The following is a 277,577-nucleotide window of genomic DNA, read 5'->3' as shown; positions in this document are numbered from 1 at the left end:
CTGGAGCCCACCTGTAGTGCCCTCACCACCAAAATACATATGACCCCATTCTAATGTCCAGAACTTGTGAGTGTGATCTTATTTGGGGACAGGGTCTCTGCAGGTGTCATGCAAAGATCTCGAGATGAGAAGGTCATCCTGGATCAGGCGGTAGATACAAACGCGCAAAGAACTCCCAGCACTCCACGGTGAAGAAGCACTCTTGGCTTCTGGGCAGGACAGGCCTCCCTTTGGCCATTCATTCTGCTCTCTGCACTCCCATTTCCTCAGCCTGGCTGCAGCCTCCCAGGGGGAGCACCTGTTCTATTACGTTAGAATGTTCCGTTCTGCTGGGAAAGACGAGGAAATAAAAGTGGGCAGCTGGGGTGCTGGAGGGGAAGGATGAATTTCCTAAGATGGGAGTGTAGATAACGGTGAGGGGAGGGAGTGGGGCTTAAAGATACAAGAGAACCAAGACACGAGGTAGTCCAATGTGAGGCACCTGGGCACTAAGTATTCGTGAGTGTGAAGTATACAGAAGGCATTAAATAGGATCAGTAAGTATGCAGTAGGCACTAAGCAATCACCCTGGAGACACTCAGTTTCCCTTAGGTCTTAGTCAGCCGCCTCTGGGACTTTTCACAGGTGAACCTGTCCAGGGTGGCAGGGACACCGCACCTGTGTGCATGGGCCCAGCACCCGGTGGTGGCCCCAGCATCAACGGGAAGGCTGAGGCAGCGGGGAGCGATGGGACATGGGACAGGCGTGCCTGGCATCGGAAGGGACACGCTCGGGTGTACCTGGGGTTGGGAGGGACACGGGTCAGGTGTGCCTGGGGTCAGGAGGGACACAGGGACATGGGACAGGCATGCCTGGGGTCAGGAGGGACTCAGGGACAAGGGATAGGCGTGCTCGGGGTTGGGAGGGGCAGCTTTCCTCCCCACTGACACCGTCTCTTGCTCTTGCTTCCACCGGGAGTTTTCGAGTTTTCGATGGATTCAATAATCCACCTGCTTGAGTGCTCTGATGGGCCTGCGAGCCCTTCCGTGCCAATGCCTGCAGTGAACTGGAAAGCACAGTGGCCTCCAGCTACTCCCAGGCAGGTGAGACCGACACGCCCCTCACCATGGACTCTCAGAGCTCCCCCACGGCAGGACAAAGCCCGGGTGCCCTGATTCCCAAGGACACCTGTGCACGTGGAGAGGCGCGGCGTGACGAGCGCCCCTACAGGTGTGCCATTCACTGGGTGCACATCCGTGTGGGATGCGCGGCCATCTGCACACGCCTCGTGCTGTCCGGCCAGAAGAGCCCTAGCTTCCCGGCTCCAAAGCCCTCGGAGGTACCGCTGCCCCGGAACGGTCCGGGGGCTGCACCAGGCTGGGTTTCCTGGGGAGGAAGTCACCCAGAAAAGAAAACGAGGGACTGGAGAAAGAGGGCCACCCTCCCTCGGGCTCCGAGATGCGAGGGAGCGCGGGCGAAGGGCGCGGCCTCCACCAAGGCAGTCGGGGACAGCGTGCACGGCTGTTTTTGCTGAAATGGAAAAAGGGACGAGGCCTTGCTCAGCCGGGTCGCCATCTCTGGGCCGCGCCTCGACGATGCGGCGCATGCGCCGGGCGTCCCTGGGCTTGTCGGGGTCGCGCGGGATAGGGGGGCCGCACTGGCTGGCCGGCCCAGTGCCTCCGGCCGGCGGCGCATCGCGGCGATGCTCGGTCTTAGGGTTCTAGGTCCGGGAAGGCAGCGCGCGATGTGGAGGTTTGGCGAATCCCTGAGAGCAGCGGAGCTCTGGGGACACGCGCTGGGGGTGCCAGGTGGCAGGGAGGCAGGAGTGACGGGATATTGGGGGGGGCGGGAATACGAGGGCGCAAAGGATGCAGGGATACCAGGATGCGGGGGTGCAGAGATTGAGGCATGCGGGGGTGAGGGGGCTCAGGGATAAGGGGGCGCCCGGGAACGCGGGGGCGCAGAGAGGACGGGATGCGGGAGGGCGGGGGCGCACGGGAACGCGGGGGCGCAGAGAGGCCGGGATGCAGGAGCGCAGGGGCGCACGGGAACGCGGGGATGCGGGGGCCGGGAACGGGGGGGGGGGGCGCAGGGGAAGGTCGCCGGCGACTGGTGGCTCGCGCGCGCCAAGGCCGGCTGAGGGCTGGGAGGCTCCGGCTCCCGCGCGCTGTGCTCCGGACTCTCGCGGTGAAGCCCTGAAGCCTTTGTGGCCTGACGGCATTGGAGGCGAATTCGCCCCGGTGGCCTTGGGATGCTGACCGCCACCGTGAGCCCGGCTGCCGCCCCGCCTCGCCGCTGCTCCCCTGGGCTCACAGTCGCGGATGCTGACCGGCGTCTGTACACTGGACGTCACTGATTTCTCTCAGGGACGCGCCTTCTTTTGCTGTAAGCGCCCCGTGCGCCCGCCCTTCCTGAAAGGGATCGTTCTGTCTGTCCGGTGACGGCTCCGCAAGCCTCTGGCCAGCGCCCCCGGGCTCCCAGCCGGCCAGCGGCGTCTCTGCCCTCCTCCCCGCTGCTCGGAGCGCACCGTTCTCTGTGCGCGCTTTGTTTCCCTCTTTGCTGCCGACAGGCAGACGCACATGTCCACATCGGAGCGTTCAGAGAAACGCGGGCTTGAGAACCCAATACCCACGTATGTCAGCGCTTTCCTGTTTACCGAAATCGGTCAGAATACAACACCATCTCATTTACATCATTTACGTCCGCGGTCTCACGGCTGTAATCCTCGTGTGAGCTGAACATTCCAGCTAACCGCGGACGTGGACTGCCACCGGCGTGGGATCGGGGGTGCGGCGGTCCTGTGGGACTGAGCCCCGCGCTGTGGGATCTGACGCCGTCTCCAGGTAGACGGGGGCACAACTGACCTAAATTAGTGGGACCTGCAATATCCTCGGAGGCGGGGAGAATTGCTTAGTGATGATGACCCACACAGATTGGATTTAGGTGGTGTTTTTTGCTGTCGTTGCTGTTTGTTTGTTTGTTTACCCAAAACATGAATTCAGCTATTTTGTTTTACGCTTGTGCGTTCAGGGTGTGCAGAAACCACAGTCCAAGGGGTTTGGGTCTTGATGAAAATTAGTACCGCTGCCGCAGTGAAGAGCGGGGTACGCCCCTCCCAGTGGCCGCGGGGTGGGAGGAGGTAGTCAGTGATGTTCTCCTATGCCTGCTTCTCTTGGCCGCTGTTTTCTCCTCGTGGTGACATCCGTGTCCCTCCTGCAGAGACAGATTGATCTTCCGAGTCCTGGGATCGCTGTCCTGGACAGTTTCCCACAACCAACACTGGGTAAGACTGGTTCTTGGGAGGCACTAGCGAAGATGAGAGCATTCCTTTCTTCCACACGACTCTCCCCAGGCCTTTCCCTTTGGCAGAGCCAGCTGGGATATCTGTATATTTTTTCCATCAGAGTCATTCCATGTAGCAATGTGAATTTGAGAGGTCGCCAGTGTGCTGCGCCCTCGTCTCTTCCTCGCTGCGTCTCTCTCTTGTGCCTTTGCTTAGTTTCTGCTCCTGATCTGAGGTGGGCTTGCCCTGCGCTAACCCTCCCTGGGCTGCTTGGAGTTCAGCAAATGTTTCCCCATCTCAAGCCACACGCTTCACCCCAGGGGCCAGCTCCCCTGCTCCACTGAAAGGTGTAGCCTTTACCTTGAGTGGGAACTGGGAGGAAATCAAGGATCTTGGCAGGAAGAGCTTCTCCTGGATCTTTCTGGCCCTAAATGCAACTATATGTCTCTTGATGGAAGAAAGGCAGAGGGAGTGGACACATGGTGGGGGAAAGGTGAACGTGGATCCGGAGATTGGAGGAGCCACAGGCCGAGGGACATCTGGAGCCCCCAGGAGCTGGAAGAGGCACGAGGGATTTGCCCCTAGAGCCTCGGACCTAGGAATTCTGGCCTCCAGTCCAGGCATGGGGTGGGGGGAGTGGGGGGAGTGGGGGGCTGCTTACACCCTGTTGTAAGCCCCCCAGTTTGTGGTATTTGTTAGGGCAGCTCCAGGAAGCTAACACACCGGGAAAGACTTTGGCCTATTACAACCAGGAGTGAAAGACAAATGAGAGTGATAATTCCAGGTTTTCTCAGCAGGGATTCTCCAAGAAGCTGAAGCAATAGCATAACAGAGAGATGTCTTTTAAGGAATGGGCTCCCGTGATTGTGGGACTGGTGAGTCTGACATCCACAGGCAGGCTGGAGAGAGAAATAAAGCCCGTGCTCTAAGGTTTTACCAAATCGTTTTCACCTTGGCAAATTTCTTTTTGAAAGATTTTATTTATTTATTTGACAGACAGAGATCACAAGTAGGCAGAGGCACAGGCAGAGAGAGAGAAAGGGAAGCAGGCTCCCGGCCAAGAAGAGAGCCTGATGCGGGGCTTGATCCCAGGACCCTGGGATCATGACCTGAGCCGAAGGCAGTGGCTTTAACCCACTAAGCCACCCAGGCGTCCCTCACCTTGGTAAATGTTAACGTATAGCTTCCCTGGTATCCCAGGAGCGGGGCCCACACAGAGCAGAAGCTGAAAATTTTCCTTTATTAGTGCTTATAAGCTCTGTGTAGTCTAGTGTTGAGAAGGTTTGTAACTGACAAAACACCTGGAAGACAGGATCTGCCATTGGTTGAGAAGCGTCATTAATTATGACCCTGAAATATTAAACAAATGTGTTTTAGTCAGCTGCGGTGCCCTAGGAACTCGGGAAAATATGTATGCATGAATTGAGACAATATTTTGGATTTTATTTTTCCTAATAACCTGAGGAAGAGGAAGGTAAAAATATAAAAGAGTAAAAATTGGTCTTTGGCTGATAATTGCAGAAATCTAGTCTATTTTACTATTTTGTCTACTTTTGTATGCATTTGAAATTTCCCAGTTTTTAAAGGAAACCTAGCTATTTAACAAGTTACAGTGGACTCTTGAACAACACAGGTTTGAACAGTGCAGGTCCGTTTAGACACAGATTTGTTTTTATAAATATATTACAATACTGTGAATGTATTTTCCCTTCCTTATGATTTTCTTTTTTATATTTTTTTTAGGATTTTATTTATTTATTTGACAGACAGAGATCACAAGTAGGCAGAGAGGCAGGCGGGGGTGTGGGGATGCAGGCTCCCTGCCCAGCAGAGAGCCCAATGAGGGGCTCAATCCCAGGACCCTGAGATCATGACCCAGGCTGAAGGCAGAGGCTTAACCCACTGAGCCACCCAGGTGCCCCTCTTCCTTATGATTTTCTTAATGACATTTTCTTTCCTCTAGTTTGCTATAAGAATCCTGTATATAATATATATAACATACAAATCATATGTTCACCGACCATTGATGTTGTCAGTAAAGACTTCCCATCAACAATGGGCTATGAGCAGATATGTCTTAGGGGAATCCGAAGTTACACATGGATTTTCAAGGGCTCATGGGATCAGCACCCTAACCCCTGCATTGTCCCAGGGTCAACTGTGTTTTTGTTTTTCTGGAGTCTGAGCCACAAAGACTTTGAGGTCGCCTTGTTCAGCATGACCCTGGTCAGATGGTCCTCACCAAAGACATGGCCATTTATGTGTGTAGCATACATCCCAGGAGGCTGACACTTATGATTCCTCTCATTTCTTTCTACTGAGAGCAGACGAATTCTTCCTTGAACACATTTTGGATTTTTGTTGTTGTCTATTTGACACAGAGAGAGCACAAGTAGGCAGAGCAGTAGACAGAGGGAGAGGAAGAAGCAGCAGGCTCCCCTCTGAGCAGAGAGCCCAGGGCAGGGCTCGATCCCAGGACCTTGGGATCATGACCTGAGCCTGAGCCGAAGGCAGATGCTTCACCGACTGAACCACCCAGGCGTCCCTGTGAACAAATACATTTTGTATCCATGCAACCATAACATCTGCTCACTCCAACTTCCCATGCGTCCCCCATGATTGTATATTCAATCATTCAGGCAAGCAAATATCCCCGCCCTGGAGAGCCTCAGACATAACACCCCTTCTGTGTTAGGACTGTCCGACACACCCCGGTGTCACCAGGTCACTTTTCTTTCTTTCTTTTTTTTTTTTTTAAAGACTTGTTTATTTATTTAATGGAGATCACAAGTAGGCAGAGAGACAGGCAGAGAGAGAGAAGGAAGCAGGCTCCCCGCTGAGCAGAGCTTCCCAATGCGGGGCTCAATCCCAGGACCCTGGGATCATGACCTGAGCCGAAGGCAGAGGCTTTAACCCACTGAGCCACCCAGGCGCCCCACCAGGTCACTTTTCTAACACAAAAGCTACACATCTCCCAGCTTTGTTACGTCCCGTTTGGTTGAGCCATCTGTGGCTGTCCATGTGAGCATGTGAACCTGGCTTACATGTCCGGGTCCACCCACAGAGGAAGGAGCTTCGTGCTTACTACAGAACCTCACTGGTTTGGAATAATGGACGACTCCACATGTCCTAAGGGAAAACCTGAGTGGAGACGTCTCTGGTAGCCAGACCCCAACCCCTTCCTCTGCTCCTGCCGGACCTGCCCCTGTCATGAAGGCTGCAGATCTGCGGAGAAGGACATTATCCTAGATTTCCCAAGCTGATCACAGGCAGCTTACCAGGAGGGCGCTCTGTCTGCTGGGGTAAGAAAGACGCAGCCCAGGACACACTGGAAGTAGGAGGGGGGATGGGACCCCGGGCTAGCCAGAGAAGGCGTGAGGGCCGTGGCTGGGCGGAGAGACAGCCCACGCTGGGCCGACTAGCAGTGGGAGGGGCTGCCTGGAGCCTCTGTGAGCCTCCGGGGCGGGGGGGGGGGGGGGGGGGTAGGTTATCCAGAGCCCTGGGTCAGGAGAGAACCCCGAGGATCCCTTGATTTGAACTCGTGAGCCTCAGTGGGGCGCAGCTGAGCACGGACCTCCGGCCTGCAGGACCGAAGGAACCGGCTCGGCTTCCCGCTGCCGCCTCGCAGGTGGTTTGTTAGGGCAGCCACAGGAAGCCAGTACGAAGGGTGGTGTTTCTTATTAACATATAATGTATTACCAGCCCCAGGGGTACAGGGCGGTGAATCGCCGGGTTTCCCACTTCACAGCACTCACCATAGCGCATGCCCTCCCCAACGTCCATAACCCCACCCCCTACCTCCTCCGCCCCCCACCCTCAGTCTGTTTCGTGAGATTAAGAATCTCCTATGTTTGTCTCCCGCCCGATCCCATCTTGTTACATTTATTCTTTTCCTACCCCCCCCCCCGTGCATCTCCACTTCCTCCTATCAGGGAGATCACGTGATAGTTGTCTTTCTCCGACTGACTTATGAATGGGTGGTGAAGTGTGTTTTAAACGCAGCGGGAGGAGTCTGGGTTACTAGAGGGGGGCTCGGAATGTACTGTAGAAAGCGGTGAGCCTGGAGACCCGGGTATTTCCGACGCTCTGATGCAGGCCTCGCGCCACCGTGAAGGCCCGGGTGCAGACGCTCCCCTGCAGAGGCGGTGGCGCAGGGCGAGAGAGCTGCGACGGCCGCCGCGGGCCTATTTACGTGGCCCGCATGCAAATGAGGGTTTGGGAACGGACAAGTGGGATTGGACCAAAGAGCGTATTCAAAACGGCGGAGGCAGCTCGGCTCTCTGATTGGATACACTAGCTGGGGCACCCAGCCAATCAGAGCACAGATGCCCCCCAGAAGCCCTCCCAAGAGCGCAGCTGTGGGTTGCGGCCGCCAGAAAGCAGCTGCGGTCAGACGGCAGTTGCGGTCGCGGGGGCGCAGGGGCTGCTGGAGCAGGGACAGCGCATTTATAGAGAGGACGCTCGGGGTCGTAGGAACGCGTGGCTCCTCACAGTGAGGAAGCCCTCGCGCGACTATAATGGAGACAGCATCACCCTCCGAAGGGCAAGGAAATCGCGTACTAGAGTCTTTATTCTGCAACATCACAGATTGTACAGAAAGAGGTTTGGGGGGTGTTCTGTGGGTTTATTTGCCAGTTTTCCTAACGTATCTGGGGGTATTTAACACCTGCAAATCCTAGAGCAGTGTTTCCAGAGCGGTACTGAGCCAGCATCAAGTCACCTGGGAGCTTGTCCGGAAGGCCAAGTCCAGTCACCCCTGGCCCAGTGAGTCACGGGGGACGAGGCCCAGCCAGGCATTCCGCGAGGCCCGTCGGTGTGCAGGTGCATGGTACCGTTGGAGGGCCACTGCCCTGCAGAAGCACACACCTGGACGGGCTCCCCCGGAAATTCAGTCACGTACTAGATTCTCTTTCCTTGTCTCCCAATGAGTCAGTACAAAATCGAATGGGGAAAACGTCACTCATGATAGTAAATAAAATAAACCAGAATGATCTTGGGAGAAGTACGATTATTTTCATGAAAATATAAAGCTCGTTGGGAAGTTGATAGAAAAGGTTTAAAAGGCGCCTTTGGCTCAGGTCGTGATGTCAGTGTCCTGGGATGGAGTCCCACCTCCCGCTCTCTCTCAGTGGGGAGTCGGCCTCTCCCTCTGTGCTCCTGCATGCTTTCTCTCTCTCTCAAGTAAATAAATAAAACATGTTAAAAACAAAGAAAGGAATGTAATGCCCCACAGTTTTGGAAACTAGAAGTCCAAAATCAAATCAAAATCAAAATACAAAGTGTTGTATTGGACGTCAGTTCTCCAACCTATGTACGTGGGGAAGGGTCCTATGCAGCCTGTCATGGGAGGAGCAGCATCTGTGAGCAAAACAAATCTGGTTTCTGAGTCAGCATTCTATGTTGTTGTGTTTCCTGCTGGAAACTGGATGAACGCCGGAGGGGTCCCTGGAGACAGCCGCCCGACAGGACCCTGGCTCCGATGCTCCGAAAACTCACTGGGAGCTGGTGCTCGGGGACAGGCTCGGTGTCTCCGGACACGGTGCACCTGGCTAGCTCGTCTGCCCCTCGAGGGATGAAACGGCGGAATGGCTGTTGTCATTCACTCACCCGATGGGCGCCTGCGCTCAAGGAGGTGCCATCCACAAAAGCATTCTTCTCTCTACAACACTCAAAAATTCTCGGCTGCCTGTAACCTGCACAATCCAACCCAGTTTCCCTGACTTCTAACCCTAACCCTGACTTCACCAACCGGCCCTGGCACCGTGGTCAAGCTCAGCCCCACCCCAACCTACTGAGAAAGCGGCAAGCACTTCATCTAGCCTGCTCTCAGGGCTGCAGCCCCCATGTCTAAGACGTTTCTGTTTCGTTTATTTTCACTTTTCTCTGGAAAGCTGTGTATTAGTTATGGTGCTCCCTACAAATAGAATTAATAAGATACATAGATGTATCCTTTTTATTAATCCTCTTATTTGTGAGATCTATGTATTACATACATGTAACTATATATATGATTCACCCTGGATGCTCTAGAGCATCAGCCAGACAGAAGGAGCTTCTGGGGCCTAGAGCTACTGTCGCCCCAAGCTCAGCCCAACCCCATACCCAGAACACCACAAGTCCTCCCGATGAACCCTGACTCTCTCGAGTTCTTATCACTCAGTGTGAGCATCACGTCTGGCCATCAACCAGAAACCACCAAACATGCCCAACAGTAAGGATTCCTGCATGAAGAGACACACAGCCATCAGGACCACATGCAGGTCGAAGCAGGTGCTGGAATTACCAGACTGGGGATTTAGAACAACTGCGGTAAAACTCTGAGGACTCGAGTGAATAAAGTGGACAGATGGGCTGACACAGAAGGGAAGGCTGCCTCTGACAGGCTCCGCCAGCCGGCTTTGGCTGAGGGGAGAATCAGGGAGCCTGACGACAGGCCCGTAGAGGCCTCCCAAATGGAAATGAAGAAAGAAGATGGAATAATATTTTATGTAGAAAAAAACAGAATATCTAAGGACTGTGTGACAATCACCAAAGGAGTAATATATGTAATTGGAGGTGTCTGGGTGGCTCAGTCATTAAGAGTCCGCCTTCCGCTCAGGTCATGATCCCGGGGTTCTGGGATTGAGCCCCACATCAGGGAGCCTTCTCCCTCCACCAACCACTCTCCCTGCTTGTGCTCACTCTGTCAGATAAAAGGAAAAAAAATCTGACAAAATAAGTAAATAAATAAATATTTAAAAATCAAAGCGGCAGGACACCTGGCTGGCTCAGTTGGTGAAGTGTCCTCTTGGTTTCGACCCAGGTTGTGATCTCAGGGTCGTGCGAGTGAGCCCTACGTCGGGCTCCACGATCAGTGTGTGGTCTGCTTGAGATTCTCCCTCTCCCTCTGCTCCTCCCTGCACTCACACGCTCTTTAAATAAATAAATACACAAAGAAAATATTTGTAAGAATAAAAAATTAAATACATACATAAAAAGCAAAATGGACTTAGATGGGTCATAAATGTATATTTCAAACCCTAGGCCAATTACATAAAAAGAGGTTTAAGTAAAAGTCTAACTGATGTGCTAAGCGGAGGAACGCAGATGGTATCCTCGCCATGCAGAGATCTCTAAATGTCCTTCCTGCCCACAGCCACTTCCAAATGGCAGTAGTCACGAGCCTTTCCCTAGCGGACCCTTGCACTCAACTGCAGTAATAAACATACGTATTCATACACATGCAACTATATATATAATATGCATAACTATATGACAAATTAATTTTGTATATATTTTGACAATGTATTTCAGTATCGCTGACTTCCTTCGCAGTTTTAAAAAATGTCATGCATTTAAAAACATTCTGAGGCATTTCATTGTATGCATTTTTAAATGTTTTAAAATATTCTGAGCTTTGCCAAATGACCAGAGGGATTCATGAGGTCAAAAAAAGAACAAGAATGGGACGCCTGGGTGGCTCAGTTGGCTAGGCGGCTGCCTTCGGCTCGGGTCATGATCCCAGGGTCCTGGGATCGAGTCCCGCATCGGGCTCCTTGCTCGGCGGGGAGCCTGCTTCTCCCTCTGCCTCTGCCTGCCTCTCTGTCTGCCTGTGCTCACTCTCTATGACAAATAAATGAATATTAAAAAAAAAAAAGAACAAGAATGAAATTCTTGCCACCTATTCACCAAAACAGAAAACACCACCTCCTAAAAAGGAAAAAGTTACAAAGGCCCTACAACGCCACGCTTCACAGAATGCTATATTTCCCGAGTCGCACAGGCAAACACTGTGAATGGTGAGAGCAAGGAAAGAACCATCTCGATGAGGGAGGGCTTCCCTCCAACGCAGGATGGATGCTGTGACAGACTTTTCGGTTTGTGGAGGGAGGATAGAGATAAGCTCAGTTTCTAAGGAAGGTCTGCAGGCTGAGAATGAGGTCTACAGGCCCCCAGAGGTCTGGTCATTGTCAAGAAGAGGTTGTTTCTAGTCTGAAATCAAACGTCAACATTAAGGCACCCGCGAGTTCCTTGAGAGAAGTATGCCATGCTCGGCACACCTCCGGGATTTACCAGTGGGCTGCAAGCTCTAAGGGGATTTCCTTGTAGTGGCCTTTCTCTGGCTTTTGTTCTCCTCATCACGGTGATTGGAACCAAGTGTAGGCACAGAGCACACACAGCCTGACCTATACAATGCGCGTGTCCTAGACAAGCCAAAACTTCGGGGGGAATGTTTGCGTCTGAGGCTGTCTCTGGAGAGATGACCTTGGGGAGTGTTGTGTTCTTGGGGGGCGATTGGCGCCTGGGCCTTGGCGCCTCTGAGGGAGTAGGAACCACAGAGAGCTCAGTTCCTGAGGTCATGAAAAGTGTCAACTGAACGAACTACACAGAGGTTTTACTGTGATAAAGAAACTCTCAGCTTCTCAAGAGTGTGGGCCCTGCTTCTGGGCTCCCAGGGGAGCTATATGTCGGCCAAGGTCAAAATGACTCCAAGCATGAGCTCTCTTTCCATGTGTCTGCATCGTTAAACACATATAACCAAAAAGGAGCATTCCAAACACAGAGAAAAACAGAAAAGCTCCCTGGCTACCATAAGATTTAAAGCGTACAGTCTTGCACAATACTTGTGATTTTCTGGAACGTTCTCCAAGATGACTTGGAACTCTAGGTAGAAATCACATAGAAACCTCCACCCAGTGTCCCTTCCCTGGAGCCCCGTGTATCGGGCAGCTGTCCCAACTTGGGAGCCAACAAAACTTTCCCCTTTCTTTCTTTTTCTAATCCAAAAAAAAAAGGCTGATGCACTTGGGAGCCTCAGTCAGTTAAGCATCCAACTCTTGGTTTCGGTCCAGGTCGTAATCTCAGGGTCATGAGGTTGAGCCACGCATTGGGCTGTGCGCTCAGTGTGGTGTCTGCTTGGGATTTGGTCTCTTCCTCTGCCCCTCTCACATTTTCTAAAATAAAATCTTTAAAAATTAAAAAAAAAGGGGGGGGGGTTGCTCAATTGGCATCCCCACATACACAGAGTACAGATCAAATTTGAAACAGAGTTTCAAATCGGGGGGGGGGTGGGTACACAGTAGAAAGCCCCCAATTCCTTGTTTTCTGCGTTGGTTCACTCGGACACATGGAACCAGGTGACATTCTGCCTTATGTCCATAGAGCAGACTCGAGTCCCCTGAGAATCGAGAAACAGAAATCTGATAACAGAACGAAGCTCTTGTGGTCTGAAAAGCGAGCCTCCAGCTGTGAAGCCTGAGTTGAGCCCCCATGGGGCTGCTTCCGGGGTCTCCGGGGCCAGAAATCCCTGATCCACCCACTATCGTTGCCTGGCGCACTTGGGACACCCAGCGATCTGGGGTCTGCCTGCGCTGAATGAGCGACCACACTGGAAAGATTCACAGGGGAGTCCTAGTCAGCCTGCATCAGACCCATACCCTGTACACCAGGCAACCCAGGTCGGTCCCTCCTTTCTTCTCCCTCGCGCCCCGCCAACCTGACCTGACTCGGGGACAGCAGCAGAGCTTCTGTGCCACCATCATGACCAACTAAAAGAAGTCCGGATGCAGGAAGGAGAGACTGTTGTCGGAAAGGACTATTAGGAGGGAGGTGAGAAGACTATTGCAACAGGGCAGGAGCTTTCTTTCCTCTACTCATCTTAGATCTCACTAAGGACTCTTCTCCAACAAGAGAAAGGCATTTATTTCTTTAAGATTTTATTTATTTATTTTGGAGAGGGAGCAAGTGTGGGATCTGGGGAGGGCAGAGTTAGATGGAGAATCTCAAGCAGACCCCGGGCTGAGGGTGGAGTCCCACTGTGGGGTTCCAACCTGTGACCCCCGAGGCCATGACCTGAGCCAAAATCAAGAGTCTGAGGCTTAACCAAGCAAGCCACCGGGGTGCCCCAAGCACTTGCGTTCTCTCGTGACAGAGGAACCTTCATAGGAAATGAAGACAACACAGAAGGGGCCACAACTGCATGCTTTCATGCTAGGTTGGACAAAGAGGGTCAATTGCAGAAAAGCAGTTAAGACACCCCCGGAGATGGAAGAAAAGAGTTCTGCCAACAAGGTCTCGGTGTGCACAGTCCTCGCGGGTGGCCGCGTCCCCTCCATGAGGATAAAACGCTCCTCTCCTCCACTGTAGACCCCTCCCCTTTTCCGTGGGACTCTTAGCTCTGTTTTCAGGAAGAGAAAGAGGGCTTTGAGCTGTCCCCTTGCATCTGCCGTGTTCCAGGTGCCTTCAGCTCAAAATAACCCTCTGGTGGACCGTGGCCTTCTGGGGTGGCACATGTGGTTCAGCCTTGGGCGGTAAACCTGGGGTCTGCAAGCGCCTCAAGGGTCAGGCAACGAGGGAGCTTCTCTCACAGGGAAGAGGGAGCCGACGAGGAGAAGCCCCGAGTGCTGCAGGGGGCGAGCGGACGGGGGGCCAGTGCCCAGGAGCAGCCAGAGATCGGGCGGAGCGCGCAGCCGCTGGGCGTAGTCCGCGTAGGGGTCCAGCTACGGGGACCGGCAGCTCGCTGGTCACGCACGAGGGAAGAACGCGGAGGCGGAGGGTCTGTGCTGGCCTCGTCCTGAGCCTTTCACCGCCGGCTGCGAAAACTCGACACCGTCACCACGGACAGGCCGAGCGCAGAATGCCGCCTTCTAGAAGGTTCTTCCCGCCCTGGGGCATTGGGAAGCCAGGGGAATGCGGGGGGGGGACAGGAGGGAGCGGTGTGGGGAGAGGCGCCGCCCCCCGCAGGGTGACCCGACCCTGACCCGCCGGACCCTGACCCACAGCCCGGTGACCCGACCCTGACCCCGACCCCCAGCCAGCCAGGGCGGCAACCAGCGCGTCCCAACGCCTGAGCGCCCCCGACTGACTGGCTGTCACGCCCGCACCTGCGCAGATAAGGGGCGGGCGGCCGAGTGGCGCGCGCGCTGCGGGCCAATCAGAGCGAAGCCTGCCATCGCGCCACCCGGCCGCCGGCCAATGGGAAGGCCTCAGCCTCTATAAAAGCGGGCACTGCCCCACGCACCCGCTGTAAGCACGCGGCAGTGGAGGTGGCGGCGGGTCTTTCCGCGCCTCGGGACCCATGGCCCGCACGAAGCAGACGGCGCGCAAGTCGACGGGCGGCAAGGCCCCGCGCAAGCAGCTGGCCACCAAGGCGGCCCGCAAGAGCGCGCCGGCCACGGGCGGCGTGAAGAAGCCGCACCGCTACCGGCCCGGCACGGTGGCCCTGCGCGAGATCCGGCGCTACCAGAAGTCCACCGAGCTGCTGATCCGCAAGCTGCCGTTCCAGCGGCTGGTGCGCGAGATCGCGCAGGACTTCCAGACCGACCTGCGCTTCCAGAGCTCGGCCGTCATGGCGCTGCAGGAGGCGTGCGAGGCCTACCTCGTGGGGCTCTTCGAGGACACCAACCTCTGCGCCATCCACGCCAAGCGCGTCACCATCATGCCCAAGGACATCCAGCTGGCGCGCCGCATCCGCGGGGAGCATGCCTAAGGCCCACGCGCAGGCCGCGCCACCAGAGCACTAGCGCTCACCCCAAAGGCTCTTTTCAGAGCCACCACCTGGCCACAAAGGGTGCTGTGCCAACCCGGGGTGACTCCCGACTACTTCGTGTTGTCTCCGCCTCCACTTAGTGGGTTGCAGTAACTAGGATTCCCCGGGGAGAACCCGCTGAAACCCCCACCCTTGGGAGGGTCCGTGGCTGCCGACGTTATGCGAACCAGCCTCCCAGCCCTGCAAGGTGAGCGGCTGGGGAGTGAGTGGCAGGATCTCCACTTGCTGGAGGAAACACTACAAGTGGGGGTGGGGGGATAATCCTTAGGGCTGTGATGGGGAGACCCCTACAATCGGGATAGTGGGGAAGCCTTACAATGGGGGTGGGGGGATCCCTGAAATGGGGAGTGGGGAAAACCTACAGCTGGGGTGGTGGGGAGGAACCCTATAACTGGGATGGTGGGGAGGAAGCTAAGGCTTCCAGGAAACCCTGGAACTGGGCTGATGGGGAAGGCCTATAACCAGGGTGGTTGGGAAATCCTACAACTGGGATGGTGGGGGGAACCCCACAACCGGGGTGGTGAGCTGGGCATGACCCCAGGGTGGGAGTGGGAGTGGGACTGACCACCTCAGCATGGCTGGGAGGTTAAGGATGGAGAACTTTTGCAGGCATGGTCTCCTCAAAGCATTAAGCTGGTAAAACCCAGCTGGGGGGTACTGGTGACCTGAAGTCCGTGGGTCTGTCCTTGCAAGGTACTCCCAGTGGAGTGGAGGCCTGGATGGACACGTGTCCCGCCGTGAGCAGTGTTTCAGGGATAGCCCATGCTCTGCCTGAAAATCAGTGCTACCCCTCAGCACTCGGCTCCGGTTCAGTCAGTGCGTGTCTGGCCATGGTGCCTTCTCCATGCCCCCTGAAGTCCTCAGGAAAGCTTTGCCCAGCGCAGAGAGCGAGACCTCCGTGTCCTTCCCCACTTCCTGCCCTGTGGCCTTGGAGGTGAAGGAAGTTGGCCAACTGGCTGCATTGGGGGGAACCGTGCAGATGGCGTATGCCTGGCAGGATGGGCTGGGCGGTGGTGAAACTTCCCTTAGCAGACCACGCCCGAGAGGGGCAGATCCAGGTCCTCTGTTCTTTGTGTCCATCGCATGTCCCGTCCAAGGACCCGAGACAGGAGCTAGGAGAGGCAAGGAACTGGGGACCAAGGAAGAAAGTAACCGAAGTCCCTCAGGGTCACGGAAACCGATGGTCATGGCAGCCTTTCCGACAGGTGTCGAAACAGATGGCTGTGTCCCCGCTGGGGCCTCATGCGAGTTCTCTGCTCACAGCTGCCCTCCGGAGATCTGGGCAGAACCCCTGCCAGTGGGGACACATCAGCCCAGCATCCTCGGGGGACGGGGGACAGCCTTGCTCTCTGGAGAACCTTCCAGCACCCTCCCAACTTGGCGGTGCATGGCGAAACCACAGGAACAGCGCTGAAAGGGGGCAGCCCCACGGCCGGAAATGCTGGGAGTGCCCTGGAGCGTGGCGTAGCCGGGATCCTGCAGCGAACACTGCAGGACAGAACAGGGAGTGCTGCCATCGGAAGTACAGCGTGGGGGTATGGATGTCTTTTTTTTTTTTTTTAAGATTTTATTTATTTATTTGTCAGAAAGAGAGAGAACAAGAGAGCAAGCACAGGCAGGCAGAGGCAGAGGGAGAAGCAGGCTCCCTGCTTAGCAAGGAGCCCGACGTGGGACTCGATCCCAGGACGCTGGGATCATGACCTGAGCCGAAGGCAGCTGCTTAACCAACTGAGCCACCCAGGTGTCCCTGGATGTCCTTTTTTTAAGTCCCAGCTTTCAGGTGTCTGTCGTGAGCACCAACCTCGAGGCCCCAGGGAAGATTTGATCAGCTTTGTAAACGTAAAACCATGACAGCTATGATCCGTGCCTCTGTCTGCCCGTCCCGAGCATGTGGGATACCAAACATGCAATGTGTACCTGTTCGGCCCGAGTCCACGCCTTCAGGCCTCATGTGCACGTGGGGACTGCCGAGTGCGGAACATCTAGGAGAGGACTGAAGGCAGGCAGGCCGGCACCTGATCGCCGGCTGGGGCTCAGAGCAGCTGCTCCGACAGATGCCCATGACGGGTGAACACATACATGGCCAAATGCACGGGCCAAGCCAGGCTCCAGTCCAAGGAGCGGGTGACAGTCAGGAGGGGGCAAGAAGGGGTGTGCGGTGGTTCAGAAGAATCTCGCGGGCCAGGGATGCCCATTCTTCGTCCCCAGCCTTCCGCACACTAGATCCCGATGTGTGCGGTTACTGTTCAACAAAACAAATCCTCTGTCTGTGTTTCTAATTACACTCATGGGCTGGGAGACGCAGTCTGGGGGGAGCAGGGCTGCAGGAGGGATCCTCCGTGCCTGAAATGTCATAGGCATTATTCCAAAAAGCAGAGCATGCCGCACTGAAAGGACAGAATGGGCCACGGGGATTCCAGCAATCCCCAGGGGGGACGAGTCCTGGGTCACAGCCCCTGGACAGGCTGTCATGGAGGGGAGGGCGCAGCAGGTGCATTTGAGGAGGTCCTTTGGAGGATGTGGGATATAAGGAACTGGGGCTGCACTGTGACTAGGGCTTCCCGACTGGGGAGTCAGGAGTCGGGGGACCCTCCTCCTAGCCTTCTTCCTTCTTCTTCTCAAGGGACAATGTTGGGGAATGACATCAAGAAGACGTGACCACCAGGGTGCCTGGGTGGCTCAGTAGGTTAAGCCTCTGCCTTCGGCTCAGGTCATGATCTCAGGGTCCTGGGATCGAGCCCCACATCGGGCTCTCTGCTCAGCGGGGAGCCTGCTTCCCTTCCTCTCTCTCTGCCTGCCTCTCTGCCTACCTGTGATCTCTCTCGTTCTGTCAAATAAATAAATAAAATCTATGGGGGAAAAAAAGTAGATGTGACCACCCACTGACCCGAGAGCTGGACCCTGCACTCAGAGGCTTCTCACCCCCACCCTGGGTTCCATGGGTCCCATCTGCCTTTCCTGCACCCAGGACTCCTCCAAGGACAGATCCTGGAGATGCTGAGGAGCTGTCGAGAACACCTGCGTGGGGTACATGACTGAGCCAGTTACGGCCTTGTTATAAGCTTGCAGGTGGGGCGGGCAGCTGTGGGGATCCAGGGCTCTGGTTGCCTCAAGCCTGTTTGTCCGTTCCTTTGGCTTACCACCACCCCATCTGCCAAGCTGTCTCTGGGGTCTCTCCCTGCCCTCTGAATCCAGGTGCCAGTTCCACATTGCACGTGAGCGTTCGCAGGGCTGGAGGTTTCAACCAACAGACGAGGCCTGGTAACTGCCTATCATCTCCAGACATCCCGCAGAGCCCGTCCCGCAGTCTTCGCAGGAGACGCTGGCTTCTTCCCCGAGTCTGGGGCCCAGGTGTACGTACCTGGCCTGAGTTGCACCATGAGAGCCCCTGGACATCAGAATGTCAGCACCCGGCCCAGAGGATTTTCCAAAAGTCACATCAGACAGTCCAATGAAGGGGACGGATGCTCAGGGTGTCCACCCTCTGGGGTGGGCCAAATGGTGTGTGCACCGAACCTGGCAACAGGCCGGTGCTGCACCCCAACTCTTAGGATCTCAGAATGAGACCTATTTGGAGACAGGGCCTTTGCAGTGGTCGCAGGAGGAAATGAGGCCACAACAGTAATTCCTAATTCCATAGGACCGACGTCCTTGTAAGAAGAGAGGGTTAGGACGCAGACATGCACAGAGAGACGGTCATGTGAGGACGTGGGGAGAAGACAGGTGTGATATGGTGGCTTGTCATAAGAAATAAACATTGGGTCTCAAACCTTTGGAAGTTTCTAGGTGATGAGGCTGATAAAGGTGACGATCGTTATTTACAACCACCCTGGTGAGTGTGCAGGTGAGGGGAGTTTGGAAAGCCCCTGACGATGGCAGCCGTGGCTGGGAACCCTGCTGTGGTCTCAGCAAGAACGCATGCACACGTGGGGGGAGTCCCCCTGGCTCCGTGGGGACAAAGGCTGGAGCCTCCCAGATCCCACTGTGTCTTTATCCAGCTGTTGATTCATAGCCTTTCACGTCTTTTGTAGGAAGCTGGTCTTCGAGCAAGTGACAGGCTTGCCTGAGCTCTGTGAGCCGCTCAGCACGTGCGAGGAACCCACCATGGGGACCTAGGGTCTGCCTCGGGGGCCAGAGCGCACGTGGGCAGTGGACTTGCGATTGGGGTCTACAGTGCGGTGGTGTGTTTGCCTGAACTGCGACCCTGTGGGATCTGATGCTGTGTCCATGTCGACGGGGTCAGAGCTGAGTCACACTCGGGACCCCCAGCTGCTACCACAGACTTGCCTAGGGGGAGGAAGCACCCCTCCCCCACATGCATTTGGGGATCGAAAGTATCAGAAGCAAAGCCGAGAATTGAAAGTAAGGGAAACACACGGAAGCATATCATTCATAGGAAAGCCCGTCTGCATGCCAGGGAGTGGAGCCTCAGGAGGAAAGGGCCACGGCCGGAGCTCAGCATCCAGGCCCCCAGGACCAGGAGATCCCTAGGCTCAGTGTCCAGGCCCTAGGACTGGGAGACCCTGGGGCTCAGCATCCAGGATCCCAGGACCAAGAGACCCCCAGGCTCAGTGTCCAGGACCCAGGACCCGGCTGTGGTCTTTGTTACCTAGTCTGACCTGACCGATATGCTGTCCTTACACTTCACATCAGCCTTAGAATTAGTTCTTTCTCCCCTTGGCACTTGGAGGGGAGTTTCCAGATGTGGGGACTGTAAGGGCCTACTTAGCCAGAGCGACTCCATCTTGGTTAAACAGCCATTTTGTTGTTGGTGCAGTAAAACTTAAACTGACCCTGCTGCCGCCCCCCCCCCCCCCGCCCCAAGAGGAACTTACTTAAAAGCAAGTCCCGGAAACCAGTAAAATATGGTCGACCAGTTCCTGATAACAGAGCCCAGAATGCAAGATGAGTCAGGCCAGGTGGAGACATCCAATCAGTAAAAAGCACATACTATCTCCCTAACCGCCAAAGAATGTAAATCCCAGCTTTTGGGCGCCAAACTTGGGCGCCAATTCTGACCAGAGTAATCGGCTAGTTCAAACAGCTACAATAGGGTAGATTGTAATTCAACTGGCCACCCGCGTGTGACCTAACATGACCTTGCAACTTTCTCTGTGTGTTCCAGTCTCATCGGCCACCTGTATGTGGCCGGGCTCAACCACATGGCCTTTACTCTATAAAAGCTAGTCTGTGAGGCTGGGGGTCGTCGCTCTCTCCATAAGAGACGGCCCCGACCAATCGGTTTGATTCTCGATACTGGCGCGAAATAAAGCTTTGCTTGGCCTTCGCTTTGTATCAGTCTCGCTCCTTTGATAATGGACCCCAACAGGGACAAGGGAAACTTTGTTTCCTCAGCTGGAGGAAAACCGAAAGGCAGGAGACTCGGGGGCTGTGGGTCATGGCCTTTATTGCTGCATGAAGCTGGTCCAGGAAGCTAGGAACTTGTTCCAGGCTTTTCCAGCTGACCGCCTGCCCTCCTTGTGCAATGGACCCCACCGGGAGCTCCCTCCGAGGGTCCTCGGCCCCATCCCCAGGAAGAAAGGCAGGTGGAGACTTGAACTGGGAAAGAGCCCTGACCCACACCCACTGCTCCCCCGGGGGCAAAGGGTGCAGACTGGGTGGAGGGGCAGTTTTCTGCTGTGAAGAGGGTCACCCAGGGGCACGGGGCGGGGGGGGGGGGGCTCAGCCGGTTAGGTGTCTGCCTTCAGCTCAAGTCATGAGCCCAGGGTCCTGGAACCGAGCCCCACATGGGGCTCTCTGCTCAGCCGGAAGCCTGCTTCTCCCTCTCCCACTCCCCCTGCTTGTGTCTCCTCTCTCTCTGTGTCTCTCTCCACTAAATAAAATCTTTGAAAAAAAAATTGGAGAGGGTCACCCAGAAAAGGATAACAGCAGACCCCAAGTCAGGACAGTCCCCGTGGTATCAGCGGCTGGACGGGGACATGGGGAGGAGCAGAGGCACTGCCGTGGAGCCTGCCGCCACCTCCTAAGGCAGGAGAGCCCCAGACAGACGCTGTCCGCCATCCCCACAGAGTCTGTGGCTCAGTCCCAATGGCTCGGATTAGCTGAGCCCTCCTTACGCCGCGGGAGCAACCTTCCAGCAGGTTCCGGCATAACCGGCCCTGAGTGCCGACAACCCCCATCCCGTGGCAGAGGCCGAGAACTGGCCTTCTGCGTGAGGTCCCCACCGAGAGGCCGACGCAGATCGGGACATGCGACCCCACAGTCCACCATGTGGCAGACTGAGGATTTTGAGCTGAAGGCTACTGAGAAACAGCACACATAGGAGGACCTCTGCCCTCCCAGATGTTCTCTCAAAAAGCAAGGTGGAAATTCCCATGTGTACAGAAAATTTCCATTTGCAGAGTTGCCCCTCTCCTGAGCCGGAGAGAGGACGGTGACTCTTATCACCGGAGATGGGACTGAGATGAGTTTGCGTGAACAACCCTAGCCTATCTGCAGCTCCTCCTGTATGCATCCCAGTCACCTTCCCACAACTTACTCCAGAAACACAAACCCCCTTCCCTCTCTCTACGTATGTCTCCACAGCTTATCGCCCTTTGTGAAAATGGTGCAGAGGCCAATTTGTGTTTTCCGTTCTTTTTGTGAAGCCCCCATACACGTACAATTGAAAACATTAGATAAAATTTGTATGCCTTCTCACCTGTTCATCTGGCTGCTGTCTAATTCACAGACCCCAGGTGCAGAACCTAAGAGGGTAGAAGGAAAGATCTGCCCTTCTCCTGAAAGGCCCATGGTGCACATAGAAAGTGTGAGAGATGACCCTTGCTATAGCTCTCTGCTGCATCTGGGGGATGGACTGCGTGTTTGGGCCACAAAATCCTGACAGATAGAGCAGGTTCTGTGGTAACTGCAGATAAAAACAACAATGTCAGCAAGAAATACAGAAACCGGGGTTTGCGGGAACTGCAAGTGCAGGCGCTGGGGCTATCATCTGCTAGAGAGGGGCTAGCAGGAAAGGAATGGGGTGAACAATAAAATTGAGACCCCCAGGGCCACCTGGGGGGCACCATCGGGGAAGCGTCTGCGTTCAGCTCAGGTCATGATCCCAGGGGCCTGGGATCGAGTCCCTCGTCAGGCTCCCTGCTCAGCAGGGTCCCTCCTCCTAGCGTGTGCGTGCTCTCAAATCAACGACTAGTCCTTTACAAAGATGGAGACCCACAGACACTGGAGGGGCTCACATCCTGTCAGAGCTGAGCCCCTCTCTTGGCTCTCAACTCCAAACCTCCAGTCGTCTTGCCGTGTCTGGAGCTCAGCTCACTTTATTCTCAGCATTTTTCTGCTCTTGCCATAGTGCTGAATAAAATACGTCTGGACCCCCTTTAGCCAGCGCCCAGCTTTATCTCTGACTATAACCTCTAGAGGGGATGGAAATCTAGAAAACCCAGAAATCCAGAAAACCTAGTGTGGCATAGGGATAGTTTTGAGCCAAAGGCAAGTGAGAAAAAGCAGACCCAGGATGAGCTTCCTGCCCTTCTCCTATGTGCCTAAAACAGGCCATAAAGCCCCCTTGTGAAGGTGTCACTGCCATCCCTCTTCCAGGAAGAGAGAACCCTTATCACCAGAGATGGAGGGAGCACCCAGATGAGTCCGCATAAGCCAACCTTACTAAATAACCCTGATTTCCTTGGTTCCCCACATCCATTCACCACCCACAATTTACCATCCAAACTCCCTTTTGTCCTGTCAGTTCTGCACAACGTATCACCCTTTCTTAAAATTGTATATTGGCCCCCAAGTCTGTTGCTTTGGGTTTTTGAATTCTTACTATGAAGGCACATAAAAAAATTAACATCAAGTAAAACGCATATGCTTTTCTGTTATTCTTTGCTTTGTCCGTTTAACTCACAGGCCTCAGTGTTAGCACAAAAATCATCCGCTGAAACTTTATATTTCCTTTCAGACTTTAATTTTGTGTTTCTTTTGTTGGGGTCCATTATCAAAGGAACGAGAGAGAGACAAAGTGAAAGTTATGCAAAGCTTTATCCTATGCCAAGCATTACAAGTCAGACTGACCGGCCAGGGCCGCCTCCAAGAGAGTGACCCCCTCCCGATCTCACAGGCTGGTTTTATAGGGCACAACCGCAGACCCAAGGTACGTGGCTTCTATTGTTAAGGTGTTTACTCCCGGAATCGATACCAGGAACTACGGGGGCGTTTATTCCCGGAATGAAGTCCGTGGATGTAAACAACAATATGGCTACCTCGGCAATATGGAGTCGCTCTGGCTAAGCAGGCCCTAATAGTTAAACAGGTTTTAACATTAAATTGGCCCTAACACTTTCTCTGACTCAAAGTGGCAAATGTGGGTAGAAACAAAACATCCAAATCTTTGAGTGAATAGGATCACACTCTAAACCAACCTAGTTCCAACTGTGGTGGCCTGCTCATGCTGGGGAAATACAATGAAATACAAGCAAATCTGCTCCCAACCCAGAAAACGTCCCCACAGAGAGAGAAGAGAAAGGGGGGGAGGGGTCTCTCATGTTCCACAGGGAGAACCAAACCTCTCACCTTTCACTGTGTTTGCTCTTACAGCGAGATGCTTTCGGACAGTTTTACAAAGAGCCGTGCTGGGCACCTCCCCTGCACAGACATGGGAGCTGGCTGCCCCACACAGGGTTGTTTAAAGTTGCCCAGGGGCTGGGGCGCCAGGGTGGCCCAGTGAGCTGAGCACCTGACTCCTGATCTCAGCTCAGGTCATGATCCCAGGGTCCTAGGATCGAGCCCCGAGTCAGGCTCCCTTTCAGCGGGGCGTCCGCTTCTCCCTCTGCCTCTTCCCCTCTCCTCTCTCTCACTCTCTCTCCAATAAATAAATAAGTAAATAAAATCCTTTAAAAAAGTAAAACAAAGCTCCCTCGGCAAGGCGTTTGCAGGATGGAGGGACAAAGATCAGTAACGCTCTAAGGAAGCAAGGAGACACTCACAGGGCATAGATCGGATGTCGGCAGTCACTGGCATTTAGAGGGGGGAAGAGTAGGAAAACACATAAGGAAAAGAAGAGGAACAGGACCAACTTAAAGTCCTAAAAGACCTCATCACCTTATTTGGATCCTGATTCACACCAGCTTTTTTCACACTGTCGGGACAACAGGTGGCCTCTGGGTGAGGACCGGGGGGCAGATAAAAGGAGGAGTTACTGGGTGCAGTGGTTACTGAGGAAACAGAGTTTTGGAGATGCGTGGGAAGCATGGGGGCCATTCCCGGCCCCAGAATTCCCACCTTATTTTAAGATAAAGACACTGCAGATTCAACAGGTGCAAAAGAAAGCCTCCTGAGAGCTTCCCTTGTTGGGCCAGAAGCAGCAAGTTCTGGGACGTGAGGTTGCCCAGAGCCCTCTGGGAGTGGCTTTCCACCCGAAGGAGATGGGAAAGCCACCCACAGCTGCATGGACAAACAGGGTCCCAGGCTTTCTTGCCTCCCCTTCTCCTCCACACCCACTTGCCTTTCTTAAAGGAACCTGCTTTTGGACCCATGGAGTCACTTCTCCCCTCCCTCTCCCTTACTGAGTCAGGTGTGCACCTTCTGTTCCCAGAAGCCGTCAACCGTTTAACAAGCTGGAGAGTTCCTAGGCGGGCTCCCCAACGCACGCACAACACATGAGGTCTTTTCCGGGTGTACAGGCAGGATCCCGATGTTCCCTCCCCTGCAGAAGGCAGCAGGAGGGTGTGAGGCAGCCGGGCCTGGGGTGGCTCAAGCCACACAAACATTCTCCCCCCAAGACAAAACAGCAGGACAGCTCCAGCAAACACCCTAAAGGGGGTTAGTACGTGGGATCCGTGGCTTTCTTGTGTGTTTTCTTGAAATTATTTTAAAGTTTTAAGCATTCTGTGACCCCATTTCCTAAATGGAAAGGAACCCCCCACCGAGAATCCCCTCGCTGGTGGAAAGGACAGCAGAGGGGACTGCTTTCCAGAGGGGAGATTAGAACCAGCAGGTGGTCTACCCTGCCTCCCCCCTGCACCGCTCAGGTGCAGACCTTGGCTGAGCTGCCAGAATGTGTGTCTACACCCGCGTGCATCTATACCCGCGTGAGTCTACACCGCCCAGCTGCTTTCCCCGCCCTCCTGTGCAGGCCCAAGCTGTTTCCTCATCTGCCCTCACCCCCAGGGCCCAGGACTTGGGGACAAGCAGCCACCAGCCAGGGCTAGGTCAGGGTTGGGGGCAGCAGCCCGCCAACCACCTCCCACGCTGGCAAGACCCCAAGGGGTCAACCCTGCCGGAGCCCCTCCCCCCCTTCTTGCCTAACCCAAGATCTGGTTGCCACCCCCTCCCCTCTCCACGGCATGACCACTAACGCGTGCACCGGAGAGGTGCGGCCGCTGTGGGACTGGCGGAGGAGCCTCTCACCTCCCTCAACGCGTTGACCTCCACGCATCAACTCCCCCGCAGAGACGCCTTCACCACCCCCAATGGGGCGATCCCCCTTCATTCCCTCCAGACCCTTTCACCTCCCCCAACGGGGCGACCCCCTTCACCTCCCCCAACGGGGCGACCCCCTTCATCTCCCCCAGAGACCCCTTCACCTCCCCCAACGGGGCGACCCCCTTCATCTCCCCCAGAGACCCCTTCACCTCCCCCAATGGGGCGACCCCTTTCATTCCCTCCAGACCCTTTCACCTCCCCCAACGGGGCGACCCCCTTCACCTCCCCCAACGGGGCGACCCCCTTCATCTCCCCCAGAGACCCCTTCACCTCCCCCAACGGGGCGACCCCCTTTATCTCCACCCAGAGACCTCCTTCCCCCACCCTGGCCAACTCTGAGCTCGCCCTCGCCTGTCAAGAGGCTTCCGCACCCCACCCCCCACTCAGGCTGCTGACAACCCACACCCCATAGCTAGCCTCCCCCCGCCCCGCCCCTGCTGCCGCCCCCACCCCTGCTGACGCCACAAAGCTCCGGCCCGGGCCGCCCCCTGCGCTCCCGCACCCGCGCCCAGAAGGTCTTCAGCGCAGGCTTTCCTGGGGAGCTGTTTGCGCCCTTGGCTGCCTGCGCCCTTCGAAGTGCGGCCGGCCGCCCCCTCCCCCGTGAGTACCAGTCCCTCAAGACCCCCAGGCCAGCGGCGGTCACACAGTGGGCGCCGCTGCCCGAGCAGCAGACCCCGCTTTGAAGATGGTTACCAACGGGACCCAGACGGTGGACGGTTTCCCCGGCATTTACGGAAGAGCATCCCCGGACGGAGGGGGGCCTGTCGGTCTTCACTGGCCTGGGTCCTTGGGCGGCTCCCCCACCCCCGTGCATCCTGAGCGGAACCCCCGACGCCCGGACTGCCGCGCTTACCCCTCTTCTGTCGGGGGCGCGGCAGTGCGTCTCCTGCGGCTGAGAGCTGAGGGGGAGGCTGAGCTCTAGCCTCTGCAGGGGTCAGCTCCGATAAAGGGAACCCCTCAGGGCCCGTGGTCGGTGTGAGGCTGCCAGCGTCCATCACTTCAGAGGACTGCCCAGCCGGGAGCTGGGGCAGTGCGTGCAGCCCAGGAGCGGTGTGCACGTCCAGCCTCTAGCACGGTTCCAGCAGCCGCCTGTGACCTGAGTAGGGGGTTTGGGCCTCTGAAGCACGAGGTCGGGGTACTGGTACCCCAGAGTGTGTGCGCAGGTGTATGAGCCCCGTGTGTGGATACTGTGCATGCGTGTGTGGACACGTGTGCATGTATGTGTGGGTATACGTATGGTTGCTCTCTATGCATGTGTGGATACATGTGTGCATGCACATATGTATACGGTATGTGCACTGTACGTGCTCTGTGCATGTGTGTAACTGTCTTTGCATGCATGTGTGCGCACCATGTGTGCTTGCACGTGTATGCTGCATGTATGCATGTGTGTATACTGTGTGTGTCTGCAGTTGGACCTGTGTTCACATCTCTCTGTTCTGTGCATGCACGCACACATGACTTTTCTGCACCACACCTTGTCAAGGAAGACCAGAGTCAGTCCGCAGTTAGAACAGCAGAAACCGGGGTTGTTTCTACAAATGAGGTTTTTTCACGGTTATTGCAATAGGGGGAAAGAGATCCCAGTGGAGAACTGGCTCATCTCAACATTGGATGGACAAGTGGGGATTTATGGCCAAAGAGCAGGGGGTGGGGAGGTCAGTGATGGAAAGTCACTAAGAGGTGGCATGGGGAGAGGGATTCTTGCCAGATGGGCCTAACAGGATTCTTGCTCTAGACAGGTCCGTGGGGGGCTGAGGAACCTCCTATTGCGGGGGCACACTGAACCAACTTAGCATGATTTTCCCTAACATGGGTGGGGCCGGCCAAAGACAGGGCTCTCCGCCAGAGGGTATGAGGGATCTCCTGCTCCTTCCCCAGGAGACATGGATGCCCTGGAACTTGCCAGAAAGCTGCAGGAGGAGGCCACGTGCTCCATCTGCCTCGACTACTTCACGGACCCCGTGATGACGGCCTGCGGCCACAACTTCTGCCGGGAGTGCATCCAGCTAACCTGGGAGAAGGCCAAGAGCAGGAAAGGGGGCAAGAAGCGGCGGGGCTCCTTCCCCTGCCCCGAGTGCCGCGAGCTGTCCCCTCAAAGGAACCTGCGGCCCAACCGCCTGCTGACCAAGGTGGCCGAGATGGCGAGGCAGCACCCGGCCTTCCAGAGCCGGGACCTGTGCAGGGCGCACCAGGAGCTGCTGAAGCTCTTCTGTGAGGACGACCAGAGCCCCATCTGTGTCGTGTGCAGGGAGTCCCGGGTGCACCGGCCCCACAGGGTGGTCCCCATCGAGGAGGCTGTGCAGGAGTACAGGGTGCGTCCAGGCTCGGGGAGGGGGGTGCACATGGAGGCCAAGGGCATGCGTCAGGAGGCTGGCGGGAGAACGGCTGCCGTAAGGGACAGCCCAAGTGTGGGACCAGGTGACCGAAGCGTCCGCACGCTCCTGCGACAACGCAGGGGGCTGGGTCACAGCTGTTGGGAAGTCCTGGCTGACGGAGGCCCTGCCCCGGTCCCTCCAGTCAGGGCTCCAGCAGCACCGGTTCCCGGCGGCTGGCTCTGCCCTGTGTCCTCGCCGGGCACTGGGCAGGAGGTGCGAGGGCACGAATCCCGGTGTGGGGCGCTCCACGCCGGTGACCTCATCACCCCCCATGGTCCTTCTCCCTGTTGGACCGTGAAACTTCCCAGGAGAGGGGGGTCGCGGCACCTCTCCCTGCTCAGCAGTCTGGATCCTAGGGGAGGGCGGGCCTGGGAAGGTGCCTCTCTGAGGCGATCATCCTCAGCCGGCTCCAGCCCAAACAACCCTCTTCACAAAGGGGCATGTTTTGGGAGGCGTGTGTCCACCCGCAGCCCCCCTCCTGGTGTTCCTGGGGGGTGAGCCTCTGGGGGCATCACCCAGATGCCCAGGAGTGAGGGGCCTCAGACCCCAATCCCGCGGCCTGTGTGTCCCACAGTTGAAGCTGGAGGCGGACATGGGGCACTTCCGGGAGGAGTTTATGAAGACGGAGAAGCTGCAGGCCAGGGAGAAACAGGCCTTGGCTGAGTGGCAGGCAGGTGCTGGGGGCCAGGGTGGGTGCTCACAGCAGCCCTGCGGGGTGGGAGAGCCTGGCCTGAGACCCCAGAGCCCCCGCAGGGCCTGCATGAGCCCTCGATAGGGGGACGGACGTTGCGAACACACATGCCAAGCTCAGAGTCCCACCAGAATCAGGACAGAGAACCTGAGGTCAGCACAGGCTGGCCGAGTCACAGACACAGGAACAAGGGCACGCAGGTGGTGGGGACCCCCCAGGCGACCCCACGAATGCTCCCAGCCCTCCCAGGAGGGCTTTTCTGTGGGTCATCAGAGCCCAGGGCCAGGAGGAGGCCAGCATCCAAGCTGGTGGGTGCAGCCGGCCAGGAAGGGAGAGGACATCGAGGGCAGCAGGTCCTCACGTCTGCCCCCCCCCACCCCCTGCAGGTGAAGGTTAGGGAGCAGAGACAGCGCATCCTGGCGGAGTTTCGAAAGATGGGCCTCCTCCTTGTGGAGGAGGAGCAGCGTGTCCTGCAGGCCCTGAAGGAGGAGGAGGAGGAGGTGGTGGCCAAGCTGCAGGAGAGCTCGACCACCCTGGAGAGGCAGAGCCACGCCCTGGAGAGGCTGCTGCTGCAGCTGGAGGACAGGAACGAGCACGCACCCCTGCAGATGCTGCAGGTGAGGCTCGACCGCACCCCTGCTGGCCTGGCAGGGGAGGGGGAGATCTCAGCACGCTGCTGGCCTGGGTGGGGGGAGGAGGGGAAGTTCTCAGCACCCCTGGTCACCTGGGCGTGCGGGAAGGGCTCAGGCCCACGTGTGCTGTCCTTGTACCTCCGCCCGCACCACTGCAGGAAAGGCTCTGACGAGGTCAGCCAAGGCTGAGTGGCAAAGACCACAGGCCTGAGGCTGACGCAGCGGACGGATATTCTCCCGGGGGCCTGGGGGCTGGGCGTCTGCGTTCCCGGGGTGGGCAGCACGGGCTCCTCGGCAGGCTTCTCTCCTCCCCGTCACGGACAGCTGTGTTCCCTGTGTGTGAGGCGAACGTTATGACCACTACACTGTGGAAACTGTGTTCTCTGTGTGTTTCTGGGTCCACATCTCCTCTTCCTGCAGGGCACGCATCCTACGGGATCAGGGCCCACCCTAGTCACCATAACCACCTCTGTAAAGGCCTCGTCTCCAAGTACAGCTGCCTTCTGAGACCCTGGGGCTTGGGGCTGAGGCGTATGCATTTGGAAGACAGTGTGCCCAGGCTCCAGGCCTGCAGGGAGGCGGCCTGGGGCAGCTGTGGTCAGCGTGGTGATGTGGGGCATAGACACGCTGGCCCAGATAGGCACCCATGACTTTGCAGGCAGGAGGGACTCATGCGACTGCCGGCAGGACAGGACCAAAGGCAGGGCCCAGGCGGCCCAACGAGGGCCTGACCACAGGGGGCTATGGTGCCCCACAAGTGGGACAGGTGTCAAGCACAGGGAGCGACGGAATCCCTGGCAGCAGACAGGATTCCCCACGCGTGCATGCACGCACGCACACACACACATGCACGCACGGGCATGTTTACACACCAGAGGCAGAGGCCACTTGCGGGGCGCTGGGTGGTCCTGTTTGCCTGAGTCAGTCCCCACGTTTGCCTGTTGTCCTGACCTCCCGTGGGCTTTGTGCCCAGGAAACTGCCTCCTGTGGGTGACAGACTAGACAATTGCCCAAATGTTGGGGAGCGCTTTGTCTACTATTAAAAAGCAGCTGGTCTGCAGGAGAGTACACGGACACGTGACTCACTCAAGGCCGAGCTAAAGTACCAAAGGCCCCATTTGATGGCTGGGGGTTATGTCCCCCCACCGCCGTCACTCGTGAGCCGACAGCTTCCAAGGGGGGAGAGCAGGAGGCCTGGTTGCCAGAGGTGGAGGCTTCCCGCGTGCAGCCACGACAGGGGGATGGCCCACAAGTGGGTACAGGGCCTTGGGAAAGCACCCTGAAGTCCTTCCAGCTCTGCAGACGGGAAATGCAGACATGACGCCCCCAACCCTAACGAGGTCCTGCCCATCTCCCCCCCCCACCCCCTTCCTGCTTTGTAGGACATGAAGGAGCTCCTGAGCAGGTAGGCGGCCACCTGCGGGGGAGGCAGTGATGGGCACAGGGAGGGCTTCGCATGGGGCCAGCGGGGACAGTGAGACCTGTGTCCACTGGAGGAAGAACAGCCTGAGTGTCCAGTACCCAGAGGCTACCCCGACCGTGCTGAGGACCGTCTGCAGGGTCCCGGGGCAGATAGAGGTGCTCAAGAGTTTTCAAGGTAAGCAGGGGCCCAGGGGCGCGGGACGACTTGCTGCCCCGCCCCTGGTCACTCCGAGGGAGCCCGCAATGGGGGCGACAGTTGTCCCGACCTGCTGCTCCAGGGCGTGCTTTCCGTTGTGTCCCTGTGGCGACCCAGGTGGAGACGCCCACACGGACCCCTGGCTCCTTCTCCGTAGCACCACCAATACGCACAGGGACCCAGTCTCCTGGGGGAGGCCTAGGGGCCGGTGGGGGACAGCAGGGATGACCGGCGCTCTCTCCCCACGGCCCGGGCCTGTCTGCAGAGGATGTGGTGCCCGACCCCACCACTGCGTACCCCTACCTCCTGCTGTATGAGAGCCGGCAGAGGCGTTACCTGACGCCGCCCCTGGGGGCCGTGCCCCCCAGCAAGGACCGATTCCTGGCCTACCCCTGCGCCGTGGGCCAGCAGACCTTCTCTTCCGGCAGGCATTACTGGGAGGTGGGCATGAACCTCACGGGCGACGCGCTCTGGGCCCTGGGCGTGTGCAGGGACAACGTGAGCCGCAGGGACAAGGTCCCCAAGTCCCCCGAAAATGGGTTCTGGGTGGTGCAGCTGTGCAAAGGGAAGAAGTACCTGCCCGTCATGGCTGCCCCAACCCCGGTCACGCTGGCCGAGCCCCCCAGCCACGTGGGGGTCTTCCTGGACTTCGAGGCGGGGGAGGTGTCCTTCTACAACCTGAGGGATGGCTCCCACCTGCACACCTACGCCCAGCGTGAATTCTCCGGCCCCCTGCAGCCCTTCTTCTGCCTCGGGGCCCCCAAATCAGGCCAGATGGTCATCTCTACAGTGACCCTGTGGGTGAAGGGCTAGGGGCAGAGGCTGGGGCAGCGTGGGCGGCCCCAGTTTCCTGGGAAGGTGGGACGGCGCAGCTCAGCGCAGGCCACCTGCCAGGTTTCTGTCTGTCTGCCGGCACCTTGGCGAGCCCCCAGCCCTGCAAGAAACTTTCACTAAAATGAAACGTAATCCTGATTAAAGCAGTTAATGATAAGAGGCTATATTCGCACGCGTTTCATGAAGGAAACTTGGACAGCCGCTGAGCTCCCCAGTGGACCGATTCCAAGAAAGGACACTCAGCCCCAGGCGCGTGTGATGCGCTAGCTCTGGGGTACGCGCGCCCACCTAGGAATGGAGCCAGAGGACTGGCCCCGCCGTGCTTCGGGTTACCACACAGAGAGCCACGGCCTCCAGGGCCCACCTGCTCTGTCTTCCAAACACTCAGTGTTTGCACCTTGCAGCAAAGGGGGGAGGGGAGGGGCGGTGATGGGAAAACGAAACTCTGCAAACCGAGTCCCTAAAAACCTCAGAGCCCTCCAGCCGTTGCGTCGCACAAGCCGGGGCGCAGTTCGGAGCAGGCGTCACGGGTGGGAGGGACTCCTTTCCACCCGCCGCTCTCCGCACTTCCAGGCGCATTCACAGCCCCGTGGCCGGCCGGGTACCCCAGAACCCCAGTCAGCGCGTGCCTTCCCGCAACGAGGCCAGAGCCCCTCCCTGCACGCATCCAGCTCGTGCCTGGTCCAGGGGCGCACGGGACACGGCTTGGGGCTCGCCAGCGCTGCCTCAGGGCGCCCTCGTCCTCGCAGTCTCTGTGCTGCGCGGGGAAGCCAGTGAAGGCGCCGGGCGCCCCGTCGGCCCGGGTCCGCAGCGGGTCGGGACGCGAGGCGACGTGACCCCAGGGCTCCCACCGCACGCGGGGGCCGCGGCAGCAGCGCCGCGAGGTCAGCCGGCGAACAGCCTCCAGTGCCGTCCGGCCCGCGGGCCGCGCGTGACAGGCCGCGGCCAATCCGGGGCGTCAGCGGGTTGTCCCCCTCCCCCTCCCGGAAACCAGCTGCTTCCTGCTTCCGCCGCGGCGGCTCTTCCTGTCGGCGTAGGGGAGCCGTGCGCCCCGCGTCCCCCGACCTCTGTGCCCCGCGGCCCCGGAGCCCCGCGCGCCGCGGCCCCGGAGCCCCCGCGGCCCCGCGCGCTGTCCAGATCCCGGCCCCGGAGCCCCCGCGGCCCCGCGCGCTGTCCAGATCCCGGCCCCGGAGCCCCCGCGGCCCCGCGCGCTGTCCAGATCCCGGCCGCGGAGGCCCACGGCCGACAGCGCCGCCTTCCTCCGCCCCAGCGGCGCCATGGCCGCCCCCGACCTGTCCACCAACCTCCAGGAGGAGGCCACCTGCGCCATCTGCCTCGACTACTTCACGGACCCGGTGATGACCGACTGCGGCCACAACTTCTGCCGCGAGTGCATCCGGCGCTGCTGGGGCCAGCCCGAGGGCCCGTACGCCTGCCCCGAGTGCCGCGAGCTGTCCCCGCAGAGGAACCTGCGGCCCAACCGCCCGCTCGCCAAGATGGCCGAGATGGCGCGGCGCCTGCACCCGCCGTCGCCCGTCCCGCAGGGGGTGTGCGCCGCGCACCGCGAGCCGCTGGCCGCCTTCTGCGGCGACGAGCTGCGCCTGCTGTGCGCGGCCTGCGAGCGCTCGGGGGAGCACTGGACGCACCGTGTGCGCCCGCTGCAGGACGCGGCGGAAGACCTCAAGGTGCGGGGCCGGGCCTGGCCGGGGGCCCGGGCTGGGGTGGGGGACGCGGGGCCCTCGCTCCCGGCTGCGCGCAGCCAGTCCCAAACCCGCACCCTCCTGTGGGGCACCAGCCTGGAGATCAGGGAGAGGCGTGCTCTCTGCGAGGGGCGGGTCCCGCTGTGACTTCCCATGGGGGGGGGTCTACGGGGGACCCGGCGGGTGGGACTGACCATTGGCCGGGGTGGAGCTTAGAGCGGGAGAAAGCTCCTCGCAGCTGGCCTGAAACAGCCCCTTGAGGCAGCGCTTACCCCTCACCTTTTTCTCTAACCTCTTAGATTCTGTGTATGAGGCGTGTAAATCAACAAAGGCAGAGTAACGAGTGAAAAAAACGCATCATTTTACGAGCCTTTTAAATCTCATGTGGTACAAGGGGCTTCACAGAGAAGTGGAAACGCAGTTAGACCGAGCTTATGTTCTATTTTAACATCGAGTGATGAACTGGGGAGAAGCACCTAGACGAAAATGAGATTGGGGCTTCCTTGGCCAGAGAGAAGTAGGGAATATGGGAGGGGTTGGAAACTGATGGAAAATCAGGGTTGTCTCGGTAGGAAAGTCTGTCCAGTCAGACTCATCTGTGACAAAGAGTCGTCTTAGGTGCGTGTGGTCCCCCTTCCTGGTACAGACAGGGAGAGGCAGAGAGGAGGAGGCAGAGGGCCCTTCCCGTGTCTGCTGTTCCCCACTTGCTTCAGTTCCAAATAGTCGTGGTGTGTGTGCAAGTGGCCTACCCTGGGGAGGCACATCCCGACCCCCTTCACTCCCCTGGTGCCTAGCTGGTCTTTGTCCTTGGGATACCAAAGGGGCTCCTTACCTGCCCCTCCCCCCACCCAGGGCTGTGCCTCCATTTGCATGCCCTGGGGGGCTGACCCGAAAGCACCACCTCTCAGGCCTGGGTCCAGCTAGAAGTCCAGATGCAGCTGCGCAGGCCAGGACCCTCCAGAGAGCCCAGAGCAGGCCTGGAGAAGTAGGGGGCCGGGATTCCGGGGAGGCCAGGAGACGAAATACAGGCGAGGGGCCTGGGGTTCTGGGCTGTGGCCCTCGCTGGCTCCTTTGAGGTTGTCTGCGTGTGGTGCCAGGACTGCGATCCTGCCAGCTGACCTCCGGCTCAGCCACGGTGGACCGGTGACCGGAGTAGGGCCCAGGCCCACACCGCAGAGGTCACTCTTGTCTCACTGTCCCGCAGGGGAAGCTGGAAAAGTCCCTGGAGCACCTGCGGAAGCAGATGGAGGACGCGCTGCTGTTCCAGGCCCAGGCTGAGGAGACCTGCGCCCTGTGGCAGGCAGGTGGCCCAGTGCCCGAGGGAGCGGGTGGGGAGCGGCCGGCCCCTGAGCCCTGCGGAGGGACACTGCGGCCCTGAGCCTCACGCTGCTCCCGCAGAGGGATCAGGGTTCCACACCCTGCAGGGAACCCCCGTTGGGGGCGGGGCCGGGCATGGGGTAGGGGCGGGACAGGACCTGAGCCCTCAGTCGCCCCTGCAGAAGATGGTGGACAGCCAGCGGCAGAACGTGCTGGCGGAGTTCGAGCGGCTGCGTCGGCTGCTCGCCGAGGAGGAGCAGCGCCTGCTGCAGAGGCTCGAGGAGGAGGAGCTGGAGGTGCTGCCTCCGCTCCGGGACAGCGCTGCCCGCCTGGGCCAGCAGAGCGCCCGGCTGGCCGAGCTCATTGCGGAGCTGGAGGGGCGCTGCCAGCTGCCAGCACTGGGGCTGTTGCAGGTGAGCCGCTCCGCGCTCCGGGGTGGGCCTGTGGGGGCTCCGGGTGGGGCAGGATCCTGGTGCAGCCCCGGAGGTCCAGGCTCGCCCACCTGGGCAAGCTGGGGCAGGGGAGCTAGGGCAGGGGTCCCAGGTGTGCCTCTGCAGGTGTGCTTGCGGGTCTCGGGAAGTGGGTACCGACCCTGAACTCTACCAGCAATGGCTTCCTGTCCTGGAGTCTGTTTGCGCTCTGACCAGGCCACGTGCTTGGTGGCATCCAGGGTCCATGGGTCACCAGGCTGACTCCAAAGGTTCAGGTCCAGTATATGGAGAAGAAAGGCCAGCAGGTGTCCCATGGGAGTCCTGTATCGGCCCCATGTCCTCCGGAGGCTCTGCCTGGCTCCTGACTCTTGGCCCTGGGCGGGAGTGAGGCCGCTGTGCAGCCCAGGGCACCTCCCACGGGGGGGGAAGTCCCAGAGCCTAGAGGATCGTCAGGGGCCAGGCAGAGGCTCCTGGCTGCTCTCCCGGGGTTTGAACTTGGTCCTTCACCCCGCTGCCGAGACTTCCAGCGGATTCCAGTCTAGGGAAGAGGAAGAACCCCAGGCGAGAGTCTGGCGGGGAGTGAGGGAGGTGGACAGAGTAGGCTGTGGTCAGTGAGGTGGGGACTGGGTGGCCCGCCAAGATGGTCAGGAGAAGTGAGTGCTGCTGGAGAAGCCAGAGAACTGGAGGTTCTGGAAAGAGGAGAGGTTGGCCCTGCAGGAGGGATGAGAATCCCAGGCCTGCATGAAGCGGGACTTGGGGGTCTTCCCTGAGATGTCCCAGTGCGTGGGTGGTCTCGGCTGGCCGGCTGCCCCTCTGGATTTTGTACTAACAGTGACCATCTGTGCCCCCACTGCCCCTCACTGCTCCCATCTGCTCACAGCACCTCGCCCTGGGTCTCTGCCTGGGTGGCGAGGGAGGCCCTTCCCTCCTCCCCTCCTCCCCCAGCCCCAGGGCTCCCCTTGCCTGTGCTGGGGGTAGAGGTGAGGTCTCCTGCATGGAAGGGCAGGAGAGCAGCCCTGGGCAGCCCCCTGTTTACTGGTGGGAATAAGGGAGGTCAGTTGTGCCCATAAGCATCTGGCCTGTGTTAGCTGGAGGCCTGCCCCAGGGAGTGGCCAGGCATCTGGTACCTGGGGCAAGCAGGGGGTGTGCCCTCAGACAGAGGAAGTGCGGGTTTGGGTGACTTCCAGGTGGCCACACCCCTGCATCCCAGCTTCCCTTCCAGGCTTGCCCTAAAGCCACCCTGTGTAGGTGGAGAACCTTTTCCTAAAGAAACGTGTGTCTCCTAAAGGGGCCAGGTAGGGTACATGGAGGCCAAGCTCTTTCCTTAAGGTCCGGACCCCTGCATGACCTTCAGGTCACGGAGGGTCTTGTGCAGTGTATCCACACACACTATTCCTGAGTGGGTCTGGCCTGTCCCTTTTCAGTGCCCCGGGTGGGCCACCCACCCTGCATAACTACCAAGAACAGGCTGTTTCTGCTTTGCCTACTGCCCACACCAAGCTCCTTGTGCCCCAGGCCCTTTGCACGTGTCTTTTCCAGTCCTGCACTGGTCCTCTGACTGTATCTGCAGAAGCCTGCAGTTTCCCTTTTCCTTTGAGGCCTGCCGTTGTCTTGTCCTACCCTCCCGCCAACCAGCCCACACACGGCCATCGGTCATGTGTGTGCAGATCTCCCTCCTCAAGGGAAGCCCTCTGTAGGACCCCGTCTTACCTCTGCATCCCCAGGCCTGGCCTGATAGTGGGCGTGTGGTTGGAATCACTGTAGGTGAGCTGCCTGTGATTGCCCGTGTGGACCAGCCAGGTCCCAGCCCTTCTCAGGGGTTGTTCTGCAAAGTCCCAAGACTTCCCATCAGCAGCTAGTGTGTGTGTTTGTTTTTTTGTTTTTTTTTAAGATTTTATTTATTTATTTGACAGACAGAGATCACAAGTAGGCAGAGAGGCAGGCAGAGACAGAGGACGAAGCAGGCTCCCTGCTGAGCAGAGAGCCCGATGTGGGGCTCGATCCCAGGACCCTGGGATTATGACCTGAGCCACCCAGGCACACCAGCAGCTAGTGTTTTAAGTAATTGGATGTCCTAGTCAGCTCGGGCTGCATAACAAATAGCACAGGCCTTGGGATTTAAACAACACACACGTGTTGCCTCCTGGTCCTAGAGTCTGGAAGTCCCAGATCAGGCCTGGGTGGAGCTACTTTTTCTGGAGCGGTCTCCCCTCCTGGTGTCCTCACGCCCTTGGCTGCCTGTGTGTGTCTTTGCTCCCTGTCCTCTTCTGAGAAGGACTGCGGGATCCAGGCCCACCCTGGTGACCTTCTTAAACCTTAGCCACCTCTGTAAAGACCCCATCTCCAACCACAGCCCCATTCTGAGTCCTGGGGGTTGGGTCACCGGCATTTAGATTCAAGGGACACGATCAGTCCGTGATGCTGAGGGAGATGCTTGTTTGTGTCCTGTGGGAGAGCGGGGCATCCAAGTGGAGAGGCCTCACCTGGAAGGTGGGTGTGAGTTGGGGGCCTCCGGGAGGGCAGGTGGGCAGGTGCGTGGGACCGGGTGAGGCCGCAGACCCCAGACAGCCAGGTACCTGTGAGCCCTAGGAGGTAGGAGGCCCAAGGCCAGCACAGGCATGGCTCCCTGCTGGGGGCCCAGGGCCCTGCCCACCTGTCCCACCCTGCAGGGGTGCTGGGGACTCTGGGTGGGTGAGTCCATAGCCAACGCCCTTCATCTTCCAGGCGTGTTGAGGGAATGAGGCTGGGTCCGCAGGGCTGGATGTGTCCAGAGTCTTTCCAGGGTCCCCTTGTCTGAGCTGCACTGGGGGGCAGCCCACGGGTGGGTTCTGATCACGTGTGTCGGGCAGAGTGAGGTTCTGGGGGCACTGGCGGCCAGGATGTGGGGAGGCCCAGGTTTCGGGGCCAGGCACTGACGCCGTGTGTCTCTCTCCCACAGGACATCAGGGACACCCTGCGAAGGTAGGAGCTGCGGCCTCTCCCCAGGGCAGGTGGGTGGGTGGGGTGCAGGGGGGCCACCCTCGGGGTGACGCCCGCACTGCCCCTGCAGGGTCCAGGATGTGAAGCTGCAGCCGCCGGAGCTGGTGCCGATGGAGATGAGGACAGTGTGCAGGGTTCCGGGGCTGGTGGACGCCCTGCGCAGATTCCGAGGTGGGTCTGCGGTCGGAGCGAGCCCAGGCTCCGGCTTCCGGGAAGCCCAGGGTTGGGGGCTGTTAGGCAGAAAGTGCAGAGGTGAGTCACCCCTCCCCAAGGGGGTTTCAACCAGTGCTGGGGCACCTGCGTGGACCCCAGGCCTGCGCCCTGCCGCCCGCCTCCAGGTAGCACAAGATGTGGGGAGGTAGTTGTCGGAAGCCCTTAGTTAGCTCTAAGGGAGCGCGCATCGCCGGGGGCGTGGACTGCTTTCCAGAACCTTCCGAGCGGTGAAGACATGGCAGGGACAAGCCGTTAGGGGATATTTTCAGAGAGGGTGCCAGCTCACAGGGGACGTCCGCTCACCCTGCAGGGGACGTGACCCTGGACCCTGACACCGCCAACCCCGAGTTGGTCCTGTCGGAGGACAGAAGGAGCGTGCGCCGGGGGGACCTGCGGCAGGTGCTGCCCGACAGTCCTGAGCGGTTCGACCCCGGGCCCTGTGTGCTGGGCCGGGAGCCCCTCACCTCTGGCCGCCACTACTGGGAGGTGGAAGTGGGGGAGCGGGCCAGCTGGGCGCTAGGCGTCTGCAGGGAGAACGCCAACCGCAAAGAGAAGGGCGAGCTGTTCGCGGGCAACGGCTTTTGGATCCTGGTGTTCCTGGGCAGCTACTATAACTCGTCAGAGCGGGCCTTCGCCCCCCTGCGGGACCCGCCACGGCGCGTGGGCATCTTCCTGGACTATGAGGCCGGACACTTGTCCTTCTACAGCGCCACCGACGGCTCCCTCTTGTACGCCTTCCCCGAGACCCCCTTCTCAGGGACCCTGCGGGCCCTTTTCTCGCCTCTGTCCAGCAGCCCGACCCCCATGACCATCTGCAGGCCGAAAGGCGGGCCTGGGGACGCCCTGGCTCCGCAGTGAGGGGGCTCCCCACTGCCGCTGAGAACCTGGGCGGCTCCTGCTGTCTTCCGAGGTGGGGGAGCACTCCGCACAGACCACAGATAGCGGATGCGCGCTTGCTGCCGGAGGTGTGTACCCGCGTGTGCGTTGTAGGGGGACGCCCCCCACTCCCCAGCGCAAGGTCCTGAGCCTTGTGCCCCTGGAGCTGCTCCTCCAGAAAGCGGCTGCCGGAGGCAGCTCCAAGCCCGCGCACCTGTGTGCAGTTCTCCTCCTGGAGAAGCGGGACCGGGGTGGGTTGGGTGATTGGCAGACAGGCCCGAGAGCAGGACACCCGAGCACCATCTCCTCCCAGCACATGCCGCTCGGGGCTTTGGGCCCCGTCGCAAAGGTTCGGCTGGGGCCAGTATGTGGGCCCCCAGGGTGAGCAGGCACTGAAGCCCCCGGTTCCTCTCTGAGAGGTTCCTCTCTGAGAACCCCTGGTTCAAGTCACCCTCACATTCTCTCCTCGCTGGCCGGGGAGCCTCCCGGCCCAGAACTCCGCACACCTGGACCCTGTCCCTCCTGCTGTGCCTGGGGACAGGTGAGGCCTCAGAGAGCCCCCACCATGCACACCTCGCTAGAGTCTGGGACTTGTCTGCTTTGTTCACATTTTGTCACCCTTCCTAAAAGTGTGCTTCTGCTTCTTTGTACTCCGAGATTTTATTTATTGCAGGGACTGTTCTCGCCGGAAATAAACTGAGGTTGTCTGTAATGCACTGTCTCCCGTTGGAGGAGGGGAGGAAATGCAGGAGCAGGGAGGGCTGCGGGGACAGAGAGGCAGGACCCCCAAGGGTAAGGTCAGGGGCGCTCTTCTGCATGTTCCTTTCACACATCGGCCTGGGGAATTGTTTCCTTGTTTTTTTCAGAAAGCCAGAAAATTACTCTGCATGGGCCACTGTGTTCAGTAACTAGGTACTTTCCCGAGTACTTGGTTCCATGATCACTGTCCCATTCCGGAGTTTTTGCAGTTCTGCATGTACACACCCCGTGCTGCCTTCAGTTCCTTCCAGTTACAAAGCCTGGTGCTTCCCCCCGTGGAGCTGGGTCCTGGCCGTGCTGCCCACCCCTCCCCGAGCGCCTTCCCTCTGCCTCGCTTCCCAGATCGGGGCAATGCTGGCTGTTTTCCCCAGGAGCAGGATTGGGCCGTTAGGGTTTGGGGCTTGCACAATGGCCACCAGAAACCCAGCTGGTGGGACACCTTCATGGGTAGGAGCACACACAAGCACACAGGCACGTGCAGGACACCAGGACAGACCCTCTGGCCACAGCTTGAGGCCACACTAGGCGCCAGTGCAAGGTTGGGAACCCTCCACCCTCCTGAGGCCTTCACTGAGAGCCCCGTAATACAAGATCAACAGTAGAAACACGAGGTCTCGACCCCCATAGTTTATGTACGGGGTGGGGGGGGGGGGCGGGGGGTAACGTAACCCGAGGAAAGGGAGGAACTCAGGAGTAGCAGCTTGGGACGAAGCTTCGTGTGTTGAACAGGATGCTGTCCAGGGGGCTGGCGTTAGGCTTTAAGGCGCCAGCCACGTGGAGGCAGACCGTGGTAGAGGAAGGCCAGTTCGTAGGATCCTGTAGATGCCCGCAGTGCGGTGTCCAGGCCGATGGACACAGTTCTCTCCTGTGGTGGGTAGCCCTCCCTGGCATGGAGGAAGAGGACAGGGCCACCCAAATCTTTGTCCTGCTGTTAGGGAGGTAGAGGAGGGACGCCTGCTTCTCCCCTCTCTCCAGCTGGAAATAATAATCCTGCCCTGGTGGGCTGTTTTCAGCTGGCGTACTCTGCCACCCTTCAGCAGGGAGAGCCAGGATAAGCTGCAGGGACGCATATTCACAGCCATGCACCCTAAATTCCCACGTTGGCTCTTCCCATGTGCTCTACCTGCTTGACTCCAGGAGCATGCACGCTCCTGACTGGGGAGCTGACGCCCCCCACCCCATGGGGGGTGGGTGATGACGCGTCAGAGAGGTTCACCCTGGCAGGTGTGGGTCCTGGGGTGGGTGAAGCAAGGACCTCAGTGCGGAGCCTGTGGGGTGTGGGATGTGCTCAGCCGATCTAGAGGCTTTCAAAAATAACCCTACATACAGCTCACCACTTCCTGACGTGCCCCAAAGCCTCGCTTCTCGCTTCCCACTTCCCGTGGGCTCTGTCATCAGATGGGGCGATGGGAGAGAAAGCAGGGCGACAGGAGAAGGAGGCCCTCTGCGTCCTGACTATGGAAAGAAGACAATATTCGGGACCAGGCGCCTACTCTCGCCTACCCTAATCTTAGGGCATCAGGAAGTACGGTAAAAAAAAAAAAAAAAAAAAAAAAAAAATCAGGACGTACAGCCAGACCCGCCGGGGCTGGCCGCAGGTCAGTCTCTGCAGCCCCTTCCCCACCTGGTCAGTAGAGCAACCAGAAGGCGGTCTTTCCCGACAAAAGTCCTTCTGTTCCCTCACCTGGAGTCACCTTACTGCGTCTAACCCGACAGCGGCGCAGGGCGAAGAGAGATGTCCCGCTTCACCGCAGGCCTCGGGACAGCAGGGCGGAGTCCCCGCGAGCACCGCCTGAGGTCCGGTCGCACCTGACCAGCTGCGCGCGCACACTGGGTGACTCCGCACACGTCGCTGGACTCGCTCCCGGCGTGGAGCCCGCCCGCGCCCGGGCCTCAGCGGCCCCTGCCCCGCCCGCATCAGTGCACCCCCTTCCCCCAGGGTCCGCAGGACCAGGTCCGGGGAGGAGAGCCCGCTCGCACCTGCGCCGCGAGCCACCGCCCCGCCCACCACCCCTGCCTCCGGCGGACGTGCCCCACGCCGCCCAGGCGCCACCACCCCCATCCCCTGCCCCTGCACCGCCCGCATCCTCCGTGGCTCCGGACCCCTCCTAGGACCCTCCGAGATGCTCCTGTCCTCGCGTACCTCCAGTCCCTGCCTCGGATCCGCGCCTCTCCCGCGTCCCTCCGTGCTCCCCACGCCCTGATCGTGCACGTCCCCTCGGCTGGTGCGCCCGCCTGAGTCCGCGCCTGGCGCCTCTGCACCGACCCTGCCCTGCGAGGCCACACGCCTCTCCCGACGACCCTGGCACCGCCGCCTAATTTTCACGCCCTAGAATCCAGATGTTTCAGGCGCACACTCCAGGCCGGGTAAATCAAACCGGGGGGTCCTCGTGCGGCCGGACTCGGGGCTGCGGCGTGGTGCGCGCGGGCCGGGCGCTCGCTTCCCCGCCCCCCCCCCCCGGCTTCGGCGCCCCGCGCAGGACCGCTCTTTCCCTGACCAGCTTCCGTGGCGCTTTCCAGCCGGGCCTCCGCGCGGCAGGCGCCTTCTGCCGCCTTCTGTGCGGCTGCTCCTTGGGGTCTGCTCCGATTCGCCGCTCCGCGAGGAACGCTTCTCCTCTTCCAGTTTTCATTTTCGTGATTTCCCTTTTTTTTTCTTTTCTGGGTCGGTAAAATTCACATTTTGTCACAATGATCTTGATGTTTTCAAAGTAAAACTTTCTGTATCATTTGGTATTCTCCAGTTTTTTTCTTTCTTTCTTTTTTTTTTAATTTCAGTGATGTCCACCCTTGTCATGATTCCCTCAGTTTTGATCACTTTGGGTTTGGTTCGCTTGTCTTTATCTCTGTTTCTTAAAGTTGATTTCGGGTTTTTCCTGTGTTCCAACGCAGACATTTGAGCCTGTATATTTCCCTTTATGCTGATTTGCCCGCATCCCATTACTACTGATGGTCGGTTCCCATCTTCATCCAGCCCAAAGCACTTTCTAATTATCTTCATGATAGATGCCTATCCTGGTTCCCGGGCCACCTGACCTAGAGGGCATCTGTCCCCTGTCCTGTCACCCAGGACGTGGTCTCCCCTAGAGAAGGTTCGAGGGACATCTGAGCTGGAGGGCCTCTGTCCCCTGTCCTGTCGCCCGGGGCGTGGTCTCCCCTAGGGAAGGTTCCAGGTGTGCCTGAGCTGGACGGCCTCGGTCCCCTGTCCTGTCGCCCGAGGCATGGTCTCCCCTGGACAAGGTTCCAGGGGCACCGTAGGGGCAGTGCCTATGCTGCTGCCATTCAGTGGTCTGTTCTATTGTACCAGTGTTTGTACCCTCGGGATTTTAATTTATGAGTGTGACTCACTGGTGACAACACAGAAAGAATTTATTACTGAAATCTCTCCAGAGAAAGGGGCCCACCACACCACCCAGGACCACATAGGGACGCAGCAGTTTGGGTAGGAGGCAGAAGGGAATGAAGGGGGGGGGGCAGAGTGTTCACCTTAGTTTCCACCGGCAGGACAAGGCAGGACAGGGCAAACAGCTTTGCTTAGCTGGTTTGAGAAATTCGGGTGGGCTGTGGGCCCTTGGGCCTGGTTGTCTGGTACCTGGCCCTGTGTGGATTCAGGGCAGGCAGGGGGCATAGTGGCTTAGTGTGTGAGAGTTGATAGCTGGTGGCAGACTCTCCATTGGAAAATTTGCTTCTGAAAGAAGAGCCCTTTGCTGTCTCTAAGACTTTGCTAACCTGGATAGGGATTGTCCTTCCCCCACTCAGAGAGGACATAAATGCCAGAGCATGAAAAATGCACGAGATAAGAAAATATAGTTGATACAATGGCACTGTGCTGAGTGCCAGATAGACCAATCTAGAATCTAAGACAACACAGTAAGCATACCTCCAGATTTGTCAGGTTGCTTGACAATGTGGGCTGATTCTATATTCTTGCTGATGGTTTTGTAGTTTTTCTGTCCATTATTGGGAGAAGGCCACTGATATCTCCAGCCACTATTGTTCAAGTGTCTCCCTTCATTCTGTCAGTTTTTGCCTTGTGAGTTTTGAGGCTCTGTTACCAGGTGCATATATGTTTATCATTGTCATTTCTCTGCAATAAATTGAATTTTTATTGTTATAAACTGTTCCTCTTTTTACAGTAGCACTTTGTTTTATACTTTATTTTCTATTCTTTGATTATAAGCAGTTCAGCTCTCATTAACCATAAGAGACTTCACAGGTGTATCATTTCTCAGGCTTTTGATTTTAATCTATTTTGTCTTTTTTTTACATGTTAATCTATTCTGTCTTAATTTAAACTAGTCTCTTTAAACTAGTCTCTTGTAAATGCAACTTTTATTTGTTTATTTTGCTTTTTTGCTTGGTGAGAATCTCTGCCTTTTTAAAAAATTTTTTAATAAACATATAATGTATTTTTATCCCCAGGGGTACAGGTCTGTGAATCGTCAGGTTTACACATTTCACAGCACTCATCATAGCCCATACCCTCCCCAATGTCCATTTCCCCACCACCCTCTCCCGTCCCCCTCCCCCCAGCAACCCTCAGTCTGTTTCTTGAGATTGAGTCTTTTATGGTTTGTCTCCCTCCCAATCCCATCTTTCCATTTTTTCTTTTCCTACCTCCCCCCAACCCCCCCGCCTTGCATCTCCACTTCCTCATATCAGGGAGATCATATGATAGTTGTCTTTCTCCGACTGACTTATTTCGCTAAGCATGATACCCTCTAGTTCCATCCACGTTGTCGCAAATGGCAAGATTTCATGTCTTTTGATGGCTGCATAGTATTCCATTGTGTATATATACCACATCTTCTTGATCCATTCATCTGTAGATGGACATCTAGGTTCTTTCCATAGTTTGACTATTGTGGACATTGCTGCTATAAACATTCGGGTGCACGTGCCCCTTCGGAGCACCACGTTTGTATCTTTAGGATATATACCCAGTAGTGCAATTGCTGGATCGCAGGGTAGCTCTATTTTCAGTTTTTTGAGGAACCTCCACACTGTTTTCCAGAGTGGTTGCACCAGCTTGCATTCCCACCAGCAGTGTAGGAGGGTTCCCCTCTCTCCGCATCCTCGCCAGCATCTGTCATTTCTTGACTTGTTCATTTTAGCCATTCTGACTGGTGTGAGGTGGTATCTCATTGTGGTTTTGATTTGTATTTCCCTGATGCCAAGTGATGTGGAGCATTTTTTCATGTGTCTGTTGGCCATCTGGATGTCTTCTTTTTTTTTTTTTTTTAAGATTTTATTTATTTATTTATTTGACAGAGAGAGAGAGATCACAAGTAGGCAGAGAGATAGGCAGAGAGAGAGAGAAGCAGGCGCCCTGCTGAGCAGAGAGCCCGACGCGGGGCTCAATCCCAGGACCCCGAGATCATGACCTGAGCCGAAGGCAGAGGCTTAACCCACTGAGCCATCCAGGTGCCCCCATCTGGATGTCTTCTTTGCAGAAATGTCTGTTCATGTCCTCTGCCCATTTCTTGATTGGATTATTTGCTCTTTGGCTGTTGAGTTTGCTTAGCTCTTTATAGATTTTGGATACTAGCCGTTTATCTGATATGTCGTTTGCAAATATCTTCTCCCATTCTGTCAGTTGTCTTTTGGTTTTGTTCACTGTTTCCTTTGCTGTGCAAAAGCTTTTGATCTTGATGAAGTCCCAATAGTTCATTTTTGCCCTTGCTTCTGTTGCCTTTGGCGATGTTCCTAGGAAGAAGTTGCTGCGGTTGAGGTCAAAGAGGTTGCTGCCTGCATTCTCCTCAAGGATTTTGATAGATTCCTTTCTCACATTGAGGTCTTTCATCCATTTTGAGTCTATTTTCATGTGTGGTATAAGGAAATAGTCCAATTTCATTTTTCTGCATGTGGCTGTACAATTTTCCCAGCACCATTTGTTGAAGAGGCTGTCTTTTTTCCATGGGACATTCCTTCCTGCTTTGTCGAAGATTAGTTGACCATAGAGTTGAGGGTCTATTTCTGGGCTCTCTATTCTGTTCCATTGATCTATACGTCTGTTTTTGTGCCAGTACCATACTGTCTTGATGATGACAGCTTTGTAATAGAGCTTGAAGTCTGGAATTGTGATGCCACCAACTTTGGCTTTCTTTTTCAATATTCCTTTGGCTATTCGAGGTCTTTTCGGGTTCCATATAAATTTTAGGATTATTTGTTCTATTTCTTTGAAAAAATGGATGGGATTTTGATAGGGATTGCATTAAATGTGTAGATTGCTTTAGGTAGAATAGACATTTTCACAATATTTGTTCTTCCCATCCATGATCATGGAACATTTTTCCATTTCTTTGTGTCTTCCTCAATTTCTTTCATGAGTACTTTATAGCTTTCTGAGTATAGATTCTTTGCCTCTTTGGTTAGGTTTATTCCTAGGTATCTTATGGTTTTGGGTGCAATTGTAAATGGGAGTGACTCCTTAATTTCTCTTTTTTCTGTCTTGTTGTTAGTGTAAAGAAATGCAACTGATTTCTGTGCATTGACTTTATATCCTGACACTTTACTGAATTCCTGTACAAGTTCTAGCAGTTTTGGAGTGGAGTCTTTTGGGTTTTCCACATATAGTATCATATCATCTGCAAAGAGTGATAGTTTGACTTCTTCTTTGCCGATTTGGATGCCCTTAATTTCTTTTTGTTGTCTGATTGCTGAGGCTAGGACTTCTAGTGCTATGTTGAACAGCAGTGGTGATAACGGACATCCCTGCCATGTTCCTGACCTTAGCGGAAAAGTTTTCAGTTTTTCTCCATTGAGAATGATATTTGAAGTGGGTTTTTCATAGATGGCTTTGATAATATTGAGGTATGTGCCCTCTATCCCTACACTTTGAAGAGTTTTAATCAGGAAGGAATGCACTTTGTCAAATAGATGCTTTTTCAGCATCTATTGAGAGTATCATATGATTCTTGTTCTTTCTTTTATTAATGTATTGTATCACATTGATTGATTTGCGGATGTTGAACCAACCTTGCAGCCCTGGAATAAATCCCACTTGGTCGTGGTGAATAATCCTTTTAATGTACTGTTGGATCCTATTGGCCAGTATTTTGGTGAGAATATTCGCATCTGTGTTCATCAAGGATATTGGTCTGTAATTCTCTTTTTTGATGGGATCCTTGTCTGGTTTTGGGATCAAGGTGATGCTGGCCTCATAAAATGAGTTTGGAAGTTTTCCTTCCATTTCTATTTTTTGGAACAGTTTCAGGAGAATATGAATTAATTTTTCTTTAAATGTTTGGTAGAATTCCCCTGGGAAGCCGTCTGGCCCTGGACTTTTGTTTGGATATTTTTGATGACTGTTTCGATCTCCTTACTGGTTATGGGTCTGTTCAGGTTTTCTATTTCTTCCTGGTTTAGTTGTGGTAGTTTATATGTCTCTAGAAATATATCCATTTCTTCCAGATTGTCGAATTTCTTGGCATAGAGTTGCTCATAGTATGTTCGTACAGTTTTTTTTATTTCTTTGGTGTTGATTGTGATCTCTCCTCTTTCATTCATGATTTTATTTATTTGCGTCCTTTCTCTTTTCTTTTTGATAAGTCTGACAAATAAGATTTGTCAATCTTATTAATTCTTTCAAAGAACCAGCTCCTAGTTTCGTTGATTTGTTCTATTGTTTTTTTGGTTTCTATTTCATTGATTTCTACTCTGATCTTTGTGATTTCTCTTCTCCTGCTGGGTTTAGGCTTTCTTTGTTGTTCTTTCTCCAGATCCTCTAGGTGTAGGGTTAGGTTGCGTATTTGAGACCTTTCTTGTTTCTTGAGAAAGGCTTGTACCAATATATTTTCCTCTCAGGACTGCCTTTGTTGTGTCGCACAGATTTGAACCATTGTGTTTTCATTATCATTTGTTTCCATGAATTTTTTCAATTCTTCTTTAATTTCCTGGTTGACCCATTCATTTTTTAGAAAGATGCTGTTTAGTCTCCATGTATTTGCGTTCTTTCCAAATTTCCTCTTGTGATTGAGTTCTAGCTTCAGAGCATTGTGGTCTGAAAGTATGCAAGGAATGATCCCAATCTTTTGATACTGGTTGAGACCTGATTTATGACCCAGGATATGATCTATTCTGGCGAATGTTCCATGTGCACTAGAGAAGAATGTGTATTCTGTTATTTTGGGATAGGATGTTCTGACTATATCTTTGATGTCCATCTGGTCCAGTGTGTCATTTAAGGCCTTTACTTCCTTTTGACCTTTTGCTTAGATGATCTGTCCATTTCAGTGAGGGGAGTGTGAAAGTCCCCTGCTATTATTGTATTACTGTCAATGTATTTCTTTGATTTTGTTAATAATTGGTTTATATAGTTGGCTGCTCCCATGTTAGAGGCATAGATATTTAAAATTGTTAGGTCTTCTTGTTGGACAGACCATTTGAGTATGATATAGTGTCCTTCCTCATCTCTTATTATAGTCTTTGGCTTAAAATCTAATTGATCTGATAAAAGGATTGCCACCCCACCTTTCTTCTGATGTCCATTAGCATGTACATTGTTTTCCACCCCCTCACTTTAAATCTGGAGGTGTCTTTGGGTCTAAAATGGGTTTCTTGTAGGCAGCATATTGATGGGTTTTGTTTTTTTTATCCATTCTGATACCCTGTGTCTTTTGATTGGGGCATTTAGCCCATTCACATTCAGGGTGACTATTGAGAGAGATGAATTTAGTGCCATTGTATTGCCTGTAAGGTGGCTGTTACTGTATATTGTCTCTGTTTCTTTCTGACCTACTACTTTTACGGTCTCCCTTTGCTTAGAGGACCCCTTTCAATATTTCCTGTAGCGCTGGTTTGGTGTTTGCAAATTCTTTCAGTTTTTGTTTGTCCTGGAAGCTTTTTATCTCTCCATCTATTTTCAAGGATAGCCTAGCTGGATATAGTATTCTTGGCTGCATGTTTTTCTTGTTTAGTTCTCTGAATATATCATGCCAGTTCTTTCTAGCCTGCCAGGTCTCTGTGGATAAGTCCACTGCCAATCTAATGGTTTTTTTTTAAAGATTTTATTTTATTTGACAGACAGAGATTACAAGTAGGCAGAGAGGCAGACAGAGAGAGAGGAGCAAGCAGGCTCCCTGCTAAGCAAAGAGCCCAATGCGGGGCTTGATCCCAGGACCCTGGGATCATGACCTGAGCTGAAGGCAGAGGCCCAACCCACTGAGCCACCCAGGCGCCCCCAATCTAATGTTTTACCCTTGTATGTTACAGACTTCTTTTCCCGGGCTGCTTTCAGGATTTTCTCTTTGTCAGTAAGACTTGTAAATTTTACTATTAGATGACGGGGTGTGCACCTATTCTTCTTGATTTTCAGGGGGGTTCTCTGCACCTCCTGGATTTTGATGCTTGTTCCCTTTGCCATATTAGGGAAATTCTCTCCAATAATTCTCTCCAATATACCTTCTTCTCCCCTCTCTCTTTCTTCTTCTTCTGGAATCCCAATTATTCTAATGTTGTGTCGTCTTATGGTGTCGCTTATCTCTCGAATTCTCTCCTCGTGGTCCAGTATTTGTTTGTCTCTCTTTTGCTCAGCTTCTTGATCGTCTGTCATTTGGTCTTTTATGTCACTAATTCTTTTTTCTGCCTCCTTTGTCCTAGCAGTAAGAGCTCCCATTTTTGATTGCGCCTCATTAATAGCTTTTTTTACTTCAACTTGGTTAGAATTTAGTTCTTTTATTTCTCCAGAAAAGGGCTTTTATCTCTCCGGAGAGGGTTTCTCTAACATCTTATATGCCTTTTTCAAGCCCGTCTAGAACCTTGAGAATCATCATTCTGAACTCTAGATCTGTCATATTACCAATGTCCATATTGATTAGGTCCCCAGCCTTTGGTACTGCCTCTTGTTCTTTTTTTTGTGGTGAGTTTTTCCACCTTGTCATTTTGTCCAGATAAGATTTGCTTTCTCCTCTCGAATTCCGCTGTTCTCCTTGGTGAGTGAAGTTGGTCTTGGCTGGGTTTCTTGTTGATCTTCTGGGGGAGGGGCCTGTTGTGGTGATTGTCAAGTGTCTTTGCCCCAGGTGGAATTGCACCGCCCTTGCCAGGGGCCGGGCTAAGTAATCCGCTCAGGTTTGCTTTCGGGAGCTTTTGTTCCCTGAGCGCTTTCCGTAGAGTTCCGGGGGACGGGAATGAAGATGGCGGCCTCCCAATCTCTGGCCCGGAGGAGCCGAGAGCTCAAGGCCCCACTCCTCAGTGCACCCTCAGAGAAAAGCGCTCAATCGCTCCCGTCTCCCTGGCCTCCGGCCACGCTCCGAGCTAACCCAGCCTGTGACCGGTTCAAGGTAACCCCGGGCTGAGAGCTCACTCCTTGGCTCTGTCTCCGTAGCCGGCTTCCCCACTCTAATACCTGCGAGCTCTGCAACACTCAGATACCCCCGGTCCTTCTGTGACTCTGCGAGACCTGGGGTTACGCTGACCCCGCATGGGCTTCTCCCGGTTTAGCCTCTGGAGGGGTGTCCCTCCGTGGACCCGACTTTTAAAAGTCCCCATTTTGTGCTCCGTTGCTCCGCCGCTTGCCGGGAGCCGGCCCCTCCCCCCGCGGTCTATCTTCCCGTCCCTTTGGATTCACTTCTCCGCAGGTCCTACCTTTCAGAAAGTGATTGATTTTGTTTCTAGAATTGTTGCTCTTCTTCTCTTCGATTTCCCATTGGATTTGTAGGTGTTCGCAATGGTTAGATAAGCTGTCTAGCTGATCTCCTGCTACCCGGTGTCGTCTCAGCCTACTACTTCTCCGCCATCTTGACTCCTCCAATCTCTGCCTTTTAATGGGAGTATTTGATGAACTCTCATTTAGTATTATTTTAAATTGCTTTATACAGGTCTGTCATTTTGCTATTTATTTTCTATGTCCTGTCTTTTGTGTTACTCTGTGCTCCTTTACCAGTTTCTTTTATATTAAATAAATATTTTCCAGTGGTCCGTTTTAATAATTTTTTTTCCATTGGTTCTTACTGGTTGCTTATGGGATTACAATATGCATCGCAATTTATCACAATTCCAGAAAAATGTGGAAGTTTTTATTCATTGTAAGTCCATTCACTCTCCCTTCTTGTGTGTGTAGATAGAAAGACGATGAAAAAAAGAGAGAGAGAGAGAGAGAGACAATGGATAGATTGATAAATGATAGATAGATGTGCCTATATGTTTAGCCCTAATGATGTAATGTTATCATTATTGCTTTATATAATCTTAGGTATTTTAAAGACGGTAAGAGAAAAAAAGAGAAACATTTTCAAAGAGACTTTTACATTAACCCACATATTTATCATTTTGAGTACTTTTCATTTCTTCCTCTAGATTAACAACACTGTCTGGTGTCAATTTCTCCCTCCAGTATAGCTCCATTCCCACCCCCATTCTGTGTGCTTTTATTCTTATATACGCTAAATATTTGTTATCATCCAAGCACTAAGATTTTTTTTAAGATTTTATTTATTTATTTGGGAGAGAGAGAGTGAGGAAGCAAGAAAGAACACAAGCTGAGGGAGAGGGAGAGGCAGACTCCTTGCTGAGCAGGGACCCTGATGCGGGGCTTGATCCCAGGCCCCCAAGATCACGACCTGAGCTGAAGGCAGACGCTTAACTGACTGAGCAACCCCAGTTCCCTGGCCTCCAACAGTAGGATTTTTAATTACAGTTTTATGTGGTTGTTTCCTAAATCAGTTAAGAGCAGATTTTATTGATGTTGTCTTTTATATCTACCTATATAATTATTTTCACTGTGCCTTTCATTTCTTCATGTAGATTTGAGTTTCTTTGGGGTAAATTTCCTTCAGCTTGAATGATGTCCTTTAGGATTCCCTGTAAGACAAGTCAGCTCAGGGGCACCTGGGTGGCTCAGTGGGTTAAAGCCTCTGCCTTCGGCTCAGGTCATGATCCCAGGGTCCTGGGATCAAGCCCCATATCGGGCTCTCTGCTCAGCGGGGAGCCTGCTTCTCCCTCTCTCTGTCTGCTACTCTGCCTACTTGTGATTTCTCTCTGTCAAATAAATAAATAAAAAAAAATAAATTTAAAAAAAAAAAAGACAAGTCAGCTCAAAACAAATTCTCTCTGTGTTTGTATATCCAGGAATATCATTATTTCATCTTCATTTTGGAAGGATGGTATCTGTTTCCTGTTTTAATTTCTACCTTCTTACTAATGGTCTCTATTTTGTTCATTTTCATCTATATGGGTCTATATGTATCATTGTTACCATACTTTTAAATCATGTTATTTTTGTATTGAGGTGCCTACTGATCTTTTGGGGGGCTAGTTAAATTCCACTTAGTTAACATACAGTATAATATTAGTTTCAGGTGCACAATATATAGTGATTCAATATTGCACTTCTGTGCAACATCCAGTGCTCTTCACAAGAGCCCTCCTTCCATCCCATCACCTATTTCACACATCCCCCACCCCCTCCCCAGTGGTAACCATCAGTGTGTTCCCTATAGCTAAGAGTCTGCTTCTTGGTTTGCCCCTTTCTCTCTCTTTTGTTTTCCCCTTTGCTCTTTGGTTTTGTTTCTTTAATTCTACATATAACTGAAATCACACCTACCAATGTTTTTTTAATAGGACTAAAAACATATAACAAAATTTACCATCTTAACCTTTTTAAGTGGACAGTGTGGTAGTATTAATTATGTACACAGGAGACATTTTTTTTCTGGTGAGATTGAAATTCTATACCCATTGAACAACAACTTTCCATTCCCCGACCCTTATGCTGCTGGTAGCTACCATTCAGTTTCTTGTTTCTAAGAGTTTGACTACTTTAGATAGCTCACAGAGGTAGATTCATGCAGTATTTATCTTTTTGTGTCTGACTTATTTCACCTGGGATAATGTCCTCAAGGCTCATCCATGTAGTAGCAGGTGTCAAGATTTCCTTCTCTTCTGTGGCTGAATAGTATTCCATCCCTATGTACAGACCACATTTGCTTTATCCATTCATGTTCCCATTGCCATCCAGGTTTTCTCTACCTCTTGGCTATTGTAAGTAATGCTACAGTGAACATAGTTGGGCAAATATCCCTTTGAGATCCATTTTCAATCTTGGGGACACATACCCAGAGGTGGAATTGCTAAATCATATGGTAATTCTAGTTTTAGATTTTTAAGGAAACTCCATATTGTTTGACATTAGAACTGGGCCATTTCAGGTTCCCATGAACCATGCACAGGAGTTCTCCTCTCTCCACAGCCTTGCCAAGACTTGTTCTTTTCCGGGTGGTGATTGCTTCAACACAGTCATCCCCATTAGTGTGAGGTGATACCTCGTTGTGGTTTTGACTTGACCTGGAGATTAATAATGCTTAGCTCCCTTTTATATGCTTGTCGACCTTCTGTATATCTTCTTTGGAGAGATATCTCTTCAAGTCCTTTGCCCACTTTTAAAATAGAATTACTTATTGGTTTTGGTGACTTTTGGAGTTCTTCTTGTAGTCTGAATATTAACCCCTCATTAGATAGATGGCTTGCAAATATTTTACCCATTCCTTAGGTTGCCTTGTCATTTTGTTGCTTGTTTCTTCTAATGTGGAGAAGTTTTAAATTTGGACATAGTCCCATTTGTCAATTTTTGCTTTTCTTGCTTGTGCTTTTCATGGCATACCCAAGAAATCATTGTCATGGAGAGTTATAGAGTTTAGGTCTTTGATCCATTTCACGTTATTTTCTGTATATGGTATAAAGGAAGAGTCTGACTTCATTCTTATGCATGTGAATATTTGCTTTCTCAGGACCATTTGTTCAAGAGAAAATACTTTCCCATTGACTAGCCTTGGCACCCTTGTCAAGGGTTGTTTGGCCATCTATGCAAGAGCTTATGTGTGGGCTCTCTACCCTGGACCTTTGGTCAGTGTCTGCCCTTATGCCAACATGCCACATGCTTTGACTCCTCTAGCTTTGTGGTGTGTTTTGAAATCAGGAAGTTGGAGCCCACCAGCTTTGTATTTCTTTCTCTTGCCTATTTGGAGTCCTTTGAGGTTCCACACGAATTTTAAGATTTCTTTATCTCCTTCTGCAAAACAAAAGTGTTATCTTTAAAAGGCATTGAATATCCTTGGATCTGTAGATCATTTGGGGATAAAACTGACATTTTTAACAGTACTCACTCTTCCAATCCATGATCATAGAATGTCTTTCCATTTATTTGGGTTTTCTTTAATTACTTTCAGCAATATATTGCAGTTTTTAGAGAACACAAGTCTTTCACCTACCTGGATAACTTTATTCCTAAATATTTTGTTCTTTTCGAGACAATTTTAAATTTTCATATTTTGAACCATCCTTGCACTATAGGTATAAATCCAATTTAGTCATGGTGTATAATCCTTTTAATGTGTTCTTGGATTCTGTTTCCTCATATATCATTGAGGATTTCTGCATCAACATTCATAAAGGATATTGACCTATAGTTTCCCTTTCGTGTTGTGTCTTTGTTTGGGTTTGGTAATATGGTCATGTTGGCCTCATAAAATGACTTTAAGAGGGTTCTCTCATCTTTAATGTTTTGGAGTATTTTGAGAGAGTTTGGGTAAAATCTTCTTTATTTTTTTTAAAGATTTTATTTATTTATTTGACAGGCAGAGATCACAAGTAGGCAGAGAGGCAGGCAGAGAGAGAGAGAGAGGAAGGGAAGCAGGCTCCCTGCTGAGCAGAGAGCCCGACTCGGGGCTCGATCCCAAGACCCTGAGATCATGACCTGAGCCGAAGGCAGAGGCTTTAACCCACTGAGCCACCCAGGCGCCCCAAAATCTTCTTTATTTTTTTTAATTTAATTTTATTTTTTCAGTGTTCCAAGATTCATTGTTTATTGCTCCAGGCAATACATACCCTCCTTAATACCCACCACCAGTTTCCCCCAAACCCCAACTCCCCTCCCCTCCAAAACCCTCAGACTGTATCTCAGAATCCACAGTCTCTCATGCTTCATCTCCCCCTCTGATTTCCCCCAACTCACTTCTCCTCTCCTTCACCTAATGTCCTCCATGTTATTCCTTATGCTCCACAAGTAAGTGAAACCATATGATAATTGACTCTCTCCACCTGGCTTATTTCACTCAGCATAGAAAAGTTGGGTATTCATCCTTTCTGATGGAGGCATAAAGCTCCATAGTATTTATGGACCATATCTTCTTTATCCATTCTTCTGTTGAAGAGCATCTTGGCTCTTTCCACCATTTGGTGATTATGGCCAATGGTGCTATGAACATTGGAGTACAGATGGCCCTTCTTTTCACTGCATCTGTACCTTTGGGGTAAATACCCATTAGTGCAATTGCTGGGTCATAGGGTAGCTCTATTTTTAATTTCTTAAGGAATCTCCACACTGTTTTCCAAAGTGGCTGCATCAACTTGCATTCCCACACGTTCTTTCCTGTCTTGCTAATTTTGGCCATTCTAACTGGTGTAAGGTGGTATCTCATTGTGGTTTTGATATGAATCTCCCTGATGGCTAGTGATGATGAACATTTTTACATGTGTCTGTTACCCATTTGTGTGTCTTCATTGGAGAAGTGTCTGTTCATGTCTTCTGCCCATTTCTGGACATGATTATCTGTTTTGTGTGTGTTGAGTTTGATGAGTTCTTTATAGATCCTGGATATCAACCTTTTGTCTGTACTGTCATTTGCAAATATCTTCTCCCATTCCGTGGGTTGCCTCTTTGTTTTGTTGACTGTTTCCTTTGTTGTGCACAAGCTTTTGATCTTGATGAAGTCCCAAAAGTTCATTTTCGCTTTTGTTTCCTTTGCCTTTGGAGGCATATCTTGAAAGAAGTTGCTGTGGCCGATGTTGAAGAGGATACTGCCTATGTTCTCCTCTAGGATTTTGATAGGTTCCTGCCTCACATTGAGGTCTTTTATCCATTTCGAGTTTATATTTGTGTATGGTATAAGAGAATGGTCAAGTTTCATTCTTCTATACATAGCTGTCCAATTTTCCCAGCACCATTTATTGAAGAGACTGTCTTTTTTCCACTGTGTATTTTTTCCTGCTCTGTCGAAGATTGGTTGACCATAGAGTTGAGGGCCCATATCTGGGCTCTCTACTCTGTTCCACTGGTCTATGTATCGGTTTTTATGCTAGTACCGTGCTGTCTTGGTGACCACAGCTTTGTAGTAAAGCTTGAAATCAGGCAATGTGATGCCCCCAGTTTTGTTTTTCTTTTTCAACATTTCCTTAGCAATTTGGGGTCTCTTCTGGTTCCATACAAATTTTAGGATTGTTTGCTCCAGCTCTTTGAAAAATACTGGTGGAATTTTTATCGGAATGGCATTAAAAGTATAGATTGCTCTAGGCAGTATAGACATTTTAACAATGTTTATTCTTCCAATCCAAGAGCATGGAGTGGTCTTCCATCTTTTTGTGTCTTCTTCAGTTTCTTTTAGGAGTGTTCTGTAGTTCCTCGAGTACAGATCCTTTCCCTCTTTGGTTAGGTTTATTCCCAGGTATCTTATGGTTCTTGGTGCTATAGTAAATGGAATCGATTCTCTAATTCCCCTTTCTATATTTTCATTGTCAGTGTATAAGAAAGCCACTGATTTCTGTGCATTGATTTTGTATCCTGCCACATTACTGAATTGCTGAATGAGTTCTAGTAGTTTGGGGGTGGAGTCTTTTGGGTTTTCCATATAAAGTATCATGTCATCTGCAAAGAGAGAGAGTTTGACTTCTTCTTTGCCAGTTTGAATGCCTTTTATTTCTTTTTGTTGTCTGATTGCTATTGGTAGGACTTCTAGTATTATGTTGAACAACAGTGGCAAGAGGGAGCATCCTTCTTGTGTTCCTGATTTCAAAGGGAAGGCTGTCAGCTTTTCCCCATTGAGAACGATATTCGCTGTGGCTTTTTCGTAGTTGGATTTGATGAAGTTGAGGAATGTTCCCTCTATCCCTATACTTTGAATCGTCTTAATCAGGAACACATGCTATACCTTGTCAAATGCTTTTTCGGCATCATTTGAGAGGACCATGTGGTTCTTCTCTCTTCTCTTATTGACTTGTTCTATCACACTGATTGATTTGCGAATGTTGAACCACCCCTGCATCCCATGGATAAATCCCACCTGGTCATGGTGGATAATCTTTTTAATGTGCTGTTGGATCCTGTTTGGTAGGATCTTGTTGAGAATCTTAGCATCCATATTCATCAGGGATATTGGTCTGAAATTGTCCTTTTTGATGGGGTCTTTGCCTGGTTTGGGGATCAGGGTAATGCTGGCTTCATAAAAAGAATCTGGAAGTTTTCCTTCTGTTTCTATCTTTTGAAACAGCTTCAGGAGAGTAGGTATTATTTCTTCTTTGAATGTTTGGTAGAACTCCCCAAGGATCCATCAGGTTCTGGGCTCTTGATTTTTGGGAGGCTTTTGATCACTGCTTCAATCTCGTTACTATATATTGGTCTATTCAGGTTTTCAGTTTCTTCCTGATTCATTCTTAGAAGTTTATAGTTTTCCAGGAATGCATCCATTTCATCTAGGTTGCTTAACTTATTGGCATATAACTGTTGATAATAATTTCTGATGATTGTTTCTATTTCCTTGATGTTAGTTGTGATCTCTCCCCTTTCATTCATAATTTTATTAATTTGGGCCCTCTCTCTTTTCTTTTGGATTAGTTTGGCCAGTGGTTTATCGATCTTATTGATTCTTTCAAAGAACCAGCTTCTAGTTTCATCGATGTGCTCTACATCACATCTTAATTTGTTGGTTTTTCAGTTCTTTAAGGTGTAAAGAGTGCTGGTGTATTCTGGATTTTTCAATTTTTTTGAGGGAGGTTTGGGTGGCTGTGTATTTCTCCCTTATGACCGCCTTGCCATATCCCATAGGTTTTGGACCAATGTGTCTCCATTTTCATTGGTTTCCATGAATTGTTCAAGTTCTTCTTTGATCTCCTGGTTGATCCAGTCATTCTTAAGCAGGGTGGTCTTTAGCTTCCAAGTGTTTGAATTCCTTCCAAACTCTTTCTTGTGGATGAGTTCAGTTTCAAAGCATTTTGGTCTAAGAATATGTAGGGAATAATCTCAGTCTTTTGGTATTGGTTGAGCCCAAATTTGTGACCCAGTATGTGGTCTGTTCTGGAGAAAGTTCCATGTGCACTCAAGAAGAATGAGTATTCTATTGTTTTAGGGTGGAATATTCTGTATATATGTATGAGGTCCATCTGGTCCAATGTGCCATTCAATGCTCTTGTTTCTTTATTGATTTTCTGCTTGGATTATCTATTACTGAGAGTGGTGTGTTAAGATCCCCTACTATTAATGTATTCATATCAACATGACTCTTTATCTTGATTAACAGTTGTTTTATGTAGTCGGCTGCTCCCATATTGGGAGCATAAATATTTACACTTGTTAGATCTTCTTGGTGGATAGTCCCTTTAAGAATGATGTAGTGTCTTTCTGTATGCCTGACTACAGTATTTAGTTTAAAATCTAATTTATCTGATATGAGCATCAGTACCCCAGTTTTCTTTTCAGGCCCGTTGGCATGAAAGATGGTTCTCCATCCCTTCACTTTCAGTCCGGATGTATCTTTAAGTTCCAAATGTGTCCCTTGTAGACAGCATATGGACAGGTCCTATTGTTTTATCTAGTCTGTACCCTGTGCGGTTTTATGGGAGCATTTAGGCCATTCACATTGAGAGTCCTTTAACTGAAAGATAAGTTTGTATTGACATGTTGCCTGTGAAGTCCTCGTTTCTATAGTTTGTCTCTAAATTTCTGTTCTATGTCACTCTTGGGTTCTTTCTTCTTTTATAGACCCCCCCTTAATATTTCTTGTAGTGCCAGCTTGGTGGTCACATGCTCTTTTAAACTTTGCCAGTCTTGAAAGCTCTTTATCTCTTTATCATTTTGAATGTCAACCTTGCTGGATAAAGTATTCTTGGCTGCATCTTCTTCTCATTTAGTTCCCTAAATATGTCTTGGCAGCCCTTTCTGGCTTGCCAGGTTTCTGTAGACAAGTCTGACATTATTCTGATGGTCCTTCCTCTGTATATAAGGAATCTCTTCCCCCTAGATGCTCTCAAGAGCTCTTGTCTCAAATTATGATTCATCAGTTTCACAATCAAGTGCTTTGAGGTCTTTCTAGGTTTGTTGGTCTTGGGGGGTGTTCTTTCTGCCTCTAGGACATGAATGCTGGTTCCATTTCCCAGACTGGCAAAATTTCCGTCCAGTATTTGTTCAACTATATCTTCTAGTCTTCTCTCTTTTTTCATGCCCTAAAGGAGCCCAGTAAATCTGACATTGGAATGGTTCATGGTGTCATTTATTTCCCTAATTCTATTTTCATGGCTTCTAAGCTGTTCCAGGCCTCCTCCGGATCCTTTTTCTCTATCTGTTTGTCCTCTAGGTCACTAATTCTATCTTCTGCCTCAGTTACCTAGTATTTAGTTACCTAAATTTCCTAGAGTATTTAGATTAGATTAGATCTCACTGATAGCATTTTAAACTTCTGCCCCCAGTCAGCTCTCACTTCTGCCCTTAGAGATTCTATGTTGTTACTAATGGTTTTCTGCAACCTAGCCATTGCCTGGATAATTGTTACCCTGAATTCCCTTTCCAACATACTGTTTATGTCCATATCCAATAGTTCTGATGAAGAGGGCACAGTCTCTGAATTTTTCTTCTGTTTGGTGTTCCTCCTCCTACTCATTTTGGTGAGAGGTGTTTGAGGGTGTGTATAGTAGAATGTATCAACCACGATCCAAGCAAGGTGCACCCTGGAACACTTCGGAGCCATTGGAAGTCACCACCAAAAATAAAGAAAAAAGAAAAAGAGAGAGAGAAAAAGAATACCCAGCCAGAATGACCCCCAAAAGTAAGATTTATAAGGTATATAAACAAAAACGGACAAAAATACTGACAAAAGTAAATGACAAGAAAAAAAAAAGAACCCAGCCAAAATGAACCCCAAGTATAAGATTTATATAATACTGAACAAAAACAAATACACAGAAACACTGACAGAAGGAAAAGGTGGGAGGGTGGTTATAAATCCTCAGTGTGGGCAAGGAGGTTATTTTGATTCTTCTTGGGAGTATTTGATATCTTTGTTAAAGGACTCAACTTTCCAGAGACAAAGGGAGATTAAAACCGGTTTATATATAGGGGTAGTATTGATTAGGGAAGGAGGATTACCTTGAAGCTTATATCTATATGTATATTTAAAAAATAGAAAAGAAAAAAAAAACACAGGTATATGTCTGAAAAAAGTTCAAGTTATAAAGTTATTATGGAATGTATTGTATTAAACCTCTACTTGTAATAGTAGGTAGGTTAAAAAGATTAAAAGAACAGGAATCATGAGAATGAATTTTTTTTAAAGTTGTACCTATGAAATATATGGGCTTTAGGACAATATCAGGAGCTTTATATTTTGTTTTCCCCTGATGTTGGGATTTTACAGTTATATGGGACCCTACGGTGGTTGTCCTCTCATTCTTTTGGCTTGTCTTCCAGGAATGGGGCAGGGGGTGTGGCTACTACACTGTTCTCCTATCAATCTTGCTTGGGTTGAGTTGCCCTGCAGGTTATCAAGTGGCTGGGCTCTGTAGAAACCCATTTTTCAGGCTCTAGTTCTCTGGAGATTTTTGTTCTTTGTTGGCTTTTTGTGGCTTTTCGGAGGTTTAGTGGAAAACAAACTGTCTGCACCCAGACCTCCGTCTCAGAGAGAAGCCTCAGTCTGCTCCCCTCTGGGTGGTCCAGAACACGGAGTTCCCCTCTGCAAACTCTGCTCACCAGTGCCCCCAGCCATCATCTCACTGGTCGTCCAAGGCACCTACTTGTCTCTGCACCCCTGTGCCACTAAAACCGTGAGCGATATTGGTCCAGGGAGCCCACTTCCAGTGAGTCCTCTTGTTGGGACTGCTGTCTGGGGGACAGGCCCACACAGGGTGCACTCAGACACCAGGTTGCAGATGGCTGTGGGCAGAGGGATCCCAATCAGAGATCGGCTGGGTTCTCCCAGGTGTGGGCTGGGAGCATCCAGACCCTTGGGTAGTGGCAGAAGGCCGGTGTACTAAAAAGCGCCGGCTGGTGCTCACGTAAGACTCAAGCGTGGGTGGTAGTGTGCTCAGCCGAGCAGTGGTGCAAGCAGCAGCCAGGGGCTCAGGGACCAGAAACTGGAAGCTCTGCCACACTCACTCTGGCACAGCTGGTCAGTGGCAGTGACCGTCCTGGGTCCATGGGCTTAGGCCTGTGCCCATGACCACCCATTTCCACCAGTTGCCCCTTTCGCTCTTTTTTTCTTTTTGAGTGCTTTTAACCAGTCTACAAGTTAATGCTGGTCCTCAAGCACAAGGCGCTTTTGTATTGTATTACATTCAAATGGGTCACTTCTGATGGATCCCTCCCCCTTCTGATATCCCCTCTGGTATCACTCTGAGTGCTCTCACTCCACTGTACCTCTCCACTGAGGATCTCCTGCCCCTGTAGAGATCCAGAAGTATATAATCTTACATCTCAGGCTGGATTCATGGGTGTTCAGAGTGTTCTGGTAGATATTTAGCTCCATTCAGGGGCCCCGTTGGAACAGGGTCTCCTACTTCTCTGCCATCGGCCCCTCCTCCTTACATCTTCTTTAAATGTTTGATGAAATCCTACACAGAAGCCATTTGGTCCGAGTTTTTGTCGGGAAGGTTCCTGGCTAAATATCTTTACGAGTTAGAGATGTGCTCAGAATTTTTATTTCTAAATGATTCGATCTTGCTAGGTTTTACAGTTGTAAGAATTTACACATTTTTTCTGGATTATCCAGTGTATTGGCATCCATTGTTCACAATAGGCTCTTCTGATCCTTTTTATTCTTGTGGTATCAATTGTAATGTTTTTCTTTTCTCATTTCTATTATTTGAATCTTCTCCCTTTTTTTCAGTTATTCTAGCTTATCTAGTTTGTCAATTTTGTTGACCTTTTTTTAAAAAAACTCTTAGTTTCAATGATTTTTCTATAGTTTTCTATTGTTCAATTACTTTTTCCTCGAATGTTATCTTTCTTCTGTTAACTTTGAGTTAATTCATTCTTCTTTTTCTAGTTCCTTAAGGCATAGAGTTGGATTATTTATCTGATTTTTTTTTTTTTTTACGCTAGGTATTTACCACTATAAACCTTCCTCTTAGCGCTGCTTTTGCTGAATCCCATATGTTCTGGAATATTGCGTTTTCATTTATCTCAATGTAGTTTCTAATTTCGGACCACATCTTCTTTGCCCTTTCATCAGTAGTTGAACACCTGGCTTGCTTCCGTAGCTTGGCTATTGTAAATAATCTGCAATAAACACAGGGTGTGCATACCTTTTGGGATCAGTGCTTTTGTTTTCTTTGGGTAAGTACCCAGTAATTGATGTATAGATTATACAGTAATTCTACTTTTAACTCTTGGAGGAAATTGCATACTGTTTTCCATAGTGGCTGCACCAGTTTGCATTCCCACCAGCAGTGTGAGAGATTCCTTTCCCCCATATCCTCATCAAGACTTCTTATTTCTTGTCTTATCTATTTATTTATCTATCTATCTATCTATCTATTTATTTATTTATTTATTTATTTATTTAACTGGGAGAGCAATAGCAGGGGAAAACGCAGAGAGAGCAAGAGAAGCAGGCTCCCCACTGAGCAGGGGGCCCAGCATGGGGCTCGATCCCAGGACCCTGAGATCATGACCTGAGCCGGGGGCAGGTGTTTGACGAAATGAGCCACCCCAATTCCACCCATTCTGACAGGTGTGAGGTGGTAGTACATTATAGTTTTGATTTGCATTTCCCTGATGATGAGTGATGTTGTGATCTTTCATGTGTCTTTTGGCCACATAGATGTCTTCTTTGGAGAAATGTCTATTCAGTGCCTCTGACTATTTTTGAATGGACTATTTGCTTTTCAGTGTTGAGTTTTATAACTTCTTTATATATTTTGGATATTAATTCCTTCTTGGATATGTCATTTGCAAATACCTTTACTAGGTAACATTTTCATTGTGTTGACCATCTCCTTCATTGTGCAATAGCTTTCTACTTTGACATAGTCCTAATAGTTCATTTTTATTTTGTTTCCCTTGCCTTACAAGACATATCTAGAGAAATGTTTCCATGGCTTATGTCAAAGAAATTACTGCTTGTGTTTTCTTCCAGGATTTTTATGGTTTTACATCTCACATTTAGGTCTTTGATCCATTTGGAGTTTATTTTTGTGCATGGTGTGAGAAAGAAGTGCAGTTTCTGTCTTTGGCATGTTGCTGTCCACTTTTCCCAACACAATCCACTGAAGAAAGTGTCTTTTTCCCATCATATAGTCCACACTCCTATTTGCCTGGTCTTGGTTCTTGGCTGCCCAGGCCTATGCAAATAGTGTAAAACTGAGTGTCTCCATTTCAGTGGGAGGTGTCTGTCTGCTCACCTACCTCCCTGCCCTGAACCATGACCACGATTGAAATAGGTGTCCAAGTGCCACGTGCAGCCTTGGTGCCCTCTGGTTTTGATTTTGCCCTGGGATCCCCTGACTTCCTTAGGAATTCTGCTGTGACAAAGCATGCCTGCTGTAACCTGCTTCACGGTCCGTTTTCTGAATCAGGAGTTTGGAGACTATCTACTGACAAATCAATTGATCAATCTAACCTATTCATTGAGCTAATCTATCTTGTCTACTGATTAATTGGTCTAATCTATCTATCTGTAATCTACCCATACTCTCCAATACCTACCTGTCATTTATCTATCTACCTATCTCATCCATCTATCTTATCTACCTATCTATCACCTATCATATGTACCTATCTATCTTCCTATTTTTTTTTTTTATCTATCTTCCTATTTATTGATCTATCTAATCTATATGCATTTACCTATCTAGCTATCTGGTGTATCAGTTGATCTCTATTATCTATCTATCATCTAACTAGTGAGCTGTTGTAACTGTCAGTCAAGTCCAAGGGGCCAGGAGCCCCAAGTACACGTGAGCATCAGGGGACCTGAACCCCAGCTGCAGAACACGCAGTCTTGGGAGAAACCCCAGGGTTCTGTATTCTGGACACTGATTGTTTCCAAGCTACCATGAGATAACAATAGTTTGTATACTGTGGGCAAAAGAGCACCTAAAGCTGTATTTGGCATTCTACGTTCTGTAGGAGTTCCGTGCCCGTTTTAGCAAAGAATATAACCAGAATGAATAATTTTCTGCAGTGTCCACCTGACAGCTCGTAGGGTTGGGGAAGAAAAGAACATCCTTGGTTGCCAGCCTCCATGCCTCCTCCTCAAGATGCCTCTGTATTTTTATTTATTTCTTTATTTGACACCAGAGAAAGCACATGCAGGGGGAGCTGCAGAGGGAGAGAGAGAAGCAGGCTCCCCACTGAGCAGGGAGCCCAATGTGAGGCTTGATCCCAGGACCCCGGGATCATGACCTGAGCCAAAGGCAGATGCTTAAACAACTGAGCCACCCGAGCACCCAAGATGCCTCTTTAAAATTAACTATCATTTTGGTGTTCCTATTTAATGCAGAAATTATTGAGGATGTATTCTAAAACTTCCCAGTTGCTAGCTGTTTCTAAACACAGAGTATTAAAATCTCCTACTTGGATTCCCAACACATCCATTTTGCCTTTGATTTCCGTCATTTTCTGCCTCCTCTGTGCGAAGTTATAACGTATCACATTTGCATGAGTAATTTGTTCACCGTGACACCGAATCGTACAAGGCTGTGATTTGCTGTCATTTATCATGACATTTATCAGGACTCCAGATCAGGCCCATCCTCTCTGCATGGAACGCCACAGTCTCGGAGAACGCTCAGGTTCAGACCCTGGGGAGGCTCACCGTTCCCTCGGTGGGTGGCTGCTCCCTCAGGCCATCATCCCTCCACTTGGCACTCGAGTGGAGCGACCACCGATACCCAGGGCATTACTTCAGACCACATGACACAGCAGTTGAGTAACTCACAGGTCATGTGACTTCTTTGTCTACAGCTCCTGCCCTCCCAGGATGTCTGGGCTCAGAGGTCAAGGTTTCAACCCTCTCCTCACCACATCTGACCTTTTTAGAGTAACAGTCCCCATCCTGAGCTGTGTAGGGCCAGCAGGGTCACCTAATTAGCAACCCACAGAGGCTCCTATCACTTGGGGAATTTCAAGGGCTTTGAAACTGTGCCAGGACCCAGGGACAGAGATCAGCTATGTCTACCATGCATGCCCCAGGGTGACTTTCCAGGTGACACTGAGCCCTCTCCACTGGGCCAAAACTCAGCCTTCTCACCCTGCTTCTCCCTTCAATGTCAGGGGTATGGCTGAGTCACAGCTGGGCACACTTGCCCCTCACCCGTGAGAGGTGCCCAGCACTCCCATTCAGGCCCAGGATACACCAGAACGTCCTCCCAAACCCACCTCTGCAGTCTGGCCAGGTATCAGCCTACTCCTGTCCAAGCCCGGAGGTCTTGGGTTTGACAGGAGGTCAAACCCAACATGCCGGAAGACAGAAACACAATCACTCTGAGGTTGGTTTGGGGTAGGTTTTCTCACAGCTGTGTCTCCATTGCCTGGAATGGCTCTCAGCATTGGAGGCCAGATACTTCGTTTTGATTAAGACGCATATTATACATACATATTTTGTCTGCATGATCTTGATGAGGTGATTCAGGGCAGCCCCTAGGTGGGGCTGGCTGCCACAAGGACCAGGCTTGTGTTTATATACATATTGCTACAGAATTAAGATCAACATATATGTTGGTAGATACATATAGACATAGACGGACACAGAAATACTGTGGATAGATAAATCGATACAGATATAGGCATAAATTGACACAGATTGCAATTGAATATCTATTCATCAATATATCTTGTAATCCAATCAACACACATATATACAAATATATGGTTGTTCATTGAACTGTTGATCGATAAACAGAGGCAAATAAAAAAGTTTTGGAATGTGTTTGGGCAAACATTGATTCAGGCAGCACCCAATCTAGCAGATTAAAAGTCATGCGAAGGTGCTGTACCAAATGAAAGACTTCTGTAGGCAGAAGGAAGTCACACAGGGAAAAGCGGCTAGTTATTATCAGGTCACTTTCCTGCAGGGAGGGGACAGCAGGGGTCTGCCAGGCCAGTTTCCTCACCAGGGCTGAGCAGCTAATTCCTGACCAATTAGTGTAAGATTTCATTTCTGGAAGAGCTGAAACTGTCATGAACAGGTCTGGGTTTGGGGACCTGGGGCTTAACATAGGCCCTGCTTTTGGGGCCTCTTATTTTTAGCAAAGTAAAAATGAGTATCTGGAAGTCTCCCCATCTAGAATTCAGGCACAGGTGAAGTCCAGGCACAAAAAGCATGCATCTTGGCTCATGTATGGCATGAGAAGGTTAAGTAGATAAGTAAGAGGGGAAGATAATGATATAAGAAGATGGTATAAGAAGATAATGGTATAAGAAGAAAGAAATTTTTCTCTGTGGAGGAGCACCTGGAGCGCCTCCATCAGTTAAGCCTTCAGCTCAAGTCAGGATCCTGGGGTCCTGGGGTCGAGCCCAGCATTGGGCTCCCTGCTCCATGGGGAGCCTGCTTCTCCCTCTCTCCCACTCATGCTCTCTCACTTTCTCTCTTTCTCTCTCAAATAAATACAATCTTAATTGTTTTTTCCTCTGTGGAAAGAACCAATCAGGAAAAACAAAAAAGAACAACCAGCAAGACTGTGGCTTTGGGACAGCTTTTACCGGACCCAGGTGTGTGATTCCCAGCACCCCCTACAGCAAGGAGGACATGCAGAGGGATTTCCAAGACACACACTGAAATCCACAGGGGTTACGTGATGAATTCTGCTGTTCTGGACTGAACGTTTGCCTTCCACCCTCCAGACGCATGCAAGGAAACCCTGGCCCCACGGTGACGGTGTTAGGAGGGGGCCCATAGGAGGTGATCGGGCTGACGTGAGATCATGGGGCACCCTGTAGGATTAATGTCCATATGGAGGAGGAAGAGACCAGAGCTCTAGCTCTGTCTCCACCATGCATGGGTCAACAGGAAGGCAGCCGTCTGTGAGCCAAGAAGTCAGAACTCGCCGGAACCCGGCCATGCTGACGTCCAGCCTCCAGAATGGTGGGAAAACAGATGTCATGGTTTGAGCCACCCATCTGCGATATTCTGCTGTGGGAAGCTGAGTAACTAAGACACCTACCCAGGAAATAGGGAAGTAGGAGGAGTCACAAAATGCTTTTAGATGAAAAGGGTCATATTTTTTTCCCCCGAGATAAACAGTATAATAGCAAACATGTCAGTTGGGGAACATGAAACAAAACATAGATGAGAACCAAGAACTAGAGGAAAGGAGGATTCCAGGAGGAATACTGGAACATATCTGCCTTTCTGTCCATGCTTATTAAAATGCAAAATTCAATTAATAAGGTAGGAGTGGCTAGCTGGCCCAGTCAGTAAGACACCAGACTCCAAAAAAAAAAAAAAAAAAAAATTTTTTTTGAGAGGGTAGGTAGGGGCAGAGAGAGAGGGAGAGAACCTTAAGCAGGCTCCACGCCCAGCGCAGAAAACTTGACTATCCCAGATGCTGGCCCTCACCAGGCGGAAATGAGCTACCCCAAACCCATCCCTGCTGGGAGGGTGTCACAGAAGACCAGTAGGCCGCTGGCCTTTCCGCCCTGCTGTGCAATACCTGAATGTCAGAGGAGGCCAGAGGGCAGCCGGAATGACCTCCTCTGCTCAGGGGGGGCGGTCTGCCCCCCACCCCCGCACCGGGCTGTCTGCTCCGCATGGGTCTGCTTCTCCCTCTTTCTCCCTTCTCATGCTCTCTCTCACTCTCACACACTCTCTCAAAATATTGAAAAGAAAAGAAATGCGGCCTCAGGCCAGGTTGCGTGGTCTCACCTGGGTCCCCATGCCCCGAGCCAGGCTCCATGGGCACCTGGCCAGCTGGGGCTGGTGAACACACAATGGAGAGGAAGCAGCAGTCTCCAATGCAAACCACGAGGGCTAAGACCAGAGCTTTGTTCACCAGGCATCCCAACAAGCATCATCAGAGCCACAGAACTGTGGATGGACCCTCCCAGAGGCCTCAGAGATGGTCCCTGGGCACAGTGCTCGTGTCCCAGAAGGGTCTACTGGCAGGAGGCCATTTCTTTTTTTTATTTTTATTTTTTTTATTTCTTTTCAGCGTAACAATGTTCATTGTTTTTTCACCACACCCAGTGCTCCATGCAATCTGTGCCCTCCCTAATACCCACCACCTGGTTCCCCCAACCTCCCACCCCCCGCCCCTTCAAAACGCTCAGGTTGTTTTGCAGAGTCCATAGTCTCTCGTGGTTCACCTCCCCTTCCAATTCCCCTCAACTCCCTTCTCCTCTCCATCTACCCTTGTCCTCTATATTATTTGTTATGCTCCACAAATAAGTGAAACCATATGGTACGTGACTCTCTCTATTTGACTTATTTCACTCAGCATAATCTCTTCCAGTCCTGTCCATGTTGCTACAAAAGTTGGGTATTCGTCCTTTCTGATGGAGGCATCATACTCCATAGTGTATATGGACCACATCTTCCTTATCCATTCATCCGTTGAAGGGCATCTTGGTTCTTTCCACAGTTTGGCGACCGTGGCCATTGCTGCTATAAACATTGGGGTAGAGATGGCCCTTCTTTTCACTACATCTGTATCTTTGGGTAAATACCCAGTAGTGCAATGGCAGGGTCATAGGGAAGCTCTATTTTTAATTTCCTGAGGAATCTCCACACTGTTCTCCAAAGTGGCTGCACCAGTTTGCATTCCCACCAACAGTGTAAGAGGGTTCCCCTTTCTCCACATCCTCTCCAACACACGTTGTTTCCTGTCTTCCTAATCTTGGCCATTCTAAGTGGTGTAAGGTGGTATCTCAATGTGCTTTTAATTTGAATCTCCCTAATGGCTAGTGATGGTGAACATTTTTTCATGTGTCTGATAGCTATTTGTATGTCTTCATTGGAGAAGTGTCTGTTCATATCTTCTGCCCATTTTTTGATGTGATTATCAGTTTTGTGTGTGTTGAGTTTGAGAAGTTCTTTATAGATCCTGGATATCAATCTTTTGTCTCTACTGTCATTTACAAATGTCTTCTCCCATTCCGTGGGTTGCCTCTTTGTTTCGTTGACTGTTTCCTTGCTGTGCAGAAGCTTTTGATCTTGATGAAGTCCCAAAAGTTCATTTTCGCTTTTGTTTCCTTTGCCTTTGGAGACATATCTTGAAAGAAGTTGCTGTGGCTGATATCGAAGAGGTTACTGCCTATGTTCTCCTCTAGGATTCTGATGGATTCCTGTCTCACGTTGAGGTCTTTTATCCATTTCGAGTTTATCTTTGTGTATGGTGTAAGAGAATGGTCGAGTTTCATTCTTCTACATACAGCTGGCCAGTTTTCCCAGCACCATTTATTGAAGAGACTGTCTTTTTTCCACTGGATATTCTTTCCTGTTTTGTCGAAGATGATTTGACCATAGAGTTGAGGGTCCATATCTGGGCTCTCTACTCTGTTCCACTGGTCCATGTGTCTGTTTTTATGCCAGTACCATGCTGTCTTGGTGATCACAGCTTTGTAGTAAAGCTTGAAATCAGGTAACGTGATGCCGCCAGTTTTATTTTTGTTTTTCAACATTTCCTTAGCGATTCAGGGTGTCTTCTGATTCCATACAAATTTTAGGATTATTTGCTCCAGCTCTTTGAAAAATACCAGTGGAATTTTGATTGGAATGGCATTAAAAGTATAGATTGCTCTAGGCAGTATAGACATTTTAACGATGTTTATTCTTCCGATCCAAGAGCATGGAATGGTCTTCCATCTGTTTGTGTCTTCTTCAATTTGTTTCATGAGTGTTCTGTAGTTCCTCGAGTACAGATCCTTTACCTCTTTGGTTAGGTTTATTCCCAGTGTCTTATGGTTCTTGGTGCTATAGTAAATGGAATCGATTCTCTAATTTCCCTTTCTGTATTTTCATTGTTAGTGTATAAGAAAGCCACTGATTTCTGTATATTGACTTTGTATCCTGCCATGTTACTGAATTGCTGTATGAGTTCTAGTAGTTCGGGGGTGGAGTCTTTGGGGTTTTTCATATAAAGAATCATGTCATCTGCGGAGAGAGAGAGAGTTTGACTTCTTCCTTGCCAATTTGAATCCCTTTTATTTCTCCTTGTCTGGTTGCTGTTGCTAGGACTTCTAATACAATGTTGAACAAGAGTGGTGAGAGTGGGCATCCTTGTCGTGTGCAGGAGGCCATTTCTAACAGAAACTAGACTTAATAGAACCAGTAGAGATGAAACAAGACAGCGAGTGTTCATGCAATGTCGGGAGGACATATTCTTTCCAAATGAGATTTCCCTTGTGAGAGTAGTCAGATCATCTAGCAGAAGCTGGAGGGAGGCGGGGGCTCGAGGGGCTGGGGTTCAGGATCCTTCCTCAGCTTCTAGGCCCTTCAGTGCAGGAGTCCACCCCTGGCTCCCTCCAGGCGGCCTGGCTGGTCACTCGCCGTGCTCCTTTCTGCCTCCGACAGAGATAGGGCTGCCATGGCCTGTCTTGGAGGCCACACCAGGCCAGGGAGGTGACCATGGGGCCCAGGCCAACGCACCTCCGAGCATCCAGGAGCCCCAGGAGAGGTGGCAGGACCCTCACCTCCTTCCCCGAAAAAAACAAACAAGCAGATAACACCATCCGGTTCTGCTTTTTATTGGTGTGTCGGTGTGTATACAGCAAGTCCTAGAGGGAAGACTAGGGGGTGAAGCCCAGCAGGGCGACCTCCCCCCACTCCCCCCACACACACATCCTCTCTGCCAGGCCAGGTACTCAGTGAACCTGGGCCAGGTTGTGTTTCTTGTACAACAGCGCCCGCCTCTTCTCTCGCTCGCGCACGAAGGCGCGCAGGCGCGCCGTTGGGAAGGTCACGGCCGCCGGCTGGGAGGCGGCAGGGCCCTCCTCCGTTAGCCACGGGCACTGCAAACAGCTGGACGCGCACGGCCGGCCCCTGCAGGGAGGGCAAAGGTGTCGGCTGCGCTGTTGGAGCTGGGGCCAGTTGGGGAAGGGAGGCGGCAAGTGGGACAGGCAGGCCGGGACAGGTGGAGAGGGTTGGACTGCCTTACCACGGGTGAACGCACAGAGCGCTCCGGAGAAAAGCCACGGCGCCGCCGGACAGCCCCGCATAGCAGCGACTCAGACGGACTAGCCCCTTGCGAAGGCTCTTCTGCAGGTCACGCGTCCCTTCACTGCTCACGGGGTACTCCGCGCTCAACCTACGCGCGCGGGAGTTAGGGGACTCGGGTTACCCTCGGGTGCGCGTGCGGGGGCACCGCGGGCTCTGGGGTCACCCTCGATGGATGGGGCGGCACGGGGATCTGAGATCATCCTCACGTGTGTGGGAAGACACGCGATCTGAGGTCGCCCTCCGACGGAAGCCCCACGGGGGCTCCGGGGGCACCCTGGATGGATCCCCAGTGTCCCGCCCCTGCGCTTGGGGGACTCACATGATGAAGGCTGTCACGCCTATTGCCCAGATGTCTGTCTGCGGGACGGCACCCTGACCCTCCAGGAGCTCAGGAGCTGGGGGCGGGCACAAGAGAGCGCACAGGGGAGAGGCTGGGTGTGTGCGGCGCGACGGGGAGGCGGCCAGGACGGGGGGCGGGGCTTCCTCCGGGCCCGCCCTCCCCAGCCCCGGGTCAGATCGGCGTCTGCTCCCTGCGCACCCATGGTCTCCACGTAGTCCTTGAACCTCTCGGAGGGCTGGACCCTCTCCTGCGCGAGGCTTTGGGCGTTGCCCAGGTCGACGACCTTGAGTAAGTTGTACTCGGTGACGATCATGTTCTCGGACCTGAGGTCCAAATGCAGAATGCGCTGGGCGTGCAGGTACTGGGCGGCGCTCAGCATCTGCCACAGGTAGTCCTTCACCTCGGATTCCGAGTAGCAGGCCCTGGGGGCGCACGGGGAGGGGGCTCGGCTCCGTCCACGGCAGAGGGAGCGCGGGGATACTGGCCCTTTCTGTGGGCTGGGGAAGGGCTGCTTAGCTCCCAGACCGGGGCTGACCGGTGGAGGCGGGGCTGGGAGGTGGGAGCCGGTCCGCACCGTGAGCCCCTCCTCGCCCGGGCGCGCGTACGGCCCCGCCCGGGCCCCGCCTGCAGGCCGGGCCTCACCTCTCCGCCAGGCAGGGCAGCAGCTCGGGTCCTGAGCATAGCTCCAAAATGAGAACCAGGTGCCGGGGGCTCAGGTAGGCGGCGTGTAGCTGGGCCAGGTGCGGGTGACGCAGGCTCTTGAGGGCTTCGTATTCGCGCAGCGCGGCAGTCCTGTCCTCGGGGCGGTAGGGGACGATCTTCGCGGCCAGCGCGCGTCCGCTGGCCTTCTCCCGGCACTGCCGCACCACGCTGAAGCGGCCCCTGGGAGAGGAAGCCCCGGCGGGGCTTGTGAGGACTCCCTACGCGCCCTCCTTCCCGGGGTCAGAAGAGCCAGCCCAGCGAGCCTTGGGGAGGGGGGCGCAGGGGCTCCGCTCCAAGCTTGTGCGGATGTGAGGCGTGGGGAGGGAGGCTGGAGGGGGGGCGGGGACCCGGCCAAGCCAGTGGGCGGCGGGCTGTGGCACCTTCGAATCTCCGTCTGGAAGGCGAAGGTCTGCGTGCTGGGGAGGGGCTGCGCCGGCGGCAGGACGCGGCTCTCTTCCTCCGAGGCTGTGGGGGACGAGCCAGTGACCGGGACGCACCCCTGCAGCTCCAGGTCCCCCCGGCATTGTCTCCCATGCCCCTTCCCAGGCCCCTAACGGGGGCCCTTCTGTGAACCCCCACACTTTGATCTCAATTCCTTTGGGCCATGTGGGGGCAAGGGCCCACGAGTTAGGACAAGCCATCCCAGTCTGTGCTTGTGACCAATGAGGTGGCAGGGCACCCCACTACCGCCGCCCCCCAGGCCTTGCAGAGCGGCTCACCTAGGTGGCTGGGCCCTCCCAGGAGGACTTCCTCTGAGGGGCTGCTGTAGGGTCCCATGCCCGCCTTGCTGACACAGGCGGTCCGGAAAGTGTACACGCCACCCCTGGAAAGCTTGGTGGCGAGGTGGCAGCAGTCAAAGACGTCAGAAGCCAGTGTGCTCCAGCTGCCGCCTGGGCCACACAGGGATGGGTGAGGGACAGCCAGAGTCTGGGGGCGAGAGACCCTTCCCCAAGGGAGCACAGAGGGGCACCCCCTGCCGACCCCAGTGCTGCCCAGGGAGGGCTCCTACCTTCCAGGCTGCACTGCACAATGTATGTCACAGGCCCATAGGACTCCACAGGCTTCCAGACCAGCAGCACCCCGTCGGCATACACCTCCCCGATGTCCGGGCGTGGAGAAGACGAGGGGCACTCTGCGGGCCCATGGTCCGCAGTCTGAAGGGGGCTCCCCACGACTCCCCACCCAGTGCGGAGCCCAGACAGCCCTGCCTCGCCCTCCTGCACCTGCTGCCAGGTCCGTGAGCCCACCGTCCCCTGGCCCCGTTCATGCAGGTCCCCTTCCAGCACCCACTGGTAAAGGGGCCCAGTGCCTCCTCTGGTGGAGGCCTCGGTCGGTGTGTGCCCCACCAGGCTCCCCTCCCACCAGGGTAGCTCAGCAGCCCCGCAGAGTGGCCCTAACTGATGGCCCTTTGCCAGCTGCAGAATCCCATCTGACGGGCCTGTCCCAGACACTCAGCTTCACCCAGCAGCCTTGAAGGACCCTGGGTGGTAGGCCACTGGGGGAATCAAGCTAGTCCCACAGCCCCCGTTCTGCCCCCTCTGCCCCCCCTCCTGGGGATCCCAGTCTGCAGGGAGGACCCAGGGCTTCTGCGACCCCAACGGGGATGACCAGGGGGTAGGCATCCCATTCCGTGGGCCTCCTCAGTGAAGGGGACCTACAGGAACCAACTCACCAAGTGACAGGTGGTCTCCAGGTTCCCGAGAAGCTCCCCATCGGGGTCAGTCCCTGCCCCATTGCCGCAGAGGGGTCTGGTGCAGTCCACTCACCTGCCTTCCGGAGGACGGCCGTGGTGGCCGCTGTCCCCAGTGTGTTGCTCACACTGCACGTGTACACCCCCAGGTCCTCGGCCTTCACCACCAGGATGGTCAGAAGCTGGAAGTTCTTGAGTGTGGAGGAGATGAGGATGCGGCTGGTGCTCTCCAGGGTTGCCCCGTCTGCAGCAGGACAGAGCAGGCCTGGGGAGCGGCTCAAAGAGGCACCCGGCCTTGAGACCCCTGCCCTCTTGGGGCCCGTCTCCCTCCAGATGATGAGAGCAGTGCCCCCAAGGAACACCCCTGCCTTCGTGCCCCCCAGCCCCAGAACACCTCCTTACCTTTGGTCCAGGTGGCCTGAACAGCTGGCTGGGCCAACACTTGGCAGGCCAGAGTCACAGACTGGCCCAGGACCACTGTTTCGTCTGCAAGCTCCCTTAGAAATGATGGCGCTAGGGCATGGGAAGGGAGGCAGGCAGGCTTTCAAAAGTGATCCCCAACCCAAGAACACACCCGGGACCCCCGAGAGGGGGATGCTGGGGAAGCCCATGCCTGCTCAGCTCATCTTCAACTAGCACCTCTCCTCCAGGAAGTCCTCCAGGACTCCCCCAATGCTGGGCACTGGAACTGCTCATGCCACAGTAATCTCGTTTCCAGCCCCTGTGGATGTCAGCTTGCCCCCTCTACGGGTCTGGGCCCAGGAAGGGGTTGCCTTCCCCCACAATCAGGTCCCCCAGGCTGCAGTATGGCTCAGCTCCTGGGAGGGGCACCCACCTCGGTCCCTACTCTTCAGGCCCAACCGGAAGGAAGCCAGGCCCGCCTTCTTCCTGGGGGGGCTCTCTCTCTCCAGACCTGCAGGGAGGAAGAGGGCTCTGGAGGTCACACCTGAGGGGCTCAGCTCCCCTGGGACCACAGGAGGAAGGCCTCAGAGCCATGCACTGTGGGATTCCCACGTGGCAGAAGATCCCAGAGGCTTTTGTGGCAAAGGAGCTCATCTGTGTCAGAGACCACCCCCTCTTGACCCATCAGGACCAGTTATCTTGCAAGGGCCCCAGGGGCAGCGACGGGTCAGGCAGGGCTGTCGTGCTTGGATCCTCTCTGTGGGGGGATCTCCAGGCCTCCTGAGGTCCCAGCACTGGGCCTCAGATGCACTTGGGGAGAGGGTGAGGCCACGTGGGTGACCTCTGGAACAGCAGCCCCTGTGTGTGGCACGGGGAGGCGGGACCCTGGAGCAGAGGGGCCCCCGTGTCACCCCAGCCCCTCTGAGCAAGGGAGGCAAAGTGCCCCTGCCAGGGCGGAGGGCAGTGGGTGAGGGTGCGGGAGTCACCTTCAGGCCTGCCCTTCAGCAGGCGGGAGATGTGGGCCACGGAGGCCCTCACCCTCCGGCGCAGACCCAGCTCCACGGGTTCCTCCAGCAGCGTGTGCCTCCCCGGGAAGTGGAAGAGGCCACCCGAGGGGGGTGACCACTTGCGCTTCCTACTGCCCACAGTCTCCCTGAGCAGGGTCTCCACATCCTCTGGCTCCTCTGTGATCTGCAAGCCGGCCGGTGGGCCCAGTGCACCCAGCCAGGGCCACCCAGCCTCCGGGAACTCCGCCAGCTCCTCCCCGGCCTCAGATTCGGGGGACGGTGGGGGCTCTGGCTGCACGGGCTTGGGGACTTTCCTGAAGATCATGAACTCGAAGGGCAGATACTTGATGTCGTAGAGGTCCGACAGGTTGAGGTAGGCGGGCTCCACCTCTGAGATGTCCAGGGACACCGTGTCGGCCGCTTCCGAGTCCCCAGACAGGTCTCGGATCTGTACCAGGGACACCTGGGAGCCCCCACCGAAGTCCTCCCATGCGCTCAGCTCCGGAGAGGCCCTTGGGGCTGCCCCACTGCCCTCAGGAGGGGGTGCCGCGCTGGCCTGGGGGGCCGGGCTCTGGGCCCCAGCATCGTCGTGCTCCTCAGAGGACTGAGAGGTGGCCCAGGCCATCCTGGCCCACAGGGGGCCCTGCCCCAGCATGCCCCCCGCATCCCCACCAAAGGCGAAGGTGCCGTAGCCTGCCACTCCCGCATAGCCCCCGCGGCGCGCCCCCACGGAGAACTTCCGTGCGGTGGCCTGCCCCTGAGGCCGCTGTGCGCTGGGCTCCACCTCTGACGCGTCGTCCAGCGCCACGGCCAGGCCCTCCGCATCCTGTAAGGGGCCAGGCTGCGTGCCCACTGGGGAGGCCAGCCCTGGGGCGCTAGGAAGACTCGGCCTCCCAGGGAGAGGAGTGTGCTCTGGTCCCTTCTTAGAGCCTGGCTGGGGGCTTTCTTGGGCCGGGGAGACGGGGGCTGTTGGCTCCCCGGAGAGCAAGGAGCTCAAGTGTGCCAAGTCACCCATGCACTGCTTTGAAGGGAAGGAGCCAGAAGGTTGTGGTGTAACAGTCCTATGGGGGCCACAGCCTTCCAAGGGATGAAGGGAAGGGGCGGGCTGCCCCCCACAGCTGTCCTGACGGGATCCCTCTTGCCGAGGGGACCCCAGGTCGCCACCGACGGACTTTAACAGTCGCGGCCCGTGCTGGGATCCCTCCAGATGCTGCATCTCCCTGGCGCAGGTGACCCCTCCTGGCCAGCCCTTCCCTGAGCCCGCCTGGAGGCCCGAGAGGGCCGGGCCAGGGCACCGCCCTCCGCCACAGGCGTCCGTGGAGGAGCTTGCGGCGTGTGGCTGGTCGAGCTCCAGGGAGCGGCTGCGGCCCGGGGCCCCGCGGGCGCCGGAGCCCGGCAGCCGCAGGGCGGTCTCGAAGGAGGGCGCTTTGGCCAGCAGGGCGGCCTGCTCTTCCCGGGCGGCCTCCTCCTCCAGCGCGCGGTGCTCCAGCAGCGGCTCGCGCAGGCCGGGCCGGGCGCCGGCGAAGTAGCCGCCCTGGAGCAAGTGCCGCCGCCGCGCCGGGTGCCGCCGGCCGCCCGCGGCGGGGCCTGCGCGCTCCGGGCCCTCGCCCGCCTGCTGGTAGAAGAGGCTGCGGACCACGCTGTGCCGGGGCACACGGCCCGGGGCGCCCGCGGGCGGCGTGCGCGGAGGCTCGGCGGCGGCGGGCGCGCAAGCCTCCGCGTCCTCGGGCAGGCTGGCGGACGGGCGCAGGAAGCCGCGCGGCTGCAGCAGCGGCGAGTGCGTCACCGGGGAGGGCGGCAGCGACCTGGCCCGGGCGAAGGGGGCCAGCTCGTTGTCAGACGAAGAGGACGAGCTGCTGGACGAGGCGCTGGCGTCGCCGCGCAGGTGCCGGGCCACCCCGAGGGACGGGCTGTCGGGCGGGCCCTGGAGCAGCTCCGGAATGGAGCGCATCACCAGGATGGACTTGTAGCTCATCAGGGAGCGCTGCGGGAGGGTGCGGGGGACGGGGGGGCGTCGGCCGCGTGCCCGCACCGTCCCGCTCCCGGTGCGCCCAGAGGGGCACCCAGGGGTGGGGGGCGCGCCCAGCTCCCTCCCCAGGCCGTACCGCTGTGTCGTTCCGCCTCTGCCCTTGCTGGGACGTCGCGGGTGCCTCCGCCTCGACCCGCCCCAACCCGGCGGCCCAGAGCGCACACGCCAGCGAAGGGTGAACGAGGCTTCCCGTTCCCCAGGCCCGCGGGGACGCACGGCCATCCCTCGGGCCCCGATTCTCCGGCTGGCCTCCGGGCCCCTCCTTGCCTCTAACCCCGCCTCGCGGTTTCCGCCCCCTTCCCCCCAACCCCAGCTCTCCGCTCCCCGCCTTCCGCGCCTACCTGCACCCCGCCCCCGCCCCCCCACTCCCGGACGCTGGCCGCTCACCTGCCAGCGGCTGCGGGCCAGCAGGAACTTGAGCTGCTTGGTGTTGATGAAGTGGGCCTCCTCCGCGGGCACGGACCTCTAGGGGGCCCAGGTGAGAGGGGCAGTGAGGGGAGACCCTGGTGCACCCGCTGGCCCACGCAGGCCTCCGTTTCTCTCCCTGGGCAGGCCTGCTGGGGCTCAGCCTACTCACCTGGAACCAGGGGTGGGCGAGGCACTTGGCTGCACTGGGCCGGGCCCTAGGAGGACAGGAAGGCCAGGGGTCAGGCCAGAGGGTCCGCTGCAGGCTCAGGCCTCGGGGAACCCCGAGTGGGGGGAGGGCCGTGCACTCACTCAGGGGCCCTCTGCAGGGCAGCCTTGATGAAGTTCCGGGCATCATCACTGAGGTGGGCAGCTGCGGGGCTGCTCCAGGACACCCGCCCCTCCAGAACGTTCAGGAGGGTGGCTCGGTCACTCTCACCAGCGTATGGGGATGAGCAGGTCAGGCTAAAAGCACAGACACGCCTTGCCTTCAGGTGTGACCTGGTCTTCTGGCTCCATAGGGGGCAGGTGGCCAGGACAAGGGAGCCCCCAGCCCTGCCTGGGGACGGCCACAGTGCCACTGCCATCCAGCCCTGAGAATCCCCACAATGGTCTGAGATTCGCCCAGAGATCCAGGTTCAGCCTGGGACACGGATCAAGGGTCAGCCCGGAGTATGTACCCAGCCTCAGCTTGGGATCCAGGTACACTGGCAGCACCCCCAGGGCAGCAGTAACTGTTACGGGAGGACTTCCACAAACTACCCAGACCCCTGAGGGACACAGTGCACTGCTTTGCCCACTGACTAGGCAGAGCTCCTCTGGGACAGTGTGTACGAGGAGCTCAGCAGGAACCACTTATCAGTTGGCTGACCACTGGTTCCCATAATAGCTGCCCTTTGGGTCCTGGGTCTTTGGGGAGGAGCCAGTAGTGCTCCCGGCGTCCCATGGGCCTGATGCGGGGGCTGGGAGAGCGCTGGGGCTGGCTTCGGAGGAGGAGGTGGCGGACAGAGGCGGGGGGCTGCTCACCTGAGGTAGGAGATGACCCCCATGGCCCTGCAGGAACAAAACCACAGTCAAAGGATGTGCTCAGGGTTGAGGGGTGCAGGGTCAGGAGGAGCGGGCAGGGAGCGTGTGTGGGGGACCTGCTGGCCTGAGAGCTCACCAGATGTCGGAGGCTTCGCTCACAGGGGTCTGCTCGATGATCTCTGGGGACACAAATTCTGGGGAGCCGTACTTGCTGTACTGTGGCTCTCCTGGGGTGATTTTTTGGGCAAACCCAAAGTCGCAGATTTTAATGTCTTCCCGAGCAGGGTGCACCATCAGGATGTTGGGGGGCTGTTAGGGAGAGTCAGGGAGGGGTGAGGCCACGGCCAGGGAGGTGACTCCCAGGGCTGCAGGGAGAACTCAGGACTGTGATGGGACCCCACAGTGTGGAACTGTGGGCTGTCCTGGGGGGATTTCAGCTCCATTTGGGGACATGCTCCAATTTATCCCAGCTGCACCCAGCCAGAAAGAGCCCCCCATCCCCAGAGGCAACAGGTGCTAACAGAATCTAGAGGAGGTCGGCCTGGGTACCTCCCCCACCCCCAGCCCCCGCAGCCATCAGGCTCCAGGCTCCCACCTGTTCTCCCAGGTCCCTGAGGACCCCAAGGGGGCCACATACCTTTATGTCCAGGTGGAGAACACTCTGGCTATGCAGGTATTGCAGCCCCTCAACCAGCTGCTGGACGTAGACCTTGACCTGCAGCCAAGGCCAGGGCTCAGGTGGGAGCCATCCCCCATGTCCTCCTCCACTTCCTTGCCTGTCCCGCTCCCACCTGCAAAGCCTCCTCTTCCCTCCAGCTCTGAGCTTGGGATGGTCCTGCGGGGCAGCTGTTGTGCACAGCCTCCCAGACCCCCCGGGCCCCCAAGGCCAGAGGATTCTTCCAGCCCAGCCGTGGATCAGCCTGGCCACAGCAGGAAGCACTGTGTCTCAAGCCCGGGATAGGACAGCCCCAGGCGAGGTAGGGTCTGGGAGGGCCCATCAGGGAGGGGGAGGATATGGGAGGGCTCGGGGAGAGCTCCTGAGGAGCTGCCACACCCCAGGAGCCCTGGGGACCCTCAGAAGCTCTCTGAGCTGGGGAGTGCTGGGGGCCTGTGCTGGCATGGGGTGCAGGAGGCAGCCAGTCACCTCAGCCTCTGTCACCACATTCTTCTTGAACAGACGGTCCAGTAGCTCCTCTGATGAGCATCTGGGGCTCGGATCAAGGAAAGCTCTGGCATCTGGAACCCACCCAGCCCCACACACCTTTGGCAAGTCTTTTCTTGGGGTGGGGGTGGGGGTCATGCTGGGGAGGCAGGGGCTCCAGTTGAGGAGGGCAAGAGGGACAGGGATCCTGAGAAGAGGGGCTGACATGCATGGGCGGCAGCAGCAGAGTAGGAGGGGACCACAGAGCGCATGTGGCCCTCCCTGGAGCCTGGATGGGCAGCCCAAGGACCCTGACCGCATTAGGGCTGAGGGCATCCAGTCGAGTGGGACTTCCCTGCTGGAGAGGCCACGTGCAGCATGACAGGAGCCCACCGAAGGCATGTGCTGGGCCCTGTGGACACAGCCCTGCCCACATTCCGGGCCCATGGAACCGCATCTGCCAGGAAGGTGCGGGGTGCCGAGACACCAGAACAACAGGCCGGGGGAGCCCTCAAACCCCCGGCGGCCCAGGGTGCGCCCCTCTCGGCACTCTCTCGGGCTGAGGGCGGGATACAGCTCCAGCACAAGGATCAGAGTCTTCCGGGTCTCAAACTGGTCCAGCAGCCCGGTGACCAGAGGGTGGCTCAGCGTGGCCAGGATGTCCCGTTCGCGGTACGCCTGGCTGCGCGTCCTGCTCCGCAGGGGGATGAACTTGGCTGCGCAGAACATCTGGTTCCCCTTGTGCTGCACCCGCTTCACGAAGCCGAACACGCCCCTGGGAGGAGGCGAGCCGCGCTGGGCACCGGCGCCAGGCTCCCGGGACTCGGGGCTGGAGCAGTCCTCCGGGGAAGGTGGCCTCTGGGGGCGGTGCTTCTTGGAAGCCTGGGCTCCCGGGGCGGGGACTCGGGGCGGGGACTCGGGGAGGCGGGGCTGGGGGCGGGGACTCGGGGACGGACTCGGGGAGGCAGGGCTGAGGGGCGGGGACTCGGGGTAGGGACTCCGGGAGGCGGGGCCGGGGCGGGGTCTCAGGGAGAGACTTCGGGAGTGGACTGGGGCGGGGTCTGAGGGAGGGACTCGGGGAGGCGGGGCTGGGGCGGGGACTCGGGGACGGACTCGGGGAGGCAGGGCTGAGGGGCGGGGACTCGGGGTAGGGACTCCGGGAGGCGGGGCCGGGGCGGGGTCTCAGGGAGAGACTTCGGGAGTGGACTGGGGCGGGGTCTGAGGGAGGGACTCGGGGAGGCGGGGCTGGGGCGGGGACTCGGGGTAGGGACTCCGGGAGGCGGGGCCGGGGCGGGGTCTCAGGGAGAGACTTCGGGAGTGGACTGGGGCGGGGTCTGAGGGAGGGACTCGGGGAGGCGGGGCTGGGGCGGGGACTCGGGGACGGACTCGGGGAGGCAGGGCTGAGGGGCGGGGACTCGGGGTAGGGACTCCGGGAGGCGGGGCCGGGGCGGGGTCTCAGGGAGAGACTTCGGGAGTGGACTGGGGCGGGGTCTGAGGGAGGGACTCGGGGAGGCGGGGCTGGGGCGGGGACTCGGGGTAGGGACTCCGGGAGGCGGGGCCGGGGCGGGGTCTCAGGGAGAGACTTCGGGAGTGGACTGGGGCGGGGTCTGAGGGAGGGACTCCGGGAGGCGGGGCTGGGGGCGGGGACTCGGGGTAGGGACTCGGGGAGGCGGGGCTGGGGGCGGGGACTCGGGGTAGGGACTCCGGGAGGCGGGGCCGGGGCGGGGTCTCAGGGAGAGACTTCGGGAGTGGACTGGGGCGGGGTCTGAGGGAGGGACTCGGGGAGGCGGGGCTGGGGCGGGGACTCGGGGTAGGGACTCCGGGAGGCGGGGCCGGGGCGGGGTCTCAGGGAGAGACTTCGGGAGTGGACTGGGGCGGGGTCTGAGGGAGGGACTCGGGGAGGCGGGGCTGGGGCGGGGACTCGGGGTGGGGACTCCGGGAGGCGGGGCCGGGGCGGGGTCTCAGGGAGAGACTTCGGGAGTGGACTGGGGCGGGGTCTGAGGGAGGGACTCCGGGAGGCGGGGCTGGGGCGGGGACTCAGGGTAGGGACTCGGGGAGGCGGGGCTGAGGGGCGGGGACTCGGGGTAGGGACTCTGGGAGGCGGGGATGGGGGCGGGGACTCCGAGAGGCGGGGCTTCCCGGGGGAGGCAGGGGTGCCGGGGCTGGCCTTCGGACCGTACCTTCCAATTTCCTCCTTGACCTCGTAGAAAGAGTGCAGTTTCCTTCGGTAACTTTGCTGCTCCGACTCCAGCTCGCCGTCTCCTGCAGTCGAGGAGCGGGAAGCCTTTGGTTTTGGTGAAGATGGCCATTTCCCCTTGTGCTGGAGCCTGTGAGAGGCCACCCACCACCCTGTGCCCGTGAGCTGCAGACACTCGGGTTCTGGGAGGGACGCCCGACTCACCCCCATGGACTACCAGCTCTGCTTTACATAGCACCTGGCCGCCAGCGTTGCGGGCCAGGCATGTGTAAACGCCGGCATCATGCTGGGTCACGTCCCTGAGCACCAGGGAGTAGGTGGTCCCGTCCTGCTGCTGGCTCAGCCGGGGGCCGTCCACCAGCTGGGCGTCGTCCTGGGGGCATAGAAGGGTGGGGCGGCCATCGGGGCGGCCATCAGCCCACACTGGGGCCCCTGCAAGTCAGCCTGTCCCGCCCTCATGGGTGTCTTGCCGTCAGATGGGAATGCCACACAGTCCCCAAGCACAGCCCCCCACACAGCACCTGTCCCTACCCGGTACCAGGTCACCATGGGCTGCGGGTTGCCCTCAATGACCGCCTGGAACTGGGCTGTGCTGCCCCTCTGTGCCTGCACATCTTCGATGGTGACCTGCATGGACGGGGGCCCTGGAGTGCAGGAGGAAGCCTGTGAGGGGGGGGCCCAAGCTGGGCCTCCCGCCCTGCCCACGATGGCCCCTCCTGCACGAAGTCATCAAGCTGGTGCTTGCAGATCCCTCGTGGACCAGCATCGATCCTGGGCCTGTCCTGACACCCCAGGTGGGCAGCCAGGCCCTGAGATAGTCTCCCCGGGCACAGAGCCCCCTGCCCCCCAAATGAGGACAACACCCTCCTGACTTTGCCCAGGCCCCGATGGCCAGGAAGTGCTTCCTTCCGTCTAACCTCTGTCTGTCTTGCTTAGACCCTCGGTGTCCACCCCTGCTGGGGAGAGCGGCACTCAACATCCACTTCCCTGCTGTCAGCACCCCAGGGGGAGAGACCTCACCCCTCCCATGGATGTACCTCCCAGCGAATGCAGGGAAAGGGGCAGTGAGGCCTCGGGCCACAGCAAGGCCGGGACAGGCCAGGTGGCTTCCCAGGTTCCTCTGCACACGTGTCCCCCCAGTCCAGGGCATGGGGAGCACAGGTGTAACCTACTTGTGGCAGCCCCATCGCTGGCCTGGTACACGTATGTCCTCTGGGTGGTCTCCATGAACACTTGGCTGTGGATGTCCCATAGCGGCACCGCACCTGCCCCCGGCCAGGCTGTGCCCTCCATCCTGTGGTCACGGAGCCGGATGACAGTCTGCCCTTCTCCTACCCTTCTGGGGTGCAGGCGGCCAAGCCTCACCGTAAGATGGGGGCATCGCCCTGCCTCCCCCTCCCTGGACTGCAGCAGACATTTTGGGAGGGGATGTGCACAGAGGGGACCCAGCCCTGGGCGATGAGAGGGTTCCACCGGTACCCCTCACTCTGAGGGCGGCTTCTCCTCCCTGCTCTGCCCCTGGGATTTCCCCCGCGCCACAATCTGCCCTCACCCAGCATGCCAGGGAGGTTACCGGATGGGCACGACACGTCCCTGGTCCTCGGTGTGGGCTCCCGAGTCCCGCTCCAGGCCCTGCTCGGGGAGAGGCTGTGGCACCTTCTGGGGCTCAACTGGTGGGAGACAAGGGGTGTAGTGAGTGGGATGCAGCTGGGACTGTCCCCCACAATGGGCCCCATGTCGTCCTCCAGGACCGGAGGGTGGGAGCACAAGGCCGAGCAGGGACTTCAGGGATGCAGGGCCCTCTGGGTAAGAACCACCAGGGAACAGCCACTTCTGAAGCCTGGGGCTCCCTGCAGAGCCCTGACCCCAAGGCACCCTCCTGCCCTAGCTCCTAACCTGGGCCACGAGCCCTAAGGCTCCCCTCACCAGCCACTCTGCAGGGCCCTGGACACCCAGGTGGAGCCGCTTCTGGGGGGAGGGGACTCAAGGCCATATCCCTGGGGGACTCAACAGTCTGGGGTGGTGGGGGGGTCTGCCCCCCCTCCTGCATCCTGTCCTCCTCCTCCCCCCTCCTCCTCTCTCACTTCTCCCCTCCTCCTCCTCTCTCTCGTCCCCCTCCTCCTGCCTCCTCCTCCCGTCTCCTCCCCCCTTCTCCTCTCTCTCTTCTCCCCTCCTCCTGCCTCCTCCTCCCGACCTACCCAGAAGCACAGGGTACCCAGCTGTCTGCCCAGGGCTGACCAGGACAGATATACTCAGGAAGAACCTCCCAGCACCCACTTCCCTGCCTAGTCTCACCAATGGGGAGACTGAGGCTTAAGTGCATGGAGCCATTGGGACGTCAGGGTCCGCAGGGCTCTGCCCACTTGCCCACCCAGGACGGATACCTGGGGTGGCCAAGGCTGGGGCCAGCACAGGCGGGACTCTGAGAGCAGGAGGGACTTGCCGATCAGCCCGAGGCCACTGGGCCTCATTAGATGCAGCTGCAGCCTCTGCGCCTGGGGGTTGGGGGCCAGCCTCCTGGAGTTTGGGTGGCCCCCCACGGCCAGGGCTGGGGCCAGCACGGTCCCCTGTGGAGGGTCCTGGAGACTCAGGGCACACTGTGACTTCCCGGTCTGCTGGCTCCAGGGCAACTGGGGGAGGGACTGCAGCATCTGTGGCAGAGGCAGGTCGGCGTGTCGGAGAGGAGGAGGGAGAGGTTTCCTGGAACCCGGGAAAAGGCTCCAGAAGCCTCGTCCCAGTCCTCAGAGACTCTCCTTCCCACCTGCCTGCACCACCCACCCGCTCCAGGCAGTGCACTCAGGACCTGCAGGAGCACACAGGCTCCTCTGGGGACAGGTGGGCCCGGACACCTGCCCTCTGTCCCGGCTTGCCCTCAGCCTCAGCCCCTTCCCTTCACCCTGGGATAGGCTACCCCCGACCCCACGGCCCACTCCAGATCCCAGAGTACTGGGCCACCCGAGCTGGGGAGGACCCAGCCCCATGCTCCAGGGTAGCCTGGGGACAGCCTGATGCTGTCAGGGGCCGGGGACGCCTTCCTGCCCTCCCAGGCCAGCCCCCGCTCCCTGCCATGCACTTGCAGCATGGCCCCACGCAGGCCACCACACCCCAAGGGATCCTACCCCAGCTCCTCATACAGCCCCCGAAGGAATGCTCACACCGTCCCCTGTGTGGGCTCCCCGCCCCCAGATCCTGGAACGTTTTCCTCTTCTACCCGGAGGCCAGTTCGCAGAGCCACACCACAGCCTCACACATGCCTGGAATGCCCAGCACTCCATTCCCAGCAGGTCCCCTGCCTGCAGCTCTCCCCTGCCCCAGTCCTACTCTCTTGTTGGTCTTCTATACCCTTGGACCCTCTAGGACAGAGAGATACCTGGGCAGGCTGCTGTCTGTCTGCCCTCCATGGCACGGGGCACCCATCCTGCCCTTACGCCGTTCAAGGACATGAGCACACCCCTGGCCCAGCACACCCTCCCTGTCAATCTCTGCAACGGTCCCCATTGTGCAGGGGGCAGGAAGTCCTGCTCAGCCCCCGGCAGGCTGGCAAAGACCACTGTGGGCCGCCCTGATCCCAGTATATGCACCTAGGACCGGCCACACAGCCCACGTGAACGAGCCAGGCCGGCGAACCGTCACGCCTCCACCCCGGGACCCCAGGAATGGGCCAGAACCCACAGGCGGATGCTGGGTGCCGACCCAGGGCCCTCCCCAACAAGACGCCGGAGCCACCAGACAGAGAAGCAAGAGAGCAGAGCAGGGGGACTGCAGGGAACCCGTTTATTATCACTGGGGTCACGCACAGACCCCGGTCCACCCTGCAGAGAGGCCCAGGAGTTCCTGCAGGGCTGAGCCCTGCACAGGCCTCCCAGAGCCCAAGAGAAATGTTCATAGTGAAGATGTGGCTGGAGCCCCCCGGTGAGTGGAAGGCTGGGACCCCGGCCTGGAGCAGACGGGGAGCACCTGGCAGCCTGGCCCCGTGGACGGGGCAGGACAGATGCCGAGTCCCCGACCCAGAGCTGACGTCTGGGAGTCCCTCCAGCCTTCTGGACGTTCTGAGATGCCAGGTCTGTGCACGGCGTCTTCGCTGGACCAGGCCCCCTGAGGTAGCAAGTGCCTGGGGTGAGAGGGGTGGGCGGGCTCCAGCCCTGAGTTCTTGGAGACTTAGGGAGAGGCCCAGAGCACATGTGTCCGTGGAGTGCTGGTTTCCACCATGCACCCCCAGGGCCCAGCGGCCAGGCACCTGCTGGTCACGGCCTCAGTCCTGGGAGGGGCCAGGGGTCTTGTCCCCGTCCGGGCGGATGTGCAGGGTGACGGTCTCACCCACCGCCCCAAAGCTGACCGTCTGGGTGCTAACTTCCGTTTTGAAGCTGCTCTGGCCGCTGTCCGCAGACCTCTGGACCTGGATGCGGAAGGACGGCTTCCGGGAGGCAGTGCTCCCGGCCTGGGCCTCCTGCACACAGAAGGAGACACCCGCGGGGCCGAGGACCCGAGGCCCCAAGGGGGACACCTCCCAGTGACTGAAAAAGCTGGCCGGGCTTTGACGACCCAGGGGACGCCCCACGTTGAGCAGGACAGGTTGCCCCACGGTAGGCTCGCTGATCTCTCTCTGGAGCACAGAGACCTCACAGGGCGGGTCGTCAGAAGGGCTGGACACAAGGCCATGGCAGCCGAAGGTCTCCCCCTCCCGGGGCACATAATCCTCCAGGTCGGCCAGCGTCAGCACTCGGCCATCGTGAATGAGGACCTTGGGGTCACGGTCCCAAAGGCTGCTGGCGCCCAGGGTCTCCTCCACCAGGACGCCACCTCCACCGTCCACCTCCTCCATGGGGATTTCCTCTTCAGCCTCCTGGGGAAGGAACGGCTCAGGGGCCTCCTCTGGCCCCGTGTCCACGCTGAAGATGAGAGGCTCTCTAGCGCTGGCCATGGCCCTGCCCTGGGCCTGGGGCTCCTGAGCCAGTAGGTTGTTGTTGGAGTTGTTTGCATTGGGGTCTCCTACGGGGGTCCCGCCAGGCAGCGTGAAGAGAAGCCCTGCCGAGCTGTCAGGGGCCTCCCTGGCGGGGGATGCACCCCTGGAACCCGTCTTCTTCACCCTGACTTCGATGGTCTCCTCGACCTCTACCCACTTGGGCTGCGGCCTCGTGCCCTGGGGCAGGGCCGGCATGTGGGACTCAGGCTCCGTCACATACAGCGTGGGCACAGTAGGCCTCCAGCCTGGATCCACCTCGGGCCTGCGGGGCTGGCCGGCCCCCAGTGAGTACAGCAGCTCAGGGGCCAATGGGCCCGGCCTGGGCGGGCTGGCAGTGCGGCGGGAAGGCGAGCGGGAGGGGGACTTGTTGGGGGACCGGCGCCGGCCACGGGGACTCTTCACCACGGTGGTGATGGTCTCCTCTCTGCAGGGAGAGGGCCAAGAGGAGATGTGCACAGAGACCTGTAGCCTCGCCTGGCGCCCGCACCATCAGCACATGCAAGGGCCATGTGAGTGACCAGATCAGTGTAGTAAGCAAGTCACGCTGCGCAAACCCATTCCTCCGTGTGTGCTTGAGCCCACCCTCGGGAGCCCCTATCCAGAGAACCTATGAAACAAAGCACAAAGCCTCATCTGGCCAACCTCAGGCTCTAGTGTGCAGATCTCAAAACAAGAGTTGAGGCTACGGGGGAGGACCATGCCACATCACAGGGCACCTCCAACCCACACCAGGTTTGGTTCACAGTGTTTCCACGTTTGTCTGTTTATGGCCGTCTTCGTTTGGAGATGCCAGTGCTCCTTGCAGAGCTGATGGACAGGGAAGCAGGCACACAACCATGTGCCCTTCCTTGTCTATCCCATTAGTGCTTTGTGCTTCGTATCATGGGGAGCAGGAGCCTCAATGGTCCTCAGCTGGAGATAGCTTGGTAACTGATTCTAGGTCCAGGAGGGTTGTCAGAGCCCTGATCCGCAGCCTGTGCTCCTGATCTGTTTGTCTGGGGTTGTGAAGCCCAGAAAACATCTGGCTCTGGGCGTGGCTTGGCCATCACGGGCTGTGTGATGTCAGACAAGCACTTCCTCTTGCTGGGCCCCTCCCACCTAAATGGGAGTGGGCAGGAAGCAGGAGAGGAGGCAGAATGCAAGACCAGTTGCAGATGGGTGAGCATCAGGCACTGGCCAGGGACTTTGCAGCAGCCTTGGGGGATGGGTTTGACCTCCTTTTGCAAGTGTGGACCACGAGGCTGAGAAGGCTGGACTCCTGCCCAGGGCCAAGAATCAGAAGTCCACCAGTCAGTCCCAGTACCCCTCTGCCACCCAGGACCCCTGACCTTGCCGGGTGCTGTGGGTAAAATGAGTATCAGGCAGTATCAGGGAACAGGGATGCGCTGAGTAACACACCGACCGTGGGGAATTGACAACTCTCCTGGGCCCTCGGACCTGCATTTTCTCCTGCGCTCAGGCACACATATGCTGACAGCTCAATGCTGTTGCCACCTGCCTGCTATGACTAAGGCAGGCTCAGGCTCTCTCTCCGTCTCATTCAGCTTTTGTCCAACTCAGGGCTCCATCCAGGAGAAGATTCTCACAGGGATGGGCTCAGAGATGTGTGCTACCTCTTGAAGTGCACAGCAATTATAGGTCCTGCCTGCTCAGTCCTCAGCTGGTAAGAAGGAAATGCTACACTCCCACTTAATTGATGGAGAAACTGAGGCTTGGAGGTGTGGCCTCTTCCAAAGTCACAGGACTACCTTCCTGCCTCATGCCCAGGCTCGGGAGTACTAGGTTTGTCCCTGGGTCGGAGCTTGCCCAAACATCAGGGGAGCCTGGTCCAGGCCCATCTGTTGGCCTCATTCCTCTTCAGTTCACCAAGGCAGGACAGTCAGTTACATGGGTAGTGGTGTCACGCCTCCTAAATGCCTCCCTGCGTTGGGATCATTACTGCCTCCATGAAGGCATGTAGGCATCCTACACTGAGGCTCCCAGGACAGCAGGTGGGGCTGCCAGGTGACAGGGGTCTCTCTCCAAGGCCTGATTCCTCCCTGTGTCCCCTACGTCCCCACTCTGTGGTGTGCCCTTGGGGGAGATGCCTGGCACAATTCCTCCAGCTGAGTTCCTCCAGCAACACCGGGTGTGTGTTGCTGCCTCCCGAAGCCTGGAATGGACCAGGCTTCAGGATGCCTCTTGAGTCACCTAGTCCAGCTGCCCCAGGTTCTAGTCCTCTCTGAAGTCCTACTGATGGGGCGGCCTGGCCCTGTCTCTGTTTCTCCATTTTGTTATCTGTAAGATGTAAATAATAGAAATTCTCCCTTCACAGGTGAAAGGAAGCATTAGTCTATGTATAGCTCTGGCACAACCGCATACCTCCAGGGATGCTTACTACTGCCCCATGTATCGTGGGCAGCATTGTGCCTTGGTGGGAGGAGGAAGTTAAGGAAGGGTTAAGCCAGGATCTGACCAAATGTCTGGTGATAGGATTCTCCAAAACTTGGCTAAATGCAGGCCCCTGTAGGAGTTCATAGGCCCAGGAGGAACCAACTGGAGCTTCCCAGTCAGCTGGTCTTAGACCAGTCTTTGTGCCTCCTGGGTTTTCCAAGCTTTTACACCATCTCCACCTGCGCACACCTCCTACTGGAACATCCAGGTCAAAACCAATTCTGTCTTTTGTGGGCTTATTCAGCTCCAGACCTCTTTTATTTAAGTAGCAGCAACCCCAGACTTGAGGGCACCCAACAAAAAAGGGTGGTGGGCGTGGCACCGGGGAAATGGTTTATCTCCTGGTTTTCTGTCATGAACCATCCTGAGCAAGCCTCTTCCCTGAACCTGAATTTCCCCATCTCCCTAATGCTAGGGTTGGACTCGGAGATCTTTGAGGGACCTAGAGCTGTGCCGCCCACCAGGATTACACTATTTTAATTAAATACAAGTTAATGAGAATACACTCTAGAATTCAATTCTTCAGTTGCATTTGACACATTTTAAATACTCAGTAGCCATATGTGGCTGGTGGCTGTTCTTGTAGTGCACATCATAAATAGAATATTTCCAACAAGACAGAAAGCTCTATTAGACAAAAATGCCCTAGATTCTAGGGTCTGAGGGGTAAAAATCCTCCCTCTAACCCACCGTGGGAAGCAGTTCTTGGTCTCAGCTCCAAATTAACTGATGTGAATCGGGGCCCAAGCCCTAGCTGAGCCACTGTGAAGTACACAGTAAGTCTACCCTGTGGAAGCATTGGAGCCACAGAGGCCCTGGAAGAGAGAGCTGTGAACTGTGAAGGTAGCCAAGTCCCCACGGGAAGGTGCGTCCCCTCAGGGGCATCTGCAAAGTGCTGGCAGTCTGCATGGTGAGCAAAGGCCATGTGGGCAGGCAGTTAGACAAGCAGGTGGCCAGGCCACACGGACAAGGGCCAGGTGGGTTAGTGGGCATGCAGGGGCACTGCAGTCAGAAGGAAGGTTAGGAACACGCCTGCACTTACATGATGACGGTTTTCTTGGGGACTTTAGTCTCCTGCTCAGTGACTACAAAGAAAACAGTCGGAATAGCGAGGGTTACAGATCAGCCAGTGCTTGGATGCTGAACCATTTGAGTGCCACGGCAGTGTAGTAACCTGCTTGGCTTCAGAGCACTGTATCCAAGCCCTGCCTGATCTGCCTGTCTTAGGTTGGAGCCTCCGTTCTGTCCTCTTTAACATGGAGATGACAGTGCCTGCTCTGAGTGGCTGGGGGATGAGCGTGTGTGACCTCAGAGTGTTCCACATGAGGAAATGAGGGTCTTGCAGGGACTGCAGAAAGAGCAGGGGCCTCATCTGGGCTGCTCAGGCAGAAATCCCAGCTCCTTCTTCAGCACATGTGCCCAGGGAGCCCTGTGAACTTGTCAAACTGGAGGTCCCACTTCTCAGAAAGAAACTGAAGGCTGGGGTAGGGGAAGGAAAGGCCCTTGGGAGCCAAACTAGGACTGCGATGGCTGGTGCCTAATTTATAAGAAATCCTAATGACCAAAAGCATCTCTCCAGGGGAAGGGGACACTGGAGTCCTAAAGATGGCACATCTGAGCTCTGTACCATGAGGCCAAGGAAATCCCATCAGGAGCAACCAGAGACACCTGGACAGAGTCCTGAGCTCTGGGTGAGCAGGGAAACCTAGATCTCTCCAGGAAAGCGTCCCTTGGTCGTCCTGTCTTTCCTTCTTCCTGGAAGCAGCAGATGGAGGGCCAGAGACAGGATAGGGTTCGTCTGGGATCAGGCAGCACCTAGTCTCACCCATTCTGAGGCCTCCTTCTCCGCAGCTTCTGGGCAGGGTCCAACCTGCCATGGAGATAGCCCTCCCAGCCACACCCTGCCGGACAGCAGGCGGTCCCGCAGATACCACTACCCTCAGATCTCAACAGTCCCTCTTACCATCCCGGGGACAAAGCTGAGTGGAAGGCTCGGAAAAGTCAAGTGTCATGGCCTGTAGCACACAGTGCTCTGGCTTCTGGTGTGTGGGATTTTAGGCTTTGCTGAAGTCACATAGAGAAAGGATTTCCCTTAGATGACCAAGAGTATTTTAAACTTGTCTCCAATTGTGTTCATGTGAATTAAAGATACCAGCTCTGTCTGTAAGGCCCTTGGAAGCCTGATTTACTTGTTTATGTATGTGCACGTGTGTTTGTGCCAGCTGCCTCCTGGAGAGGGAAGCCCCCTGGGAGAGAGAATGAGATCCAGACAAAATGCCTTGTGTGTCTACATTAAGTTGGACCCGGAGAGATCCTCTTTGCCACCTGTGGGCCAGACCCTGTGTGCAGAGCAGTGCAGAAACCCGGAACTCTTTCCCTCAACCTCCTTTGATTGAAGTCCCATCCTGCTGCTCTGGGGAGCGGTGGTCAGGGAATGTCTTGGCTGCTGCATTCCTGGTGCCTTTGTTCCTGATGTGACCTGCCACCTGACGGGCTCTAAGCCCTGGTGGATACTGGCAGCCATCAGAGGGGGTGCAGCTGTGCGAAGCAGGGCTCCTGGCCCAGTGCAGCTCCAAAAGCGAGGGGGCAGCACCTACCCCACAAGGCCAGCTGGGGCAGTTCTGGCTGGGGAGCCACCAGGTTAACAACGAAGCGGCAGGATAGGGTTAGGAAGCAGGAGGTAGCAGGCTCCAACTCCCGGGTCTGTGAGGACTGGTCGCCTTGGATGGGAGGTACCATATTTCTGGTATTGGAGGGCTGCCTTTCTTCCAGACTTCACAGGCATGAGACGTTGACAGAAAGGGACCCATCATGACAATGAAGTGAATGTCTCTGTAGGGTGCACTTGTTGCCAGCCCGAGAGGGAGCGCTGAAATCCTTGCTCAGCACCTCCCCAACATAAGACACCATGTGGCAGGAAGTGAAGGTGGCTGCAGACACCACAGGGCCCTCTGCAGGGCAGGAACATGGACCCCTGCCAACTCTGTGATGGCTGTGAGGTCGAGCTCCAGACGCCAGGTAGGCCGACTCTGGGAGGGTCCAGATAGCATCCCTGGACATTGGGCCCCAGAATGGACTAGATCCATTACCCCCAGGCATCACAGAAGCCAACACTCAGGACTTGGAAGAACATGTATTCTAGCCTGTCCTGCTGTGACAGCCGGGCTCTGCCAGGTGTCAGTCCAGCCTCTGCCGGCATGCCTCCGGTGACAGGAGGCTCACCAACTGACAAGGTAGCCCCTTCTAGGTGGGGCAACCCAGACTGGAAGAAGCCGTCCCTGGGCTGCAGCCTGCCCTGTGAGCACCATAGGACTGCTCTCTGACCGAGCAAGCCTGGGGCAGACGCCAGCTGCCCCCCTTCCCACCCTGGCCATCGTTAGTCTGGGCGCAGCTGCAACCCTGGACTCGGGTGAGTGGAGGCCTGAGGTGTTCTGCAGCTAGGTCTCCACCCCTCACCCAGGAACACATCTCCCCTCAGTGATACCCATCCCAGGACCGCAGACACCACCCCAGTCCAGGCTAGGGAGGCAGAGCCATGGCACTCTGCTTTTTTCCATGAATAACCCAACCCAGTGTGGAGGTACCAGGCTCCTGACATCACTCCCTCTCCTGGGAGCCAAACAGGGACCCAGCAGCTGGTGCTCTGCTCTCAGCACGCCTCCCACAGAGCCATCCTCCCCCACATTCCTGATGCCTATGACGATGCCTGGCTGGCCACTGCCCCACAGCCTGCTGGGCAAGGCCTGGCCGTTCGACATACTCACTACAGCCCAGGAATGGTAAGGCAGACGCAGGCCTCCCCCACCCCCAGGGCTGCCCTCCAGCCTTGCTGCAGCTTTGGCCTCAAGGCTCGCCTCATGCTGTCCCAGTAGAGGGCTGGGAACCAGCCCTTGCCCCAGGGTCTCTGCATCCCCATCTCTCCCACCCAGACTCCTCCTCGGCCCTTACCACCCTTTCTCCAGGAAACGCACCCTGATTGGAAAGGCTGGCAACCAACCTGGCGCCACAGTAGCACTTACCTTCCACAGTGGCGAGCTGCTCCCTGCGAAGCTGCTCCCGGGCCCGCACAGCAGGGCTCTGCATGCACAGCTCCACCCCGCCCCTCGCAGAGCCCAGCCGGTTCACCAACTGCAGGACGGATGGCAGGAGCCTGCTTAGAGCCAGTGACGCCCTTGGGACCGCCGGGGCCATCTCTAACATAGGGGAGGCCCTCCCTGGCTGTGTCCCAGAGCCACAGAGCCTGCCACAGAGAAAGGGTTCCCACGCAGACCTAGCACTGCCCAGGGGTTTCCTAGGTGGTGGGGACACTATCTGTACTGCTCGGTGTGGGGGTCGTGTGGGCCCTGAGCACTGGAAACAGAACCAAGTCTTTACCTAGAGCTAACATACTCAAACCACGTGTGTGGCTAGCGGTCACCGAATTAGACCATGTGAATCCAGAGCTAACTCTGGTCTGTGTGCCTCCCCAGGAGCTGCGATGGGCACAGCCCCCACCTGGTCCCACCAAGGCTGCCAGCAGCAGCCACACAGAGGAGGTTGACAGCCAGAAGAGCCACAGCCTGCACACACCTTCCACAGAATACCACTGGCCCTGCAGGTGGACAGGTGGGTTTGGGAGGGAAGATGTCACCCAGAGCTCCCACCCAGGTCCCTGTCCTTGCCATGGACACTGGGTGATGGGCTGGGGGTCCCAACCTCATTAGGGGATATTGGGTGATGGTGGGTCTGCGATTCCCTCCCTCATCAGGGATACTGAGTGATCCCAGATCTGGGGTCCTCTCCCTCATTGGGGACACTATGTGATGGTAGGTCTGGGGTCTCTTCCTTCATTGGAGACACTGAGTGATGGTAGTTCTGGGGTCCCTTCCTCATCGGGGACCCCGGGTGATGGTGGGTCTGGGGTCCCCTCACTCATTGGGGACACTGGGTGATGTAGGTTTGAAGACCCTTCCTCGTTGGGAAGACTGAGTGATGGTAGGTCTGGGGTCCCTCCTTTATCAGGGAGTCTGGGTGATGGTAGGTCTGGGGTCCCTCCTTTATCAGGGAGTCTGGGTGATGATAGGTCCGGAGTCCCTTCCTCATCGTGTACACCGGGTGATGGTGGGTCCGGGGTCCCCTCCCACATCAGGGATATCAGATGATGGTAGGTCTTGGGTCCTTCCCTCATTGGGGACACTGGGTGATGGTGGGCCTGGGGTCCCCCCCCATTGGGGACATGGGGTGGTGGGTCTGGGGTCCCTCCTTCATTGGAGACACTGGGTGATCACAGGTCTGGGGTCCCTCCCTCATCAGGGACATTGGGTGACAATGGGCCAGGAGTCACCTCCCTCATCATGGTGCAGGGACCCTGGGTGACCGTGGGCCCTGAGGTAAGTCCCCTGTGTCTGCCCACCTCACCTCACACTCGTAATGGCCCAGGTCATCCTTGCTGGCCGCCAGGATCTCCAGCACCAGCAGACCACTTCGGGGCTCACTCAGGGTTCGGTACTTGCTGCTGGGCGTCAGCAGGGCCCCGTCCTTGTACCACCTGCAGCCATCCCCAGGGAGTGAGAAGAGCCTCCCCACCTTCTTCCACTCAAGACCCTCCTCTCGCCCACCCTGCAGGACCAGGCTTCCATCCAGAGCCCACACGCTCCGGATGCCACCATCCCCCAACCTTCAGAGGGGGCTGCCCTCCCTGGGGCAGGAGCCATGTTCAGAATCTGCCCAAGCCCACACAGTGAGCACACTGCCTACCTCCCCTCCTGCACCCCAGGTGCAAGCTGCCCAGCCCACCTGATCTGAGGCTGTGGGGCGCCTTCGACGGTGCAGGTGACCTGCACGTCCTCTCCCTCCACAAAAGGAATGGCCCGGACCTTCTTCACGAACCGTGGGGGTACTGTGGTGCCACAGAGCAAGCCAAGGGAAAGAGATACAGAGAGACCCCATGACAGACCAGGACCCTAGCCCCACCCGCAGGCCTGCACCCCCCATGGGCCACCGAGGCGGAGTGGAGTCCGGATGCTGTCTCCTCCAGCCTCCCTCCTGGGGCGGGCTCACCTTGCACCAGGATTTTGCCCAGCGTGCTAGCATTGCCGGCAGCGCTGGCCGCAAAGCACATGTACTGGCCCGAATCCATGCTGGTCAGGTTGTCCAGGATGAGGGCACAGGAGCCGTCGGGGTCTTCGATGAGGATGTGGTGTGGATCCACCTCCACTGGCTTCCCATCTGCAAAGGAAGGCAGCGCCATCACGGAAGGGACCCTGCCGGGGACAGGAGGCTGGCCTGCCTGGGGGTCACAGTCATGGGGCAGTGCTGGGGGGCACCCCCAGACCTCAGACCCCTGGTGGGGAGCCCGGCTGGCCACACTGATCCAGAGCCCCATCCCCTTCCCCAGACCTCTGCCCACCGTGTGGCCGCAGAAAGTAGGCTCACAGCTGGAGGCGGGGTCCAGGCAAGGGGACCAGACACCACAGAGGACACACAGACCCTCGGTCAGCTGGCCACTGCAGACACACTCAGATACTGCTCGTGTCCCTCACCACCACCCCATCAAACATCTCCGGCCATATAACGGTTCTCTCCTGGGTGGTGGGCAGGCAGACGAGCGTCTTCCCTGGGAAGAACCCTGTCCTCCACAGACAGCTAGACTTCACAGGTGGACACCTCCCCACAGCCCTGTCTGCACCAAATGCGGCTGCTCCATTACAATGGTCCCCAAGCCATGTCCCGACTCACAGAACCCTTGGCGTGCACTTTCTTTCAAGGGACCCCATTTCAGGAGAGCGTGAGCAGGCGTGCTGGCAGTCCCATGGAAGCCCAGCACCTCCTGAAACCCGTGGTTCCTCTCCTGTGGGGCAACCCACCGCCTGCAGGGGACACCTCAACCCGAACATGTGGACAGGGGCGTGCTGCTTTCTCTGCGACCAACCCTGCAACCCCGAGGTCTTGTGTTTTCTGTCTGCCTCTGGCTGGCTCTTGGATTTGTAAGCAGGGAAACACTTCAGTGACGAGGAAGGGACACCACCGGGGACATGGTATTCCAGGGAAAAAGGAGGTGAATAAGCAGAACGCCCCGTGGGCCAAGTAACAGGACATGCGCGGTCCCTGGGACTCAGTGACAGACTCGCTGACCACACCGCGGGGTCCGCTGGGCAGTAAAGCCCACTTCCCGTTGCTGCCCGTGGATGGAGGGAGTGTGGCAGGTGGCTGCGGTCTGGGTCCCAAGAAGTGGGCTCAAGGACAGATTTGTGGACGGTGCCCTGGTGGACACGCTCTCTCCTCAGAGCACACCCAAGGTTGGCTGGCTTCCTGACAAATCCCAGAGCCCATGCTGGGTGAAAACAGAGAGCTGTCCCCAGCACCTGGGGAAAACAGAGAGCTGTCACCCAGCACCTGGGTGAAAGGCCAGGCACCAATAGCAAGGGAAGGATTCCTTCGGATGCCTGGAAACCCCAGAGAGAGGCTCTGGGCCAGCAGACACCCATCCAATGGGTCACCACCTTGCAGGGGAACCCTAGAAAGAGGCTATGGACCACAAGACATCCACCCAACAGGTCACCATCTTGTGTGGGAAACCCCAGAGAGACAGTCTGGGCCAGGAGACACCCCATCCAACAGGCCACCTCTGGGCCACCAGACATCCATCCAATGGGTCACCACCACCTTGCATGGGAACCCCAGAGAGAGGCTCTGGGCCACCAGATGCCCATTCAGCAGGTCACCACCTTGCATGGGAACCCCTGAAAGAGGCTCTGGGCCACCAGACGTCCCATTCAGTAGGTCACCACCTTGCATGGGAACCCCAGAGAGAAGCTCTGGGCCAGCAGATGCCCATTCAATGAGTCACCTTGCATGGGAACCCCAGAGAGAGGCTCTGGGCCAGCAGACACCCCATCCAATGGGTCACCACCTTGCATGGGAATCCGCAACTAACCAAGGGGCACAGAGCCTTAGACAGTGATGTGATGTTGCTAACAAGTCCACATCCCTGAAGGGGACATCGTATCCCAGAGACGTTCCTGCTGCCCAGAGTGGGGCTCTGTTGAGTTCTGAACACAGAACGTTACTGAGCTGCAGAAGTGCCTTCCCTCTTCCCTTCCCACTCCTCCACCAGCCTGACCTCTGCTACGGAAGGGATAAGTGACCACAGGTGGGCCTCAGGCAGGGGAGCTCAGATTTTCCCAGCTCTGCAGGAGGCCGACACCTGCATCCACACATGGGATGCAAGCAAGGTTCCAGGGAGCAGAGAAGGGTATGTCACCTTGGGGCCACATCCGGGGACCATGGCTGTGGCTCCCACCTCTGCAGTCTGAGGTCTGCTGTTTGGGGTTCTGTGGCTGGAACGTGGGAGGGGACATTCCAGGTGGGGACGCACCAGATGCAGAGGTGGCATGACCACCAGAGAGAGCAGGTGACAAACATCACTGCTCCTGTGGCTCCCACTGGTGTAGACAGGCTGGCTGTCATGGGATCCACTAAGCAGAGCCATGCCTCCGCCAGGAGCACAGGGATGTCTGCTTTTTCAACCCTCGGTCGTGCAGGCACCATGACCTCTCCACATCCTCTCCATGCCAGACGGCCAGTCCTCTCGGGAGGGTCAGGATGTGATCCTCTGCTGCCAACATTCAAACCGTCCACCCAGGTGATGATGGTTTGCTGGCCGGCAAGTCAGACCCCACGCTGGGTCCCTCAGTTACAATAACCAACCTCTGCCTCTTGGGCCTGACACCCGAAGTGCACGCACACCTCCAGACCTCATGTACTGGGACACAGCCCCCCTCTGAGTCCGGGTCATTCCACGTTGCTGAGACCCAGGGTGCACACTGACCAGAGCAGCGTCTGGGACACACAGACAGGAGCTGGGTCCCGGCCCCGAGGGCAGGTCAGGGCCACCAGCATGGCCCTGTGGGCTCTGTGCTTCCCGGCGAGGGTCCCCCCGGGCCCAGCGGCCTCACTCAGGCCGCTGCGGCTGGCCACTCGGTTTGCTCTCCCACGGGCTGGGGACAGGCGCACTGAAGGTCCATGGCAGCAAAGTGACGTCGCTGCTTGGTCCTTCCTGGGCCAGCAGGGCTCCTGCATGGCACCGGAGACCACAGGGACACCCTGAGTCTAGGGTGGAGCCCCAGCACATGGAGCGTGCCCTCATCCTGCCAGATCTGAGGCTCTGGGGGCTCCCTGTGGGGTCTCCCGCCATGACGCGGCTTCAGGCCATGGCAGCTGTGGCTGTGGGAGCTGCTGCCCCGTGACAGCGTGTGTCGGCGTCTGCTGACCCTCGCCTCTGCCTGCCCACCCCTCAGGAGAGCAGCTTGGTCACCAGACACCCAGCTGTCCCCACAACAAGTCCTCCCCTCCAGGGTGTTCCCAGCATTAAAGGGGCAGAGGACCACCCAACTCTCACCCTGCTGGCCACCTCGGGGTAACGTGTGTCCTCCTTTCCCCTCGGACACAGACGTGGCCTGGCCAGCACGCATTCCTCAGGGCAGCCTGGTCAGAAGCAGGGAGTCCCAGGGGCCCGTTCTGCTTCCGGGAAACTTCCTGAACTACCTCGTCCCTCTGAACTGGCCATCCCAGGCACAGGTCTGGCCATGGGGGGATCGCAGGATGGGAAGTTGCACCCCCAGGTTCTGTGCGGAGGAGGAGACCCCAGAACATGGGGGCAGCAGGGGCTCCCTCCAGAAGACGACCCCAGGGCAGAGAAAGGGGATCTCCGGCCTGTGGCTCTGACCCTGGGACCCAGGGGAGGCCCAGCAGCACCCCAGGTGTCCTCAGCAGCCCTGCCCTTGACCAGGAAGGACAGACAAAGGCCCACAAGGCCTGACCTTCTCGGGATGGCTCCTTCAAGACCAGGACTTGACTTGGGTCTTTGGGCTGCAGTGGACACTTGGAGGTCTACCTACCAGTCCCGCCCAGGCCAGGTGACTCCCAGTAAGAGTGTCCTGGTTTACCTGGGGCCTTGGACCCCATCAGCCGTGAGGCAGGGCTGGGGCTTAGGACCACGTGGCAGGAGTTTGACCCCTGCAGGGGCTCTGAGAGTCGAGAGCTGTGCCTGCGTGAGTGACCCCCCAGCAGACACCCTGGACACAAGGCTCGGACGTGTGTACCCCGGGGGACTAGACTGCACTGCCTGCATCCATGCGGGAGAGAGATGTGGTCTGCGTGACTCCACCAGGAGGCGGGGGCCCCGCTGGACACCCCGCTGGACCCCTCCCCAGGAGCTCTTCCCACCCCTGCAACAAGCCAGACCCTGAGTGGACACTCTGCTGAGTTCTGTGAGTCCTTCAGTGATTCATGGACCCCAAAGCCAGTCATGGGACCCCCAAACCAGGTGTCAGAACTGGGGGTGGTCCCGGGGACCCCGGATGGCGGCTGGTGTCAGAACTGGGACCCCTACACATTGTGGCTCCCGTCATGCCCAGAGCCACACCTGAGACCCCACCCCAGGGCCAGCCTCCGAGTCTACCCTGCCCTCTCCTGGCCGCCTGCCTGCCCCCGTAGGGCTCTCGCGTGTTGGCCAGAGAGCAGCTGCCCTTGCGTCTGCCTCATTTCCCTGGCCGGCCACAGCACCTCCCCACTTGCTGCCACACATCTGTCCACCAGTTTACCATCAGTCTCCCCCCTATCTGGACAGCACCCTTGGGCAAGGCCTAGTTGCCTCTGCATCCCTGGTACCTGGAGCAGGGTGCTAGCCCTCCGTGCAAACTTGTCAAATGAGACAGCTAAGGAGCGAGATCCGGGGTGAACGGGGTCACCACATCTGAATCACGGGGTGCAGCCTCTGCTCTGTCCCACCTCGTGTACCTGTGCTGTCAGCCAGGCTGGCTGAGTCCGCGGTGAGCCCCTGCAACAGGACGCCCGTCCCTCACCCCTGCCCCCCCCACTCCCAACCAGGCCCACCCCTCTGGCCAGCTTTTACTCGTGCAACGTCCACATCCCTCAGGCTGCAGGGTCCTACCTTTGTACCAGCTGACGATAGGCTTGGGGGTGCCCGTCACACGGCACGCCAGCTTCACTGTCTCACCGAGCTCTGCTGTGCAGTCCGCCAGCTCCTCCTCGAAATCTGGGGGGTCTGGATGCACACGCACACACACACACACACACACACACACTGACTCTGAGCTCTTGGTACATGGGACAGCAGAGGCCCCAGGTCCTTGGTCCGTCCCTGGACTCATGAGAAGCCGCAGGGTCCAAACCTGTGGTTGCTACGGACACGCCCCTTGTGACCACCCATCCAGGTGGCGCTTCCCGACTCTAACAGTCTGGGCACCTGTCCTGTGCTGGGGGCCCCTGTGTGAACCTTGAGGCTGCCCTGCACTGAGGTCGGGTTCAGCCCAGCACCCCAGCTCAGGCTGCTGAGAGGCTGAGCAAACCGCGCTCCAGACAGAGCCTCTCCCTCCTGCCTCCCAGGACCGGGCAGGGTGCTGAGGCTCAGGGGCAGAAGACTGGGCCCTCCGGGCCTTCCCAGCGTGGGGCACTCACGCCACACGGGAAGGGCCAGGCGCTGCTGGATGCCACAGATCTCCTTCACCCACGAGTTCTTGGTGATGACCGTGCGCGCCTGCAGCAGGTACTTGCGCACCGAGTCCTCCCGCTCGTGCCAGATCTCGAAGGCACGGTCGTCACCCTCCACCTGGTCGTTCACGTCGACGCTGCTCAGCTGCGGGTCGGAGGATGCAGGCTGAGTGTCTGGAGGAACGCAGGCCTCTGCGCCTGCCCCCGCCCCACGCTGGGCCCCGCCCCCCCCCCAGTCCTCCCTGCCCCACCACCCCCAGCCCACCTTCATCATGTTCCGGAAGACGTAGCTGAAAGTGTCGGTGCGGGAATCCCTTCTGGGCTTGCAGACCACCAGGTGGTGGCGGAACAGGAAGACGTGGCGGTGGTGTCCCTTCCAGGGCATCCGCGCGCCCGGTGCCCCCTCCCATACGATGAAGTGGCCCTGCGGGAGCCCGACATCAGTCCCCAGCCCACGCAGCCAGCCCAGAACCCGCGCCCACAGTTAGCCCGGAGCCCCCGCATTCAGCCCAGGGACACCCCCCTTCCACAGCCAGCCCAGAACACGCCCCCAAGGGCAGCCCGGAGCCCCCCGCATTCAGCCCAGGGACACCCCCCCCCACGCCCCCGCCACAGCCAGCCCAGAACACGCCCCCAAGGGCAGCCCGGAGCCCCCCGCATTCAGCCCAGAGACACCCCCCCCACGCCCCCGCCACAGCCAGCCCAGAACACGCCCCCAAGGGCAGCCCGGAGCCCCCCGCATTCAGCCCAGAGACACCCCCCCAACAACCCAGAACACGCCCCCCCAGTCAGCCAGGAGCCCCCGCACTCGGCCCCTGCTTGCGGCCCTGCCCAAACCCTCGCTGCTCCCCCGCACGCTGCACCCCGCATCGCAGCATCCCGGACCTGGCGGATGGGCTCGCCCAGTGCCTCCAGGGTGCCCGGGTAGTTCTCGATGAGCGACACGTGCAGCTGGTTCTCCGCGCGCTGCGGCAGGGCGGACACCACGGCGTAGGCCTGCTCCAGAAGCGCGCAGTTCTGCCTGTTCCTCGCCTTGTTGCGGATCAGCTCCTGGGGGACACGGCGTCAGGCCTCTGCCCGGCGGCCCTGCAACCAGGCCTGGGGCAGGGCTGGGCAGCGCACCCCTACCTTGAGCAGGGCCTGGTACTGCTGGACCCGCTCCACCGGCTGCTCCAGGAAGTGCTGCAGGGGCGGTGGGGGCGGCTGCGACGGGTCTGCGGCAGACAGCACCTCCTCTGTGTACTTCTGTGGGGGCCCCCCCGCGGGGCGCGGTGGGGGCGGGGCAGTGTCAGCAGAGCCAGAGACGTGGGGGGCTGGGGCAGCGGGGTGCACACGGGTGCCTGCCTCCTCCCCGGCCGGCCGCACCCCTGCCCCACTGCACGTGTACACACACACACTGTCCCTTCTCCCTGGCCAGCTCCACCCCTGCACAGCTGCCCGTGCACACACACGCACACTCACTGCCCCCCCTCCCCGGCCGGCCGCACCCCTGCCCCACTATGCCACCAACTGAAGGTGAGCACGGGGCTCCAGGGGCTATACTTTGCTCAGGAAGCTGTGGGGCCAGGGCTGGGGGGCACCTTGTAGAACTCCTGCACAGCCGTGCCCACCACTGCTGACTCGGCCTGCACGCGGCCCACCAGGAACTCCAGGTACTTCTCAAAGGCGGCCTGGTTCTTGATGAAGCACATGGCCACGTCGTCATCTGTGTCACAGCTCTGCAGCTCCCGCTGGAAGCTACAGCAGAGAGCACAATGGTCGGGGGAGAGCGAGGCCTCAGGTCTGGGAGGAAACAGGCTACCACCCAGGGCTGGGGTGTGTGGTTGCTTGGGAGTGAGTGCACTGGGCTGTGGGGGCCACGGGTGTGGTGGTGAGGGCGTCTGTGTGCATGAGCATCTGTGCGAATGCACGCAGCAAAGGGTGTGTTCATGCAACCTTGCCTATGTGCTGCACGTGTCACGTACACATGTGCCTATACGTGGCCACACGTGGAGGCATGGGCCTGTGGATGCAGGCGTGCATGTGAGCAGGTGTGCGCGTGTGGCTGGCATGAGGGTCCGCCTGCCCACCCACCTGCTGTGGAAGAGGCTGATGTCCTGCACGTTGCGGAAGATGACCGCCTTCTGGCTGGCCACGGCCGCGGGCACGTGCGGGCAGCGGTCCAGGTGCTGGATGTGGTGCTTCTGCAGGAACTGCAGCTCGCCCACAAAGGCCTGCTCGGAGCTCAGCAGCTCCTGGATGATAGAGCTGGGCGGGGACAAGGGAAGAGAAAGGCAAAGGCTTGTCCCAGAGTCCGCGCAGCCCACCACCCACGGTCCGAGCAAGCCTGGCAAAGTGGTGGAGGGAGGCAGCCCCACGTCTGTCCCGCCACTGCCACCACAAAGCTGCTCATGCCCCACCTGCCAGCCCCTCACCTCAGCCTTGTCTTGTATTCATCTTCAGACACGGCCTCCCCTGGGAACTCGGGGGCCTCACTGGGCCCCCACTCGGGCGACAGCTGCTGAGGAAAAGGGGGACAGTGGCAGATGGCCTCGGCTCTGGCCCTGCCCTATGGGAGTCAGGCTCCTGGCCTCACGGGGACGACACGCCCAGGGCCCCCGCCCAGCCATCCAGTACCTTGAGCCGCTTGTCTAGGTAGGCAGGGGACACCCAGCCTTGCCGTGAGGGGCTGGACTTGGTGGGCTTGGTGCGCACAAGCCAGCGCAGGGGGTGGGCCGAGTCCAGCACCTCCACGTACTGGCCCTCCCGCAGGGAGATGGCGTCCGGCTCGGCCCCCAGGGGCAGGTAGTCAGCCGTGACCACATAGATATCGAAGATCTGGGGGCAAGATGCTGAGTCAGATCTGGGTGGGAGCCAGCCTGATATCCTGAGACCTCAGCAGGCCCCAAAGACCCTAGAGGGGCGGGGGACCCGGGCAGGAGCTAGCCTGGCCCCCCGAGGCCCGAGAAGCCCCCAAAGACCCCAGAGGGGTGGGGGACCCGGGCAGGAGCCGACCTGACCTCCTGAGGCCCCAGCAGCCCCCAAAGACCCCAGAGCGGTGGGGGACCCGGGCAGGAGCCGGCCTGACCTCCTGAGGCCCCAGCAGCCCCCAAAGACCCCAGAGCGGTGGGGGACCCGGGCAGGAGCCGGCCTGACCTCCTGAGGCCCCAGCAGCCCCCAAAGACCCCAGAGGGGTGGGGGACCCGGGCAGGAGCCGGCCTGACCTCCTGAGGCCCCAGCAGCCCCCAAAGACCCCAGAGCGGTGGGGGACCCGGGCAGGAGCCGGCCTGACCTCCTGAGGCCCCAGCAGCCCCCAAAGACCCCAGAGGGGTGGGGGACCCAGGTGGGCGTCAGCCAGGCCTCCTGAGGCTACAGGGTGCCCACCATTAATTTCGGCGAGAAGCCATCCTGAGGCTCCGTACAGTTTCAGAACGGGCTCCGCAACCTCTGCTGATGGGCATCCCGTCGTGAGGTGGCAGAGGGGATGGCCACTGACATGTGTGGCCCCCATCCCACCAGTGCCCTACCCACCCCTGCCAGTCAGAGCACCTCGCCTCGGGAGTCCCCGTCCTCTGACTCTGAGGACGACTCCTGGACACTGGAGGAGGGGCGGGAACGGCCGTGCCGGGGGGATGCGGATGGCGTCTTGGATTCCTCATCACTGTCCCCTCCGGGCACCTGCAGCTTGGCTGGGGGACACAGGGCACATGATCCCCAGGAAGGGCCTGCACCCCCGTCCCCTCCCCACTGGTGCCCCGGGCACGTGAACAAGGCACAGCCCAGTTCCCGGGGCACGGCCAGCAGTGCCCTCACCCTGCGTGATCTTGGCCGACACAATCTCGGTGATCTGGGACGTGAGCTTCTGCAGGAACTCTTCCGTGCCCACCTCAGCCAGGGACAGGTGGCCACGGGCCTCCACCGCCGTGGGCTCTGCTAGGGGCCAGAACCCAGCTCAGCCAGTCGTGTGCCTCGCAGACGTGCCCAGGCCCTATCCCAGGCTCCGGCCTCCGCAGTGCCAAGGACGGCACGGACTTGAGACCGTTACTGCCGGAAGCTTGGGAGGGCCGGGTTAAGGGCTCATGAGGGCTGCCTGGGTGAGTGGGGGTCAGCCAAGAAGTGACCCCAAAGGTGGGCAACCAGCACGCAGAGCACATGAGCCTCCCTTCCTGCCTCTGATGTAGACTCACGACTTCCGTTGAAGTCACAAATCCCCCAGGGTTGGGGAGGCCCTGTGTGGGTGGTGGGACGGGGACAGAAGGACCCTGCTGGGGGGCGGGGGAGAATCCAGGACGGACGAGGTCTCCATGGTGGCAGCCCAGCACCTACCCACCCCTTCCCTTGCCCCGCCCTCACCCAGCCCTCAGTGGCCACCACCTGCGTCCAGGCCCGGCACCCGCAGCTCTGAGCTCTGAGCCCAGGGCCGGCAGGGCCCCCAGATCCACAAGGCTCAGAATCAGGCCCCATGGAGGGTGAGCAGTCATTTCAGGGGCTGTAGAGCTGGGGCTGCCCCCTCCATGCCTCACCCCTGCACTAGGGGCATGTCAGCCCCCACCCTGCTCCCAACCAGCCTGTACCTGTCCTCTGCCCGGCGATATCAGCAGCGAACCCCGCGGTCTCGGTCATCTGTGCAGACACGGCTTGGGCCCTAAAGGGAGCAGGGTCCTGAGAGATTGCCTTCACCGGAGCCCTCCTCTTACAGGGGGACACTGAGGCTCAGAGAGGGCTGCAGTCCGGACGGGATGCCCTGTCCAGGGCCAGTGCTGCTGCTGGCCTGCTCCCCCGCACTCACCCTTGCAGGAAAGTGGAGATGAGGGCCTCCTTCACTCCAGCGTGCTCCTCCGCGGCGCCCGCCTCCTTGGGCACTGTCAGGAGAACAGAGTGAGCCCCCAGGACGACGGCCCACAGCCCTGAGCCAGTGCTGGTTGGGACCCGTCCAGCACGTCCTGGCCCCCAGATGGACACGCTCAGGGCGGCCGGGGGCCTCGGGAGGGCCTCACCCCGCCAAGCAGAGCCTGCAGGACATGGCCTGGCAGTTTGGGGTCTCCCCAGCTCCGGGCGGTGGGGGGGGAGGGGTTGCTGGGTCAGTGACCCCCGTCGACTCACAGCCGGAGACGTGCAGGCTGGCGGAGCAGAGGGCCTGGCCCGCGGCATTGGTGGCGATGCAGGTGTAGGTGCCCTGGTGCTGTCTGCCCACGTCCAGCAGGACCAGACTGTGCTGCTGGGCCGAGCTGGCCACCGTGTAGCCCGACGAGTCCCGGCCGATCCACAGCACGCCCCGCTCGGCCTCTTCCCGCAGCCAATGCACCGTGGGGGCGGGAGAGCCTGGGGGTCAGGCAAGAGCCCATGGGGAAGGGGCTCCTGGAGCTGGGGGGCACCTCAGATCTGCCTGGGGAGGGTTGAGTAGAGGCAGGAGGGGCCTGTTCTGGTCTTCCCGGGTGGGGGTCCTTGGTGGGAGCAGGGAGGGTCCTGCTATGAGCCATCCTGGGTGGGGGCAGGGAGGGGTCTGCTCTGAGCTCCCTGGGTGGGGGTCCCGGGTGGGGGCAGGGAGGGGTCTGCTCTGAGCTCCCTGGGTGGGGGTCCTGGGTGGGGGCAGGGAGCTAGGAGAGCCTTACCTTCCACCTTCACTGAGAAGGTGATGCTGGAACCTTTCTTCACTTTCTTGGAGGTGAATCTTTCCAGGAACCGGGGCGGCACCAGCTGTTGGCCCACATCTGGAGATTCGGCAAACACCGGTGATGACCGCATGTCGAGCCCCGTCCCTGCTGGGGAGCACGGCCTCTAGGGGCCCCTGCTGCAGCCCCAGCCCCAGGTCCCAGCCTCATCCCGCCTGGAGCCTGGGTCTCCGCAGCCTGCCCCCAACCCTCCTCCATCTACAAGGTGGTATCCCTCACGCCCTTGGGCCAACCCACCCACCCACCCTCTGCCCACCCATGGGCTCACCCGATGCAGGCTTCTCTTCGGGATCTTTGGGGCCTGAAAGAGGCAAGAAAGAGGGATCAGGCCTACAGCCCAGGGGGCCTATGTCCCCAGGGGGCCTGTCTCTCCAGGGCCCGTGCACCTGCGAGGGTCGGGGTCCCCATTCCTAGCCACACCTTCCCTGAGACTCAGGCCATGCAGGGAGCACACCCTGAGGCTCCAGAGATCCAGTGTGAGGCCTCCCACCCCACGGCCCCAGGAGTGTGGGGTCGCTCTGCAGTGGACACAAGGTCGCACTGAAGGTCAGAGGGGAGTCTGGGCAGCGCTGGGTCCCTCAGACACCGCTGGCTCAGGTGTGACGTAGAGGCACCTGGAGGTGCTCAGGGCTTTAGAGACAAAGACGTGCAGACCTCTCCTCCCACGGGAACTGCTGGCCTCTTCCTCCGCACTGTCCACAGTGTCCCCACACCTGCCTGGGTCTGCGTCATGGACCGCGTGCCCCCCACCATGCCGGCGCCCGTGGACCGAGGCGGCCCGGGTGTGGACACCCCGTCCCAGGGACCCACCTCGGACCAGCAGCCGTGCAGACGAGTAGGCCGCACCCACAGTGTTGCTGATGTAGGCCGAGTACTGGCCAGCATCCTCGCGGGTGACCGACACGACCTCCAGGGTGTGGAGTGTCTTCCTGTCCGCCATGCGGATGTGCTCAGAAGCCGTCAGGGGCTGCCCGTCTTTGAACCAGTACAGTCGGGGTGCTGGGTAGCCTGCGGGCACGGGGGAGTGGTCAACACCGGCCTCCACCCCGGCGGCACCTGGGATGGCCCAGCCTGCACCTGCCAGCGGTCTGTCTTCCTCACCTTTCACCTTGAGCTGGAACTTAGCCAGGCGTGTGCCGGGGGCCACCTGCAGGTCCTTCAGCTCGTCCACCACCTGGGGCAGCTGGCCCTCCTCTGAGGTCGATTCCATGCCCTCTTGCTCCCGGCTGGCAGGGAGAGCAGAGGAGGTGGGGTGAGGTGGAGCGGGGAGGGGTCCGGCGTCTGGGGTGTCAGGGGCAGTGGGCGAATTCACAGTGCCCCTTGTGTGCTGGACAGACACTGCCGGGGCCTGGTGGAAAGCTCCAGTGTTCAGACTCTGTCGGTCCCAGACGGCACTGCCACCCACTGGGTCTGCCCGCCTGTGCACGGCCCCCTACCTGGACAGGTAGCCCTGGGCGCTGAAGTACGAGGAGGTCTCCGTGGCATCAGCTGCAGTTTCATAGTCTGTGCTGGTCACTAGGAAAGGAAGAGTGGCTGCCGTGAGGCTTGCGCCCCACTTGCGTGGGCACGGCTACACCCTGGGGCCCAGCTACCCAGATCCCTCCCCCAGATCCATCTGTGGAAATCCCAATCCCAACAGGTGGCTGTCAGGAGTGGAGCCTGTGGGAGGTAATCAGGGTTAGAGGGGCTCCTGCAGGGACGCCCCCAGGACCGGAAGGGTGCCCTGAGGAGGAGCGACCCAGGTGAGGACCCTGTGGGAAGACCACATCTGCCACCCAGAAGAGGGTCTCCCTGGCACCCTGAGCCCAGACGCAGGCCTCCAGTGTGGCCTCCAGAGCCCTGAGTAGATGTTCCTGCCACCTGCTCCGCGGTCCTGTTAGAGCTCCTTGGACCCAGATACCCTCCCCCATCCACGTCCTGTCCCTGCACACAGTACAACGTTTGTGACAGGGGAATTTCTAGCAAGAAGCGTGGCCCAGGTTCCCAGCACAGAGCCCCTAAAACCTTTGGAGTTCCCAGTGCTGAGAACCACGAAGGTGTCTTTTGTTACATAAGGAAGTGACTTTGGAAAGCCCCTCAGAGTGGAGGCTGGTGGCCAGGGGACCCAACCCTGGGACCCGAGGGTAGGAAGTGTCCGTTCCACCCCCTTACCTAGGGGGCAGGGAGAGAGCCAGAGGTGGGATCCATCACTCACCACAAACGGCCCAGGACTGAATCCATCGGGCCCACGGAACAAAGCCCCCACAAACCCCACAAGGCGGGGCTTGGGGAGCTCCTGGAGACCACATCGGATATAGGGAGAGGGACGCACTGGAGGGACACACAAGCCTCACGCCCCTGCCGCGAGCATGTCCTACATCGGCTACTTCTGAGTCATGTGTTGTCACAATAAAGGGGTTAATGGAGGAAGGAGTGTTTCCCTGAGCTCTGTGAGCCGCTCAGCACGTGCGTGGAAGCCGTCGAGGGACCGTGGGGATCTCGGGTCTGTCGCAGGGGTCGGAGCGCATGTGGGCCCGAGACTTGCAGTTGGGGTCTGCAGTGCGGTGGTGTGTGGGCCTGAAGCGTGACCGTGTGGGGGATGAGGCAGTCTCCCTCCGCGTGGGCGTGTTGCTGATGGGGGGGGCGGGATCATGACTCCGTTGGTGGGACTGGATGGGGATTCCGCGTGGGTGTGACGCTGACTCTGCAGGAGGGCTTGACGGGGACTCTGACTGGGTGTGATGCTGACTCCGGGGGGGGGTGGTTCATGACGGGGACTCTGCGGGGGGGGGTGACGCTGACTCCGTGGGGAGTGTGACCCTGACTCCCTGGGGCTGTGACCCTGACCCCACGGGGTGTGGGGTGTGATGCTGGCTGCGTGTGGGTCCGACGCTGACTCCCCACGGATGGGGTCAGGTCTGAGTCCATTGAAGGGCCCCCGCTGGCCTCAGAGAGTTTCTCGTTGATTCCGTACAGGTTGGAAACAATGATGAGCCCGGTGACTGCCCCAGCTGCCCACCTTGAGTTTCCAGGTCCAGGAGGGGACACTGAGGCAGAGCCAGGTCTGCTGTCCTGGATGGTGAACATTGCTGGGGTCCACAGGACAGAAGCCAGAGAAGAGAGCGGGCAGAGCACGGACTAGCACGTGCACGTGGGGGACGAGCCGTCTGAAGCGGCCATCGAAACAGTGCGGGGATTCTGCGTCTCCAGTCGGACTGGGAACGTCCCCACCCGTGGCATCAGGCCCTCGGGAAGGCCCTCCCCTCAGCAGAGGGAGGGGGTCAGCCCGACGGAGCCCCTCCTGCTCCCCACCCAAGCGGAAGACCTCAAGAACATCGGAAATACAAAGCACCCAGCCCCGCCCCGCGCGCGGCCCATCAGAGACACAGGGAGGCAGGAACCCCCCCCCCCGTGGGTCACAACCAAGCCAGGAAGACGCCCACGGAACCGGCAGAGGAGGACACCGAAGCAGGGAAGAGAACTGCATGAACAGAGACCCCACCACGCGAAAGGAGACTTCCGGAGCCCTCGCAGGACCAACGATCCACTGACGGGACTGACGGCAGGTTAGCGATTCCCGGGGGACAGCGGAGTCGAGAGGACAGTGGGACAAACAGCGCGAAATGGAACGCAGACGTGAGGGCGGCCGGTGAGGAGGGCTGGCCCACGGTCACGCCACGGCACGCCGCCCCGCGTGCCCGCACCTGGAGGCCCCCGATGGGGGGGGGGAAGACGCTGGAGGAAACGACCAAACCACGTGCGCTCACGACGACAACCAGATACCCCAAATCCCGAGAAGCTCCGTGACGGCCGGCACAGGGAAACACAGAAGGGTGCGCCCAAGAACGGCACCGTCACGACTCCAAACCCACGAAAGAAGGAAATGCTCAAAAAATACCCAGACCGTCTTTGAGAAAACTGCCACACGGATCCTCAAAGTCTTATAAAGACACACGGGACCCAGATGCTGCGACCAGTCGGAACAGGGGTGGAGCTGAAGGGAGCACGTGTCTACATTTCCAAAGGGACTGCGAAGCAGCCGTAGTCAACACAGCGTGGTGTCGCCGGGACAACAGATGCACGGAGACACGGGACGGCGTTAGGACCCGTCATAGACCCATACATGTCAAGGGAGTCAGCCTTTAACAGGAGTTACACAACAATTTCATGGAGGAAAATAGTCCCTTCTGTGAACGATGCTGAAACAATGGTATTTCCCTGAGACAAGAATGAATTGGGCCCTTACCTTACACCATATGCCCAAACTACACCTACATATGAGAGTCAAAACGATCAAACTCTTAGGGAAAAAAGAGTTGTAGATCTTTATCTTTATACCGTTGGATTAAGCGACAGTCTCATAGGCGTGACAATAAAAGTACAAACAGCCGAGGGAGAAGTACTGGGCTTCATCACAATTAATAAATCCTCGTGCATCCAAAAACGTCATCAAAAAAGTGGAAGGAAAATCCTCAGAATGGAAAAGAATATTCAAAAGCCACATATCTGATAAGGGCATAGTGCCCAGGATATATGAAGAGCTCTGACTACTCAAAATCAAAGCCCAACTTGAAAATGGGCACGAGATCTGAGGAGACATGTCTCCAAAGAACAGACACAAATACCCAACAAGCACGTGAGAAGACAGGCAGCATCGTCCATGAGGAGGGACATGCACAGTGCTCGGGGCAGCCACTGCTGGAGAGACGAACGGCAACAGGTGCTGCTGGGGCGGGGCGGGCGGGAGGAACCCCCACTACTGGGGGCATGCTCCGTGCAGCTTGCCAGTTCCTGCAAGGTAGCCCCAGCGTGATCATATGGCCAAGCAATTCCACTCCTACCTGTGTGCCCGCAAGCTGGACACAGGTCCCCAATACTAAGGCTTGTACACAGATAGGCACGGCAGCATTACCAAGAAGAGCCACGCCGACCAGCGTGTTGCATCAGAAACGTGTGGATAAGCAGCCCACGTGCACAGAGTGATTTCCCACCCGAGAAACGGGTGAAGCTTACAGTGCGGATGCCCTCCTGAACACACTCGGGGGCAGAAACCGGACACAAGAGACCACGTAGCATAGGATTCCATGCGCGTGAAATGTCTGGAATGGGCAAAGCCACAGGGATGGCAGGCAGCTCAGGGGTCTCCGAGGCCGGGGAAGGCGGGATGGGGCGACAGCTAACTGACGCACGGTTTCCCCCTGGGATCCCGGCAATGTTCTGGCACCAGATGGCAGCGAAGCTTGCACCACAGGACCAACATACTAACATCCCCTGAACCGTACGTTCTTAGCACATTTTATGGCAAACAAGTATCTGAAATGTTTAAATACCAAGAGAAAAGGCAAGTTTTGCACAGAGAAAGAGATGAATGGGCTCCTATTTCTCAGTGGAAACCGTCCCAGCGCGTAGACGGCGCGCAGCACTTTTAAGGTATGAGAAGAAAAGAAAAAAAAATCGTCCTAGCGAAAATAGGTTTCCGAACCACAAGAGAAGTACAGACATTGTTTCAGACATACAAAAGCTGGAAGAATTCTAGCATTCCCGGATCACGTTGAAAAGGTTGGAAGACATCCTTCAGGCAGAAGGACGGCGATGCTGGAACCCTAGATCGCCCCTGCAGGATGAAATACTCCCACTTTGGTAAACATACACAATTTCGTCTCGTTCCCGGGGCCTGGCTTGTGTGGGGCTCCGTGGATGATGCCGGCCACACCCGTGGCCCTGTGTCCTGCTCGTGTCTGCTTTTTTTTTTTTTTTTAACTGTTCACCATTGAGCATTGTTGTTGTTTTCAGATCAAGTTCTTTCCTAGATATGTGACTGGCAGATGCGTCCCCGAGCCCGCAGTCCCCCAACGTGGGGTCTTTCTCCGAGCAGAAGTTTGTAACTTTGACCGATTTTCCCTTTTGGGGGTGTTGCTTCAGTTGTCAAATGTAAGTAGTCCTTTCCTGGCCACAGCTCCTAAAGATCTCCTCCGATCTCTTTCCTGAAAGTCGCATAGTTTTGTACTTTCTATTTACGTCTGTAATCCCTGTGAAGCTCATCTTTGTATGAGGCTGAGGTCTAATTTTTGGCGGATAAACACCGGAATCCCTCCAGCGCTACTTGAGATTCTATCCCCGAATCTGACATCGTCCCCTTCCTCCACTGCAATGCTCTTGCGCTCTTCTCAAAAACCAGACGGACACAGCCTACCAGGAGTCACCGTGTTAGAATAAAACACACCTCCTTGTCCCCTTGTCCCTCGGGGGAACTTGGGGGACTCAGGAACCATGTGCTTGGCACCAAGGACGACCAAATCCATATCGCTTACTGTACCACAGCGAACCGCCACGCGTGCCGGGGGTCCCTGTGACCTGCCCCAGACACACCCCAAGGAGGGAAGACCCCCCCACCCCCAGCCTGGCCCCAAGACATGCTGCTTCCCAGTCCCCGCTGACCTGAAACCAGTGTTCTCCGGGTCCTCCTGCAGCCCAGCACCACCCCCTCCCCCAGCTCCCACGGTGGCCCTGATCAACCCCGCCTCCTGCACTCACAGTCCACACGGAGCTCGGCCTTGGTGGACGACACGCCCACGCTGTTCTCAGCCATGCAGCGGTATACGCCCATGTCTGCGGGCACCACGGCTGTGATGATGAGCTGGTGACCGCCCTGCTGGTCTTCACTGATCATGTAGTGGTCGTCCTCCTCCAGCATCCGGCCGTCCTTGAACCAGCACACAGTGGGCACGGGCTGGCCGGTCACCACGCAGTCGAAGCTCACGGGGTACCCGTCCAGCACCTCCTGGTTCTGCAGTTCAGTCAGGAACACCGGGGCTGCGGGGGGCAGGTGGGGCGTGCACTGAGTGGGCCCCCGCTTCTCCTCCAGCCACCCCAGCGGCCGGTGGCCCAGCGTGCATCACTTGCAGGCCCTGCCAGCTTCACCCCATTCTCTGGGAGGGTCCTTGACCTCCCAGGCTGGGTCTCAAGCCACGGAGAGGCAGGGGATAAGAGACAGGAAATGGGGAGCCAGGGGAGGGGAGGGGAGACAAATGCTGCGTGGGCTGAGGGTCCAGGGCTGCAAGCATGAGACTGTTTCCAAACCTGACGCCAGGGGCTATGAATCAACGTCCTGTTGTTCCTAGGGACATGCAAGCCCACCGTGGAACAGCTTTAAAATTAACTTCAGTGGCGGAACAGGCGCAGGGCCGCGGAACCCCGCCTTCTCTGGCCGTCTGCCCCAAAGGCTCGCGGAGCAAGACACGCCGACCCTGCGAGGTCGGGGTCCCTAGAGCCGCCTCACAGAAGGGGACCCCGAATTCGGGCTCTTGCAGCGGCCAGCTCCCCAAGTCTGCCGCCGCTGGGGTCCTCCCCCCACCCCCCCACCGGCCCGGGCGGACTCACCGGCCTCCTCCGCAGTGGGTGGGCGGGGCGCGGCCGGGGCCGGAGGCAGCCGGCCGAGGCGCATCTCCACGCCCCGGGGCCCCTGCTCCGACAGGCTGACGTCCACCGCGAGGCCCCTGGTGCCGAACATGTCCCGGAAGCAGGCGGCCGCGCGGCGGGCCTCGGCCAGCGACTCGAAGCGGATGTGGACGAAGTGCTGGTCCTCGCGGTAGGTCTGCCGGTCCGCGGGCTCCTCCGGCTCGGCGGGGCCCTCCTCCGCACTGAGGAAGAGCTCCTCGTCCGAGACCTCGGCCGGGCTCTTGGTGCGGAAGAGCCGGTGCAGCCGCCGCGCTGCCCGGCGGAAGGCGTCGTCCAGCTCGGCCCCCGAGGAGCTCTCCGCCTCGCTCTCGGGCCCGCCGACCGCCACGCACGCGCTGTGGGCCACGCGCCCGAACCTGCTGCTCACCTCACAGGTGTAGCGGCCGGCGTCCGCCCGGCCCAGGCCCGGGACCAGCAAGGAGCAGGTGCCGTCGCGCAGCTGGTCGATGTGGTGGTGCCGACCGTCCGCCAGCGCCACGCCGTCCTTCAGCCAGCGGGCGCGCACATCCGCCTTGCTGGACACCACGCACTCCAGACGCAGGACCTCGCCCACCTGCGCCTCGGTGTCCCCGAACGTGCGGGAGAACACCGGCCCCTCCTGCTGCTTCATCTCCTTGCGGACCTTGTAGCCCTTGAAGGCAGCCTGGATCTTCACGGCGGCCTTGTCCATGGACGGGTCGCTCAGGTCCTCGGCACTCAGGTCTCCCGGTGGTGGGCGAGCGGCCGCCGGCTGGTCCTGATGCTTCTGTGGCTTCCCAGCTGGGACTGTGGGGACCCCAGCCTGTGCGCGCAGGGAAGGTGGGGAAACTGAGGCCCGTGACAGGGAAAGGATGGCGCAGGGACAGCTGGGGCAGGGCTGGAAGCAAAGCCCAGGAAGCAAAGCGTCCCTGCTGCATACGGCCGTGCATCATGCCACCTGCTTCCTGCCCTGCGGCTGCTTAACCTTCGGGTGCCTAGTGACTCCTATGGCCTCCGACAGGGAGGCCCGACCCCTGAAACCACTCCACGGGGTCACCCGACGGGGACTGACGGGTTGCGAGACAGAGAGGCTCGTTCCAGCTCTTAACAGCCAGGCGGATGGTGGACGGGTGGGCGCGTGGGCGGGTGGAAGGCTGTGTAGATGGGTAAGTGGGGGATGGAAGGGTGAGCGGTTCTGATGGATGGGTGGGGGATGGGTGGGTGGTGGATGCGTGGGTTGACCGGAGGGTGGGGGATGGGTTGGGGATGGGTGAGTGGGGGATGCGTGGGTTGATAGGAGGGTGGGGGATGGGTGGGGGATGGGTGAGCGGTGGATGGGTGGGTTGATAGGAGGGTGGTGGATGGGTGGGGGATGGGTGAGCGGTGGATGGGTGGGTTGATAGGAGGGTGGTGGATGGGTGGGGGATGGGTGAGTGGTGGATGGGTGGGTTGATAGGAGGGTGGGGGATGGGTGGGGGATGGGTGAGTGGGGGATGGGTGGGTTGATAGGAGGGTGGGGGATGGGTGAGCGGTGGATGGGTGGGTTGATCGGAGGGTGGGGGGTGGGTGGGGGATGGGTGAGCGGTGGATGGGTGGGTTGATAGGAGGGTGGTGGATGGGTGGGGGATGGGTGAGTGGTGGATGGGTGGGTTGATAGGAGGGTGGGGGATGGGTGGAGGATGGGTGAGTGGGGGATGGGTGGGTTGATAGGAGGGTGGGGGATGGGTGAGCGGTGGATGGGTGGGTTGATCGGAGGGTGGGGGGTGGGTGGGGGATGAGTGAGTGGTGGATGCGTGGGTTGATAGGAGGGTGGGGGATGGGTGGGGGATGGGTGAGTGGTGGATGGGTGGGTTGATTGGAGGGTGGGGGATGGGTGGGGGATGGGTGAGTGGTGGATGGGTGGGTTGATCGGAGGGTGGGGGATGGGTGGAGGATGGGTGAGTGGGGGATGGGTGGGTTGATCGGAGGGTGGGGGATGGGTGGAGGATGGGTGAGTGGGGGATGGGTGGGTTGATCGGAGGGTGGGGGATGGGTTGGGGATGGGTGAGTGGGGGATGCGTGGGTTGATAGGAGGGTGGGGGATGGGTGGGGGATGGGTGAGCGGTGGATGGGTGGGTTGATCGGAGGGTGGGGGGTGGGTGGGGGATGGGTGAGTGGTGGATGCGTGGGTTGATAGGAGGGTGGTGGATGGGTGGGGGATGGGTGAGTGGTGGATGCGTGGGTTGATAGGAGGGTGGGGGATGGGTGGGGGATGGGTGAGTGGTGGATGGGTGGGTTGATTGGAGGGTGGGGGATGGGTGGGGATGGGTGAGTGGTGGATGCGTGGGTTGATCGGAGGGTGGTGGATGGGTGGGGGATGGGTGAGTGGTGGATGGGTAGGTTGATCGGAGGGTGGGGGATGGGTGGCTGGGTGGATAAGGGGTGAAGATCTGAGCCACCCAGGCCTCCCCTTGCAGGTCACACGGGACACCGACCTTGCTGACCAGTGGTGAGGTGCTGGGCCTCCCAGCCTTCTTGAGGTAGGTAACCAAGGAAGGAGTGCCTGCCCGGGACTCATCGTCAGAGCTGGTATGCGAGAGGTCAGCCTCGCCGGTTCGCGCCAGCTCGTCTGCTGTGGAGTAGTCCTCCGAGAGGTCAGGGGCTGCTTCCTCTGCCTCCTGTCGCAGACGTTGCAGGCGACCGTCCTCCTCGGGCAGCTCACTGATGGAGTCCAGCGTGGGCTCACGGCTCATGCGGCGCTTCCGGGCCAGGGCCTCCCACAGCAGGTGCAGGTCGCCCTCCTGGGCTGCCTCAGGGGGGAGGCTGGGCTGTGCAGGGGTCTCATCCCCAGACCCGGGTGTCAGCACCACTGAGAAGGACAGGAGACTGGTCAGCAGGTGGGGGGGATGACAAACCCTTTACCCCAGGCTGGCCCAGGCTGTGACTGTGGTTCTCCTCCGTAGACCAGAGAGCTCTCAAGGCCCAGTCTTTACAAGGTTTTGAGGTTCTGAACTCCCTGTTGGCCTCAGCTTCCTTGATGAGGCCAGACCTCAACCTACGTCAGGCCCCTGCAGAAGAGGAGTGAGCCCAAGGACAGGGCCAGAGTCAGGGAAAGTGCAGATGCCTCCGGTGTGAGGGGTTCAGAGCACGGGGGGGGGGGGGGAGTCAGAGCACAGAGGGAGGGAGTCAGAGAGGGGGGGTCAGTGCACGGGGGAAGGGGCCCAGAGTTGGGGTGGAGTGCTCAGAGTGCACAGAGAAGGGGGCCCATGGGGAGCCTGGTGGTGGTGCGGGTCTGGCAGTGCCTCAGAGCACAGGGCGTGGGGGTCAAGCACAGAGGAAGGGATCAGAATGGGGGTGCTCATAGTGAGGGCTCAGAGCACAGGTGGTGGAGGACCTTCGAGCGTGGGGGCATGAGTTCAGGGGGGAGTGACTCAGTGGGGGACTCCGCGTGGCAGTGCTCAGAGCACGGAGTGCGGGACTCAGAAGGAAGGGGGAAGGGAGGTTCAGAGGGCGGAGGCCGGAGATCTCAAGGGACCAGCAGTGGGTAGGAAGGCACGTGTTGGCCAGCGTCCTGCTCAGGTATCAGTGTGACCTGAGCTGCCACCTCGTGAAGAAGCTGACCCACGAGGCTCTGCCTTTCCCCACCTGTCCTCAGTATTATTTGGCGTGAGGCAGCCTCCCCAAGAGGACCCCCTGCCCTTCCACCCCCAACCAGAGCTGACGAAGAGGAGGGGCCGGCTCACTCCCACACCCCAGGGCTCTCACGCCTTGGCTGGGTCCCGAGGACGCACCCTGGAACGTGGCAGCTGCAGGGGAGGTGGGGTCCTGGGTGCGGCGGCAGCGGTACTCGCCCTGGTCCTCCGCCGAGAATCCCCGGATGACCAGCGTCTGCTGCCGACCCCGGCAGAGAACCTGGAAGCGCCCGCTGGGCTGGATGAGCTCCGTCCCCTTCAGCCAGACGACCTCACCCGCCTCGGTGACCTCGCACTCCAAACACACGTCCTCACCGGCAACCACCTGCCGGCTCTCGGGAGCAGGGGGCACGGGAGCCGGGGGCGCGGGAGCGGGGCACGCGGGAGCCCCCAGCACGGGCGCTGGCGGCACAGGCTCAGGCTCCTGGGGCTCTGCGGGGAACGATGCCACTTCAACAAAGGCGTGCCCGGGGCCCTGCAGCCTGGGGAGACCTCGAGCACTCCGGGCGGACCTCACCCTCCCCAACCGCGGGGAGCACAGCGACGCACCCAGGCTCACTGTCTGCGGCAGGTGCACAGGCTCCCCAGCCCCCGCTGGGCCCACGGCCGCCACGCGGAAGCGGTAGGTCTCCCCGGGGGCCAGGCCGTCCACCACGCACTCGGGCCCGGGCACCAGTTCGTGGCACAGGCGCCACTCGCCCGTGGTAGCCGCCTTCATCTCCACACGATAGCCACAGAGACCGCCGCCACCATCGCTTGCGGGGGCCACCCATGACAGTGTCACGGAGCGGCCGCTCCGCGCCACCACCTCAGCGTCCTCTGGGGGATCCGGGATGCCTGCAGGGAGTGGAGGCTGGTCCGTGGAGGCTCCCGGTCGGCTCCCGCGCGTACCCAGCCGGCCTGCTTGGGGTCTGATTCTGGGGTGTGCAGCGGGCACCAGCGGCCCTCCCCCAAGGCGGGTGAGCCTCTGTGCTCAAAGGCCAAGACCGTCTGCGGGAGCCAAGGGAGACTGCGTGCCCTGAGCCAACCAGGATGGGGGCCACGGAGAGGCCCCTGGCTGCCCCCAGGACTGGAACAGAAGAGCCCTCCCCGCGACCTGAACCAGGCGACCCGAGCCACCCACCCAGCACGGTGAGCCGTGCGGAGGCCACCGCATCGCGGGCGGCGAAGGTGACCTCGCCGGCATGGTGCATCTGGGCACTGCGTAGCAACAAGGCATGGTGGCTGCCGTCCGCGGTGACCATCCAGTCAGGGTCGTCCGGCTGCACAGCGGCCCCGTTGATGTACCAGGTCGCCTCGCCCACGGGCACCGCCTCGCTGAGCGTGCAGCTGAAGTGGGCTTGCGCCCCGGCTCGCACCGTGGCGTCTTGCGGCGGCTCCAGGACGTCCAGGCGCCAGCCTGTGGGTGGGGTGGTGTGGGTAAGCGCAATGGCGCAGGGGTGGCCGGGGGGCACGCTTGGTAAACCTGCGTGCCACCAGGTTCCTACAGCTCTGCCGCCTCCCTCTGGCAGAGGAGACCCAGCCTAGGCAGGAGGGGCCTCAGAGACCAGACCCCAGCCCTGCAGGTCCGTGGTGCGAGGTCCCATGGTGGGACTGGTCTCAGAGGCCTGGCGGCTCCAGTCCCGCGGGAGGGGGTCTCAGACAGCAGAACCCAGCCCTGTACGTCCGTGGCTCGGGGTTCTGGGCGTGGGAGGGGGGGTCTCAGAAACCTGGTCCCAGCCCCGTACATTCCTGGCACGGGGTCCTGGGGGGGTGGGTCTTGGAGTCCTGGCCCCACCCCACCCCCCACCAGGCCCGAGGCTTTGCTGGGGGGGCTCTCCGAGATACACGCCCCCGCCTCCACCCTCCGGCGCCCCTGACCTCTGACCGTGAGGAACGCGGACGTCACCACGTCCCCCGCCAGAAAGGTGACCCGGCAGCTGTCCTGCGGCCGCAGGTTTTTGAGCAGCAGCAGGTGACGCAGGCCGTTGTCAAAGTAGACCACCTCCGCGTTCTCCGACGTGTGCACGGGCTCGTCGTCCAGCAGCCAGCTGTGGGCAGCCACCTCGGGGCGCGACAGCTGGCACTCGAACAGCGCCTCACCACCTTCCAGCGCGTCCACGTTCTCCAGGCCACGCAGCACCGTGTTCTTGGCTGCGGGGAAGGGGGCGGCTCAGGGCTCCCTGCGTGGTCCTAAGGGAGGGCCTCCCCCCATTACAAAGGGCCCCAGGGCTGAACAGGAGACAGCCAGTGGAGCGCAGCACACGGTGTCCACGTGGGGCCCCGCCCACTCCCACACCCTAGGGGCTCTGGTGGCCTTGGCTGGTGGCCAGGGGGAGGGGGTCTCCACACCAGACTGGTGAGATGCCTCACAGGTGTTTCCAAAGCACAGCCAGGCTCAAACTCCCACCCCACCCACCCCCCACTGCAGAACGGGGCTCTGCAAATGCTCCCCTTTCTCCCTGTCCCCAGCCATGCTGAGCTGCTCCCCTCACACACACACACCCGAGACGCACCTCTGCCCTAATCCCCTACCCCTCTCTAGTCCTCTTGTGCACACAGGACACCAGTCTTGATAAGCGGACACGTGGTTTTTGTGTAAACTGTGAGCTCAGGCTGGGCATGCCTGGCCCCAGCTCCAGCTCAGGGCCTGGCTGCCCTGGCTTGCCACCTGCCACGGCCCATTCCCACAACACACCACCTGCTGGGCAGTGTTGCCCGTAGGAACAGTCTGAGTGGGCTTCCAGGAGGAGGAGGAACCTCAGATTGGGCATGCCTGAGCCAGGCAAGAGGACCGACAAGAGGGACGGGAAGGAAGGAGGGACTCATGAGGGGCAGCAGGGACCTGGAGGCCAGGCGCCAGGTGGGGTCCTGGGAGTGGGGTGCATGTCAGGCCAGACGGGAGTGCCAGGCGACCCGGAGCTGGCCTGGATGCCGGGAAGGCCGTGACCATGACCCACAGGACCTCAGAGGCTGACCTAAGGGAGGGGGGCAGGGCAGCCAGGCGCACAGCCCCAGCGGCTCTCTGGGGTACGCACCCGAATGAAACCTGTGCCCAGCCCTCGTGCTCAATCCCAGCTTGTCCACACAGTCCACCCTGCAGGCAAGGGTGCCCGCTCTGGACAAGGAGCCCCACGGAGAGAAAGGAGCAGAACAGAGCACCAGAGAACCGGTCTATGTCCCTCTTATGGCCACCTTCCTGGCCCTGGGCTGCCGGCACCACAGACCCGACGTCCCCACATCCCGGCCCCTCTCCTCTCCACATCAGCATCAGCAGCACCGACAGGGGTTATGTCCACGTCTGCACCGGGCTCAGATGGCCAGGCGGGGGCTGCTCTTAACCATTGCGGGGGAGCAGGGCCACACCTGCCGTCACTGCTGGCCCTCAGCGTCCTTAGTTCCCATCCCAGATGTACCTGCTGCTTTGCCTTGATCAAATCCCAGACTTCAAAGCAACGGTGAGCCGCTGAGCCCTCACCTGCCCTCTCCTGCTTCTTGGGGCTCTCTTGTCCGCACCCCCTGCCCAGATGCCCTCATGCCTCGGGCCCATCCCCGCCTCCCTCAGGTCTGGGCTCCCACAGGGCCCCTCCCCATAGCTGCTGGCGGCCATCTCCCCTTCCTACAGCCCCCACAGGGACGGCCCCCTGAACAGGGGTATTGCTGTGTATTCTGAGCCTCGCTCCCAGCGACCAAAAACAAAGCATTTTAAAAACTAAGTTCTGTCGAGAGTGAAGGGGGGTGCCCCATCCGGCAGGTGGCCCCTGACCACTGCCTCCAGCCTGCAGCTCACTCATCCCCAGGAGGGGTTCAGATTTTCCCAAAGGGGAAGTGTCAGCAACCAAGAGATGTCCCCCGGACAGGGGCTGCTGTCCGCACCCCACTCCTTGTTCCCAGAGCACGTCCTTGCTGCGCTGCAGTGGGGACACAGGCTGGGGGGCCCTCGGGGGACTGGCCTGGTTGGGAGAACAGCTAAGACCCCAGGCTCAAGGAGCGCAGCCCAGCACCCCATCCTGTCCCAACAGGCCGCTCTGGGAAAGGCGGGCCCCTGCCTGCTGGACCCTGTCTTTCCGGCATGGTCACACGGCCTGGGCTGTCACCGCCGGCCTGGGCTGTCACCACCAGCCTGGGCTGTCACCGCCGGCCTGGGCAGCACTCGGGACGGTCCCAGCCATTCCAGAGCCGTGCCAGGCCTCACCTTGCACCTGGAGCAGGGCTGCCACGTGGGTGCCCGCAGCCTCACAAGAATAGATGCCACTGTCGCAAGGCAAGGCTGGCCTGAAGGACAGCCTGGCCACGGTCCAGTCCTGCTCTATGAAGACACGGCGCCCGTCAGCGCGCACCTCCTGTCCGTCCATCTTCCACGAGGCCTGCACGGGCCGCGAGTACTGGCAGAGGAGCTCGGCCGGGCCGCCCTCCTCCACCACCAGGTCCTGCATGGCACTGACCACCTCCACCGTGGGATCTGTCGGCCGACACCCCGGGCACGCGTCAGCCAGAGCGGCCCGGCCGCACCCCACCCGCCCTGTGCTCTCAGCAGCTCAAGCAAGCGTGGGGCTATGGCAGGAGGGGCCCCGTCCCGGCGGCCCGAGCCTCACCCCTGCCCACCACCATCCCCTGGCGGCTCCCCTAGGCCCCTCCTCATCCCTCTCATCCCCAAAGCCCTACCTCCCTCCCCACCCCCTGGCCCAGGCCATTCTTCACCTCAGCAGGGACACGACACCTGTCCTCAAAGCCCCCAGGCCCTGCTTGGGGTCTGTGAACTCTGCTGGTCATACGCAACCCCCCCCCATCTCAGCTCGTCCCTGCTCCAGGGGCCTCGCTAACCTCCTTGGGGTCCCCATCCCCTCTTAGCCTGCTGAAATACTACTCAACAAATGGGTCACCCCAGGGCGTGGGTGTGTGTCCATGTGCAGTCTGCCCTGGTCCTGGGGTAAGAGTGCCAGGCAAAGGCTTGCGGAGTGGTTAGATGCATGGGACCGGCTTGAAAACTGGGAGTGGGACAGCACGGGAGACCCTCTCAGCTGTCCCAGGAGTTCCTGACACCCCCACAGCGGTCCCTCCCAGAGAGCCCGCAGAAAGGGAGGCAGCAGCTAGCAGGGACGGTGCAGGCTCTGCCCAGGACTGGGAAGGGGGCTCTCCCCTCCCGACTGCTCCGTGGGCTCCTCAGAGGGCGGGCCCAGGCAGGAAGCAGTGTCTGGGCCCCACGGGGGCCGAGGAGGGGCATGCCTTCCAGCTTCACCACTCCCCAGCCCCGCCTTCTCTCCCACAAGTCAGGACAGCAGACCTCCCCCTGCGCATGCCCTGTCCACGTCCTGGGGCCAGCCCCAGACCCGCCGCCCAGGGAGCCCGCAGCAAGCGTGCCAGGTCAGCGGGTGCAGAAGCGCCAGCTCAGGGCGGGGGCCCGTCGGCCAATACCTTTGACCAACAGCTTGGCCGTGGAGACCAGGGGCCCTGCACGGTAGGTGATGGTGCCTGAGTCGGCAACCCCCAGGCCCGAGAGCGTGAGGGAGTGGACGGTCCCGTCACGCACGGAGATGGCGCTCTGGGGGCTGTCCTGCAGTAGGGTGCCGTCCAGCCACCAGCGGGCCTCCGGCCCACCCGCGCGGGACACCTCACAGGAGAACGTGGCCACCTCCCCCGCAAAGACGTCCACATTCTGCAAGCCACGTACCAGGCATGGGGCCGCCTCTGCGCGAGAGGGCAAAAGGAGGGCGGCTGGGCATTGTGAGTCCGTGGCGCCAGCCCGGGGTCTGAGTCTACAGATCCACCCAGACCAGCTGGCCCGCCTTGCTTGCAGAATGAGACCCCCAGACCACGCACAGCAAGCCTGTGGAGGACCGGCTCAGCGCCCCCTGCCACGGACACCCCCATTGGCACGCGGCCACTTTCACCAAAGGAGGCTGATGACCTGCCTCCACGCCCCTTTCAGAAGGCACAGCGCACAAGCCCTAAGCCCCCGAACTGGGGTCTTTGTGGGGCGGAGTGTGAAGTGAGGAGAAGCTGCGGGGCCCACGGCTCTGGTGTGGTGTGGGATCTCCTTTGGGACAGAAGCTTTCCATCCCCGGAGAGATGGAAGCAGGCGTCTCTCCCATTCCCAGACTTCCATCTATGCAGATGTGCCCCAAGGTCCCTCCAGCCCTCAGATTCCCAGGCCCTAATCCTGCATGACAACTGTTCCCCTGCCCTGTCGCACAGTGGGGCCTGAGCCCAGGGCCTTCCCAGATGCAGATGATACCTGCTCTGTACCCCTGTACCCACCACGGCTGACCCCTCCCCCAAAAGGCCCTCCATACCCTCCCCGAGGCTGCACCATTGCTGCCCTAGCCCCCACCTGCCCTTCCCCTCTCCCAAGAGTGCACACCTGACTGCATCCCCACCCTACCCCATCAGTTCCCCATGCCCGTCTCCAGCAGAGTTCCCAAGTTCATCCACATGCCACCTGTCGGGACACTCATTCACACAGCCCCATGCTTATGGCCCTCCCCACAAGGCCATGGGCAGGATACTCCAGCTGGGGTCACCAGGCCAAGACCGGCCAAGGCACAGCCCTCAGTAAAGCCTGCAAGGCCCAGCCCAGTTCCATGCTGCCCCCTCACAGATGCCCAACCTGATGAACGTATGAGAGCCTTCCCGGACCCACTCTGCTCAGGACAACCAGAATACTACCCCTCTCCCATCCCTCAACTTGAGGGTACTACTCTCTGGAGCCTTTCCCAGCCCCAGTCCCAGCTGTCTGTCCACCCTCTGAAGATCTGGTGGAGAGACCAGGGGACCTGAGATTCAGGACATATTCTGTCTCTATGTCCAACTCCCACAGCAGACTGGGGACTCCCTGGGGCAGAGCTGCATCTGTCCCCTCTCTAAGTGGATGATGGTGAGGTAGATGGTGGATAGATACACAGACGCACAGAGGGATGGTGGGTGAACAGATGGGTGGATGGTGGGTGCATGGATGGTGATGGGACAGACGGGTGGAAGGACGGTGGCTGGATGAACAGGCAGATAAGCGGACAAACAGAAAAATGGGTGGTAAATGCATAAGTGGATGGATGTGTGGGTGGATGATGGATAGCAGATGAGTGGTTAGATGCCTGGGAGCAGCTTGAAAACCGGGAGTGGGACAGCAAGGGAAAACCTCTGAGTCAGGCACTCAGAGATGACCAGCTCCGGGGACAAAGTACAACCCAAGGTAAAAGTCTCCAGATGCCGCCTACAGGCCTGGAACCTTATATGCTCTTGTCTAAACCCACATGCATGATAGTTGCCCTGCTGCATCAGCACTTGGAAATCTGTTGGATGCACAGCTGTGTGTCAGTGTAGACATGAGCACATGGACTGGTGTCACGACGGTCATCGTGTGGAGGGTGGAAATCCCAAAGGCCCTGCCTCCACCGCAGGGCCCGGGCCCCCAGCAGCCGCGCCCCCACCTTCCTCCTGTGGACAGCACTCATCCCATAGTGGGGTCCCACACACACAAGAATGCCTCAAGCTGGCACGCACTGGTGCATCTCGCTGGGCTTCCGGTCTGTGGCTTTCGCCACGAGGGGGTGGAAAATGGTCCCCCCAAGGCAAGTTCACCTCTGGAAGGCTTGGGTTTCTGGTCACACCACCTCCAAACAGCTCCCTGAGTAGGCAAATACAGACACACACAGGCAAGGGGCTGCTTCGGGGAGGGGGCTGCCCACCTGTGACCTTTAACTGGGCCTCCGAGCTACACGAGCCCACTTGGAAACTGATGGTTCCGGCATCCTCTAGGGTCACCTGAAGCAGAGAGGAGGTCTCAGCCTGGCAGCCCTGCTCCCACCATCTCCACAGGCCCCCAGCCCTGTGCTGGGACCTTCCCTCAGCCACACCCCCGGGAGCACCGCGGCTAGGGCAGGTCCCAGGAAAGCCACCTTGTGCAGGGTGAGGCGATGGAGCGTGCCGTCTTCCACAGTGATCTCGTTCATCTCATTGGCCTGCAGCGGCACCCCTCCCAGGGCCCAGCGGGCCTCCTGGCCAGAGGCCCCGGACAGCCGGCACCTGAAATGGGCGTCCTGGCCCTCGCTGAGCTGCAGGTCCTGCAGGGGCTCCAGAATGGTCACCTCAGGGGCTGCACAGAGGGAGATACGGGGTCGGCCTCCCAGTCGGGAGTGCCTCTCAGTCCCCGGGGTCTGCCGCAGCACCCCACCCCAACTCCTGAAGACAGGCACGTGAGGCACCACTCCATCCCAGAGTCACCCAGCACAGGGCCAGCTCCCCACCGGTTCCCCACCCACAAAGGCAGGGATCCAGGGACCTGTGTCTGGCCCACAAGGGCCCGAACCCCCCAGCCCAGAGTGTGCAGCGAGCCTGCCAGGCCCCACTACCTCGGACAATGAGCTGGGCAGAGGACGTGTGGACGCCCACATGGAAAGAAATGGTGCCTGCATCCTCGGGGGTCACGCCCGTCAGCCGGAGAGTGTGGGTGCGGCCTCCCCACACGGACACCTCCGTCACCTCATTGTTCTGCAGCGGCAGGCCCTGGAGACGCCACTCCACATTGGTGACTCCGTCCCGTGACACCTCACAAGTGAACTCCACGTCCCCATCCACCTGCACCTCGGCATCCTCCAGCCCCCGCACAATGGTCACCTCCGGCTCTGGGGGATAGGTTACAGGTCCCTTTACCAGCCAGCCCAGAACACCCGAGCCAACCTCCCAGGCCTCCTCCTCCAGGAAACCTTCCTGAACACCTTCACACTCTTCTCGTCCCAGCCCCTTTGTGCCCCACACACTTGTTACCATGACACTCAACTCCTAGACGGGGCTGGGGGTGCCTGTTTGGAAGGAACATGGGCACTTGTGGGGTGCTGGGCTGCCTCACCCACCCTGGGGCCAGCCCTGCCCCAGCCAGGACGGCAGGAAGGCAAGCCCTTTAAAACAGGCAGGGCTCCATGAGGACGACCAGGCCAGGCTGCCTGCCTGTGGACTTGGGATGCAATGCAGTTTCGGGTGGGGGGCGGGGTGCAGTGTGTTTCCCACTATGAATACTCCTCTCTAGGAACACCTGCACCAGAGGGACGTGGAAAGGAGGAGAGCCAGTAACCCCAGGGCCCTTGGAACAATACCCAGACAAGGGCTTGGCCTTAATGGGAGCTGGGCCAGGCCAGGTGCACCCCCAGAGCAGCCACAAGGGGAGAGGGGGTGGCAGGGAGGGCTCACCTCTGACCATGACAGAGGCCACGGTTTTCTGGCCGCCGGCCACGCAGACATACTCGCCCGTGTCCTTGGCCTCCAGCCGGTGGATCAGCAGCTCACATGTGGTCCCCAGGCGCCTTATCTCATATTTGGGGCCCCCGTGCAGCTCCACACCCTCCTTGAGCCACTGCACGGGGACACCGGTCTCTGTCCCGCTCAGCTCGCAGCGCAGCCGGGCCACACTGCCCGCCTCCTGCTCCGTGCTCTGCAGCTCCTCGCGGAATACGGGCCTAGGGGCTGGAGGGCCAGGGAGGTGCACTTAGGGCTGCCCAGCAAGGCACCCCCCCCCGCGCCCGCTAGGGGACGGAGGGCCCCGAAGAGGGCAAGGCGCTGCTGGGCAGCTCACCTCGGATGGAGAGGCTGGCAGTGCTCTGCGAGTCGCCCGCGTCGCAGGTGTAGTGGCCGGAGTCCTCCGGCTCCGCGCCCCGCACCAGCAGCTCGGCGGTCCTGCCCTCCTGCACCATCTGGTATTTGGCGCACGGGAAGAGCTGCAGAGACCCTTTGCGCCACTCCACGCTGGCGCCCTCTCGGCTCAGCTCGCAGCGCAGGCGTGCCGTGGCGCCCTCGGCCACCTCCTGGGCCTGCAGCTCCCGCAGGAACCGCACAGGTGCAGCTGCGGGGACGCAGAGAGCGTGAGGCGCCGGGCCAGGAGCGCAGGGGTGCTGCCGTGCGTCGGGGAGAGAGTGGGGGCGGGGCCCAGGGTGCCTGCGGGCGTGCAGGGGGGACCCGCCAGGGAGCAGCGATGGGTAGGGAAGGCACCACAGGCACTCGGCTGAGGGTTCTGGGGAGATGAGACTAACCGCTGGGGCGCCATGGCAGACTGGGAGGGGCCAGCTGAGAAGGGTCTGGGGTGGGAACCACGGGGGCGTGGCTGTGGGGGTGCCGAGGCGCGGCTGCAAGGTGCGGGGGGGGGGCAAAGGGGCGTGGCTACAAGGTGCAGTGGGGAACCTCGAGAGCGTGGCTATGGGTGCAGGGGCGTGGCTGCAAGGTGCGGGGGGGGCAAAGGGGCGTGGCTACAAGGTGCAGTGGGGAACCTCGAGGGCGTGGCTGTGGGTGCAGGGGCGTGGCTGCAAGGTGCGGGGGGGGCAAAGGGGCGTGGCTACAAGGTGCAGTGGGGAACCTCGAGGGCGTGGCTATGGGTGCAGGGGCGTGGCTGCAAGGCGCGGAGGGGGGCAAAGGGGCGTGGCTACAAGGTGCAGTGGGGAACCTCGAGGGCGTGGCTATGGGTGCAGGGGCGTGGCTGCAAGGCGCGGAGGGGGGCAAAGGGGCGTGGCTACAAGGTGCAGTGGGGAACCTCGAGGGCGTGGCTATGGGTGCAGGGGCGTGGCTGCAAGGCGCGGAGGGGGCCAAAGGGGCGTGGCTACAAGGTGCAGTGGGGAACCTCGAGGGCGTGGCTATGGGTGCAGGGGCGTGGCTGCAAGGCGCGGAGGGGGCCAAAGGGGCGTGGCTACAAGGTGCAGTGGGGAACCTCGAGGGCGTGGCTATGGGTGCAGGGGCGTGGCTGCAAGGCGCGGGGGGGCAAAGGGGCGTGGCTACAAGGTGCAGTGGGGAACCTCGAGGGCGTGGCTATGGGTGCAGGGGCGTGGCTGCAAGGCGCGGAGGGGGGCAAAGGGGCGTGGCTACAAGGTGCAGTGGGGAACCTCGAGGGCGTGGCTATGGGTGCAGGGGCGTGGCTGCAAGGTGCGGGGGGGGCAAAGGGGCGTGGCTACAAGGTGCAGTGGGGAACCTCGAGGGCGTGGCTATGGGTGCAGGGGCGTGGCTGCAAGGTGCGGGGGGGGCAAAGGGGCGTGGCTACAAGGTGCAGTGGGGAACCTCGAGGGCGTGGCTATGGGTGCAGGGGCGTGGCTGCAAGGTGCGGAGGGGGCCAAAGGGGCGTGGCTATGGGTGCAGAGGGGCACCAAAGGGGCGTGGCTATGGGTGCAGAGGCGTGTCTACACTGCGCAGAGAACTGCAGGGGGGTTTCAAGTGGGGCCTTCACGGGCGTGGCTACAGGACTGGGGTGGGTTCCGCAGGGGTGTGACTATGGGTGCAGAGGGGAACCGCACGGACGAAGGTACAGAGTGCGGGAGAGGAACTGCAGGGGTGGCCATGCGCCGCGGAGGTGAACCACAGGGGCCTGATGGTGGAGGGAATCACGGGTGCAGCCGTGGATGCCACCGGTAACCTCAGCTACTAGGTGGGGACAGAGAGGGCTGAGCTTGCTGCCAGGCCTGACATGTCCCCCGTGGGATGCCCAGGGTGGTGCTGCAGCCCTGAGGCACACCCCAAAGCACAGGGGTCCTGCATGGGGCACAAGTCTTGCCCTGGGGCCCACCTGTAACAGTGAGGGTGGCACTGGTGGTCTGGGGTCCACAGGCACAGGCGTATTCACCCGCATCCTCCCGGCGCAGGTCCCGCAGTACGAGCTCCACTGTGGGGCCCCGCTGCCGAGGCTCTCTGCGCCCATCAGCGTGCACCTCCAGGCCGCCCTTGCTCCAGACCACGGCAGCGTTGGGCTGGGACAGCTCACACCGCAGGGTGACCGAGGCCCCTTCCTCAGCCTGCAGGCTCTGCAGGGGCTCCCTGAATACCACCTGTGGGGCTGAAGGGTAGGCGGGGGGCCGGGAGACACAGGATCAGCGCCGCCATGGGCGTCCCAGCATACAACGGGACACACTGAAGGCGGACAAGTTGGGCAGATTGGGGTGAGGTGAGAGAGAGACACGAGGGGAGAATTCTGTCCCCACCACCAGGAGAGACCCCATGAGGTCATGAGCATGGAGGCCAGTAACCAGACAAAGGACACAGGACAGTAGAACAGACAGAGGACAGAGGAGGGGAGTACCTCTGAGAGCCATAGAAGATGCAGAGACACAGAGACAAGGACCGGCACCCACACACTCCATGTGGTCACACACGGTCTTTACCCATGACAGTAAGCTTGGCCGACGTCCTCTCCTGCCCACACACGCATGAGTACTCCCCAGCATCCGTCACGGCCAGGCCACGGATCTCCAGCTCACATGTGGTCCCATCCTGCCTCAGGGTGACTCTGTCCCCAGCTCTGACGGTCTCAGACCCCTTCTTCCACTCCACGGGGGCCTCCTTGCTCAATTCACAGCGCAGCATGGCTGTGGCACCTTCCGTGGCCTCCTCATCCCTTAGACTTTTTGTGAACTTGGCAGGCAGGGCTGGGGAGGGTCAAGGTGACACAGCGAACATCAGACTATCTTGGAGACACTTTGTCCATGATGGGAACACCCACAAGAATCACAAACAGTAAAGAGTCACAGCATGGATGACTTAATAAACACACAGATACTGAGGAAGACAAGTAGTCCAGAGTAGACAGACACAAGCCTGGACATGACATCAGGACAAACACAGAATGAGGACATGGACGGTAGGAGAAGCCAGTTAAGCCCACCAGCGAGACACAGACAACCACAATCCTACTAGAGAGAATGTGGTGACAGGGTGACACTATGCAGACACTAAGCCACAGGTCCACATAGTCACATGTGGTCTTTACCCCTGACGGTCAGCCTGGCTGATGTCCTCTCCTGCCCGCACACACACGAGTACTCCCCGGCATCTGCCACGGCCAGGCCACGGATCTCCAGCTCACATGTGGTCCCATCCTGCCTCAGGCTGACTCTGTCCCCAGCCCTGACGGTCTCGGACCCCTTCCTCCACTCCACGGGGGCCTCCTTGCTCAGCTCACAGCGCAGCATGGCCGTGGCCCCTTCCGTGGCTTCTTCCTTCCTCAGGCCCTTGGTGAACTTGGCGGGCAGGGCTGGGGAGTGTCAGAAAGACACAGACACAGTCACGGTCTCTGACCACATGGATGAGATGGGACACAAACATCACAGAGAAGACACAGACCCAACTGGACATGGGCCACGTGCTCGGTGTGTTGAGCATATACTGTGAGCTGTGGCTTCCCTCAGCCTGGCCTGTGCTCAGTGTGGCCGTGGCCTCTTCACTGGCTCCCCAGGACTCACACTTGGTATGACTCTGGCCACCTCAGCTGGGGAGAGTCGGACACAGGAACGGAGATGTTGGGGGCAGGACACAGTGGGACAGAGGACAAGACAGGCTCCCAAAGGACAACAGGACCAGCAGTGACCAAGGGCTGGGAAGGGGCTGGGATGCTGGCTTCTCGTGGCTCACACAACAGCCCAGGAGACAAGGCAGATTCCAGGGAGTAATGGATGGAGGGTAACACCAAGACAACGTGGGAGGGAAGAAACGCGAACACGGACTGAGTGCAGGTGCACATCACAAAGTCAACTGGACACCAGAACACAGCTCTGCTTGGCCGCGTGCGGTCTTTACCCCTGACGGTCAGCGTGGCCGATGTCCTCTCCTGCCCGCACACACACGAGTACTCCCCGGCATCTGCCACGGCCAGGCCACGGATCTCCAGCTCACATGTGGTCCCATCCTGCCTCAGGCTGACTCTGTCCCCAGCCCTGACGGTCTCGGACCCCTTCTTCCACTCCACGGGGGCCTCCTTGCTCAGCTCACAGCGCAGCATGGCCGTGGCCCCTTCCGTGGCTTCTTCCTTCCTCAGGCCCTTGGTGAACTTGGCGGGCAGGGCTGGGGAGTGTCAAAAAGACACAGACACAGTCACGGTCTCTGACCACATGGATGAGATGGGACACAAACATTACAGAGAAGACACAGACCCAACTGGACACGGGCCACGTGCTCAGTGTGTTGAGCATATGCTGTGAGCTGTGGCTTCCCTCAGCCTGGCCTGTGCTCAGTGTGGCCGTGGCCTCTTCACTGGCTCCCCAGGACTCACACTTGGTATGACTCTGGCCACCTCAGCTGGGGAGAGTCGGACACAGGAACGGAGATGTTGGGGGCAGGACACAGTGGGACAGAGGACAAGACAGGCTCCCAAAGGACAACAGGACCAGCAGTGACCAAGGGCTGGGAAGGGGCTGGGATGCTGGCTTCTCGTGGCTCACACAACAGCCCAGGAGACAAGGCAGATTCCAGGGAGTAATGGATGGAGGGTAACACCAAGACAACGTGGGAGGGAAGAAACGCGAACACGGACTGAGTGCAGGTGCACATCACAAAGTCAACTGGACACCAGAACACAGCTCTGTTTGACCACACACGGTCTTTACCCCTGACGGTCAGCGTGGCCGATGTCCTCTCCTGCCCGCACACACACGAGTACTCCCCGGCATCTGCCACGGCCAGGCCACAGATCTCCAGCTCACATGTGGTCCCATCCTGCCTCAGGCTGACTCTGTCCCCAGCTCTGAGGGTCTCGGACCCCTTCCTCCACTCCACAGGGGCCACCTTGTTAAGCTCACAATGCAGTGTGGCCATGGCCCCTTCCGTGGCCTCTTCCTTCCTCAGGCCCTTGGTGAACTTGGCGGGCAAGGCTGGGGAGTGTCAGAAAGACACAGACACAGTCACGGTCTCTGACCACATGGATGAGATGGGACACGAATATCACAGAGAAGACACAGACCCAACTGGACATGGGCCACGTGCTGTGAGGTGTGGCTTCCCTCAGCCTGGCCTGTGCTCATTGTGGCCATGACCTCTTCAGTAGCTCCTTAGTCCTCATATTTTGTATGACTCTAGCCAACATGGCTGGGGGAGCCAAGAAGTAGGGAGAACAGTAGGCTGTCTGGGGGACTTGTGTTCAGGACAGGTACACACACAAGGATCAAACAACTACAGAGTTGCCACGGCATGAATGAGACACACATGCAGAGATGGTGAGGGAGGCAAATGGCCTTGCAGAAACCAGGGGCACAAAGGACTGGACACAAACAGCAGGACATCTGCTGAATGAGGACACAGGCTCCAGGACAGACACAGAAATCACAGTTGGAAAGACACAGATGCCCACGAAGCCCTACAAAGAATAAGGGGTGACAGGAGATGATGCACAGACACCAAGCCAGAGGCCCACATGGCCACAAATAGTCTTTACCCCTGACGGTCAGCGTGGCCGATGTCCTCTCCTGCCCGCACACACACGAGTACTCCCCGGCATCTGCCACGGCCAGGCCACGGATCTCCAGCTCACATGTGGTCCCATCCTGCCTCAGGCTGACTCTGTCCCCAGCTCTGAGGGTCTCGGACCCCTTCCTCCACTCCACAGGGGCCTCCTTGCTCAGCTCACAGCGCAGCATGGCCATGGCCCCTTCCGTGGCCTCCTCAGCCTTCAGACTTTTTGTGAACTTGGCAGGAAGGGCTGGGGAAAGTCAAGGTGACACAGGGAACATCAGACTGGGCAATATGAGGAGTCAGGATGTGGACATTCAACAGGGAAACACATTCTGGAGCAAATAAGCAACCAAAGTATGGACACTCAGACACAAGGACACAGAGGACACAGAGAAGGTGGCATCCTCAAAGGGCCTCGGGACATGGACATACATGCGGAAATGACCACAGTGCCCACAGCGGACGTCTTCCCACCTGTCCCATGGCCCGCCCTGCTTCAGACTGGATTCAAGGGCCCAGTTCCTCCTCTACTCCACACAAGCTGTCCTACTCAGGTCACACCACGGTCAGTGGCTCCCTATATCGTGGCAGTTTGGGGATCCTGTCAGATGTAGCCAAGGAAGGAGACGTGAACAAGGTCCCTTAAACTCTCTCTGCACAGGAACAAGACGCACCCTGCTGGGAGGGAAACAGGAGCTGCCCTTCTCCTGTCCTGTCACCTTACAGCAGCTGTCCTTGTGACCAGTACTTCTAGAAACAGCTCTTCTGGGCCACCTGCTGCCAGTCAACCTAGGTCGTCTGGCCCTGGGCTAGAGGGCACTGAGACTGCAGGGCAGGTACCACTGCCCATGGCCCATGAGGTCACCCAGTGCCTCCTTGGCAAAGATGCTGTGCCTGGCCACACGGCTCAAGTGGCACAGGGGCCTGGTTTTGCTCTTGGAGCCCTTCAGGATGTGGGAGGTGGCCTCATCCTGCCCTCCCATCTGCTTCCCTGCAGGAAGTAACTGGGACCCAAAAGGGCCCCTGAGGACCCCAGCCCAAGGAGACACCAGCCACACCGTGGTCAGGCCCTGTGCATCCCCAAGGGTCTTGGGCCCCTCACCACACTACACGGTGGGCCCCCCTCCCTTGGCCTGCCCAGGCCTCGGGACCTTTGTGAATGGGGGTGGTCAGGCCTGGGAGACTCAGACAGACACAGACCATGAACTCAAGCCAAAGAGAAGGAAAGGCCACAGACACAGAGCTGGAAACATGGCTGCCTATCGGAGGCAGGGTCTCTGGGGATGGCAGGCGGGACGCCCCATAGGAGGTGGCTCCGTGCACAGGGGCTCCCCCCACATGCCTCCTCCAGCCCCACCCCCAAAGGCCATGGCCCGGTCACCGCGGACCCCTGAACAGCCCTCCTGCTCCAGCTGACACAACCCTGCCCTTCCCTGTGCATCGTGCTCCACCCCAGTCGGACATACCATGCCCCACTGGACCCTCCTACGGCTGCTGCGAGCACAGCCCACCCACCTGCCAGTCACCACACCTGGACCCTCACCCAACCGTGGACACTCACCTGTCTTCCTGGGTCAGGCACTCCTGACCTTCCCCCCTTCTACACCAAAACCTCACCTCCCCCCACACCTTGTCATGCAGCCCCCACATGGGGTCACCACCGTACCCCCATCAGCTCACCTCCTCACCCGTCTCGACTCACCTCACTCTCTACACTCAACTCACCTCACCTCAACCTTCGTACTTACCTCGACAAACCTGATCTCCAGGTCCCACAACCCTCTGCTTCATCCCTGTACCCAGATCTCGTCTCCCTCCACCCTCCACACCCACACTCTACCCCCTAAGCTCTCCCGTGGCCCTGCATGTGTGTCCTGGCTCTCCTCCTTCACCAGCCTCCTGGCATCCCTGTCTGGAATGCCAAGCTTCAACCTCTTCCCAGCTCCTCCTCTGCATACTCCCTTCAGAGGCCTCAAGAAGGCTCTAAATCTCTGTTTGTATTGTGGGATGCCCCCGTCTCTCCCCTAGATGTGGCCCCCTGGGGGCAGGAAGGTCCTTGTGCCCTGCAGTTTATCCAAAACGAGTGTCACACGAGGAGGTCCTAGGGATTCGTGCTGCAGGATGCAGGAGACACACAGAGAAGCAGGAGGACCATGCAGTGACCAGGCAGAGCAACAGAACCTGACAGGTTTGGGACACGGAGACACTGCTCCACATGGTCACACATGGTCCTCACCTTTGATGGTCAGCGTGGCCGATGTCCTCTCCTGTCCGCACACACACGAGTACTCCCCGGCATCTGCCACGGCCAGGCCACGGATCTCCAGCTCACACGCAGTCCCGTCCTGCCTCAGGCTGACTCTGTCCCCAGCTCTGAGGGTCTCAGACCCCTTCTTCCACTCCACGGGGGCCGCCTTGCTCAGCTCACAGCGCAGCGTGGCCGTGGCCCCTTCCGTGGCCTCCTTGCTTCTCAGTCTCCCTATGAACTCAGCAGGCAGGGCTGGGAAAATTCAGACACAGAACATCAGGTTCTCTGGAGATTGTTGGGGGCAGGACATGACAGGACAGAGGACAAGACAGGCTCCCATAGGACAACAGGACCAGCTGTGACCAAGGGCTGGGAAGGGGCTGGGATGCTGGCTTCTCGTGGCTCACACAACAGCCCAGGAGACAAGGCAGATTCCATGGAGTAACGGATGGAGGGTAACACCAAGAGAACGTGGGAGAGAAGGAACATGAACACGGACTGAGTGCAGGTGCACATCACAAAGTCAACTGGACACCAGAACACAGCTCTGCTTGGCCGCGTGCGGTCTTTACCCCTGACGGTCAGCGTGGCCGATGTCCTCTCCTGCCCGCACACACACGAGTACTCCCCGGCATCTGCCACGGCCAGGCCATGGATCTCCAGCTCACATGTGGTCCCATCCTGCCTCAGGCTGACTCTGTCCCCAGCCCTGACGGTCTCGGACCCCTTCTTCCACTCCACGGGGGCCTCCTTGCTCAGCTCACAGCGCAGCGTGGCCGTGGCCCCTTCCGTGGCCTCCTTGCTTCTCATTCTCCCTATGAACTCAGCAGGCGAGGCTGCAACACGGCCGACAGACAGAGAATGCCATTTACATCCTCCCACAGGGACGAAAGGGGTTCGTGGGCGGGCAGACGGGGCTGCTTACCCTTCACAGTGAGCGTGGCCACGGTCCTCTGGTCCCCGAAGCAGCAGGAGTACGGCCCGCTGTCCTGGGGCCGCAGGTCCCGGACCACTAGCTCGAGCACCGTGCCCTCCTGATGCAAACTGTACTTGGGCCCGGGCCGCAGAACCTCCTCTCCACGGCGCCACTCCACGGGCGCGACCACGGACGACAGCTTGCAGCGCAGAGTGGCAGCCCCGCCCTCCAGCACCTCCAGGTCCTTGAGCTCCTCCCGGAAGCGTGCGGGCCGTGCTGTGGGCAGGCACACCTCGGTTCACACCCACCTCCTGCACCCCAGCCGGGGCCCCGTGGTTGCCGGCAGCTGGGGACACAGCAGCCAGCGGGAGATGAGAGCAGAGAAGGGCAGACCGGCATGAACAGTGTCCCCCCAAATTCACAGGCCGGAGCCCCACCCCTCAGAACCTCAGGGCAACCGTGACTGAACAAGGGGTCTTTATGGAGGTAATTAAGGTAAAAGGGGCCACAGGGTTGAGCCTGACCCTGCGAGTCACATAATCCCACAGGCGGAGATGAGGACACAGACACAGACAGACGACAGTACAAGGACACAGGGAGAAATCGGCACGTCCATGCCACGGAGAGAGGCCCTGGGAGAAGCCGGTGGTGCCCACGCCTGGACCTGGGACTTCCCAGCCCCGGGATAGGGAGACTGTCCACGTCTGTCGCTGGACCGCCCAGCCTGTGGCATGGTGTTGAACAACCCATGCTAACCGAGCAGGGGGAGACCAGCCAAGTCCGAGGGAGGGGACACGGGGGTCAGGACAAGACACAGGCACGAAGCAAGAAGCAGGCAGCTGCTCAGGAGACGACAGGGGCGGGGGGGGGGGACACCTCCAGCAGCAGCAGAGCCCTGAGACGGAGAGAGGGGAGACGCTGGGGTCCCAGGGCCCCCACCCTGAGATGGAGTGTGAGCCCAGGAACTTACCGTGGACCCTGACAATGGAGCTGGTCCAGGAGCCCTCAGACTCACACTTATAGCGCCCACCATCCTGCAGGGTGGCTCCAGTAATGACCAGCTGGGCCCGGTGGCCCTCCTGGCTCAGCCGGCAGCGAGCCGATGGCCGCAGGGCCTTCCCGTCCTTGGTCCAGGACACAGGGCTGTCCGAGGTGGTGGTGTCACAGATCAGGGTCAGGTCCTCCCCCTCCGTGACAGTAGCGTCTGTGAGCTCACGGGAGAACACACTCAGCTTTTCTGGGGGTACAGAGAGACACACAGGATGCTTGGGGACTCCTGCAGACAAATCAGCTCCCTGGCTAGGTGTGCAGCTGCCCCCTCGGGCCAGGGCCACTCATGGGCTGCCAGGGGTATGAGGCAGGCCTGGCACAGCGCAGTCCACCCTGTGGGGATAGGGGATCACCCTCCAACAGCCCACCTCACTGGGGTCCACAGGCTGGGCACCATCCCCATGAGCCCCAGGGCCATGCTCTGGGTGTGGCCAACATCTGCCCTCCCCACAGCTGCCCCTTAGTCCGTGGACTGGGCCCCCCACGGTGCGGAGCACACAGCCCACCTGTGACCTGCAGTGTGGCTGAGGCCCGCTGGTCCCCCGCCTCAAAGTGGATGGTGCCTGAGTCCTTGAGAGCCAGCTGCCGCAGGGTGAGCACGTGGTACCCGCCGGGCTGAGCCTGGATCTCATTGAGCTCATTGGGGTGCAGGGGCGTCTGATCCAGGAACCACTGCACAGGCCCGTAGTCGGCGGGGGAGATGCGGCAGGAGAAGGTGGCTGACGAGCCCTCGTGCACCTCCACATCCTCCAGGTCCTCTGTGATGAGCACCCTCTGGCCTACAGGGCGCAGACCCGCAATCAGGGTCCCCTGCGGCCAGTTGCTGCTGGAAATCGGCCGTCCCCACTCCCGGGTCGCTCGTCCCGTGGGCCGTCCCCACTCCCGGGTCGCTCGTCCCGTGGGCCGTCCCCACTCCCGGGTCGCTCGTCCCGTGGGCCGTCCCCACTCCCGGGTCGCTCGTCCCGTGGGCCGTCCCCACTCCCGGGTCGCTCGTCCCGTGGGCCGTCCCCACTCCTGGGCCACTCATCCCGTGGGCCATCCCGCTCCCAGGCTGCATGTCCCGTGGGCCGTCCCAGCTCCTGGGCCGCATGTCCCATGGACCATCCCCATTGGCTCCGGCATGGGGGACCAGGCTCACACCAGCACAGAGGAAGGGCTCGCAGCCATGGCTACACAAATTCGCACCAGGTCCCACCAGCAGGGCCTCAGAGATGAGACCACCACTCCCAGGAACAGGGAAACTGAAGCTGGTCTCGGAGGGCCTCTGAGCCCCCTCCAGACCCAGCTCCCAGCCAGTCCCCTACAGGCCAGGACCCCGCCGGGCCTCACCCTGCACCAGGAGCCGAGCCTGGGAGCAGGCCTGGCCGATGTCGCAGGTGTAGGTGTCACTGTCTGCCTTGGTCAGGCCACTGATGGTCAGCTTCAGGGTCAGGCCATCCTGGCTGGGTGTGTGCTTCCCTGAGGCAGGCAGCTCCATAAGCCCCTTACGCCAGGTCACCACGGCGGCAGGCCGCTCAGTCCTGCACACAAACACGGCCGTGCCCTTCTCCGTCCCCTGCAGATCAGCCAGCTCCTCCGTGAACCGGTTTGCCTTTTCTGGGAGGGGTGGGAAGGGGTGGGGGTGAGGGCTGTGCAGGCCCTAGGCCAGCCCCTTGGACAGGGAACAGCCCCCACCGTGGGCAGCTCTCCTGCTGAGGCCACGGGGACCCCTCCCCGGGTCTCTTGTGGGGTCACCTTCCACACGGAGGCTCGCTGTGCTCTTGGAAGCCTCTGTCTCACACGTGTACTCGCCGGAGTCCTTGGGCGAGACAGCATGGACCACCAGCATGGCCCGAGGGCCGTCCACGACGAGGTCGTACTTCTGACTCTTGCGAATGGCCTTCCCGTCCCTCAGCCAGCGCACTGGGGTGCCGGCGCGGGACAGCTCACAGCTCAGCACCACATCCTCGCCCGGAGCAGCCTGCCGGTGCTCCAGGGGCTTCACGATGTCCGCGGGCCTCTCTGGAGAGGGCAGGGCGGCCACCATGAGACACGGCCAGGCCCCAGCCATGCTTATGGGGAGGGTGGGGCAAGTGACCATGGGGACCTTGGGCCCTGGAAATCAGGAGCCAGAGTGGTCATGGGGAGGGAGCTGGGGAGAGGACAGAGGAGGCCACAGACTCTCACACCTCGGCCCCCTTCAGAGCCTGGGACAGAAAGCGTGGCCACAGGCAGCAAGAGCTGGGGACTGGGTGTCACCACCGCACCTGGATTTGATTCATGCCAGGTGCTTGAATTCAGGAAGAGCAGCGGCGACTTGCCAGCCCAGGGAGCCATGAGCCTAGGGGCTCCCACAGCTGTCAGACCACACACCAGAGACCAGAAGCCCTGCTTCTGCCCGGAGTCTGGAAACAGGGAGCTCCTTTGGATGACTAAGCCCCAGCCCCCAACAGGGTCTCTGGGTCTCCAACCGGGGAGCTACCCAAGGGGACAGTCCCCAGGAGCACCCCATTCCGGCCTGAGGCCCCATGGCACCCCCAGCCCCATGGAGACAGGCGCCCATCCCTGCCCCGTACCCACCTCGGACAACGAGGGAGGCCTTGGAGGTGAGGTCCAGTATGGAGAATGTCACCTCCCCAGCGTCACTAGGAGCAGCGTCTTGGACAACCAGGGTGTACTTGCGGCCCTGGCGGCTGGCCTGGAAGCGGCCCGAGCCACCCACCGTCTTCCCACCCACGGTCCACGTGGCCACGTCGCCGGTGTTCTCGTGGGACAGGACACACTCGAACGTGCAGCTCTGGCCCTCCAGCACCTCCACCATCTTCAGCCTCTTGGTGATGCCCACGTGCAGGTCTGTGGGCCACAGGAGATGGCGGTCGCCCCAGGCCAGGCTCTTGGACCCCAACCCCTCCCCCACCCCAGTCTGGCACCGTCAAGCCCAGAGCTGCCCCAGGCCAGACCCCATGACAGCTGAACCCTCACTCCCACCCCTGCAGCCCTAATCCTGGGGGGCCTGCTGTCACTTCCAGTCCACTACAGGATAAGCACTGTCCACAGCGGTCACAGCTTGAACACTCCCGAAGGCCAAGGACGGGAGTCCCGAATGAAGGGGCTGTCTAGCTCTAGCACAGACTCACCATGCTGCCCTGCCCCCTTCCCTTTCTGTCCTCAAACCCCAGCCAGCCTGGCAGGGACCCGCCACAGGGTGACCAGGCAGCAGGCCTGCCGTGCACACGCAAATGAGGGAGAATGGGACCGGAGGAGCTGGGCCAGGAGAGCTGTGCACGCAGGAGGTCAGGCTCGGGCTTCGAGGGACATCTGCTGTGCTGGGGGGTAGGGGGCTGCCCTGCTGACCGCATGGGGAGGCACGTGGCCCTCCAACAACCACCTTCACCAGGCTGTGCCTGTGGCCGGGGAGTCCCTCCAGGGCATCCTACGTCTGACATCTTGGCTTCTGCTGCCAGCCACCCCCAAGCCCTGACCCTGACTGTACCCCTTTGCGACCCCCACAGCTGTCCACACACAGTTCCTGATGCCGGGGGACTGTCTCCAGCCCCCGGGACTCTATCAGGCACTGCCAGTCCAGTCTCCCCAGCCCTCCCCTTGCTCATCGGCCCTCACCGGCCTGCCTGTACCTGGGCCTCCTGGGATCACATCCAGCCTCCTCCTCCAGGAGCCCGTCCTGACCTCCAGAGCCCTGCAGGGCAGCCTCCGGCCTTGGAGAAGGGGTGGGCCCAGGGCAGAGGCAGCCCTCCCCCCACACACAGACCTGGCAGCAGCCCCGCGCCCTGAAACTGGTTCCGCCCCAGACCCGGCCCTGCCTCCGGGAAGCAGCCCCGCCCCCTGGAACGGACCCCGCCCCTGGACCCGCCTTGCCCCCCTGGACGCGGCTCCACCCCCTGGGCCTGGACCTGCCTCCTGGACCCGCCCCGCCCCTTGGTCGCGGCTCCACCCCCTGGGCCTGGACCTGTCTCCTGACCCGACCCGGCCCCTGGAACGGACCCCGCGCCTGGACCCGACCCGCCCCCTGGCCGCTGCAGCAACCCCTGGGCTTGGACCTGCCTCCTGGACCCGCCCCACCCCCTGGCCGCAGCTGCACCCCCTGGCCGCGCTGTCCCGGCGCCAGCCACGCACCGTGCACAGTGACTCTGGCGCGGGTCTCCTCGGAGCCCACGCTGCACGTGTAGAGGCCGGTGTCGTCCCGACTCAGGTCATGCACCACAAGCCCGCGCGTGCCCGCCGTGTGCAAGAAGTCGTACTTGTCGCTGGGGCCCAGTTCCACGCTGTCTTTCCGCCACACCACGCGGGCCTGAGGGTCCGAGACCTCGCACTGCAGGGCCAGCGTGCCCCGCTCCTCCGCGGACACATCATCGAGAGCCTTCAGGAACACCACTGGCTTTGCTGGGGGTGGGGGGGGGCATGTGGACAGGTGAGCGAGCGCCTCCTCAGGCCTGCAGAGAGCCCGGCGCCCCTTCCTGGGAGGACCCTAAGGGCCCGCAGGGACGCCTCACCTTTGACCTCCAGGCGGGCGGTGACCGACACCTTGGGGGAGCAGGCGCGCACGGTGCCCGCGTCTGCGCGCCGAACCCGCTTCAGCACCAGCGTGTGGCGCTGGCCCTCGTGGGTGATCTCATGGAAGCTGTCCTTGTACAGAGGCGCGCCGTTGAGCGACCACTCCAGCTCCTCGTCCGCATGGGACAGCTCGCAGGAGAAACAGGCTCGGCCCTCCTCCGTGACTTCTACGTCCTGCAGTGGCTGCGTCACGATCACCTCGCGCGCTGCCAGGGGCACGGCAGGCCGCTCAGCACCGGTCCCAGGCGTCCCCCGCCCTCAGAGACCCTCCAGGGCCCCGTGCGCCCTCGCGCGCTGCCAGGGGCACGGCAGGCCGCTCAGCACCGGTCCCGGGCGTCCCCCGCCCCCGGAGACCCTCCCAGGGCCCCGTGCGCCCTCGCGCGCTGCCAGGGGCACGGCAGGCCGCTCAGCACCGGTCCCGGGCGTCCCCCGCCCTCAGACACCCTCCCAGGGCCCCGTGCGCCCTCGCGCGCTGCCAGGGGCACGGCAGGCAGCTCAGCACCAGTCCCGGGCGTCCCCCACCCCCGGAGACCCTCCAGGGCCCCCTGCGCCCTCGCGCGCTGCCGGGGCACAGTGGGCCGCTCAGCCTCCGCCGCGGGCGCCTCCCCCGGAGATCCTTCCAGGGCCTCGGGCGCCCTCAGTACCTTCCACGGTGACCTCCGTGCTGCTCTGGGCGCTGCCGGCTTGGCACCGGTAGACGCCGGCGTCCGCGGGTGTGAGGCGGAGGATTCGCAGCTCCGCCATGTGGCCCTCCAGGCTCATCTTGAACTTCTCAGAGGGTGCCAGGGGAGTGTCGTCCTTGTACCACTGCACGGCCTTGGGGGGCGGCTTGAAGTCGCAGGACAGGACCACCGACTGCTGCTCGCGCCCCGCCTTGGGCTCCAGCGGCCGCGTGAGCACCACCGGGATGTCTGCGGCACAAGGGGAGAGGGCGGCGCTAGGGCCTCCGGGGGACCACGGGTTCCACGCCGGCCCTGGGCCAGGTCCGCGTGCAGCCCACCCGCGCCGCGCGCTCACCTGAGACCACCAGGCGCGCGGTGGAGCGCGACTTGCCGATGGTGAAGTGCACCGGCCCGGTCATGGTGGAGCAGGTGCGCCGCAGCGCCAGGCGATGCACGGTGCCCTCCTGTTCCATGCCCACGTTGGGCCCCGCCTGCAGCACCGTCTTTCCCAGGAGCCACTTGGGCGGCCGCACCGACGGAATGGAGGTCTCGCACTCGAACCAGGCGGGGGCGGGCTCCATCACGGTGACGTCCTGCAGGCCGCGCACGATGGTGATGGATTGCTCTGTGGGTGAGGGATTGGTCACCAGCGCGGTCCGGCAGAGAGGACTGACGCCACCCTGGGACTCCGGAGAGGTGCCCGCACGGCGCTGCCCGCACCTTCCACGAAGAACTGGGCGCTGGTCTTCACGTCCCCAGCGTCGCAGGTGTACGTGTCCTCGTCCTCGGGCTGCACATCCTTGATGATTAGCTTCCGGTAGAGGCCGTCACTGACCATCTCGTACTTGGGCCCGGGGTGCAGTTCCACGCTGCCCTTGAACCACTGCACCTGCGCACTGGCCCGAGACATCTGGCACTCCAGCACGCCGCGGTGCTTCTCCATGGCTATCTTGTCCCGCAGCGGCCGCAGGATGACCACCGGCAGCTCTGTGGGTGTGGCCGGTGTGGTTGGGGGTGCTCAGAGCTCCAAAACCCCACACCGAAACCGCTGTGGGTGCTCTTCAGCCTCCAACCAGCAGACTCCCACCATGCTCCAGCAGAACAGCCCACACTGGCCGGGTTCACTGTCCAGTGATGGCTATGCCGAGCGTCCCGTCGGGCTTCTCTGGGACCCCACACACACAGCTGACCGGGAGGAAGCTGAGCACACCCACATCCATGCCCCTGGCCCTTCACAAGCTCCTTCCGTGCACCCCTGCTCCCCACACATCCCTGCTTTGCCACATTTCCTCACACCTCCCCCCCGCACACCCCTGCATCAAGCAAATCTACGCCTCCTATGCCTTCCTGCCCCTCCCTCGGCACTGACTCTCTCTTCTCGATGCCCTCACTATCACCAAGGCCACCAGCTAAGGACTGATGCTCGACATCCGCTGGGGTACCGCCTGCTTCTGCCACCTGACAGGGGTGCCACCTGCCCCCGCCACCGGCTGGGGGTGCCACTTGCTTCTGCCACCTGACAGGAGTGTAAACCTGCCCTCATCACCTGCCAGGGGTGCCACCTGCCCCCGCCACTGGCTGGGGTGCCACCTGCCCCCGCCACCTGATGGGGTGCCACCTGCCCCCGCCACCTGCCAGAGGTGCCACCTGCTGGGGTTGCCACCTGCCCCCGCCACCTGCCAGGGGTTGCCACCTGCCCCTGCCACCGGCTGGGGTGCCACCAGCCCGGCCACCTGCCAGGGGTGCCATCTGCCCTCACCACCTCTCCAGCACTTGCTCCAGACCCAGGATTTACTGCTGCCTCCATTTTCGACAAGGAGACCCTGAGCCCTCATACAAAAGGCTGCCTCTCCAAGACCTCTCTCCTCCTTCTGGGTCACTGCTGTCCTCCTCCCAAGAAAGGCCTGGGTGCCCCAAGCCTATTCTGTGGCAACGGACCTGTCAGCCCCTGGGAGGCCCAAAAGGTGTGTGTGCACCCACACACTGCCCAGCAGAGACCCTCCCCTGGACTCCCTCACCTTTCACTCGGAGCTGTGCTCGTGATTCTGCATTTTCCGCGACAAATTTGATCTCCCCAGCATCTTCTGCCAGGACCCTCCGGAAGATGAGAGTGTATTTCCTTCCTGGAAACACAGGCCACTCAGTGCTGGGGGGAGGAGGGCCTGGGGACTGGAGGAGGACGTGCCCTCCCGAAGCCTGCCCACCACCGCACCTTCCTGGCGGGTGCGCACGTTGTCACTGGGCCGAAGCTTAGTGCCCTCCCAGAACCACTGGGCCGGCACCTCGTCGAGCGAGACCTCACAGGAGAACGTGGCACCCTCCTTCTCCATCACCTCCACGTCCTCCAGGGGCCTCACGATCTGGACCTTGCGACCTGGGGTAACGAGCAGGGCCTTGTCACCCCTGGACATGCGGACCTGCCCCTTCCCCCTTCCCGCCCGGACTGCTGGAGGGGACAAGGCAGGGTGAGCCAGGGGCTGAGCCCCCTACTGGGGAATGTGGGGGGGCCAGGAGGTTCTGACCCTCATCGGCCCACCTTGCACCTTCAGGGAGGCTGAGCTCTGAGCGTCGCGGGCGTCACACACGTACACGCCCTGGTCCCCAAGCTCACACCGGTAAATGACGAGACTCCGACAGGCACCCTGGGCCACCATGCCCACTGTCTTGCCCACCCGCAGCTCCACACCATCCTGAGGAGGGATGAGGTTGGGTCAGGTGCTGGAACTCCCCAGCAGAGCAGTCCCGTGCCTGACAGGCCACCGAGAGAGGCAGGGGGAGCCAGAATACTCGGGTGAGAGGGAGGCACCTTCAGCCAGCGCACATCCACGTTGGGGCGTGACAGCTCACACTCCAGGGTCACCTTGTCCTTCTCTGTGGCCACCATGTCCTGCAGGGGGCGGCTGAACCTCACAGGCAGCTCTAGGGTGGCAGGAGGGGAAGGGTGAGAGGCAGAGCCGAGAGGGGCCTGAGCGGGGTGGTGTCAGACAGCTGTTCGAGGAAGGAGACCCAGAGCCCAGAGCCCAGGATTCTGCCACCCCGCCCCGCCCGCCTCCCCCAGGCCACCTGGGGGACAGAGCAGGGTGCACCCTGCTGCAGGGCGCGCCCAGGCCCACGCACCGGTTACCATGAGCCGCGCGGACGTGTGCACCCCCTCAGCTTTGAAGGCGACGAGGCCGCCATCCTGCGGCCGCAGGTCCAACAGCGTGAGCGTGTGGATGGGGCCACGCACAGCCTGCTGGCACGTGGGGCCTGGCTGCAGCCGCAGGCCATCCCGCGTCCAGCTGCCCTCCACGTCGGCATGGGACAGCTCCACCTCCATGCGGACTGTGCCCTGCTCGGACACCTCCATCGCCTGTAGGCCCCGCACGAGCCGGACCTGGCGCACTGAGCACACACGCAGGGGCAGGGGTGAGCCACTGTACGGACACCTTAGCCCGCGGGCCAGCCCCCACTCACCTCCCCACGGGGCCTCAGAGGCAAAGGCCCACCCCTTCCTTCCGGGCACCCCCCAGGGCCTGTCCCTGCAGGGGACATCCCTCCCCTCCCCCTCCCGCCTCCTTCCTGGATGCCTGACTCCCGGGCCCCGCCTGCTGCTGCGGCTCACTTTCCACGGTGAGCTTGGCCTGCGTCTTGTCGTCCGGAGTCTCGCACCCATAGAAGCCACGGTCAGCGAAACCCACACAGTGCAGAACCAAGCGGTGACTGGTGCTATCCGTGTGGATCTCCACGTTCTTGCCTGGCGCCAGGGCTGCTGCATTCCGTGTCCACTTGACATTGGGCCACGGCCGCGTCAGCTCCACCTCCATGGTCACGGAGCTCCGCTCCTCCACCGTCTGGGGCTCCAGCTTCTTTCTGAACAGCACCGGAGCCTCTGAGGTCACAAGCAAGGGAGGTCACCACAGTCACGACCACTCTTGGAAGAGGCAGAGCTTGAGGGCCCTTCCACCCCCTACCCCACCCCCAAACGGCACACCTGCTCCCCACCATGACCTCACATTCCGCCTCCAGGCTGGGCCCAGCTGAGCACCTGCACAGGCACAGCTACGTGGGAGGAAGCCGGGCCCAGCTGTGCACCTGCACACGTACAGTTACATGGGAGGAAGCCGGGCCCAGCTGTGCACCTGCACACGTACAGTTACATGGGAGGAAGCCGGGCTCAGCTGTGCACCTGCACAGGCACAGTGACGTAGGAGGAAACCAGGCCCAGCTGTGCATGTGCACAAGTACAGCTACGTGGGAGGAAGCCGGGCCCAGCTGCGCACCTGCACGGGCACAGTTACGTGGGGAGAAGCTGAGGCTCTGGGAGGCTGCTCCTTCCCCAACATGTGTCTCCTCTCCTGCTCCCTGGCTCCCAACAACCAGGCCAGACACAGTGCCCGGAACTCCTCAGTGTGGCCCATGACCACCAGCAGCAGGTCACAGGGAGCTGGTGCAACAGACTGAGCCCCCAGACCTGCAGCACCAGCCACTCTGCTCTAGGGAGACCCTGGACACTCCACGTTAAGGAATGAAAAGCAGGATGCAGGTGGGCCTCCCAGTCCCAGGCTCTGCCATGATCTCCCCAGAAGATGTACGTGTGCGCGTTACTCTCGCTCAGAACCTGCAACAGCTCCCCAGGAGAGGTCCTGGCTCCAGCCAGTGAAGTTCATCCCCACCTCCTGCCTCGGCTTGCACTGGCTGCCAACTCCATTTCCATCCATGGGGCTCGGCTGGGGATGCCTCCTCCAGGAAGCCTCCTAGGACAGCCTCAACCTCTGCCCACTCCCCAACCAGATGCACCTTGTGGCAGTTTACTGGGTCTCCTTCCGAGTAGGTACCCGGCCCCTGGGCACCGCCCATCCCCCCTCCCCCACTTTGCGAAGTATCCAGGTCACCCAGACCAGCTCGACCCAGGCTGGCAGCGGAAGGCTGCAGGGAAGGAGCCCGTGGAGAGGCCCTCCCTGCGGCCCCGTCCACTCACCTCGCACCCGGAGAGCAGCTGAGGACTGGACACCCTCAGCCTCTGCGGTGATCTGGCCAGCATCCTCCAGGGTCAGGCCAGAGATGGTCAGGCTGTGGCTGGAGCCACTTTGGGAGATGAGAAACTTCTGGCTGGGCTGCAGCAAGGCGCCGTCCCGGAACCACGTGACTGCCGAGTCGCCCGGGGACACCGCGCACTGGAAGGTGGCCTCTCCGCCTTCCTCAGCCACCACCGCCCTCAGCCCTGATGTGAACTTGACCGTGCGGGGGGCTGTGGACAGGGGTTTTCCTTGAGAGGCCCCACCCCGCGGCCGTGGTCAGGGTATCTGCTCCAGGCACCCGCCCAGGCACGCCCGCCCACCCACCCGCGCGGCCCTCCACGGAGTACCGTTGACGGTGAGCTGCGCGCTGGTGCGGTCGTCGCGGGTTTCGCACGCGTACTCCCCCGCGTCCTCCAGCCGCAGGCCCGACACCGTGAGCGAGCGCCGGGGCCCCGTGGCTTCCATCCGGAAGCGCTTCCCAGCCCGGAGCTGTGCGCTCCCGCAGCGCCACACGACCTCGGCCTGGGGCGGGCTCAGCTCGCACACCAGCATCACCGTGCCCCCCAGCTCCCCGCTCACAGGCTCCAGGGGCTGGCAGAACGTGGCGGCCACCTCTGCAGGACAGGAAGGGCCATCAGCGGCAGGGCTTGGGCTGGCCTCACTGGGGACAGCCCGCTCCGGCCCCGCCCCCTGCACACCCGGGGCTCCCAGAACCCCGCCCCCAGCCCTGCTCACCTTCCACCTGCACGGGGAAGTCCTGCCCTGTCGTGCCCACACGGCAGCTGTAGACGGCGCTGTCCAGGGTCTGGGCCCCGTGGATGGTCAGGGTGTGGGTGTCCCCCAGGCTGGCTGTTTCGTGCCGCTTGCTTCGGCGAATTTCCACACCGTCCTTGAGCCACGTCACCGCGGCCACAGAGGGTGTGGCCAGCGTGGCTGTCAGGACAATGTCCTCGTGCTCCCTGACCACCAGGGGCTCCCTGCGGCCAGGTCTCTCCAGGGCAGGGGACTCAGGCTCCGGCTCTGGGGGGAGGTCAGTGAGCATAAGAGCAGGGCTCTTGTGTTCCTGGCTTGGGCCCCATCCCCCCTAGCAGTGGGCCTGGGTCCATATTACAGAAGGGCATCGGGAAGCAGGCCCAGGAGGGGAGGCAGGAAAGGACAGCCTGGCCAGGCCCAGGTCAGGATGGGCATCCAAGCAAGGGCAAGCCCACAGGGCTGACCACATCACAGCTGGACACTTAGGATCCCAAGACAAGAGCCCCTCCAGAGAGGCTCCGCAGCTGCCCAGGGAGGATTAAACATGGGAAACGTGTGTGCTCATGTTTCCCTAGAACCTGACAGCCCCAGACAGAGAATGGTGCCTGCCGCAGGCCACAGGCCTGAGGGGCCTACAGGACACCAGGAAAGGCTCATGGCAGGTTTTCTGCTGGTTACAGTGGGATTCCGGCAGAAGGGGAGATGCTTGGGGAAGTGGATGCCCAGAACAGCCAAAAAGAGGGGCAGCAGTTCTCCAGTCCGAGCACCTGGACGGTAGACAGAATCCTGGGCTGGGCCCATCGCAGGGAACCCAACACAGGTGCAACACACAACTGTCCCCCCATCCGGTCCAAGAGCGGCTCCTTTCCTGACTTGTCAGGATGTTATTACCTCTACGGAACCCTGGCACACACCTGTGACGTCCAGGCGGAAGGACACCTTCTGGCCCCCAGCCTCGCAGCTGTACTCCCCGGCGTCCGCCTTCCCCGCCTGCTGCACCACCAGCCGCCTGCTCCTGCCCTTGGCCTCCACGTGCACGTTGGAGCTCGCACTCAGCTTCTTCCCGTCCTTGTACCACGTCACCTCTGTCTGGGCCTGGGCCACCTCACAGCTCAGCGTGGCGCTGGCCCCCGCCTTGCAGAGCACCTCACTGCACGCTGGCTGCTCCTTGGCAAACACCACAGAGGGTTCTGGGGACAGAGAGAGATGCACATGATTGGAGATACCATGTGCCTTAGGAAGGCAGCACTGGGGGGAGAAGGACTAAACCCAGAGGGAGGGGAACTGGAAACGTCTCCAGGCTCTGCATCAGCTGTGAGGTCTGGAAAAGCCCCATAGCCTTCTTGACACTAAGTAACACAATCTACCTACCCAATCCATCAGCCCTGGGGGTGGGAGAACATACATTCTATCACTGCTCCACGTGGGCTGTACCAGGTGAGGACTATAATTCTACCACTGCTCCACTGGTCCCTCATGGGGACCAGACACTCTGTCACTGCCCCATGTTGGTCTTGCAGGTGTGGATGTTGAAAGAGACTTCTGTTCACAGGAACCTGTGGACTCCTGCTATCTGCACACCTCAACCTTCCCAGAGGATGCAAAGTCTTCCCACAAAGTTTTCAGGGAGCACCTTCCCTTTAGTGCACAGAGTTCCTCAGGCTTCAGAGTTTCAAGTTCTATCCTGACAACTGCTGGCAGTCTTGGTGGTAAGTAGTTGTGCCTGTTGCAGGTTGTTTTTTTTTTTTTTTTTTTTTTTTGCACCTATTCTCATGACTCACACAGTGGAGCAACTTCTCTAGTCTTTCCTGTCATTACTGCTTGCTCTTAGGTAATGTCAGTGTCATGTGTTTTGTCCAATGGCCAATAGCCCTGCCTGTCTTTCTCACATTTATTTTTAGGAGCTCTATTTGCATGACAGGGGTCTCTCTTCCACATGTGTGTGGCTTGTCTTTTTACTGTTTTCTGGTGTCTTCTAATGAATCAAAGATTTTCATTTCTTTGTGGGCAGTCCTGTCATTCCTGTCCCAAGGTGGCTAGTGCATTTCTGTTGTGTCAGAATTCCCTTATTAGACTGTAATCTAATCCTCATCTCAGAGGATTCCTCCTCATCTCAGAGGGTCATTGTGCCACCTGTCACCCTGGGATCTCCAGCCCATTTAGAATTGGATTTGTGTGCACTGTGAATTACCTGACAACTTTTTTTCCATATGGCTTAGTGGCAAAAAGTTATTTTTCTTATTGCAAAGACCAGACATGATGTCAAGAAAGAAAAAGTGCAGATGAGGCAGGAGTTCATATATGGATGGGTCTGTTTCTGAGCTCTTTATTCTGTTCTTTTTATCTGATAACTGTCCAATCTTTGAGATCTGGCTGTCTATGTCACTGTAGCTTTATAGTAATGCTATGGCACATACTTGTAGTGCAAATACTCACACTGAAACTGCTTATCAATTTTCATCACCCTCCACCATCCTCCCAAAGAAAATCTGCTTGGATTTGAATTATCAGTGAACATCTCAGATTTTTCCATGGATTCCTATCCATTTACTTAGACCTTCTTTATTTTCTCTCAAAAGTGTTCAATAATTTTCCCTCACAAAGTTACTAAGCATGGTTTATTAAATTTGGAATTAGAAACATGATACTTCCAATACTATTATAAATCTTTTAAATTTTCACTTTCAAATGGTTTCTTGTCAGTATATACATACAGAAGCATTTACTATGTGTTCACATTTGTACGTGGTTATCTTTCTGATTACACACAAAGTCTAACAATTTTCCTTTGGAATTTGGGACTTGGTGATTGTACAACCTATGAATTTTACCTTGTTTTCCAAGTTTTATGCATTTTATTTCCTCCTTCCGTGCTGTGAGTGTTAACAGTGCACCTCCTTCTCTTAATCCCTATCTCATAGGTAAACCCCTCAGGGTTTTGCATTAAGTATGATGTCTCCGTTGTTTCCTGTAGTACTGTTTATCAAAGTAAGGAAGAATTGGTTTACTGCTAGTTGGTTAAGAATTTTATAGCACGAATGGAAGCTAAAATTTATCAAACATTTGCTCGGGGTTTATGTTATACTTTATCAAACTTTCTTCTGCATTTATTGAGATAAGCTATTGTTTTTCTCCTTTAAGCAGTTAGTGTCACATTATACAGTTGATTCTTAATCAACATGGGTTTGAACAATATGGGTTCATTTAAATGCAGATTTTTTTTCAGTAAATACACTACAGAACTGCAAATGTATTTTCTCTTTCTTGTAATGTTCTTAATACCATTTTCTTCTCTCTAGCTTACTTTACTGTAAGAATAAAGTGTATAGTACATATAGCGTACAAAATATGTGGTAATCAACTAAGTTATTAGAGTCTCAGTCAATAGCCTATTAACAGTCAAGTTTTGGGGGACTCAAAAGTTATATATGGATTTTTGACTACATGGGAGATTTGCACCCCTACCCCCTCATCATGCAAGGATCAACAATAGTGATTTTCTAATGTTTTGACTATTAAACCAACATTTCATTCCTAGACTAAGACTTCAAAATAGTGTATTTTCATTGACATCTGCTCAGATGACTTTGCCAATAGTTTGTTGAAGACATGGCCTAGATATACACAGGATATTGGCATAAAATTTTAATCCTTCCTACTTTCCTTGTCAGATTTTGGTACTGTGTTATATTAGCTCTGTAAATCAAACTGGAGGATATATATCTTTAGTTTATTATCTCGGAGAATCTCCATGAACATGGAATAATTACTTTCCAGAATATTTGGTGTAATTTATCAACAAAACCACTAGGTTTAGATCATTCTCTATGAAAATTTTGATTACTATTTCCATGCACTTAAAGTGATGGGACTACTTAAGTTATCTATTTCTTCTTGTGTAACATTTTCATATGCTTTTCTAAGAATTTGGCCAATTTATCAAAACTCTGCAAACTGATTTCATAAAATAACATGCCATACTCTCACAAAAAATCATTTTAGAGAGATGTAAGTTTTGTGGTATCTGTACACACCCAAAAAATTATATACTGATATACTATCATAACTATTGTATGTTGGCACCTGGGAGTCAATGTGGTGTTACTGCCCAGCATTCTCTGAGCTTAAGAGCAATTTACCAAAATGAAAATACATTTAGTCCTCAGACTTCCCCATAAAGCATCCCAGAGGCACAAATACACAGAACCACTAGGAAATGCCACTATATACTCCTACACCACCCAATGACAGCCACCACAAGGACTCATCTATAGCAAAGCATGATGATACAGCCTAGACTGCTTACTTCCTCCCTTTCTAAACCTGTAAATTAAAGTCCAAGAGGAATTCTGATACAGAGTGGTCTGACTGAGGACACAAGGAAATAAGATTTTCTTTAGAAAGAGAATTCCAGAACTTGCATGTGACTATCTCAGGCACATACATACCAACGCTCCGGTTCTGTTTACTTTGCACAGTCTTTGAAGGAAAACATGGGTCTAGATTTGCTACCTATACGGGTGCACAGATAACATATCCATGTGCAAAACAGTGTCCTAAAACATTATATTCTAAAGTTCAGTTGAGACATTTCTAAGGATGATTATATGGTCAAAACTTCCCCTATCCTGATTTAAAGAAATCGAAATGTGTCTCACTAGCAAGAATCCCATGCGATCCTGAACAGGGCACCTGGGGCACCCAGAAGCAGCACAGTCGCATAACCAAGGTGTGAGATGCTGAGCTACCTCAGCACCCAAGCGTGAAGCACAGCCTTCGTCCTGGGCACCAGGGGACGCTGGGAGTGTTCTCTGTGGGTGCTGAGATGCGTGACTAAGCATTAGGACACGAGAGCACTGCTCAGGGCACAGATGGCCCCTCTCCCTCCGCGTGCACCCTTCCCATTAAACCTCCATGAGTCATAGCCATGCCTATGAAAACAGAAGACCACACTGGGATGGCCAAGGTGAAACATGAAGACGAAGGGAAAGAGCATCAGAGCCTGTGGGGTCTGTAATGCAATGCTTCCATCACCTCCAAACAAGACAAGGTGGTACCAGAAGGAACTGACCTGCGACGTCCAGGTGGAAGGACACCTTCTGGCCCCCGGCCTCGCAGCTGTACTCCCCGGCGTCCGCCTTCCCCGCCTGCTGCACCACCAGCTGCCTGCTGCAGCCCTTGGCCTCCACATGCACATTGGAGCTCGTACTCAGCTTCTTTCCGTCCTTGTACCACGTCACCTCCGTCTGGGCCTGGGCCACCTCACAGCTCAGGGTGGCACTGGCCCCTGCCTTGGCCAGCACCTCACTGCATGCTGGCTGCTCCTTGGCAAACACCACGGAGGTTTCTAGGGACAGAGAGAGATGCACATGATTGAAGAGACCATGTCCATTAGGAAGGCAGCATTGGGACAAGAAGGACTAAAGAGGGAAGCAGGGGAACTGGAAACATCTCCAAGCTCTGTATCCACTGTGTGATCTGGAAAACTCCGTAGTCTTTTTGACACTGAATAACACAATCTATGTACCCATTCTCTCCCTGCTCTGTGTAGGAGACCATACAATGTTCCAGATGGGGACCATATATTCTACCACTACTCCACCTGGCTGCTGTCCCAGGTGGGGATCCTACATTCTATCACTGCTCCATCTAGGCTGTTCAGGTGGGAATTCTGAGTACATGGGAACTGTGGGTCATGACGGCTACGTGCCCAATGCCTCTAGATGCCAAAAGGATCCCCCCACATGATTTGCAAGGAGCATCATCTAGAATACAGGACAATTCCTGCTGTTCCACACTCTTGCCTTCTCTGTGTTGTCAACTCTTTGCAACCTTCAGGACTGACACTGTACATTTTATAGCTGTCTCTTGCATGGTCTTGATGACGCAGGGATGGAGTACCTATCCTGAAGTCTTTGGTCATTAATGTTTGCTTTTCCATGGTGTCAACTCTCAAATGTTCTGCCCCATATTCAACAGCATTGTCTTCATTCAGATTTATTTAAGAGCTCTTTAAATAATTAACTGTTAGAGTGTTTATGGTCATGTGTGTTTATGTGTGCTCCCCATCTTTGCGACTTGCCTTTCTGTTCCTTTATGATGTTTCTAGTGAAAAAAAAGTTATGAGTTCTATTACAGGCAAATATATTAATTTGACCTTTTTGTATTGTGCATTTTGTTCGGTTTAAGGAAGGTTTCAAAACCTTGAGGTCATGAATGACCTACATTGTCTGATAAGAACTTGTTTTACATTGAGGTCTCTAACCCACCTGGAGTTGACTGTTTGGCAAGGCAAGAAATAGACATCCAACTTAATTTCAGTTTTCCACACAGTTAACTATCTTAGCACTATTTGTGAAAAGACTGTCCCTTCACTACCCTCACATTTAGCACCAGGGTAAAAACAAAAACAGAAAAAGAGAAGGCATGAGGTTCTATACAGAGCTATTTCTGGGTTCACTGTTCTGTTCCTCTGGGCTGTTTCTCAAACCATGCTTGGAGAACCACTTGTCTGACTTGCTGTAGCTTTACAAAAAGCCTTGATATCAGTCACAGCAAATGTCCCCACAGTCTCTTTTCAGGAGTGACTTGGTACACCTTGGCTTTTGCAATCAGCTTGTCAATAGTCTTGCACACAAAGAGCTATTATTTGGGTTATGATGAGGACTGAACACATTTAGGTCTTCCATCATTTTCTATCCATGATTTAGATCTTTTCTCTGTTTCTTAATGATGTTTGAATTATTTTTCCCAAAAACCTTTTAAATATCCTTTATTAGACAGGAATGGTAATAGGGTCCTTCAAATGCTATTGTAACACCTTTAAAATTCCCTTAAAAGTCATCTTCCAAGAACACTCATGAAAGAAATTAAAGAAAACACAAAAAGATAGAAGACCATTCCATGCTCTTGGATTGGAAGAATAAACATTGTTAAAATGTCTATACTGCCTAGAGCAATCTATAATTTCAATGCCATTCCGATCAAAATTCCACCTGTATTTTTCAAAGAGCTGGAACAAACAATCCTAAAATTTGTATGGAATCAGAAGAGACCCCGAATTGCTAAGGAAATGTTTAAAAACAAAAATAAAACTGGCAGCATCACGTTACCTGATTTCAAGCTTTACTACAAAGCTGTGATCACCAAGACAGCATGGTACTGGCATAAAAACAGACACATGGACCAGTGGAACAGAGTAGAGAGCCCAGATATGGACCCTCAACTCTACGGTCAAATACTCTTCGACAAAGCAGGAAAAAATATCCAGGGGAAAAAAGACAGTCTCTTCAATAAATGGTGCTGGGAAAACTGGACAGCTATATGTAGAAGAATGAAACTTGACCATTCTCTTACACCGTACACAAAGATAAACTCGAAATGGATAAAAGACCTCAACATGAGACAGGAATCCATCAGAATCCTAGAGGAGAACATAGGCAGTAACCTCTTTGATATCAGACACAGAAACTTCTTTCAAGATATGTCTCCAAAGGCAAAGGAAACAAAAGCGAAAATGAACTTTTGGGACTTCATCAAGATCAAAAGTTTCTGCACAGCAAAGGAAACAGTCAAGAAAACAAAGAGGCAACCCACGGAATGGGAGAAGATATTTGCAAATGACAGTACAGACAAAAGGTTGATATCCAGGATCTACAAGGAACTTCTCAAACTCAACACACACAAAACAGATAATCATATCAAAAAAATGGGCAGAAGATATGAACAGACACTTCTCCAATGAAGACATACAAATGGCTACCAGACACATGAAAAAATGTTCATCATCACTAGCCATCAGGGAGATTCAAATCAAAACCACATTGAGATACCACCTTACACCAGTTAGAATGGCCAAAATTAGCAAGACAGGAAACAACGTGTGTTGGAGAGGATGTGGAGAAAGGGGAACCCTCTTCCACTGTTGGTGGGAATGCAAACTGGTGCAGCCACTTTGGAGAGCAGTGTGGAGATTCCTCAGGAAATTAAAAATAGAGCTTCCCTATGACCCTGCAATTGCACTACTGGGTATTTACCCCAAAGATACAGATGTAGTGAAAAGAAGGGCCATCTGTACCCCAATGTTTATAGCAGCAATGGCCACGGTCGCCAAACTGTGGAAAGAACCAAGATGCCCTTCGACGGATGAATGGATAAGGAAGATGTGGCCCATATACACTATGGAGTATTATGCCTCCATCAGAAAGGACGAATACCCAACTTTTGTAGCAACATGGACAGGACTGGAAGAGATTATGCTGAATGAAATAAGTCAAGCAGAGAGAGTCAAGTATCATATGGTTTCACTTATTTGTGGAGCATAACAAATAATATAGAGGACAAGGGTAGATGGAGAGGAGAAGGGAGTTGAGGGAAATTGGAAGGGGAGGTGAACCATGAGAGACTATGGACTCTGAAAAACAACCTGAGGGTTTTGAAGGGGCGGGAGGTGGGAGGTTGGGGGAGCCAGGTGGTAGGTATTAAGGAAGGCATGTATTGCATGGAGCACTGGGTGTGGTGCAAAAACAATGAATTCTGTTATGCTGAAAAGAAATAGAAAAAAAAGTCATCTTCCAGATATCTGGTGTATAGATACAGAAATGTTTCCTGTATATGGATTTTTGTGTGTTGTAGTCTTTCCTGACTCCCTTTTCCATCAAATAATTAACTGTTTGGGATTTTCGACATTGATAACTATATCATTTCTTAGCTCTGTTTTTGTTATTTTTCCAGCTTTTATATCTGCATTTTATTTTCCTCCTTGGTGTGCTGTAAATGTTCTATAAAAATGGTGACACCTGGCTTCCCTGTCTTGGTCCCATCTCAGAGGCAAAACTTTCAAGATTTCACATGAAGTGTGATGTCAGCTAGTTTTTTCAGTACCACCAATTAGTACACTTAAGGACAAGACCTCCTATTTGTACTTTGTGAACAATTTTTTGTCAGCAATTGATGCTAAGTATTATAAAACATTTTTCCTGGATTCATAATGCTATATCTTATCTAGTGCTTTTTTAAAATTCTCCAGTTACTGGGGAAACCACATAGACTTTTTTTCTTTCATTTTGTTCACATCAAGCTCTGTATTCATTTTCTAGAGTTTCTTGTGTGAAAGGAGACTTACATTCCAGGAATCAGACTATGGTGGACTGTATGAATTCTTCGTATTTACCTTGTCATATTTTGGGATTGATATATTACCTACAAAATATGGGTTGAAGACTATCTCTTTTCTATGTTCTATAAGAATTCTATGAATGTGGAATACTATCTTTCCAGAATATTTGGTACAATTTCACGGTAGAGCTACTGGGCTTGAATAGCATTCTCTGAGATTATTTGTTGTTGTTCCATTATTCTGAGTTTTAGGACTGCACAGTTTGTCTCGTTTTTCTTGTGGAAGTTTCAATACAGTTCCCTAGGAACTGATTGATTTGTAATGTTCTGCTCTCTGGGGGGTAATCTACACAGATGCTGCCACCAAATACGGACCTAGACATGGCTACCTATGGGTGCAGAGAGAACTTCTAGAACCCTGTGAAAATGCAGAAGTGTCCCAAAACACCTAAAACTGTGAAAACTCAGAGCACAGTCCTGAGAAAACTCCAAGTGTGATCGTGTGGCCCAGATTTCCCGTCTCCCTGGTTCAGTGAAGTCAAACATCTCTTGCTAGCAGGAACTCTCAAGTATGCTTGGGGAAGACACAGATGACCTTCCCCAACCACTCCAGGGGAGGGACGTCTGGTCTACTTCAGCCCAAGCATCAGGGATATCCTGACCCTGAGACACCAAGGTCCACCAGTGGGTTCTGAGCAGGAGCTGGGAAAATGTGACCAGCTCTGCTACGTGGACACACAATTTGTGGTATAACACAACCACTTTCCTCCTCTAACCATGTTTCCTTGGTCCCGCACGGGCATTAAAACCATACGTGAATGGATGGAAGACATGAAGAGATTTAGTCTAATGGAAAGAACAAAAGGGTGTGTTTAGGCTATCAGCCAGTCCCAATTCATCTCCCAGTGAGGCTCATTTCATACCCTCAAAGAACTGACCTGTGACATCCAGGCAGAAGGACACCTTCTGGCCTCCTGCCTCACAGCTGTACTCCCCGGTGTCCGCCTTCCCCGCCTGCTGCACCACCAGCCGCCTGCTGCAGCCCTTGGCCTCCACGTGCACGTTGGACCTCGCACTCAACTTCTTCCCATCCTTGTACCACGTCACCTCCGTCTGGGCCTGGGCCACCTCACAGCTCAGGGTGGCACTGGCCCCCACCTTGGCCTGCACCTCACTGTTCATTGGCTGATCCTTGGCAAACACAGCGGCAGGCTCTGAGGACAGGGAAGGATGCATGAAGTCAAACATACCATGTAGGTCAAAAATACAGCCCTGGGAACAACAGATGAATGGATAAAGGTGTGGTGTATACACACAGGAAGGAATAGTACTCAGCCATCCAAAAAAAATTTGAAATCTTGCTTTTGCAACAAGGTGGATGGAACTACAGGGTATTAATAAGTGAAATAAATCAATCAGAGAAAGACAATTATCCTATGATTTCACTCATATGTGGAATTTAAGAAACAAAACAGAGGATAATGGGGGAAGGAGGGAAAAATAAAACAAGACAGTATCAGAGAGGGAGACAGGCCCTAAGATATTCTTAACTCTAGGAAGAGAACTGTCCGTTGCTGGAGGGGAGGTGAGTGGGGGACTGGGGTAACAGAGTGATGGGCATTAAGGAGGCAGGTGACGGGGCGCCTGGGTGGCTCAGTGGGTTAAAGCCTCTGCCTTCGGCTCGGGTCATGATCCCAAGGTCCTGGGATCGAGCCCCGCGTCGGGCTCTCTGCTCCGCGGGGAGCCTGCTTCCTCCTCTCTCTCTCTCTCTCTGCCTGCCTCTCTGACTACTTGTGATCTCTGTCTGTCAAATAAATAAATAAAATCTTAAAAAAAAAAAAAAGGAGGCAGGTGACGTAATGAGCACTGGGAGTTATATACAACGGACAAATCACTGAACTCTACCTCTGCAACTAATAATACACAACATGTTAATTAGTTTATTTTAAATTTAAAAGAATACAGCCTTGGGAAAATAGGCCTAAACAGGAGGAGGGGGACTGGAAGTCCTTCCAGGCTCTGCACCAGCTGTGTGGTCTGGAGAAGTTCTACCACTTTCTCAGCAACAGCTAACACAATTTATCTACACCACACCCCCGCTCCCTGTGGGCTGTCCCCGGTGGGAACCCTACACTCCACCCCTGCTCCCCATGGACTGTCCCAGGTGGGGAGTCTGAGAAACTTTCCCTGTGCATGGGCTCTGTGGGTCATGACCCATCTGTTCCTCTACATTTCTAGAGGACGTCAGATCTTTTCTGTATGGTTTGAAGGTAATTTTTCCACCTCTAGTCTACAAAGCTCCTGAACTCCAAGCTGTTTCCTGTGTTAGTATTATCAGCTGGTGGCCATCTGGCGGGAGTCACTGTCCTTCCTCCTGACTGTCACTGTCTGCTGACTCAGGAGGCTGGGCACCTTCTCCAACATTACTGGGCTGGCCGTAACGCTTTGCTCTTCTGTGGTGACACTGTTCGTGGGTTTGCTTATACACCAACAGTACTGTCTTTATCCATTTTCAGACACTCTTTACATATTTACATGTTAAGAAATGACAACTATGTGGCTTAAAGTTCTTTTCCCAACTCTGGGACATGCCTTTTCACTCTCCCATGGCCTCTTCTGATGAACGAGATTTGGGGTTTTAATGTAGTCACATATGTCTATCTTGCCCCGTTGCTTGTAGGGCATTTGTACACTATTAAAGAGATCCTCCCTTATCCAGGTCTCTAAAAAACTGTGTTGTCACTGCAGCGTTTTAGGATTTTAGCTTTTATACTGAGGTCTCTAACCTACCAGGAATTTTGGGGGTGTTGTGTGAATTCCCAGTAAAATCTAATTTTTTCCATATGGTTAAATGATCCAAGCACTATTTACGAAAACAACAACCCTTCTCTACGTCTCGCACAGACACTCCAGTAAAACAACAACAAAACAAGCAAACAAACCAAAAAACCCTGTGGTTTGGCAGGAGTCCACTTAGGTGAGAATCTGTTTCTGTCTTATTTTGTCCCCTTGATCTGGTAACTGTCCCTGCCTTGAGGTGCACAGATAGCATATATCCATGTGTAAAACAGTGTCCTAAAACATCACAATCCAAAGTTCAGTTGAGATATGTGTAAGGGTGATTATATGGTCAAAACTCCCCCTATCCTGATTTAAAGAAATCGAAATGTGTCTCACTAGCAAGAATCCCATGCGATCCTGAACAGGGCACCTGGGGCACCCAGAAGCAGCACAGTCGCATAACCAAGGTGTGAGATGCTGAGCTACCTCAGCACCCAAGCGTGAAGCACAGCCTTCGTCCTGGGCACCAGGGGACGCTGGGAGTGTTCTCTGTGGGTGCTAAGATGCGTGACTAAGCATTAGGACACGAGAGCACTGCTCAGGGCACAGATGGCCCCTCTCCCTCCACGTGCACCCTTCCCATTAAACCTCCACAAGTCATAGCCATGCCTATGAAAACAGAAAACCACACTGGGATGGTCAAGGTGAAACATGAAGACCAAGGGAAAGAGCATCAGAGCCTGTGGGGTCTGTAATGCAATGCTTCCATCACCTCCAAACAAGACAAGGTGGTACCAGAAGGAACTGACCTGCGACGTCCAGGTGGAAGGACACCTTCTGGCCCCCGGCCTCGCAGCTGTACTCCCCGGCGTCCGCCTTCCCCGCCTGCTGCACCACCAGCCGCCTGCTGCAGCCTTTGGACTCCATGCGCACTTTAGAGCTCGCACTCAGCTTCTTTCCGTCCTTGTACCACATCACCTCCGTCTTGTCCTGGGCCACCTCGCAGCTCAGAGTGGCGCTGGCCCCCGCCTTGGCCTGCAGCTCCTTGTGTGCTGGCTGGTCCTTGGCAAACACCAGTGTAGGTTCTGGGGAACAGGGATGGACACACACCATCAGAGTCACCTTGTAAGTCAGGAATGCAGCAGTGGTGAAAGGAACCTGAATGGAGAGGCAGGGGGACAGAGACGTCCCCAGGTTCTGCACCAGCTGTGTGGTACGGAGAAACTGCCTCAGCAATGGGTGCCCAGAGTCTATCGGTACCACCTACCACAGCTCCGTGTTGTTCCAGATGCGGATGCTGTGAGCCCTCCCCACACGTACTCCTTTAGGAGAGGATCTATGGGGTGAGGAAACAGGCCCTTCTTCCCAGGCGAGGCGGAGTCTTTCCTCAGCCCCGTGCAGGAGCTCCTCCACTCCACCCTCATGCCTGTCCCGCACTGCCAGCGGTTGGTAGCCTTGTGGGATGGGAGCTGTACCTGCCCGTGTCCATCTTTGCAGGGTTCTGACCACTGATAAAGTGAGGCGAATTTTCTGGTGTCTTTGGCCATTAGCATCGGAAGAGAATTCTACACTATATGTTAACTAACTGGAATGTAAACAAAATATGAAAGAAAAGGATAAACTAAACTCCACTTCTTTCCTTTATTTTATACCTTTCTCTGATTTTCCTCCTTACCGTGCTGCCAGTCGTTGGACAGAAAGCCCTACCTCATTTCCAATCACAAAGTCAGGTCTTTCACTTTTTTACATTAGTTTCAGGGGTAGAATGTAGTGATGCATCAGTCGCATGTAACACCCAATGCTCATTCCGTCACATGCCTCCTTCATGCCCATCCCCCATCTACCCCATTCCCCCAACCACCCTCCTCCAGCAGCCCTCGCTTCTTCCTTACAGTTGAGAGTCTCTTATGGTTTCTCTCCTTCTCTGTTTTCATTTTATTTTCTCTTCCCTTCCCTTCCCCTATTGTCATCGGTTTTCTTTCTTAAATTCCACATGTGAGTGAAATCATAAGATATTTGTTTTTCTCTGACTAACTTATTTCACTTAGCATAATACCCTCTGGTGCCATCTGCATCGTAGCAAATGTTAAGATTTCACTCTCTCTGATGGCTGAGTAATATTCCATTGTATATACGTGCCACCACTTCTTTAGCCATGCCTCTGCCGATGGATAGCTGAGCTCTTTCCGTGTTTTGGCTACTTGTTTTTTTTTATTTATTTAATTTTATTTTTTTCCGTGTTCCAAGATGTATTGTTTATGTACCACACCCCATGCTCCATGCAATACGTGCCCTCCACAATACCCACCAGACTCACCCAACCCCCTTCCCCCCTCCCCTCCAAAACCCTCAGTTTGTTTCTCAGAGTCCATAGTCTCTCATGGTTCATCTCCCCTTCCAATTTCCCCCAACTCCCTTCTCCTCTCCATCTCCCCATGTCCTCCGTGTTATTCCTTATGCTCCACAAGTAAGTGAAACCATATGATAATTGACTCTCTCTGCTTGACTTATTTCACTCAGCATAATCTCTTCCAGTCCTGTCCATGTTGATACAAAAGTTGGGTATTCGTCCTTTCTGATGGAGGCATCATACTCCATAGCATATATGGACCATATCTTCTTTACCCATTCGTCCATTGAAGGGCATCTTGGTTCCTTTCACAGTTTGGCGACCGTGGCCATTGCTGCTATGAACATTGGGGTACAGATGGCCCTTCTTTTCACTACAACTGTATCTTTGGGATAAATACCCAGTAGTACAATTGCGGGGTCATAGGGAAGCTCTATTTTTAATTTTTTGAGGAATCTCCACACTGTTTTCCAAAGTGGCTGCACCAACTTGCATTCCCACCAACAGGGTAAGAGGGTTCCCCTTTCTCCACATCCTCTCCAACACATGTTGTTTACTGTCTTGTTACTTTTGGCCATTCTAACTGCTGTAAGGTGGTGTCTCAGTGTGGTTTTGATTTGAATCTCCCTGATGGTTAGATACAATGAACATTTTTTCATCGTCTGTTAGCCATCTGTATGTCTTCTTTGGAGAAGTGTCTTCTCCAATTGCCTTCTGCCCATTTCTTGATGTGATTATCTGTTTTTTGAGTGTTGAGTTTGAGGAGGTCTTTATGGATCTTGGATATCAGCCCTTTGTCTGTAGTGTCATTTGTGAATATCTTCTCCCATTCCGTGGGCTGCCTCTTTGTCTTGTTGACTGTTTCCTTTGCTGTGCAGAGCTTTTGATCTTGATGAAGTTCCGAAAGTTCATTTTCACTCTTTCCATGTTTTGGCTAGTTGTTAAGTGTGATGCTAACTAACTCCTTTATTTATTTATAGTTAGTTAATAATTTTGTATTACAGGATAATGTTAATTAAATTTCACCAAATAGTTTTATTCAGCATTTATTAAGATAACCACCTTTTTCTCTTTTAGATGTTAATATCATCTTCTGCTTTTTTAAGTTTCTAATGTTAAAGCAACCAGACATTCTTGTACTACAACTTCCATCATACTATATTGTCCCCTTCATGTGTTGTCCAACTTGGTTGGCTAATATCTTGTTTAAGAGTTTAGCCTTGATATTCATAAGGTATTGGCCTATAATTTTAACTCCATATATTTTCTTCATAAGATTTCAACATTAATATTATGCTATCTACATCTACATAAAATGAGTTGGAGACTGTACATCCTTTTTTTATTCTCTAGAAGAACCTTCATGAAAATGGAATAATGCCTTTCCAGGAATATTTGGTAAAACTCACCAGTAGATCCATTTGGCTTAGGCTGTTCTCTATGAAAATATTTATTTTATTTTTTTAGAGAGGGAGAGAGGAGGGAGTGCCAAAGTTAGAAGAACAGGGAGAATATTGAGCAAGCTCCACAACCAGCACAGAGCCCGATGCAGGGCTCGATCTCACAACCCTGACATCATGACCTGAGCCTAAATCAAGAGTCAGATTCTTCACCAACTGGCCACCCAGGTGCCCTGAAAATATTTTTTTATTACTTGTTCCATTTCTTTAAAATTTATAGGACTATTTGAGTTTTCTATGTCTCCTTATGTCAGCTTTGATATGTTAGTTTCCTATTAAATTTTAAAACTTTCAAAATTCTTACCATGAAATAATCTGTCAAGTTCTCTTCACATAATGTTTCACAAAGATAACTAGCATGATTTTTTGCTATTTATACACATTCACAAACCACTAAGTACAGATAGGATACCACACTATTTTGTGGTGGCACCTCCAGGTCAAATGTGGGACACTTATTGAATGCAAAGACTCTATTAATAAAAGAAAATGAATATATTTCTCAACCTTCTCTATCAACCAGCCAAGGAAGCACAAATAGACACCAACCATTAGGTAATGCTACCAAGTAAATACTGGTCCACCAGTCAGGCTGCCATAATAGTAACTCACCTTTAGCAATGTGTGCTGATATAGCTTAAGTTTTTCTTCCTCTCTATTTCTAAATTTATATATCAGACTCCAAAGAAATTCTGACAAAGAATGGTTTAACTTAATACAAAAGATATGCTTTAAAAGGAATATCCTGTACCTAGAGGTACGTGTCACAGGCGTGCATCTACCAATCTCTACTTTTGTATACTTTGCACGGACATCACAGCATGGAATGAATCTAGATGTCTCAGAAAAAGCAGAGAAAGCTTCTCTATCCCTGTGTAAGGAAGGAAGAGATTCACAGAACATCTAAAACTTGGATAATCCAAAGTCAGTGTGAGATATTTACAAGTACCGATGGGTAGGTGAAATTTCCCACTTATCGTTGATCAGTGGGATCCAAACATCTGGCTGGTGATAAACTGCCTGTGGTTCTGAGGAAGCGAACCTGGTATATGCCAGAGGATCCAATAGATGGAAATTTACATATTCCCAGGTGAGAAGCACCTGTGCTCCTTCAGACTCAAATGCCAAGCAGACTGAGAGTTCCAGGCCACGAAGAAAATGGGCAGGTTTGAGGAACATAGCACTAAGTATCAATGTGCTAAACACCACTGAAGGTGGACACAAGTGGTCCCCCTCCTTTTTACAGACCCATCCAGTCAAGCCACTCTTGACCCTGTCATGGGAGTGAAAATAGGAAGGTGGGAGAATGTGACATGAGAGGTGATGGTGAGAATACTAAGGATAATCTGGGCTCAAAAATCAGTCCCATGTTCCCAAACAAGGCTAATTCACTATCCAAAGAACTGACCTGTGACGTCCAAGCGGAAGGACACCTTCTGGCCTCCAGCCTCGCAGCTATACTCCCCGGCGTCCGTCTTCCCCACCTGCTGCACCACCAGCCACCTGTTGCAGCCCTTGGCCTCCACGTGCACGTTGGAGTTCGCACTCAGCTTCTTCCCGTCCTTGTACCACGTCACCTCCGTCTTATCCTGGGCCACCTCACAGCTCAGGGTGGCACTAGCCCCCGCCTTGGCCTGCACCTCCCTGCGTGCTGGCTCCTCCTTGGCAAACACAGCTGGAGGCTCTGGGGACAGGGAGAGACACACAGGGTCAAACACACCATCTAATTCAACATGCAGCACTAGAGAAAGGACTAAACAGGTGGTAGGGGAGTCATCTCCAGGCTCTGCACCAGCTGTGTGACCAAGAGAAGATTTACCACCTTCCTAGAAAAGATGAACACAATTTATGTACACATTCTACCACTGCTCCACCTGGGCTGTTCCAGGTGGGGACACTGAAAGGTCTCCCTGTGCACACACTCCCTAGGAGAGTTGCTGTGGGGTCATGATGCAGGCACACCTCAACCTTCTCAGATGATTCAGTCTTGCACATGAATATGTAGAGAGCATCTTACCCACATTGCAGGACAGTCCCTGCTGTGTGTTGTCAACTGTTGGCCACCTTGGGGGAGTGGAGCTGTATCTCCCAGGCCCATCCCCTGCCTGGTCCTAAGGATTCACAGAGTGAATGATCTTTTCCAACGTTTTTGGTCATCAATGTTTGCTCTTTGGCTCAAGACTTTTGCCCAGTTTTCAAAAGCATTACTTGTCCTTTCCATGCTTGTTTTTAGGAGATATATTATACATATGATATGTATATATTATATATATAGTAAAATTTTATCACTTTATTCTGCATTTATGGAGGTAATCACTTCATTTCTTTAAATCAGTCTCTTAATGTCATGCATGATATTAATTTGCTAATCTTTCCAATGTTTAAATAGTCTTGCACTCCTGGACTATGGCCTTCATTATGGTGTCTTATCTTTTAGATATATTGCTGGCTTATTTTCATAATGTTTTGTTTAAGATTTTGACTTCAAAAATCCATAACAGACTGACCTGCAATTTGAATTTTTCATACTTTCCTTGTCAGACTTCGGTTATCAGCATTATATTGTCTCTCTAAAGTAAATCAGAAACATCTCTCTTTTCTATTCTCCAGAAGATTCTCCAGGAATAGTGGCACCTGGGTGGCTCAGTCAGTTAGCATCTGACTCTTGTTTTGGCTCAGGTTATGATCTCAGGGTTCTGGGATTAAGCCCCATATCAGGCTCCCCACTGCACAGGGAGTCTGTTTATCTTTCTATCCTTCTGTCCCCCTCCATGCACCTCTCTCTCTCTTTCCTTCTCTCTCTCTCTCATAATTAAATGCATCTTGTTTTAAAGGGGGGGGGAGAAAAATGTCCATGATTATGCAATAATTTCCTTTGGGAACATTTCACATAATTTACCAGTTAGAAAGTGCATGTGGTGCAAGATTATTCGTTATATCTGTTTGTTTAAAAGGCTCTAGGGCAGGATTCTTGGGTGGCTCAGTAAGTTAAACATCTGCCTTTGGCTCAGGTCATGATCCCAGGGTTCTGGGATCAAGTCTTGCATTGGGCTCCTTGCTCATTAGGGAGCCTGCTTCTCCCTCTTCCTGCCACTCCCCCTTGTGCTTGTGCGCTCTCTCTCTCTCTCTCTCTCTGGCAAATAAATAAAATCTCTAAATAAATAAATAGATAAATAAATAAATAAATAAATAAATAAAGGGCTTTAGGATTATTTGAGGTCCTGAAATCTTCTTGTGTCAACGATTGTCTTTCACCATGCACAAAGATAAACTCTAATGGATGAAAACCTCAGTGTAAGAAAGGAATCCATCAAAATCCTAGAGGACAGCATAGGCAGTAACCTCTTTGACATCAGCCACAGCAACTTCTTTCAAGATATGTCTCCAAAGGCAAAGGAAACAAAAGCGAAAATGAACTTTTGTGACTTCATCAAGATTGAAAGCTTCTGCACAGCAAAGGAAACTGTTAACAAAACAAAGAGAGAACCCACGGAATGGGAGATGATACTCACAAATGACACTACAGACACAGGGCTGATATCCAAGATCTATAAAGACCTCTTCAAACTCAACACTCAAAAAACAGATAATCACATCAAGAAAGGAGCAGAATACATGAACAGACCCTTTTCCAATGAAGACATACAAATGGGTAGCAGACACTTGAAAAAATGTTTATCGCCATTAGCCATCAGGGAAATTCAAATCAAAACTACATTGAGATTCCAACTTACACCAGTTAGAATGGCCAAAATTAACAAGGCAGGAAACAACAAATGTTGGAGAGGATGTGGAGAAAGGGGAACCCACTTGCACTGTCAGTGGGAATGCAAGTTGGTGCAGCCACTTTGGAGAACAGTGTGGAGATTCTCAAAAAATTAAAAATACAGTTACCCTGTGACCCAGCAATTGCACTACTGGATATTTACCCCAAAGATACAGCTGTAGTGAAAAGAAGGGCCATCAGTACCTCAATGTTCATTGAAGCAATTCATTCACAGTGGCCAAACTGTGGAAAGAACCAAGATGCCCTTCAACGGATGAATGGATAAAGAAGATATGGTCCATATATACTATGGAGTATTATGCCTCCATCAGAAAGGACGAATACCCAACTTTTGTAGCAACATGGACAGGACTGGAAGAGATTATGCTGAGTGAAATAAGTCAAACAGAGAAAGTCAAGTATCATATGGTTTCACTTACTTGTGGAACATAAGGAATAGCATGGAGGACATTAGGAGAAGGAAAAGAAAAGTGAAGGGGGGGAAATCAGAGGGGGAGATGAACCGTGAGAGACTGTGGACTCTGAGAAACAAACTGAAGGTTTTGGAGGGGAGGGGGGGTGTGGGGATGGCTGAGCCTGGTGGTGGGTATTGTGGAGGGCACGTATCGCATGGAGCACTGGGTATGGTGCATGAACAATGAATCTTCGAAAACTGCATCAAAAACTAATGATGTACTATACAGTGACTAACATAACACAATAAATATATAGATAGATAGATAGAAAGATCGATCAAATAAATAAATAAAAGTTTCTAGGACTATTTGAAGTGTTGAAATCTTCTTGTGTCACTTCTTACAGAGTTTTCTAAGTATTTGGTTGATTTGTCAAATATTTTCATGTTTATTACCATAAAATAATTTGTCATATTCTCTTGAAAATAACATTTTAAAAAAATACATAGTCGGCTTTTTGGTATCTGCATACACCCACATATGACAGATAGAATAGCAAATGGTCAGGTGGTGGCCCCTAGAAGTCAGTGTGGGGCTGCAGGCCATCTTGATTGGCCATTAAGACTCAGAACAACAAGAAAATACATGTAGGTCTCAGCCTTCACTATGAACCAGCCAGAATGGGACAGACACACAAGTCTCCAGACAATGGTGTGAAATACTGCTTTATCATACCGAGGCTGCTACAGAGGACCTCATCTTTAACAAAGCAAGTGGGTGCAGAATAAGCCATTCATTCCTCTCCATTTTTAAACCTGTGACTCAGACTCCAGGGGGAATTCTGAACCAAATGTTCTTAGAGGGGAGAAGCAAGATTTGCTTCAGAAAGAGAATCCCGACCTCACATGCGCTTACCAGGTATCTCCCAGCCCTCCACTCTTGCTGTACTTTGTGCTCACATTGCAACAGAGCAGAGCTCTGGATTCTGCTACACACAGGGGCACAGGGAACCTTCGTTCCCATGTGCGAGGAGGAAAATGTGCTCTAGTACACTGAAAACTTCCATAGTCTGTAGTTCTGTCTTGACATAAATCCAAGTAGGATCGGCTGGCAGAAACTCTCCCATCTCCTGATTTAGTGAAATCCAAGCATCTCTCCCTCGTGTGGCCCACCGTGTTGCTGGGTGAGGGCGTCTTGGAGTGGCCAGGATATTCAGCAGAGGGAAATTCACATATAATGGGTGGGTGAGAAATGCCTGGTCTCAGACTCCAAGTGCAAGGGACAGCAGAGTCCCAGGCACCAAAGAACATCCTGGAGGTTCTCAGCAAACAACTTACGACTGCCGTTACTATGTGGGAACACCACTTGGATTTCTGGGCGCATACTCTCCCTTCTGTCCGTACCCTTCCAGCACAGCACCACCTTGGCCCAGCCATGAGTAAGGGAATTGAGAGTATGGGCTGTGTGAAGACACGAGACCCAGTGGGAAGAGCATCAGGGTTGGCTGGGGCAGTTAGCCAATCCCATCACCTCCACACAAGGCTATGACAGTCCCACAAGAACTGACCTTCAACATCCAGGAGGAAGGACACCTTCTGGCCCCCAGCCTCACACATGTACTCCCCAGCATCCGCCTTCCCCGCCTGCTGCACCACCAGCCGCCTGCTGCAGCCCTTGGCCTCCAGGCATATTTTGGAGCTCGCACTCAGCTTCTTCCCGTCCTTGTACCACGTCACCTCCGTCTTGTCCCGGGCCACCTCGCAGCTCAGTGTGGCACTGGCCCCCGCCTTGGTCTGCACCTCACTGCGTGCTGGCTGCTCCTTGGCAAACACCACAGAGGGCTCTGGGGACAGAGACAGATCTATATGTTAAGAGACACAGAGCTGGTGCCGTTTGGGTCACGGGAGGAAAGCTTCAGGGTTCAGTTAATTTCCTACTTGGAGCAAATGCCATCATGTGTCCAGCAGGCTGTCGGAGGGGGTCTGCAAACATATGCCTCCGGACCTGGGGCCCGAGTGTAGAGCTGGATGTATCCATCCCAGGTGACAGCCAGCCCTTGTGGGGAGGTGGGCCCATTCACTCCTATACCCCCAGCACACGGTATGCCCACCACACACTACATCCTATCAGTGTAACTGACGGTATAAGACACACTGGCTTTAACAGATATTTCCAAAGTGGTTTCAGAAATGGTTGTTCCAATGTACACTTCAACCAGCAGTGTGTGAGAGTCCCAATCCCTCACATCCTTGCCAACATCTGAGATTGCCTCTTTTCTAAAGCTGCATGAGTCCCAGTAAACCCAAGTGTGTACACACAGAATCTCAGAGAGTCTGTGCTGTGAAAGCAGCCAGCCATGCACATAATCACTGGCACAACCCAAGTGAATGCTGGCCCACAGCATGCAGGCACCAGGCACCATGGTAGTGGCTAGAAACATGACAGTCTGCACCCAATATACTGAGGGAGACAGACAAGCACATCAGTTATGATGGCATTGATGCCATGCTTGGGTGTAGTGAAACAAGGCCACACATGTGAGAGAAGGGATGGATGGGTCCCTTAGGCTCTGGGGCCAGGGCAGACCTCTCCGAGGAGTGATGAATGACACAAGACAGACAGCTTTGATTCAAGCATAGGGCAGACATTCTAATAAAGGGGAGCCCAGGGCCAGGCTCTTCTGTAGGGATGTTGTGGAGTCACTGAGGATAGTCTAAGGGAGCTCAGGGATGCGGGGTCCCACTGGCCCCTGTTTGTCCCCTAGGGACACTGCTGTGTCTGGATAGGACATGATAATGACAATGCAGGCACAGCATGGCTCCCAAAAAAAAACCAGGGAGACCACCAGTACATGCACACCTGTGTGCATAGAGGGGAGCAGCCAGAGGAGGAGCCAGGTCCCCCAGGGAGAGGGACCATGTAGAACTGAGCTGCCACTCAGCCGTGTTCCCCTCAAGGGTCTGACGAGATCTGAAGCTGCTGGACACAGGAGACTATGAGGCCCCGCAGAAAACCTCTGAGCTCCAGAGCAGACAGCACACTCCGGCACCTTGCATTCCAGGGAAGAGTAGCGCTGAGCATCTGCTGGGAAAGGGGCCCCACCCACACCTAAGCATCTGCAGGAATTTGGGGGAGGACCATGCCCAGAGTTGGGGCCCACCAGAGACAGAAGGCCCTGATCAAAACTGCAAGCGGGCCCCGAGCAGCATGGTCCTGGAATGAGCTGAAGTTTGGCTGCCTTCTCCCCACTTAGCATAGGAAGGAACAACCCTCTTTCTGGAATAAGATAGCATGATCTATACCCATCAAGTTTTCTCAAGCAATGTCTGACAGTCAGTGGAAATGTTGCTTGTGTGTCACGGAAAGGAGTAAATAGAAAACCAAAGAAAAGGACAGTATCAGATGATGGGTTATTATGTTTTTTCAGACTGGGATATACCCATGATTAATACTGTTTTAAAAATGAAATTTTAAAAATAGATCAAACATAAGAAATTTACTACAGAGTCTGGAATCTATAAGAAATCAATCAGAAGGAAATTATATCACTTGAAAACATTCAACACTGTATATAAGGGAATCAGACATACCCTAAGCAGAACGGAATATTAGGGAATTGTAAGGGAGGTCAACAAAACACGCAGAATAAAGGAGAGAGAAAAATAATTAAGAGGCAGAGAGAAAGATGCATATGAGACATGGGGGGAAACACAAAACGGTTGAATAAAATGTAACAAAACTTGGGACAGAAAGAGGAGAGAGTTGGGACAGAACAGAGACAGGCCTTTAAGGACAGCCGATGGTTGAGGAGAACATAAACCCACACAGCCAAGACGACCTGCGGCCCCAACCAGGATGAATAAAAAGGAAACCACACCTAGGTTCATCAAAGTAAAACCACTGAAAACTAAAACCAAACGTAGTATCTTAAAAGCAACAGGAGAAAGGAAGGAAGGAAGGAAAGAAGAAAGAAAGAAAGAGAGAAAGAAGGAAAGGAGAAAAGAAAGGAGAAAAGAAAAAGGAAAAGAAAAAAAAATCCTTGGGGCGCCTGGGTGGCTCAGTGGTTAAAGCCGCTGCCTTCGGCTCAGGTCATGATCCCAGCGTCCTGGGATCGAGCCCCGCATCGGGCTCTCTGCTCGGCAGGGAGCCTGCTTCCTCCCTTCTCTCTCTGCCTGCCTCTCTGCCTACTTGTGATCTGTCTGTCAAATAAATAAATAAAATCTTTAAAAAAAAAAAAAAAATCCTTGAAGCAACATAACAGACCTTACAGTTGATGTTTTAGAAGAAAATATGGGACTCAGAAGACAATGGAATGATATCTTCAAAATGTTAAAATACATGCCATTGACTCTTAACAACATAGGGGTTGGGGTGATGAAGCCTCATGCAGTCAAAATCCTGTGTATAATTCGACTCCCCCAAAATGTAACTACTGATAGCTTACTGTTGACTGGAAGCCTTGCTGATGATACAAACTTGACCAACACACAATTTGCCATATGTGTTATGTGTTACAGACAGAACTCTTCAGTGAAGTAGGTTACAGGCAAGAGAATGTTACTAAGAAAATTGTAAGAAAGAGAAAGCACATTTACCATACTGTACTGTATTTATTTAAAAAATCCACATACAAGTGGACCTGTGGAATTCAAACCTACGTTGTTCAAGAGCCAATTGTATTTACAAATTACAAAATTGTATTTACAAATTACAAAAAAGCGCTATTAAAATGTAATGTGATTCCCAGAGAAAATACCCTCAGAATTAAAGGTAAAATAAATATGTTTTCATATAAGAAAAAAAATAGAGCCTGAGAAGACCAGCTAAAATAAATACTGATGACAGAGTTCTTCAGGCAGAAAAGGTAAACAAATAATCTCAGAATATGGGGTCCAAACCCTGGCTCTGTGGTTTTCTGGCTGTGTGAATTTTGCCAACTTATAGAATTTTCTTAGCCTCATATTAAAATGCAAATAATTGGGGTGCCTGGGTGGCTCAGTGGGTTAAGTATCTGCCTTCGGCTCAGGTCATGATCCCGGAGTCTTATGATCGAGCCCTGCATCAGGATCTCTGTTCAGCAGGGAGATTGCTTCCCTCTCTCTCTCTCTGCCTGCCTCTCTGCCTACTTGATCTCTCTGTTAATAAATAAATAAAATCTTTAAAAAAAACAAAATAAAATAAAATGGGAATAATCAGAACTCCTCCTCTGAGGTTGTTGCAATGTTTGCCCAAGTGAAAAGACAAGAAGCACTCATAAAATACAATCACAGTCATGTAATTCATACCTGCTGGCTGCTGCTTGGGAAACTTTGTGACCAAACAGGACATGAGACGTCACCTGCATGCATCCCCACTCTGGATAACTACTGTGCTCTAAGGAGTATAAGAAAGACCTCAAGGAACCCACCTGTGACGTCCAGGCGGAAGGACACCTTCTGGCCCCCAGCCTCGCAGCTGTACTCCCCGGCGTCCGCCTTCCCCGCCTGCTGCACCACCAGCCGCCTGCTCCTGCCCTTGGCCTCCACGTGCACGTTGGAGCTCGCACTCAGCTTCTTCCCGTCCTTGTACCACGTCACCTCTGTCTGGGCCTGGGCCACCTCACAGCTCAGCGTGGCACTGGCCCCCGCCTTGCAGAGCACCTCACTGCACGCTGGCTGCTCCTTGGCAAACACCACAGAGGGCTCTGGGGACAGAGAGGGACACACATGATTGGAGATACCATGTGCCTTAGGAAGGCAGCACTGGGGGGAGAAGGACTAAACCGGAAGGGAGGGGAACTGGAAACGTCTCCAGGCTCTGCATCAGCTGTGAGGTCTGGAAAAGCCCCATAGCCTTCTTGACACTAAGTAACACAATCTACCTACCCAATCCATCAGCCCTGGGGGTGGGAGAACATACATTCTCTCACTGCTCCACGTGGGCTGTCCCGGGTGGGGACAGTATATTCAATCTCTGCTTCACGTGGACTGTCCCAGGTGGGGACTACACACTCTATCACCGCTCCATGTGGACTATCTCAAGTGGGGACCATACACTCTCTCACTGTCTCACGTGGGCTCTCCCAGCTGGGGACTGTACATTCTATCACTACTCCATGTGGACTGTCCCAAGTGGGGTCGACACATTCTATCACTGCCCCATGTGGACTGTCCCAGGTGGGGGATCATGCATTCTCTCATGTTCCATGTGGCTGACCCAGGTGGGGACCGTACATTCTATCACAGCTCCACGTGGACTGTCCCAGGTAGGGACTACACATTGTAACTCTGCTGCAGGTGGCCTGTCCTGGGGGTGACCATCCCTGAAACACCAGTCATGGTTCACAGGAATACCCAAACCCTTCCATGTACACCTTTCCACCCAATTTCTCTTGGCTCGGCCACGTGTATGAGCATAGGAGGCAGAAAAAAAGACATGTGAAGTGTTAAGTCTAATGGAAAGAGCTCCAGAGTCTGTCTGGACTCTATGCTTATCCCACCATCACCCTTGATCAAGGCTAGACTTTTAACCCAAACGCTGACCTGTGACATCCAGGCGGAAGGACACCTTCTGGCCCCCAGCCTCGCAGCTGTACTCCCCGGCATCCGCCTTCCCCGCCTGCTGCACCACCAGCCGCCTGCTCCTGCCCTTGGCCTCCACGTGCACGTTGGAGCTCGCACTCAGCTTCTTCCCGTCCTTGTACCACGTCACCTCTGTCTGGGCCTGGGCCACCTCACAGCTCAGCGTGGCACTGGCCCCCGCCTTGCAGAGCACCTCACTGCGTGCTGGCTGCTCCTTGGCAAACACCACAGAGGGCTCTGGGGACAGAGAGGGACGCACATGATTGAAGATATCATGTCTGTTAGGAAGGCAGCACTGGGTGAAGAAGTACTGAACCAGGGAGCAGAGGGAATGGAAACTTCTCCTGTGTCAGCTCTGTGTCAGCTGTGTCATCTGCAGAAGCCCTATAGCCTTCTCAGCAATAAGTAACACAATTTATGTACCCATTCTGTAACTACTGTGTGAGGGCTTGTTCAGGTGGGGACCATACATTCTACCACTGGTCCTCATGGACTGTCCCAGCTCTATGTTGCCTGAATGAGTGAAGACCCTAAATTCTCTCTTTCCTCGATGTGGACTGTTCCAGGTGAGGACTAAACTACCACATCTCCTATGGGCTGTCCCAGGTGGGGGCCACACAGTCTGTCACTGCTCCATGTGGGCTGTCCCAGGTGGGTATCATCCCTGGAACACCAGTCACGGTTCACAGGAATTAGCAAACCTTTCCATGTACACCTTCCTATCCAATTTCTCTTGGCTCAGCCACATGTATGAGAATCAGAGGCCAAAGGAGGGACATGTGAAAAGTTAAGTCTAATGGAAAGAGCTCCAGAGTCTGTCTGGACTCTATGCTTATCCCACCATCACCCTTGATCAAGACTAGAGTTTAACCAAAAGAACTGACCTGTGACATCCAGGCGGAAGGACACCTTCTGGCCCCCAGCCTCGCAGCTGTACTCCCCAGCATCCGCCTTCCCCGCCTGCTGCACCACCAGCCGCCTGCTGCAGCCCTTGGCCTCCACGTGCACGTTGGAGCTCGCACTCAGCTTCTTCCCATCCTTGTACCACGTCACCTCTGTCTGGGCCTGGGCCACCTCACAGCTCAGCGTGGCACTGGCCCCCGCCTTGCAGAGCACCTCACTGCACGCTGGCTGCTCCTTGGCAAACACCACAGAGGGTTCTGGGGACAGAGAGAGATGCACATGATTGGAGATACCATGTGCCTTAGGAAGGCAGCACTGGGGGGAGAAGGACTAAACCGGAAGGGAGGGGAGCTGGAAACATCTCCAGGCTCTGCATCAGCTGTGAGGTCTGGAAAAGCCCCATAGCCTTCTTGACACTAAGTAACACAATCTACCTACCCAATCCATCAGCCCTGGGGGTGGGAGAACATACATTCTATCACAGCTCCACGTGGACTGTCCCAGGTAGGGACTACACATTGTAACTCTGCTGCAGGTGGCCTGTCCTGGGGGTGACCATCCCTGAAACACCAGTCATGGTTCACAGGAATACCCAAACCCTTCCATGTACACCTTCCCACCCAATTTCTCTTGGCTCGGCCACATGTATGAGCATAGGAGGCAGAAGAAAGGACATGTGAAGTGTTAAGTCTAATGGAAAGAGCTCCAGAGTCTCTCTGGACTCTATGCTTATCCCACCATCACCCTTGATCAAGACTGGACTTTTAACCCAAACGCTGACCTGTGACATCCAGGCGGAAGGACACCTTCTGGCCCCCAGCCTCGCAGCTGTACTCCCCGGCGTCCGCCTTCCCCGCCTGCTGCACCACCAGCCGCCTGCTCCTGCCCTTGGCCTCCACGTGCACGTTGGAGCTCGCACTCAGCTTCTTCCCGTCCTTGTACCACGTCACCTCTGTCTGGGCCTGGGCCACCTCACAGCTCAGCGTGGCACTGGCCCCCGCCTTGCAGAGCACCTCACTGCGTGCTGGCTGCTCCTTGGCAAACACCACAGAGGGCTCTGGGGACAGAGAGGGACGCACATGATTGAAGATATCATGTCTGTTAGGAAGGCAGCACTGGGTGAAGAAGTACTGAACCAGGGAGCAGAGGGAATGGAAACTTCTCCTGTGTCAGCTCTGTGTCAGCTGTGTCATCTGCAGAAGCCCTATAGCCTTCTCAGCAATAAGTAACACAATTTATGTACCCATTCTGTAACTACTGTGTGAGGGCTTGTTCAGGTGGGGACCATACATTCTACCACTGGTCCTCATGGACTGTCCCAGCTCTATGTTGCCTGAATGAGTGAAGACCCTAAATTCTCTCTTTCCTCGATGTGGACTGTTCCAGGTGAGGACTAAACTACCACATCTCCTATGGGCTGTCCCAGGTGGGGGCCACACAGTCTGTCACTGCTCCATGTGGGCTGTCCCAGGTGGGTATCATCCCTGGAACACCAGTCACGGTTCACAGGAATTAGCAAACCTTTCCATGTACACCTTCCTATCCAATTTCTCTTGGCTCAGCCACATGTATGAGAATCAGAGGCCAAAGGAGGGACATGTGAAAAGTCTAATGGAAAGAGCTCCAGAGTCTGTCTGGACTCTATGCTTATCCCACCATCACCCTTGATCAAGACTAGAGTTTAACCAAAAGAACTGACCTGTGACATCCAGGCGGAAGGACACCTTCTGGCCCCCAGCCTCGCAGCTGTACTCCCCGGCGTCCGCCTTCCCCGCCTGCTGCACCACCAGCCGCCTGCTGCTGCCCTTGGCCTCCATGTGCACTTTGGAGCTCGCACTCAGCTTCTTCCCATCCTTGTACCACGTCACCTCTGTCTTGTCCTGGGCCACCTCACAGCTCAAGGTGGCACTGGCCCCCACATTGGCCTGCACCTCCCTGAATGCTGGCTCGTCCTTGGCAAACACTAATGCAGGTTCTGGAGACAGAGAGGGACAACCAAATACCTAGAGCTGAATGAAGGCCCACCCTCTGGATCTCAAAACCAGGATGGCTTGGCCACAAGCCTGCGCTACTCCTGGCTCCCTCTACACAGAAAGCCCCACACTCAGAAAACACATAAAGCAAGAACAGGTTAGTTTTCATAATCTGAAGACTCCAGGTCAAATAATTTCCAGGTAGGTATGTGTTATGATTCAGGATTTGGCATTTAACATCTGTGATCCCATAATTATCCTAACAAATGGAGGCATACCTGCACATCAAACCACAGGTATTTTCAGGGAGAATTTCTTGTGCACTGTCACCAACAATGGGTGATGTCCAAGTCACAAGAACACAGACACAATGGCTCCTAATGCAGTCTGTCACTTCTAGTAATCCAACCACCATCCGTATAATGAAACCCCTGGCTTGGGGACTGGCCATGGTTTTTATTAGCTTACTTCTCTGGATCATATTACATTCTTCCTTTTGACATATATCCATCAACAGTTTTTTTCCAGTAGGGTTTTGTGAATGGTAAGTTCTCCCCATTTGTCTCCTGAAAACATCTTTATTTCACTCAAACCTTTGAATGATAGTTTAGCTGGATACAGAATTCTGGTTGACAGTCACATTCCACCAGTACATTGGAGATGATGCCTTCTTTGTGTTCTTCGTTGCTGTGGACAAATCTGTGGAAGGATTCCTGTCTTCCCACTCATCTTCACTCCTCTGTGGTTCACGTGGATGTGTCTAGTGTGGATTTATTTTTCCTCCATTTCCCACGATCACTTGGGAGCCCTGAAGCTTAGGAGTCACATCTTCAACCACTGCTAAAATTCCTCTGTGTGATTTCCGTCATAATTTTTTCTTCTCATTCTCTCCAGCCTCTCCTAGAAATCCTTTGGACACACTTGTGGCCTACAGCTTCTCGGCTCTACCTCTTCCCTTCTCTCTTATTTTTTTTAATCTCTGTGTTTCCCTCTGAATAACTTCCTCAAATCGATCTTTCAGTTCAGTGGTTTTGTCTTCAGCTATGTCTAATTGCTATTTATCACTCCACTAAATTGTTCATTATAAATGTGTTTCCCATTCATGAAGCCTCATTTGCTTCTTCTTTGAATCTGCCTGTTCTTCTGCTTCCTACTTACCTTTTTTCTTACTTTATCAAATCTCTTGTATTACTCATTTTAAGTATGCTGTTACATCATCTGAGGTCCCTGGGTGGTCTAGCCCTCATCTTTTCTGTGACTTCCAACTCCCTTCTATATAGATTATTCCTCCAGTGTTTAGATGTATTTTACTGTGAATCCGGCATGATTTCCTCAGCCAGTGGTATTATTAAGTGTGGCTTTGGCAGTGGGGTAACCCTTCTGAGGTTCACTGTTGCCAGGCACTGCAGGAGTGCCACTGGCCTGGAGCCCCACTGGTAGGTTAACTTCTCAGTCTGGGGTCCTTACCATTAGAAGTTGAAATCTCATTCCCAAGTGAAAAATGGGCTTCCCTTTCTTAGGGGAGCTTTTCCCATCTAAGCCGAGGCAGAAATACAAGTGCCCTGTGACCTCCCTGGGCTGCATGAGATTGCTTTTCTGGTCCATCTTTTCTTTAATGATGTGGTTCTAGAGGGTTTCCATCACTGTATGCTCATCTCCGTCTCACTTCCTATTTGTTCTCATGCGTATTGGCAAGCTGGGGGTGTAAGTCAGACCCAGGCCCCTGGGACCCAAAGCCCCCCACAGTAGCAACAGTGCACCAAGTCATCATCCACTGCTTTCATTTCTCAGTGCCTCCTCTTTTCTAGCACCTGGAAATGTCCCTCTTTCTCCTTGCCAGTCCAGATATTAACTTAACCTGACTTTGTTACATTCGGCCCCACAGTTTCAGATGTCCACAGTGGGAGAGTTTTCACACTAGAGAAGTCCACGGTACTGTTGGAAACCCAAATCCAGATGGGATGCTTTTAACTCTAACTTTCCAATCTCATCTACTAGGGACTTTTTGCTTCAGGAACTCCTCTCTAATCTTCCAATAGTCAATGGAAATCTTGGCTTTTGGCCATCAGAGCATAGGTATTTTCAGGGAGAATTCATATATATATATATATATATATATATATATATATATGGTTTAGATTTTATTTTTTGCCTTCATTTTTTAATTTTAAATTTAATTAACATATAATGTATTATTAATTTCTGAGGTAGAGGTCAGTGATTATCAGTCTTATATAATACCCAGTGTTCATTATGTCATGTGCCCTCCTTAATGTCCATCATCTAGTTACCCTACTTTCCCACCCACCTCTCCTTCAGCAACCCTCAGTGTGCTTCCTATGATTAAAAGTCTCCCTCTTATGGTTTGTCTCCCTTTCTGATTTCATCTTCTTTTAAATTCTCCTCTATTCCCCTATGATCCTCTGTTTTGTTCCTTAAATTCCTCATATAAGTGAGAGCATATGATAGCCGTCTTTCCCTGATTGACTTATTTTGCTTAGCACAATACCCTCTAGTTCCATCCACGTCATTGCAAATGGCAAGATTTAATTTTCTGATGCCTGCATAATATTCCATATATACCACATCTTCTTTATCCATTCATCTGTTGATGGACATCTAGGCTCTTTCCATAGTTTGGCTAGTGTGAACGCTGCTGCTATAAACATTCGGGTGCACATGCCCCTTCGTATCACTACATTTGTATCTTTGGGGTAAATACGCAGTAGTGCAATTGCTGGGTTGTAGGGTACCTCTATTTTCAACTTTTTGAGGAACCTCCATGCTGTTTTCCAGAGTGGCTGCACCAGCTTGCATTTCAGAGATAATTCTTTATGAGATATCACCAAGAATGGGCAATATCCTTGAGTTACAAGACTTTTAATTGGATTTTTAATATTTTTAAAAGGCACAAACCCCAAGTATAGATGGTTCTATTTTTATGCCTTAAATGTATTTTTCATGGAGAAAAAAGATAAACCATCCAGCTGGCTGACTTTCCCCTGGAGCAGGTGGCTCGATGGAAGACAGTGGTCTTCAACAATCGGTGCAGTGGCTGGCCAGGGCTGCAATCAGCCTGCATGTCACTGGGTTCTCCCCCCACCCCTCTGGGCCTCTCCTTATGTGGTCCCAGCTCTCCCAGGATCCCAGGGGTAGGTCCCATTATCATCCACTCCTTCCACGGTACTTCTTTCCCCAGTCTCTCCCACCACCAACATGCCAACAAACCCTGAGTCTCCCTTCCCAGACTAGCATCAACTGAGTACCATGCCCAGACAGCCAACCACCCCCGGGACATCCCAGGCTAGCTCATCACCTACTCCTCCCAGCAAATCTGCTCCTGTCCACCCGCCATGTCTCAGATGGTGGCCCCTCGGTCTATGTGTTCACCCAAGCTTGTAAGACTCACCAATATCACTGTTTCTCAGCCCACACCCATATAAGTACCACTTCATACACTCATACACCCTCTCCATCCCTTCAGCCACCACCTCTGTTTGACCCAGACACCTCCAGAAGCAAAGTCTCTGCAGGAAAATGTCTCCGGGGGCCAGAGGGGTTCAGTGGAATCCACATGCTTCCTGTGGATGTGATGCCCATCTGAGATCCTGCCACATCTGCCCTCCAACAACAGCCTTATTTCTGGAATCATTTTTACACCCACTGAGGCTACTACCAGAATTCTGAGAATGGATGAGTCCTCACAAATGCTACCATGTGAAGGCAGAGAGCACCTAACCACACAGCTGACCGTCACCCTCAGCCGTGGCCAGTGGGTACACACCTTTCAGACTACAGTGAGGCACCTGCCACTCATTTTGTGGCCCCAGACTCAGCTGCATCCTTAAGTTAGGGTCACACCAGGTCTCTGTTATTTCTGAGGCTCACTCCATAGGAATCCTCCCAGACTAACTGTGAAGGAAATTGTGTCTTCGATAAGCATGTCACAAAATCATTCCTGATCACACTGTGTGTATGCATCTGTGTGTGTACATCTATGTGTATATATGTGGAGATTATTATGTATGGTTGTGTGTGCATGTGTGTATGCATGTCTATGCATGTGTTGTTGAGAGTGTATGTGTTTAAGTGTGCATGCACATATGTTGGTGTGTATGTGTGTCTGTGAGTGTGTATGTGTGTTGAAATGTATGCAAGGGTGTATATATGTCTATGCATGTGTATAGGTCTGGGTGTGAGCATATATGTTTAAATGTGCATCCATGTAAAAGTGTGTGTGCATGCATGCACACCTGTCTGTGTGTGTTTGAGATGATCTGCCACAGGCTGTGCCAGGAAGAAGCCTGTGGAGCCCTGCATGGTCACTCTGACCCCACAACTGAGCCAACACCATGAGGACCCCAGCTACACAGCGGTTTGTCTTCAAAATTGACCTGAGTGAGTTACAAATATCACCACAAGGAGGTTTAGGATTTGTCCCACACTAGAAACACCAAACTTTGGGTCCATCTACATAATTACAAAAAATTAAAACCCATATTTTTACAAAAACACCTGTGGTTGGTCCACCCTGTCTTAGTCACCAAATGCAGCCACAGGGCCATGGAGTTCGTCTGAAGGTTCTCAAAGTAAGCAGCAGCAGGCGGACTGGGGAGGACAAAAACCAGAATTCAAAGTCCACCAAACCAGAAGTGAGTCCACCTTCTCCCGCTTGCCTGCACACAGGGCAGCCCAACATCCAGAAGTAGGTCCCTCCCCCTCCCTTAGAGCATAGGGAAGAGAACCCCAAATGCTCAGAGGTAACTGAAGACACCCCATGTTTTCTCCATGCTCTTACACCCTCGCCCATCAAGATCAGAAACCTTCAGAACACTGAGGATAGAGAACATTGTTCTTCAACTGAAGGAGGACCCACTGATCTTTCTTTTTCTATCCTCCTGCTGGTGCAAGGGGGACCATGGTAAGCAGGTCCCAAAGCAACATGCCTGCCTTTCCAACCAAAGAGCTAAAGAGGATGACAGAAAATACAGAACATGAGGTTGTCAAGGAACACCAGGGCTCACCCCTGAGCCACTTGTGAGCGGATCTGACCCCAATCAGCAGGCCAAAGACCTCGAGCTCTGAACTGGGGCACAGGCCACTGGGCAAAGCCACAGTAAGTACTAGGTGGGCACACTCAGGACAGATCGAAATGGTACTGCAAAGACTCTGGAAACAAAACAACGCCTGGAAGGCTGGCAGGAACCCATCACTGGAACTCAGCAAAGTTTATTTCCAGCTTTAAAAAAATCAGCTTTCCTCATTAGATATAAGGGAGACCCACAGTTTCAAAACATAGTATTCATTACATCCAGGATGCTATCCAAAACAGTCCCCTGAAACTCTCAGGAAACTCTCAGTTCACATGCCTGCAAGAAGAATATTCACAGACACCAATGTCAAAATGACACAGCAGCTGGAAATATCTGACAAAGAGTTTCAAGCAGCGATTATAAAAATGATCCAAAAAGAGAAAGCTAATGTTCTTGGAAGGGATGGAAAGACAGAAACTCTCAACAAAGAAAGAAAAGATATAAAGAACTGATACACCTTTTATAAGTAGAAAAATATAATAACTGGAATAATTCACTCAATAGCTCAGTGGCAAAATCCAGACAACAGAAGAGTGACTGGACTTGAAGATAAATCAATAGAAATTAACCAATCTAAGCAAGAGCAAGAAAGGGACCTGTTAGATAGAGACTCAGGAACCTATGGGATTAAACTACAAGGACTAAAATTCATGTCACTAGTCCTAGAAAGACAGAGGAATGTAGTTAAAAAATATTTTCAAGAAATGATGCTTGAGGGACGCCTGGGTGGCTCAGCTGGTTAAGTGTCTGCCTTCTGCTCAGGTCACGATCTCAGGGTCCTGGAATCGAGTCCTGCATTGGGCTCCTGGCTCAGCAGGGAGCCCGCTTCTCCCTCTGTCTGCCCCTCCCCCTGCTTGTTCTCTCTCTACCTGACAAATAAATAAATAAAATAAAAAATAAATTAAAGTTTCTACAAAAAAAAAAAGAAAGAAAAAGAAAGGATGGTTGAAACTTTTTCAAATTTGGTGAAAGACATCAACCAGATTATAAGAGCCCAGCAAATCTTGGACACAAAGAAATCCACGACCAGACACACCATTTCAGAGCCATTGAAAATTAAACAACAAACACTCTTGAAAACAGCCAAAGAATACAAACACATGACTTGTGGGGGGACAATTTGAATTACTGTGATTTTCCTCATTGAAAATTAGTCACTAAAAGAAAGAATCATTGGTCCAGAAACCTGTATCCAGCAAAATTATCCTTCAGAAATGAAGATGAAATAAAGACATTCTGCAAGAAGGGAAGCTAGGAAAGTTCACTGCCAGCAGATCTGCTCCACAAGAATTTCTAGGGGAAATGACATTTAAGGAAGATTCAGAGCATCAGGAATGAAGGAAGACCAACATAATGGTAGATGTTTGGATGTTATGGACAATGAATTGTCTGCCCAACCCCCCCTCCCATGATCTGTGTGTTGAAGTCCTAACCCCCAATTTTGGATAGAGAGCATTTAGGGAGTTAATTATGGTTCAAAGAGGTCCTAAGGGTGGGACCCTAATCCAATAGGAATTTATAAGAGAGAGACACCAGAGAATTCTCTTGATCTCCACGGGCCTACAGAGGAAATGATGTGTGAGGATACAGCCATCTGCAAGCCAGACAGGAAGGTCTCACCAGCACATGCCCAAGCTGGTGCCTTGACCTTGGGCTTCGAGCCTCCAGCACTGTGAGAAACTAAATTTCTCTTGTTATGGCAGCCTGAGCTGGCTAATACGTTGGGTAAACAAAACAGACTATTCTCCCGCACAGTTCTTCGGACTGTATTTGGCAATTGAAAGCAAGAATTATTGCGTTGTTTGAAGAGGCTGACAATGCTAGACATAATACATAAAACGACGAATAACATAATGGCATAATGGTGGGAGGGTAAAAGGACCTATATATTGATAAAAGTTCTACATCCCAACTGAAGTAGTAAAATAATGATTCTAAGTAAGTGGTGAGAGTTGAGTATGTTTAACACAATCCCTACGGTGGGCACACAAAAGTAGACGCAGAACCACAATGGATAAATTAAAATGGAGTACTAAAAACTTCCTAAGTAACCCAAAAAAGGCAGCAAAGATGAAAAAGGAGAACCAAAAATGAGAAAAAAGTGGAAATAATAAAATAGTAGACCTAAATCCAAACATACCAATTATTGCATTAAATGAAAATAGTGTAAACACACTGATTCTAAGACAGAGATTTTTAAAAATCTTTTTTAAAACTCTCATTGAAATTTTTAAAAACTTCAACTTTTTAAAAAACTTGATTTTAAAAAACTACTCAACTTTGCGTTATCTACAAGAAACTCACCTCAAATATGTGTAGGTAAAAACAAAAGAATAAAAAAAATACACGTAATGCAAACACTAATCAAAACAAAGCTGGAATATTTATATTAATATTTTATTAAAATTACATTAATATTATTATATTAAAATAAAGTAAATCTTTGAGCCAAGAAAATTACCAGAAATATTATAAAGACAGGGACGCCTGGGTGGCTCAGACTGTTAAGTGTCTGCCTTCGGCTCAGGTCATGATTCCAGGGTCCTGGGATCGAGTCCCGCATCGGGCTCCCTGCTCAGCAGAGAGTCTGCTTCTCCCTCTCCCTCTACCTCTCCCTCTCCTTGTGCTCTCTCTGTCTCTCTCAAATGAATAAATAAAATACCTAAAAAATAAAAAAAAAATTTAAAAAATAAAAAAAAGATTTAAAAAAAAAGAAATATTATAAAGACAAATGAGTTAATTTATAAAGAACATGTATGAGTAAGCCCTTCACAACAGAGTCAAAGTACGCAAAGCAAAAACTGACAGAACTGTAAGTAAAAACAGAAAGTCCACATTTATAGCTAAAGACTTCACTCTTCACACAATTGGTAGAACTAGTAGACAGAAGATCATCAGGGGTATAGAAGAACAAACCCATTAACCAGCATGACCTAACTGACATTTGCAACACGTTCCACCCAACAACAGCAGAATATACCTTCCCTTCAACTATACATGGAACATTTACCATGTTGTAATGGCAACTTAACTACAGACCATACTGAAGTTAAGAAAAGAAATTTCTAAAAAAATTTTTAAACTGAGGGGCGCCTGGGTGGCTCAGTGGGTTAAAGCCTCTGCCTTCGGCTCAGGTCATGATCTCAGGGTCCTGGGATCGAGCCCCGCATCAGGCTTTCTGCTCAGCGGGGAGCCTGCTTCCCCCTCTCTCTCTCTGCCTGCCTCTCTGTCTACTTGTGACCTCTCTCTGCCAAATAAATAAAATCCTTAAAAAAAATTTTTTTTAAACTGAAGTGATACAAAAAGTATGTTCTCTGACCAGAATGGAAGTAGACATATCAAAATTTGAAGGATAAAGTTAAAGCAATAATTAGGGGGAAATTTACACTACTAAATATTTATATTAGAAAAGAAAAACTTTTTAAAAAATAAATAAATAAAATAAAAATTTAAAAATGAATAAATTGGCAGCATTGGAGGATAAAAAGAAAAGAAAAACTTTCAATCAGTAATCCTTTTTTTTTTTCCACCTTAAGAAATTAGGAGCAAAAATAAACCCAGAGCAAGCAGAAGGAAAATTAGTAAAGAACAGAAATTAATTAAATTGGAAAAAATAGAGAAAATCAATGAAAACTATATACGGTTCTTCAAAAAGATCAATAAAATTGATACATCTCTAGTAAGACTAATAAAGAAAAAAGAGAAAATCTAAGCTAACAATATCAGGAATGGAAAGGAACATCACCACAGACCCTGCTGACATTATAAGTATAATAAAGGAACACTACAAACAACTCTATGCACGTAAATTAGACAAATTTGAAGAGATAGAACAATTCCTCAAAAATTACAAACTACTAAAATTTGCCCAAGAAAAAAATAGGTAACTTGCATAATTTCACCTCTATAAATAAAATGTTTTCAAAATTTAAACCTTCTAAAGGAAGAAATATTTAGCCCAGGATGACTTCACTGGTTTAATCAGGGAAATAACTTTAAGAGAAGAAATAAAAGAAGTAAGAGAAATCACATCAATTCTACACAATCTCACATAGAAAATAGATGAGAGGGAACCCTTTCCATTATCCTGAGGAAAAAGCCACACAAATACATATATGAATACTACCAACCACACTTCCTCAAGAATATAAATATAAACATACTCAATCAAACAGTAACTCATTGAATCAGAAATGTGTAAAAAGAATAACACACTGGGTGTTATATACAAACAACAAATCATGGAACACTACATCAAAAACGAATGATATACTGTAGGTGACTAACATAACATTTAAAAAAACACACAATGAGATACCCTCTTACACCAGTTAAAATGGCAAAAACTAACGAGTCAGAAAACAACAGGGGTGCCTGGGTGGCTCAGTGGGTTGGGTCTCTGCCTTCGGCTCAGGTCATGGTCTCAGGGTCCTGGGATCGAGCCCTGTGTTGGGATCAAGCCCTGTGTTGGGTTCTCTGCTTGGCAGGGAGCCTGCTTCCCCCTCTCTCTCTATGCCTGCCTCTCTGCCTACTTGTGATCTCTGTCTGTCAAATAAATAAATAAAATCTTTAAAAAAGAAAAAAGAAAACAAAAAATGTTGGTGAGGATGTGAAGTGGGAGAATGGTTTCCCATTGTTGGTGGGAATGAAAGCTGGTACAGCCACTCTGGAAAACAGTATGAATGTTCCTCAAGATGTTAAAAATAGAGTTACCCTATGACCCAGCAATTACACTACTGGGTATTTACCACAAAGATACAGATGTAGTGAAAAGAAGGAGCACCTACACCCCAAGTTCATAACAGCAATGTCCACAACAACCAAACTGTGGAAGGAGTCGAGATGCCCTTCAACAGATGAGTGGATAAAGAAGATATGGAACACATATACAATGGAATATTATCAACCATCAGAAAGGATGAATACCCAGGTTTTGCATCAACATGGATGGGACTGTAGGAAATTATGCTGAGTGAAATAAGTCAAGCAGAGAAAGTCAATTATCATATGGTTTCTCTCATGTGTGGAACATAAGGAATAGCGGGGAGGACCATACAGGAAGGGAGGGAAACCTGAATGAAAAGAACTAGAGAAGAAGATGAACCATAGGGGTCTATGGACTCCATAAAACAAACTGAGGGTTACAGAAGGGAATGGGGTTCGGGGATGGATTAGCCCAGTGATGGGTATTAAGGAGGGTACGTGTGGTGATGAGCATAGGGTGTTATAAGCAACTACTGAATCACTGAACACTACATGAAAAACTAACGATGTACTATATGGTAGCTCACTGAACAAAAAAAAGACTGACTTCCTTCCCTCCTTTCTTCTTTCCCTCCTTCCTTATTCTTCAAGCCTGAATAGGAGCTCACTCAATGCAAATAGCCTTTTCCCCATCAGTATTTGTTGAAAACAATCACAGGCAATTACTGAACATCATGGCTGCCCAAGGTGGTAGGTATCAGTTGAGTAAACAACAGGCTAACAAATCAGCTTAAAAGGAAAAGCTGCAAGAATGTCTATGTCCATAGAGGGCTTTGGAAAGCTCTGGCACATTCCTGGGCATCTAGAGGGCCACAAATAAATGTATACTCAAGAATCATTTGAGGAGTCCCTAAACTCACACTATGGGCTAACCTTGAGGATGTGGAAACATGATTGTAAACTGCCTGACTAAGCTGTATATGCATGTACCAACAAGAACTGGGAGGCTTACTGGTTACAAGCATCTAAAGAAACCACTGTAAAACCATTAGCTAACCAACCAGAGACTTCAGGGGTTCAACACAGTATAAAATGCAGACTTCACAGAAGTAGTTCAGAAAAGTCACTGAACACACAAATAGAAACAAAAACAAACACCAACAACTACAAAGTGGGGAGGGGGTTGGACAATTTGAACTAAGTTCCCACATGGTATCACTTAATATTCCAATATCAACAAAGAATTATATGACATGCAAAGAATCATGGTCCATTGCAGGAAAGGAAGCTGTCCAACAGAATCTGTCCCTAAAAATGTCCAGATATTGTTTCACTAAACAAAGTCTTTAGGTCAGCTACTTTAAATATGCTCAGAAAATTAAAGGAAACCATTTCTCATCAAGTAAAGAAATGTTTGAGAACAATATATTACCAAATAGAGAGAATATCAATAAGAAGACATATTTCTAAGACTACATAGAAATTCTACATTTGAAAAGTGTAACTGGAATGAAAATTCACTAGAGGGGTTCAACTTCTGATTTGAGCAGACGAAGGAAAAAAAAAAACTCAGCAAACTTGAAAACAAGTCTCATGAAATTACCCAGTCTGAGGAACAGAAAGAAAAAAGAATGAAGAAAATGAACAGAGCCTTAAATCCCTGTGGGGCAACATACGCGCAGGGAGATTTAAAGGTAAAGGGGCAAAGAGAATATTCATATGAGTGCTCCTACCAAGAGTGACAGCTGATGTCCCTTCAGAAACCAGAGGGGCCAGAAGTTAGTAGGTGATGTTTTAAAGTGCTCAGGGGAAAAGAAAACAAAAACAAAAACAAAAACTATCAACCGAGAACTTTATATCTGGCAAAAGCATTCCTAAAAATGAAGGAAAATTTAATACATTCCCCTTCAAATAAATACTGATGATTTTGTTGCTATTACAACTGTCCTGCAAGAAATGCTAAATAGGCTTTTCAGGCATGGATGAAGAACACTGACAATAACTTGAAATTATATGAAAAAATAAAGAACAGTAGTAAGTGTAGTTGCGCAGGTAAATGTAAATGCCAGTATTGCAACATTTTTTTAGTTTTTGACTCTTTGGGGGTTTTTTCCCCATATGATCTTAAAACACAAATGCATAAACAATAATTACAAAACTATAAAGTTAATGGACTGAAGTTAGTGTATAAAGACAAATTTTGACAATACCAACATCAAGCTGCGCTTTGTGTGGGGACACAGAGCTGTAAAGGAACAGCTCTTTTATTTAAACTAAAATGGTATAATTTTAAACTTGAATATTACAAAGTTAAGATATTAATTGTGATAACCACTAAGGGTATCCACTAAGAAAAAACCAGATAGATGATAGATAAACAGATAGATGGAGCCAATGTTATATGTATATATAATATATACAAAGTTATAGTAAATATATATACTTAATACATGAAACACCAGAAAAAATCAATTAAACAGAAAAAAGATAGTAATGGAGAGAATAAGGAAGAAAGAAGATACAACATATAAAAAAACAAAGACCAAAATAGCAGAAGTAAGTCCTTCCTTGTAAGTATTACTTTAACTATAAATAGATTCAATTCGCTAATTAAAAAGTAGAGATTGGCGAGATAGATTTTTGAAAAAATACATGCTGTCTACAAGAAACTTACTTTAGATCCAAAGACACAAATAGGCTTCAAATGAAAAGATACTTCTTACAAATAGCAACCAGAAGAGACCTGGGGTGTTTATACTAATGTCAGGCAGAACAGACTTTAAGGCAAAAACCATAGGAAACATTATCTATTGATTGATAAGTGCATCGATTAAGGACATCATAAATTGATAAAAGGTTCATTTCACCAAGAAGATCTCACAACTGTAAACATAAGCACAACACACAGGACAGACCAAACTGCATGAAGTGAAAACTAACAGATCAAAGAGAGAAAAAGATGCACAATAGTAGTTGGAGAGTTCAGTGCCCTGCTTTCCATAATGGACAGACAGACAGACAGACAGGAGGTCAATAAGGAAACAGCAGTGTATGCCAGGTAGACCCAGCTGACTCAACGGAACTCTCCACCCACCACACCAGAGACACACAAACAGAACGTTCTCTGACACAGACCATGGGTTCGGCCAGGAAATGAATCTCAGTAAATGTAAAGAGATGGAAATCATACAGGGTATCTTTTCCAACCACAGATGAGTGACACTAGAAATCACTAATAGAAGGAAAACTGGAAAATCCACAAGTCTGCCAAAAGTAAACAATGCACTCTTGAAGAAGAATTGTAAGGAAAATTAGAAAATATTTTGAAATAGTTGGAACGAAACCACAACACACCAAGACTAATAAGACGCAGTGAAACCAGTGCTCAGAGGAAAATTCATAGTTATAATTTACAGGCCTATGTCAAAAAAGATGATCACAAATCAATAATCTTCACACCCTAATCAATAGCTTCACAAATCAATAACTTCACACCCTAAGAAACTAGAAAAAGAAGAGCAAGTGGAACCCAGAGTTGGAAGAAGGAAATAAAGTCTATAGATGAGATGAATGAAACAGAATAAAAAGGCAAAAGAAAGAATGAAGGACATTTGAAAAGATCAACAAAATTGACAAAACACTAGCTAGACAACTAAGAAATTTAGAGGACTCAAATTATTACAACAGAAACAAATGTGGGGACATCAGTACAGACCTTACAGAAATACAAACCATGGTCAGAGAACACCACAATAAGCGAATGCCAACAAATTCTAGATGAAATGCCTGAACTCCTAGGAACACACAGGCTACCAAAACTGACCCCAGAAGAAATAGAAAACCTGAACAGACCTACAAGTAAAGAGAATAATAAATCAGTAATCAAAAACAAAATAAGAGGCATCCAGACTGCAAATAATGAAGTAAAACTATCTGTGCAATACAGGGGACACTTTTTTGGATCTAAAAAAAAAAAAAAAATCCTTAAGAATCCACAGATAGGGGCGCCTGGGTGGCTCAGTGGGTTAAAGCCTCTGCCTTCGGCTCAGGTCATGATCCCGGGGTCCTGGGATCGAGCCCCGCATCGGGCTCTCCACTCAACGGGGAGCCTGCTTCCTCCTCTCTCTCTCTGCCTGCCTCTCTGCCTACTTGTGATCTCTCTCTCTCTCTCTGTCAAATAAAATAAAATCTTTAAAAAAAAAAAAAAGAATCCACAGATAATTAACAGGTGAATAAACCAGCTCAGCAGGGTTGTAGGACACAATAGCAATATTCAAAATTAATTCTATGTCCATATATTAGTGACGAACCTTCCAAAACTAACATTTAAAAAATAATTCCATTTAAGGAAACATCAAAAAGAATAACATACTTACCAAAAGACTCAACAAGTCTTCTACACTAAAAACTACAAACTACTGATCCCTGCCTTGAAGGGGACAAGTTCAGACTCAGGGTACAGCCACCTCATGTGGACACAGGGCAGTCCCAGGACACACACAGGCCCCTCAGCACACCCACACTGCCCACTTGACCGCAGGCCCACCGTCTCCACCCTCGATGTCCCACAGCCCAGACAGTAAAGCCAGGGGCTCATTTTTCCAGGCTATCTGCAGTGGGGTGTGGTCATCAGAGCTGTTTTAAGCCACTGAGTTTGTGATAATTTGTTGCACAGCAATAGAAAATGACCGAAAAAATACTCCCTGCATGTTCTTCCCACCTGAAATGTGATGGCTGGAGCTGTGGAAGCCATCTTGTAACCAGGAGGCAATAAGCATAACGAAGGTCCTTATTTTGTGCTCAGGGTGGCAGAGAACTAGAAGCAGACAGAGCCTATGTCCCTGTGGTGTCCCTGTGGGAGGCTGTTAGAAACGGTCCCTGATGAGTGAAGCCTCCCTATGTCCACACCCTCAGCAGTGGGGTCTACTTCCCCCTGACCTGGAAACCAGGGTGTGTGAAGCAGAACGTGGTGGAGGTCACCCTCTGAGCACAGACCCCAACAAGCCCGGTAGCACCTGCTATTCCCTGAGGCGAACAGAGCCACCATGGAGACACCGTGCAGACACACCTGGGACAGAGACGCCAGGAGCAGAGAAAGGGATCCCAGACACAAGAGTGAGCCCAGCCAACATCGCACGGAGACAGAGGCTTGCCATCCAGCTAGACTCACACACTGAAGCCCTGCTGGGACATCGGACGCATGGACGAGGCCAGGCTGGATCCTCCTGCCCCAGCCCACACTTCATGGAGCAGAAAGGAGTGGTCTCACTGAGCCCTGCCTGAACCCCTGACCACACAGCCAACTGTCTCCAAAGTTTGGGGGTGTTTGTCAGCTGGCGCTAGATAACTGCTTGTTGGGGGCCTGACCCAGCGTCCTCCAAAACACCTCCTCCAGGCCTGTTCCTGGGATGTCAACTGACCTGTGAGGTCCAGGTGGAAAGACACCTTCTGGCCCCCGGCCTCGCAGCTGTACTCCCCGGTATCCGCCTTCCCCACCTGCTGCACCACCAGCCGCCTGCTGCTGCCCTTGGCCTCCACGTGCACTTTGGAGCTCGTACTCAGCTTTTTCCCATCCTTGTACCACGTCACCTCCGTCTTGTCCTGGGCCACCTCACAGCTCAGGGTGGCACTGGCCCCAGCCTTGGCCAGCACCTCCCTGCGTGCTGGCTGGTCCTTGGCAAACACTGCAGAGGGCTCTGGGGACAGAAAGGGATGCATGGTCAGAAGCCCCACTGAGGGAAGGTTCCCAAGTCATGGAGCCAGGTGACCTTGGGAATCCTTCACAGTCAGATGCTGCTGGTAGAGCCTTCCTCGGGCACAAGGGGACCTGATGCCCTGACCCCTCCAGGGCATGGGGGGAGCAGCCTCTGAGAACCATGATGGACAGCCAGGCCAGTGCCTAGTGACAGATAGAGGGAGGCCTGGGAGCAGCGACCGAGACCCAACTAAGGGCCAGGACTCAGCATCTGCCAAGAGGCCCCAGAAGCTTCTAGCAGGGCCAGAGCCTTAGGCATCCAGACCCCAAGTCTTGTCTGCCTCACTTCCTCATCTTCAAAAGGACAAAAAGGCTACAAGTTTCCTTCTTATCTTTTATTTTCCAAGGCCACATCTTTTGTCCTCTAAATGCTAGTTCTTTGGGAGGTTCCTCTTCCCAACTCCAGGAGCAACGGCCCCTCCCAGGCATTCTTGGAAGAAAGGAAGGGCTGGACAGCCTAGCCTCACAAGTGCTTGATGCAGCCAGGCCTGCTCCCCACTCACCATGCCTCAGAGGCTATGGCTCACCAGAGACACGCAGCTGGAAGTCCACGGAGTCTTCGCCCACACGGCACGAGTAGGTACCCTCATCCTGCCTGGTGACCGAGGTTGCCACCAGCCGGTGCCGTGAACCCACGTCCTCCTGCAAGAAGCGCCGGCTGGAGCGGTTGAGCTCCATTCCATCCTTGTACCAGTGCACACTCACGTGGGCCTCCGAGGTCTCGCATTCGAAGTGGGCTGGGCCTCCAGCCACAGCATCCACACAGCCACCAGCGGTGTCCTTATGCAGAAAGGGAGTGAGCCCTGGAAGGGCACCCAGGCAGGTCAGTGGGGCCAGCAGAGCCCCAGCCACACAGACACCTATGCAGACAGCAGACAGAGACGCCGGGGGCCTGCAGGCCTCCCCCAGACCCGGGTCCCCTTCGGAGTGCCACCTGCCCTTAGGAAGCCCCGCCCCCTGCTGACCAGAGCCTCCCCTCCCCCATCCTCCCCAAGGTCAGCTGAGCATGCCCCACTCCCCACTGCCCTACAGGGACAGAGAACGGTGACTCCCACCGCCCAGACCCCCTAGAGCCTGCCCAGAGCAGGGGAACCTAACGTGGGGCCATGGCCATGGTGGACGTGGACCCCCACACAGCAGGCGTCACCTTGCACCAGGAGCTGGTAGGCGATGCGGCCCCCACGGCTGACACACTCGTAGAGGCCAGCATCATCTCGCACCACATCCCGCACCAGCAGTGCCCGCTGTCCGGCCATGGCCTGCACCTCGTACTTGGGGCCTGGTGGCAACGCATGGCCATCCTTCAGCCACGTCACCGCTGCAGCCTGGTCTGACAGCTCAGCCAGCAGCTGTGCCTCCTCATGCAGCCGGGCCAGCACTTCCCTCACAGCTGTGACTGGACGCCTGGTGGTCATCCCTGGGGCCGCTTGGGGCCACAAACAGGTGGACAGAAGGTGCATGGACAGAGCAGTAGAGAGAACAGTGGAGGGGACAGAAGGAAGAACGACAGGGAGATGGACGGACAGAGGGGGAATGGACAGTGGAGGAGGAGAAAAGAGAGGCATGGACGGAGGAGAAGGCGATGGAGGAGGAACATTGGGGTGTGGGCAGAGGAGATGGATGGGAGAGGGGACAGAGAGAGAATGAAGGGGGAAGGAAGAGAGAAGAGTGAACAGACGTGGACAGAGGGAATGGACGGGGAGGGACAGTGGGGGAAAGGATGGGGAGGGGACAGAGCAGGGAGAGACAGGTACGATGGAACAGGGAGAAGCAGAGTGACAGAATCGGCAGAGGGGAAGGAGAGGGAGGGGAGAGAGGGGAGCAGGCAGGTAGAAGAGTGAGGCTCTGAGCCCAGTCCTCCGCACAACCCACACAACCCATGGGAGAGGCCACTGCCAGCCCTGGGCAAGCTGCCTCCCACCACCTTCTCCCGCCCAACCCTGCCGCATCCAGGAAATCACCCGGGGGCTCACCCTCCTGGGGACAAGCAGAAGCTCCAGGAACCCCCACCCCACTGGTAGAGCAGAGGCCTGGGGGTCCCAGTGGGGGTCCTCCTACCTCGGACCTCCATGCGGATGCTGCTTTCAATGCCGTTGGCCACGAACTTGAGCTCAGCACCGTGCATGTCGGCGGACACTGAGCGGATGGTGAGGGCATGCCGTGTGCCGTCCTGACGGATCACGTGCACGCCGCTGGCCTTCAGGGCCTGCCCGTCCAGGAACCACTCGCCCGCCGAGGCCAAAGTGAGGTCCAGGGAGAAGGTCACCTCACCGCCCTCCACAGCCTCCACTGCCTTCAGAGGCGTCCTCACGGCAAGCTGGGGGGCTGTAGGGCGAGGGCTTCAGAAAAGGGCAGCCTCTGCCCTCTCCGCCCCTCCTCCGCCTGAGCCGGCCCAAGCGCTGCCTCCCCCAGGAAGCCCACGGGGCAGGCGTCTGGAGCGCATCCACACTTACTCAGGTGCACAGTGCCTGGGAACTCGAGGCAGGGGCTGTGGCCAAAGCTGTTCAGAGCGGACACCCGGAACTGGAAGTCCCCCTCCTCAGACACGTTGGCCACGGTCAGCTCCTGCGCACCCACCCACTCAGCCTCGTGGCACCGGCTCCAGGTGTGGGCGCCAAGCCGCTTCTTCTCCACCAGATAACCATCGATGGGGACAGGGCGGTCCCCGTGGGGTGGTGGGGACCAGCCAAGGGTCACGGAGCACTCTGTCTTGGACTTCACCACAGGGGCCTCAGGCGCGTGCGGCGGTGGCTTCCTAGGGGCTGGGCAGGGGACCACCCAGGGCGTCACTCACGGGGAGTTCCCTCCCCAAGCCCTCGCTCCAAGATGAGCCCCGCCCTCCGGGGAGCGTGCCTTCACTGTCTGGACGGCCCAAGGCCCGAGGGGACTGCAGGGCCGAGGGATGCCGGGCCCCTGACCAGGGGGCCTGGGGACAAACCCCACCTGTGAATCCAGGTGTCGGGCTTGACAGTGACCAAAGCGGGGCACAGTGACCATTCTGAGGGCGCTGAGACCCGTGTGCAGGGGCGCGTTCCTACCCCAACAAAGGACTGACCCCGTGGAGGTGGGTGGGAGGAGGGACCTACCCCCCAATCTACAAATTTGATAGCAAAGGCCACAGAAAGAAGACATGCTCGCTCACGATGTCCCACGGCTGTCTCGCCCATTTGTGTGCTTCTAGAACAATCTGCTTCTGCTTTGGTTTGCAGAGTGGTGGTCACCAGAACTCCCACTCTGCAGTCACCTGGGGTGACCACAGTGAAGGAGGGCAGCAAACAAACCAGGGGTCCGAGGAAACCAGAGCTATGACCCGTTGCTCCAGCCCCCAAAGCCCCCCCTACCCCCCACAGCAGACCAGAGTGTACAGCGTGGCCCAGTGGACAGAGGAAGGGGAAAAGGGCCTGTCCATTCAAGGGGCACGCCCTGGCCCTTACCAGACACAAAGAACTGGGTGGATGTCCGGCAGTCCCCAGCCATGAAGGTCACCTCGCCCATGTCCTCCAGGCTGCACTTGGAGATGGTCAGCGTGTGGCACGTGCCTTCTGTGGTGATGGCCACGCGACCCCCGGCCACCACCTCCTCCTGATTCCTCAGCCAGTGCACGGAGTCCTCGGGCTGGGCCAGCTCCACACAGAACATGGCCGTGTCCCCCACTCGCACCGCGGTCTTCCTCGGGAGCTTCCGGATGAGGCTGCCTGTGGTGGACAGGGCCCGGGGACTGGTCGGTGTCTGGGGGGGGCGTCCTCTGCCCCCCGCCCCTCCTCCGAGCCCACCTTCTGCCCCTGCCCCGCCCCTCCTCCTCGCTCCTCCTCCTCCCCGCTCCTCCTCCGCCCTGCCCCGCCCCCTGCCCCCCCTCCTCGGAGCCCACCTTCTGCCCCTGCCCCGCCCCTCCTCCTCGCTCCTCCTCCTCCCCGCTCCTCCTCCGCCCTGCCCGCCCCCTGCCCGCCCCCCGCCCGCCCCTCCTCCGAGCCCACCTTCTGCCCCTGCCCCGCCCCTCCTCCTCGCTCCTCCTCCCCCCTCCTCCTCCGCCCTGCCCGCCCCCTGCCCGCCCCTCCTCCTCGCTCCTCCTCCTCCCCGCTCCTCCTCCGCCCTGCCCCGCCCCCTGCCCCCCCGCCCGCCCCTCCTCCGAGCCCACCTTCCGACCCTGCACTGCCCCAGCACGACCCTAGCCCCGCACCGGCCCCGCGCCTCCTCCCGGCTCCGCCCCCGCCCGCTGCCCGCCCCTCCTCCGAGCCCACCTTCTGTCCCTGCCCCGCCCCTCCTCCTCGCTCCTCCTGCTCCCCCTCCTCCTCCGCCCTGCCCCGCCCCCTGCCCCCCCGCCCGCCCCTCCTCCGAGCCCACCTTCCGACCCTGCACTGCCCCAGCACGACCCTAGCCCCGCACCGGCCCCGCGCCTCCTCCTCGCTCCTCCTCACCACCCCCCCGCTCCTCCTCCGCCCCCTGCCCCCCCGCCCGCCCCTCCTCCGAGCCCACCTTCTGCCCCTGCCCTCCCCTCCTCCCCGCCCGTCCCTTCCCACCGTCCCCACTGCCGGCCCCGCGACCCCCGCGCACCTTGCACCGCGAGCTCCGCCACCGTCCGGCTGCCCTCCGCCGTCTCGCAGATGTAGACGGCGTCGTCGTCGGCCGAGACGTTGCGCACCGTCAGCCGGCGCTCGGTGCCCTCCTCCTCGATGCGGTACTTGGCGCTGGCCCACAGCCGCGTCTCCTCCTTGTACCACGCGGCCTCCGTGGCCGGCAGCTCCACCTCGCACTGGAACGTGGCCGACTCCTTCTCCCGCACCTCCAGGTCCTGCAGCCGCTTCCTGAAGGGCACCGCGGGCTCTGCGGGGACAGGGCGCGTGAGCCGGGCGGGGGCGGCGGGTCTGGGCCGGAGAGAGTAGCGGCGAGGAGGTGGAGGAGGGGGGTTGGGGGGCGGAGAGTGGGGTCAGGGCAGGGAGAGAGGCGGCGGTCGGGGACGGAAGCAGGGCCGGTCAAGGGCTCCGTTAGTCGGGTTCGGGGCTGGCGTGGCGCCAGGGGGCCAGGACGGGAGTTGGGTGGGAAGGCAGGGGAGCGGCAGGGATGCGTCCAGGGAGGTATGTAAGGTCCGGGGGGATGTGAGGGGGCAGGGGTAAAGAGCCCCCTCCCCTTAAACAGAAGATGTCTGGAAACGAGGCACCTAAAGCCACACAAAGTATCCCAGAGATGCTGCTCCCGGGCCGCAAAATCCGGTGGGATCCCGCTCCCACGGGGAGCGAGGCGGCAGGGCCAGGGGGCTGCCGCTCAACCCCTGAGCGCCCGCCGCGGGCCAAGCCCTGCTGCCCTGCGCACCTTCCCCTGTGCAGCTTCTGCGGGGACCCCCGAGGAACCGGGCCATTTCCTCTCTCCCCCACTCTGCCTGGGAGACCTCCTAAGCATCCTGGGAGGGGGTGGAACGCCCGCCTCCCACCCCCACCCCACCCCACCTCCCGCCATCTCCCAGGAGGAGGGGGCGCTGAGGACAAAGCGCTTTGTTCCTCACTCCCGTGACTCTCACAGACGCAGGAGGACAGGCGGAGGGTCATCCGCTTCCCCTCTTTCTGTGGCTCTGGGACGCGAGATGCCCAGGACTCTACCTCTGGATCCCACGACGGAGTCCAGTGCAGGTGGAAAGGACAGGGGGAGGGAGGGCCGGGAAGCGCTTCCCGGGCAGCGACCAGGCGCTGGGGCCGCGCGCGCAGCACCCTGAGCTCACCTCGGACGACGACCAGCACGGAGCTGTAAGTCTGGCCCACCAGGTTGGACGCCGTGCAGGTGTAGAGGCCCCGGTCCGACTGCTTACAGAAGAGGATCTTGAGCACGAAGTTCTCCTGGGTGTCCTCGTACACCAGGTGTCGCCGGCCCTCGACCACCAGCTGCCCGTCCTTCTTCCACACGGTCTCTGGCTTTGGCTCCCCCGTCACGTAGCAGCTGAGGCGCGCGTGCTTGCCTTCAGTCACGGTGCATGTGCGCGTGCCAGAGCCGGGTGGTGAGGCCGGGGCGCCGTCGGCGCGCATCGCCTCGCGCCGCCGCTGCAGGTGCGCCAGAAGCGCGGCGGTGGAGGCCCCGGGAGGGCCCGGCGCGTCCGCGTCCGCGTCCACGGTGAGCGCCGCGTCGGCGCTGGCAGCCCCCAGCGGGTTCTCGGCGCGCACCGTGTAGGTGCCGCCGTCGCGGGGCCGCGTGGCCTGGATGCACAGCGCGCTCGCCTCGCCGCTGGCCTCCACGCGCACTCTGGGGGCGTCGGGCGAGCCCAAGCGCCGCCCGTCCTTGGCCCAGCTCACGGCCAGAGGCGGCGAGCCGCGCACGCGGCAGCGGAACGTGGCCTCCGCGCCCTCGCGCACGCGGATGGACGTGGGCCGCAGGAGGAAGTGGGGCGCCTGCTCGGCGCAAGCGGCCTCGGCGTCCACCTGCAGGCCCACGGCGGCGAAGGCCTCGCCGATGGCGTTGCGCGCGCGGCACACGTACTGCCCGCTGTCGCCCAGTGCCAGGTCTAGGATGGTGAGACGGTACAGGTCGCCGTCCTGGGCCAGGCGGAAGCGAGCCCCCGCCTCCACGGGCTGCTGGTCCTTCTCCCAGCTCACCTGCGGCGTGGGGTTGCCCACGATCTGGCAGCTCAGCGTGGCGTCCTTGCCCACCGACACCACGAAGGCCTTGGGCCGGGTCAGGAATCGGGGTGCCCCACTGAATGAGTGATCCATGGTGGGGGTGGGGCGGCGGGAGGGACCTGGGAGTGGGTTGGGGGAAGGTCATAGTGGGGATAAGACCCTGTACTGATGGTGTCCCCCACCTGCGCCACGCCACTCCCCACCCCCGATCCCCCGCCACCCCCCGCCTCCGCCTCATCTCCCCTGCCCCCACAGCTAGGACTGCCTGAGCCACAGTGATACAGAAATTCAGATTTGCTGCTCCTTTCTGGGCCTTTGGAGTCTGGTGCCACACCTCCCTCACAACAGGCTTTTCTATCTCTTCCTGTCCCCCCAGCTCTAACCCCACACCCCAACTCCAGGTCCAGTTGAGTACCTGTCCCAAAACACACCAGCACCCTGGCTGGCCCTCCTCTCTGTTCACCAGCGTCTCCCTACCTGGGGCCATGCTGTCCTCTCCACACAGACCTGCCTGTATATATATGTGTGTGTGTGTGTGTGTGTGTGTATTCCCTACCCCCCCCCCAACTCCAGCGGCCTTCAAAGGACCAGTCCCCGTCCCCCACACACCGCTGCCTCCTGGATTCCGAGACTCCAATCTGCCTAAATGTCTCCCCCACTCAGGAGGCAGCTCTCTGAACCTGGACGGGGCCTGGCCAGGGAGGGCTTCTCTGGGTGCCTGCGGCTGGTCTGTGCCTCTGATTGTGGTGCCCTGGAGGTCCCAGATCCTCCATCCCAGGAGACTGCCCTCTGAGCCCTCTGCCCCACGTGCCCCCTTTTGTCCCCTGCCCCTTCCTCCTCCGCATGATTCATCCTCCCAAGACACACTTCTGGTTCTGTGCACCGCAGCCCGGCTGGCCCCAGGCAGCGCCCATGACGAAAGTCCAGTGTACCAGGCCGTCAGCACCTCTCCAGGGGTTCCCAGGTCCCCTCAACCCTGATGAGCAGGGAGACTGGAAGTCTGGCTGCCAGCTGGACCCCTTACAAGCCACCCCCACCCAGAGCCGCCCCCACCCGCTCGCTGTGTGCACCTGCTCCTCCCCCAAGGACAGCACATGGTCAGCTGTGAGCCCAGGGAGGACAGGCAGAGAGTCCCCTGGGAGGAACCGCAGACGTCCAGGCTGAGACTAGCCAGGTTGACTGGCAGGGCCTGGTCACTCTACAGACTTTGTGTCCCCACTGGCTGGGCACCCTGTGGGGACAGGGTTGGCACCCCCATAACGAAGGCTACCGGGGACGGGCTGGCCATCGGCACAGGTGGGTAAGGTGAACTTGGGCCTAGCCTCCCCCCCCCCCAATTCTGTAAGAACAGCAGCCCCCCTGGCTCGGGGCTGGCCCCAAGCACCTTAACTCCCTTCCCATCCCAGGGCTGGGCTTCCAGCATGGGCTGCCCCCTGGGGGACGAGTGGGGTGACGTTCTGGACCCTTGGGCTCCTGTCCTGTGATTCAGGGCCTAATCCCCCTTAATCCCCCTCGAGGAGGTGAGCCTGCACCAGCCTGCTGACTCACTGTGCAGTCAGCACCTCTGTCCCTTGCCCCCCCCCCCTTGCTACCCCGCCTGGCCAAGCTCTGGGACTGGGAGGTCCTGGGCCGGTGGCCACCCGAGCCCCGCCTCCATGGATGCCCTCCTGGGCCTTGATGTCTCTCTGGGGAAGGGTTGCTCTGACAGAGGCCCTGAACTCTGAGCTCCCTGAGCTCCCCTCCTGATTCCTGGTTGGCCTGCAGGTCCCCCCAAGGCAGGACACTCACTGCACCCTAGCCCCCACCACTCCAGGTGCAGCTCTGGGAGCTAGGTGCTCGGAGCTCATGAACGGGCAGGGACTGAGGGCCACCTCCACAGCTGGTGGCCTCTGGGGGTCCAGGAGGACAGGGAAGGGACAGGGACTTCCCTTCACTACACGTGCTTAGGGAAGAAGCCCAGGCCCTTGGCAGGTGACAGGTTGACCCCTGGCCTGGGAAGGATGGGCAGAGACCCCAAGATCTTCTCAGGCCCCCAGGAATGGTGCTGATGTCTGGTCAAAGGCCCGTGTTCCCCACCTCAGTGCAGCAGACCCATGAGACCCTGGGGGCTCCCACAGGCTCAGCCGCTCCCAGGCAGGCATCCCCACTGCTCCATAGGGCCGCGGTGCCCAAAATGCTGGCCCAAGGACTCCAGAGCCACACCCCTCAGGCCAAGTTGGGGGACTCCTGCTGGGCTGGGACATGCAGCGGGGAGTGGGAGGCTCAGGAGGGGACACCTGGCTAGGACTTCAGCCCCAGCTCCCCAGGGAAGCCCCTTCCTCCTTCAGAGTGGACTCCTTGCTCCTTGGAGGCCCAACGTGTCACTGGCAGCAGCCTCCCTCCACATGGACACCGTGACCTCCCCACCCCCACCAAGACCACCAGAGGGTCATGCCTCTGGACCCTCAGAGTCCTGAGGGCTGACCTGAGCCCTGCCAGCAGCCTCCATCCTTGGTTTTCAAGAACTTGGCCCGTCTTGGGTCCTCCTCATGGGCCCAAGTGGGAATTGGCTTGCAGCCTGACTACAGAACCTTGGTCCCCTGGAGTCCCTGCTGCCCCCCTCCCCCACCTCACACGCCACCCCCAGCCCCTGCCGCCCCCCTCCCCCACCCCCAACCTTCCAGAAAAGACTTCCAGCGACAGCTCCTGGAGTCTGGACCCCTGGGCTGGCAGCCTCCCGAACTCCAGGGGAAATTCTTTCCTGGAGTCAGGTGTCAGTGCCCCTCTGGCTGTCCCCTCTGCTGAGCCAACAGGCCCAAAATAGCCCCAGCTGTCAGCGGCCATCCATCTCCGCAGAGCTGGGGGCAGGGCCGGCCAGACCCCCAGGCCTCCTTTGGAGCAGGGGGCCACGAAGGAGGAGGTGGATGCACACCACAGCCCCCCGGTCTCCCACCCCCAGTGCTCTCTCCCCGCAAGAGGGGGCTCAGCTCAGGCCACCACGGGGTCAGGGCCCGGATTCCAGAGCCCCAACCCTTGGAGTTACACAGCCTGGCCGGACACCCCTCCCCAGGCCCCTCTGGACCCCAGTGCCCTGACCTTCAACTGAATACCCCTGGGGCAGAGGGGCTAGGCCCGGGATGGCCCCCACCCCGCCTTATCGGCCTCCTCACCTGTCTCTACGGGAGGCTGGGAGCAGCACCCAGGCGTAGGGCGCAGACGATGGAACAGGGGCTGCTGGGTCTCACCTCCCTCCACGGGCCCAGGACCGACACCGCTCCCACCCAGCAGCCCACTCTCTGGCCGGTCCTCAGACTGGACGGGGACGAAAGGACAGGCGGACGCTGTCAGCTGGCGAAGGCTGGGCCCGCCCCCACCACCAGCCAGCCCAGCCCAGCTCCGAAATAGCCCGGGTGTCACCGCCTGCGATCTGGTTTCACCCCCAGCCCCGGAGGCAAAGGGCAGAGGCTCTGGATGGCCAGGTGTGGGGGTGCAGGGGCAGCGATGACGTGGGTGGGGCAGGGACCCGCCTGGTGGTGCCCCCTCCTCAGAATCCTGGAGGGCAAAGCAGGAAGGAGCCCAGGAGACCCAGGACCACCCAAGACCACCTCGAAGGGACCTGGGGCCCCCCAGAAAGGGACTTAGAACCAGCCAGAGGGGAGAGGGGGACCCAGGAGTATGCCAAGAGCAATGGCCATCTGGAAGTCCTGAGCTCTGGTAGGGGGTGGAGGCAGCCGGAAGCCAGCACAGGCCCCGGCACCAGCCCCAATCTGTCCCCACCACACACATGCCCAAGGCAGATTCTTTATCCCTGGTCCTTCGAGCAGCACCTGGCCTGGCTGGGTGTCCATGGCACCTTTAAATGGGAGTGGGGATCCCTGAGAACCCAGGCAGGGACCTTCCCGGCCATGGGCCAGGGGTGGGCAGGCAAGGCAGTGGCCAGTGGTAAACATGCCCCAGGAAGGCTGTCCCCAACTCCATACCCATGGCCCTGCTGTAGGGACAAGCATGGACAACATGCCAGGCCCATCTGGAGGACAGGTGGCCTCTGCCTGGTGGGGGCCTAACCAGGACCCAGACAGTCTCCTGGGAAGGGGCTGACCCCTGCCCCCAGCGGCCCAGGTCTGAGACCCACCCTCAGGGACCCCATCTGAGGGTGGATACCAGGGCAAGACACCCAGCCAAGCCCCTGCACCCACTTGATGCAAGGACCTGTCTAGCTGGCATGTCTACCTGCAGACCCCCACCACAGCAGGTGTGAGAGCCAGGAGTCCAGAGCTCCCAGGGAGGGGGGAATGAGGGTAGGGAGGACGCAGACCCACCATAGCCAGCAATGAGGGACTGCTTGGCATGCTCAGCCTCACCCCTGCCCCTGAGCCAGCACCCCTGTATGCGGTGGGGACACCGAGGCTCTAAGCACAGACCAGATGCCCTGGGGTACCCAAGTCTTGGCTCAGACACCATAACAAAACCACAGACCAGGAGGCTCAAATAGACATTTATTTCTCAGGGTTCCAGAAGGTGCATTATGGAAAGAAGATGCTTGTAGGCCCCAGGACACTGGGGTGTCCCTTCCTGGTGCAGACACAGCCCCACACTCAATATGGACCCGCAGGCCAGAGGGCCAGCCCTAGGGGTCCCTCCGCCCGCCTCTATGGACACTGATGGGTCCACAGTAACCGGGGGTCACTCGCAACTCCAGTGATCCCTTAACCGGCATTCAGGTAACTCACTGGCCTCCAACTGGCCTCCCGCCCCCAATCCTGTAACCCCCCCCCAAGCTCACCCTCCTCCTCCTCTGTCCTCCTCCCTGTCCTGTGACCCTCCATAGCTCACCCTCCTCCTCTGTCCTCCCCCACCCCCTCAGCGTCCTATGACCCTCCATAGGTCACCCTCCTCTGCCCTGCATCCCACATGATGCTGACAGCCAACTCTCTTCCTGGGCTCTGAGTGGTCTGTCTGTCTGGGAGCCCCAAGCTCAGAGGATCCCCCGAGGCCTGAGCCACTCTCTTCCAGCCGTGACACTGGAACCACCCCACTCCCGCCCCCAGGAACAGGGCAGAGGCTGCAAACTCTGAGGCCTGGGAACCTCTCCTGCAGGGGGGGTGCTTGTGACCTCTAGTGCTCTGGGGTCGGAGGGGAGTGCTTCTTAAGTGGAGGTGGGGGGAGCTGGTGGCCCTGCTCTCTGACAGTCCCAAAGGGAAGCCCCAGGCACGCTCCTGGGGGAAGGCCAGCACGCTCAGTCTCCCTTCCAGGTCTTCCCTCCAGAGACCTCGTGGACGGTCCCCAGGGACAGTGTGTCTGCTGCTGGCAGTAGAGGGACCATGGCTCAGGGTGGCCATGGTTTGCTTGTTTCCACAGCCGATGGTGTCACACCTTTCTCCTGAGTGCAAGACCAATGGCCGTGAGACCACAGCCTGCACAGATCCGGGAACAAAACGGGAACATTAATGGGGAGAAAGTTGAATTCCACATAAGGTCTGGAGTGTGGGTTCAAAAGAACATAGTTAAAACTACCTGTTGTGGTGGGCAGGGGAGGGGGGGGCTTGGGAAGGAAGGGAGTGGGGGTGGACACAAAGGGAAAGGGCTGGAAGAAGCTGGCCCAGTGGGAGGCCTGCAAGGTGTGGGAGCAGCAGGTTCACACTCATGCCCTTGCCATTGATGAGAAGCTATGGAAAGAACCTCTGTGCCCATCGATGCCACGCAGACAGAGAAACAACGGCGTCCTGGGGCAGATCAGGCTATACAGCCTCATTCTTAAAACGAGGGGGAATTGTATCCACAAATTTAACTCTTAAAAAGACGATGTCAGTCAGCGAAGTAAGGAATCAAGTGGAAACCACACTGTGAAGCGGGGCTCCCGCTCCCTGCACCTCTGCTGGTTCCTGGTGCCCCCACCACTTGCTCTTGGCTGAGCCTGCAGCCAGGAGCTGAGAGCAAGGCCCAGAGGTCAGGCAGGGGAAAGGGACCCACAGCCAGGAGGTGAGGGGCCCCCGTGGGACAGAGGGAGCAGAGGGACATCCTGGGGCAGCAGTTGGCCCCATGACGGCACACAGGAACGAGTGAGACACAGGAACACAGACTGGACAGGGGTCTTTCCACGCTGACAGCACGGATGGCCAAGGCTCCCCCACAGGTCACAGAGACCCCACGGCCATGTTCCACGCGCACATACTACCACGGGCCGACCAGGAAGACAGACCCCCACAGGCCGACTCCAGAGCTGCTACAATGTAACGTCTGGAGTGTCCAATTTCCAACCGCTCGCGCAAGACATGCCAAGACCAGGAGGGAAGCTACTGCAGCTGTGTCCACTGCTCTGAGGACCGTGGGAGACGTGCCATGCCAGTGTGTCATTGCACAGAGAATAGCAATAAAGAGGGGGATCAGAAAGTCCAACAGGCAGGGGCGCCTGGGTGGCTCAGTGGGTTAAAGCCTCTGCCTTCAGCTCAGGTCATGATCTCAGGGTCCTGGGATCGAGCCCTACATCGGGCTCTCTGTTCAGCAGGGAGCCTTCTTCCTCCTTTCTCTCTGCCTGCCTCTCTGCCTACTTGTGATCTCTGTCTGTCAAATAAATAAAAATCTTTAAAAAAAAAAAAAAAAAGAAAGAAAGTCCAACAGGCAGCAGGAGGGCTCAGGGGCAGCCGTCGGGCGGCAGAGGGAACCCATGAGCTGGAAGACAGGGGCACAAAGTGTGCACTGCAAACACCCAAGTGAGTCCAGGATGAGGGCCACACGGGATGGCATGGAGCCACCAGACACGCATGAAGAGGACAACGGCCGCTCAAGGGCACAGGCGGATTCATGGGGGGCTCACTGCGCTCCGAGACAGGCCGCTCTGGGGGCACACTACAAAGGGCATGCCCTTGGCGTCAACCATCCCTTCTCTCACCAAAACAGCGTCTTGGCCAAATGGTATCTTAAAAAGTGCTAAATCAGGGGTGCCTGGGTGGCTCGGGGCATTACATGTGTCCCTTCCGCTCAGATCCGAGATCTCAGGGTCCCCGGGGTCGAGCCCAGCGTCGGCCTCCTGCTCAGCAGGAAGCCTGCTTCTCCCTCTGCCCCTCCCCCTGCTCATGTTTGTTCCATGTCAAATAAATACAATCTTTTTAAAAAGCATGGTTGCAGAACACCAGATTAAATGCAACATGCTTGAGATTCATTATTACTCAGCGTAGTAACTACTTTCAAAACAGGATTCCTCTCCCCCCTCCACGCCCGCCGTTCCGGACCACCTGCTGGAGATGACTGCAGTGCAGCGGGGGCTCTCATCAAGCCGGAAGGTTTTCTCCAGGCACCCTGCAGGAATCCAGTGCGGTGACCCCCCGAGTGGAAACTCAAGGGTGATCCCACAGTCTGACAGAGTGTTCCAGGGAGCAAGTCTGGTTTAGCATCGTAACAAAAGAAATGCAAGGATTACGGCGATCTAGGCTGCACCCACTCAGACAAATGCTGGAGAACGCAGGTGAAGGTCTTTCTGGCCCAGAGTCTTTGCCAAATCTTTGGAAAACCTTGCTGACGCGTCTGAGGAAAACGAGCCCCCAGGCACCCTGGTTCCAGGGCCAGCAGCACCTTGTGTGCACCCCCGCCTCACCGGTTTAAAATTAGAGTGCACGGGGCCTGGGCGTCTCCACGGAGCAGGGAGCCGCCTCCCCCCCAACGGCTGCCTTCCCTCCCTGAAGGGCTAAGATTAGGGCTGCACAGACTCCTAGAGTAGAAATGAAGGGGCACAATTAACCGGGTGACTTAATTCGGCAATCCGGCCCTTCCACGGTGGTCAGAAAGGGGCCTTCTCACGGCCAGGGCTTTGCTAGTGACCCGGTCACTCAGATCAGTCGCCGCCTTGTGGGACTTTCCAAGGAACGTCAAGACCCCTACTCGCTGTCTCCTGGGCATCATGTTCTGAGAGTCAGTCCATGCAAAATCCCATCATGGCGTTTTGTCCCGGGGCTGAAGGAAGTCATCTGCAGGGCACAGCACACAGCAGGGGGCCTCCTCGGGGCTGTTCCTGGGACTTCAATGGCGAGAGCCAGGGGAGTCGGGAGGCCAGAGAACACTGTCCAAGCCAGAAACAGGCCCTGCTTTCTAACCACTGCCTCTGAGACGTGCCGGCAGCTTATCGGGAAGCCACGATGATGAAGACAGTGGCTCAGGGGTGGGGCGGGACAGGCCGGGGCGGGGAGGGGAGAACAGAGGAGCACAGAACAGAACAGAAAGCCAGGAAACCAGAACCACAGCTCTCCTCCGAAACACGCTTCGCACCTGTCATGGGATGAATGGTGCCCCCAGAAAGAGAAACGTCAAAGTCCTCACCCCCAGAATCATAGGACCTTAGAGAGAGGCAGGGTCTTTGCAGCTGCCATCGACTTTAGAAGAGGTCAGCAGGATGGGCCCAGACCCAAGAACTGGCAACCCCATATAGAGGGAAGGGCACCTAAAGACACTCTGGCAGAGGCGGTCCTGGGAAGCCCGAGCCACAGACCGCCTGTGCACCAGGCTCTGCAGAAAACAGGAAGCTTCTGCCCCGAGCCTCGGAAGGGAGCATGTGCCCCACAGACACCTGGACGGTGGGAGACCACCTCTCTGGTGCCTCAGGCCACCGACTGGTACCAGTTTATTCCGTGGCCTGAGGACACTACTACAAGGCTGATCACACACGGAATTACCACGGCCCACCTCAGCTCTGGAGATGTGCCCAACAGAACCGAGCTGTGCCACAAGGAGCCCATGGCCGAGTGCTCACAGCAGCATGGTCCCCACATGCCCTTCGGCTGAGGAACGGCACAAGGACATAGCCCCAAGGACCACAGGTCCGGACCTGTGGTCCTTGGGGCTATGTCCTTGTGCCGGACCCTCGGCGGCAGCACCCGGACACAAGTTCAGGCCGCATCCTGTGTGATTTCATCCCTGCCAGGGTCCAAACCTGGGAAAGCCCAAGATAGAGCGGAGGACGGGGGGGGGGGGGGGGGCGGGGGGCACAGGCGGGGGAGGGGTGGAGGTGGGCACCAGTGGGCATGGGCTTCCTGCTGGCAGGGGGGGACATGACGGGGATGCTGGCCCAACCACAGGAATGTACTAAATGCCATGAAACCATACACTTTACAGTGGCTGATTCTCCATTCCCGACGTGTGCACGTGATATGAATGTAATACTGCACATCCGTTATATCTCAATAGAAAGTTAAAAGTAGAAAACTACAATGGGTATTGTTATGTGAACCTTACTTCAATGAAATAATCAAGCTAGATGAATTTAAAAACCGAACTTAAAAAATGAAAACAGGGGCACCTGGGTAGCTCAGTGGGTTAAGCCTCTGCCTTCTGCTCAGGTCATGATCTCATGATCTCATGATCTCATGGGTCCTGGGATCGAGCCCCACATCAGGCTCCCTGCTCAGCAGAGAGCCTGCCTCCCCCTCTCTCTCTTCTTGCCTCTCTGCCTGCCTGTGATCTCTCTATCTCTGTCAAATAAATAAATAAAATCTAAAAAAAAAAAAATGAAAACAGGGGCATCTGGGTGGTTAAGCATCCCACTCTCGATTTAGGCTCAGGTCGTATCTCAGGGTGGTGAGATGGATCCCCGCCTTGGGCTCCACACTCAGCAGGGAGCCGGCTTCAGATTCCCACCCCCGCTGCCCCTCCCACTGCATCCTCTCTCTGTGTGAAACAAATACAGTAATCTTTAAAAAATCAAAACAAAAACTTTTAGAAGAAAATCAAGACCATATGGACACAGACATCTTACGTAAGACCCAGGACAGCAATCCTGAAAGAGAAAGAAACTAACCTCACCACACTGAAATCTGCAGTGGCTACCCAAGAAAAGATACCAAAAGAGCACTGTGGAAATGACGCCCACCCCACTCATGCCGTTCAGGAAGGCTTACACGTGTACCCGTCAGCACAAGGATATTCGAGGCGCCACGTGGTAGCGAAAAATGGTCAACATGCTCAGCAGCCAGGGGAGAATCAAATACATCAGGACACGGTCGCAGGAACAATGGGCACGTCCTGTCCTCAGCCCTTCCCGTGGGAAGACAGCGGTACTAGGGTTCTCTACAGGGAAGGAACCACCATGATGCCCATACACATACACCTCGTTCAGCAAGTCCAAGGACAGGAGAAAACTGATGTCCCAGGTCAGGCAGTCGGACAGCACAAGGTCCCTCTTCCTCCACCTGTCTGTTCTATGCAGGCCTTCGCCTGATTCGGTGAGGCCCACCCACACCGGGAGGGCCATTTTCTTCATGCAGTCCCCCAGTCCATCGTTCACCTGATCCAGAAATGCCCTCGGAGACACCCCCAGTGTTGCACCAAACGTCTGGACTCCCCACGGTCCAGGCAAACTGACAAATAAAAGCAGCCATCACAACACCCGTGTCCAGGGTGGAAATGAGAGTCACAGAACACAGAAGGCACAGTCTCCTGTCAGACTGGAAAAGAGCAGCACAACACGAGGTGTGTGGATACAGAGGTAGGAACATTAGTATCTACACCCATAAAGGCACATCGGCCGAACCAGGGGACCTCCAGGAGGCTGGAAAGGACATGGGCTTTTCACTATGTTTCTGTGCTGTTAAACTGAATTTAATAGGCACTCATCCCAACTGCAGCTAAAAAAATAACAGTGCCACAACTTGGGGAGGAAAGACACGCCAGTGTGCTTGGCCTCGATGCAGGACCGACCCCATGAGGGGACTTCCCGGGCGAGGCAGCTCCCAGCATGGGTCATTGGGTGTGACAAGTAGAGGGCCTGAATGGGCAGGTACGCAGGCAGAAACCCGAGGAACTCAGCCGTGTGGCTATGCCAGGAAGGCCAAAGCCAGCAGGAGACAGGGGCACCCAAACTGGAGTTTCATGATCCAACGCTGAGGAGCAGGGAGCTTGGCTCATAGGGCAAAGGAAACCAGCGACAACAGAAAAGCTCCCCCCACTGCCCCCTGCACACTGCAAGAGGCTGGAGCTGGGCAGCGTCAGGGGGAGGGCCCCGGTGAGGATGAAGGGGAGGACCAGGGGGTGGGCCGAGGGGAGAAACACGGTGAAAGCCACAGAGAGAGTCAAGGTGAGGACGACAGTGAAGGCCACGAGGCAGGGCAAGCTGGGCCAGGGCAGGAGTGGCCTCACAGCAGCTGTGCGGCCAGGCCTGTGGCCCGGCATCCCCTTCACCACCTCCTCTCCCACCCGCCTCCGGAGCCGTTTCTTCCCGAGAAATCCCACTTAGAGCTCAGGCATAAGAAGCTGGTCAGAGCAGGTGTTTCAGCACCATTCAGCTCTCACCGTGGGGCCCCCGTACCGCACGGGCCCCGAAGGCTCTTTGAGAGACCCAGCCATCAGAGCCCATCCGCATGTTACACATGCCTCACTTCTGTCGCTCCGTGCTGAGGACAGCTGTTGTGGGATGCTCGGGGTTACAGAGGTTTGCACCCTGGACCACTCCCTTCCCGGCATCACGTGTGTTGTCGGTTTTGGAGAACACAGGTTTCCGGGAAAAATACATGAGCAACAGCCCTGAAGACTCACGATTCACCAGCCGGCAGCCAGTGGTACGTGTGCAAGAACTATCCCCAGAGTCACCCACGTACATGGGTGGTTTTTAAATTTTATTTTATGATTTTACTTAATTGTAAGTAAGTGCACACAAGCAGGGAGAGTGGCAAGGAGGAGGGAGAAGCAGGTCCCCTCTAAGGAGGAGCCCAACGTGGGACTCGATCCCAGGACCCCGAGATCATGCCCTGAACCAAAGTCAGACTCTTAACTGATGAAGCCGCCCAGCACCTCCACATACGTGTGGTTTCCAATGCACCCACATACACACATATGCTAGCTGAACACTCAATCCTGATCTCACCCGAGACACGAGCCCGCCCAGCAGCTCAGAGCACGGGAGCAGAAAGGACCAGATCTCTCCCCAAGACAGGATCCCGCCCAGCCGCTCAGAGCAAAGAAGTGTGGAGAGCTCCATGAGGTTCTCATGTCAAGCAGGAGCCTGGATCCAGGAATGATGCAGCAGTTGAGGGGACTGCAGCTTGCAGATATCTCTGGGACCAGAGTCCTCTGTGGCCCCCACCCAAATGATAAAGAGCAGAGCCAGAGGAGGGCTGCGGGGGCCCAGGACCGAGCAACTCCTTTTAAAGGGGAGGGTTTTGGCAGAGAACTGTCGGACTGTTCAGACTCGTGACCCCCCTATGTCTGACCACACAGAAGGCAGCTGCCCCCAGGGGCTCGGCGCCTTCGCTCCCGCAGCAGAACCCACGTCCTTCCCTGCTTGAACAGCAGCAGCAGGAAGTGCCAAGAGCCGACCGGATCAGACCAAGGCCTTGACCTCACTGCGCCCAGACTGACCTCACGTTTGCTTTGCTGCCATCCTGTCCCCTCTGTTGTCTTGTTTGTCGTGTGGTCTGTCTTCTGTCCCGCTCTGCGGACCATGTCACCCACTGAACGGTCAGTGAGCCTGCTTTCTAACTGTTATTGACTCTCCTTTATGATCAGATACAGCTCTCATCGTGGAAGACTCAGCTCTCATGAGCACCTTCCCGGCGTCCTCACGACGTGCAGAAAGCCTCCACCTCCCCGAGAGTGCTCAGTGGCTCAGGGACAGTGTCCTCAAAACCCGTGCTGCATGTCCACACCGCAGAGTGGACTGGAAGCCTTCCCACACCGTCCATCAAAGAAGCAAGTGTAAGGTCCCCAGAAGAGAACACAGGGAACATTTCTGCAGGCAGTGGTCCTGGCCACAACTGGACATGACACCCAAGCACAAAGGATAAATCCTGTCAGGAGGGGGGACCCCATGGAATGACAAACTGACTAGGAGGCGAAACCACTGATAAGGGGAAAGGACAGCCCAGAATGGGAGAAAGTATTTGCAAAGCACATAGCTGATACAAAGGGGCAGCAGAGCTGAGGGGCCCAGAGCGACCTGCCACTCGCCATCTGCGCCAGACCCGGTGCCCCCCAGCCAGCCCAGCCTCTGAGGTCCCTTCCTAGGGCTCTGCTGTTGGCTTCCATCTGCCATGCTCCACCCAGAACCATGTCCCACCACCTTCCACCCAAAACGAAGCCAGAGTTGCGCATGGGCTGCTTCTGGGTCACACTTTAATAGCCACGCCAGGGTGTCAAGTAGGACACCCCGTGACCGTGAGATTCACACTGCACGGGACCATGGAAGTCAGTGGTTTAAAAAGGGAAGAAAGTCAGCTCTTCTTCTACAGACACGGCCACATCCCAAAACAGCAGCACGTAAATGAAGCAGACAGAAGCTCCTTCCCGCACCCTGAGCAGCTCAGGGAAAGAGCGGTATGCTGCTGAGACCACGGTCACAGGTGGAGCGCCCCACAGCCCGCACACAGCACGGCACTTCCCACAGCCCACCTGTCCTTTCAGCCACACCAGATGGAGGGGTGCAGGCAGCCCAGGGGCGAGGCTCTGGAAGTTCCCTGTCCCGGGCTGATGGCGGCATGCCTCCCAAACCCACAGAGCCGGGGTCTCGTCCATCCCCGTCTGGCAGAAGCTGCAACTCAGCTCAGCCTGAAGCAGGTACAGGCCTGCTCTCCTCAGCCCCAGGCTCCGGCCCCACCGCCCCCAGCCACAGAGCAGCCAGAGAGGACAGCCCAAGCCGGGCATCGGACCCTCTGGGAAGCACAGTGGGCAAGGAGCATGACCCCGATGCCCACAGCCATGGGGGCCCACGGCTCTGGGGGGCCTCCAGAGGGGGGTGCATTAACGGGACCACCGTGGGCAGTGGGGGCCAACCAAAGCAGGGGCCCTCTGTGACCCCTGGCAGCTCCGGAGCCCACAGAAGCCGGGGGACTTCCAGTGCTACTTGCTGGCTGTGGGCCACCAGTCTGGCACGGATGCAGTTAAGGCCACCCGGCCACTCTCAGAGGTCCTGATGTGGAGAGGGCCCTTGATTTTCTCCGACCGCAGCAGGGCCAGGCCCACGTCTCCCTGGCCTGCCCTGTACTTGCCGGCTGCCTGCCCCGACTCAGTGAGCACCGAGGCCCCAGGGGTGATGCCACCTGCTGGGAGAGGGCCCGACAGCCGCACCGGGAAGAGCCGCTTGCGGATGACGCCCATGTGGTGGGTGCGCGCCGTCAGCTCCTGGCCGATGTAGCAGCCCTTGCTAAAGCTGACGCCGTTCATGAAAGCCAGGTTGGACTCCAGGGGCAGGGCCACTCCTGGGGGCAGGTCATGGACGCCCTCGGGAACGCCTGTGGGGTGGGAGGGAAGCAGCTCCCTGAGGACCGGGGGCTGGGGGCGGCCGTCCTGAGCCCCGCTGCCCACAGGGCCCACTCTCTGCACCCTATCGTCTGGCACGGGTGGGGGGCTTGGGAGGAGTGACCCGCTAGCGCTGGAGGGGAGAAGCCCTCACCACGGATCTCCCAGGGCAGGAGCCCACCACCCCCCGAACCCCCGCCGCTCCCCGCGCCCACCGCGGCCCAGTCCCGCGCTCTTACCGTGCTGGTACCGGTGCCGGTGATAGTCCCGGAGGTCTCCCAGCTGGCCGCCGGACACCAGGGCCAGGCCCTTATCCTGGGTGAGAAGACGCCAGCCCATGCAGCCGGTCCGGGGGTCGCGAGCGAGGATGGTGGTCCTCTCGGCTGGCTCCCGCAGTGGCGCAGCCCCGCGGGCCTCCACCGGGGTGCAGGGCAGCACCGCCCACACGCGTAGCTCAGGGTGCGGCTCCACGCTGACCTTCCGCCGGATCTTGTACAGCCCCAGGTGCGTCTGCAGCGCGCCCAGCACCGCGCGGTCGCACTCCAAGAGGAAGGCGGGCGCCTCGCTACGGTCGCACGCTGGGAGTCTGCCGGCAGAGACGGGGCTCCTGAAGGCGGGTGCGCTGCATGGCCACAGCCCTCCGCTGACCACCCGGGACGGCAGCGCGGTCCCTCCCAACCCAGGGTCCTGGCAGAGCTGGTGCGTGCCCAAGGGGTAGACGACGTGAGGGGTGAGACGCCACGGGTCGGCCGGGGGTGGGGTGGGGAGCAGGGCCGGGGAGTGGGGGGCATGGTACTGTGCACCCTCACGGTGAGGCAGAAAGCCACCAGCAGCCTGACGGCCAGGACCTGCCTTCTCCAGCTCCACAGAGGCCGCAGGTCTCAGGTGCTGGCACTCAGACTCCAAGAGGGTCAGAAGCTGGGGGAGCTGGTAGGACAGCACACACATCAGGGACGAGGGGGTGTGCGGTAAGGCCACTCTCTCCCCGTGCTCACCCCCTGCCGCCCCCCACCCCCGCTTCCCCCAGGTGAACTCAGGAGGGCCCGGGAATACCCTAACCCCCACTCTGGGCAGCCACACCCCCTGAAGGGACCCTGGAACGCGGTGACCAGTGTGGGAACCAGGTGGGACAGCTGGGTGCTCATGGGCAGATGAGCCCAGAGGAGAGCCTACCACAGGGGACCTTAGTGCAGATGTCCACGACCCAAGTACCTAGCTGGGATCCTGGTCGTAGAGAATGAAGGAACAAGGACACACAGCCCCGTGGAAACTGAGACAGGGAGTGGATAAGACCGTCCAGGAGTGTGTGTGAGAGAGGCCATCGACGAGTACAGACCCCACCAGCTGATGTCCCAGACCCCTCCCCCAGCCCCCACCAGCTGATGTCCCAGACCCCTCCCCCAGCCCCCACCAGCTGATGTCCCAGACCCCTCCCCCAGACCTCACCAGCTGGACAGGTTCCCCCCAGACCCCAGACAGCACAGGGTTAAATGCTGCCCTGGAGAAACCAGTCACCCTCAGAGGAAGGAGCTGCAGAGGCTGGCTTGCAGCCCCACCTCTGGGGACTCAGCCTACAATGTACACCCTGTCTACCCTCCTCCCCATAAACAGGAGCCACGGGTCCACACTGATACGGGGGGACAGAGTCAAAGGGCATCAAGGTGTGCGAGCCCAATTCCACACCACTTCCTTTGTTTGACTCTGCTGAGATGACCACCCCTCAGAAAGGTGGGGAGGAGTGGCTGGGCGAGTTGCTGGGGCTGAGAAGGGCGGGTGTGCTGCACAGGGGAGGAGGGAACCCCGTGGTGACAGAAGATAACAAGGGCCCACACGTATGACCAAGTCACAGACATCTGCACACACGCAGATGCACATGCAAGCACACGGAGCCTGGACGAACCTGCATGCACTCTGCAGTGGCCCATGTCCCACCCGATCGTCACCCCTGATCACAGGAGGCAAGACAATGCATGTGGAACTGGGGGAAGGGTACTGGGGTCACGGGCACACGTCCTTCCACACTCGTCCAAGCCCACAGCACGGCACACCACGGAGAGTGAACCCCCGCGGAAAGGAGGGCTCCAGCTGATGGAGTGTCAATGCAGGTCCATCAGCTGGGGGGCAACACGGACCCGAGGATGGCTACATGCCTACAGGAGCTCCCCCTCCCTTCCCCTCCAAACTAGGGGAGCCAAAAACTGCTCTGAAAAGTAAAGTCCACTTCAAAGGGAAAACACCAGAGCCACCCCTGAGACAAGGTGCTGTCTCCGAGAAGCCAGAACAGGGAGTCCTGCGGAAGGAACAAGGCCACTGACACCAAAAATTCCAGACAGTACCAAGCAGGGGGGCGCTGGGCTCCCAGGGAAGTGGCCCTCTCCCCGGGACAGACCCCTGAGACAGTCGCAGGTAGGTAGCAGGGGACCGAACAGGAGGGCTGGCTGGGACAAATGCACCTGGCTCCTCACCTCCTCCCTTGAAAGAGGGCCGCCAACTCTGGGGCCATCCCCGGGCAGCAATGCAAACCTCCCACCACGGCTCTCCCAAGCAGGGCTAAGCCCAAGTAGTCACTCCGAAGGTGCGCACCTGGAGACCAAGTGCGAGCAGCTGGCCCGCCCCTGGGTGCCAGTTCCGACAGCCTCCCACCAATGCCCCTCCAGCCCTCAGGTGGGCCTCCCCCGGGGGGGGGGGGGAGCCCTCCCGCCCTCAGGTGCCCTCCCGCCTTCAGGACTCCTCCCCCCATGCCCCTCCCACCCTCAGGTGTGCTCCCCACCCCGCGGGGCCCCCTCCCACCTTCAGGTGCGCTCCCCACCCCGCGGGGCCCCCTCCCACCTTCAGGTGCGCTCCCCACCCCGCGGGGGCCCCTCCCACCCTCAGGTGCCTCTCTCACCCTCAGGAGTCCTCCCCCCGTACGCCCCCCCACCCTCAGGTGGCCTCCCCCCAGGGACCCCTCCCACCCGCAAGTGCCCCTCCCACCTTCAGGGGTACTCGCCCCCCCCGGACTTCCCTCCCACCCGCAGGTGTACTCCCCCCAACGCCCCTCAGGTAGCCTCCCCTCGGGCGTCCCTCCCCCCGCAGGTGTGTGCCCCTGGATGCCCTGCACGCCCCCCGTGCTCCGCTCTGGACGGCCTTCCCCGGCCTCCGGGAGCCCCCGCCTAGATGCCCGGCTTGGGGAGGCTCCGAGACCTGCGCCCTCCCGGAGCGGCCGGTCCCTCCGTGGCACGCCCCACCCGCGCCGCTGCCGCGCTCACCGGTAGACGAGGACGTCGTAGAGCGTGCGGCCCTGGACGTTGAGGAAGTGGGCGTAGCCCGCCCGCGCTGGGGGCGGGGCCGCGCCGTCCGCAGGACCCGGAAGCGGCAGTTCATTGGTCAGCAGCCCCAGGAGGAAGGGCGCGGAGTCGGGCCCGCGCACGCGCAGCAAGGCGCGCTCGCCTAGCGGGAAGCAGGCCCAAGCCGCGCCGCCCGTGGGGTCATCGCCGTGACGGCCCGAGCCGTGGACCAGGCGACGCCTCGGGGTCGCGCGCAGCCGCCAGCGCCATGCCGGGCCGCTGCGTCCCGGAACCGCGCCCCGGAGCAGGGCCGCGGCCGCCATCTTGGGAAGGAGTGAGGCGGCGTGACGGGGCGGCCGGGGCGGGCGGGCGGGTGGACGCCACAGCGGCCCCTGGCGGCGGGCGGGTGGACGCGGGGGACGGGGCTGAGCGGGGCGGGGCTTGTGCCGGGGAGAAGCGGGGACGAAGCGTGTGGGGCGAGACTGGTGTCTGAGGGCGAGGCGGAGCGTGTGGGGCGGGACCTGTGTCGGGCGGGGCGGAGCGTGTGGGGCGGGGCCTGTGTGGGACGGGGCGGGGCCTGTGTCTGGGGCGGAGCGTGTGGGGCGGGACCTGCGTGGGACGGGGCCGGGCCTGCGGGGCGGGACTTCTGTGTAGGGCGGGGCCTGCGTGGGACGGGGCCGGGCCTGCGGGGCGGGGCCTGTGTCTGGGGCGGAGCGTGTGGGGGCGGGACCTGCGTGTGGGGCGGGGCCTGCGTGGGACGGGGCCGGGCCTGCGGGGCGGGACTTCTGTGTGGGGCGGGACCTGTGTGGCGCGGGGCGGGGCATGCGGGGCGGTACATGTGTCTGGGGCGGGGCGTGGGGGGCGGGACCTGTGTCTGGGGCGGGGCATGCGTGTGTGGGTCTGTGCCGGAGAGGAGCCCGGACGGGGCGGAGCTTGTGTTCGAAGGCGGGACTTGTGTCTGGTTGCGGGCCCTGGATGGGGCGTGGGGCGGGCCTGGGGGCAGGGCGGAGCGTGTGCCGTGGGACTCGCGTCTGTGGGCGGGGTTTGTGCCAGGGAGGGGCGGGAACGGAGCGCGCGAGGCGGGGCTTGTTGCGGGGGCGGGGCTTGCGTCTGGAGGCGGGGACGGAGCGGGTGGGGCAGGGCCTCGAGCTGTCCGTCAGCGTCCCGCCCCACCCCCTGGCTGCCCGGGTCCGGGCACCTGCGCTGGGCGCCTGCGCGGATCCCCGCGCTGCCCCTGCTGTGGGAGCAGAGTTCCCGCTGGCGTTGCTGTGGGGAGCCGTCCCCATCCTTTCATCCAGACCCCGTCCGCCCCGTGGAGCGCATTCACATCGTGGGTAGCCAGAACTGGTGACCTTCCTGCCCGCGAGCAGCCCTGGGAACCCCCGCTCCCTCCTCCGTCTGGGGACCGGACTCGCGAACGGATCGCGCCGTGTGCGGGCTGCTGTGACTGGCTGGCGCCGTGAGCGTGTCGGGTGCTCCTCCTAACGGGAGGGTAGGGTCCCGTTATGTGGACATAGCGCCGTTTGTGCAGCCGTGTCCTCGTGGCGGGCATTTTGTCCACTCCTTGGCCGTGGTGAATGTTGCTCCCACGTGTGTGCGCATCTCCTGGAGACCCTGGCCGCGGCCCCTGGGGTGTGGTGGGCAGGAACCACGCTGCTGGGGTCCTCTGCTCTTGCTTTGCCCTTCCCCTCTGACTTTTGTGGTCACTACGTGTGCTTGGGGGGAGGACTCCACACACCAGCTGGGGGGGCCCTCAGCGCGGCCCGGCCCACACGCAGTCAGGGTCGGACCCATGCGGGTCTGCGTCATGACCCCGCGGAGTCAGCATCACGACCCCCACGGAGTCCCCGTCACGCCCCACCTCGCGGAGTCAGCGTCACGCGCCCCCGTGGAGTCCCCATTCCCCCCACCAGCGGACTCCCCGTCCCCCCCCACGCGGAGCCTCTGTCACGTCCACGCAGAGGGAGACCACTTCACCCCCCACGCGGTCATGCTTCAGGCCCATACACCACCGCACTGCAGACCCCAATCACAAGTCTGGGGCCCACACGCACTCTGACCCCCGCAACAGACCCGAGGTCCCCGTGGTCCCTAGGCGGGTTCCACGCACGTGCTGAGCGGCTCACAAAGCTCAGGGAAACACTCTCCTTCCTGCATTAACCCCCTTATTGTGACAAGACATGACTCAGAAGTAGCCAATGGAGGACACACTGGGGGCAACGCCCTGGGGCAGGGGCCTGGGGCTTCTGAGTCCTTCCGGGGGCGTCCCTCTCCCTACATCTGACCTGGCCTCCAGAAGTTCTCCAAGTCTGGCCTTGTGGGGTTTATGGGGGCTTCGTCCGTGGGCCCGATGGATTCAATCCTGGGCCGTTGGTGGGGGGTGATGGATCCCACCTCTGGCTCTCTCCCTGCCCCTTAGGTTAGGGGGTGGGACTGACACTTCGCACCTTGGGGCCCCAGGGTTTGGTCCCCTGGCCACCAGCCCCCACCCTGAGGGGCTTTCCAAAGTCACCTCATTACGTAACAGAAGCCGCCTTCATGGCTCTCAGCACTGAGAACTCCAAGGGTTTTAGGGGCTCTGTGCTGGGAACTTGGGCCATGCTTCTTGTTAGTAATCCCAGTGTCACTGGTGTATAGAGCCCAAGTGGCATTGCCAGGTTGTATGGTGATCCTGTGTCTAACTTTTCAAGGACCCGCCACACCATTCCCTCGGTGTGTCAGTTATCAATTATCTGTATAATAGGTGCCCCAGACTGGGGCCTAAACAACTCCCGTCTCCAGACACAGACATCTGTGTCTCCAGCGTCCCAAAACAGGGTGGGTTTCTGGTGAGGTCCCTCTCCGTGGCATGCAGGCAGTGCCTTCTTGTCTTTGGTGTCCCTTGTCCTATGTCCCCCCCCCCCGACCCTCACCACCTCTCTGACCTCATGGAACCCTGACTCCCTCCCCGGGGCCCATCTCCAGACAGTCACACGGGGAGATTAGAGTTTCTGCACGAGGATGTTGGGGGCGCATATCTGTACCCAAGCAGAGCTTTGGAACCCCACTTCCCCCATCAGCCGCTGTCTCTGGTCCATGCTCCCTTTGCGGGGTGCTCTGAGACACAGCTCTGTCTCTGAGTCCCACCTGCGCTCCCCAGAACCACAGCCAGGTAGCCACAAATTCGCACGGGCCCTCCCTAGCCTTTGGGCAGCCTGTGCTCCCTGCCCCCCTCCCCCTCCAGTCCTGGCCCACCTGTCTGAGCCCCTGTAGCAGCGCTGTGTGCACGTATGGCCTGGCCCTTCTGTGCGGTGCCGTCTGACCTCACCTGACCTGCCGTACCACCCATGGGTCACTGCATACCTATGTGTGCACTCCAGACCCACAGCCTGCCAAGCACCCCCCCCACCCAGGTCCCCGGGGCCCCGCCGTTCCGTGTCCTCACACGGCCTCCGCTCCCCACACCGGCATCCAGCAGGTCAAGCTGCCATGTGTCACCAGGCACCCCTGCAGCGTGTCCCCTGGGGTTAGCCGGGCGGTGTCCTCGGGATTGAACGCTGAGGGCAGCCCTTGGGGGAAACTCTGGCTGGTGCACCACGTGCACCCTGAGCCCCCCACCCCCATGAAGGGGCTGTGGCCTCCCACCTGTGGTCTTCACAGTGGCCACGGACGCCAGGCTGACCCCCGCCCCAGCTTGCTTCTGAGGCGCTGGAGGCCCTGCTGATTGGTCTGGTTTCCTATCTCTGTACACTCATCCCCGGGGCCCAGACAACATGGGTGCCTCGCACCAGCCGCCGCCCAGGCCATCTCCACAGGAAGGGCTTGATGGCACACGGTTCCCATGCCTCAGGACAGCCTTACCCGGGGCCCTGCACCCGCCCATCCCTCAGCATACCCAGCTACCCCGGCACTCCCCAACCCTCCTCGAGGCCATGCTGCCCCAAACCCGAGAGGTGCCTGGTCCTTCTGCGCTGGTGGGCATGCTAGGGGCACAGAACAGCCCCCCCAGGGCCTCCCAGGCTCTTGGTGTCCCTCCTGGCTGCCATCCGGGCTGTGACCTGCCAGTCCTGGTATGCGGCTCCCCTGGCTGCTTGCCCTTGGTGGAGAAGGTCTTCCTCTGCCGGCCTGGCATTCCACAGGTGACCTGGCACCCCCCTGCCAGCCCAGGAGGACCAGGGAGGAAGCGGCCAGGACGACACAGACTGGGGGTCACGTTCCTCCAGCCCCATGTCAGCCTGGCCCGCAGCCAGCGGAGGAGTGTGCTTCCCACCAGCCCCGCTGCAGGGCTGGCCAGCAGCCGCCCAGGCGCCACCTGGAACCGTCCCTGACCTTCCCACTGGGCAGTAAGCTGAGCCTGCTTGGCACTGTCCAGCACGGCAGCCGCCTCCACCAGGACTGGGGACGTGCACGTCGCTCAGACAAAGGCTGGTGAAACCTTCGGGTCTCCCCCAAGCCACTGAAGGGCGCGGAGCTACATGTGGCCAGTGGCTGCCTCCGCCTGCCAGCCGGTCCAGGCCCCCCGCTCCAGGAAGCCCTCTCCGGTCTTCGGGCCACCCTGCCAGCAGGGCTCCCTGCACGTGGGTTTCCCCCCGGCCTCGTTGGAGGTGGAAGGGCAGGGGTTGGGGCCCATTGGGCCACGGAGGCTCCCAGGGAACCCCACGCATCAGCCTGGGTCCAGCAGCTGGATCCGTGGGCCATCGCCCCCCTCTGAGGCCATGAGCCCAGGAGGGGTCGGGAGCCGGGAAACGGGCAGGCATGGGGGTTTTGGACCCTACTTCCCAGCCACTGCTGGACCAGGGGTGGTTTCCTGTTATTCTCTCCTCATGGTCTCCTCCCTTCCCAAAGGCGGGGAGGAAGCAGCCCCCATTCTGGGAGCGTCCAAGCAGCCCGTCCCCACCTCCCTCCACAGTCTCCCTGAGCAGCTGGCGAGTTGGCTCTGGCCATGGAAACGGATGACAGTCAGACAAGAAGGCCATCCCAGCCGATCCTGCCCTGGCCACGCCCCTCCCCACCACCCTGGCCTGGGGACCCACTCTCCCATCTGGCCATGAGGAGGGCCAGAAGGCCTGGGCTCTTCCTCCGGCCTGCAGCATGCCCCAGCAGATGGGGGGTCCGTAAGGGTCCGCTTTGCACCCCAGGCCCAGTCCTCCATCCTCATGGCCATCCCAGGTGCATGGGGAAGCCAAGGCACTCGGGGAGGTGTTTCTTCAAGTGCCAGGCAGGCTGCTGGGGTCGGTTTACACCTCTGGGAGTTCACAGCCCGGAGAGCCTCGGTGCCTCGTCCCGTAGGGCAGTGCTTCACGTGTCAGATCGGGGCTGTGTCCACATCACGAGGGACCCTGCAGGCCCAGGGCAGCCTGTGACATCTATGGGGAGTGTGTGGAAACAGAACCAAGGTCATCATTGTGGTGAGGTCGCAACACTGATGGGTCCCTGGGATGGGATGGGATGGGATGGGATGTGTGGTAGCTGGGGCTGTCCAGAGAAACAGAACCAGTAGGATATGTATATATAGAGAGAGACTTAACTTAAGGAATTGGCTCGTGTGATTATGGGGCTGAGGAGTCTGAAATCTGCAGGGCAGGCGGGGTCCCAGGAGAGCTGGGGTGTAGTTCCATCCTGATTCTGTGTCTGAAGATGGGAGACTGATGTCCCAGCTCAAACACTCCAGCAAAGTGAGTTCCCTCTGACTCCCCTTTTTTGTTCTACTCTGCCTTCACCTGATTGGGTCAGGCCCACCCACACCGGGGAGAGCGTTTACTCTACTCAGTCTGCAAGTTAGTGTGAATTTCATGCCACATCACCTCAGAGACACTCCCAGAACCGTGCTCATTCTGGGCACCCAGCCAGTCAGGCTGACACAAATATAACCCTCAGACTGACCAGGAACCTCGGCCTTGCTCATCAGACCATCACCTGATGGGTGAGGCCCACCCACATTGGGAACAGCAGTCTGCTTTACCAAAGGCTGCTGACTGTCAGTGTTAATCTCATCTACAAACACACCCTCACTGTGGCAGCTAGGTCAGTGTTGGCACAAATCACTGGGCACTGACACTCAAGGCTCCCCCATATCTGACTCCTGTATTCAGGCACACACAGCCAACCTGTTTCCCCAGCAGCCCCCTGGCAGGTCCTCTTCCTGTTGACCCAAACTGCCTCAAAATGCATCTAGAACAATTAAGAATGGGGTTGGGGGAGGGCGATAGAAATACAGTCACAGGACAGGCCACACCCTAGAGGTGATTTACAGACGGATGTCACAGAGGCATCTTGTCTGTGACAAGCAACTGCCTCAAGCAACTGCCTCAAGCAACTGCCAAGTCCCCAAGAGCAGTCCCCAGCCTGGGCGAGGCTGATGACCAAGGCTTGCAGGGACCATGCGGCTGATGGCATTCTCCAATGGCCACAATCCGATTTCCCATCCCATGTGTGCCTCTTAACAGGCTGACGCAACCAGAAGGGTCATGTTTGCTCCTGGATCCTGCAAGCCTGTAGGCACAGTAGAAATGGTATGACTCCTGGGCTGGTGACAAGAGTCATTGGCCTTTGCCAGGTCCTCTGGGGCCCACCTGCTGGGAGGAGGCCCAGGCCACACAGCAGCCCCACTGCAGAGACCGGCTTCCCCCAGGCTGACCATGCCAGCAGCACACCAGATCAGGGGCATTCGGCCCCCATGAGACCTCCTCTGCCACAGAGGGGACATGTGTCTTCACTCTGATTCTGAACTGGCTGGGCTCTCTAGGACTTCCTGAGGTGGGGCTCCCCTGGGGGACTCAGCGTGTCCTGGGCATCAGAAGCGGGCTGACCCGGGTCTGGGTGTGGCCTGGGGACACTAAAGAGGGTTTGCAGCCCGGGAGGGCTTGTCACAGCCTGCTCTTGGCCTGCGGGGGGCTGCGGTCACTGAAGTCAAGTCAGAGGGGCTCCTTGCTGGCAGCAGCTGACTCCCCCCACCACCACCTGAGTGTCCCCTCTGCCACTCATGCTGCAGGCTGTGGCCAGTGTGCAGACAATGCTGTCCGCTGTCCTCTGACTGCAGGCCGACCTTGGGCTCAGAGCATGTGGGCCTGCCCGCTTTCTTTGTTCTCACCATCTGCGTGTCCAGTGGTGCCCCCAACCCTTGCCCGTGCTGCGTGGCACAGAGAGGCACCCATGTGGCCTGAGCCTTGCTTCTCCCAGCCAGCCTAGAGCTGAGCAACATGTCCCTGGAGGGCAGCGGTAGACACACGCATGCACTCACACTCACACGTGTGCACACTCTACACATGTGTGCATGCCCCACATGCACCCACATACACAGTTGTAAACAAAAGTTAGTTTTATTTGGCTTCCTTGGTATTGGACACTGTGTATGAATTAGGGAGGGGGCTGGAGGCCAGAGAAGGAGTAGGTAGGAGCCCCAGAACCCCTTCCCCCAGAATGGCCAGTGCCAAAGCTCAGAGCATAACCCGGCAGAAGGTGAACCAACATGTTTGCGGGACTTCCATGATGTCCCGGGGAGGGGCTCCCGAGGGTGTGGTCTGTCCACCCCAGGGCCTCTGTCCAGCTGTCTAGGTGGGGAATGGAGAGCACGGGGCCCAGTAGGGGCCAGGCCCATCCAACCTCAGTTTCCCTTCTGTACAAGAAAGACATAGGATTGCTTCCAGCTGTGCACAAAACACGAAGTGCGGTTGGGGTGGGGGGTGTGGGGAGTGAGCCCCATTTGCTGCCTCAGGGAGTAGGGACCCAGCACAGTGCCCCCAGTTCCTCAAGCCAGGCACCCCGGGTGATCTCTGTGAGCTGCTGCAGGGGAGCAGGGGAGGAGATCTCTTGTCCTGACTCAGCCCAGAGGGTCTCCGGGGAGAGGGCCCGGCACCGCCCCCCACACCCGGTGGGGGCAGGCCAGGCCCTGGGGGTGGGAGGAATAGCCCCCAGCCGAGGTCCTATCCACATCTGCCGCCTTCAGGGATTCGAGCTGGGGGCTCTTGCAGATCCTACCTGGACAGAGCCAAGACTCCTGCAGGGAGGGGCCGGTGTCCAGAGGGCAATGCCTTCCCCGCTCCCCTCTCCCCTCCCGAGAGTGTGGGAAGCTGAGGAGGAGGAAGGGGAGAGAGGGGGAGGAGGGGGAGGGGAGAGGCGGGGAGGGAGGAGGAGGAAGAAGAGGGCCCGGAGCGCCCAGCCCTGGGCCTTCCCCCAGAGCCCCCCGCCCCAGCCTCGGCCTGGAGGGAGGACAGGCCACGTCAGCGGCGGGGCCGTCAGATCCACACGGTGGTCTTGCCCTCCCTGCTGCTGGCACTGCCCTTCTCTGAGCCCGCCCTGGGCTTGGCGCCCGGCCTGGCCTGGCCCCCGCCCGGGCCCGTGCCCCCCGACGTGGCGCTGCCCGAGCCCGAGGCGGGGGCGCCAGCCCGTGGGGGCCCCCGGGCGGCCGCGGGGAGGCCGGGGCACGGCGGGCTGTCGCGGTCTGCCATCGCGTGCCCGTCCCGCAGCGCCTGCAGCGCCAGGCTGGCCAGGTCCTGGTCGTGCGAGCGCGCGCGCTCGGCTGCGCGCACCACCAGGCTGTAGTCGGGCGGGCAGGCTAGGCCGGCGGGCGAGGCGGGCAGCGTGCAGGGCGGCGCGCGCGGCGCGGGGCCCGGAGCGGCGGCCGGCGGCCGGCGGCCGCGCACCGCGTCCTGCGCGCTGCCCAGGCCCAGGTGCGCCATCTCGCACAGGTTGAGCAGCAGGCAGAGGCAGCTGACCACGTACATGACCAGCAGGAAGATGGTCTTCTCCGTGGGCCGCGACACGAAGCAGTCGACCACGTGCGGGCAGGGCTGGCGGCTGCACGCGAAGAAGGGCCGCACCTCGAAGCCGTACAGCAGGTACTGGCCCACCAGGAAGGCCACCTCGAAGGCAGCCCGCGCCACCAGCTGGGCCACATACACGCGCATCAGGCCCTCGCGCTGGATGCGCCGCCGCCCGTCGTGCTGCCCGACCGGCCCCGGGGCCCCCGCCGCCTTGCCGTCGACGCCCGCGCCCTTGGCCATGCCCGCGTCCTCTGCCTGGGCCTCCTCGCCTAGGCCGTCGGCCACCCCCGCGTCCTCGTCCTCCTCGCCCAGGCCCAGCATGGGCTCCTCCTCACCCAGGCCGGCGGTCTCGGGCCAGCCGGGGTGCGGCGGCGGGGGCAGTGGCAGAGGCGCGCGGGCCGGGCGGCGGCCGGGGCCGGGGCGGCGGCGGGGCGCGCTGCGGCGCTCGTCCTCCGAGGCGCGCGCCAGACGGTGCACGGCGTAGCCCAGGTACATGACGGACGGCGTGGAGATGACCACGATCTGGAAGACCCAGAAGCGCACGTGCGACAGGGGCGCGAAGGCGTCGTAGCACACGTTGTCGCAGCCTGGCTGCCGCGTGTTGCACGTGAATTTGGTCTGCTCGTCTGAGTAGATGGACTCCCCGCCCACGGCCGTGAGCACGATGCGGAAGACCACCAGCACGGTGAGCCACACCTTGCCCACGAACGTGGAGTGGTTGTGGATCTCCTCCAGCAGCCGCGTCAGGAAGCTCCAGCTCATGTTGGTCATAGGGGCGGGGGACGGGACCTGCGGGGGCCGGAGCGGAGCTCAACGCGGGGCAGGGCTCGGCGGGGAGGAGAGCAGGCCTGGAGGAGCGCCCGCCCCGGGGGAGTCTCGGGAGCCCTGCGGGGCGGCGGAGGGGGAGCCAGGGACCCTGCCTAGGAAGGTCTGGGGGGCTCACCACCTTCAGTGAAAGGGGCAGCCCTTCCAGGAGCGCCGTGCCCGCCCTGGGTCCTGACTCCGCCCTCTGGATGGATATGTGGAGAGGCAGCCCTGGCTCACCCCATGCCTCCCCTCTGGTTCCCGCAGCCCGTGGCAGCGCCAGCCCCCCACACCCTCCCCACGCCCCGGATGGCCCAGCCCCTTGCAAGCTGCAGCCTTCCCCCAGACCCGGAGACCCCACCCCAGGCCCTGAGAGTGCACAGGGAGACTGAGGCCAGCCCCAGTCAGGGTCTGGGGGCTGCGGCGCCTCAGCTCAGACCCATGGCCCTCCCGCCCCACTCAGGCAGAGTTCAGGCCACTGAAGACGGTCTCCTGGGGTCCTGTTTGCAGCATCCCACGGAGCCCTCCAGGCCCCCAGCCCCTGGAGCCCCTTTGGTCCCAGTCTCCTCCGGCAGCCCAACCCACCCCACATCCCTGTCCACACCTTCCACTGAGCCTTTGCTTCCTCCCTCTCCACAGAGAACCCCCAGACTCCTTGCGACACTCCTCAAGAGACCCTGCTGGCCTACAGGCCACTGGCCAGCCCTCTGGGCTGCTTCCCTGTCTTGTCCAGCCACCACCCCCCTGTTCTCTGCAGAAATGTAGCAAGGACAGGCCCGCTGGGAAGCCAAGCGAGGCCAGGCATCTGTTCAGAATGGGGACTGGTGCAGCAAGGCACACAGACATCAGGGCATCCGTGACACCTGGAGACCGCCATGAGGCCACTCACCACATCTCAGACCAGTGCTGATCCCCCGGTGGGCCCGCACCCAGGAGAGAATGGTGCTGCTTTTCCTCGTCCTGTGCCTCCAGGAACGGGAGAGGGGCTGCAGCCCCCCAGGGCCCACCCTCCCTCCATCGTGATCAAGGCCAGTACCTGCTTCAGGATGGTTTGGGGTTAGGAGACCCCTGAGTGCCTGCTGCTTCTGACCCCCTCCCTCTGGGCCCAGGAGGCAGCGTGGGCAGGTGTGGGATGGAGCAGCCGAGGCCAGGGGGCGGCTCTGGGGAAGCTCGTCTTTATGCAGCTGGGGCCTCTCCCCTTGGGTGGGGGCAGGAAGAGGGGGTTGCTGGGGTTCCTGGGGAAGTGACCCTTCTTCCTCACATCTGTGTGCCTTGCCCCTCTCAGAGCCACACACACACAAGCCCTTCTCAAATGCACACCCACCCATGCTCTCAGGCGCACATGTGCCTGCAGCTGCACACGTGAACCCGCAGACACAGATGCACACTCATGCATGCACACACTAATAATCAAATGCACAGATGTCCACACACCACGACACACACACTCACATATGCACACATTTATAAACAAATGTGCTGGTGCACTCACACACCATAACCACACTTGCACGTGTGCAAACACTCAGACACATATGCACGCTTACGCACTAATGCGCACACCCTCCCAGCTACACAGACACACATGTCCAGCCCTTCCTCTCAGGCTGGGACACACACCAGGCCCGCCCCCCGCACCTGCCAGGCTGGCTGTTCTCCCTGGGTTTTCTAACCCCAACTCTTCTAGGATCTGTCCCCGCCCCTGACCTGATAGTCCCACCTCCACAGGAGCCCAGAAAGGGGTGGCAGGAGGGCCCCCAGCTCTTTCCCTCCCCAGATGGAGCCCCCCGGAGAAGTGAGGAGAGGAAGAGCTCCTTGGTGTGAGATCTAAGCATGTGTGGGAGCCTTGCTGTCATGTTTGCTCCTTCCTGGAGTGAACATGTGCCCACCAGGCCCATGCCAGCTTGAGGAGACCCCCAGAGGGGCTCTTGAGATTAGCTCTAGCTGAGTACGGAGGCAGACCCTGCCCTGAGGGGTGAGAAGCAGCGCTTGCCCCCCCGGGGGGCAGCCCCGAGGGGCAGAGGCCAAATGATGAGAGGTGTCAGGAGAGGGGGTCATCAGAGCTGGTTCTGCAGGACTTCAGTGGCGAGGGGGGTACAGTCTGGGCAGCCGGAGTCCGAGGCAGCGAGGCTCCCCTCCTTGTCCCAGTGCAGTGAGGGAGTCAGCGAGCTTGGGTGGAGGGCAAAGACTCAGAGATGGCACCACCCTCTGGCTCTTCCGGCGAGGGCCAATGCCCGGTGCCATGTGTATGTGTGTGCAGGGTCTGTGTCACACACTTGGGGACACCAGGGTCATTCTGCGGTCAGGAGGCTGCACTGACCAGCTCTGGCCTCAGTCCCTGCAGAAGGACCCTCCAAATCCAGCCCTCTGGCCCGAGATGCCTGCTGCCATGGGCAGATGGCAACCTCTGGTCCTTACCCTGCACGGCTCTCTGTCCTGCACCCCTGCACACCATCAGCAAACCCTGCATGCAACTCTGCCAGGCTCTGCCTTGCTGAGAGCCTAACCCACCAGTCACCTTAGGGGGCCTGTTGACCACGCCTCTGGGACTCCCAAAACTTTGCAATAACAGCCAAGCACACATGGCCCCACGCCAGGTAACCTCCACCCCAGGCCGAGCCCACAGCTGCAGGGCCTCACTCCTGGCATACCTGCCCCTCATACACCCATGGACACTTGCACACGTCCACACTCCACCACACCCCTACCCACGTCCTTGCTCCGCTCACACCTTGCACACACTCTACCCTGCACACACTCATGTGCCCACACATGTCCACACCAGGACCACATCCTGCGCTCCATGCCCTGACCCACCCTGCATACCCCTGGACACTACTGCATGCCCGCCCAAGCTCACCCCCCTCCACGCCCTACCCCGAACATGACCCCATATGCCAGACCTGCCCTGTACGCCAGGCATGCGTGTGACGGCCCACATCCCGTGCCCTGCCCTGTACATGGCCCCACATGCCAGGCCTGCCCAATACATGCCCCCACATGCATCTGTGCCCGCCCACACCCCATGCCCCGCGCCCCCTCCAATCTGCCTCCTGGGCTGGGACCTTAGTACAGTCCCCCATCAGCTTTATTTACCACTGTCTGGGGGTTCCTCACTACCTGGGGGCCATAGACCTGCCAGGGAGGGGAGGGGCTGGAATGTCGGGGGTTAGCATCAGAGATCTGGGGCTGAACAGGACACAGACAACTCCCCAGGGAATGTCAGGGTCACGTGTGTGTACACAGGTTTGTGCACACGCGTATTTGGAAGGGTGGAAATGTGAGCGCCGTGGTCCAGGCCCCTTCCGCAGCCACGAGCACACGCGCCGTGGTCCAGGCCCCTTCCGCAGCCACGAGCACATGCGCTCTCAGTCAAGGCCCCTGAGCTTGTGGAGAAGCTGCTGGGGCCATGGTGGGGCAGGAAATGTGCCAGAACACATGCGTGGGCCAGAGAGTGAGGAAGGACGTGCAAGCACACGCGCACACACCCGTGAGCAGCGATGCACATAAGCACGCACGTGCACACTCGTGCACACACTCTCAGGGTGCCCACGCGCTCCGCTCACGTGCCCACAACACGTGCGCCTGCACAGGCAGGCGTGGACGCACACACACCCACACAGGCAGGAGCATGCTAACACACGCACACACCTGCTCGCACGCGTGCACACAGTGAGGGACGTGGCAGCACCTTGCAGAAGCTCCCTGTGTCTGAAGCCATGCCTGCTGGAGTTAGAGCAGAGCAACGCAGTACTACAGACTGGGCTATAGGGTCCGACCCAAGTGCGCACCGATCGGCAAGGTTACGTGAATAAAAGGGGAAGGAACGGGGATCTGAAACAGTGTGCAGCCCCCTCCACGTAGCTCCGCCTCCCTCTGCTGACTCTCCCTGAGCTGCAGGCCCCAGGGAGGACCCTGACCCCCAGGAGGGCTGAGGGGCTGACTCAAGGCCATCCAGTGCGGCCAGTAGGCGGCCAGTGGGGCTGGGCCTCTGGCACGGGTGGGCTGGGGGGGTAGGGGTCCTGGTTTGCAGGAACCCTGGCTCCGTTCAGACAGCAGCTCACCCAGAGCTCTGTCAGAGCAAGTGTGGGTGGGATGGTACTCAGTGATGGGCGAGGAGGGGTCCAGGCTGCAGGCCAGGATCTGGGAGAAGCCTGGGCTTCAGGGGAGACTGCTGGACTGCCGGGAGGAGGGTGGTGGGCTCTAGCAGGCAGCAGAATGGCGGGCATCCATGCGTGCATCCATGAGTAGCCTCTGCACTTGAGCTCCCCTCACCCCTGGGTCTGAACAAAGGTCCTGGGAGTGGACGGAGCGTGCAGGGGGAAGGGCCAGGGCCTGCCCAGCCATTTCCTTCCCATCCCTGGCCCCGCTTCCTCCCAGGAACTGCTCCAGGGCCGGCCGAACTTCCTCCCCAAGGAGGGGCTGCCAGGCAGGCCCCCCGCCCCAAGCATGCTCAGCTCACCTGATCTGCAAGGGGTCCCCCGTGGGATCCTGGGGACACCAGAACCTAGAGTGCTGACAAGCACCCCAAGGTCAGCTTGGCCCTGAATTTCGGCCGGGCCACAGGCCACCCCCCTGTCTCCCCTGCCCCCCCCCACCCCGTGCAGCATCCGGGCACACCAGTCTCGCACTCAGGGTGGACCACGGCTGCCCCTGGGTCCTGCAGCAGGGCCCCCTTCAGGCCTCCTCCTGCTCCGCACTCAGCCTGCAGGGTCTGCCCAGAGAGCTCCGCCCTCACAGGGTGCTCAGCCCGCCAGCACCAGCGCGGTCCGTGTTCAGACCCTGACCTCACACGCATCTGCACGCTCGCCTACCTCACCCCCGCTTACACACAGGAGCGCCCCTCAGGCCCAGGGCGGGCTGGCAGAGGCAGAGGCGGGATGAACTGGGGAGGCTGGTGGGGCCAGCAAGCGCTCTCTGCGGTCCCTGCTTTCAGTGAGGGTCCTCCTCCCACGGGGGGGCCGGGTCTGCGGAGGGACTCGTGGGGGTTTCCCAGAGCTGACACAGCAGGGAGGCCTGCGGGGAGCCCTGGGCATGGGGAGAGGGCTGAAACCCGCGAGAGCACCCCGTGGGGCTCTGTGACCCTGCAGGCCGGCCCGGGGCCACCACTGCTGTGCAGGGGGCCTCCACCCCTCCCCAAACTGCCACCACCCAGCCTGGCACCCTGCCCAGGGCCGCCCGCCCGCACCCCACTCCTGCCTGGGCTGCCCAGACAACTCACTCACAACATCTGTGGCCCACGAGGGCCGCTCCTGGACAACAGGGCTCTGGTCTGCTCCCGGTGACCCCTGGGGCCCAGAGCTGAGAAGCTGGGGTCTAGCAGGCCCCCGTGAGGGTTTATGGGAAGGAACCCCAGGCTGGGTCAGGAGCGGGGCGCTCAGCGGCAGGTGTACCCACCCCAGTGCGTCTGCCCATGTGTGCGGGGTAGGCGTCCCCAGCCTCCCTCCAGGCCCGAACCGTCCGAGCCCGGCCTCCGGACACAACACAGCTGGTGGGCTGGCGTGGGCTGGCCGCACCAGCACAGCCTGAGGAGCCCCAGCTGCTGGGGGAGGTCCCCGGTGCACTCCCTTCCCTTCCCTTCCCGCTCACCAGCCGGCCTGAGCCGCCCTCGGGGCCCCTACCTCCCCCACCGTCCCGTTCGGTCCCGAGAACAGGAGAGCAGTCCCGCCAGGCCCGGGACCTGGTGTTCCCTGCCTGCCTCTCTTGAGCCTGACCCCCCGGGCCCACGGAGAGGGTGCCCGCTGCTCAGCCCCTACAGCTGCCCACACCTGGCCCCCTGGGCAGCGCCCTACCTCTTCCAGGCCAGGAAATGGGAGTCCCTGAGATCTGCCACCTGCCAGCCGGCTGGACAGAGGTCCTCCCAGGATGAGTGCCTGGCCGAGTCCCGGGCCTGACCCAGGGCCACCTCTCACCACCAAGCACAATGTGGGGGGAGGGCCTTCAAGGGCTCCATTGTTCCCCCCAAGGCCTGGGGTCTGAATTCCCGATTGTCCCCAGGGCTGGACAGGGCCCAGAGAGGGCAAGGGCCTCCCCTGACTGTGCCCCTCCCTCCGCACATCAGTCTGGCCCCACCTCACCTGCCTCCCGGCCAGGCTCCCACCTGCCCTCCAACGTGCATCTGTGCTTGGGGGGGTCTGCCTGGGTCCCACCACAGCGGCATGGCCTGGGCACGGACCAGGCCAGCCCCTCTCCCACCCGCCAAGGCCGCCCTGCCTCCAGTGACCTCCCTGGGACATGGGGACCTCACACAAGGCAGAGCGTGGCATCTGGCCTGCACCACGGCCCAGTCGAGGGACCCCCACAGGAGGAGGACCCCCGGACCCCTGTCGCCACCCGGAGCCTCAGGGCACCTCCAAGAGGCAGTGAGAGAGGCAGCTGCCATCTAGCGGGTCTGTCCATGCCTGCCAGGGCCCCAGTCCAGCTACGGGGACCCCACCCGCCCAGCCAGCAGCCCCCGCTCTCTCTGACGTGAAAATGGGGCAAAGGAAACCCCAGAGAAGTGGGCACAGGGAGTCCGGGGGTGCCCAGACCACCAGATGCCTGGTCGCCAGGACTGGGGGCCCACCGTGCAGGTGTGCCTGGTCCCTGGCCCCAAACCTCTGGCCCCAGATGTGATGTCATGGGCTCATGGACACTGTTACCCAGCAGTTCTTTATTAGGACACTGGCCCAGATCCGCGGCAGAGGGGCAAGGGGAGGCCAGGGTCCCCCAGCCGAGGCCATCTGCGCGGAAGCTGAGGGGAGTCCACAACGGGCGTCCTTCTCAGGAGCAGCTGGTCCTCTGAACGTTCTTGATTTCCTGCCATGGAGAGAGAAGGAGGGTCTCCCCCAGGGTCCGGGGTGACGGGCCACGCGGCCTGACCCTGCCCACTGTCCCCCTGCAGAGCCCACCTCAGAGAGCGCCTCCTCCAAGGTCCGGTAGGCCGTGTCCAGGTTGTCATTGATGATGACCAGGTCGAAGAGGCCCTGCTCCTTGCCTGGGGTGGGGGGACGGGGTCAGGGCAGCCCTCGCGGTCCTGCACAGGGACCCGGCTGCGGGGCGACCTGTGGTGGCGGAGGAGATGGGGACACACCCAGTGGCCCGAGCCCACACTCACTGCTCTCCATGTCCACCCGCGCGGCAGCCAGACGCTTGGCCAAGCTCTCCTCTGTCTCCGTGTTGCGCTGCCGCAGCCGCTGCTCCTGAGACACACGGGGGGGTGGGGGGTGGTCAGTGCCTCTGGGGTCGCGAGGCAGCTCCTGCCCCAGCCCGAGGCCCCTCCAGGGCTTCAGCGAGGCCGCTGCACCCCTGCCCACCCCCAGCCTCCCCCGCCCCCACCAGGACGTCCAGTGAGGGCGGCTGCACGAAGATGTAGATGGGCCGTAGGTCTGTCTTCTTGATGTTGCGCACGCCCTGCAAGTCCACGTCCAGCACGCAGATGCGGTTCATGGCCTGCACGGCCCGCACAGCTGCTTTGCTGGAGGACAGGGGCACAGGGGCTGCTCAGTGGGGCTGCCTGGACCCAGTAACCCCCCAAGGCCTCAAACGGCCTCTACACGACCATCACAGCCCATACTCTGGGCTCCCGCCTCCCCCACTGGCCTGCACTGGGCGTGGGCATGGCCAGGAGTGAAGGCAGGAATCTCCCCACACCCCAGCGTCTCCTCTACCTTTCTGGAAGCATGTGTGCTGGGCTGAGGGTGGCTGTGGCTTGTGGTACGAGGGCCCTAGCTGTCACTGCCCAACAGCCCCAGTGACCCCCCTCTGGGTCACAGCCCAGCTGAACCTAGGTCCTAGGATGGAACAAGATAGGTCTCGTGGGGTCTCTGCTTCACCCTCACCAGGGGGCTCAGGGACAGGCTGCACACGGAGGCGTGGCTGGGCCCAACTGCCCAGGACACTTCTCTGGACCTGTCAGCCCAGTAGGAAGAGCTGGCAAAGACTCTGGACTGGATGGGGTTGGGCAGGGCAGAGAGGGGAGCAGAGAGGAGGGAAGGGCAGAGGAGTGGAGGGGAAGGGAGGGGAGTGGATCAGAAGGGAAGGGAGGAGATGGAGAACAGGAGAGGGAAGGGGAGGGGAGCGGAGGGCAGGAGAGGGGAGCAGAGAGCAGGGCCAGGAAGCAGGGGGGAGGGCAGTGGAGGAGAGGGGAGCGGAGCAGAGGGTAGGAGAAGAGAGGGGAGGGGAGTACAGCAGAGGAGAGGAGTGGAGGAGAAGGATGGAAGAGGGAAGAGAACAGGGGAGTGGAGGGAAGTGGAGGGGAGGGGAGCGGAGCGGAGGGCAGAAGGCAGGGGAGCCGAAGGCAGGGCACTCCAACGCCAGCCACTGGCTGGTGGGAACGCAGACCACAGTATGGCCTGTGCACCTAGGAGAACAGGATTCCCTGCCGTGCACCTGTCCAAGGGGCCTATGGTTTCCCCGGTGGCCGGCCAGGTGGACACAGGAGTGCTAAGGCAGCCTGGAGAGTCCCAACTCCTGGCCCGTCTCAGACCCTGGCACGGTGGGCACCTTACTCCAATGGGCCCGGAGAACCCACCCAGGATCCCCTGCATAGGTCGAGCTACAGGGAGAGCCCCCGGGAAGGAGGGGAGGCACCCAGCGTGGCCCACCTAGTCCCATACAGGTTCCCCGAGAACTCGGCGTGCTCAATGAAGTCGCCCGCGGCGATGTCCCGCTGCATCACTTCTCGGGTCACGAAGTAGTAATCTGCAAGGAGGGCCAGCTGAGGCTTGACCTCTGCGAAGCCCCAGGGTGCTCGGGGACCAAGTGCGACCAGAGTTGGCTTCTGTGAAGACCTCTGTGCTCTGCCGAGCAGGGAACACAGGCACACGTGGCACTTTCTCGCACCATCCCTGCCATGGTGAGCCGGAAACCACGGGCTTTCCGGGGAGAGGCTCCAGGGGGCCTGGAGATGGCCAGCCTCAGGGGCGGGGTGGGGTGGGGAACGAATGTTTCTAGTCCTGTGGAGACTACCGGGCATGCCTGTGGCACAACTGCGACGTCAAGGTCGACTACACACAGGGGCACGGAGAGCTGCACACCTCTCAGCAGGGGGCACCTGTGGCAACCTCAGCCCGGCCCCACCCAGCCAGCCTGCTGTAGGCCCCTGAACCGGCCCACCCTGCAGACAAGGATGCCAAGGGTCCAGCTTACCTTTGCCATTCTCTTCTCCAGGCCGCGGATTCCGCGTGGTATCTAGAACACGAGCCCTGATCACTCTGGGACACCTGGAGCCCCCACAGCCCACCCCCAGCCTCCTGCAGGGCCTGGCTCAGCCCACGTGTTAGGGGAGCTGCCGGTCAGGGGCAGCGGTGCGGGGACCGTCCCCCGTGTGTGCGTGTGTGTATGTGTGGGTCCTCCAGGATGAGTTAGCATGTAGGACGTCCCCCTCCCCGTGTGTGGGTGCATGTGGCCCCCCAGGGTGGATGAGCATGTAGGGCAGCCCCTCCCCGTGTGTGTGTGTGTGTGTGTGTGTGGACCCCCCGGGGCGGGTCAGCATGTAGGGCAGCCCCTCCCTGTGTGTGTGTGTGTGTGTGTGTGTGTGTGTTTGTGTGTGTGGACCCCCCAGGGTGGGTCAGCATGTAGGGCAGCCCCTCCCCGTGTGTGTGTGTGTGTGTGTGTGGAGCCCCCAGCGCGGGTCAGCATGTAGGGCACCCCCTCCCTGTGTGGCTGTGCGTGTGGACCCCCTGGAGTGGGTCTGCAGGGCTGACACCCCCCCAGCCTCCCTGCCCCTGGCCAGAGCCTCACGGGACACGCTGAACCCGAAGACACTGCCGTGCTCCTGCAGGAGTCTCTTGAGCAGGGTGCTCTTCCCGGCCCCTGAGGGTCCACTCAACACGACAGGCCGTGGTCCTGACATCCCTGCGGGGAGGGAGACAGACATCAGTGCGGCCTGAGGAACACATCCACCTGCGTGGGGCAGAGTGGGGGCCCTGGATGAGGACAGAGCTTCCCCCAGGAACAGCTGCTACACACAACAGCACCAATGTGTGGTTCCTGGCAGTCCATTGCTGGACCTCAGCTCCTGGCCCTACACACACTACAGGCTCCGTCCAAGTCAGCAGAGTCCCAAGGCGTGTTCTCACAATGACCGTCGGATCGTGAGGACGGACCCCACAGGACCCCAGTGTCCTCAACCCTCTGGTCTGTGGGCTCTGGGAAGCCCCTAGGAGCAGTGGGGTCTGCAGACCAGGAGGACAGCCCACAGTGCAGGGCTGGGACACCGGCCCCCAGGAGCAGTGGGGTCCACAGAGGACCCGGCCCCCAGCTCTGCGTCCCAGGCCAGGAGGACAGCCCGCAGTGCAGGGCTGGGACACCGGCCCCCAGGAGCAGTGGGGTCCACAGAGGACCCGGCACCCAGCTCTGCGTCCCCAACTAGGAGGACAGCCTGCAGCGCTGGGATGGGGCACCGGCCCCCAGGAGCAGCGGGGTCCACAGAGGACCCAGCCCCCAGCTCCGCATCCACCCACCACCCCCAGCACGCCCCACTGGACCCACCTCCGACCCACTTCCCGTTGGGATGCGGCCTCTGAGCTGCTGGGCGGCTCTGAAGAGCTGGGAAGGGGTGGTAATCCCAGGTGGGCAGGCTCCCGCCCTCTGAGCGCTAAATCCCTCCCTAGGCAGCCAGCCCCTCCGCCCAGGACAGAGCAAAGGCTGCTACCGGCCCTGTGCCCACCAGGCCCCGTGGCGAGCCACGTGTCTAGGGGGCAGGGAGCCACGGTGGGGGGGGCGCTCTGGGGCCTTGGAGCCACTCCGTCTGGCTGGGCCCTGCGGGGTTCTGCCTGGAGGAGCCTGCACCCGCCCTGGGGCTGCCCTGTGTCCCCGCCCCGGGCCACTTGTTCTCCTAATCCTCGATGTAGGCCAACACGGTAATCTGGCTCAAGCTCGGCTATTCTGCATGGGCCCTGGAAGGACGGGAAGCAGGAGGCCTCCCCTGCTGAGGGCACGCGACAGGAGCTGGTCACCACACGGACAGTCACCTCCACCGACCCCTCTGCCCGGTGTCCAGCTCAAGGACGGCCCTGCTGGACTCCCAGCTCCGCATGGCATCCTGGCTTTCCCACCCACAGCCCCAGACCCTGACTAGGCAGGATCGCCCTGGGTCTGTCTGGCTTCCCGGGTGCTGGGACAGGGGTGGTGAGAATGGGGCAGGGGTGGAAGGTGCAGGACGGCGGAGAGAGGGCGCTGAGGCCTGTCCACCACGCACCTGGCCCCCGGCAGGCAAAGTTCTGACCCCACACGTCTCCCCGGGACCTGCAGGGTATTGGTGCCGTGGGAACTCAGGCTCCTCTGAGCAACGGTCCCGGAGAGGACCAGAAGGCCTGTCTAGCTTTTGTTCACAGCACCAAACTCCAAACCCAGCAGATATGACAGGAACCTCGGGACCTGGCCCAGAGCGCCAACCTCCAGGCACAGAGAACCTCAAAGGATTCCCCATCCAGGACCACGTGAAGAGGCACCTCTGGCCAAGGATGTCCCCGCAGGACCCCCATTCGCCCAGGAGCCCCGCAGCTCCCCACTATAAAGTCCCATGCCTGCGGGCAGGGCTGGATCTCCATCAGCTCCAACGTGTGCAGACGACACATCCACCAGCAAAGACACGTCTCCCACGTATCTTTGGGACATGGCTGCAAGGCGCACACAGAAGGCCCAGCGCCTGCCACCCACGGGGCGGGTCCCACAGGTCCCACCCGCCACCTCCCGTCCATCCTGTGCTGGGAGTCCCGGGCCTGCCACCCACCAGGGCACTGCTGTGAGCAGCGGTGCTCACTCAGGGTCCACCGAGGGTGCTAGCTCACTCTCCGCCTGGCTCTGAGCCAACGCCTCCCCCTGCCCGCCTTCTCCCACAGGCTGTGCTCCCAGCCCCGCTGGCCTTCAAGCCCAGGTCAAGCCCAGGCTCCAGACCTGCCCAGGGCTGGGTGTCTCTCCGCCCTCCCTCAAGGTCTACCACACTGATAACGGCTGGTAAGAACACCCGCCTCGCACTGACATCTTGCAGGGGTGGGGTTTGGCCATCTTGGGCCCCACAAGGGCACAGAGTCCTTCCTCGCCCAAGCACCAGCTCAGCCGGACACAAGCTCACACAGACCACACCAGGCAGCCTGGCCTTGCGCCCAGTGGCCACGGTGGCACAGTCCCACCCAAACCCACTTCCAACAGGAGCACACCCAGAAAGGGCGTGTGCCCTCTCCTAAAACGTGACACCCAGCTGGACCTGGGCCAAAGAGTCTGGCCCCCAGATGGGCTGGGTGGGGGAGGGGGACAGGTCCTGGCTACTCGAGCTTCCGGAAGCCTGGCTGGAAGTGGGTCACCACAGTGCAGTGGCATCTTCTCACTTCCTCTCGCGGGGGTGGGGGGAGGGAGGGTGTATCCTTCCTGGAAAGGAAGCCGGGGCCTCTGAACTGTGAACAACTCTAGCAGTGGTGGACAGGCCAGGGCATCAGAGGGATGGGGCAGGAAGAAGCCCAGGCCCTCTGAGGGGGCCAGCCTAGCTCACACAGGGGAAACTGAGGCTGGCACCGGCAGGGCCAGGGAGGGACCTGGAGCCAGAGTCTAGAGGCTTGCAGCACCTCACCCTCACGGCTGCACCCTTCCTCCTGGACATGGAGGTCACCCCCTTCCGCCCCCAATCACACCACAACGCCACTGCCTTCACGCTCCTCTTCAAGCCATCCGCACGCTCCTCCTGGCTAAACCCGATGCAGGGCAAAAACCAGAAATGGTTTACACTCCGACACCAAAGAAGCAGAGTCTGGGTGTGGTCGAAACCAACAGCGTCCGTTCACCCTCGGAACCTCTAGAAGCCAGTGTCCAGGAACTGCCAATGCCCCTCGTTCCAGCCAAAGACGGGGGGCTTGGTCCCCAGGCTCCCAGAATGGAAAAGGAAGTGCAAGGCACCTGCGCCAGGCCCGGCCACGACCTGGGTTGTGAGAGGGCCTGTCTGGCTGCGGGGGGGGGGGGGGGGGGGGAGGAAACCACAGGCGTCCCAGAGCCCTGCGGGGTCCAGAAGGCTCCAGGAAGTCCACGCTGGGGAGGCGTGCTGCCCAGAAGCCTTCACAGGGCACTCGAAGGATGGCCATGGAAGTCCATCGCGGCCTCTCTCCTGCACCCCTGGGCCCCACGCTGGCCAGGAACATCTCACTTCCATTCTCCCCTTCGTCCCCAACGAGAAGGACCCGTGACAGCCAGCGAGGGGCCCCAGCACCTGGATGGACGAAGGGGGCTCCCTCTCACTGTAAACAGCTCCAGTTACATCAGACGGCCAGTGTCCAGCAGCCCAGACTGACGTCTCCGGTCCTCAGAGAAGATGTCTGCCTAGAACACCCAGGAGTCAGACACAAAGGCCGCCAACACCCTACTGCCGGGCGAGATCTTGCGTCCGCACCGCCTGACAGTGCCAGACAGCGGGGTGGGCCAGGACCTCACAGCCATCGCAGGGACAGGAGGGAGCCCCTTAGGGTGGGGACAGCTCGGAGGACCAGCTCGGCCTGGGCAGGACCCCGCGGCCATCCCGGCGACCCGGGGGGGGCCCTCGGGGCGGGGACAGCTCAGAGGACCTCGGGGCATGCCCTCCCGGTGCGGACGGAAGTCCACCCGAGAGCTGCAGCAGCGGGACGGCTTCCCTCCGTGAGCTCCGCGAGGTCAGCGCGTGTCCAGGGCCGTCCGCATCCGCCTGTCCCGGGGCTCCAGCGGGCGCGCGACCCACCTCGGGAGCGCTGCCCGGCTGCGGCCCGCGTCTGCCCCCGGCGCCCCGCAGACGCCGCCCCGGCTTCCAGCGCGCACCCTCCGGCCGCGTCCCCGACACCGCGAGGGTCGGCACCGCGGCGCGGCTCGTAACCTGCCCCGGGAGGGCACGAGCTCCACCGCACACCCGTACGTAAGGACGCAGGGCCCCGCCGGGACCCCCGGACGGCGCCTCGGGAACCCCGGTCCGCGAGGGGCACGACCCCGCGCCCGCCCCGGAAGGCCCCGCCACTCACCATCCGTGGGGACCCGGCCCAAGGCGGCCGCCGCCAGCCCGGCCAGCGGGCGTCGCAGCATGAGCGACGCCGCCGCCGCCGCCGCCCGCCCGCGGGGCGACGTCACAGCTCCGCGTCCGCCCTCAGCGGAGGCGTACGTCATGGAGCCGCGCCGTACCCCGCCGTCCGTAGCACGACGTCATAGCCCCGCGCCCGGCCCTCGCGGAGGCGTACGTCATGGAGCCGCGCCGGCCGCCTGCGTCCCAGGGCTGCGCGTCGTAGCGCGGCGCCGACCTTGCGTCGCCCTCAGGGTTGTCCTCACCTCCACGCGACGCAGCGCTCGCGGATGACGTCGCGGCGGGGCCTGGGTGGCGGGTCGGCCGGGACGCCGGGGTTCGGCGTTGCTGCGGAGCTCAGGCAGGGGGCAGGTGGGTGCGGTACGGGGTTTTCGCGACGGGCGGGCCGGGCCCCGCCGCCGGCGGCTCGTCTCCCAGCCTCTCCTTTCCCTCCGGGTCGCTTCCGGAGGCGGAGGGAGGCCCGCGGACGCCCTGTCTACGCCGACCGGGAGGCCCGTCTTCGTGGGCGGTCGGACGCCGGGGGTCGCGGGCCGTCGGCGTCCCGGCTCCCCCGCCATCCGGATCCCGGCGCCCCGAGTCTCCCCTGCCGTCCGGGCCCCGGTAGCCCGAGTCTCTCCCGCCGTCTCGACCCCGGAGCTCGGCCCGGTGCCCCGAGTCCCTCCCGCTGCCCCGAGTCTCTCCTCCATCCCGACCCGGGCGCTCGGCCCCAGGGTCCCGAGTCTCCGCCGCCGTCCCGACCCCGCTGTATGCCGGGGAAGCAGGTGGTCTTGAGGAGCCCCCACAGTGTATGTTCCACTCTGTCCTCGAGCGGCTTCCCCCACTCCGTGACCCGCTGGAAAGGATCTGCACCGGGCCACGGGGTTGCTGGCGCAGAGGTTTGGGTGTGCGGCACCTCTAGACTGCAGGTGCGAGAGGGACTGGCAGAGACCCGACGACGACTCCCCCGTAGGAGACGCCCTTGGGTCTATGGCTTCTAACGGGCTGGGGTTCCCTGAAGGTCAGTTTGGTGGGAATCCTTGTCTTTTAAAGCGATGTCTTCTTTCCTTGCCCAGCAGGTTGCCCACCAGGCCAGTGGCTGAGCCTGAGCCTCCACGTGCCACAAGGGCCCTGAGGAGGAATGGCCGCCGTGGGCAGGCTGCTTGGGTAAGCAGGGGTTTCTGGGCCCCTGGGGACTGCCGTCATGGGGCCATCTCAGGGGAGCCCTCCCAGCCAGTGTGTTAACGTGGAGCAGATGGAAGCCACAGCAGGCGTGGAGGGCGGAGTGGAGCGGTTTGTGAGTCCTCGGCCCCAGACACGTGGTGCTGGTGATATTCCTGTGGGATCCTGCAGCCCAGCCTGGCTCTGGGTCCTCCCCGAGGGCCATGCCTTCCAGCTCTTCCCCCCAGAACTGCCCCCCCCCCCCACCCCTGGCTTCCCCGAGATGAGAAGTATGGTGTGGCCACAGCATTGCTGGAGAAGCCAAGCCGGGGGGTTTCTAGTGGGTCCTGTGGAATTCGGGAGATAGGAAGAAAGGGGTGGGGCACGTGGAGCTGGGCAAAGGACTCTGGCTGCAGGGCCCTCGTCCCAAGACAGTTCACGTTCTAGCCGCTGGAACGGTTCCGGCCCCAGCCTGCCCAGCCGGGCTTCTCAGGGGTGGCGGTGTCTCGAGCTCCTGGGTGCCGCCCCCCACCCAGCGTGCCTGCTGCAGGCTTCCCTGGTGCTGGCGCTTACCACCAGTCTCCTGTCTGCATCTCCGTGACTCTGTCAGCGGGTCTGGGGTCTTCTGTCAGAACTGACTCAGGGCCCAGTGACAGCTCCGGGACTTCCCAGCAAACAGGGTGTGTTCTTGCTGGTAGGAGGGCCAGAGTCTGGTATCCCACACACACCCTCACTCAGCCCAAGGGGTTGCTGGGAAGTGCAGGGTGTGGAGGGAACGCCCCCGAGGTAGGTGCTTCTGGGCTGGAGCTCTGCGGCTGCAGGGCACTCAGCCAGGCTGTCCTGTGAGCGGAGAGGCCCCAGAGCATGGGGACGCAACTAGAGCCGGTGGGAATGGTTTGGGCGGGACGTCTTGGTTCTTCCTATGCCTTGGCAAAGGCACGTGGTGGGTGTCTGCCCCTGGAGTAGCCCACCGCCCCGGGGGAGCTCTGGAATTGTGCCTTGTGACAGCCTGGGGTCTGAATCCAAGTTTGCGGGGAAGCCAGGCTGGAAGGGACGGGATTGCTGTGGGGTCGCTCTGCCGGGCAGAGGGCGCACACAGGGCTTCGTCCCCTCCTGTCACCTCCCGGCAGGCCCCCTCCCCGTAGGGCACCTGCGGTGTGCAGGAAGGGCAGGTGTCTGCCACGCCCGGGGGCATTTGGAGGGGGGGACTGCAGGGGTCTTGGTCTGCCCAGGCTGCCCTCACAGAACGCCATAGGTGGGGCAGCCCCCCTCCCCAGGTCTGGAGCCTAGAAGTCTGAGTGCAGGGTGCCAGCAGGGTGGGTTCTGCTGAGGCCTGTCTTCCGGGCTCGGAGTTCTCCCGGGGGAGCTCTGCTCTCTGGCTCTGGTAAGGATCCCCGTCCCAGCATGGGTGCCTTCGGGACCTCACGTAATCCTAATGTCATCCCGTGGAGGTTAGGGCTTCGATGTACAAGGCTGGGGGAATGCAGGAGTCGAAGCCACGGGACAGGAAGTCGTCTCCTGCCTGATGCTTGGCACCCTAAGCCCACTGGGGTCCCAGCTGCTGACTTCTGACCTCACTCGTCTGAAAGTCTCCTGCACTTGCCTCAGTGGTCTCTTCCATGGGGCAGAAGCTGTTCTGACCAGGCGCCACTACAGTATGCGTCACTGTGTGCCCCCATGGGGGCTGGGTGGCGTGGGCGCTTTGGCCCCAGCGGCAGCCCCTGACCCGTGTGTGTGTGTTTACAGCCTGCTGCGGCAGCCCGCGTTGACGGGGTATGCTCTGGTGGATGCCCGCTTACATACGTCCTCCTGGCAGGCCGACAGCAACAGGGCCTCGCTCACACGTGTGCACCGACAAGCCTATGCACGCCTCTACCCCGTGCTCCTGGTCAAGCAGGACGGCTCCACCATCCACATCCGCTACCGGGAGCCGCGACGAATGCTTGAGGTGTGCCCCTCGCCCCGCCCGCGCTCCCTGGGGCACAGTCCTGGCAAGCTGGCCGGTAGCAGCCGCCCCTCCCAGGGCTTGTGGGCTCAGGAGCCACAGCAGCCATGAAGTGGAACTGCTGAATGAGGAGAGGGACAAGGAAGAGTGGAGTTAGTTCCCTGCACGGGTCAGGGCCAGACAGCAGCTGTGTGTCTGCCAGGTGGCAGTGTTGGGGAAGCAAGCAGAAGTGTTTGCTTAAAGAGTGAGAGCCCTGAGGGGAGACAGAACCCAGCAGAAGATAGAAACTCTCACCCACACCGTGGAAAATGAGGTGCAGGAGACACGGGCAGGGCCCCAAGCCCTCGGAGTGAGCTGTGTACATGTCCCTCCCCACAGATGCCTGTGGACCTGGACGCCCTGTCCCCAGAGGAGAGGAGGGCACGGTTCCGGAAACGCGAGGCCCAGCTCCGAAAGAAAGAGGAGGAGGAGCCAGAGCTCAGTGATGACTTTGACGTGGAGCAGTACAAGCGGTTTTGGACGAAAAAGTGATGGGCCTGGAAGCTGCCTGGGTGGGGGATGCGAGTGCAGGGACGGGCTGTCTTTACACGGTGTGTTCACAAAGCCGTCTCCACGTTGCCTTGCCTTCTGGGCCAGCCAAGCCAACTAGGTTGTCTAGAATTGGGTCGGGCTGTGGTGTTTGCACGAGGCCTGAGGGGCACGCGGGCCACCAGTGTAGGAGGAGGAAGGGGAACCAGAGCCAGTGCCCGTGGGCCCTGGAGCCCCCTCACCCCATCCCCCCTTCAGCCTCAGGACACGAGGGGCTCTCCTGGTGGAGCACAGCAGCCACAGGGGTGGGGTGGGAGGAGCGGGGTATCTGGGAAGACAGCACGGGTGGACCCTGCCCCTCACCCGGGCTCCCAGCTGCTCCCGGCCCATAGGAGTAGGGGTGTTGGGGAGCCTGGGTGGCTCAGTGGGTTAAGCCTCTGCCTTCGGCTCAGGTCATGATCTCAGGGTCCTGGGATCGAGCCCCGCATCGGGCTCTCTGTTCAGCAGGGAGCCTGCTTCCTCCTCTCTCTGCCTGCCTCTCTGGCGACTTGTGATCTCCATCTCTCAAATAAATAAATAAAATGTTTAAAAAAAAAAAAGGAGTAGGGGTGTTCACTGGCAGCAATGACATACTAGGCTTTCTGTGGGCACTTGCCGTTTTTCTGTTCTGGGGTGGGTTTCCCCTAGCCAGGCTTCTGTGCGACCAAAGGAGCAAGTTCTAACCTTTGCAAGTGCAGCCAGCATGGCCCAGACCCAGGACTGACCTGTGTCCTGTTCCGGGCTGTCGATCCAGGCTGTGTCTCTGAGACCTGGGGCCTGTACTGCAGCTGGGAAGGACGTGCAGGCGTGACAGAGGGAGGGAGGGAGGCGGCTGTGTCCCTGGCTCCCAGGGACAGGTGCTGGGCTGATCCACCCAGCACGCTGCGACGGCCAGTTCCAGGAGACGCCCATCGGCCTGGTGAGTGCTTGGTGGGCACAGCAAGTTACACACCACACTTGCGGGGAACTGGCAGCAGGGAACAGACTGGGCACAGAACGGGCACGTGGGCACTGGCAGTCACAGGCAGCGTGTCGGGGATAGGCAGTTGCTAAGATGGCTCACACAGAGGGATTCTGGCAGAAGCCACGCCACGGGGCTGTGGCCCAAGCAGGCCTGGCAGCGCCCACAACGCCCAGCTCTGCGTAGGAACCTGCAGCCCTCCTGAGGGTGGGGGTCTGAGCACGGGTTCCCGCCACACCGCGTGATGCGGACGAGGACCCGAGGGCCTGTCTGCAGAGCTCTGGGAGTCCTTCCAAGTCTCCCGAGACTTCCTGTCCACCGACCCCAATCCCCGGCCTCCGCCCATCGGGGGCACGATGGCAGGAGGGGCAGCAGGCTCCGAGCTGACCCAGCTTTGCTCAGCACCTGGGGCTGCCCACCTGCCCTCCCACGCTGGCGCCCCCGCGGGACAGCCCAGACACAGGGGCGAGCGGAGGCTCCGAGGCGACTCGGTGCACGACGAGGGCGCTTCCCGTGGAGCCCGGGCGCCGCGGGCCGGGACGTCGGTGCAGCCGCGCTCTCTGCGAGGGCACGGCCCCGACACCCGGCGCACCCGCGGAACGCAGTCTGGGGACCCTGCGTGGTCGCAGGGACAGCGCTCGGCGCCCAGGCCCGCGCCTTGCGTCCGGCAGGGCGCCGGCGCGCTGAGCGGCCGCGGGGGCGGGACGGGAAGCCTCGCGCAGGCGCGCCGGGGCGGGGCGGGGCGTAGGGGAGCGAGGCCGGGGCGCGGAGAACGCCGGACCTGCACGGGGGTGACGTCACGGCGCGCGACGCGGGAGCGGGGGCCGGCGGCGGCGCCGCCCGGGGCGGCGAGGCCGGGGCTTGGGAACGCCGGGGGCCGGCGGGCGGCTTCGCATCATGTTCGGCTCCAGCCGGGGCGGCGTGCGCGGCGGGCAGGACCAGTTCAGCTGGGAGGACGTGAAGACCGACAAACAGAGAGAGAACTACCTGGGTCAGCGCGGCGCCGGGCCCGGGGGCGGGGGGGGGGGCGTCGAGGTGCGCGGGGAGCCGCGAGGGCGGGGAGCGGGGGTCCGCGGGTGCGGGGAACGGGGCGGCGGGGGTGCCCGGGTGCGCGGAGCCGCGGGTGCCGGGGAGCGCAGGGCTGCACCCCCGGGGGACGCGGGAGGCGCGCCGACCCGCCGGCCGAGCCCTGGACACTGCTTCCCCGCAGGGAACTCGCTGATGGCTCCGGTGGGCCGCTGGCAGAAGGGCCGCGACCTCACCTGGTACGCCAAGGGCCGGGCGGACGGCGCGGGACTGAGCCGGGAGGAGGAGCTGGCGGCCGTGCGGCAGGCGGAGCAGGAGGCACTCATGGCGGCGCTGTGAGTGCGCCCCGCGGGTTTGGGGATGCGCTGGGGGGGGCGGCGGGCACGGAGGGGCGGGGCCCGGGTGCGGCCTGCAGCCCCTGAAGTTCGCCCGCGGCCCCCGCAGAGGCTACAAGAACGTGAGGAAGCAGCCCACGGGCCTGAGCAAAGAGGTGAGGGGGCCCTTTCGGGGGGCGGGGGCGCGGGGGGCGCGGGGTTGGGGGGGTGGAGCTGCTGCGAGCGCCCGCGTGCCCCCGCACAGGACTTTGTGGAGGTGTGTAAGCGGGAAGGAGGGGACCTCGAGGAGAAGGGAGTGGACCGGCTGCTGGGCCTGGGGAGCTCCAGGTGCGTGGCGAGGGGTGGATGGGGCGCGTTGGGCTTGCGCAGGCAGCACCTGGCGGAGGCGGAGGCCCGGGGCCAGTCGGTCTCATCGTGGGGGTTCTCCCCCGCCTTCCCGCAGCGGCTCGGCAGGCCGAGTGGCGTTGTCCCGGGAAGACAAGGAGGCCGCCAAGCTGGGGCTGTCGGTGTTCACCGTAAGTGCCAATGTCCCGCGGCGACCCCCACTTCCCGCAGAGCCCCCCGCCCCCCAGAGTGAGTGACCTTCCTCTGCAGCACCAGCGCGTGGACAGCAGCCGGCCAGGCTCCTCACCAGCCTCGGCTAGGAAGAAGCCTCGGTCAGAGGAGGACAAGGCAGAGCCCGGGTAAGGGCTGCACCCCCGCCTGTCCCAGGGGTCTCTGGGTGCACTGGCTGCCCGCTGGGTCCCCAGAGGGCGGTGCGCCGATGGGCCCCGGGCAGGGGGAGGGCGGGTGTCCCCGGAAGTCCCCGGACACAAGAGGAAGGCATGCTGGATGGGCTGGCTATGGGCACCTGTGGTCAAGACCTGGCGATGAGGCCATGTGCTCCCAGCCCAGAGAGCCACAGGAAAAGCAGGAAAGAGAAAAAGAAGAAGAAGAAGAAGAAGCACAAGAAAGAGAAAAAGAAAGACAAGACACACCGGAGCAGGGTGGCCTCCCTGCTGCCCCCCACCTCTGCAGGGTAGGTGGGCCTCTGCCTTGGGGTGGCCTGGGGGGTGGGGCAGGGCAGCCTCCCACATTCAGGGCATCGCTGGTCTCCCCAGATCTGGTCGCCGCAGGCACGGCTCTGACTCGGACGTGGACTCCTCGCCCTGTTCCAAGAGGCGGCGCCAGCACCACAGTGACTGAGGCCTGCCCCCCCCCCCCAACAGCCTCCGGGCCAGCAGCTTCCAGAGCGAGTGCCACCCGAGGAGGATGCACTGGGCCTGGGAAGAGCCCACACAGTCGCTTCTATTTTTCTTTCACTCACTCTTTGTACTGAAATAAACTTATTTTAAGGGGAACATATCTCACTCTCCAGGGAAGATGTTGGCCCCGTGTTCTGGTAGAACCAGCCTGAAACTGTTGGGAGGTGGACTTCCCTGTGCTGGTGTCCTGCAGTCCCACATGGGCCTGGGCCTGGGCCTGACGCTTAGATTGTTAAGGGGCACAGACTTGTCTCTGGCGTGCCCCCCCCCACTCTCCCCCTGGGGACCTGCCTGCTGAGTCCTCTCTGCTTCTCCTGGGTAGGACCAGGCCTTCTGCCGCCTCTGCAGGGGGGTGCACACGGAGCCAGACTAACCCTTACAACCAACTAGAGTGAGGACAAAACCAGGATGGGTTTGTAATTCTGAAGATAACTCTGTGCTCACGACCCTGACCCTGACCCTGGTCTTCAGGCTGTTGGTAGAGGTGAGTGATCCGGGGTGGAGGCCAGACTGGGCATCTCCTACTGGCCAACAGCCTTACCGGGCTGAGGAGCAGGGACTCCTGGAAGGGCCCCAGAGCGGAGGGCGGGCCTCCAAGGAGTAAGAGGGGCATGTGGCAGCAACAAGGGGTCAGGAACAGAGCGACTGGGGTGTGTGCCTGTTTGCAAGCAGGTGTGCACCACGGAGGATGGGCATGGGGAAGAACAGGCAGCCTGCACGCAGAACCCCTCCAGCTGGCCTCGAGCACAGCCCACAGCCTGGCACTGCCAGGACGGACCAGGACAGGACACGGCCAGTGGGAACTTCCAGTCAGCTGCACGGTCCTGGTCCCTGGCTAAGGACCTGCGCCATGGGCCACTGGCACCCAAGCACTGGAAAGCCACAAAGTAGTTAAGACGTTTTATTCTAGTCGCTATAATTACAGTGCTTGTTTGTCGAAATGAAAACTGAAAACAGGTATACAAAACAGTTGATTACTAATTGTGTATTGAAAGCAGTAAGAGGTTCCACGACACCAAATAAACCAGTTCTGAGGATTTCCCCAAGATAAAGTTTAACAGCTCCAGCTTCTTCAGTGTTTATCAAAATACAAAAGAAAACAGTAGAGGTCGTCGTTTTGATGGCAAATCTGACCGTTGCAGGCTGAGGGAGTGAAAGCACATGTAGACGGGGGCTCCGGGGGCTGAGGCTCTAGGGTGACCGGCCCGCCCGCCCGCACTCCTGCTGGTGAGACCCCAGGCCGCCCGGAGCAAGCCAGAGTGCCACGCAGACCCAAGGGAAAGCCGGGGTCTCCCCCCGAGGGGTCCGTGAGCGCTGGCTGCAGCCGCCAGCCTGTCTCCTGGGCAGCTGGGAAGCACGAGCAAGCAGAAACGCTAGGGGATGCGGGATGACCCAAGACAGAGCGAATCACAGGGACCCTATGGTGACCATGCAGAATGGACCGTGGCTGGTTCTGCCCTGTCGCACGCTCCCAGCGGGAAACAGACCCCTGGTGGACTGGACTCCGGCCACCGCTGCAGAACCAACACTGGGCACGGTTCTCCCTTCTGTAGGTTCAAGTGTTCTCCTTATCTTGTCTTTGTAACTATTTTAAAAATGCACTGAGTTCGGGTTAAAAACCAACCACCCCAATGGATCTCAACACAGATCAAACGCCCGAGGAGGTGTGCCAGGCTGGTCGGACACAGCGACTCCTGGAGGCCCCGTGTGCCTAAAACCCCTTCTCAGTATTAACAGTGGGTTGATTCTCTGTTTACAATAAAAAAAGCTGAGTACTATTGCATAGGAGTACCAGAAACTGCCTCGTTGGGAACAACAACTATTTACATTAAATAAGAACCCGGCTGCAGGCTGCGTCTGCACATTTACAGCATGGGGAAGCACACTGTGACCGACCATGGAGACAGCTTCTGGCACTCACACCACATGAGAGTAAAGCAGGGTGGAGGAGGGAGTGGGGCGGGGGGGCACAGCTCACTTCTGGTTCCGGAGCTGATTGGACAGCCAGTCCAGTCCCTCATAGAGCCCATCCCCGCTGGTGGCACAGGTGGCCTGAATGTACCAGTTCCTGTGGCGCAGGGAGTGCAGCCCCAGCTTGTCTGTGATCTCCGCCGCGTTCATGGCATTGGGGAGGTCCTGGCGGAAGAGGCCCGGCGGACATAGGTCAGCATTTGGCAAGGACCCCTGTGCGCCCGCGAGCCCCACACCCACCCGCATTTGCCCGCCGACCATGCGCACGCACCTGCTTGTTGGCGAACACCAGCAGGACGGCGTCCCTGAGCTCGTCCTCTGCCAGCATCCTCATGAGCTCCTCCCGGGCCTCGTTGACGCGCTCTCTGTCATTGCTGTCCACCACAAAGATGAGACCTGCGGAGCCGTGGGCGTCAGGACAGGCAGCTAGGGCACCCCAACCCCCTCCGCCGGCCGCAGCACGCTCGCTCACCCTGCGTGTTCTGGAAGTAGTGGCGCCACAGCGGCCGGATCTTGTCTTGGCCGCCCACGTCCCACACGGTGAAGCTGATGTTCTTGTACTCCACGGTTTCCACGTTGAAGCCTGTGTGAGTGGGACCCAGCTGAGCCTTCACCAGGCCCCTCCACCCCGCCCCAGCCCCGCCCCGCCCCGGACCCTCAGCACGCTCCCCTCACCTATGGTGGGGATGGTGGTCACGATCTCGCCCAGCTTCAGCTTGTAGAGGATGGTGGTCTTCCCTGCGGCGTCCAGCCCCACCATGAGAATGCGCATCTCTTTTTTGCCAAAAAGGCCCTTGAAGAGGTTGGCGAAGATATTTCCCATGCTGTAGGCGTGCGGGAGGAACACTGGCCAGAGAAACCTGTAGAGACAGCAGTCCCCGGGTCCCTGCCTGCCGTGTGCGGGAGCAGCGTGGCGCCCTTTCTCCAGCTCCCGCCGACGCACAGGCCTGATCCCTCAAAGCTCACAGGGCCCAGACAGAGGAAACCAGGCTCCCAAGCACCAGAAACAGAGTCCTTCCCCTGGAAGGGAGCATCTGGGGATCTTAGGACAGGGTGACCAGCATTGGAGGCTGTGATGCCCATGTGGGCTCGACGACACGGGCCACGTGGCAAGGGGATACAGAGCACCCTGACATGAAAGCGAGATCCTCCACAACACCCATCCCGGCAGGGACACAGGCCACGGCTGACCGTCCCCAACGTGCCGAGAGCTTAGCACTCACCCCCACACAGGACTTGGAGCCAGACCCCACCTGGACTCTCGGGCAGCACATCAGCCATGAAGTCCGAGGGGGAGCCTGTCCGGCAGGCCCCTCCACCCCAGTGAGCAGGCAGTCCCTAGGCCGCAGCAGGGTCCGCTCAATTCAGAGCAGAAACCTGGGCCCGAATCAGGTCGGTGGGAAGGCACCGGTGGTCATGGCCACAGAGGGAGCGGTGTGCCACCCACAGCTCCCCACCCCCCCACCCCCAGGGCACAGGACAGTCCTTCTCACTCTTCAGCAGTGTCCTTTCCACACACGGACTTGGGAGAGATGACCAGTCTCTCAAAGGCAGACTGCCCAGGAATCCAGGTTTCTGACACCTGGCGGAAGTCAAGCAGCAGGGTGTGGGGCAGCCTTCAGACAGAGAGGAGGGTCTGTGTAGACAGAAAACTAGCTGGTCCACAGCAGGCACCTGCCAAGCGCTCCTAATGCCAGGAGGGAGGCCTGTCCCCAGGAGCGGTCAGGAGCTCTCCAGGCCTTGGAGAACGGACAAGATGCAGGCCCAGCACACTGCCCCTTGAGGACAGGCTCAGGGGGTGTGGTCACCAGAGAGCACAGGGTAAGCACACGCACGTTCCCACTCCGGCTGTGTCGGCAGCCAACACCCCCTGGACACAGCAGCCCATCAGCACCGTCCCCGAGAATTGACAAGGCGGGACATTCCCGTTTTACTTGGTGGCTTTGATGCTCCAGTGGCCCCGGGCATGCCCGGCAGACGCCTTCCTACTGGCTTCCGTGCCCTTTTTCCCGGGTGTTGTTAAAGATTTTAAGTCACGTTTATATCCAACATGGGGCCCGAACTCACAACCGTGAGGTCAAGGGTGGCACGCTGCACCGACTGAGCCAGCTGGGCACCCCGCTTCAGTGCATCTCTGACGTGTTTTTATGCTTTTGGGGGTGAGCAATACTACCCACTGAAAACATTAAAATCTAGAATATTCTTCACTGTAACATTTCTTTTTTCCGCAGACAGCCCATTTTCCTCATAAATGCAGAGAATGAAAAATTCTCTGAGAAACATACTTTCAATGTCCGTTCTGCCAAAATCACTAATGAAGAGATGCCCAACCCCCAAAGACAAAAAGAAAAAGGGGGCGATGAGTTCTGGAAGCCAAGGTCAAGTGTGCGTGGGGTCTAACCTTGTGTTCTTCCTCGGCTCTGCAGGGAAGGGGCCTTCCTGGAGCAATGGAACCCGGGCTCTGCTGCCTGCATCCAGGTGGGCAGGAGTGGGTGTGTACCACGCTGGACACAAGAACACAGCGTGCTGGACAGGCAGGCACACTAGCCCATGGATGGGCACTGATACCTGCAGGCCTCCAGGCCAGAACCTATGGCTGCCTGTATCTGCAGTACCCACCAGTGTTGTACCTTAGCTCCCTTTAAGACATCACCAGCAGGGGGGAAGAGGGGAAGCAACACAGAAGACTACTTAAAAGGAAAAAACAAACAACCCAACCGGCCCCAGGCACCAAGGTGGGGGATCTGGTGCCACGACGCAAGGACAGGTCCATGGCCACCTGAGAGCCAGAGTAAGACACACACACACAACAGATAAAAAAGGATGGGGAGCAATTTCGAAGGCCCACGTCTACCTGCGTATGGTGATGTCTTTTTAGATACAACACCAGAGGCGTGACCCATGAAACGCACAGCTACAAACTTCCACTCTGGTCACGACACCGTCAAGACAACGAGCAGATAGACCGGACTGCAAGAAAATGAGTGCCCGATAAAAGGCCGTCATCGAAGAAATACGCAGAACGCCACTGACAACTCAGTAACAAACAAGGTCAACTGTATTTAAGAACTGCAAAATGGCCGTGGGGGGAGCGACCCCCGGTGGCTCCGGAGGTTAAGCCTCTGACTCTTGGTCTCAGCTCAGGTCTTGGTCTCACAGTTGTGGGATGCAGCTCTGAGCTGGGCATGGAGCCTGCTTAAGATTCTCTCTCCCTTCCTCCCTCTCCTCTACAAAAAAAAAAAAAAAAAAGGCCAAGAAAAAAAGGAGAGAGAGAAAAGTACTGTAAGATGAGCCAAAGACCAGACACTTCCCTGAGGAAGATCTACAGATGGCACACGAGCACATGAAAAAATCTCCTCCAAGAAATCCCAATCACAACGAGCTGCCCACAACGCACCTACTGCCAAGGCCCAGACCCACACCACTGACACCACCCGCTGCTGAGGATACCTCAGTGGCCGTGCCCTACAAAACCAGACACTCTCTACACAACAAAGGAGCTGCGGCCGCGCCCACACCCGCCCGTACCTGGGCATTTACAGTGGCTTTACCCACAATGCCACAGTCAGAAGCCCCCAGGCCGTCCTTCAGAAGGACAGCGCCTGCCTGCACAGACTGTGCTCCGCCCGGACCACCTGCCGGCGCTGCAAAGAAACAAGCTCCCCACCACCAGAAGACGAGGGTGGCAGCGGAGTTGTGCGCCCCTGGGGGAAAGCAGCCCGTCCACGCGCGCCGCTCGCCCTGTGATTCCGAGCGCAGGCGGCGTTCTGGAGAGGGCGGGACTGCGGAGATGGGAGACACACCCCTTGGTGTGCACCGGGGGACATGAGGGAGCCCAGGAGGGCTCGGGGCTGTAAGACCATCAGTCTGGGTGACCCTGCAGGCACGGGCACACGTCCTTCCACACTTGTCCATGCCACAGAACGCACACCATGGACAGTGAACCCCTGTGGAAAGGAGGGCCCCCAGCTGATGGAGCATCAGTGTGGGTCCATCAGCTGGGGGGCGATGGGGACCCAAGGGCGGGAGCTCCCTGTTCCTTCCCCTCCGTTCGAGGGCAGCCAGAGACTGCTCCAAAAACCAAAGCACGCAGAGAATTCTGGGGAAGAAACCCTTCAATGTTCCAGCTCAGGAGAGCAGAAACCTCCAGACTGAGAGACTCTGGCATACAAGCACAGAAACAGCCGTACTCTGGGGACACCAAGGGTCCGAGTGCTTTATTCAAGTGACAGAGCAGGGCTTCCAACCTGTAGTTCTACTCCCAGCCCAGGCAGCAGTTCAGGGGAGGGGCAGAAGGCCAGAAGGCCAGAAATGCACACCTTCCCGGTGAGGTGGCCACAGGGGAGCGGAGATCGCCTCCCCCAACCCTGGAGGAGAGGAGGCACAGGGGCAGACTTCCAGAGAAGGGGTACATGCCCCGTGCATGGCTAGAACGGGGGGCTGGGCCATCCGAGGGCAGCTGGGGAAAACTGGTGACAGGTACGGACCAACGAAAAGAGAACACTGTCATTTTTCCTGTGGGGAATGATCAGCCAGTCACCAGCTGGCTCAGTCCTGCTACCACTGCTGTTGCAGCTAGGGAGGTCCAGGCGTAAGGGGCCGACCCCTATGCCCCCGAGCAGACACAGTGAGGAACGGTAGCACACTCACCACGAAATACAGCCATGACAGAGCCAGAACGGGGCCAAGTCTGGGAGGCAGGAGGTGGACTGCGACTTCTACCTGCTTTAGCACTATCGCATCCTGTTCTTACAACTCGACACAAAACCCAAAGGATTCGGGGGTGACCCTCCCCAGCCCCCACGTGGGCAGAAGGACCACCTCAGGGCAAACCTGCCCACACACTACCCCTGACTGGCTGGGCTATGCTGCACCTTCATTACCAAATCCGAGAGCCCCGGGGAGCTGGGGATGAGCATGAAGTCTTGGGTTGAAGATGCCACTGCACACAGCAATTGGTCTCCACGACGCCTCTAGACACCTCTGTACCTGCCACGCACCTGGTCCAGGAACCCTGGTAGCTCCTGGCCGGTCCCCAGCACCATCTACCGTTTTGAAAAGGTTGGCATCAATGGCCAGGACGATCCTGTGGTGATCCTCTCGGAACAGGGTCTACCGTGCAGGACACTCGGCCAAGGTGCCAGGCCACACCTGCTGCCACCAGAGTCCCTTCAACTCACGTCCAAACCTGTCTTTCTAGTTTCCTGCGACGATCCTCTGCACCCGTGTGCAATGAAAACGTGGCCTTGCTCCCAAGGGCTCCCTCCTGCCCAGGAGCTGGCGCCAGTCCCACAGCTCCGTGGGAAGGACCAGGAACAAGGTAAAGCAGAAAATAGGCGACCTATGTTCTCGGATGCAAAGGTCTACTGGCCAGAGGCCCAGGCCCACAAAGGGGCCTCCCTGGGGAGGCCAGTCCAGTGAGATAAAAACGCGGTGTTCCACGACACAAATATCCCATGAACAGCGCGGCTGCTGGAGGGCTGGCACTGTGGCCTGCACCTGTACCCGTGGCGGCCCCCCCGAGAGGCCTGGGAGGGGTCAGGGTGAGCCAAGCCACGAGAGGCGGCTGCCTGGACAGTCTCCAGCAGGGTTGCTAACAGCACCTGCACGACTCACCGTCACTAGCAAGATAACACCCCACCTGGAGTGCAGCAGGAGACGAACACGTGACCCAGGGGCAAAGGTGCAAGGGTCCAGTTCCACCCTGTGCTGCGCAGGGCGAGTTCAGAGGGACGAACCCCCACTTGAATGGAAACCCGGGAGACATGGGGGCGTTTCCCCTTTCCAGCTCTGTCAGAGTCAAGTACGTTAAGGTAAACGTGCAGCTCAGCCACCACACAGTCGGTTCTAGTGCCTCACGGGAGAAACATGAACACAGCACAGACTTCCCCACAGAGCTGCTAGGCACAGGGGTTGTTTTTTACGGGGTTCATCAACAGCAACTGCGTTCCAGCAGTGACCCCTGGGCACAGGCTGTCCGTCACTAAGAAGCCCAACTCACCCCGACACGCAGAATCTCACCGTAGACCACCAAGAATCTGCCGCACGCAGCTGTCCACACGCCAGCAGACACAGCCTCGAGCCGACCCCACCAGCAAGCCCAGCGCCCCAGTCTGTGGCTTGGGCTCCTCCTCCATGTCGCCCCTGTGCTAGGCATATGCACTGCACAGTCCTGGCACAGCTGTGTCGACACACTCACAGGGAGAACATTCAGCCTGGCACACTCGACGGCTGGCCGTTTCCCACCCAGCGCCATACACCTGACGGACATGCGCTATGACTTCCAAGTACACAGCACAGGGGTCCTCGGGTCAAGGCATCTTGCAAAATGACCACCACATCCCTCACGTCCCACACCTGCAGCTGACCTTCCCGTGAGGAGGACGTGGGCAGTCTCCTCTCCCAGGCATCTCAAACACACTCCAGGCCTGTCTGCCAGTCGTCACGCTGCACCCCAGGTCCCAGGACAGCCTCCGAGCGCCATCACCTACTTCCCCCTCTGCCACTACACACGGTGGCCCAGACTGTCCTGCTCTGCACCCTCAGGCCAAGTTCAAGGAGGGCCTGCTGGGGGGGGCCCACCGGGCTTTCCCAGCAAGGCACGAGGGCCAACCCCGACACTGACACGAGGGAGGGGGAGGTACCCCAGGCCCGGGAGGCCAGCCCCTCACTCCGCACCCTGTCTCTTGAGAGCTGGAGGAGCAGGGCATCACCTGGCAGGTCTGACTCAAGGCAGAACCAGTGAGTGTGGCGCTATGCCACAGCCACAAGTGGCTCTCGCTGTCCGTGCAGCTGTCACAGGAACATGCACGCCCCAGAGTCACTAGCCACTACCTCACAAGGCCCAGGTGGGAACAGCCCCACGCACGTAATGCTCCTCACCAGCAGCCACAAAGGCCAAAGCAGTCTTCAGGTTCTGCTTAGCCCTTTCCAACCCTACTACCCGCAAAACACCTCAGCCAACTGTGTGCCGATGACAGTCAGCCTGCGGCTCAACGTACACAACACACACGGGAGGCCACGGAACACAGGTCACGTGGCCTCCAACTGGACAACAGGGACGCGTGCGATGCACGGTCCCCAGCTGCACGGACCGCAGGCCAAGCTGAAGGTCACCACGCTCACAGAAGGAGCAGGTGCACAAGAACAGGGCTGGACACAGAGTCTCCCCAGCAGAACGGGAGTGAGAGAGGGCCACCCACGCCCTCTGACTCCACCTCAGCGGTCCGCAGACTCTCAAAGGTGGCTTTCACAGATAGGTCCCCACCAACATCCTGAGGCTGCTGTACCTGCTCCTGCACCTTCCCAGAGCGGCCACTGAGCCCAGCACGCAGGCATGGGGTGGGCCAGAGCCCTGAGAGGTCCCTCCACACCCTCCAGAAGAGAGGAAACTGCGGCCGCAAGCTCTGGGACTGCCAGACTCTCCTGCGCATCCACCCGGAGTGGCCGGGAGACCCCCCGAGTCCCCCCCTGCAAATCCACCTGGAGCGGCCAGGAGACCCCTGAGGCTCTGTCAGCACAGGGCATGATGGCAGGGGGAGGAGTGGTCAGGCCAATCCTCAACCTTGGTGTCTGTCTTCAAGGGACTTCAAGGGACCATTACTAAAAACAGAATTCAGAACTTGCAGCCCCACCTCTTTCTGTAAGCAATGGCCTTCCTGAGGACACAGCAAAGCCCAGTCAGCAGAGGTTCAGCACCTCTGCCCCAACCCCCAGCAGTTCGACCCCCTCCGTGGCCTCTGGGCAGCCACCTCTGCCAGCCCAGCCCGGAGCACTCACAGGCACAAGGGCTCAGGACCCCTCCCACACTGGTCCTGTCCCAGAGCTCACTGTCCTTATGGGGACTCCTCATGTCTGCCCACCTATCCACCGCCTCTTCCTGCCTCTGGCCACACGTGGGACCCGGGGCAGCCCTAGTGCCGAGGACCCCTGCTGACATGCCCGCCCGAGGCATCCTCTGTTTGGAGGCCCTCCACAGTCCCCGTCCACCCCTCAGAACAGGAGGTCCCAGCAGGTCAACCGCCTGCATACTCCACACTCCCAGTCTGGCACGACCCCCTCCACAGGACATCCGCCCCCCAGACTCTTCTCCTACTGTCCCCCACACTGAACCCCCGACCTCCTCCTACTGCCTTGGGCCCAAACCCCACAAACACCCACCAACTCTCTGTGTCCCCACTCATCCTCTAATCCACCTGCTTCCAGCAACTCCTTCACCTCTCCCTCTGAAAGGCACAACCCCGCGGACACCCCTGGGCCCTGGCCCCGGGCACCTCATCACCCCTCTGGCTTCCATCCACCAGCAAGGGGCCTGTGGCCTGCCGGGCAAGGCAGATGCCAAGCTGGGACCCTCACCGAGGTCAGGGTCGGCACCCCGCGGCTGCGGCGCACCATGCCGCCATCTCGAGATGGCAGCCGGCACAAGCCGCATATGCCCTGGACGGCAAAATCCCACCCTGCTGCTTCATCTGTCGGTAGGGGACCACGGGACAGTGAGTCATCGTCACACGGGTGCAACTACACCACAGACTCCAGGCGCTGCTGCAGGAGCACGCCACGGCAGGGGCACAGGAACCGAACGGCTGGGGCCATGGGGCTGCTCCGTCTCTCCCGCAGACAGAGAACGACGCCCGCTACGGACGCCCGCTATGGCTCTCCGAAGAACAGAACACCGCCTCCCTCGTCTGCAAGGGAGTGGCGTTCCTGAGAAACGTGATCTACGAAAACCACCACAGCAATAACGAGGTCTGCTTCCGTACACAGAACACAGTGACGTGCAGGAAGTCGACACCTGTCCGTTCCATGAGGTCCCAAGAACCTGCTCTTCCCAGTCACAGAGATTCCTGAAATACCCCTTCTGGGGCTAGGCCCACTGGCTTGCAGGCGGCCTCCCCACCATCAGAGGCACTCGTGCCGGGGGCCTCTGTGCCTATGGCTGCCCCACCCGGGAATGGACCCACAGGACCCTGCTCCTTTCCACCTCCGCTCGGATAGCAACTGTCTGGAAGCACTGGGCCCATGTCTCTCCCAGCCACATGCCTGCTCTGCCCACAGCCAGGGCACTGCAAAGCCACCCAGCCTTGCACTGTGCTCATGGGCATCCCCCGTGGCTCATTTCCCTGGGCACCCACGAGACCACCCATCAGGAAGCAGAGGAAAACCCGAAGAGTCGATCTACCACGGCCCAGGATTACACACACGCGTCGGCAAATGGGCTCTTCCTAAGAGCGTGTCGGTCAGGTACAACCCACCAAGCTAACAAGGACTTCCGTGCTGGGCCAGTCTAACTGGCCCGACAGTCCAAGGAGGTGGCCAGGGCTGCGTACACCCGGCCAGTGACTCCGGCAAGCTTGCAGCTCTCAGCGATGTCCCATGGCCAAGGATGTGCTCCCAGGTGCAGGCACCTGGGCCGAAATACATTCTCTCCCCTCTCCCCAGAACTAGCACCTCTTCCGTAGCTTTGACAGAGACATGCTCAATGTTCTCATCATCTTCAACACAGTCTCACCACCCAACTCACCAGAATACAGAGCAGTTTAAACATAAATCGACAGATTCAGGTCATGACCAACCCCGTGCTCACCAAACAACAGGAAAATTCATAGGGAAACAGTTGGCGGCAATTTTTAGGACAGCCTTTGTTTTGAACCCCGCGATCTGAACACTGGCCCCGCGAGCTGTCTTCATTCACACCCCTCCCAAATGAGACTGGACGCAATCTCGAAACCATTTCCTTGCCGTGTGCGCCGAGGCCGACCTGATGGCACTTACGACTGCACATGAGGCGGTGCCGGAGAGCTCCCGCACCGGCACCACACAGATGACTCCGCATGTGAGACCAAATCCAAGACCTGCTGCGTTCTCCACACGCCGCCGTGCCTTGTGGAGTCCCTTCTAGCTTGCTCACGTACCTGAGGACCAAAACTTCCTACATTCCAACTTGACACTTATCAGTGTTTCCACTCCCAATTCCTCAACGTGGGAGGCGGCCCCACTTGAGCTCCAACGAGTTCAGGCCATACACTCATGGTCACCTGCGGGGCTTTGGGGACATACGGAAACGATGGCCTCCTGCGCACAATCCCTTGCTGGTAAAGTCTTCCCCGCCTACCATGCTCTTCCGGCTTCTCCTCTGGTCAGGGCTGTCCGCTGCTGATAGGCCACCAAGCTCCCACGGCCAGGGCGGGCGGGGGCGGGGACCGGGACACCAGGGCCTGGAGGCACCCGGCAGAGGGACGTGCATCCCTGCATCTGCCAGCCAGCCGGCTCACTCAAGGAGGCTGGGGAGGCAGGACAGCAGGGGATGGCCTGACAGACAGACGCCCAGAGAGAAGGAGCTTTGAAGCGTCTGTGTGACCTTCTCAGCCAGCAGAGGCGTCCTCGCCCACCATCAGAACAGCCACAGGGGTGGCACGCTCTAGCAACAGGGTCCACCTAGGCCGCACAGACTTCCCGGTGATCACAACAGGCACCGAGGGACACTGTGCTCAGCAGAGGGTGGCACCTGAGACTGGGGAACCCAGTCCCGAACTCTGCACTCCCCCTGCCTGTGGCTACTCTACAGTCAACCCTCCCAACCCACCATCATCCCCACCCAGAACTCGCCTCCCCCCCCACGTTCACTCACAGCCTGGACTCACCCCCCCATGCACACTCACACTTGGGATTCGAGGCCCCTCCACACGCACACCCACACTCAGGATTCACCCCCTCCCCCTACACTCACACTCACACCCTGGACTCAGCCCTCCCCACACACACACTCACACTCTGGACTCGCCCCCTCCCCACAAGCACACTCATAGTTTGGACTCGCTCCCCCAACACTCACATTCACACCCTAGACTCAACCCCCCCCATGTACTCACACTCTGGACTTGCCTCCCCCCCCTTCCCGCACACCCACACCGTGAACTCACCCCCTCCACACACACACACTCACACCCTGGACTTGTCCTCCTCCCTCCACGCACACTCACAGTCTGAACTCACCCCCTCCCCCCACGCACACTCACACCCTGGACTCACCCCCCCCCGCACACCCACACCCTGGACTCGCCCCCCCCTCACACCCTGGACTCGCCCCCCACCCCTGCACACTCACACTCTGGACTTGACCCCCCCCACGCACACTCATATACTCCATAAGGCACCCCCTCTCACTCCCATTCCCAAAGCCATCCTCTCCTCCCCACAAGGCAGTTACAACGGATCTATGACCGGGTCCAAAGCATTTCCGAGAGACTAAACATGCCCCACACCTATAGGGCGCCGACCGAGCACCTCATTCTATGCAGACTAGAACAGCAGAGTAGATCCCAAAAGCAGACTGAAATTCCCCTCTTTTGAAAGACTCTGTGGAAAATGGACTCAACACTTCCTACACTGCTCGGAGACGGTGCCAGGTCCCAGATGCAGCTGCCGGGCTCAGGAGAGAGTCTGGGCTGCAGAGGCCGCACCCCATGTCCCTGAAGCTAGCAGCAGCAGACTGTGCCCTCCTGGAAGTGCAAGCCTGTCCCAGCCCGGGAGCTTCAGCTCAGCACACCGGGGGTGCTCCTCACCTTGGAGAAGAGACAGCAGGGGAACCAGCATGACCCAAGTCCCTGGACGCGGCAGGTGTGGACACCTGCCAGTGAGGACTGCCGCACCTGGAGACAGACGATCGGGTCGAATTTCCCAGGCGTCCTGAAGACAACCCAGGAGGCCCGCGCACGTCCGGCCCGCGGACAAGACCGAGCCCTTGCAGGAGGACGGGGCGCGCTAACTCACGGCCAGCCGTGTGATGACCCTCACCCGGACACCGCTCACGCGGCACGGGCTCCGCACGGGGCACCTGCGGGGACCGGCAGGGAGAACGGAGGGTCCCGCAGCCCCGGGGCGCCGCACGGGCGCGCTCAGCCGCAGGCGCAGACGGCGGGCACACAGAAGCGCGGCTGGCTTGTGAAACGGGAACTCAGCCGACCGCAGGGACACCGGCAGCCGCGGGCCGCGGGGACTTCCGGGACCGCCCGGCTCCGCACCCCTCCCGTGCAGAACCCCCTTCCCATGCGAGTCCGCGGCGGCAGGGAAGGCGGCTGCCGGGCGCTGAGGAAATGGGAGGCCCGCCCAGCGCCGAGTGAACTGTGCCGAGCCCCGGCACCGCCGAGCCCCGCACGACCGGACCCCGCACGCCGCACTCGTCCAGCTCCCGTCTCACGCGCCCCGCCCGCTCGCCCGCCCGACGGTGCAACAAGTCCGCGAACCCGCGCAAACCGCCCCCAGGAACCAGACCCCCAACGAGGAAGGAAGGGTGCGCTCCGCGCCGACGGCGCTCAGGAAGCTAGCCGGACCGCAGCGGCTTTCCTCCGAGCCCCGCGCCGCCACCTCCCGCGCCCACGGCTGCTCCCACCCCGACCGCGGGACCCCGGCCCACGGAACGGGGATCCCACCCCGGCCATCGCGTGACCTTGGCGGCGTCCCGGGCCGCGGGTGCCGGAGACCCCGAGGCGGGAGCCCACGGCCCGGCCCGGACTTCCGCGCGTCCACCCCGGCGGCGCGGGGAGCGCGAGGCCGCGGGGGAGATTCAGGGGCCGGCGGCGCCGCCGCCGACCCCAGCCCCGGGCCCTGACTCCACGCACCCCCGCCCCGGCCCCCGCCTAGCCCCAGGCCCGGCCGGTCCCCTCCCCCGCCTCGGCCGGGCCTCCCCTTGATCCCCAGTCGATCCTCGACCCCCGGCCCAGCCCTAGCGCCCTCCGCGCCTCGACCCTCCACCCCGCCCAGACCTCGCCTCGCCCACCCGCCTAGTTCCCCGGGCCGGCCCGGCCGGCCTCGGGCCTCCCCGCCCCGGCCTCACGTCGGCCCCCGCCCGGCCCGGCCGCACCGACCCAACGCCGCCGCGGTGGGCAGAGCCTCGGCGGCCCGGACCTGTCCCCTCCGCCCGCCGCCCCGACCCGGGCCCCTGGCGCCCGGCCCGCCGCCTCACCCTCGGCGGCCGCGGCGAGGCTACTGCTCCGAGCCAGGCGTTGGTTTTGCTCCCACAAGATGGCGGCTCTGACGGCGGCCACGTCAGTGCCTGCTGCCGCGGGGGACGCTGGGGAACGGGGCGGGCACGCCTGCGGCCCCGCCCACTCCCCTCCGCAGCGCGCACGCGCAGGCTTCGGGCTGGGGGCGGGCGCGCGGGACCAGGACTCTGCCCCGCCCCGCGCCGCGCCCTCCCGCCGCTGCGCGCGTGCGCACCCGCGTGCCCCTCCAGGAACGGAGTCCGCCTGCGCATGCGCCGCGCTTCTCCTGGCCGGTGCTGTGGTGGACCCGCCTGCCCATGTTGCAGAAGAGGCCACTGAGGCGGGGGGTGGGCGCGGCGGCCGGGGAGACGGTGCCTGTCCTCTCCCTGGGCAGGCGGGTCCTCTGCCTGACCAGCGGGCCGCGGTCGGTCTCCCCGGGCGCCCACCCCAGGTGTGGAAATTGTGGCCACCACGCCGCCCCTCGCGCGCCGGAGGAGCCTCCCCCCCGCCCCCGCCCGTCCGGCGGAGCACGTGGCCATCCAGTAGCACAGGCCGAGCAGGAGCCCTGCTGGGCGGGGGACAGCGCTACCCCCGGGGTCACCGTGAGCCCCAATTCTGGCGAACTGGAAGGAGGAACCCCCTCATCCTGGAAGCCTCCCTGGGCTGATCGGAGGGACACGGACAGTCGCGTCCCCTGTCCACGGTTTCCAGGCTCAGGGCTTGGCTGAGGACCCCACGTCGGACCTTACTCTGGCCTCCTGCCAACCCGGACCCCCGTCCTTTCTGCCACCTGGTCTCCGTCCCCCCACTGTCGTGCTGTTTTGAGGGGTCCCACACCCGAGAAGTCCTTCTGAGACTGCTGGAGGGGCTCTCTAAACCCGTGTGTTGTAGGGGGCACAAAGCAAGGCCATGCCCTGGGCCCAGGGGCCTGCCTGGCAGTGAAGTCCTGCCCAGCCCCCTCCTGTGCCCTCCGGCTCCCCTAGGGCAGGGCCCCCTCCCTGTCCTGGGGCAGCTGGGATCCTAGCAGCTGCCAGTCCTCCTCAGGCCCTCCTCCAGCCTCATCTTCGGAGAGGCTGATGGTCGCTTGACCCTGTGAGCCAGGGTCACAGCCCTGTGGACCCACCTTGCAGTCCCAGCTTCCCCCGGATCTCACCACTTACCAAGGAACCAGCTGGTGGTCTGCACCCCAGCATCGGCCCCCAAGGCCCTCCTCCCTCCCAGCTCCCAGCCCACCTCCGTGGGCCTGCTTGGGGTCTCTCCTGCCCTGAGTGTACAGCACGTGCTCGTGCTCGTGCAAAGTGCCCTCGGGGGTCTATATCTCCAGGGAGGGGCACAGAAGCTTCTGGAGGTGGCGGCCCCCCGCCCGCGGAGAGTCAGTCCCCAATCTTCAGACGCTTTCTTTGAAATTCTAAAAAAAGTATGAGAAATAGAGGCAGAAAGGAGTGTACGAAAAAAATAATTGCTGTGTACCTGTCCCTAGCTAAAGGAATTTACCTTCCTTCCTCTTGATCCTGTCCTTCCTGGGGGTAGGGGGCATCTCAGCCCAGGACGGACAGGTATGGGGCACATCAGGGGAAGGACCCGTCGGAGCAAGGACGTGCCCGGTGGTTCCCTGGGGAAACGGAGGCCCAGGTGCTCACCTGGGCTCCCTCGCCCTCTTCCCTGGGGTTGGGGAACCGGACACCCTGGGGATAGAAGATGAAGACGGCGCCTGTCCAGCTTCTGCCAGGAGAGGGCGAGTTGAGCTTGCTAGAGGCCTCCTGCCCAGATTCTCACCTCCAGCCTGACCTCCACTGGGGGGCCTGCTAGCCTGGTGGGGGCTTGGGGTCAAGCTCCTCTCCTTCAGCGGTTCCCAGGCCGAAGGCCAGGTCAGATGCAAGGATGCTGGACAAGAAGGAACTGGAGGGCCGGCTGGAGCAAACGGGCACAGGCTGGAGAGGGGGTGTGGGGGGTGTGCGGGGAGGAGCTGCTCGCCCCCTGCGGGTCTCCCGGGTCACACAGCTCTGCGCGTGGCTCCTGGCATCGTTCACGGTGGCTAGGCATGCTCTGGGGAGGCTGGGAGGCCGGGATGGAGGCCCTTGGAACTTGGCCTCCAGCAAGCCACTGGCAGACCTTCGCTCTTCCGCCAGCCCCACCCTGTCCCCAGGATGCTGGTACTTTGCGGCCTCCAGCTGCTGTCTTGGGTTCCTCCAGGTGACCACGTAGCTAAGGCCCTCAATGGCCAGCACCTCCTGACAGGAAGTTTCATCCCCTCTAAGCCTTCCTGGGACAGTGTGTTTCCCAGAGGGGACCCGAGACAAATTTCTGTCCAGACAGGTGGGGCCCTACATCTCCCTCTGCTCAGCCCCCTTCTCCAGCAGGCCCACCCCCAAAGGCCCCCGATCCTGTATGGCCCTCCAGGGGCCATACCCCGACAGTGAGAAGTACAGCCAGTTTGAGGACAGGGGCCCGGCCCCCACACTCACACCTCGTTCCCTGCCCCACCCGAGGGCTGCCCTGCCTCTTGTTCTGGGCCTGGGCCAGGAGCCAGCCAGGCCTCGACTCTGCCAGAGTCCCACGGCCAGCAGGAGAAGGGCTGGCCCATGTCCACAAGGCAGCTGAGAGGCAGAATGTGGGCCACAGCCCCGTGTCACACATGGGAGAGGCCTGTGTTACCTCGGCCCTTTGAACATCCCCGTTCTCCCCATACTGGCGCCTGCCTCAGTTTCCCCATCTGACATCAGCCTCTCTCCCTGCACCGCTACTGTGTCCTCCTCACCCCAGCTCAGCTTGTGGGGCTCCTTCTCATTGCTGACGGGCTGGAAGTGTTCCCGGCCGGGCGCTTTGCTCCCTCTGTCCAGGGGCGGGGGCCCCTGCCTCCCCCATTTGGGCACTGCAGTCCTCCCTGGCAGGCCAGCTCCGCAGGGCAAGGGCATTCCCCGCCTGGCTCTCAGCCTTGCCTCATGCCTGAGGATGAAGCAGCCAACAGGGTGCCCCGGGTCAGCACCGAGAAGCGCGCCTTTGCCCGACAGATTTTCTGCATTCTGCGTGCGCTCGGCCTCATTCCCAAGGAGTGGCGTGTGCAGGACCTGTGATTCTGGGGGCAGCAGAAACCTCCCTTCCATGCCCCACTGCAGCTGGGGCAGCAGCCGGTGGACTGTTTCTGCTCCCGTCATGGGTGCACTTGGGGAGGGCATCAGCCCACCACTGCCTCGTCCCCCTGGAGCGGACATGCCCATGGGTCCTCCTGGAAAGTGCTTCTTGTCTGTGGCCCCCAGCCTTTGGGGGTGCGAGTGGAATGCGGTCAGCAGGAGGGATGCACTTGGAGGTGCTTGGTCCAGGGAGTTCTGATGGCCCTGGGCACCTCTCATCATCCTGTGGCGCTATGAGACACCTGTCACCCCTGAGGTCACCTGTCACCCCTGACGTCACGTGCCCAGGAAGTGTCTCAGCTTTGGAGAACTGGCTGGGTTCCTCTTGGAGCTGTGGACTGTGAACTGTGAACTTGGAACTAATTCCACCTCGTTGTGAGGCAGGGCCCAGTCCGCCAGTGTTGGGGTGGAGACCCAGACTCACGGCAGGCCTGACACCTGCTGCTCTCAGATCTCCCTCCTTCCTTGCCTGCTCCCATGTAAGCCCTGAGGCCGGCCCCCATTCCCCAGGGTGGTCAGGATGGGGTCTCTGGGGTATGCCTGGCCCGGGCTGGCCCACCCCCGTCAGCAATGGGCGTGTGTGATGGACTGAACAGCTAATCCCACCCGGCTAGTGGGAAGGGGCCAAGTCTGCAGCTAGAAGGATTCAGATCGACCAGATAAACACATGCAGGACGCCGGGAACCAGCAGGGGCGTCGGTTCCATCATCGGGCTGTGTGGACAAGGGGGCCCCACACCTAGAAAGGCCCCCTCTGCAGGTGTATCCATCTGCATTCCCCAGAGGACGGGGAAAGGCACAGATGAGACGAGGGTGTCCCGGGCCCTGGATCCTACAGCTCCGGAGACTGGCAAGTCCCAGGATCTGCTGTCCGCAGGCTACAGACTCAGGAAGGCCGGGTGTCCCAGAGCACCGCGGAAGAATTCACTCTCCCTTTGCCTTTCTTGCTAGTCACATGCCTGGGGGCTGTGACTCCCTCGGTCTACAGAGCCAGACGCTCATCTCTCTGGAACAGCCTCGCAAGACACACCCAGGAAGGCCACGGCACCTCCGATGGGCGTCCGGATGACACAAAGTTACCATGGCAACAGGGCTGGGGGGCTCTGGGCAGAGCCGCATCCTTGCCTGGGCCGCGCTCCGGGGTACCAGCCCAGAGATGGGGGAGCGGTCCTCCACCCAATTCCGGAGCATGTCCCAGCCCGTCGTCCATCCTCGCCCACAGAGTGTGGCCAGGGCGCCTGCCTGCTTGGCACCTTGGTGCCCAGCCCCACTGGCCACTGGGCCCAGGTCCCACGGGAGACCAGTCCTTGCTCCCATTCTGCTGGGGACAGCCAGCCTGTCCTAGGGTCCAAGAACTCACCCACCCCTCCTCCTCCACAGGAGAGGAAGCTGCAGTCCAAGGACAGGACAGGCTGCCCCAGTGACCAGTGACTTCTCTGGGACCAGCCATGGCGAGTGGACAGCGCAGTCCTGGCATTCTCCCAAGCTCTTTTTTTTTTTTTTAAAGATTTCATGTATTTCTTTTCTTTTTTTTTTTTTTTAGAATTTTATTTACTTATTTGACAGAGAGAGAGATCACAACTAGATAGAATGGAAGGCATAGAGAGTGGGAGAAGCAGGCTCCCTGCCGAGCAGAGAGACCGATACGGGGCTCAATCCCAGGACCCTGGGATCATGACCTGAGCTGAAGGCAGAGGCTTAACCCACGGAGCCACCCAGGAGCCCAGATTTCATGTATTTCTTTAGAGAGAGAGATAGTGCACAAGCAGGGGGAGCGGCAGGCAGAGGGAGAGGGAGAAGTGAGCTCCCTGACGTGGGACTCGATCCCAGGACCCCGAATCTAAGACCCGAGCCCAAGGCAGACGCTCCATCGACTGAGCCCCCCCGGCGACCCTCTCCTGAGCTTTTGAATTTGCAGCTCATTGATTCCGTGAGCTCTGGGACACGGATATACACCTGTGCCTACCCCAGGACAGCCCACCCCACTGCCGAGGTCCAAGCCTCTCCCCCGCAGCAGTGTCTTTGAGCTGCCCTCGCACCTGTGCTGTCCCCCACCCCCAGACGGAGGTTTCCGTCTGCGGAGCTGCGGGTCTCTGCCTCTGTGGCTCCACACCGACCCACCAGAGAAAGGAGGCCGCTGGGAATCAGGGATGCCCTGGGCATACCTACCGGCCTGGCCAGGCAGGGCTCACCTACTGGGGACCTCAGACTTGAGCCCTACTCCTCCGACCGGTCTTCCCTGGCCTCCTGGGCCCCACCGTCCACAGGTCAGCTCCCCTCCTCACCCCTCAATTACCTCGTCGGGGGTCAGATGATTCTGGCCCTCCCCAGGGCACCGCCTGGCACCCCTGCCTTCCCACCTTCAATAAACTCCCAAGTCTGCCTCTCTTCTTGGGGGCCTGGGAGGAGAGAGGGGCCTCTCCCATTTCCAAAAGACCCCTCCCTTGTTTGCCGCAGCTGGGGTGTGTTTGGGACACCAGGGAGTGGTCCCTGGGCCATCAGCAGGGTCCGTGTCAGAGCTCTGGGCTCTGGGAACCAACCTTGCCATGCCCCACCAGGGACACAGATCTGCTGCCCCGTGTGCGGCGGGCACGGGAGCCCAGACTTCCAAGCTCTCTGGGGGTGCCTGGGGGCCTAGGAGTGCAGCCAGGCTGGGCAGGGGCCAGCTCAGCATCTAGCAGCTGCATGGCTTGGATGGCATGGGGGAGCTCCCATCCCGGAGGCATGAAGGAGGAGGCCATGGGTTTTCAGCACACAGGAGCTGGCATCAGGTAAAGCTTGCTCCAAGTGAGCTAGAGCTAAGATTCCATTATCTTGTGTGTAGAAGGAGGTCTGAGGTGGGAGACGCATGTGCTGTTTAGTGAAAGACCTTCCTTTTGTCCTTGGAGGAAATGGGGGCAGACCCTGTTTGGTGAGGGTCTCGTCTGGACACAGTCAGCCAGGGTGGGAGACCTGAGGGGTGGCTGGGAAGGGTCTGGCACCCAGTGAGGTGGTGGGGAGGGGAGAGAGGAAGGGGCCAGGACCTCACAGTTCTGGCCGGGGTACAGAGCATGGGAGGGCTACGGCCCCAGACTCCACCAGGAGGAAGCTGTTCTCTTGAGGTCCACTCCCCAGGTTAGAGGGGGCTGGTGCCTGGGCCCCGTGTCTCTGGTCCTTCTCCCCCATTAAAGCCCCAGATAGAGGGCAACGGGAGGGAGGGCCCTGCCTGCTGGGAGGCCCGGAATGCGCTCAGGATTCTGAAATCCCTGGCCACGGGCCCGGACCGCCTGCCCCCATCCCCCTGGAGCTGGGAGAGACAGGAGGCACCCTCCTGATGCCTTCAGGGGAACAGGGCCCTGCGACACCCTGCTGGCAGACTCCTGGTCTCCAGACCCGGGAGAGGACACAGCCTGCTGTCCTGAGTCCCCACACTGGTGGTGACTGGGCTACTGCCAGCCCCGGCTACTGCCAGATCTTGGGCAGGCTTCTTCCCTCGCTCAGCTGGGACACGGGGCTGAATCAGTGGGGGCCCTTGGGATGCCCGTCTCTCTTCTCTGGGCCTGTGCACGTGGGGTCTGACACAGCAGCTGCAGGGTGGCTGACCTCTTGCCATGGGTATTGCAAAACTGTGCCGGGAAAGACGGGCTCCCAGACCCCATCCTGGGGGGGGGGGGCAGCAGCCTCAGGAGCACCTGTCGGGATGCACGAACTCTCTCGGGGACCCACCCATGTCTCCTGTGCTACCCCTCCTGCAAAGCCAGGGCGCAAAGACCACAAGCAGAATGGGGGGTCGTGGGGGTCAGGTCCCTAGCAAGGACCCTGTCCGAAGCCCCAGGTAAAACTGACAGCCTCTCCCTCCCTGTGTCCGTGGCTCTCTGTCGCCTGACATCCCCCAGCTCATTCCAGTATACAGGCCTCCGCACTTCGGCCCCCAGAGCTTCTCAACTCTGCCCAGGCTCCTGCCCCAGGGCCTTTGCACGGGCTGCCCACCCCCAGAAGATCTCCCTCCCACCCTTGTGGGCCTGTGCTCACCCCCTCCTGCCTCTGTCTGCCCCCAGCTCTGCTCTCTTCCCTTGCACACGACACACTGGATGCATTTATTTGTTTTACTTTTTGTCCCCCACTGACAGGCAGGGTCTTTGCAGTGGCCATGCTATAGACGCTCGCTGAGTGCTTGTCTGCTGCCCCAGGGCAGAGGACCCAGGAGCCAGGCGGGTTTCAGGGGCAGCCAGCAGGCTCCGAGAGGGGCCACACACAGCAGACAGGTCCTCAGGCCCTCGGGGTGGCTGGGCAGAAGGCAGGCGGGCCTCCCTGTGCGCGGCTGCGGAAGGCCGACCCCAGCCCCTCCAGCCTGATCCCGGAGCCCCATCCCGGCGGCGGTCAGGTGGGGGCGCTCCCGCCCCAGCCACTGCCGCCTGTTCCGCCTGGGAACTCTCCACGCTTTAATTAAAACCCGCCCCTCTGCCTGACCCCACTCTGCCACCACATTCTCCACTTAATTGGGCCCCTTCGGAGCGGCCGAGGTTAATTAAAAAGCCCAGCTGAAGGCATCCCCGCTGAAGGCATCCCCGCTGAAGGCATGGTGGTGTCCTGGCATCAACTGCAGTGCAGCCCGGGCGCACACCCCACCGGACCCCCGGAGGGCGCCCCTGGCACACCCCCTCCCCCCCCCCCCCCCGCCCCTGCCATCACAACCATCCCCTCCCCATCCCACCCCCCCGCCCCCGCTGCCTGTTGCCCCACCCGGGCCCCTGGGTCTGCCTCCTTACAGCTCATCCCTCCAAGAAACCCTGAGGCCCTGAGTTTCCGGCCTCAGCAAGAGGGCAGGGCTGGTGGGGACCCCGGCGGACCCTTACTCGCTCCTGACCCCAGCCCGGGGTCCAGATGCTGTTTCTGACTCCAGGACGGGTTGTTCTATCCTCTGCAGCTCCAACCCTCCCCTGCAGGCCCAGCTGTGCCCCCGAACATGAGGAGCCCCTTTCCTGGGAGGTGGGGGGAGTCTGAGGGCTCTTGCTCCCCCGGTGTGTTCAGGGGACCGGGTGTCCCATGAGGGGTGCCAGACGCAGGAAGACCAGGGGCCTCTGAGGCCTGCCAGGTGAGAAGCCGGCGACGTCAGCATCAGGGAACCGAGCCTTCCGAGGCCTGGCTGCAGAGAGGGAGGCTGTACCATGGGCTGAGGGAGGCCCAGTCCACGACAAACCTGGCGTCGTTTGGCCACTGACAGGAGGACAGAAGGTCAGAGTATCACGCCGCTGCCCGCAGGATGGCCGCCTGCCTGCACGCCCAGAGCCTGGGCCCCCGGGCAATGTGCAGGGTCCAGGCCTGGAGGCCCCAGTGGCGCTGGGCTGGGTCTTGGGGGAGCCCGAGCAGGCATCTGGGCTCTGTTAGGAGGCCTGGTATTGCTTATGGCTGGAGAGAAATTGCCCCTCCTGACTGGTAAGAAAAATCCAGAAGGAAGCACTAACCGTGGAGCAGACCTGGAGACGGAGAGCACAGGTGTGCTGAGGTCTTGTGCGGGCTGCAGCCAGACAGCTGTCGAGGGAGCCCTGGGGAGGTCCTGCTGGGTTTCCCGAGCCCAGGCGCGGCCCCACTCCCCTTAACCCGTGGGCCTGCTCAGGGACCCCGGACCCCCACGGGAGGGGACGCAGGAAGTCAGCATGTCCCATCTCCACCTCACCAGTGGGCCCGGGCCGGGCTCGGCTCGCAGCTGCAGGTCAGGCCAGGGTTGCCGCTTGCCCCAGACTCAGGAGCACATCTCAGCTCCTTCTACCCAGCTGTGATGGGCCGCGGGACAGGGAGAGACAGAGAGCAGGTAGAGCCTTCTGAGCCTGTGTCCCAGCCTGAGGCCTCCCACCTGCACTCCGTGCAGCCCCCCCGTGGTGCGCTGCCCCACACTGCCCCCACCTGCCTCGTTCCTCTGGGCATGGCACCTGCGACTCCCCACCACACCTGTTACCCTCCCAGCTGTCTGCTGCTGGACTGCACCCCCGTGGCTCAGAGAGGATGTGACGGCCCTGGAGGGCTGAGCTGTGTGCCAGCGAAGGCCACATGCCCCGCCAGTCCAAGCTGCTTGCTGGGCCCGAGCCCCATGGGTTCCCTAACCCCTGCACCCCTCCAGGGCCAGCTGCCAAGCAAGTGCTGGCAGAGCCAGGGGCTGCGGGCCAAGCAGGTGCCCAGCACTCTGCCAGGTGGGGGACTTGGAGCTAAGGGGCTCAGGTGCTGGTCAGGCACCTGTTGCGGCCCATGCGGGGGTGTCCGGGAGCCTGGGCGGGCTCCCCGTCCCCACACTGGAGGACGTAGTCTGACCCTTCATCCTACCTGAGACCGACTCCTGACCTCGGACCTCAGGAGCCCTGGACACAGCCCCTCCCTGGTGGGCTCCTAGGGTAGGAGAGACCCGAGCACGGACCTGTCCTTACTTTGCTGTTGCCTCTGTGGGACTAGGACAAGGCCTGTTTCTCTATTTGCAACGCAGCTGTCCTTCTGAGACTCAAGCATCCTTCCTCAGGGCCACCTCCTAGGGAGGCTACTGGAGGAGCCACAGGGCCGTTCCCCAGTGGGTGTATGCACCGGAGACCCCCAGCATCATGGCAGGGCCAGCTCACGCTGAGGCCACGCTCTGCCGGTCCCCAGATAAGGGGGTGTCCCTCTGCAAGGCCCCGAGGCCAGTACTGTGGTTCATTTGGGCCCTGGCCTGCCTGGGGCTGGGGCTGGGGAGGGGGCATCTGTTGGGAGCTGGGTCTTGAGGTTAGCAGAGAACTGGGCCCTTGGAGCCAGGAAGGGTGTCTGTGGTGGAGCGGTGGAGGCAAGGCTGAAGAAAGGCTTGGCGGGGGCGGTGGGGGGGACACTGCAGGCGGGACCCAAGGTCATGACTTAAGGGCTCAGCTCTCCTTAGGACTCTGCTGAGGGCCCCTGGTGTCTTGCCCTGCCTGGTGTCAGCTTCTCCACCGTGGGTCAGAGGACCCACCTCAGCTCCGGGGTGGGGCGGGGATCAGACTGCAACAGCTATAGGCTGAAACACACGCTCCACCCTGTGGGCACTGGGAAGCTATGGAATGTTCTAGAGCAGAGGAGGTGCTGGCTCTGGGCTGTGTGAGCAGGAAGGCTGCCTGGCACATGTCCTCAGCTCCTGAGGTTCTGGCCCAGACCTGGGAAATTCAAGGACCCCCCCCCCCCCCGCCCAGGCAGGGGGATTTACGGGGTTACTGATCCGGCTTCCTGCCTTGCCTCACCGCAGGGCGTGGGCTGGCAGGGCTGTGTCTAGCAGGAAGCCCGCGGACCAGAGACGGGGGCGACCCCATGGACCTGACGAGGGAGGCCCCGTGGACCGCGGGCAGGGGAGGGGGCTCAGATGTGCTGGGGGTTGTGCATAGGCTTGCCCACCTCTCCGTGTCCGGCTCTCCGCTGAGGGTCAGGCAGGAGGGGAAGTGCCCTTGTCTCCCAAACCTCGAATCCCACCACTCACCCTTTTGCGTGAAGGCTCGGGCTGCCCCACGTTTCCTGTCTTCCGTGGGGCAGGTGGCTGCTGGGCTGAGGGGGCGGCGTGTCTGAGTGTCCACACTCCTGACTTTGCCTTCAGCACTTGGAGGAGGCTGAAGGGGTGGGGGAGGCCTGGCCTGGGCGGGGACATGAACTGGAGTTGGAAGCAGGGGTGCTCTGGGGAGCTGGAGGGTCAGGGCAAGACTTCAGAGCTCCTCTTTGGAGGTGCCTCTCTGTTGCGGAAGTCTCACCTCCTCCTAGAAGCCCCCCATGATTACCTGCAATGTGCCACGTATCAGCCAGCTCCAGGCAGCCAAGAATCCAGCTGGAGGGACGCAGTGCCAGTCCCCCGCTTGGATGGGCAGCCTCCTCCTTCAGAGTAGGGGGGAGGAAGTCACCCCCAGAGTGGGACCGCCCTGTCCCTGCCCTCCTAGGGCCTCCCCCCAGCCGGCGTGTTTGGGTGGACGAGTCCTGGTCCTCACACCATAAACACCAATTTGCAGGGCCCCGAGAGGCAAATGACTGTTTACTGTGTGCTCCAGAGACTCAAATAAAAAAGGGAGCGAGAGGGAGACGTGATCGAGGTGCTGGCTTAGAGCTAAACGTCAATTAGCACCTTCTGACTCGCTCCTGTCCCGGCTGCCAGGCGGGTGGTGGCGGCTCCCTGGCTGGGGCCCTCCCAGGGCTGCCCCGGGGCCCTGGGCACCCTGCCTGGTCCTGGGGCTGCAGGGTCGGACTCTCAGATGCGTAGGAGGCCTCAGGGGCCTGGATCAGGGTGCTGGAGCCCTAGAAACCATGGCCCAAGTTCACCTCCTCCGGAAGGCCTGCCAGGTGACCCAGAAGGCAGTGAAGGGGCTGCCATCGTTCAACCCTCCAGGGCCAAGGTCACCGGGCAAGGTGAGGGGCAGGTCAGGTGGGAGGGTCTTCTGTCAGCGGCGGGGACAGGGAGGAAGGAAATGGGGTGGCCATCCCTTCATAAACTCACAATGGGGAGGGCAGCCTATGAACACAAGGGTGAGATGGGAGGAACACCATCCCGTCCCCCCCCAGCCGGGCACGGTGTCCTTGGAGGTCAGGTGCAGTCCACACTGAGCTTACCCGGCTTGGGGGGCAGCACCTGGTTGGGGCCAGAGGCCAAGGGGCTTCTAAGAGGAAGGTGCTGACCACCAGGCAGAGATCCCAGAAGGCCCTGTCCTTGGGGTGGCATGAGGGTTTCAGGAAGGGAGATGGGGTTTCCACAGTGAAGCAGATGGCGTGAGGGCTGAGCGGGTCAGGGAGGACCTCAGGCTTGGAGTGGGGGAGAATGGTGTAGCGGAGGGCGGAGGGAGTGGGGCCACTCCAGGCCAAAAGACCAGACCCTAAAGCAGACTGTTTCTCATTCCAGACCCCAGGGCAGGGTCCTGTCCCTCAGACCAGACCCCAGGGCAGAATCATGATGCCCAGGTCAGACCCCAGGGCAGTGCTGTGCCCCCAAGGCCAGACACCATAACAGAGTCATGTATCCAGACCAGACCTCAGGCAGAACCATATCCCCAGATCAGACCCGGGGCAGGGTCATGATCCCCAGACCAGACCCCAGGACAGAGTCATGTCCCCAGACTGGACCCCGGGCAGGGTCATGATCCCCAGACCAGACCCCAGGGCAGAGTCATGATCCTCAGACCAGACCCCAGGACAGAATCATGTCCCCAGACTGGACCCCGGGCAGGGTCATGTCCCCAGACCAGACCCCAGGGCAGGGTCATGTCCCCAGACCAGACCCCAGGACAGAGTCATGATCCTCAGACCAGACCCCAGGACAGAATCATGTCCCCAGACTGGACCCCGGGCAGGGTCATGATCCCCAGACCAGACCCCAGGGCAGAGTCATGTCCCCAGACCAGACCCCAGGGCAGAGTCATGATCCCCAGACCAGACCCCAGGGCAGAGTCATGATCCCCAGACCAGACCCCAGGGCAGAGTCATGTCCCCAGACCAGACCCCAGGACAGAGTCATGTCCCCAGACTGGACCCCGGGCAGGGTCATGATCCCCAGACCAGACCCCAGGGCAGAGTCATGATCCTCAGACCAGACCCCAGGACAGAATCATGTCCCCAGACTGGACCCCGGGCAGGGTCATGTCCCCAGACCAGACCCCAGGGCAGGGTCATGTCCCCAGACCAGACCCCAGGACAGAGTCATGATCCTCAGACCAGACCCCAGGACAGAATCATGTCCCCAGACTGGACCCCGGGCAGGGTCATGATCCCCAGACCAGACCCCAGGGCAGAGTCATGTCCCCAGACCAGACCCCAGGGCAGAGTCATGATCCCCAGACCAGACCCCAGGACAGAGTCATGTCCCCAGACTGGACCCTGGGCAGAGTCACAATCCTCAGACCAGACCCCAGGGCAGGGCCCTGTCCCCCAGGCCAGACCCTAGGACAGAGTCATGTCCCCAGACCAGACCCCATTGTAGGACCGTGGCCCCTAGACAAGGGGCAAAGACCCCTTGTCTGGCAAAGCCAGTGGGGCCTTGAAGCCCGTCCAGCCCAGGCTCTGATGAGGGGCTGGGGGTCATCATCATGCAGGGCCTGGGGACAGGGTATGTGTTTGGGGGGGAAGTGTGGGCTTAGCCCTCGGCGCCAGGCTTGGGGACCCAGAGCTGGCCCTGCACCTGCTGTTCTGGGAGGTCCCTAACCCTGGGACATTCTGGCCCTGCACAGGACAAGGAGCCGAAGGGAGGAAACTGAGGCCCCAGGACCCAGAAAGTGGGAGTCTGGGGGAGGGAGAGCTGGTGGGGGCTCAGAGGAGGGGCCAGCCACACCCCTTCCAGGACTTCAAAGCTGCTGTTCTGGGAGCGTGAGATTTGCAGGGGGCTGAGCCAAGGGGGGCCTGGTGGGGTGAGGCCCCACGACCTCCGGGCCTTTAATATGGTTATTCCTCTCCTGTGTCAACTACCTGCGAACAGGCCCACCGGGGCCCATTTCCTCCCTCTCCAGGGCGGCAGGAGGGGCTGTAAACTCCCTGGAGAGGCGAGGGGCCAGGCCAGGCAGTCCTGCTCTGCCGTCTGAGTGGGGGGCTGGGACAGGCTGCAGAGGGGGTCTGGATGGGGTATCCCACAGCAGCAGAAGCCAGGAGCAGAGAAGCCCTGGCGAGAGCCCACTCTTGCTCCGGGGGGAAGCTGAGGCCGGCTAGCAGAGTGGAGGGTTTGGGCTCCTCATTCGCTGGGGCCCTTTCCAGCCCCCCAGCCCATACAGCGGGCCGGCCCGTGGCCTCATCCCGGCCCCTCCTGGCGGCGTTCTGCCCCTCTCCGTCCTGCAGCCGTGGACAGCCGAGTCCATCTCCGCGGTGCTCTTGTTCCCAGGCCCTCAGGGGGCTCATACCCGGCACCCGGAGGCCAGAGCCTGCCCAGGTCTGTTGCATGCTGTGTGTCCTCAGACCGGCTCCTGGCCTCTCTGGGCCCCTGGGGGACAGAGCATGGACGCCGGGGGTTTGCCGTCCTGTGACACAGAGATATGGGGCGGGACAGGCTGCATGCACCTCTGGTCAGTCCCCAGGGTGGCACACCTGCTCTCCCTCTGTCCGTCCTCCCTCGTGGCCTCCCACCCCACCCACCTGTCTAACCCTTTCATCTGTGGCTCCCTCGGCACCTGGGTCTCAGCAGGTGCCAATTAGGGTGGCTCCCGCCTGGGCCCTGACTCAGAGGTGCTCGAGGCCGCGCCGTGTGCCATGGACAGAGCCCAGGGGTGGAGTCGGGCACCTGTCCCCCCGCCCCCCATCCAGGGCCTGACCCTGTGCAGTGTCCTGTCTGGCTTTGCAGCCCAGGCTGGCCTGCGGGCTGCGCCTGAAGCTCCCCCAGGGCACTCGGCCAGGAGACTGGGTGCCTGGTGCTCCCGCCTTGGCCATGGCTCCTGCTCCGAGCATCTGCCCACAGCCCACCTGGTCTAGCGGTCCCCTGGGGTCCCCGTGCAGAGTCCCCAGCACAGGGGGCGGCCCAGCCAGGAACGGGCTTGGTGGGAGAGCACCCAGCATGAGGCCATGGCCTTGGGGTCCGATGTGGGAGGGTCAGCCATGATTTGGGGTGTGATGGGAGGGGTACTGGAGTCCAGGGCCCAGGGCCTGGGTCCCGTTCTACTGCCCCACTGGGCCCCATCCTGCTCTGTCTTCAGTGGCTGGGAGACTCCAAGGAGGAAGACCAGTGTGGGTGGGAGTGGATGGAGGGAAGCCTGGGCTGTCCAAGGAGCCAGGTCACAACCATCCCCCACCCCAGACCTGCATTTGCCTTCCTGGCCCCTCAGTGCAGACCTACTCCACACCCTCGTGGCTCTCCCAGCACAGGGCTCTTTTGGATTGGATATCTGTGTCCGCTCTAGGTCTGCGCTTCTTGTCCAGGATCCCCTCCCTGTCCTGGGTCTGTGCCCCCTTGTCCAGGACCCCTCCCTTCCCTGGGTCTGTGAACTCTTGTCCCTGTCCAGGACCCCCTCCATTCCCTGCATCCATGTCCCCCTGTCCAGGATCCCCTTCCTTCCCTGGGCCTTTGCCCCCCTGTCCAGGACCCCTGTCCAGCCAGCTGTGGCTTTCTGTCCGCAGAGGTTGATTCCTCCTCCCTGTGCTCTTTGAGAAGCCATGGGGCCCTGACTCCCATTGCCAGCTGCCTGCACTGGGCTTCTCTCCC

General features: G+C 58.0%; 11 protein-coding genes across 16 annotated transcripts; 5 read left to right on the top strand and 6 right to left on the bottom strand.

Annotated features, from left to right (window-relative positions):
* Positions 1-14,318: 14,318 nt before the first annotated feature.
* H3-4 (H3.4 histone, cluster member) lies at positions 14,319-14,729 on the top strand (the record flags this gene model as incomplete). Its single annotated transcript, XM_080804438.1, has 1 exon — positions 14,319-14,729. One exon carries the CDS (start codon positions 14,319-14,321, stop codon positions 14,727-14,729), a length of 411 nt encoding a protein of 136 aa, XP_080660564.1.
* Positions 14,730-25,742: 11,013 nt separating this feature from the next.
* TRIM17 (tripartite motif containing 17) lies at positions 25,743-31,542 on the top strand. The gene is made up of 7 exons (XM_080804663.1): positions 25,743-25,832; positions 27,114-27,547; positions 28,185-28,280; positions 28,688-28,918; positions 30,316-30,338; positions 30,430-30,530; positions 30,817-31,542. The coding sequence occupies exons 2-7, from the start codon at positions 27,119-27,121 to the stop codon at positions 31,362-31,364; spliced, it is 1,428 nt and encodes a 475-aa protein (XP_080660789.1). The 5' UTR covers positions 25,743-25,832; positions 27,114-27,118; the 3' UTR covers positions 31,365-31,542.
* Positions 31,543-32,410: 868 nt separating this feature from the next.
* TRIM11 (tripartite motif containing 11) lies at positions 32,411-39,613 on the top strand. Its single transcript, XM_080803912.1, has 6 exons — positions 32,411-33,070; positions 34,290-34,385; positions 34,585-34,815; positions 37,772-37,794; positions 37,883-37,983; positions 38,336-39,613. Exons 1-6 carry the CDS (start codon positions 32,663-32,665, stop codon positions 38,881-38,883), a joined length of 1,407 nt encoding a protein of 468 aa, XP_080660038.1. The 5' UTR covers positions 32,411-32,662; the 3' UTR covers positions 38,884-39,613.
* Positions 39,614-67,779: 28,166 nt separating this feature from the next.
* LOC308342637 (obscurin-like) lies at positions 67,780-84,377 on the bottom strand (the record flags this gene model as incomplete). Its single annotated transcript, XM_080803223.1, has 26 exons — positions 67,780-70,610; positions 70,726-70,875; positions 71,107-71,182; positions 71,326-71,549; positions 71,770-72,009; positions 72,210-72,294; positions 72,549-72,719; positions 72,839-72,961; positions 73,596-73,763; positions 73,922-74,032; positions 74,355-74,432; positions 74,908-76,912; positions 77,345-77,422; positions 77,535-77,580; positions 77,675-77,827; positions 78,389-78,415; positions 78,525-78,697; positions 79,026-79,103; positions 79,533-79,593; positions 80,104-80,304; positions 81,710-81,791; positions 81,931-82,099; positions 82,258-82,442; positions 82,899-83,020; positions 83,300-83,396; positions 84,170-84,377. 26 exons carry the CDS (start codon positions 84,375-84,377, stop codon positions 70,433-70,435), a joined length of 5,289 nt encoding a protein of 1,762 aa, XP_080659349.1. The 3' UTR covers positions 67,780-70,432.
* Positions 84,378-85,475: 1,098 nt separating this feature from the next.
* Positions 85,476-199,244, bottom strand: OBSCN (obscurin, cytoskeletal calmodulin and titin-interacting RhoGEF; the record flags this gene model as incomplete). The annotated part of the gene is made up of 78 exons (XM_080804163.1): positions 85,476-87,113; positions 90,165-90,207; positions 93,142-93,250; positions 94,520-94,649; positions 94,898-95,000; positions 95,162-95,329; positions 100,056-100,169; positions 100,583-100,760; positions 100,881-101,039; positions 101,501-101,665; positions 101,744-101,860; positions 102,196-102,352; positions 102,689-102,862; positions 103,030-103,112; positions 103,232-103,432; positions 104,144-104,283; positions 104,408-104,527; positions 105,169-105,239; positions 105,384-105,456; positions 105,698-105,916; positions 106,207-106,305; positions 106,535-106,567; positions 107,077-107,274; positions 107,368-107,492; positions 107,703-107,781; positions 112,780-113,058; positions 113,626-114,484; positions 116,136-116,509; positions 117,432-117,734; positions 117,882-118,169; positions 118,456-118,731; positions 119,193-119,465; positions 124,997-125,072; positions 125,207-125,403; positions 125,660-125,932; positions 126,495-126,767; positions 126,877-127,143; positions 128,845-129,111; positions 129,437-129,700; positions 130,042-130,305; positions 130,848-131,111; positions 131,654-131,917; positions 132,478-132,741; positions 134,731-134,994; positions 135,668-135,934; positions 136,629-136,895; positions 137,215-137,487; positions 138,038-138,304; positions 138,443-138,709; positions 139,268-139,540; positions 140,822-141,088; positions 141,199-141,465; positions 141,904-142,170; positions 142,277-142,546; positions 142,642-142,908; positions 143,940-144,044; positions 144,458-144,611; positions 144,728-144,840; positions 145,039-145,305; positions 145,526-145,792; positions 146,882-147,151; positions 147,269-147,535; positions 147,657-147,941; positions 148,589-148,864; positions 152,746-153,021; positions 157,730-158,005; positions 160,382-160,657; positions 164,791-165,066; positions 169,132-169,407; positions 172,972-173,247; positions 174,086-174,361; positions 193,080-193,355; positions 193,700-193,978; positions 194,611-194,877; positions 195,006-195,314; positions 195,987-196,247; positions 197,104-197,373; positions 198,263-199,244. 78 exons carry the CDS (start codon positions 199,242-199,244, stop codon positions 85,979-85,981), a joined length of 19,314 nt encoding a protein of 6,437 aa, XP_080660289.1. The 3' UTR covers positions 85,476-85,978.
* An 11,453-nt stretch (positions 199,245-210,697) lies between these two features.
* IBA57 (iron-sulfur cluster assembly factor IBA57) lies at positions 210,698-217,095 on the bottom strand (the record flags this gene model as incomplete). 3 transcript variants are annotated; one of them, XM_080804673.1, is made up of 4 exons in its annotated part: positions 210,698-212,829; positions 212,938-213,337; positions 213,584-213,930; positions 216,593-216,933. In XM_080804673.1, the coding sequence occupies 3 exons, from the start codon at positions 216,931-216,933 to the stop codon at positions 212,946-212,948; spliced, it is 1,080 nt and encodes a 359-aa protein (XP_080660799.1). In that variant the 3' UTR covers positions 210,698-212,829; positions 212,938-212,945. The 3 variants fall into 3 exon arrangements, with proteins under 3 accessions (XP_080660799.1, XP_080660798.1, XP_080660800.1); XM_080804672.1 differs by having other exon boundaries at positions 210,698-213,337; positions 216,593-217,095; XM_080804674.1 differs by having other exon boundaries at positions 210,698-213,337; positions 216,528-216,594.
* Positions 217,096-224,823: 7,728 nt separating this feature from the next.
* GJC2 (gap junction protein gamma 2) lies at positions 224,824-226,122 on the bottom strand (the record flags this gene model as incomplete). Its single annotated transcript, XM_080803300.1, has 1 exon — positions 224,824-226,122. One exon carries the CDS (start codon positions 226,120-226,122, stop codon positions 224,824-224,826), a length of 1,299 nt encoding a protein of 432 aa, XP_080659426.1.
* Positions 226,123-232,785: 6,663 nt separating this feature from the next.
* Positions 232,786-240,293, bottom strand: GUK1 (guanylate kinase 1). 3 transcript variants are annotated; one of them, XM_080804669.1, is made up of 9 exons: positions 240,111-240,131; positions 239,336-239,441; positions 235,879-235,992; positions 235,285-235,326; positions 234,741-234,837; positions 233,473-233,611; positions 233,252-233,336; positions 233,046-233,131; positions 232,786-232,953 (listed from the first exon to the last, which is right to left on the bottom strand). In XM_080804669.1, exons 3-9 carry the CDS (start codon positions 235,988-235,990, stop codon positions 232,918-232,920), a joined length of 597 nt encoding a protein of 198 aa, XP_080660795.1. In that variant the 5' UTR covers positions 235,991-235,992; positions 239,336-239,441; positions 240,111-240,131; the 3' UTR covers positions 232,786-232,917. The 3 variants fall into 3 exon arrangements, with proteins under 3 accessions (XP_080660795.1, XP_080660794.1, XP_080660793.1); XM_080804668.1 differs by having other exon boundaries at positions 239,336-239,445; positions 240,111-240,127; XM_080804667.1 differs by lacking the exon at positions 239,336-239,441 and having other exon boundaries at positions 240,111-240,293.
* A 46-nt stretch (positions 240,294-240,339) lies between these two features.
* On the top strand, positions 240,340-244,375 carry MRPL55 (mitochondrial ribosomal protein L55). 2 transcript variants are annotated; one of them, XM_080804670.1, is made up of 4 exons: positions 240,340-240,517; positions 241,222-241,309; positions 243,050-243,251; positions 243,627-244,375. In XM_080804670.1, the coding sequence occupies exons 2-4, from the start codon at positions 241,284-241,286 to the stop codon at positions 243,777-243,779; spliced, it is 381 nt and encodes a 126-aa protein (XP_080660796.1). In that variant the 5' UTR covers positions 240,340-240,517; positions 241,222-241,283; the 3' UTR covers positions 243,780-244,375. The 2 variants fall into 2 exon arrangements, with proteins under 2 accessions (XP_080660796.1, XP_080660797.1); XM_080804671.1 differs by having other exon boundaries at positions 240,406-240,517; positions 241,219-241,309.
* A 1,155-nt stretch (positions 244,376-245,530) lies between these two features.
* On the top strand, positions 245,531-247,481 carry LOC308343834 (multiple myeloma tumor-associated protein 2 homolog). Its single transcript, XM_080805016.1, has 8 exons — positions 245,531-245,767; positions 245,987-246,137; positions 246,247-246,292; positions 246,382-246,464; positions 246,580-246,652; positions 246,732-246,820; positions 247,027-247,155; positions 247,238-247,481. Exons 1-8 carry the CDS (start codon positions 245,674-245,676, stop codon positions 247,320-247,322), a joined length of 750 nt encoding a protein of 249 aa, XP_080661142.1. The 5' UTR covers positions 245,531-245,673; the 3' UTR covers positions 247,323-247,481.
* Positions 247,482-248,267: 786 nt separating this feature from the next.
* On the bottom strand, positions 248,268-262,424 carry ARF1 (ARF GTPase 1). The gene is made up of 5 exons (XM_080805017.1): positions 262,314-262,424; positions 250,028-250,212; positions 249,825-249,935; positions 249,624-249,748; positions 248,268-249,517 (listed from the first exon to the last, which is right to left on the bottom strand). Exons 2-5 carry the CDS (start codon positions 250,173-250,175, stop codon positions 249,356-249,358), a joined length of 546 nt encoding a protein of 181 aa, XP_080661143.1. The 5' UTR covers positions 250,176-250,212; positions 262,314-262,424; the 3' UTR covers positions 248,268-249,355.
* Positions 262,425-277,577: the final 15,153 nt, after the last annotated feature.

The sequence above is a fragment of the Martes martes genome (genome assembly GCF_963455335.1).
Source record: "Martes martes genome assembly, chromosome: 5".
NCBI classification, from domain to species: Eukaryota; Metazoa; Chordata; class Mammalia; order Carnivora; family Mustelidae; genus Martes; species Martes martes.
This window is presented reverse-complemented; position numbering and strand designations above follow the sequence as displayed.

Bases quoted from the DNA above. Each gene is read 5' to 3' on its own strand.
- TRIM17 (XM_080804663.1), top strand. From the start codon at position 27,119: ATGGATGCCCTGGAACTTGCCAGAAAGCTGCAGGAGGAGGCCACGTGC. The intron at 27,548-28,184 runs GTGCGTCCAGGC...TGTGTCCCACAG, and splicing joins AGGCTGTGCAGGAGTACAGG to TTGAAGCTGGAGGCGGACAT. The intron at 30,339-30,429 runs GTAGGCGGCCAC...TGTCCACTGGAG, and splicing joins ATGAAGGAGCTCCTGAGCAG to GAAGAACAGCCTGAGTGTCC.
- TRIM11 (XM_080803912.1), top strand. From the start codon at position 32,663: ATGGCCGCCCCCGACCTGTCCACCAACCTCCAGGAGGAGGCCACCTGC. The intron at 33,071-34,289 runs GTGCGGGGCCGG...ACTGTCCCGCAG, and splicing joins ACGCGGCGGAAGACCTCAAG to GGGAAGCTGGAAAAGTCCCT. The intron at 37,984-38,335 runs GTGGGTCTGCGG...CTCACCCTGCAG, and splicing joins CGCCCTGCGCAGATTCCGAG to GGGACGTGACCCTGGACCCT.
- GUK1 (XM_080804667.1), bottom strand. From the start codon at position 240,252: ATGACGTACGCCTCCGCTGAGGGCGGACGCGGAGCTGTGACGTCGCCC. The intron at 235,993-240,110 runs GTGAGTGGCGGG...CCCTCCCCGCAG, and splicing joins GGGCCGGGTCCCCACGGATG to GGATGTCAGGACCACGGCCT. The intron at 232,954-233,045 runs GTGGGCTCTGCA...TCTCCATGGCAG, and splicing joins TGGAGGAGGCGCTCTCTGAG to GAAATCAAGAACGTTCAGAG.
- MRPL55 (XM_080804670.1), top strand. From the start codon at position 241,284: ATGGCCGCCGTGGGCAGGCTGCTTGG. The intron at 241,310-243,049 runs GTAAGCAGGGGT...GTGTGTTTACAG, and splicing joins GCCGTGGGCAGGCTGCTTGG to CCTGCTGCGGCAGCCCGCGT. The intron at 243,252-243,626 runs GTGTGCCCCTCG...CCCTCCCCACAG, and splicing joins AGCCGCGACGAATGCTTGAG to ATGCCTGTGGACCTGGACGC.
- LOC308343834 (XM_080805016.1), top strand. From the start codon at position 245,674: ATGTTCGGCTCCAGCCGGGGCGGCGTGCGCGGCGGGCAGGACCAGTTC. The intron at 246,465-246,579 runs GTGCGTGGCGAG...GCCTTCCCGCAG, and splicing joins CTGGGCCTGGGGAGCTCCAG to CGGCTCGGCAGGCCGAGTGG. The intron at 246,653-246,731 runs GTAAGTGCCAAT...CTTCCTCTGCAG, and splicing joins TGGGGCTGTCGGTGTTCACC to CACCAGCGCGTGGACAGCAG.
- ARF1 (XM_080805017.1), bottom strand. From the start codon at position 250,175: ATGGGAAATATCTTCGCCAACCTCTTCAAGGGCCTTTTTGGCAAAAAA. The intron at 249,749-249,824 runs GTGAGCGAGCGT...ACGGCTCCGCAG, and splicing joins CTACTTCCAGAACACGCAGG to GTCTCATCTTTGTGGTGGAC. The intron at 249,518-249,623 runs GTGCGTGCGCAT...CTCTTCCGCCAG, and splicing joins TGGTGTTCGCCAACAAGCAG to GACCTCCCCAATGCCATGAA.